At 42.8% G+C, this 288,358-nt stretch overlaps 1 protein-coding gene across 1 annotated transcript; it reads right to left on the reverse strand.

Annotated features, from left to right (window-relative positions):
* Positions 1-1,270: 1,270 nt before the first annotated feature.
* On the reverse strand, positions 1,271-234,654 carry LOC126235709 (uncharacterized). The gene is made up of 7 exons (XM_049944470.1): positions 234,576-234,654; positions 155,463-155,527; positions 42,018-42,106; positions 33,228-33,315; positions 21,944-22,017; positions 19,659-19,812; positions 1,271-1,933 (listed from the first exon to the last, which is right to left on the reverse strand). The coding sequence occupies exons 3-7, from the start codon at positions 42,090-42,092 to the stop codon at positions 1,833-1,835; spliced, it is 492 nt and encodes a 163-aa protein (XP_049800427.1). The 5' UTR covers positions 42,093-42,106; positions 155,463-155,527; positions 234,576-234,654; the 3' UTR covers positions 1,271-1,832.
* Positions 234,655-288,358: the final 53,704 nt, after the last annotated feature.

The following is a 288,358-nucleotide window of genomic DNA, read 5'->3' on the forward strand; positions in this document are numbered from 1 at the left end:
TACCATCCTCAAAGCAACGATTTGGTTGAGTTTTGGCACTGCACAATAAAAGCAGCCCTCATGTGCCATGGACGACTATGGACTGAGGTGCTTCTGTGGATTCTTCTGGGAGTTCCAACAGCACAAAAACATGGCCTTGGAGCCTCCTGGCTGAAATTCTGTAAACTTAGATGCTATTACTCCTTGCAGACTTCACATTTCAAGAACCATCACCTGCATCCCCAGACCTACCAGACTTAGTTGCACATTTTAAGAGCCACATGAAACACCTCTGTGTACCACCGTCTGTCCCAAACTTGTTGCCTAAAGTCTTTGTTCACAAAGCACTCACAGACTGTGACTTCATAATATTAAGAACCCCTACATCCTCCCTAGTCAGGCCCCAATAAAGTGATCCAAAGAGATGACCGAATCTTCCGCATAGTAATATATTAAAAACTTAGAACCACATGAAGATGTCTCACTGAATGACAACATGTGGCAAAACGTACCCTCTCTTGACACTTGCTTATTCTCCCACTAGCAGTGCCATATCATAAACCTTTGTTCTACAACTGGACATCCATGGCTTCCTTCCTGGGGACTTCCATATCAAGTTCATAGATCGTGACCTGCAATAAGGAGGTCAGCACACCAACCTCCATACTGCAAATGGCTCCATTGCATGGAAGTTCCGTAAGACCATGAAACTGGTACACATCATTAAAACCATTGCCATTACATCCCGGGTTTTCATTGAAGATATTCTCAAGGTCAGGGTGCCATGTTTACTTCCAATGTACCCCACTCCATTGCTGGTGCCATCCAGCACTAGTAACAGACCCTCTGCTCTACCTTCCCTTCCACACACTCACTCTATGGCCAGCCCTACTGCATACCGGCTTGCCTCCATGATTACTATCTGTATGTAGGGCTTTTTCTATGGTTATGATAATGTAATTTATTGAGTCTGCTGATTTCACAGAGTCCTTCGAAATGTTTAATGTTCTGAGAACAACTGTTTGATGTTCAAGGAATCACTGGGTTACACAATAGAATGGTGAAAGTGGCAAAGATGGTGCCAAGGGCATATACTTAGTCTTGCACTTTGAGCAGGACATGTGAATATTCCACATGAAAAACATAATATGCAATATTGTAAACTCAGTAGTATTAATAAAACTGCCTACAATCTACTAATACAGATGTTTCAATATACTATTGATTTCCCTAGTAGAAATGAAAGAGCAGATATTTGCTCTCCCTCTCATATATATATATAGTGAACAAATTACAATTTTTTAATAAATTTTATTTACATATCTTATAACAATATATACAAAAATGTCACAATTTTTATTAAAAATATGAAATAATAATGGATATCTATCTCTAAATATACATCAATAATGAGTAATACATAAATATTACACGCAGATTACAAATTTCATATAGGCAAGACTCAGTTTTAGACATTCCAGTGAAATAACTCTTGATCCTGCTTCCTTAAGGCTTACACTTATTTTCAGCATATGATGCAGATAATGTATGTATGTGTGTATGTAATAGAGCCTAAAGCAAGATTTAGGCAATTTAAAGTTAGCTTTGATAACTGATTCACAAATAAGCAGGCTAGAAACACACATTCTTCCATGACATTGACAACTAATGAAAATGATGTTCTTGGGCAAACAACTTTAAAAGTATGTAAGCTTACAACTGTCGAGGCACAATAAAAATAAATAAACATTAATCAACAAAAACAGAGAACTTAAAAATTACAACATGCACAATTTTTATGAGTCTTCAACAAATTCATGAATGTTCTGATGATTGTTTGAATTTCATATCATTCATCGTCTATAAGTTGACTTCGTGTAGGGACCACGTCCACCTTCCTCTTGGACAAGCTGATAGTAACTGAACACTACCAGCCAAAGGTACACATATATTGCTGTAAAAAGCAAATCACAATCAGGCACAAGTCTCTTGGAAAGGAAAATGTTAAAAATTATTTCAAGACAATCCTGACACTTTTTGTTCTTAATGAGATGCTTTCATGAAGAGAAAACTCATAATCTCTAGTAATAAAATAATATTTTCTCCATTTTCAACCACTCATTCATTTATTCATTTACAATGTGCTTTAATTTTCAAGATACTGGAAGTACAGGTAATCACATGAGTAATATTAGTGCTGGGAAATACCTACTGGACTTGTATGAAGTCTGTTCAAAAAATTCCGGAACATTGTCCACAAAATTTTTCTACACTTACCTTTTTCTTATTGTGCATGGTCTACTTAAAAATACTCTCCTCCACAATTGACACACAGCTCTCAACGCCATTTCCTCTTCCAGAAGCAGTCTTGGTACTGCTCTTGCCGGATTTCGTGAAGCACCATCTGTGAATTTTCTTTTGTGTTGTCTGTCATTGCAATCTCCATCCTTTCAACAGGGTTTCCAACTTTGGAAACATAAAAAACTCTACAGCACTCAGGTCAGGAGAGTATTGAGAATAATGCAGCACAGTGATTTCATTTTTTGTGCAAAGGTCATGCACCAATGGAGGTGAATGTGTGGGTGTATTATCATGATGTAGGAGCCATGAATTATCTCACCACATTTCAGGTCACTTTCTTCTCACATTTTCTTGCAGGCATCACAACACATCCTAATAGTACCACTGATTAACAGGCTGCCTGTGGAATGAATTCATGATGAACTAATCCTTAAAAGTCAAAGAAAACTATCAGCACGGCTTTGACATTTGACCTGACCTGATGAGCGTTTTTGGTCTTGGAGAACATTTCCCAACATACTGTGAACATCATAGCTGTAGACCCATATCTCATCACCTGCTATGATTCTCTTAATGAACATCTCTTTCTCATTTGCATGATCAAAAAGCTCTTCACGGATTGTGAGGTGAAGGTCTTTCTGGTCTTGGTTCATGAGCCACGGGACGATCTCGGTGGCTACAAGATGCATTCCAAGATGCTGTGTCAGGATTTCATGACATGATCCAGCTGACATGTTATATTCTTCTGCAGTCAATCTCCGAATGGCACGCACAATTTTGTTGACTCCTAAAATGAACGTTGTCGGTAGACATCGAAAGGTGCCCTGAATTAAGGTCATCTTTAACTTCCATCTGCCATTTTTAAACTATGTGAACCATTCATATCACCAAGTACAGCTTAATCACTGATCACCATAGACTTCCTCCATTATGTGATGCATTTCTGTAATCGGTTTCTTGAGTTGTATGCAAAATTTAATGCAGGTGCATTGCTCCTCTAGCTCTGCCATCCTGAAGTTTGCAAACTGTGGGACACAAAATTTTTCTCAATACATCACTGAAAAATAACTAACAGACACACAAAAATGAAACCTCTGGCAGTTACACATCAAATACAGGCATGTGCAGGGATGGCAACTGCATTCTGCTCCAACACACCACTGGCACCTTACGAACTTTGTAGAATTTTTTGAACAGACCTCACACTTGTGAACTATACTACAATGATTTACAGAAGTTACAAGATGAAAACAGCACCCGCAAAATGAAAGCAGGGACAGACAAAAATCCATTTGCAGATAAATGAGGAGACATAAGTACACTGGGAAAGCCTTTATATTGCACTGCCTTTTGAAGTTTAGCCCTTTTTTGTATGAACAATCTCTCCCATTCATAGCAGCTGTTGTTAGGAGGAGAAGCTTGCAGGATTTGTATGGCACATATATTGAATCAACTGTTGAGATCATTAGTGTTGTGGTGTGCTCCATGTTCAGAATTTAGATGATCAAATGTGTGATTAGAAATAATTTGTCAGTTACCATTCACTTATTTAATGGTTATACACGTAATACAGCATGGTAATTGCAGTACATCTGATATATGATGTTAGTGGATTCAGATTCTAGCTCTCAAACTTGCATCACAAGGAGTAATACCTTGAGGATGATGCAGGTACCACAGCTACTGTATAGTCCACCCACTACCATAATACAGTCAAGTCACAGGCATTTTCTATCCATAGTCAATGGTCATATATCAGCTATCCTACAATTGCTGCACATTACCCTATGTAGCTGTTGGGTCAGATCTAGTACGCGATTCCCAGTCTCGGCTTTGAGCGATGACACTGTGTATGAGGTCATGAGTTAATGATGCAAAGGATGTTTATAGCCATGGAGTATAATAAGGGCAGGTGGTGCTATGTAAATCGCTTTGATGCTGGCACCACCATGCTGGATGCTCTAAAACATTAGCAGACTACTGCTTATGATTGCTTCTTGTTCTTAATTTCAGTTATTTTCATGGAAGAGTTGTTTAAAAAAGAAAATGTTAAAAGTGTTTAGGTGAATAACATAGTGTCAGTAAAGCATTTAGAGAAGTTTTTCTAGTCTTAAATGTACATTTGATCCAATAATATGATGCAGTTCACCTCATTAATGTAACTTTCCCTTTGTTATAAGTTTTGAATGACCAAGGAGAGAAGTATTTATATGAAAGGGCTGCTTTCATAATCCAGCATTTTCCTTAATATGGACTGATGAACTGATGTTTGGTTTATGTCCTTGTCTCAAAAATGCTAAGAACATATTTTGATAAGTTGGGACGGTTACCAATCTTTCCTTCTCACAGTGTTCACCAAGAGAGTTTTTTGAGTTGGAATGACAGGAAATCTAGTCAAATGATAGAAATAAAACCACTACCATAAAAGGCAACAATGCAACCCAAAAATAAAACCACTACCATAAAAGGCAACAATGCAACCCAAATTCATATTTATATTTATTTATTTATTTATTTATATACTTGTTCCATAGATCTGTACATGTGAGCAAGTCACTCAGATGTGGAACATGTCAATGTACATAATAAAATACATAGAATAAAGACATTGTTATAATATTAATAACAGTGCACAAAAGTCATACTTATTAGCTTAAAAACTAGTCAACATAAATGTGAAGATAGCAGTTTCATATTTAGGGCATTATTGCATTTATTTTAACCTTGAACAGTAATCAAAACTTCCCACTTTGGGTTTAAAAGTGACCCAAAAATGGAAATGAGAAAAACAGGAATTTTTACATTAGGGCATTATTACATTAGTTTAACAGTAAACAGTGTCAAAAAATTTAAAAACATCTTTCCAATCTGGGTTTTACTTATTTCTCTGAAAGAATTCCTCTAGTGAATAAAGTGAGGTCTCAAGTAAATAATTTTTCAAGCTACGTTTAGATACTGATGTACTACTCCTTATACTTTTGATGCTGTTTGGTAGGGAATTGAAAATTTTCGTTCCAGCTTACTTTACCCCTTTCTGAATAAGTGTCAAGTTCTTTAACTCACAGTGGAAATCCTCTTTTCTTCTGGTGTTATGTTCATGATGTAGGCAATTCGTTTCATACAGAGTGGAGTTATTTATTATGAAGCACATCAGTGAATATATGTACTGAGATGTTGCTGTCAGTATTTCAAGTCTTTTAAAAAGATTTCGACATGAGGTTCGTGGGGGTACACCACAAATGATTCTTATTGCTCTTTTTTGTGCTGTGAGGATTTTCTTTGCGGCAGGTGTATTGCCCCAGAAGATGATGCCATAACACATGACTGAATGAAAATAGCCAAAGTAAGCTGACTTTGAGATGGTAATGTCATTGAAGCGTGACAAAATTCGTAAAGCAAATGTTGCCGACGTCAGCCGTTTTAGTGTTTGTAGAACGTGATGTTCCCAGTTCAGCCTACTGTCCACGTATACGCCTAGGAATTTTGATAAGTACACTTGCTTTATCATCTGATCATTCTGTGTGATAACTATTTCTTTTGGGTTTTTGTGGGTTTTTTGGAACTGGATAAAATTGGTTTTTTTCGGGTTTATTGAAAGGGAGTTAATACTAAACCAACCCAGAACTTCTTTAAGGATATCATTGACCTCGGATTCTAAGTCAGGAGTTGACACATTATCCACCACAATACTCGTATCATCAGCGAACATTGTAAATTTACACTGCTTATTGATGGATAAAGGCAGGTCATTAACATATATGAGGAACAGCAAGGGCCCAAGCACTGATCCCTGTGGCACTCCATGCTGCACAATTCCCCACTCAGAGTCCACTATATATTGTGATACACTATGTGAAACATCTAGAATAATCTTCTGCTTCCTATTTTCGAGGTACAGTTTTAACCAGTTCCCTACAGGTCCTGTAATTCCATAATGACAGGCCCTTTGAAGAGTATCTGGTGATCTACACAGTCAAACGCCTTTGATAGGTCGCATAAGACACCAATTGGCCGCCTCTTGCTGTTTATAGACTCTAGAACATCATTTGTGAATGAGAAAATTGCATTATCTATTGAAACTCCCTTTTGAAAACCAAACTGCTGACTGTTAATGATGTTCAGGTCACCAAGGTGTGCCACAATCCTGTTGTACAGAGCTTTTTCTAGGACTTTTGAAAATGTTGTTAATAGAGAGATAGGGTGATAGTTTGACACATTTGTAGCATCCCCTGCTTTGTACAGGGGCCTGACAACAGAGTATTTCATTCTGCCTGGAAACACTCCTTGTTGCATGGATGTGTTGCAGATGTGAGACAAAACTTCGGCCACTTCACTACAGCAAGCCTTCAACAGCTTGCTTGAAATATCGTCGATACCAGCAGAATGTTTATTTTTCAAAGACTGTATGATTTTTTTGATTTCATTGGCAGTAATGGGAAGCACACTTATTTGACTGAAAGGTTCTGGAAAATTATTTTTCATTATACGGGCAGCTTTATCTACAGAACCATGGCAACCTATCTGTGTTGGGACAGTTAAAAAATGTTGGTTAAAGATTTCAGCAGTTTCCTCACTATTAGTTATCTCTGAGTTGTCAACAGTTAAAACAATATTTTTGTCTTTGGTGTAGTTTACAGTCCCTGTTTCTCTCTTTATCACATTCCAGATTGTTTTAATTTTATTTTTAGAATTAGTAATTTCAGATGCTATACACATATTTTTAGAGTTTTTAATTACTTTGGCAAGAATTTTACAGTAGAGTTTATAATGTTTTAGCTGAGCAGGGTTGTTAGAAGTCTTTGATGCTATGTAGAGTTGTCTTTTTCTCTGACAGGAAGCTATGATGCCCTTAGTGAGCCATGGTTTTTTTGCAGACCTAGCAGGTTGGACTCTGTACGACTTTTTTGGAAATACACTTTCAATCAAAGGTACCTGCTATCTCATTTGTGAATAAATTGTATTTTGAATTAGCAGTTTCTGCTAGATAAACAGGTGTCCAGTCAGTATGCTGAAGACATGATCTGAACATTTGAATAGCTTCCTCACTTATTTTCCTTACTGTTTTCCATCTAAGTGAGGTGTCACTCAGAGGAATTCCCAAGCTGTTGAAAGTAACTCGTTGTCCGTCATGGTCAGACAGACCATTTATAACCAATATTAATATGGTTGACTTTACTCTGATCAACAAAAACGTTATCAATGAGAGTACTGGAAGAGGTTGTGGTTCTGGTGGGCGAGCTAACCACGGGAACAAGGTTGTACGTGCACATGAGATTTTCAAACTCCACCTTGCAGGGAGAATTAACCAAGAAATCTATGTTAAAATCCCCAACAACTACCATGCCCCTATTTTTTCTACTTAAGTACAACAAAAGAGTATCTAATTGTTTAACAAACACTTTAAAATTACCAGATGGTGCCCTGTAAACTGCCACAACTGTTAATCTGGAGACAGTGTCTGGCACCTCTATAGCACATACTTCAAAATGTAGCTCAAAGCAGAAACTTTGTACATCTATTGCCGTGAACAAGACATTGTTTTTTACATATACAGCTACTCCTCCTTTGTCCATATAGTTCCTGCAATAAGACGTTGCCAAAACATAGTTGGGAATAGGGACCACTTCAATACAAGCAGTGATGTGGTGTTCTGTTAGATACAGAATGTGGGCACTGTTTATACCTTTTGTGTCTTCTATATTTGCTGTGAACTGATCCAGCTTGCAATATAGGCCTCTTATGTTCTGATGAAACACTGTTAACTTTTGTTTGTCTTTAATTGTATTGCTGTTTGAGTGAACTTTCGTTTGTGTATTAATTACTTGTTGCAGATTTTTGTTACTGGACCAAATCCTGCTAGAGTTGGCCCAGCTCACTAGTTTCCCTCGTTAGTTAGGGCTATGACTGGTCTGCTTTCATGATCATTATTGTTTAGGCCTATTATTTCACGAAAAGCTTTTCCAATGTCTGCTGCTAGTTTATTTTTGCCAAACTGATTTAGATGTAGTCCATGCTTTGTGAAGCAGTGTCTCTCATACCTGTCTGTATCCAGTAGTGTCACATTCGTAAACTTAGTGCAAAAGTGTTTCACTTGAATGAGTCTTATGAATGACATGTGAAACCATTACACTTTAGACTGTAATGAGAATGATTAATATGTCCATAAATTTTTTAAGCTGGCATTTTTATCAAAATATTTCCATGAGAAGCTGATGTTTTTGGAAACTAATATGGCACTTGTTGCCTTCAAGTTTTTGACATCATGACAATTCCCTTATTATACCTCCATGGAAGAATGTAAACAGCCTATTATCAAATGTTGTCTGTCACTGTCTCAATAACACCTGTAAACTACGGTATTTTATCTGAATATGTCATGATTTCTGAGGGTGTGCTTAGACAGAAAAATAAAAACACAGAGTAAATTGCTGTGAGTGAAATGAGTAGCAATCATATTTATAATCTCGGTTCTCACAAATACTTAGCTGTTTTCTCCAAATGTGGCACAATTTACAAAGCTGAGATTAGGCAGAAATTGAAGACGGCAACTCAAATTGCTGTGAGTGAAATGAGCAGCAATTATATTTACAGTCTTGGTTCTAAAAATTTCTTTTGGGATTTACTTCTTTGGTATCACTCTGTCTCTCAAGTTGCCGATTCTAAGTTTCATTATTATTTGTGATTTTTATCTATATCTTGTTCTTGTGTATATAACAGAGGGAAACATTCCACGTGGGAAAAATATATCTAAAAACAAAGATGATGTAACTTACCAAACGAAAGTGTTGGTATGTTGATAGACACACAAACAAACACACACACAAAATTCAAGCTTTCGCAACCCACAGTTGCTTCATCAGGAAAGAGGGAAGGAGAGGGAAAGACAAAAGGATGTGGGTTTTAAGGGAGAGGGTAAGGAGTCATTCCAATCCCGGGAGCGGAAAGACTTACCTTAGGGGGAAAAAAAGACATGTATACACTCGCACACACACACACATATCCATCTGCACATATACAGACACAAGCATATATATGTCTGCTTGTGTTTGCATTTACCTTTTCAGATTTTCTAGCTTCCCTATCACATTCATCCTAATGACATTCCATGCCTTGACTCATAGAAAGTTATCCTTTCATTGGTTATCGAATCTTATTCTCATGATCACCTCCGCCTTTGCAGTCTCCTCCCGAAGACCCGAATGGATGACTATTCCAGAATCCTTTGCCAATGTAGAGATCATCATGACACTTTTTCAATTACAGGCCACAAGTCGTGTGAATTCACATTATGTGTCTTTAATGCAGTGGTTTCCATTGGCTTCTGAATACTCAAGCTGTTGGTCATTGCTGATTCTTCCACCTTAAGCGACAGTTTCCCACCCCAAAGACAACCTCTTCCCGCTCCTCTGCCCTCTTTCACATGGCCGTTGGTAGAATGAGGGTGACTTCTTACGCCAGAAGTCTTTGGCCACCAATGCTAATTATTAATCAAAATTTAAGCGGTAGCAGGTTTCAAACCCGAGTCCAAGGACGAATTGATTTCTAATCAAAGACGCTACCTCTATATCATGGATACAATATACAAGTATGTCATAAAACTTAAGTATCAGAGGCAGAGAGAGGGGGAGAGAGAGAGAGAGCACAAAAAAAACATGAAATACATCAAAGTATGAAAAGGCAACAATCAGCAACTACAAAAGGTGCACAAATAGAAAGGAAACAAATGTGGATTTTGCAGAGAGTATGAGTTCCCCAGTACTTAGCAAAAGTTTTTTTTTATTTTACGGCCAACAGAAGAGAGACAAGATACATAACAAAGAATACAATATGGTTACATGTAAGTCTCCAATGACAACAGATTTTCAACAGCTCAGGAATCATTGAAAGGAAAATAAAATTAGCCTTACCTCAAGACATTTCAATGCCTAGGCAACATAAAACTAAAGTAGAAATGTTCCTGAGTGAAACACAACCAGGTTTGTAATGCATTAGTGAGCAAGGACTAAATGATGCAGAATGTTGCAGTTTAATAATAAGGAAATATGATCTGAATAATTATTTCTGTAGATCAAAACATAAAGCTGGAGGTGTTGCTACATACAACAAGAAAATTTGTAGTCTATAAGGTGCTGAATACTGTAAATGTATAAACTTTCAGCATGCACTGACTCGGCTATTGAAATTACTGGTGTAATGAGTGAAGAACTAAGAATTTTCTGTGTATGTAGGTCTCCAAGTGGTAATATTGAAATATTTCTGAAAAAACTAGCAAAATTATTATTGAAGTTTAAAACGAAGGATGTTGTAATATGTGGAGACTATGACACAGACACAGGTAAAGACTCAAAAACAAAACAAGAATTAAAAGAAGCATTGTTACAGTGTAAATGTAATCAATGTACCTAGGAAAGTGACTGATCAGAGTCAGACCGTCATTGAAAACATTACCTAGTATTGAAAACAGTGAATGTGAAGCAAAAGTTCTGCTAACAACAGCCTCTGATCAACATGGGTTAATATTTTGTACATACAAAAATAGGAGCTCAAAAACAGAAATAAAGTCAGAAAACAGGGCAGTGAGAATTATAAATCTATAAAACATGAACGTTTTAAAAATAACTCTGAGGAAAGAAGACTGGATGAAACAATGAAAACAAAACGCAAATGAGAAGTATGGTATATTTCTTAACACACTAATGCATCACTTTCATGCAGTCTTTCCCAAAACAGTCTGTGAGAAAAAGCAAGGTCACAGTAAAAAATGGATTATCAAAGAAATAATTGAACTCAGGACTAAAGTGAAGGCACTCAGACAAACAGGGAACATGGAGACATATAAAAAATATCAGAAGTACAGCCAATCGATAAGAGAAGCAAAAGCCAGCTCAGTGAACAAATGCATAGCAAATTAAAATCATAAAAGTAAAATGGCATGGGGCATAATCAAAAGCAAAATACAGAGTGACATACTTATAAATCTAAAAATGACAGTGTTCACGGTGCTCATGAATAGAGAAAAGGATGATCATATAGACGTATTCATAGATGAAACAAGACTGGAAGAAGTTACCTCCATAAATTTTTTGGGAATTACTATTGACAATGAGCTCCAATGGATACAACATATAATCAGTGTCTGAGGTGAATTACACACTATGATATTTATTATGAAAAAACTTGTACATTGTTACAGTGTGCCATTCTCTATTTGAACTGTACTTACTCTGTGGAATTATTGTTTAGGGGAACTGCAGCAGCAATTATACAAAAAAGGCAATTAGAATCACTTTGAATAATAATAATAATAGTAACACTTAAACAAAACTGCCTTCAGTAATCTAAAAAACTACTTTTTCATTCCTGTATGTGTGCAGGACAATAATTTCATGAATCAAGCACAATACATTACTGGAAAAAATATGGATATTCATTCATATGACACAAGAAGTAAGGGCCAGCTGAGAAGTATACTACACAGACTGCAAGCTGGTGAAAAAGGTCCTTGATATTCAGGTGAACAACTGGTAAACATCTTCTTAAGAGTCTACAGGACAGCATGAGTGAAAGGATATTCCAAAAACTTCTAAAGGGTTACTTAATGGAAAAAGATATAGTAGGGTAAAGTGAAACGGAAGGAAGACAAGGATTTCTGGTCAGATGAGTGTAGAGTAATATCAAAACCAACAGAAAATGGTAAAACATGTGCAGAATTTGTTAAGAATAGGAAGGCAGGGCAGAGAGTGTGTTATTGTGAACACTTCAATGATAGGATTGTTCTTATCAGAATCGACACCAAAACAACACCAACTATGATACTTTAGGTACATATGCTGACATTGCAAGCTGAAGATGAAGAGAAAGAGAAAGTATATGAGGATATTGAATGGATGATACAGTACACAAAGGGAAATGAAAACCTAACCATCATGGGGAGACTGCAGTTGTAGGGGAAGGAGTAAAAGAAAAGTTTACAGAAGAATATGGGCTTGAAACAAGGAATGGGAGAGGAGAAAGACTAATTGAGTTCTGTAATAAATTTTAGCTAGTAATAGTGAATACTCTGTTCAAGAATCACAAGAGAAGGACGTATATTTGGAAAAGGCAGATTTCAGTTAGATTACACCATAGTCAGACAGATTACGAAATCAGATACTGGATCGTAAGGCACACCCAGGAGCAGATGCAGACTCAGATCACAATGTACTAGTGATGAAGAACGGCTGAAGTTTCAGAAATTAGTCAGGAAGAATCAAAAGCAAAGAAGAGGGATACGTAAGTACTAAGGAATAACAAAATATGCCTGAAGTTCTCTAAGGCTATAGATATTGCAATAAGGAACATCTCAGTAGGCATTACAGTTGAAGAGCAATGGACGTCTCTAAAAAGAGCAATCACAGAGGGTGGAAAGAAAAACGTAGGTACGAAAAAGGTAAATGTGAAGAAACCATGGGTAACAGAAGAAATACTTCAGTTGATCAATAAAAGAAGGAAGGAAAGAAATAAATAGGTTGTGCAGGGAAGCTAAGACGACAAGGCTGCTTGAAAAATGTGAAAAAATAAAAAAGAAATGATTGTCAGAAGGACTGATTCAGCACATAGGAAAGTCAAAACAACCTTCAGTGAAATTATAATCAATGGTCATAATATTAATAGTGCAATGGGAATTCCACTGTTAAATGAAGAGGAGAGGGTGGATAGGTGGAAAGAGTACATCGAAGGCCTCTAAGAGGGGGAAGATTTGTCTGAATGACAGAAGAAGTAGCAGGAGTCGATTTAGAAGAGATAGGGGATCAGAATTTAAGAGAGCTTTGAAGGACTTAAGATCAAATAAGGCAGAAGGGATGGATAACATTCCATCAGAATTTCTAAAATCATTCTGGGAAGCGGCAACAAAACACCTCTTCATGTTGATGTGTAGAATGTATGAGTCTGGTGACATACCATCTGATATTCGGGAAAATATCATCCCTCATAATTCTGAAGACTGCAAGGGCTGACAAGTGTGAGAATTACTGCACAATCAGTTTAACAGCTCATGCATCAAAGTTACTGAGAAGAATATTATACAGAAGAATGGAAAAGTAATTGAGGGTGTGTTAGATGATGATCAATTTGGTTTTAGGAAAGGTAAAGACAACAAAGAGGCAATTCTCACATTGGAGTTGATAATGGAAGCAAAGCTAAAGAAAAATCAAGATACCTTCATAGGATCTGTCAACCTGGAAAAGGGCTCTACAATATAAAATGGTGCAAGATGTTCAAAATTCTGAGAAAAATATGGGTAAGCTATAGGAAGAGACGGATAATCTACAATACGTACAAGAGCCAAGAGACCAAGAATGAAGTGCTCAAATTAGAATGGGCATAAGACAGGGATGTAGTCTTTTGCTCTTACTGTTCAATCTGTGCATCGAAGAAGCAGAGATGGAAACGAAAGAAAGGTTCAGGAGTGGGATTAGAATTCAAGGTGAAAGGATATCACTGATACGATTCACTGATGACATTGCCATCCTGGGTGAAAGTGAAGAAGAATTACATGAGCTGCTGAATTGAATGAACAATCTAATGAGTACAGAATATGGGCTGAGAGTAAATTGAAGAGAGACGAAAGTAATGAGAAGTAGCAGAAATGAGAACAGCAAGAAACTTAATATCAGGATTGATGGTCATGAAGGAGATGAAGTTCAGGAATTCTACAACTTAGGCAGCAAAATAACCAAAGACAGACAGAGCAAGGCAGACATAAAAACAGACTAGCAATGGCAAAAAGGACATTTCTGGCCAAGAGAAGTCTGCTAGTATCATAGGCCTTAATTTGAGGATGAAGTTTCTTAGAAGGTATGTTTGGAGCACAGCATTGTTTGACAGGGAACAGCATTGTAAACATGGACTGCACGAAAACTGGAAGAGAAGAGAATCACACCATCTGAGATGTGGTGTTATAGGCGAATGTTGAAAATTAAGTGGACTGATAAGGTAAGGAATGAGAAGCTTCTGCGCAGAATCTGAGAGGAATGGAGTATGTGGAAAACACTGACAAGGAGAACGGACAGGATTATAGGACATCTGTTAAGACATCAGGAAATGACTTCCATGGTACGAGATGGAGCTGTAGAGAGCAAAAACCATAGAGGAACACAGATATTGGAATATGTCCAGCAAATAATTGATGACATAAGTTGCAAGTGCTACTCTGTGATGAAGAGGTTGGCACAGGAGAGGAATTTGTGGTGGGCCACATCAAACCAGTCAGAAAAAAAATAAATAAAACAAAATAAAATAAATTAATTATTACCAGAACTAATCTACTTGTTACCTGTCTTCTCCACTTTCAGCTCCCAAAACTTTCCAGCCCTATCCCTGTACCACCATATCTTCTCTCCCAGTGAGCGAATCCTTTTCTTTCTTCCTACTCATTTCCTCTCCTCACATCCATTTACTTGAGCAACTGCTCATAAGGAGACAGTGCCACTGCAGCCATTAAAAATGTGCAATTATGTGTAAGCTTGTGCATGTGAGTGTTTCAGGGAGTATATGTAGCAATTCCAGAAAAAGAGCTGTAACTTGAGGCCACTGTCATTAAATAATTTTTCAACAGTGTCTGCTAGCAATTTATTGTTTTGGTTCTTACTTTTCACATTTGGCAACTAAGATTCATTAATGTTAACCTAAAATAAAATAAAATCTTTTGATAGTTATCAATAAAACAAATTATTTCCATTCTGTATATGCTTATTTAAAATGGTTATTATAAATGTCTTGAGTAGAAAAACATCACTTTCTTTTAATAGCTTATAGGTTGCACTATTCAGCTATTTTTGGCTAGCACTAGAGAGTGCACAGTTATGCAGTTTGATTGTGATTTACTTAACTTAAAGTTACCTGTTCTGGAAACATGAAAGCTCAGTTTAGCATATGCATGCTCCCTTACACTACTAACAGGAATTCGCATTTCCAAACTAAGGAAGTCAAATGCCAATCTGTTATTCCCTGGAAGAATCCTGAGGAAATGTAATTTATGCATGAAAGAGGTAGCTCACAAGGCTTCTGTTTGACTTGTTCTTGAGTGCCACTTATCAGCCAAAGACTCATTCATAACAGCTAGTATTAATAGAAGGTCTAGAGAGAGTAGCACATTTTACTTCAATAAGCCTCAGACGGTCATGGAGATGCTCAGCCAATTTCAATAGCTGACACCAAAAGATGGGAACTGTGCATTACAAGGAGGGTTATTGTTGAAGTTCTAAGAGTGTACATTTCCAGAAGAGTCAAACAACATATTGCTTTCTCCTGCTTATATCTTGCAAAATTATCAAGGCATTAAAATCACATAAATGTAAACATATACAGAGGATTACTAACAGTTCCTTTATTTTTGCCAGCTACCATATGTGAACAGAATACATAAAACACTCTCTGTCATGTACTCTAAGGGACCACTTTCCTTTCTTATGTTCACAAGGCATTTGAAGTGAATGAGAAAAGTCAACTTAGTATGAACTGTGGTACATGCGACAACAATATAGGATATAAAAATCCTCATATAGCTATCCTGGACTTCAGCTCAGAGTGGGGATGTGTATTCTGGAGCAAAAGTCTTTAAAAATATATCAACTGATATAAAGCAGATAATTGGTAAACCCTAACAACGAGAAAACCGTAACAATTATTTGCTGTCCTTTCTGTAATACTGTCTTAATATCAGGATTCTGGTTTGGTAAATTTACACTTACATTATAATAACATTTTCAGAACAATAACTTTTAATAGAGAGTTAGGTAGCCATGTAAAATACATAGCAGCCATTTAAAATACATAGCAGCATATAAACAACAGCTGAACAATATCACAGCAAAAGCCGCTACATATTTCCTATGTAGTTTGTAGTATGTTCAATTACTACAATTTTAAATACTAGAAAGTTTAAGCTATAGTGCCATAAAATCCACGTAGCATAGTTATTAGAGAGTGTATTATATAGAAGAGATTTATAGCAGCTACATTTCTACTAATTGTATCTTTAAAAGGTTCTCTTCAATGCTGGGAGTTACAGATCTTAATTTTAATGTTTTATTTATTTATTTATTTATTTATTTATTTATTTATTTATTTATTCATCCGTAGACAACTTGTGTTGTATGGATGTCGTCAACTGTATACATGGTATGAGTATATACATAATAGTACTTCTGGTAGTACATATTTCTATGGTGAAACTTAATCGTTTGTACACAAAACAAATACAGACCAATCTTAGTTACAAATAAATATAAACTTACAAATGTATTCTTGCATGGATTACACAAAACAAATACATACTAGTCTTAATTAAAGATAAATATAAATTTACAAAGGTACTCTTGCATGAATTGAGGTGAACACATGTCATTTACAGTATTCTTTGACAGTATAGTAACATTTATCTGCTAAATAATTTTTTGCAGCTTTCCTAAAGGCATGTATTCCAGTTTCAGCTTTGATCTCCTCTGGAAGTCTATTATACATTTTTAATCCATTAAATAATAAACTATTTTGGGTTTTTGTTTTGTTTTTTCGTATGAGATGCAAATGGTGGCAGGATCTAGTCCAGTGTTGGTGTATAGATCTGTTCTGTGTGTACTGGTCAATGTGTTTCTTTATATATATCACAGTCTGAAAGATGTATTCACATGGTACTGTCAAGATTCCCATGGTTTTGAATAAATCAGTACAGTGAGCTCTCTTGCTGCTTTTTGTTATTATTCGTACTGCCCTCTTTTGCAGCTTGAAAATTGCTTGTATGTTCTGCACATTTGTACCCCAGAAGGTTATGCCATAGCTAATTATTGAATGTACATATGCAAAGTATGTCGTCTTAGCACATGAACTATTACATACTGACATAATTATCCTGAGTGCATAGCAAGCAGTAGCAATTTTCTTTTCTAGTGCTGCAATATGGTCAGTCCAGTTAAGCTGTGAGTCAACATGCATTCCTAGGAATTTTGTGTTTGTGACACAATCTATAAGTTCATCTTTAACTTTTAGGCTTATGCTATTATGTTTTTTATTTATGTGGAAATTAATACTGTTTGTTTTTTTAATATTGAGGGTTAATTTGTTGCTTACTACCCACTTGCATACATGATCGAGAGTTTCTTTAGCTTTGTCTCTCAATTTTTCTGGTGACTCGTCACTGATAAGGATGCTGCTATCATCTGCAAATAGTATTGCTTCCCCGTATTTGACACTCTGGGGAAAATCATTGATATATATTAGGAAGAGTATTGGCCCTAACACACTCCCCTGAGGGACTCCTATGTTAATATGTTCTGGTTTGGAAATGTGTTTTGTCAATCTGCTGAACTTCGTTTGTGAGATCTCTACACACTGTACCCTATTTTCCAAGTACGATTGAAACCAATTATTTACTGTTCCCCTTATTCCTAGTGCCTCCATTTTGTTTAGTAGTATTTTGTGATCTACCGTGTCAAATGCTTTGCTAAGGTCAAGGAATATGCCTGTTACATGTTCACCTTCGTCAAGTGCTTCTAAGACAAAATTTGTGAAGTGAGCTACTGCTGAACCTGTGCTTCTTCCTGGCCTGAAACCAAACTGTTCTTTACACAGTAGGTTGTACTTGTTTAGGAAATCCATTAGTCTCTTTTTCATTATATTTTCTATTACCTTGGAAAAGGATGAGAGTAATGAGATGGGCCTGTAGTTTTCTATATTTTCTGGATCGCCTTTCTTAAATAGAGGCAGGACTTTTGCACATTTTAAGTATTCTGGGAAGCAGCCTGCAGTGAAAGATTCATTTATGATGTGTGCCAAAGGATGTTGTATGCTGTCAATGCAGTCCTTCAGTAAGCACACTGGCACTTCATCTAAACCTGCTGATGTTTTATTCTTTAGATTCTTCACAACCATCCTTACTTCTTCTGTAGAAGTCGGTAACAGTAACATTGAGTTATCCATATAGTTCAATTTTTGTTCAGGCTGTTTTTTGCCAAACTTTTGCTGTAGCTTGGTAGCAACACTGCTGAAGTACTCATTTACAGTATTTACTAGTGTATTTGGGTTATGTATAATAGCACCATTATGTTTAATTTGAATGTTTACTGTTTTTAATTTATTACTGTTTGTTTCCTGTTTGGTAACAGTCCAGGCTGCTTTAATTTTATTTTCTGCCTTTTCTATAATACTGTCATTGTGGGCTTTTTTTGCATCTCGTAATACTCTTCTGTATATTCTTTTATATGTGTGGTAGTAGTTTAGGAAACCAGGATCACTATGGTAGTTTTTTAACCTGTTCAGTTGTTTGAGTGTTGCAGAGGATTTCCTTATTCCTTTGGTCACCCAGGTATTTCTTTTGTGTGAGTGTACTGCAGTTTGCATCTTTGGGAATGCTTCATCAAATCTAAGTTTAAATAGTGACATGAATTTAGAAAATTTCTTATTTACACTAGTTTCAGCATACACTTCTTCCCAAGTTATACTGTTTATTTGCTTGGCAAATTCTGATCTGTTTGGTTTGGAGAAAACCCTTCTGTATGTGTATGTTTTAGTTGTATTGTCTATATTTATGTTTAATTTTAGGATTTGACAGGAGTGATCAGAAAGGCCAAGGTTATCTACAATAATTTCACAACTTTCTTTATCTATGTCTGTGATGATGTGATCAATTGTTGATGATGAGTTTTTGGTTATCCTCGTGGCTCTGTTAACTAATGGTGATAACTTATAACAGCGCAATATATTCAAGAATGAGTTACAGAATCTATCTGGGTTTTGTGTGTTTATATTTAAGTCTCCACAAATGAGAACCTTCCCTTTAGGATTCGAAGCCATGTCTAGAATCTGGATTAGTTTTGCAGCGAAAGTATCTATATCACCACTGGGTGAACGGTAAATACATATTATAGTTAACCTTTGTGCCTCATCTGTCTTGCTTATCTCTATGGCTGATATTTCTATGTGTTTTTCCTCACTTACAGAATTAATATCATTTCTGATTTTATAGGCAATTCCTTGCTTAACATATATACATGATCCACCACCTCTAATGGTGGTTCTACTATAGTGACATGCTAGTATATATGAGTTTAAATTTATTAATGTGTAAATGGACTTTCTTTTTTTAAAAAAAAAAAAAAAAAAACTAGTGCACTTTGTCTTCTTCATCCTATTCTTTGAACAGCCGGTGTGGATGTTATTCTTTGTTTTTTAAAAGAAAAAATTAAAAGAAAGATGTCAAATATTAGATATTCACTCATATTTTTCAGTTCATGAGTCTGTCAGCCTTAGTCCTATCGTTCCTGTTTTAACAGACAGTAAGTACACTCTCCTTCTCTGTTGCAAATATCATGTTCATTCAAAAAAGAAAATTAACTACTTACCAACACTGATAAGGCCACCAACCAACCAAATGCTTCCCAATAATTCCTTTCCCTTTATGAAATTTGTAACAGATGTGTATATTATTGAGATGAACAATCCAATTGCCAGCATTATTCCAAGGACAACAAATGGCAACATCATGTACTTGCTGCGCTGTGGAATAAAGAGTTTATTGTCAAATAATAATTTTCAGAATCATTCTCAAGCAAATGCTCTACAGATATGACTTAAATGTATTATGAGTTTGCCAACTAATTTATAGATAAACTTAAATATGCCCATAGTCGCCAAGTCATTTATGTGGTGTACTGGTATCATTTTATAGCCCATTTAGTTGTCTGTAAAGATTGTTGCAACTGCTATGTCCATAGTCAGTATACAAACAGCACTACTATGTCTCAAATAATATTTTTAGAATTCCTTGTTTTCAGTTGCTAAACTGAGGTGCAGGGTTTTAGAGTATAAGAAAAATAGCCATGAAATGTAACTTTATGTTTGCTTGCACCTACCTCCCCTTAATAAGAGGTAATGTCATCTGTCTTTAATGTGCCATATTATTCAATCATAAAAAATTCAGAAACCTTTTAAACTTGGACAAAATGTACTTTTTAATAGCTAGGGTTCATTGTGAAGACATTATTAACATATCTGGATGTTGTAATGAAAGAATATACATTCCAAATGAGTGAAAGCACCCACTATCTGCCAGATTCATGATATGGATTGTCAGTGAAATAGTTAACCAAAATGAATGGATTACTATTTACATTTTTAATAAATTGTGTAGTTGAAGTGCACACACACACACACACACACACACACACACACACACGTGCGTATAGAGCTACATTGTCCTGGCTTGACTACAGTATACACACACGTGCGTATAGAGCTACATTGTCCTGGCTTGACTACAGTATTGCAGACTAGTTGTGGTGAGAAGTTGTGACAGGTGGAGAGGGTGAAAGGAGTGAAGAGACTGGGAGAAGAACAGAAGGGCAGAGGTGAGGGAGACTGACAGCTGTGAAAGAGTAGAACAAGGGAATGGCATAGGAAGAGCCTACCTGGTATAGGAAGTAGAAGTTGTGTCTAGTGTCATACTTTTAGATTTTCTTTCTGGTAACCAGAAAATTCATTTAAGGAATAAAATGACTTTTTCTCCCATATTCCTTTGACTGTGTGCTTAAAGGCATTAATGTTCCTTATTTGGGTGATATTGTTTGGAACACAACTGAATAGGTACATCCCCACATATGCTACAGTTGGACTGTTCTCAGTTTTCAACAGTTTCTTGTCTGGTATTGATGAGCCTCCTCGTTTTTCTTAAAATTACTAATGTTCTAGTATTGGGTACCAGTATTTTATATTTATTACTGTTAAAATATTTAGCAGTTTGAATTTTGGCATGCAGCTCATTTTAGAGGAGCTGCAATCACTGAAAGTAAGATGAAACATTTGGATTCCAACACACTCCAGACAAATTATTTGAGATCCACTGGATGATATCAACCATGACAGATGGATATGTGGTTCCATGGTCTATAAGTTCTCCCAGCCTCAGTTCTGTTAGGTTATCCTTTATGCAGCAGACATTATTAACACAGAGACAGTTTGTCAACATGTCATGAGGGCCATTGAAATTATTTGACTCTATGCACGTGTGATTATAAAATGTACAATGGTTCATGGTTCTATGAATGCATGCGGATGCAGAAGCAAGCAGAGGAGATTTTAGATATTTTATATATGTCTGACAGGAGAACTTGGAGAAATGGCCTTTCATCTTTAACTCAAAAATTAATCAAAAAATGGGAAATCCTGGATAGAATAACGAAATATTATGAAAAGAATGGATTGTTGCTCACCATGTGGAGGAGACATTTTATTTATTTATTTTATTTTATTTATCCATCCGTTGACAATAAATATTGTATGGATATTGTCAAGGGTACATGTAAACCATTTCAAAGAAATGGGACCCAAACAGTATATACGTAAAAAAGTACAAAGCAAAATAATACAATGAAGTTAATAATAATACAATGAAATTAATATAGCCTATATGCATCCCTGCAGACAGGCACAACAAAAAGACTGCTGTGTATTTAAGCTTTTGTTTAAAACTCCTAGTAGAAAACATACATACACATTCACATAACCATACAAAGCTTATGAAGAAAATACTTGTATACTTCCACTCTGTCTACCCTCTGTACTTTGCACAAAGATTTTATGCAAATTAGCAGTAGGATACTAAAAAATAAATTTCAAACATTTTACTTACTCTGATTGCTCCAATAACTAGTAGTCCTGAGATGAGAACTGTCATCACAAGGTTTATGGCTAGTATAATTTTCACTGAAAAAGAGCAGACATGATAAGTAAGAATCATTGGATAACAACACACTGTCAGTACGGTACAAAGAAAAAGAATGAAAATTAGTTGTGATATAAATACAAAAATCTCTTCAGCAGACATCATAGTTATATATACATGTTTGTGACAGTAGTATGCAAACAGATGACCAGCTTAAAGATTTTCATGATGTCCATTCCCAGGTGCTGGGCCATAACAATCTGCTCTTTGTCAAAGTCACTTACTGTATTTTATGGACTATAAGATGCACTTTTGCTTCAAAAAATTGTCTCCAAAATTAAGGTGGGACTTATACTCAAAATTATCATAAAAATGTCCAGTGTTTGATTTAAAATTCCCACCAGTCTTAAAAATGGCCATTCCACCCTGCCATCACAAACCCAGAGCACTCTCTATTCTATGACGTGTCACTGCAGTCTATGGTGGCAGTGAACTTGAACTGAAAGTGATTTGTGTTATTGGTTAGTTATTTTTGTTAGTGGCTAGCTTCATAATGGGAAAAAAAGGTATTCATATGATTTGAGCTATAAACTGAAAGTAATAGCATCCGCAGAAGAAGATGGAAACAGAGCAGCTGAGTGGCATTTTGGCCCTCCACAAACAGAAAAAACCATTTGCAATTAGTGGGCTAGTGAAGAATAACTGAAAAAATTGAGGTACACTAAATGTGCAGATAGAGGACTGAATGCTAAGTGGCCAACACTAGAAGATATCATACTGAAATGGATTCAAGGACACCATAAAAGTGGCACTGAAATTAATACAAAAACAATTCAAATACTTGCTTTTAAGCTAATGCTACAGTGGAACTTAACAGACTTTAAGGCTGGAGTTGGTTGGTGCTACAGATCTATGAAGTGTCATGGACTTAGTATTTGAACCAAAACCAAAATATCTCAGAAAATACCACAAGAATATGAAGAGAAAATATTAGTTTTCCATCACTTTATTATTCAACATCAAAAGAAAACCAGAGTAAAACTAAGGCAAATAGTAAATAGGTATAAAATTCCTCTGACATTTGATGTGCCAAGTAACAGAACCATTGTCATGGAAGGTGCAAACTGCAACTATAAAAACAAACGGACCTGAAAAAATGCCCTGCACTGTTGCCCTTTTGTGTTGTGCTGACAGTACTAAACTTAATCCAATGATCATTCTCGATCTGTTGTGCTGACAGTACTATACTTAATCCAATGATCATTTTCAAGTGCAAAGAAATGCCAAAACCTTTTGATATACTGCCAAGCGTTGTTCATGTAAATGACAAAGGTTGGATGGATGAGGCTGGTATGAAATTTTGGTTTAACAGACTGGGGGATTGAAGGAAAGATATTTTATTGAAGAAGAGTTGTCTTCTTGTGCTAGATCAGCTTAGTAGGCATCTGAAAAATTCTCTGAAAGAGAAACTGAGACAGGGAAGTACAGAGATTGCTACTATTCTGGGAGGACTTATTTCACAATTGCAACCTGTTGATGTCTCAATAAATAAACCAATTAAAGTGTATATGAGAGAGGAATGGAACAAATGAGTAATGAATGAAATCCAACAGGAATTCACAACATATAATCAAACAAGAGTGTCAGTGGCTAAAACTGTCATGGTCTAGAGTGACAGAAGATATTATTGTTAAATCTTTCAAGAAGCACAGCATAAGTAACGTTCTTGATTGGAGTGAAGGCCATCTTATATATGAAGAGAACAATGATGTCAATGAAGAGGAAGAAGAAGATGAAGAAAGTCAGTTTGGTTTTATAAACTAAGAATTTTTTATTTACTTTGGCTTTGCAATCTAAAAAAATGGTAAAAATGTTACTTTTTAAAAAACTGCTTAAAAATTAAGGTTCATCTTATGGCCCACAGAATCCTATAGTCCATGTTAAGTGTCCTGAAATACAGGGTGTCCCAAAAAGAATGACCCAATTTTAAATAGAATTATTTATTAAGAAGAAGGGCTTAACACCAACAAATTGCATACTATATTACTCAGAAAAGACAGAAGTTTAAAAAAATCCATCATAAATGTTCAATATGTCCTCCACTGCTGCATGGGCGACACCTAGCCAATAGCCAAATTCATCCCAAACTGAGTGTAAGGTGTCTTCTGTCACTGAAACTACAGCAGCTGATATTCTGGTTCTTAGTTCTTCAATGTCACAAGGTAGGGAGGAACATAAACACATTGTTTAACATATCCCCACAGGAAGAAATCATATGGTGTTAAGTCAGGTGACCTAGGAGGCCAAGAGTGTAAAGCCTGGTCTCTCGGTCCTGTATGCCCTATCCAATGTTGAGGCATGTTGGCATTGAGGAAACTGCGCAGAGCGGTGGTGCTCCATATTGCTGATAGATGAAATTGTCAGAGTCAAGTTGTGGGAATAACCAGTTCAGTAGCATTGCAAGATATGATTGTCCTGTTACAGTTTCTTCCTCAAAAAAGTAGTGTCCATAAACCTTGGTTTGCGAAACAGCACAAAAAACATTAACTTTTGGTAAATCACATTTATGTTCAATTGTTTCATGAGGATTTACAAGCCCCCATATATGCACATTATGATGGTGAACCTTACCGCTAATATGGAAAGTTGCCTCATTGCCGAATATCAACCGTGACATAAAAGTGTCATCTTCCATGTCCTCTACAATAGCACTGCTAAAGTCCACTCGCTTCACTTTGTCAGTATCTTGAAGAGCTTGTACCAATTGTAATCGGTATGGTTTGAGGGCTAAATGATGCCGTAACACACGCAACACTGTCATGTGTGGTAACACAAGTTCTCGGCTAGCATGACTTGCGGAGCTCCACTCAAATGCTCATCAGATTTGTTCCACTGTTTGTACAGGAACACATGGCCGGGTAGGACTTTTGCCTTTACAGAGGCACCATGTTTCTTCAAACTGTTTATACCACTGTCAAATGTTCTTTGGTGATGGTGGTTCAGCACAAAATCGAATATGAAATGCCTGCTGAACTGCAATCACTGATTGAGTATGAGTAAATTCAATAACACAATATGCCTACTGTTGTGTGGATGCCATATTGCATGAGACTGGCTGCATGCTCCAGATCAGGGCTCGTAGCGACATCCTGCAGATTTTTTCTGAAACTCTAGACCATGCCAATTACATCTAGTGCTGTTTCAGTTACCTAGTGACATTTGTCTCAGTATTATTACAAGTTAAAAATGAGTCATTATTTTAGGGATACCCTGTATATGTTATAGACATAAAATCAAATACTTGAAAATGACATAAAAGGCTGAAACCTCTGTTGTACTTAAATAAACGATAAAACACTCATACGGTGGTTGTCATGTACAATAAATATTACTTAAGTTTGACTATGCAGATGTGTCAAAACTCCAAATCCTCTGCATATACAAATAATATGAATATAGCTTTGTGTAGTCTTTCTCACAATTTATCACATGTGGAGATTTAAGATGTAAGTAGTTAATCAAATAATTATTTATATAAAATATTATATTTATATAAAATATTAGCTCCATGAGGTATTGAACATAATATTTTATGATGTTTCCATTGTATATATATAATAGAGGGGAAACATTCCACGTAGGAAAAATATATCTAAAAACAAAGATGATGTGACTTACCAAATGAAAGTGCTGGGAGGTCGACAGACACACAAACGAACACAAACATACACACAAAATTCAAGCTTTCGCAACAAACTGTTGCCTCATCAGGAAAGAGGGAAGGAGAGGGAAAGACGAAAGGATGTGGGTTTTAAGGGAGAAGGTAAGGAGTCATTCCAATCCCGGGAGCGGAAAGACTTACCTTAGGGGGAAAAAAGGACGGGTATACACTCGCACACACACACATATCCATCCACACATATACAGACACAAGCAGACATCTCACATGTCTGCTTGTGATATTTGTGCTGTTTTTGATGATAACTCTAGTATGTTTTAAATATTGACTTTTATCTCACAATCTTTGCCAAAATTTAAACAGATTGAGTGGTTTGCTTTCTCAAAGATTTGCCCTTCATTGCTGGTGATGGACCTGAGTTAAGTCCATATCTAGAGGTTATATGTACACTCTCTGCTAACATCTATGGTAGGTGTCTCCCTGGTGACTGTTGCTGTAGCTCATCAGTTGTTTTGTGCAGCAGTCATTCATTGCAGCATTGGAATCCAGGATCCATTTATCTTGAGAATTTCTTCTTTTTGTTAAATCTGTTGCCCAGTCTATGAATTTCAATGGGTTCTCTGAACAAACAGGTCTAAGTGTTATACACTGTGAGAGCCTGCATGTCAGCAAATTTTATTTCTTGGTTAGTGTCATGTGACACTTACTCTACCATGACTAATTTCCCTCCAGCTGTCCCAATCTGCAGTACTGATTATGTTTGATGATCCTGGTGTTGGTGGATTGTCCAGTCATTCCACCACAGACTTTTCCACATGTACATGGTACGAATGAACTCTCAACATTGCAAGGAGGTCTCATTTGTCACCCGCCAACCTGAGATGCTCTCTAATCTTCATTGTTGTTTTGTATCTGTCACCCTGACATGTCATAGCAATGGGTATTAGGTTTCATAACACTTCTTACATAACTGCTGGCGTACCCATTGTTCATTGTAACACATTCCAGATGTTTCATGTTGCGTGCCAGATATTACAGCACACATATTCATCTTGCATGAGTTATGGCCATATTAATCATACCTTTTTCCTGGCTTTAGTGATGATTTGGTAGTTTGTGCAGGTATAAGTGATAAGAATATGACCAGGTGAAATGTGTATTTTCATTTTTTACTGCCAGTGCAGCACTAGTGATCACCATTTCTCATAACCAGCACATTTAGAAAGAGTAGCTATTGATCCTCTTTTACCTCCAGAGTACATTTAATGTCAGAAGGAAGGTTGTTCAAGTGTCTTAGGAAGTCATCGAGCTGTTGAGCTGTACATCACTATAGCTTCGCACAACACAGGTATCATGACTGTACCTGTACCACACCTTTGGTTTGAAAGGTGAGAAGTCCAGCAGCACCTGCTACTCAAAACGTTCCATGAAGAAATTTGCAACTACTGCACTGAGTGGACTACACCGTGTGATGCCTTCCAGTTGTTTGTAGAAATTGCCATTCCACATGAAGTATCTCATGGTAAAATGCACATGAAACACCTTGGTGATGTCCTGTGTAAAATCACACTGAGTAACCTGGAGAGTAATTGACTGGCACTTTTAGTAAACAAAGAAACAACATCAAAGCTGACCTGGCCCAAGTTTTAGTCTCTTCAACTTCTCAATGAAATATGTTTTTTATGTACATGTTGGATTTTTTCACGTGCAGATGAAACAGACAGACCAAGTGTTTCACCAGTTTATATATCAATGAACCATGAACACTTAGTATCAGTCTTAATGGTTTGATCAATGAAAGATGGAAGTACAAAACTGTTCAGGAAAGACAGGAATGCAGCATTACAAACCACTTAGGAATGAAATAGATGGGAAGTCCAGTGCAGCGAAGATGAAATGGCTGCAGGAAAAATGAGAAAAAACTGAAAAAGAAATGATCATTGGAAGGACTGACTCGGCTTACACAAAAGTCAAAACAACCTACAATGACATTAAAACCAAGGGCAGTAACATTCAAGAGTGCAATGGGAAGAACGAGACGATAGATACAAAGAGTGCACTGAACCCTCTGTGAGTGGGAGGACTTGCCTGACGACATGTTAGAAGAAGAAATTAGAGTTGACAAGGAAGGCATACGGGATCCAGCATTGGAGTTAGAATTTAAAAGAGCTCTCGAAGACTTGAGAGCAATTAAGGCAGAAGGGATAGATAACATTCCATCGAAATTTCTAAAATAATTGGCGAAGTTGCAAACAAATGACTATTTAAGTTAGCAAGTGGAATCTGTGAGACTGGTGACATACAATCAGACTTTCAGAAAAATATCATTCACACCGTTTCGAAGATAGCAAGAGTAGATAAGTGTGAGAACTATCACACAGTCAGCTTAACAGCTAATGCATACAGGCAACTGACATCAATAAAATACAGAAGAGTGGAGAAGGAAATTGAGGATCTGTTAGATCACAATCAGTTTGGCTTCGGGAAAAGTAAGACCACAGAAAGGCAGCTCTGATGTTGCACTTGATAATGGAAGAAAGACTGAAGAAAAAAATCTCAACCTACAAAAAGTGTTCAACAATGTAAAATGGTGCAAGATGTTCAAAATTATGAGAAAATAGGAGTTAACTGTAGGGAAAGATAGATAATACACAACATTCACAAGAACCAAGAGAGAGCAATAAAACTGGGAGACCAATAGCGAAGTTCTGGGATTAGAATGGATGTAAGACAGGGATGAAATGTTTCACCCCTACTGTTCAATCCATACATCGAAGAAGCAAAGGTGCGAATAGAAGAAAGTTTCAAGTGTGGGATTAATGAAAGGATATCAATGATAAGATTCAATGATGACACTGCTGCCCTCAGTGGAAGTGAAGAAGAATTATAGGGCCTGTTGAATGAAATGAACAATTTTTTAGCACGTGGAATGAGAGTAAATTGAGAAAAAGACAAAATAAATGAGAATAATGAAAACTTAACATCAAAACTGGTGATCATGAAGTAGACTAAGTTAAGGAATTCTACTACATTGGCAGGAAAATAATACAGAATGGATAAAGCAAGAAGTACATAAAAAGTAGACTTGCACATGCAAAGAGGGTACTTCTGGTCAAGAGAAGTCTGGTAGTAGGACTTAATTTGAGGAAGAAATTTCAGAGAATGTATGTTATGGGCACAGCATTGTTTAGTGGTGAATAGTGGACAGAGGGAAAACCAAAACAGAAGGGAATCGAAGCATCTGAGATGTGGTGCTACAGAAGAGAATTAGATGGACTAATGAGATAAGGAATGAAGAAATTTTCTGCATAATCATTGAAGAGAGGAGCATATGGAAAACTGTCAAGAAGGAACAGGATGGTCGGACATATATTAAGACATCAGGGAGTAACCTCCATGGTATTAGAGGGAGCTGAAAAGGGTAGAAGAAGACAGAGGTTTGAGTACGTCCAACAACTAAATGAGGATGTGGCTTGCAAGTGCTAGTCTGAGATGAAGAGGCTGCAGCATGAGGTATTCATGGCAGGTCACATAAAACCAGTCGGAAGAATGATGACAAAGAGAGAGAGACAGAGAGAGAGGACAGATCTTCAGTGTTGCGTAGATTCCTCTGCACTTACACCAGGAAAGAAGAAATGTTGATTGATGAGTTCATATTCCTTGTGAACCTCTGCATCTGCATACTAAGCTTTTAGTATATCATCAGATCTAGTACGTTACATTTCTTTTACTCATTACAATGGTTATATTTTCCTTATCAGCAGGAAGAACCTATATGCTTTTGTCAGCAGTGAGTTCCAGGTCGCAAGCTGATGGTTTAGTTCAATGTAGTAACCTGCTGGTTTCAGTCTCTATATTTCCTTGGTTTTTGAAAGGAAAATTTTGGATAGCCACTTCAGTGGACAGACAGTTTGTCTCAGGTCAGCGATCATTCACTTATGTTGACAACTGTACATGACGTGTCAGTAATCGACTTGTCAATTTGTTCTTTCCCTTTCAAATTTTCTCTTCAGTTGTTCAGTTCAACAGTCGAGCTAATACTGTGTGCTTCTGTCAGTGATGCAGAAGATTTTGTCCCAATCATCACAGTGCATAATGCCACTGAGGTGATAGAAAATGTCCATAAGTTCCTAAGTCTCTCCCTGTTGTATAAATTCACTCATAAACAAAGCTTTTTCCATCCTGTCATAAATACAACAAATTGGGTCAGGTGGAGAAATTGGTCATGGAGGAGCACACACTGTATGGGACAAAACACTTGATAAAATATGCTGACATGCAGGGTCTCACTGTGATTCAGAGAAGGCACTGAAATACATAAACGTGAAATTAGTTTTAACAAGAATGAAAAAAGAATCAAGAAAAATGGAGCCTGGATTCCCATTCTGCAACAAATAACAATTTCAAGCAAAAATGGAAGAAGTACACTAACAATAAACAAGGGCATGCCTCTCACAGAAATTAACACAGAAAATACACATAACATGCAGCCATGGACTAGACTCCAATCCACCACTAGCAATGGAAGGTGAATGATTGACAGTGCCAACCACTTGTGGTGATGAAATATCAGAAAAATCATTAGACAAAAATAGACCAAAGATTCCAATATGAAACCAACAACCAGTATGTCAACCAACAAGAGGCTACAAAAGCCCCAACAAGTTTGTGGTTTAACTGTTTTGCCTTTTCTCACAAGGAGTGTACACTAATTCTATGAGATTTGGGACTGTATTTTGGCATATTAACTGTTTGACTTTTGGATCGTTAAGATATTTCAGGACTTGCCATTAATGCTCCATTTAAAAGGACAGTAGTTTAAGAGGATATGATGTTACTTGTTCATTATACATGCAAGCCTTACTGCACTTCTAATATCTTCCATGTTAAGATACAACTTTACTTGAAGCTAGCATTTAAGGCATTGTAAGACCATTATTTATAAGTTTCAATGTACTAAATGCAAAATGCCCCAACTTAAGATTTATTTAATTTTATGATCGTGTGTGAAATATGTTTTATTTTCAGCCAGAGCAACGGTTGGGCACATATGTAAGACAGTGCAACCTACCCTTAAGATTATGTAAATGAGCTACGGTAATTTAGGGTCATACATTTACTCAACTGGTGCTACTTAATTGCTGGTTGTTAATGGTAGCAAGAGGCATCAAGGTAGCAAGGCAACACAAATCTGGGACTTTACAAGTTTTCGGTTACTATTATTAATGGTGATATAAGAGAAAAGCATTTCACTGACTTTGTTTATACTAAAATGGCAGCATGTGGCCATCTTAAAGAGCTCCTGGTAAAGCTACAAACTACTGTTTTTGTTGTGATTTTGCTACTAATGCATAAGAAATTTGTCTAAGAACATAAACTGCGCCAAGGAAAATAATTATCTTTGTAAGAAAGGAGCCTTATTCTAACAGCAGCATGATTCTGTTAGATGAATTTTCAGAGTCAGGCTCATATTCATATATAATGTAGGAAAGTGACTTATGAGGTATTGTTTTAATTTAATATTTAAGGATTCTTGGCATCTACTGCTTCCCATTTTCTGTAGTCAGCAAATATATCACTGAATTGAAGGAGCAGTAAGATACTTTGGTACTAACAAGCGTTAATATTAATTTTTCCTGTAGCATAACAGTTATACAAATTCTTTTGCATTTGTGCTTGTATATGACAGTCATGTACATCACAGTCTACAGCTTACAAAGAAAACAGATGATGTTAATGTTACACTGCACACCTCAGATAACCAACCATCAGTGTTAACCAGAATTTACATCTTCTCCAAATCCAAATATTTGGTAAATTTTGGAAGCAGTGGTTAACATTTTTTGAATACTTAGGATTTCCAATTTCTGAGTGATGTCTGCTAGCAACATGACATTTGCCCCATAATATGAAATTACATTCTCACCCTTAGACTGGGAAGCAAAATCTTTAGAGAAATAACTTTTAGTTTTATTAAAGTTTTCACAGTTCTTCTTAAATTCACCCTTATTATTAGCCACAAACATCTTCAGGGAGTAAATGTATTGGTGTGTGAGTGTAAGAACCCTGTCTTTCTTAAGCCTATTCACACTACATCGCAAATAAGATCTATCCAATCATTTTTGCCTGTTGGTCCAGATTTTACAATAACTTCTTTTATTTTTCAATATTTATATTTGTTCTTTGTCATATATCTTTTGTACCTTTCTGCCTTACAAGAAAGGAAACTAGTTTTAATTCCCAATAATCAGATAATGACTGCACATTATAAATGTGCATGTTCCCTTAACCCTATTGTGGTTACCTCTTTTTCAGTTATTAGTAAACAGTGGTTGCTTAGTGGAATTTCTTTTCAGTCTCTGTGAAGTATCACAATGATGTACATCATAGTGCATCAGAAGATAAATTCTTCTGTTACATACAAACATCATTATAGAGTAAATGCTCTAATAAATAAGTGTACAAATTCTAAAGAAATATTTAAATACTGTTGTTACTTTTTCATTAATTTTCTTAAACTGTAAAATTTGAAATTCAGGTAGGCAGATTGATATGCCACAAAGACTGAAAAGAATGCTGTGAAGCGAGCACTGTTTACTAATAACTGAGAAAGAAGTAACCAGAATATGGCTAAGGTACACATGCACATATAAAGTGTGTAGCAAATGTCACATTATTGGGTATTAAAACTAGTCCTTTGTTATAAGACAGAAAGGTGTAAAAGTTACATGACAAAGTAAGAGAAGAAGTTAATTTAAAACCTGGAACAATAGGCAAATATGATTGACTAGATCTTATTTCTGATGCATTGTGAGTAGGCAGTTGCTACAAGAGATACAAAAATAACACACTGGCCTTGCTTCACTGCTCAAAGTTCAGACTGACTTTCTGTAACCTAGTGCTGTGAGGTCCTTGTGTTATGGGATCTGTAAATAAGCTTAAATTTCTGGGACTGCAATTCAGCAGGTGGACTGGAATGAGGGATCATGTTGAGTGGGGTGGACAGAGGGAGAAAGAGGCAGGAAGCAGGAGGGGGAAGCTATTGGGTAGAGCGTCTGGGGACAGTGGCTTTACAGAGATTGACGTTGAGAAGATTATTGGAGTGCAGCACATTCTTCTCTCCTGTAAACCTCACTCTCTGACTCTCTGTTAATTCAATGTTCCCCTCCTCTGTCCTGTCACCCCCTCCCCCCTTTCCCCCAATCCATGTCTCCACATTGTCTTCACTGTGCACCTCACAAACTCACTGGCCCAGGTGCCTTGTGTCATATGCCTAGCTTGTGCATCTGCCAGCCCTCGCTCCTGTGTCCCTATCCTGCACACCTGCTGCCTCCTTCCAACCCGCCACCTGCCTGTCGTCAACTCATCCTTCCGCTTCCCACCTCTTTCTCCCTCTGCCCATCCCACCCAATACAATTCCTCACCCAGTTCACCTACCAAACAGCAATCCCAGCATTGTGGTCCATCTGGCAAAATACAGGTGCACAGGTGTGTGTGTGTGTGTGTGTGTGTGTGTGTGTGTGTGTGTGTGTGTTTGAGAGAGAGAGAGATTATTTTATGAGCAGAACTTACCAATTAGAGGTGGCAATGTGTCAATCACAATTGTCTGCATCTTCACATTTGTAACAAGAACAAAGATAAGAGTAGCAATTGCAAGAATCTGAAACAAATAAATAGACAATAGTATTATGCTTACAAACCAACAAATTAATAACAGCAAAACTTCAAATGATATTTAAAGATGATGCATCAAATTTACAATTATATAATTATTTTCTACAACAGCTGTGGTTGTCAATGTAAAATTAATACACGCATTATCTGCCATAAATGAATAAACAAATAGCCATCAGGGAATGTAGCAAAAAGAGGAAGATATTCTTATGCACATGATTTACTCCTCCCCCTTTTTCTGTGCACTGCAGCTCTTGTCAGCCATTGACTTACTCAACAATCTGCTTCAATCTATTGCATTAAAAGCCAGTGTTTCACCGATCAAGTCAAAGCCAGTGTTTCACCGATCAAGTCAGAAAACTGAACAATGAAAATTCTGGGTGGAATAATAACAAAATGGAAAGGACAGATTGCTACTCACCTCACAGAAGAGGCATTGAGCTACAGACAGATACAATGGAAAAGAATAGTAGGAATATTCAGCTTTTGGACTAAGTCCTTCATCACACATGGAAACACACACATTCACACAATCACAGCTCACACACACATGGCCACTGTTGTCTCCAGACAGCAAGGCCCGGATGCAGCTGTCCCTGAGGTGAGCAGCAGTCTTAGCTGGGATGGGTAGTGGGGGTACAGAACAGATGTGGGGCAGGGAGGGGGAGGAATAGCAGAACAGAGATGGATAAAGGTGCTAGTGCTGCCTATGGGAACATGCAGGGACATGGTATGGACAGGATAGGGCTGCTAGAGTTGAGGTGGCGTAAGCAGATCCCTGACAGCTTGTAGTGCTGTTGCCAGCTTTCAACTCTGAGCAGCTACCCCTGCAGCAGTCTACATAGCTGTGACAATACTAAGGTGTTCCCATGGAGACATTTGCAAAATCGCATTACATTATTGACTGAAGTAGACCCACGATGCTGTCGTACCCAGCCCAAAGCAACTGTCAGGAATCAATTTATACTGTCTCAACTATAGCTGCAACACTGGGAGGCTGTGGAGGGTGGGGGAAGGGGGGGGGGTTGTAGAGAAGGGATTGGATTGTGCAGGCAGGTTGGCATGATAAAAGTGGGAACTGGAAAGGGGATAAGCAGACAGATGATAGCAAGTAGCAAAGGTTGTTGCGAAGGGAGTTACAGGAATGAAGGCCATTTTACAGGGAGAGTACCTATCTGCACAATTCAGAAAAGATGGTGTCGGTAGAAAGAATACACACAGCAGAAGCTGTGAAGCAGTTGTTAGAGGGAAACACAATGTGTTGGGTGGCAGACTCAGCAATTGAGTGGTCCACCTGTCTTTTGGCCACAGTTTGGTGCAATTCATATGGACAGACAACTGTCAGAGGTCATGCCCACATAGAATGTGACACAGTGATTGCAGCTAAGTTGGTTTATCATGAAGGTGCTTTCCCAGGTGGCTCTGTCATTCATGGAGTAGGAGATGCCTGTGACAGGACTGGAGTAGGTGGTAGTGGTAGGATGTATGGAACAGTTCCTGCATCTAGGACAATTGCAGGGGTATGAGCCTTGAGGCAAGGGGTTGGGAGCAGGAGTGGAGTAGGGGCAGACAAAGACATGCATATGTTGGGTGGGTAGGTGGAATACCACTGTGAGAGGGGTAACGAGGCTATTTCTCACTTCAAGGCACAATGATAGATAGTCAAAACCCTGGGGAGAAAGTGATTCATTTACTCCAGACCTGTGTGGTACAGAATCATGAGAGAATCACTCCTTAGATGTCTGGGAAGACAAGGCACATGAGATCTGTTTCTGGACAAGGTTGGGAAGTGGCATATTTGAAGAGGGAATGCTCAGAACTGCAGGTGCTGACCCTGGATGGCTAGGTTGTATGGAAGGGACTTCTTCATGCAGATTTGGTGCAGCTGTCGAAGTGACAGTATTGTTGATAGTTGGTAGTTTCAATGTGGGTGGAGTTACTGATGCAGCCATCCTTGAGGTGGAGGTTGACATTGAGCAAGGTTGCCTGCTGGACTGAGGAGCACCAGGTGAAGCAAATAGGGGAGAAGGTGTTGATGTTCTGGAAAAATGTGGATAGGTATCCTCACCCTTCATCCAGATCATGAAGATGCCATCAATAAAATTGAACCAGGTGAGCGGTTTGGAGTTCTCTGTGGTTAGGAAGGATTCCTCTAGATGGGCTGTGAACTGGTTAGCACAGGATGGTGTTATGTTGGTGCTCATTGTTGTACCACAGATTTGTTTGTAGGTGATGAGGTAGTGTTCAGTGGCAGCAAGGCCATGGGCATTGGGGATGTTAGTGTAGAGGGAAGTGGCATCAACAGTGATGAACAGGATTCCAAGTGGTAAAGGAAGAGGAACTGTGTAGAGTTAATGGAGGAGACTGTTGGTATGAAGATAATTTATTGAAATATTTTCAACCCCCATCTTAAAGTATTATCATTTGGGGCAATGCCTCTATCCATGCAGCATGTAGGTAACTAATATTCCTGCAAAATATGCATTTAGTCACATAAATAAGCTATCAGTGAAATATAAATAACAGATATTTGCTATAACTGAGAAAATAAGGGCATTTTTAAAAGTAGCAGTGTCCCAATAATTTTACTACATTCAATTTAGCCTGTGTAAGCAGAAATAATGTATAGCAGTTCAACAGTTGTTTATTATTAATGCATTTTCTAAGAGCTGCTTCTCTTTGTTAATATGTACTTTGTGACTCACTTCACAGCCATGCAGGTTCTCCTTCATTTTTTATTTATCTATTTACGGTATTTATTTGCACTTCTAGTTCCATAGGAACAAACTGAAAAGCCAATCTCCATGGTCATGAAATGAGTCAGTCATTACACAGGCAAAGTTAATAAAAAATTAAATAAAATTTACATGAATCCTATGCAGATGACAAGCTGCTGGGTGTGTATCAGAATAATTAATAACATAACACAGTTTGTTGCTTAAAATTTTTCCACAAATTCTTGAACAGAACAGAAGGAATGAACCATGAGGGAATTCTTCAACAGCTGCATGGGGTAGCCGCACGGTCTGCAGTGCCTCACCATGGTTCGCATGGCTTCCCCCCCCCCCCCACCCCCCCTCTCCTCTCCACCGAAAGTTCGAGTTCCCCTTCAGGCATGGGTGTGTGCATTGTCCTAAGTGTAAGTTAAAGTTACATTAAGTAGTGTGTAAACCCAGGGACTGATGACCTCAGCAGTTTGGTCCCATAGGAACTTACCACAAAAAATCTTAAATTTAGAGTTAAAAGCATGAGGATTGCTGCTATGATTTGTTAATTTTTGTGGTAGTTTACTGAAAATGGATGTAACAGGATACCATGTGCCTTTTGGCACAAAAGTCAAGGAGATACAATACAAATGCAGATTGCATTTATGGCTAATATTGTTAACAAAAAAAGTGTGTATTGGAAGGCTGATGTCAGAAGTCCCAGATTCCTGGACAGGGGTCAAGAAGAGGTTCATGAATTTACACTGCATATTACTCAAACTGCTTGTTTCTGAGACAAAAATACACGTTGTGCACAGGAAATGTCACCCTTGAATATGAAGTAGTATGTTATAACCAAATGAAAATAAGCAAAGTAGACAAATTTTAGTGTTAGACCAGCACTTATTGTGATATTGTTCTGATGGTAAATATATCAGCACTTTGTATCTGAACAAGATCCTGAGTATGAGTTTCCCATGACAGCTTACCATCACTCTGAATACTCAGGAATTTGGAGTGTTCAGACTCACAAATCATATGCTCATTTGTGTAATCAAGCTGCCAGTTTTAGCTGAATTTTATGTCAGGAACTGTGAAAGCTGAGCCTTACTGTGATTTACATTAATAACGGCATCCATGGACATGATGAATGGGTGAATATTCAACTGTGAAACTCTCTCATTAAATTTGTCCATTTTCTCACAAAAATCAATACCTAAATATTCAATGTGCTCTTTGTAGTATTTAGCTATCTTATTTTATTTCTTGATATTTCTTTCTGAGTAGTCCAAACCTGGAAACACAGCTTAGGACTAATTTAGACATGGAATTTTATGCAAGGCAATAGCCATCATGAGACTTAGATGATAAAAAGTTCCATGTGTTATGTATGCACTATTCTGTCTTTACTTTTGTTTATGATCTTTACATCTCTAGAGTCAGTTTCTTAAGCTAATGGCAAGAAAGGTTCATACCATTTCTAGGAGTCTTAAAGGCGCCAGTTTCTTCTACATTTATTCATTTGCAAGACAGCATGTTCTTTATTCTGTGGCTTATCAATGGTTGGAAGACTTTTTATTGACTCTATGACCCTTGAATTAGCAGTAAAAATACAAATAATTAGACCACAGTGACATCCTATGGGTTAAGAAGAATTAAAAGTGTTTATCTAGCTCAGCAGATATCTCAGCAACTGATAGTGGGCTATAAATGAAGTAAAACAGAAAAAATACACAAAATGGCTCTATGAATAGATTAAATATTTTTAATTACAAGATTTGTGGACCACAAATATGTGAATGAATGAATGAATGAACGAACAATAATTTTTCTGAAATAAGTGCCCTTGTATTTCAATACTTTTAGAAATTGGTATAAATTTATGAAAATTTAGTGGTGTGCCTATTTGGAGAGCACAAGACAAGTGTAAATAAATTTCCGATACTTTTCTGCTCACCGTGTATACTTTTATAACTGTAATTGAATTTTAAGGCATTTGAGCTGTGCACAGAATCAGAGAATGTGTGAATACTGACTCCTCCAGTAATCTGTTATTAATATGCCTCTGCTGATGTAATCACAGGTCACTTAGATGAATCAATGCTTTCTCTCTGCTGTTATCCTGTAAGTCCATACACATTTTGTTTTACTTCAAATGCTCAGTATCTTATAGTGTTCAAGGACCACAAAAGAAGATGTAATTTCAGTTTGACCTTTTGTAATTCATAATACAAAAATTGTTAGTAAATTGTTGAAACTGAATAAGGGACTCAAACACTTCCAGTAACATTAAACGTCATTTAGGTACTTGTCTTCTGGCTAGAAGATACTGTTTTAGGAGGGAAGCTATATATCTACAGTAAGATTACTTTACTAATGCACAAACAAGTTTTGCCTTTATTTTAGTTTCTGCTCCTCATTACTGGATTAATTTTTTGATAATAAAGCAAACTTTTATGTAACCTTCCACATTTTACCAAAGTCATGCAATGCAGCTATAGCAAATAAATACACAAGTGCCAGGAATTTTGTAACTAATCAACCATGACAATAACCACTATGGAAAATGAATATTACATTTTAAAGTCCCATCAATATTGACATCACTAGTGCTGGAACTTTGCTTATTTTTGACATGGTTAGTGAAAAGAATTGACCTGTCCTGGCCTTGTTGAAGGAAGCACTCCAGTTTTCACTTGAAGTGATTCATGAAAATCAGAGTAACTGCTGGAGAATTTGAATTCTGCTCTTCCCAAATGATAAAACTTTACACCACATCACTGCAAAACTTTCACTGCTGCATGCAAAAGCCTGTGGCAGACCAGAGGAATTTCCTCTATTTGTGTCTGTCTCACAGATGAACCTAAAGTTTCTTCTTGTCACTCATTTCTACACACACTTTACAAGCTCTCCACAGGTGCTTATGATACAATGCTGGCTAAGAAATTCTGAGAGAAAGGATACAACATGGAAGATTTTGATTTTAACTACAGCCTCAGTGACATTAGCCACATTAAATTTTTAGACACTTTAGCACTGTAACTGAGACTTGTGACAAGTTAAAGCTGTATGTGAAACAGAAACTCATACATACATCATTGCATTTTGTGAGCAGTGGGCTAATATTTACAATCTGGCACACAGTTTCACAGAATACTCTCGTCTAAAGTACAGACACATGTTTTCTCATCAACTGAGTTTCTTATGGCAGCTTCTTCCCATAACTGATATTGTAAACTATCTCCAATTATTTTAATGTAATTCTCACTTATATCGCTTACACTGTACTAATCCTCTATCAGCAGGTTTTAATGTGATCATTTCGCCTTCATATCCAGATGGAAGATTAGGTTTTAGGCGCATCCTCTAGCCCATTATATAAAATTCACATTATAATACAATTACAAGGGCGGTTCAGAAAGTAACCTCCGATTGGTCACAGTGCGGGTTGTGGGGGGGAGTAGCGACGCCATCTGTGCGTTCACGCACTCAACAGGTCAGTCGGCATCAAGCCGTGGTCGAGTGAACGTCGTAGCTGCGCTAGTTTAGTTTTTGTGGCAGTTTGAAATGTGTGCTGCAATAGAAAACCCCGCCAAATGTGAAGTGCGTGCTGTCATAAGGTTTTTTACAGCCAAAGGATATTCTGCAGCAGCTATTCATCGTGAGCTTTGTGCCGTGTACGGACCAAGAGTTATGAGTGAAGGAGTTGTCTGTGAATGGGTACGTTTATTTAAAAGTGGACGAGAAAACGTTCATGATGAAGAGAGGAGTGGTAGACCATCATTGGTGACTGACGAACTCGTTCAGACAGTTGATGCAAAAGTTCGTGAAAATCGACGTTTCTCAATGTCGGAGTTGTCTACTGGTTTTCCACAGATTTCTAAGACTCTCTTGTACGAGATAGTGACAGCAAGACTGGGTTACCGTAAGTTCTGTGCACGATGGGTGCCCAAAATTCTTACCGACCACCACAAAACTCAAAGAATGGCCTCTGCATTAGACTTTCTGTCACGTTATGAGGACGAAGGAGAACCATTGTTAAACAGAATCGTGACCGGTGACGAAACCTGGATTAAGTACGTGAACCCTGAGACAAAAGAACAATCAAAGATGTGGGCACATTCAAATTCGCCTACCAAACCAAGAAAAGCCTCGCAAGATTTTTCTGCCAGAAAACTGATGGCAATGGTGTTTTGGGATGCCAAAGGGATGTTGTTGGTTGAATTCATGGAACGTGGTATGACCATTAATCAAGACGTGTACTGTGAAACAATAAAAAAGTTACGACGGGCTATACAGAACAAACGCCGTGGTATGCCGACTTCCGGTATCGTTTTTTTGCACGATAACGCCTGTCCTCACTCTGCTCGCAGAACAATGGCCCTTCTTGAGTCCTTCAAGTGGGACGTTATCAACCATCCACCTTACAGCCCAGACCTGGCGCCAAGTGATTATCACCTCTTCATGCATTTAAAGAAATGGCTCGGGTCACAGCGGTTTGATGACGACGAAGAGCTCAAAGATGCTGTCACAAGCTGGCTCCAGGCACAAGCGGGTGATTTTTATGCAGAAGGAATTTCAAAGCTTGTGAAGAGATACGATAAGTGCCTCAATCGCTATGGAGACTATGTAGAAAAATAGTGCAAAGATGTAGTTGTAAGATGTATATATTAAAATATTTTTATTTAACTTGGTGTATTTTTTTAAATCAACCGGAGGTTACTTTCTGAACGGCCCTCGTAGATTGCTCCTAACAAAAAAGTCATGTTTCTTGCACTTATCAATGCACTGGAAAAACAGCACATTAGAAAAATATGCATCTCTGGCACACAGTTCAGCTTTTCTCCCAACACATGTGCAACAACAATGAGTTATATTGAAAGTTACATTGTGCAGACCGTATACACAATTTGTACCATCATGACTGGTTCTGATAAACTTTTTTCCATCATGCTTGAATTACAAAATTAAATTCCATCCAAACAGTCTCTGGAAGGCCCAATGGCATCGACTGACCACTGAGTCATCTTGAGTTAATAGGTGTCACTGGATGTTAATATGAAGGGGCATGTCGTCAGCACACTGCTCTCCCAGCCATTGTCAGTTTTTGTGACCAGAGCTGCTACTTCTCAATCAAGCAGCTTCTCTATTGGCCTCACAAGGGTTGAGTGAACCTCACCAGCCAACAGCACTTGGCAGACCTGAATGCCCATCCATCCAAGTGCTAGTCAAGCCGACAGCACTTAACTTATGTGGTCTGATGGGAACCAATGTTACCACTGCGGCATGCTTGAGTTACACTGAACCCTGAATTTCTGTGTCTCAGTGAATATTTGCCATGGTTACACACAACAGCATTGGGTGATTAGATTATAGTAAAGTAATATGTAGTCTCACTTGCACATTAAAATTCATTGGTGACTGGGACCTGATGTCAATGATACACTGTCATGTTCCCCTTTTGTAAGCATTCTGACAGTTTGATTATGTAAGTAGCTTTGCATTTGAACATTAATATCAGTAAACTTACATTTTGTTTTGTTGGAGGAAACTTGAAAATGTATTACTGACATCTAAAAGCAGCCCTTATTAAATTTTAATGTGCAAATGAGACTGTGTATTACATGCTAAATTTATAGTGGTAGTTTTATGAAGCAACCTGTACCATAATGTTAACTATGCACAAAGAACTGAAGATGGCAGTACAGTACAAATAAAAATCACTGCTTTGGTTAACATGAGGTACTGAAATTGGTAGTAATGCAAAATTCAAAGTTATTGATTTAATTTTATAGAAATATGTTTGACTTTTAGTACCATTTCTTAGGGTGCTTTAGGATTTGTAATGAAATATCCATCTGCAGTTTTTAATCAAACTGACAACAAAAAGTAGATGGTTAACAAGAGCAGAGCACCATATTGTTCTTAAAATCATTCTTCCTTATCATACAGTGAAAAATAATAAAAAGAAGAAGTCACTTACGATGCCAAGTAGCCCTGTGATGATGGTTCCCCACTTAAGGGAGCCACAAAAGCAGCATCTGTCTAGGATTGGCATTTTTCCTGTAGTATCTGGAACAAAATCAACACAAACAAATAATGTATGAGACTGAACAATTCAGATAAGGGCTGAAAATGAGAAACTTCTGTGCAAGGTACCCGACATATACTAAAATAATAACAATCACAAATTATAGTGATTAATGGATAGAATACAAATTACTCTGTTTCTATACCCACTGTCTAATAAAAGAATTTTAAATACACTGAAAGTTAATAAATTAAGTAAGTTTAACACACAAATGATAAGTTGTAACTTCCTGATGTGGTCTTACTACTTAAGTCTTATTTAATGAACAGAAATTACATAAGACCTCTTAGCAATGTAATAAACAATCTTGTCATAATTTGTGAAATGAATCTCAAGGGCAATGTTGGTAATACAGGGTGTGGCAGCATTCATAGCATAATTTGACTTGTGTAGTACAATGACATACTGCAGGAATGCATGCCAGCTCGTGCCGCATTTGTGTACTAATGAGCTGCCATTTTGAGTGTGACATTGATGTGGAGTGGTGGAGTGCACAGCATCTTGCCTTTGCTGCTGAAAGTTATTTCAAGAATAAAAACTCTGTTATTGCTACCCAGCAGCTATTTTGGCAACATTTCAACTTGGGACATCATGGGAAAGTTCCAGATGGATGGACCATTGTGAGGTGGGTATGTGCATTTCAAACAACAGGTTCTGTTTGCAGTGGCAAACCAGGAAGAAGAGAAAGAACTCTGCAGACACCAGAAGCCATGGAAAATGTTCATGCTGCACTACTGCGTAGCCCAAAAAGATCTGCAAATCGTCACGCGCAAATTGTGCATATGTCCAATTGCTCATTCAGGAGGATATTGCACAAAGATCTCCCTTTTCACCCATATAAGCTGCAGATTGTTCAGAAAATTAGTCCTCGCGATTGGGTTTCACCCGAAACATTCTGCTTAGCCATGCGTGATCTCCTTCGCCAAAATCCACAAATTTTGCATACCATCCTGATGCCAGATGAAACTCATTTCGAGTTATATGGTTCAGTGAATCAACAGAACATGTGTTATTGAAGTGATGTAAACCCATAAGAACTGCACATCAAGCCCTTGCACAGTTCTCAAGTCACAGTGTGGTGTGGAGTTACTTCCTTTGGGATTATGGGCCCTTACTTCTTTGAGGATGACAGTTGTGTGGTTGTAACTGATACCAGTGAATGCTACCTAAAGATGCTGCAAGACTTCGTTCTTCCCCAATTAGGTATGGTCGATGTGGATGTGAAACAATTATGGTTTCAACAAGGTGGAGCGACCTCGCGTACAGTCAGAATTCGCATGGATTTCTTGCGTCATTTCCCAGTAGACTAATTTCCCATTTTGGTGACATTTCCTGGCTGCCTCGCTCACCTGACCTTTCGTGTGCAGACTTTATCCTTTGGGGCTGCTGGAAGCAATAAGTGTTCCAAACACATAGTGCCACCTTTCCTGAGTTGATGGATCACATCAGAACTGCTGTCACCAGTGTCCCATGGAATACATTACTCTGAGTTATAGAAAGCTTCCAACGCTGCCTAGATGATTGTTGTGCGGAGGGGAATCATTTGACAGGAGTCATATGCAAAAAGTAATCCACACAATGGACAATGACTTACACATTAGTAAATGGCATACCTTTAACTATTAATTGACATAAGAGGTAATAAATAAATTACAGTTTCTATCTGATGGCGTATTTTAAATATCCTACTATGAATGCTACCGCACCCTATACCACGGTACATTTCCATGGTAAATTTCAGTTATATGTTGCATTGCTCTTCATGCCCTTTTTCTTTGCCACTTCCAAGGCAGGAATAAGAATTATGAAGCTCCTGCAACGTGAGTGTTGTGAGGAGTATTGTAGAGTGAATGTGTTGGATTTCACTAATGAAGTGTAAGCGGACATAGGAAGTGGACAGTATAAATATCTGTGCTCACAAGGTTCAACAACAAAACTGTAGCTGTTATTTCAGCAAAAGCATATGGTTGCTGATAGAGATATAATTAAACTGTTTACCTGGGGTCTTGCAGATTCTGCTGACTGACAAGTACAAAATGAGATTAATAGTAAAAAGTACATGAAAAGTACCATTGAATCCTCATAGCTCCAATAATAAATGTACAAAATTTGGTGAATTTTTGCATCACTGATATCAGAGTGATCATCTTCAACAGGAAAATCACAGAAAAATGACAGCTAAACAGAGCATGGAGTTTTTCTCTTAGTGGATTCCATATGACTTTAAAATCAACAATATTTTGATGACAAGTTAATGGTACTTCTATATTTTGGCCTTATTGTTTGGGTGATCCCTGAGAGTTCCATTAGCATCTTAACTCTACACACGAAAGCATGAATTTTTTTCACAGAGACAGAGAAATCTTAGGGCAATATGAGAGCAAGCACACTTGGACGTTTTATATTTCAAAAGCTCACTCACACACACCTGTACATAGGAGCTACTAGGTGCCACCACCTGTCTCAAGCAGCAGGCACTCTGATGTTCTTGATTCACTAACCCCATATCACATAATTGGAACACCTTCAAACTATATTCCTGGAAATTTTATGTTTGTCTAAGTGGCCACAAACCAATAAAAACATATAAACAGGAGAACAAGGATGAGGCCTTCAAGATGATAGTTCACCTGCCATATATTGCAACTGTTTCTGTGGAAATACACAGTAAGAAAACCAAAGAATAAAGTGATTTTTCATGCTCAATCAAAAACCTTGGCATTTTCAGAACTGATTAAAGGTTCCTTGGTGCTTCATGAGGCAGTTGCTTACAGATTTCTGTGTTAGTGCAGCATATCCTATGTAGGGAAAATAATATGCACTGTTCATGGGTGCCTCATGGAATATCAGCAGCCTACTCATCTCCTAAAAGCTGACAAATCCACCACTGTCGAACATTCTACACTCCTGGAAATTGAAATAAGAACACCGTGAATTCATTGTCCCAGGAAGGGGAAACTTTATTGACACATTCCTGGGGTCAGATACATCACATGATCACACTGACAGAACCACAGGCACATAGACACAGGCAACAGAGCATGCACAATGTCAGCACTAGTACAGTGTATATCCACCTTTCGCAGCAATGCAGGCTGCTATTCTCCCATGGAGACGATCGTAGAGATGCTGGATGTAGTCCTGTGGAACGGCTTGCCATGCCATTTCCACCTGGCCCCTCAGTTGGACCAGCGTTCGTGCTGGACGTGCAGACCGCGTGAGACGACGCTTCATCCAGTCCCAAACATGCTCAATGGGGGACAGATCCGGAGATCTTGCTGGCCAGGGTAGTTGACTTACACCTTCTAGAGCACGTTGGGTGGCACGGGATACATGCGGACGTGCATTGTCCTGTTGGAACAGCAAGTTCCCTTGCCGGTCTAGGAATGGTAGAACGATGGGTTCGATGACGGTTTGGATGTACCGTGCACTATTCAGTGTCCCCTCGACGATCACCAGTGGTGTACGGCCAGTGTAGGAGATCGCTCCCCACACCATGATGCCGGGTGTTGGCCCTGTGTGCCTCGGTCGTATGCAGTCCTGATTGTGGCGCTCACCTGCACGGCGCCAAACACGCATACGACCATCATTGGCACCAAGGCAGAAGCGACTCTCATCGCTGAAGACGACACGTCTCCATTCGTCCCTCCATTCACGCCTGTCGCGACACCACTGGAGGCGGGCTGCACGATGTTGGGGCGTGAGCGGAAGACGGCCTAACGGTGTGCGGGACCGTAGCCCAGCTTCATGGAGACGGTTGCGAATGGTCCTCGCCGATACCCCAGGAGCAACAGTGTCCCTAATTTGCTGGGAAGTGGCGGTGCGGTCCCCTACGGCACTGCGTAGGATCCTACGGTCTTGGCGTGCATCCGTGCGTCGCTGCGGTCCGGTCCCAGGTCGACGGGCACGTGCACCTTCCGCCGACCACTGGCGACAACATCGATGTACTGTGGAGACCTCACGCCCCACGTGTTGAGCAATTCGGCGGTACGTCCACCCGGCCTCCCGCATGCCCACTGTACGCCCTCGCTCAAAGTCCGTCAACTGCACATACGGTTCACGTCCACGCTGTCGCGGCATGCTACCAGTGTTAAAGACTGCGATGGAGCTCCGTATGCCATGGCAAACTGGCTGACACTGACGGCGGCGGTGCACAAATGCTGCGCAGCTAGCGCCATTCGACGGCCAACACCGCGGTTCCTGGTGTGTCCGCTGTGCCGTGCGTGTGATCATTGCTTGTACAGCCCTCTCGCAGTGTCCGGAGCAAGTATGGTGGGTCTGACACACCGGTGTCAATGTGTTCTTTTTTCCATTTCCAGGAGTGTATTTCTAGTGACCATTCAAAGAAACACAATGAAACAAAAATTGTCCTCCTTACTTCAAAGTTATGGATCTACATTATCAAGGATTCAGTGGAAATGTGACTGTCTGTGGCCCTTATCAATTGGGATGGCAGTTTCCAGTTAGATACTGCATGTAATACTATCTTGGAAAAATAGGTAGTGTCATTCTGTGATTCTCTTATTTTATCACGTAAAGGCGATCGATCTGCTCACAAGGGGGGACCAGGGAGGGGGGTGGCGGTGCACATGAAGCAGAGCACAGGCTTGTAGTAGAAAGGATGCATGTGCTGAAGCAATGCATGGGCTTTGAAAAATGGGTACATCATGCATGCAGTGGTGGGGTCTTTAGGAGAGCTCTGTACATTTTTGCCAGTAAGCACCTGAAAATGACCAGAATACTTAGGATCAGAATATTGTGGCAGCTAACTTTGCCCGAAAGTTTCAGGAACAATCAAAATGCTGTGAAAATTTTACACTTCACATATAATGCAGTTTGAGACATTCAAACTCTTCTAATGTGTGCATATGTTATTAGCATCTGGCAACAGTTAAGCATCTATAAAAATTAAAATTCTTTCTTTTTACCTTCAGTTGTACAGTAAGTAATTTTTTACATTCATGTTGCTTCCTGCACACTCTTAGTAAAGACTCCTGATGTGTGTGTGTGTGTGTGTGTGTGTTGCCGTGTGTCATCAGTTTACAAATGATTTGATGATAGCCCCATCTCTAACTCCCTTGTCTTATTCCTTTCACCTAAGCATACCTATTAGGCCTACATACAGCATCTTCAATATTCTGTTTAAAATACGGGGTGTTTCAGGAAGAATGAATGATTTGAGAGCTCGATATTTATTGAGAAAATATATTACAAACATGGGATGAATTGCAAAATACTAACAAATTCTTAAAGTTTTAGCTATGCTATTACAAATGCTCTATGCATTTACCAGCAGTAGCATAAACAATGTCTAGATGATAGCTAAATTCGTAATAAATTTTACACAGTGTATCTGCTTTTACAGAAGTTATGGCGGCTGTTATTCTGTTCTTCACATCTTGCATGTCACAAGGTAAAGCAGAGATGAATACACTTTCCTTCACATATGCCAACAAGAAAAAATCATTTGGGGTTGTCTGGTGACCCTGGAGGCCAAGAACGCAGGGCACTGTCCCAGGGTCCCGTGCATACTATCCAGCATTGAAGTAGAGCGTCATTGAGAAACTGACGTATGTTGTGCTGGTGTGGTGGAGTTCCATCCTTCTGGAAAATGAAGTCATCAGAGTCCTCCTGAAGTTGTGGAAAAAAACAATACTGTAGCATGTGAAGAAGGCTCATTCCAGTCACTTTTTTTTTCTCAAAAAAGTGGAGACCATACACTTTCTCACGAGACATGGCACAAAAATGTTCATTTTAGGTGATTCTCTTTCATGATCAATAATGTCATGATGGTTCTGGAATCCCCATATGCACATGTTATGTTGTTTATCACTAACATGAAATGTTGCTTCATCACTGAAACTTAACCATGAACTGAAATTCCATTTCATTTTTTCACCAACTCCAAGATCTTGCATTAATTGAAGTCTGCATGGCCATGAACTGAAGTCAATCCATTTCGCTTTTTCACCAACTCCAAGATCTAGCATTTATTGAAGTCCGCACGGCTTATACACACACGCTTAACACTTGCAAGCAGTCATATGAGGCACTGCCAGTTCTCTGGTTGTGCAGTAAGTAGACTTCCGTAGACTCTGCTCAAATGTTTGCTGAATTATTTCCATCACATCACAACATTGAACAGAAGTCTTACCTTTGCACAAGTGTCCTGTCTGTTCAAATTGGTGATACCAGTGACAAATGTTTTTGGGAGTAGGAAAATTTATGCCAAAATACCAACAAAAAGCATGCTGGACCGAAACACTGACTCACTCTTTGCAAACTGCAGCATACAAGATGCCTTCTGTTGAGCAGATACCACCTTATTTTTGACTGAGTGCAAACTAAGAAGATGCACTGACTGACATCTAACGGCAATTTTCTGAAACTATGCCATGCCCATTCAAACAACACACATTTACTTGTAGGCACGTCCCATATTTCATAATTATTATCGCCCAAATTCACATCATTCTGTTTGAAACACCCTGTAGAGTACTGTTTGCTTATATCTACAGTTTTTACTCTCTGCTGGATATTCCTGTGTCAAACTGTTTCTGAATGTTGTAGCAACTGCTGTACTTACAGTTTCTATCCTCTGCTCAAGGATTCTGTTCGTATCTCTCCATTTCATACTCTCACAAGGGACTCAAATTTTTACATTACTCCTTTCAAATACTTTCAGTTTCTTTTCTGTTTTGCAAGGGCCATATTACTGTCATGCGATGCTCTAGATGTCCTCTTTCAGAAATGTCTTCCTTAATTCCATGTTATAGTTTCATAGCAGCAGAGTTATTGTTGCAATCTTTTTTTGCCTGTGCCATTCTCATTGTGGTGTGTCTTTTGCTTTGACCATTTTGTATAATCATGTCACTTGGTTATCAGAATTAGTTCAGAACAATAATGGTAATTCCTGGATGGAGCAATATGTAAAATAGGGGAAAGGCAACCACTCATCGTAGTGGATCTATGCATAGATCACAGCAACATACAATAGAAAACAGCATTCACACTAACTTTTGAGCCCTAACTCTTTTTCCAGCAATAGTAAATATACACAATCTCCAGTAGTACACACACCTAACCACACAGACACCCAGAAGCTCACTCCCATTTCCATAGCAAACCTGTATTTACAGTTGCTGCAGGCTAAAGCTGAGGGAGTGTGTGTTTGGGTGTCTATGTGGTTGTGTGTGTGAATGTGTGTACTATTGCTAGAAAAAGAGCAAGTGCTTGTTATAACTATTTCAATTATTTAATAATTTTTACACAATCTTATTGTTATGCAGTTAGGTACTTCCTCTTCTATTACTTTTCATAGCTTTAATCTTTGTTCTGTGTATTATTAACCCATTTTCTGGGTGAAAAGGACGTTCCATTGGATTTGACAGTTATTCTAAGTCTTCCTTACTGGTAGAGGAGAGAGAAAGCCTGACGATGCATACGGGAAAAGGAGTGCATTACAGTGAATGAAAATTTTTCAATGGCACTACTGCAGAATAGGTCAGACACTTACAGAATATTCTTTCACAACAGTAGGGAAAATTCAAAACCAGAAGACATATATTATTCATTAGATATTTACTTTTGACAGTTTCCTTCCATGTTTAAAATGACAGCACTTGTTTACATCTTTGCCTAAATAATTAACAGTCAATTCATCTCACATCCACACTATCAAAAGTGACTAAGTACTGTTCTGTCCGTGGATCATTTTTTTTTTTTGGGGGGGGGGGGGCAGCTACCCTCCTCCTTCCTTCCTGGAGTACATCCTTGCTGTCAGTTACAGTGTGTTATCTAATAAGCTGGCTTATACTGGGGAGGGGGGAAGGGTTGTTGGGATTGGAGGACGCACGCCCAACCCTCACTGGAGGTTGAGGGGGTGAGGAGCCATGCAGGGGACATGGGGGTTCCCCCATGCCCCCTGCCACTTCACTTATGATACACGCTTCCCAAAAGCAGAAGTCATGTATGTAGATAAATTTTGTTTAACATTTTAAATATTCCATCCCATCTATTATGCACTTCTTCCTTGAATCGCCCCAATAATTTAATTTTTCAGCTACAATCTTTTTGACAATACAATATTCATCGAATATTTCCACACTATACATTTCGACACAGCTTACTATCTGAATCAGTGGTACAGTTGATTCTATATTACTCCATCGTACATCCATTTTCAAACTGGTTGAACAAAGTGAATTATAATCTGAAAATTTCTTCCCCATGAAACCAAATATTCAAGTACTACATTATAGACTGAATGGACACAGGAATAAAATGAAGTGCAAGCAGTTTAAGCAGCCATACGATTTCTTTGACATATACTTGATCTTAAAACTCTTAAAATTATTTTGTACCCTGATTTTCATCTTTGTTAAGAGTAGTTCATAACAAGATATTGTCTTTGCAAGGCAGGAATTCTGCTTTTCGATTTTTTGAAAGCTTGTTTCAAGAAGACCGATCTGGATATGAGTAAACCACAAATCCCAACCATAATTCAGAGTTCTCATTGTTGAAACCTGATTTCAAAATGGACAACTTGATTCAGAGAGGAAAACTTATTTTAGAGCAAGATTTAAATTCAAAATTCTTTCAAGAGCAGGAAGTAACACCAACCACTTCGTACTACTGTATCCTAGTAACTGACGTTCACAAAATCACACAACTCTTTGCGTCTTTTCACTTTACAGTATAAAAAAATTACTTGTAATTTTAGAGATGATATTCTCTATATCAACTGGCAGCTCCCCAACGGCTGTTTCCACATTGTTGTGGACAATATTTACCATGCAACTCACATCTGTACGACAATTCCTACCAAAGCTCTCCTGTAATTTTGCAGAAACATTTTCTCTGCCTCTTCTGTTTACTCCACAAAACGAAGTGTACATATTGTTAGCAAATAAAGACACAAATTTTGATTCTAGGTATGAGTATGCAGAACTGACATCACATTTTTAGATGTTAAATTAGAACTTTCATTTTCAATAGAAATGATTTCCAATAATTATTTTTTGATGCACTCAGCTTTCTGAAATGCAATACTTTTTTAATAAAGGACATGTCATCGGCATACAGAACAATTTTGGTATTTATAGTACAGTATTTAATATCATTTACATAGATCAAGAACAGAAGGGGGCCCAATACCGAGCCCTGGGGCACCCCATATTTTATGCAAGTGATCTCTGATTTGTAGACACCACTTTCCGTTTTAAGTAGAACAAACTGCTTTCTATTGCTCATATAACACTTTATTAGGTCATAAGCAGCACCTCTAATGCCCATGTTCCATAGCTTGTCTAATAGGGTGTCAACATTCACACAATCAAAGGCTTTTTCCAGGTCTAGGTATACACCTGCCACATGTTCCTTGCTTTCGATACCCCGTAACACCTCTTCAATTAGTTGAGTAGCTGCAATGCTAGTTGATTTACCTTTTACGAATCCATTTTGATTTTCGAACATCAGGTTATGTTTGTTAAGAAGGTTTATAATCCTGTTGTATATAACTTTCTCAACTATTTTGGAAAAGATAGGAAGGATTGAGACTGGTCTGTAGTTTTCTATTTTGTTGTTGTCACCTTTCTTAAAAATGGGTGTTACCTGTGCTATTTTGAGTCTGTCTGGAAAGGTGCCTGATTCTATTATATTGTTGACTGCTGCAGACAGAAGTACAGACACATTTTGGCTACAGGCTTTTAAAACATTAGTATTTAGGCCATCATGCTCAGCTGAATTAGAGGGTTTTAGAGAGCTAATGATGCCCATTATTTCTGCACAGTTTGTGGGGGCTAGATATATACTATGGTCACATGTATTACCTTTAAAACTATAGTGCATGTTTTTATGTTTGTCATTTATGGTTTCCCCTACGGAAGAAAAATATTCATTAAAAATATTTGCAATTTCCAGTTGATCTTTTATGAGCATGCCATTGTGGTTCATAGTAAAGTCCATACAGGATTTGTCATTGCCGGTTCTAAAACTGTTTATGACTGCCCAGATGCCAGTAGTTATGTTGTGTGAGTTTTGAAGCTTATTTGCAACATAGTTGCTCCTGGTCTGTGTAAGTAAGTCCTTATAGTGTGCTTGATATACACTCCTGGAAATTGAAATAAGAACACCGTGAATTCATTGTCCCAGGAAGGGGAAACTTTAATGACACATTCCTGGGGTCAGATACATCACATGATCACACTGACAGAACCACAGGCACATAGACACAGGCAACAGAGCATGCACAATGTCGGCACTAGTACACTGTATATCCACCTTTCGCAGCAATGCAGGCTGCTATTCTCCCATGGAGACGATCGTAGAGATGCTGGATGTAGTCATGTGGAACGGCTTGCCATGCCATTTCCACCTGGCGCCTCAGTTGGACCAGCGTTCGTGCTGGACGTGCAGACCGCGTGAGACGACGCTTCATCCAGTCCCAAACATGCTCAATGGGGGACAGATCCGGAGATCGTGCTGGCCAGGGTAGTTGACTTACACCTTCTAGAGCACGTTGGGTGGCACGGGATACATGCGGACGTGCATTGTCCTGTTGGAACAGCAAGTTCCCTTGCCGGTCTAGGAATGGTAGAACGATGGGTTCGATGACGGTTTGGATGTACCGTGCACTATTCAGTGTCCCCTCGACGATCACCAGTGGTGTACGGCCAGTGTAGGAGATCGCTCCCCACACCATGATGCCGGGTGTTGGCCCTGTGTGCCTCGGTCGTATGCAGTCCTGATTGTGGCGCTCACCTGCACGGCGCCAAACACGCATACGACCATCATTGGCACCAAGGCAGAAGCGACTCTCATCGATGAAGACAACACGTCTCCATTCGTCCCTCCATTCACGCCTGTCGCGACACCACTGGAGGCGGGCTGCACGATGTTGGGGCGTGAGCGGAAGACGGCCTAACGGTGTGCGGGACCGTAGCCCAGCTTCATGGAGACGGTTGCGAATGGTCCTCGCCGATACCCCAGGAGCAACAGTGTCCCTAATTTGCTGGGAAGTGGCGGTGCGGTCCCCTACGGCACTACGTAGGATCCTACGGTCTTGGCGTGCATCCGTGCGTCGCTGCGGTCCGGTCCCAGGTCGACGGGCACGTGCACCTTCCGCCGACCACTGGCGACAACATCGATGTACTGTGGAGACCTCACGCCCCACGTGTTGAGCAATTCGGCGGTACGTCCACCCGGCCTCCCGCATGCCCACTATACGCCCTCGCTCAAAGTCCATCAACTGCACATACGGTTCACGTCCACGCTGTCGCGGCATGCTACCAGTGTTAAAGACTGCGATGGAGCTCCGTATGCCACGGCAAACTGGCTGACACTGACGAGTGACGGCGGCGGTGCACAAATGCTGCGCAGCTAGCGCCATTCGACGGCCAACACCGCGGTTCCTGGTGTGACCGCTGTGCCGTGCGTGTGATCATTGCTTGTACAGCCCTCTCGCAGTGTCCGGAGCAAGTATGGTGGGTCTGACACACGGTGTCAATGTGTTCTTTTTTCCATTTCCAGGAGTGTATTTTGAAGGCTTCCTTTAGCTCAGGAATCTCTCTATTATTCAGCATTGCACTGTGGAGTAGTTTTAATTTTTCCCTCGCTTCAGTGACATTACTATTTACCCAAATATTTTTGTTTATATTTTTTGTTTGTTTCATTTTTGTGATTACAACTGGGCATGTGGTATCAAAGCAGTAATAGAAGTCAGCAGCAAAGTTATCATATGAAAAGCTATTATTTTCAAACCATTTTATTTGTGTTAGCATCCAGTTTAGTCTATTTATGTTGTCATTATACATTATTCTTTTAGTTACAAACTGTTGCTTTGTGGTGACAGTGGGTGCCTCATGGCGTTCCAATTTAAGATGTGTCTGCTGCGTGGTAACACATCATTCCATCAACACCACCTGATGATGGCGGAACAGTTATTCGCCAAAATATCGTGAACCTTCACTGACTGGCTCCGTCAGTACACCCTATAACTTTGGAACCAGCATATACGCCGGGAAAGACTCAGATCACATACTTCGTCCGCCTTCGTTGTTCACAGAACTCGCTGAACAGTTCCAACAATAAGTGAGGTATGAGCCTATCCAAGACTTGCCATAACAAGAAATGGCAAAAATACTTCCGTTTTTAATTTAGGATTACCGCGTCAAGAAAATTCGGGAATTACCTATTCGCATCCCATTAAAACTTCTGGGAATGCGGTGCACACAAGCAAAAAATGGAGACTGTCCAGTTTTTTTATGGGACGAGCGGCAGGTTCACCGATGTTACATTATGTAAATCTATACTCTGTGAAATGACACTATCAAGATTTACAGCTGGCAGAGGCTCAAATACGCCGAAGTGGTTGAGTAATGCAAAGCGTTTCCTGGAAAACCTTAGGCACATTGTTGCTGTCCTCAACGTATTCGACTGGTACACCACACAGTTATCCAGTTACGACTAGTATAAAGGAGTATGCCATTTACAGGAAAGTAATTAGGTGCATTCCATGCAGCCACCTTACAAAAATAGCAAACGGTTTGCATAACTAATTAGGATACCAAACATAATCCAAAGAAACGTTAATGTTACCGCTTTCAAATTCGACAGTCTACAGGACCCAAAATATACAAGTTACCTTCTTGGTATGTAACCAGTTTGTCGTCGTGCGCATCATGCTAAGCTTGTTGGTGTTTCTGTTATACACATTGTAAGTGTAAGCATGAAGAAGATGACGAGAAAATAAAATTCGGACGCTCCATGCATTGCACAGTAAAACATCAGGTCTAATTAAGAAATCACTGACAACATCTCCATGAGAAAGAACTGAATACATATTAAATGTTCTATAGTTATTACTGCTTCTTACATTCAATCAAATGAATGATAACATTTCATCTAAATGGCTTGCTATTCGAACTTAATGAGGGAAAATCACACTAACTATTTACGGCAAACACGAGTCAGCGATTTTCGAAATAAAGTTAGCTGTATAACTGACAAGCTATTGTTGAACTCCTGTTACACCTTCTTCCGCAGCCACTGTATTCCATTCTGTTACATTACAATTGTGATGGAGCGAAAGTAAGCTTTATTTAGACAAAAACGGCAGTCAGGTCTCCAGAGTAACAAATAATGTATCTATATTGTAAAAAAGCATGAATACTGTAGACAACATCTTAAAAAAAGACGTCATATTACTGACATTACTGGTTATACACTCCTGGAAATGGAAAAAAGAACACATTGACACCGGTGTGTCAGACCCACCATACTTGCTCCGGACACTGCGAGAGGGCTGTACAAGCAATGATCACACGCACGGCACAGCGGTCACACCAGGAACCGCGGTGTTGGCCGTCGAATGGCGCTAGCTGCGCAGCATTTGTGCACCGCCGCCGTCACTCGTCAGTGTCAGCCAGTTTGCCGTGGCATACGGAGCTCCATCGCAGTCTTTAACACTGGTAGCATCCCGCGACAGCGTGGACGTGAACCGTATGTGCAGTTGACGGACTTTGAGCGAGGGCGTACAGTGGGCATGCGGGAGGCCGGGTGGACGTACCGCCGAATTGCTCAACACGTGGGGCGTGAGGTCTCCACAGTACATCGATGTTGTCGCCAGTGGTCGGCGGAAGGTGCACGTGCCCGTCGACCTGGGACCGGACCGCAGCGACGCACGGATGCACGCCAAGACCGTAGGATCCTACGCAGTGCCGTAGGGGACCGCACCGCCACTTCCCAGCAAATTAGGGACACTGTTGCTCCTGGGGTATCGGCGAGGACCATTCGCAACCGTCTCCATGAAGCTGGGCTACGGTCCCGCACACCGTTAGGCCGTCTTCCGCTCACGCCCCAACATCGTGCAGCCCGCCTCCAGTGGTGTCGCGACAGGCGTGAATGGAGGGACGAATGGAGACGTGTCGTCTTCAGCGATGAGAGTCGCTTCTGCCTTGGTGCCAATGATGGTCGTATGCGTGTTTGGCGCCGTGCAGGTGAGCGCCACAATCAGGACTGCATACGACCGAGGCACACAGGGCCAACACCCGGCATCATGGTGTGGGGAGCGAACTTCTACACTGGCCGTACACCACTGGTGATCGTCGAGGGGACACTGAATAGTGCACGGTACATCCAAACCGTCATCGAACCCATCGTTCTACCATTCCTAGACCGGCAAGGGAACTTGCTGTTCCAACAGGACAATGCACGTCCGCATGTATCCCGTGCCACCCAACGTGCTCTAGAATGTGTAAGTCAACTACCCTGGCCAGCAAGATCTCCGGATCTGTCCCCCATTGAGCATGTTTGGGACTGGATGAAGCGTCGTCTCACGCGGTCTGCACGTCCAGCACGAACGCTGGTCCAACTGAGGCGCCAGGTGGAAATGGCATGGCAAGCCGTTTCACAGGACTACATCCACCATCTCTACGATCGTCTCCATGGGAGAATAGCAGCCTGTATTGCTGCGAAAGGTGGATATACACTGTAGTAGTGCCGACATTGTGCATGCTCTGTTGCCTGTGTCTATGTGCCTGTGGTTCTGTCGGTGTGATCATGTGATGTATCTGACCCCAGGAATGTGTCAATAAAGTTTCCCCTTCCTGGGACAATGAATTCACGGTGTTCTTATTTCAATTTCCAGGAGTGTATATAGTTGTCTGTTTTTCACGAAAATTACTAACGGCACCATAAACTACTCTTGACATGTTTCGTAATGTGTCAGTTGTATTGTACAATGTGCTTTCATATAATTACTTCGTGTGTTCTGTGACAGCCATTTGTATGTACTGTTGCATCCATTATAAGATCGATGTTGAAAGCCCACGACTGTAAAAAAACAGAGGTTTCGTTTACAAGATAAATGTAGTGGCTACTGGCAGCCACGAATTTCATTCGTTTAATCTGTCTTGAACATGTCGTATTCCGAGAAAAAATATCTCATTGGCAGTTGTGTTAGCCTACACCATGACGACAAGCACTCAGCAAGCATCGCAGTTCAGTCAGCAGAATGTCATAAGAAAAACACCATTGAAAATCATAATTGTCACCCGAAACGTTTGTGAGCAGGAAAACTTTTTATAATCATGGTTGGCCCAGCAAATTTTTTGATGTTCAAACGATAACATCTGGATTTTATTTAGGAATATTAATTTGTTGCTTATGTGCCTCTCTTATTACGTCCTTTACAGTATGTGCGCACTGTAAATGTACATTAAATGCAACGCAAATTCCATGAAAATACTTAAATATTACGAAATAAAATATAGGTTGCTTTTTCTTTTTCAGTACACATCACTAAGTTTTACAGAAAGTTACTATGAAAGTGGCTGCGTACTTTGTAAATGAAAAATGTGAAACTATACCACGATATTAATCTGTAGTTTTTTTATAACTGCCTGGTCAAGTCAGCTGATGCGTAGGAGGATGGCAAGAGCGTACAGGTTCCATCTAAAAGAGCTCGCATAAGAAAAGCAATTTAGTGTTTACACCAGCTATCGGCGTAACGACAAATTCAGTGCCAACATAAATCAGTTATTTTAATTGGTCGTTCACAGTATGACTGGTGGGAAGACACGACGGCGATGGATGGCACTGTTACATGGACTTTAAATAGGCAGTTACGTGTGACGGATCTGAAGGTCGTAAACTCACAATGAACGCCGCTTTCTGTTTACTATCTCTTGACCCAGAACTAGAAACGGGAGACACGCAACGTTTGCGAGACCAGTGCACGGCCTTGGCCGTATTCGTGCGTATGTGGGATTTGTGTCATCCTGAAGACATTGAGAAGCCAGGCGACGGCACAGTTACGTAGCGCCGTCCACAAGAATGAAGAGGAAAATTACATTGTCAGTGGCAGCAGAGCGTTGGAAATTTTTATCGCTATACACGATAATGGTTGAAGTGAGCACATGACCAGAAGTACAGAATCATATGGACCAGCTACTCCATTACAAGCTTTGATAAAAATGTGTACTATAGAGAGCCTCCTTTGGCTTTATTCGTTCTAAATTTCTAATGGAGTCGAGATTGTGTACACATTTCAAATTATGATTACTTCAAACATATGTGTAACAAGGCTTGCACTAATAAATTATAAAAAACAACAAACCTAAACCTTAATTACGTGTATGACACCACAATGCTTTCAAAAGTTACTTATTCATATATTATTAAATATATGATTATTCCAACAGCACTAGATCTAAAGAGTATTGTTATGACAGTTACCAGTTTGGGCTAGAAGAAGACAATGTTCAGCATGAGATGATTGCATTTTGTTGAATGATTTCGTACATTACACAGAGTCTCGAGAAAAAAAATACTGATTACACGTCACTGGATACTTCCAAATGACGTAAAATATTAAAACGATGTCCGTTTTCAAATGCAAGTTAGATAGCAGTCAGTCTCAGATCTACAGTAAACAGAGTATTTACAAGATAATGTACCTTTTAGAAGGTAGGTTGCTGTATAAAACCCTCTTCGTTGTTTCATAGTTTTCTTTGTATAAGCTATCTACTGATATCTCGTTATAGCTCGTGCAGAAACGTGGATTTGCGCACGTGCGTGAGAAAAAAGTGTGGATGTGAAAGATTAAAATGGTTCAAATGGCTCTGAGCACTATGGGACTCAACTGCTGAGGTCATAAGTCCCCTAGAACTTAGAACTACTTAAACCTAACTAACCTAAGGACAACACACACATCCATGCCCGAGGCAGGATTCGAACCTGCGACCGTAGCGGTCGCGCGGTTCTAGACTGTAGCGCCAGAACCGCTCGGCCACCAGCGGCCGGCGTGTGAAAGATTATTTCGGGGCACTTAGTTGTGTATATTTAGTTGTTATAATTACAGCGCCTCCCCTTGCCGTGATTTTCCGTGTATGGCAAAAAAATTCCCTGGTGGATTATATTGGGGGCGCTATGGCAGGCAATATTGCAAGGTTGACAACATTGACTGTGTGCTTTTTCACGCCCCTATAAACATTTCAACTGTACTCAACTACATAATCAACTGTGACGCACTGTTTACTCTTGGTCCGCTATGGATTTTTTTTAGTTCGAAAAGTTAAAGAATTTTTGAAAGGACACAGTTTCAAATTTAAAGTGCATTAAAAAGGCATGGTGCCAGGGGTAGAAGTTTAATAGTTCGCGTGCGCTTCGATAGCTGGAAAAAGCCAGTGGGAAAATATATTAAAGTTCAGGAAGGTTATTTTAAAGGGTGCAACGTGTAAATATATTACTTCTTTCAACAGAAAGTGTCTTCAACATGACGTTGTGAACTTTATCATCATACCTCATACTTTCATTACATGTAGGCAAAAAACTGATTGTTAACTTCAAAGCGTGTTGAGTAATATTATGCGTAGCGCGTATATAATACAGTTCAAGTGTAAATTTGCTTTTTGAGTATCATTACCGATCCTCAAAACGTGGATAAACCATTACAGTTAACATAAGAGTGGCTACCGCTTCCTGTGCATAATTTGCCCTCGTTTAAACTGTATCTGGTGAGACCACAGCTATAAAGCCACTGGAAAAGCTTGTATACAAATGTGTTCCCCTCCCACACATCAAGGAATACTGCAGTATACATCTTGAAATAACAAGCCGACATAAAAATTTGCTACAGGAGAAAAGTCTGCACTAAGGACGAATTCGCGGAATCTGTTATATTTTTAGCAACTAGAGGCTGACAGCAGCCGAGAGAGGATTTTTCCAGCCAGAACATCATTAATGTTTCATTCTCGTAACATGCGCTTATTTTGCCGGAACTTAGAATAAGCAAACCAAAAGACGAAAGCAACAGCTTGTGTGGCTTAGGAACTGGCAAATGTGCTACGATTTCGCTGCCATCAGACATACCGAGAGTCGTCGTTGTGAGCGTGTTTCTACGCGCAGGAACGTGAGCGTGTGTCGTAGTAAAGGCGCGGTTTCCACTGCGGCGAATTTTATGGTACACTAAGCACGTAACATCGGCGGGAATGCGGAAGATTTCAGAAACAGCCGATCAGAGAACGACTAGCGAGGTTGAGCATAACTTCAATATGACGTAGATTTCCCTCGGCGGATTAATAATAACAGCTGCATGCTACAGTGTTTAAAAAATTTCTGTACAGGACAGATAGAATAATCCGCAATTGGTTCACGACACCAGAATAGTGTTTCCATCAAGTAACATTATACTATCCATCACGTACCCCGAATTAGGTCCAACAAGGCTACTATTGCAACATTCGAAATGAGCGTTATGTTTCTTGCAGTGACCATTAAATGAGAAATGGTGTAATACTGTTGGTATCTGGCACAGGCATTCGAGCTCTCATTATTTTTCAAAGGACTTCAAAATTAGTGCAAACAACAAATAAAGTTTGAACAAAACCATTATCATTTATTTTCATATGAGGAAGATCTCTTAATAATTCAATCTTGTGTTCTGTGTTCTTTGTAGTTAAAGCTTTACGTGCTGCAACGCAAGAGCTCTAGAGTCGTGATTTATCTCGTCCATCATGACCGTGCTGTGGAGATGTCCTCTGGCATTGTCCCGCTCTTGTGTACGTGACTAACCAGCTAAGGAGTTCACCATATCATCACACGTATTAAGAACACCTGCCTCTGTCGATGCCCGTATCGGTTGCTTCAATCGCCACGACCCTTAATCATCGCTGAAAAATACTGTTCTCCAACTCCGTAGTATTATCGACCATCTCGCATATTGTCCTGCCTATTGGCAGTTACTTCAGCTTCTGCGTATCCAGTACGTTGTCCTCGATGGTGAGTGTTCATCGGAGGTGAGGGTATCATCTGGAGTGCCCCAGGGAAGTGTGGTAGGTCCGCTGTTATTTTCTATCTACATAAATGATCTTTTGGATAGGGTGGATAGCAATGTGCGGCTGTTTGCTGATGATGCTGTGGTGTACGGGAAGGTGTAGTCGTTGAGTGACTGTAGGAGGATACAAGATGACTTGGACAGGATTTGTGATTGGTGTAAAGAATGGCAGCGAACTCTAAATATAGATAAATGTAAATTAATGCAGATGAATAGGAAAAAGAATCCTGTAACGTTTGAATACTCCGTTAGTAGTGTAGCGCTTGACACAGTCACGTCGATTAAATATTTGGGCGTAACATTGCAGAGCGATATGAAGTGGGACAAGCATGTAATGGCAGTTGTGGTGAAGGCGGATAGTCGTCTTCGGTTCGTTGGTAGAATTTTGGGAAGATGTGGCTCATCTGTGAAGGAGACCGCTTATAAAACACTAATACGACCTATTCTTGAGTACTGCTCGAGCGTTTGGGATCCCTATCAGGTCGGATTGAGGGAGGACATAGAAGCAATTCAGAGGTGGGCTGCTAGATTCGTTACTGGTAGGTTTGATCATCACGCGAGTGTTGCGGAAATGATTCAGGAACTCGGGTGAGAGTCTAGAAGAAAGGAGGCGTTCTTTTCGTGAATCGCTACTGAGGAAATTTAGAGAACAAGCATTTGAGGCTGCCTGCAGTACAATTTTACTGCCGCCAACTTACATTTCGCGGAAAGACCACAAAGATAAGATAAGAGAGATTAGGGCTCGTACAGAGGCATATAGGCAGTCATTTTTCCCTCGTTCTGTTTGGGAGTGGAACAGGGAGAGAAGATGCTAGTTGTGGTACGAGGTACCCTCCGCCACGCACCGTATGGTGTATTGCGGAGTATGTAGTAGATGTAGATGTAGATGCGTAAGGCCTGAGCGAACTGTAATGTTGGAGTGGTATACCACTTCACTTGCCCGAACGCTGATGCTGGCTTTCGAAACCGGAACCACTATTACTCTTGCAACTAGGACCTCATTCGTCTACTAGAGGCCTAGGAGTTGAACATCCAGGACTCTTGAGGGACAAATAGCTAATCCCCAAACACTATCAGATATTGTGTTCCATATCGCAATCGAGAGGCTGACAACTGCAGAAGCGGGTGAAAAAAATATAATTCTGTACATAAAACATCGTTACAGCACTGCGGCCACTTGTATAGTCATTCGAACATGTTAGTGTTGCCATGATACAGTATATTGAGCAAGGTTTGAAGTACGAACCGGAGCTGCAGGCCAGGCAAATTGTGCGAATCGATTAATCCCTTTTGCAAAAGAATTTATTTGGGCTGAAATTAATGCTCACCTATACCATTTGTATCTGCACTTTTCTGATTTTACGTTGATCTTGGGTACAGTAGCTTAAATCACGCAAATAACAAAATAACAACACATCATATCAACAGCCAATACTAGCAGACTAAACAAACTTCGCTTCTCTTCATTGCTCACAGACCGCGAACGCGCTTAGCGGTGACAACAATAAGCGAGACAAGTGCCGATCTAGCATTTCTCACCGACGAAATGGCAAAACTGTTACTATTTTTTTATTTAGGAAGATGGTGTCAAGATGGTACGGAATCACTCGCGTCCCAACAAAAATTCTGGCGGCCCGCAGCTCGTGGTCGTGCGGTGGCGTTCTCGCTTCCCACGCCCGGGTTCCCGGGTTCGATTCCCGGCGGGGTCAGGGATTTTCTCTGCCTCGTGATGACTGGGTGTTGTGTGATGTCCTTCGGTTAGTTAGGTTTAAGTAGTTCTAAGTTCTAGGGGACTGATGACCATAGATGTTAAGTCCCATAGTGCTCAGAGCCATTTGAACCATTTCAAAAATTCTGGGAACGCTGGACACACAAGCGAAAAAATGGGACAGTCCCGTTTTTTACGTGGCGAATGGCAGGCTTAGGTATGACTGGTGCATGAATAGGACCGAGTTTGCGTTGTGTCTCCTAGTTGGAGTTACGTGTGCAGTGCATTGACAACACAACGGCAAAGCAAGAAAAGAGTTTTTATGTGTCGGAAATTGCGAGATGTTAATTGTTACAACAGTGCAGCGTGAATTCAGGAGGAATTATGGAAACAACCGCCATGTAAACACAGAATTATCAGTTGACATCGACAATATTGTCTCTGTAAACAGAAAAGTACCTATCGTCCAAGTGTGCCAGATGGAACCGCGGAGAGGGCGAGGGAAAGTTTCGTTGACAGTCGAAAAAAGTCACCTGTCCTTGCAAGCCACGAACTTGGATTATCGGAAAACTGTGTGGAAGTCTGCAGTCTGTGAACAAATAAAACCGGAAGATTATGGCTGGCGCCTTCAATTTGGAAATTTGTGGTAGGTTCCTCTATGGGACCTAACAGCTGAGGTCAGTGGTTCCTAGGCTTAAACTAAGTTACTCCAAGGACAACATCCCACACTCTTGCCCGAGAGAGGACTCGAACCTCCGACGAGCGGAGCCGGGCGAACCGTGCAAGGCGCCTAAGACCGGGCGGCTACACCGCGCGGCGCGCCTTCAGTTTTGCATCACAATACAGGAAGCATTTGAGGATGAACATTTCACCTCCAAGCTGATATTCAGCGACGAAGTAACCTGGAAAAGTTAATCGTCTTAACGTGAGAGTGTGTGGCACGGAACATCTTCATGAAATTGTGACGCATGAACGCGATTCCCCAAAGGTTAATGTTTTCTGAGCAGTGCTACAGGCGAAGCTGTATGGCGCGTTTTTCTTCTGTGAGAAGACTTTGACAGGTACATCTTACTTTGATACGTTGATGTTGTGTTTATTTCCACAACTGACTGCCGATTCCGAGAATTTCATCTTCCCAGGAGACGGAGCATTTCCTTCCTCCCTCCCCATTGGAGCATCAACTTTCATCTCTACCTATACGACGAACTTACGGATCGCTGGATTGGCGAATTGGTGAAGATGATGTAGTTTTGCCCCTTAGCCGCCCCCCCTCCTCCCCCACTCCCAGACACTTTGTGACTTTTTGCTTTGAGGGATACCGTGTTTACCTACCCCCACTGCCAAGAACGCTGGAACAGCTCGGTGAATGCGTCAATACTGCTGTGGTGCCCAGTGACAGGTTGTTGCAACATATGGCACGAAATGGACTTGACTACCGATTGGACGTGTGTTTTTGACCAGAGAGGCAGTCATAGAACATTTGTACACTCCAAAATTCAAACTTGGTGAGTTCACGATTCTACTCATGCATTAATCATATTGTAAATAGGCTGTGTTAGGTTTTTATGTTGGTAACGTCACGTAGCGCTCTGCATGAAAATCACTGGCTGTGCTGTGTGCAGTCTGTAGCTGGTTGGACTCATTGTTGGAATAGTCGCTATTATAGTGTTGTATATATATATAATGACTTTTGAACACTATTAAGGTAAATACATTGTTTGTTCTCTGTCAAAATCTTTCATTTGCTAACTACGCCTATCAGTATTTAGTGCCATCAGTAGTTAGAATCTTTTATTTGGCTGCCGGCCGCGGTGGTCTCGCGATTCTAGGCGCGCAGTCCGGAACCGTGCGACTGCTACGGTCGCAGGTTCGAATCCTGCCTCGGGCATGGATGTGTGTGATGTCCTTAGGTTAGTTAGGTTTAAGTAGTTCTAACTTCTAGGGGACTGATGACCACAGCAGTTGAGTCCCATAGTGCTCAGAGCCATTTGAACCATTTTATTTAGCCGGCAGTATTGGCGCTCGCTGCATTGCAGTAGTTCGAGTAACGAAGATTTTTGTGAGGTAAGTGATTCATGAAAGGTAATAGGTTATTGTTAGCCAGGGCCATTCTTTTGTAGGGATTATTGAAAGTCAGATTGCGTTGCGCTAAAAATATTGTGTATCAGTTTAGTGATGATCAGAATAAGTAAAGAGAGAAACGTCTGAGTACGTTCAGTTCTGCTCAGCTGTTTGAAAATCAAATAACGTAGAGGTTTACCAGCGCAGTAATTCATTAATTTTTCGAAGGGGACGTTTCAATATGCGTGCATGTAATACTTTGAAAAATATTGGGTTCTGAATACAAATGAATCATTTGTACATTGTGTAGATCCCTCCAGCCTGAATTTAGCAAATATTTCTTGAATTCTGTCATCGCCTTGGCTGCAATATTTGGCACGTCTAGTCCCTTTCGTACTACATATGTAAATGATTGATGTTCGAGTCATAATGCAGAATGATGTTCGACCTGGGAAAAGGAGGTAAATGATTGACGCCTCTGAAGGATATCCGAAACCAACTACGATTATTTTAACACAGAGAAATACTCCAATGGGTTGATGGATTTAGCTTATTTCTACATTTTTCTTTCCATTTAATTACACCTCTTTCTCCATTTCTTCTTTTCTCCACCATGGGCGTCCGTATTCTCGAAGGGGGGGGGGGGGAAGGACGGGGGGGGGGGAGGGCATACCCTAACTGCCTCGACGGATCACGCCCCCTGATTCAGCGCCGTGTTGCTACTCAGTGGTCGAGAAGTTGCTCAGGCCTCTCCCACTCTTCGTAACTACATAGTTTGTGTGACGAGCGTTCCTGCGAGACGCACTGCGAGTTTCAACGGCCCCAAGCAGGCTCAATGGGGTTCGTGTCAGATGATGCCCGCCTCTTGGAGGGACGTGTTCACGAACTGGGCACTCTGTGCCTCTGCGTTATCGACGCTAAAATGTTGGCCGTAGCGCTGGGCGATGGTTTGTGGGATTCCGTCCAGACACTGCTTAGTCTTAGTCCTACGGCGTCCGACATCCGTTCTTGATACTGGCCAAAAACATGGCTGACCCTGCTAAACCTGTAGATAGCGTGCAGAGGCATGCAGTGGCACTCGGCCGCCTCCACTCCCTTCTACGACTATCATCAGGCGTCAGACAAATGTGGCACTCGTTGTCGATGAGACATCACTGATTCAGGTTCCACTCCAGAGTTTTCTCTTTCCTACCTTCACACATCACGATGCTGGGGGGGATTTGCGCCGTTCTCTCTGATGGACCCGCAATTCACATACATGTTGACGACTTGTGACAGTAAATTAACATGTTGTTGTTGTGGTCTTGAATCCAAAGACTGGTTTGATGCAGCTCTCCGTGCAAGTCTATTCATCTCTGAATAACTACTGCAGCTTACATTCCTCAGAGTCTGCTTACTGTGTTGATCTCTCGTCTCCCTCTATAATTTCCCCCCTCCCCCCCTCTTACACACACACTCACTTCTCTCCAATACTAAATTGATGATCCCTTGATCTCTCAGAATCTATCCTGTCATGCGATCCCTTCTTCTAGCTGTGTTGTGGCACAAATTTCTTTTCTCCCAAATTCTATTCAGTACTTCTATTCAGTACCTCCTCAATAGTTAAGTGATCTACCCATCTAATCTGCAGCATTCATCTGTAGCACCACATTTCAAAAGCTTATGATCTCTTCTTCTCTTTTGTTCTCTTAACTTATTCAACAGTAATAGCCTAAACAGTGTACCTAGTACTGAAATTACAACCAAAATGTGTTCACTATGTGAAGTGCCTGTCGCTGTAAATAAATAAATTTGTTATAAAGTAACTGCAGATGATATTGTATTGTGCTTACCAACTGTGTAAGTTGCATTTACCTCCTACTTAAGTTGAAAATAAGTTGTGATTCAAAGCAAAGTGAAAAGATCTTGTAACTTTTTCCTCGGTATTTCGTGAAGCTCATGCAGTCACAGTTCCTGCACTGATCAATAAGCTCCTTAGTTTGTCGAAACTTTTTAAAATGTGAGCCATTTGCTGAATTCTTTGAGCAGCCAACGGGAAATTGTGCCATTCTATGCAAACACTGTGTGTTTCGTCGCGCACAGGGCTCTTTTTAACAGTACTACAGTGTCAACGTACACCATTTGCCAATACTTAAATCTGTTAAATTGTAGAATCGCATTGAACGTTGGGGGGATTTTCAAACTTTCTGGCTATTTCGATTTAACAGCAGAGAATTACCTCAGCCCAGTGCAGTGATAAAGTGGTGCCGAACAACGCTATTTTGTTTTTACTCTGGCGCGCAACGGTACTGCGACGCAGGAATGTCTATATCTACCAGATTTACGGATATGCATCTGTAAATTAACAAAAATATAATTACAGAACTTCATTTTTTCCAGGTGATAATTAGAGCTTTATAATTATCATAAGGGTGAAGGCTGGAGTTAGGCAACGGCCTTGCTGTTGTGGATACACCGTTTCCCGTGAGATGACCGAAGTTAAGCGCTGCCGGGTGTGGTCGGCACTTGGATGGGTGGCCATCCAGGCCGCCATGCGCTGTTGCCATTTTTCGGAGTGCACTCAGCCTCGTGATGCCAATTGAGGAGCTACTAGACCGAATAGTAGCGGCTCCGGTCACAGAAGACCATCATAACGACCGGGAGAGCGGTGTGCTGACTACACGCCCCTCCTATCCGCATCCTCAACTGAGGATGACACGGCGGTCGGATGGTGCCGATGGGGCACTTGTGGCCTGAAGACGGAGTGCTAGAAGGGTGGAGTTACTCCATGTTGATACCTGTATTAATGTCCGTATACAATTGACAAGACAGTGTTCTTCCTAAGCAAATATTCTGCAGTTAGTCAGAAGTACTTTCACAGTTCCATAGTCAAGTATCGTTCACATTGGAGTCTGCGGCTAAAAGTGATGGCTGCACGTAGCGTGTCGTCTCATTTTTTTGCGATGAAGATAGAAGGGCTATAATGAAGTGCAGTGCCAAGCAACTTTGTTCCAATGTAACAGCACCACAATGCCCCAGATCATTTCTCCTTTTTCTGTAAGGCACTGTGTATTGGCTTGGGATATAACGTGGGATACTTTCACGTAGTATGGGCACCAGAAAATCTGCACCACCACTTCACCTCCTAATGCTGGCTTAAAGAAGATGATCAAAAAATGTCTTCCGCCGCCAGCGTTTGAACCTGTTGTACGTATGCTGCCCTAGTGATGTGAGATAGGTATTAACTGTGTACTGTGCCGCTCTGGTCTCAAAATACAAAACTAAATTTACTGCGTACACGGTAGCAAATTCTTGCTTCTTGCCTTGAATCAGTGTTGAAAATCACGATAAATTCAAATTGTAAGATCCAGACCGGAAGTTGCTTCCAGTTCGCCCACAATTTCCGTTTCGATTTTTCATATTGTCATATTTCGGAGTTAATGAAAGACAGACTACCCTTCACGAATGACTGTATTACATACACTAGTGGCCATTAAAATTGCTACACCAAGAAGAAATGCAGATGATAACCGAGTGTTCATTGGACAAATATATTATACTATAAATTACATGTGATTACATTTTCACGCAATTTGGGTGCATAGATCCTGAGAAATCAGTACCCAGAACAACCACCTCTGGCCGTAATAACGGCCTTGATACGCCTGGGCATGGAGTCAAATAGAGCTTGGAGGTGTGTACAGGTACAGCTGCCCATGCAACTTCAACACGATACCACAGTTCATCAAGAGTAGTGACTGGCGTATTGTGAAGAGCCACTTGCTCGGCCACCATTGACCAGACGTTTTCAATTGGTGAGAAATCTGGAGAATGTGCTGGCCAGGGCAGCAGTCGAACATTTTCTGTATCCAGAAAGGCCCGTGCAGGACCTGCAACATGCGGTCGTGCCTTATCCTGCTGAAATGTAGGGTTTCACAGGGATCGAATGAAGGGTAGAGCCACGGGTCGTAACGCATATGAAATGTAACGTCCACTGTTGAAAGTGCCGTCAATGCCGAGACGTCTAACCATTGGCGCCCCATACCATCACGCCGGGTGATACGCCAGTAGGGCGATGGCGGATACACGCTTCCAATGTGCGTTCATCGCGATGTCGCCAAACACAGATGCGACCATCACGATGCTGTAAACAGAACCTGGATTCATCCGAAAAAATGACCTTTTGGCATTCGTGCACCCAGGTTCGTCGTTGAGTACACCACCGCAGGCGCACCTGTCTGTGATGCAGCGTCAAGGGTAACCGCAGCCACGGTCTCCCAGCTGATAGTCCATGCTGATCCAAACGTCGTCGAACTGTTCGTGCAGATGTTTGTTGTCTTGCAAACGTCCCCATCTGTTGACTCAGGCAACGAGACGTGGCTGCACGATCCGTTACAGCCATGCGGATAAGCTGCCTGTCATCTCGACTGTTAGTGATACGAGGCCGTTGGAATCCAGCACGGCGTTCCGTATTACCCTCCTGAACCCACCGATTCCATTTTCTGCCAATAGTCATTGGATCTCGACCAACGCGAGCAGTAATGTCGCGATACGATAAACCGCAACCGCGATAGGCTACTATCCGACCTTTATCAAAGTCGGAAACGTGATGGTACGCATTTCTCCTCCTTACACGAGGCATCGCAACAACATTTCACCAGGCAACGCCGGTCAACTGCTGTTTGTGTGTGAGAAATCGGTTGTAAACTTTCCTCGTGTCAGCACGTTGTAGGTGTCGCCACCGGCGCCAACCTTGTGTGAATGCTCTGAAAAGCTAATCATTTGCATATCACAGTATCTTCTTCCTGTCGGTTAAATTTCGCGTCTGTAGCACGTCATCTTCGTGGTGTAGCATTTTTAGTGGGCAGTAGTGTAGGTGTCGATGGGCGTCATGCAAACAGAAAAGAAGGTTTCAAATTGGGACGGGCTGTTTGCAAAAGACAATTATTGTTTTTTTTTATTAAATACGTTACTAATCTACATAATACAATATCATCTGTGTGATAAGTAGAAAGTACAGTAGAGAAACGGAAGAATCGAGTACCGAGCAAAGACTCTTGAAGTTCAGTCTAGTGACTATATCCGTATGACAGTGACGAAGAGCGTCAAGAAGAAGGACACCGAGTTGCGTGTTCGCCAGAGAAGCAGAGGAACGAGGTTCGATTGTGCTGGAGGCTTCGACGAACCTGTGGCACCTCAGCCTTCGGAGAAACTGTGCGCGCTTAGTGCTTTCGCCCAGTTTTTGTGCTCGACCCGCGTGGCGGCAGCACGGTCGCGCTCCGTAAGCTACTGCCGGCCGCTTCCATACAAGGAGCAGACCGGAGCAGACCGCGTCGCCGGCACGGGCGGGCAAGGTGCGCCGTGGGACGGCCGCGACCTCGCGCAACAGCCAACAGCCGGGGACCGCGCGCGGTCGGGTTTCCCGACCGCAGGGCACAGAGGCGGCCGCGCCGGCAGTCCGGTGTTGTAAAATATACGGAGGTCTCCAGAATTCCTTATGACTAGCGAAGTTAGTCTGTCCGTATTGCGATCCACGTTTACTTGAAGCCGCACGGGATTAGCCGAGCGGTCTGGGGCGCTGAAGTCATGGACTGTGTGGCTGGTCCCGGCGGAGGTTCGAGTCCTCCCTCGGGCATGGGTGTGTGTGTTTGTCCTTAGGATAATTTAGGTTAAGTAGTGTGTAAGCTTAGGGGCTGATGACCTTAGGAGTTGAGTCCCATGAGATTTCACACACATTTTTTATTTGAAACTTTACAGTTACGGATACGTCATCCCAGGATGATTAATCAACAGTAGTGACGATTAACAGACCAGTCTCTCGTCAGCCCATGACCGTATGTTTTCAACCAGTGAGGGATCTGGAGAACTTGCTGGTCAGGGCAGTAATCGACACCCTCTGTACAGATTTGGGTCTGAACGGCACGGCCAACTTGCAACTAGATGTTGTAGAAAAATAACGCCACGGAGACCTCAAGGAGAGGGTACAGCCACTGGCCTCAACACGTTATGATTCTAAAGCCTGGTTGTAAGACGTTGTGGTCTCCTGACCTTCATTGCTTACATATTCCACCCTCACAATCATATTCCGCACATCAAAACGCTTCATTCTAACCCAAACTCGATAAGATAAAGTCAATGTTGTATGAATTCATGTAAACGATATGCAAATAACTATTAAATCGCAAATGCGCACCGAGATTGAAATACTCGAGGCTGGCGTACACATAGACATTCCAGACACGACGGTCGCAGGGGCTTTTAGTTCTGGAGACGCAAACCGCACGCCGGGACGGCGGTCCCTTCAGAGGACGAGTCAACCTCGACTGCCCGTAGAGCAGACAGCGTTTGCTCGAGTGAAAGGCAGAACGACCCCGTGTTTGGTTTAAAAGCAAATTCCGCTACATTGTGTGGGAGCGCCCAGCTTACGCATTCTTTACAAACATAGCACACAGTTTCAGAGGTTTTCACAGGGAGACAGCAAACGCCAAACGCCGATGCTACAGATTTCCGGATTGGTCGCCAAAATGAAACATCATTCTACCGTTTTAGAAGAGCATAGCTGATTGGCAGACGATATTCCTGACGCCTTGAGCTGAAGGAGTAATGGAAGAGACTGAAAGATATACCCCTTCACGTCTGGCATGGAGAGGCGCCGTTCCGCTGTCGCTCTTGGAGCGAGAACACGTAACGAGAGCGTGTGCGCTCGTACGTGTACTCAGAGAGCAAGGAACAAGTCTCTCCTCACTACTTCACTGGGAGGGTACCTCTGTCGAGAGCGAATCGGAGTGCGGCTCTATATTGAGTCCTTGTGATTAAGCGTTGTTCACTGTGTTGGCCGCCACACTTACTGTGCGATGTGAACGGATAGAGTTATAGTTAAACACCTGTGAGCGAATTTTTGAGTGGCATCAGGGTGGACTGGTTATCTGACAGGTGTACCACGCCAGTAGTTAGACTAGGGGCGAATAGGAGTCCTTGACTTCATCGAGGCCTAGGGAGAGTTTGATTGGCAAAGGTCAATCCAGATAGAACGAGAGTTATCTTATTTGTCAGCAGCGAGCGGCGCAGACAGCAGTCATCGAAGCTTACGGTGTTGTGCGCTACACCTCTTGCGAGCCCCATATTTCCTCCACAACAGTACACTTCACTGCATTTTACACGCGACAGCCTCGACCGTACCTAGCAAAATTCTAACGGACAATTATTCAAGTTGAGTAGGTGCGGCTCTCAGCCATTCTGCCAAGTCAATAACAATCTTAAACTTTGTATACAAATTTCATTAGCGAATCCTATCCTTAAGAGGTAACTTCAGATTCCGAACTGAATCCGGAAATAACTTGTTCAGTTCATAACTAAAAGTGCCATTGTGATTTCTCAGAATTTTTGCAGAAATAAATAATAATTTTCGTTAGTTTCATGTTTTTCTGACACGAACTAGCACTACTCCAGTACCCAAGTATCCCACTAGATACGTAAGAAATTTTGTGAATTTTTGTGTCATTTCCTTACAGCGGACGACTCCTGAAGATATTTATTGCTGAAAGTTTTTCAGGCATTTCTCTTTAGAACATTAGGAGCGCCTGTCTGACTTTTGTAGTAGTGTGGGGGTGGAAATTGCATCTTGCAGGAGCCACAGGGTAAAGGGTACATCTCAGATTAATCCGTTGCGCAGAATGACAGAATAGCACCCACACACTCACATGGTGTCCAAAATACCATCTATATGAACCTCAGGTGATCTTTCTGTGTACCCAATGGTGTCCTGTTCCGTCACGCCAGGTGCTAGTAGTGACCACGAATCTAATATGCCAACATTAGTTCTTCTCCAAGAGTCCACGACCGGATAGGTCTATCAGGATACTGTATGCAGAACTGCAACTGTCTGAAAAGATAACATAGTGCCACTCTTGGATCCAGTGATGTTGTTCAGCGCAACACTATCGGCATGTCTCTCTCTGGTCCTCTCAGGCGCTAGTCGCGTGTGCCCATTGAAATTCTTGTGGCACCATTGATTCCATACTCGCAAGGCAGCAACAATATTGTTACGGCGTAAAGTCGAGCGCCGATACGTCAGTCGGGAACGACAGGGCGAAGGCTGTGACACAGGATCAGCCAATCGCACGCTGACCGACCTCCGTTCCAGGACGACAACGCGACAGCACAGGCCCCTAGTTGAAGAGGACATGAGCGGCGCGCCCGACTGGTGGCGGCCCCCTTGGATAGCAGCGTCAACGTCAGGCTCTTGGATAGCAGCTTCAGTGTTAGGCACTTACACTCCTGGAAATGGAAAAAAGAACACATTGACACCGGTGTGTCAGACCCACCATACTTGCTCCGGACACTGCGAGAGGGCTGTACAAGCAGTGATCACACGCACGGCACAGCGGACACACCAGGAACCGCGGTGTTGGCCGTCGAATGGCGCTAGCTGCGCAGCATTTGTGCACCGCCGCCGTCAGTGTCAGCCAGTTTGCCGTGGCATACGGAGCTCCATCGCAGTCTTTAACACTGGTAGCATGCCGCGACAGCGTGGACGTGAACCGTATGTGCAGTTGACGGACTTTGAGCGAGGGCGTATAGTGGGCATGCGGGAGGCTGGGTGGACGTACCGCCGAATTGCTCAACACGTGGGGCGTGAGGTCTCCGCAGTACATCGATGTTGTCGCCAGTGTTCGGCGGAAGGTGCACGTGCCCGTCGACCTGGGACCGGACCGCAGCGACGCACGGATGCACGCCAAGACCGTAGGATCCTACGCAGTGCCGTAGGGGACCGCACCGCCACTTCCCAGCACAATTAGGGACACTGTTGCTCCTGGGGTATCGGCGAGGACCATTCGCAACCGTCTCCATGAAGCTGGGCTATAGTCCCGCACACCGTTAGGCCGTCTTCCGCTCACGCCCCAACATCGTGCAGCCCGCCTCCAGTGGTGTCGCGACAGGCGTGAATGGAGGGACGAATGGAGACGTGTCGTCTTCAGCGATGAGAGTCACTTCTGCCTTGGTGCCAATGATGGTCGTATGCGTGTTTGGCGCCGTGCAGGTGAGCGCCACAATCAGGACTGCATACGACCGTGGCACACAGGGCCAACACCCGGCATCATGGTGTGGGGAGCGATCTCCTACACTGGCCGTACACCACTGGTGATCGTCGAGGGGACACTGAATAGTGCACGGTACATCCAAACCGTCATCGAACCCATCGTTCTACCATTCCTAGACCGGCAAGGGAACTTGCTGTTCCAACAGGACAATGCACGTCCGCATGTATCCCGTGCCACCCAACGTGCTCTAGAAGGTGTAAGTCAACTACCCTGGCCAGCAAGATCTCCGGATCTGTTCCCCATTGAGCATGTTTGGGACTGGATGAAGCGTCGTCTCACGCGGTCTGCACGTCCAGCACGAACGCTGGTCCAACTGAGGCGCCAGGTGGAAATGGCATGGCAAGCCGTTCCACAGGACTACATCCAGCATCTCTACGATCGTCTCCATGGGTGAATAGCAGCCTGCATTGCTGCGAAAGGTGGATATACACTGTACTAGTGCCGACATTGTGCATGCTCTGTTGCCTGTGTCTATGTGCCTGTGGTTCTGTCAGTGTGATCATGTGATGTATCTGACCCCAGGAATGAGTCAATAAAGTTTCCCCTTCCTGGGACAATGAATTTACGGTGTTCTTATTTCAATTTCCAGGAGTGTAGATAGCAACTTTAACGTTAGCCACTTCGATAAAGTTCAGGACAGTCTTTTGTCAGTTAGAGACCAGCAGTAATTCGCCCTTTGCCTGCAACACATCTGTGCAATTGCCAGAGTTAAGTATTATATTTGACTATTTGTAATAAAACTCATTAATACGAGTTCTTTGATTGGTTGTCTAGCGAACCGAGTAGACAGGATTCCTAGACATAACAAATATCGCAGGGCTATAAAGCACAGTCTCGATAGACCATGATACTGTCGCTGACGGATTTCATCACGTTTTGGTACAAGTTTCTCCTTCTTACACGACGCATAAAACGAGCTTCTCACAAACGTACAACATTCAGATACGATTTCTAAATGAGAAACCAGCTGCCTAATGTTTCTTTCTGTGCAGAATGTAAGAGTCGTTATTCTCACATACTTTATGTGGTTGCACTGAAGTGCTAACCATTTGCGTGTACAGCCATGTAGTACACTTCACGCCAATTTGGCGTTTGTTGCAATTGTTATGTCATACGTCTTTTAACAATTCCTGGAACTAAAGTTATTCCCACGCCCGGGTTCCCGGGTTCGATTCCCGGCGGGGTCAGGGATTTTCTCTGCCTCGTGATGGCTGGGTGTTGTGTGCTGTCCTTAGGTTAGTTAGGTTTAAGTAGTTCTAAGTTCTAGGGGACTTATGACCACAGCAGTTGAGTCCCATAGTGCTCAGAGCCATTTTTGAACTAAAGTTATTACTGCTCATCCAAGCGTGCGACGCGCTAGAAATGTCCGCGTTCATGTTTACAACGTCCGAGAGCTTTGTAAACTTTCTTTCTTCACACGACACGAGTGGTAAGCGCAGCTGATGTAAACAAACCAGATGATGACTCATCCTCAGAGTCCGCCACGTCCTGAAGCAGCAGCGGCAGCTGACATCGGCTTTTAATAGGCACGTGATTCATCTCTGTTTGCCTGCGTACCTCCTGCCACCTTAGCGGGCGTCGCCGGCCATGCGTCAGTTTTAAACCGTTATTCACTGCCTTCATCGGCTGTTATGTCCACATGAGTGACAGTTTTAATATTACTGCGGATCAAGTACATTTATCAAGAAAACTTACCCTGCAGCCTGCCATCACACGTACCACGAGTAAAGAAATCATGTTAAAACAGAAGCTGGCGACAGAATTACTTTGATAGCAACAAAACATTCACCGTGCGCTACAATACCAGATGAGGTACCTTTCGACCAGACGTACTACATTTCTGAAAACTCGTTCTCAGTGAATGACACAACAATATCCTTAACATAGGTTTGGCGCAGGATCCTTGAACATATTCTCGGTTCCAGTATATTAAATTTTCTTGACAGGGAAAAGCTTCTGTCCATAAAACAGCCCGGTTTTAGAAAGCATTGCTCGAGCGATACTCAGCTTGCCCTCTTCTCACGTGATATCCTGAGAACAATGGATGAAGGCAAGAGGCAGATTCCATAGACTTGCGTAAAGCATTTGACACGATGACACACTGCTGATTGTTAATGAAATTACAAGCATACGGAATAGATAGGACAATAATGCGACTCATTGTTGAGTACTGTCGGAGTGTTTGGGATCCACGACAGGTAGGATGCTTAGGGAACTCACATGGGAATCACTGGAGGATAGGTGAAGTTCTTTTCGAGGAACACTGTTGAGGAAATTTGGAGAACCGGCATTTGAGCCGATTCTACTGCTGCCAACGTACATTTCATGTAAGGACCACGAAGGTAACATTAGAGGTGTTAGGGCTCGTACAGAGGCATATACACCGAAGAGCCAAAGAAAGTGCTACAACTGCCTAATATCGTGTAGGGCTCTCGCGAGGACGCAGAAGTGCCGCAGTACGACATGGCATGGACTGGACTAATGTACGAAGTACTGCTGGAGGGAATTGACACCATAAATCCTGCAGTGGTGTCTTTAAATCCGTAAGAGTAAGAGGGGGTGCAGATCTCTTCTGAACAGCACGTTGCAAGGCATCCCACATATGTCCAATAATGTTCAAGTCTGGAGAGCCTGGTGGTCAGCGGAACTATTTAAATTCAGAAGAGCCATTCCTTAGCAATTCTGGACGTGTGAGGTGTCGCATTATTCTTCTGGAATTGCCCAAGTCCGTCGGAATGCACAATGGACATGATCCCTATCAAGAGTCTATCTAGACGTGTCAGGGGTCCCATATCAATCCAACTGCACAGGCCCCACACCATTACAGAGCCTCCACCAGCTTGAACAGTCCCCTGCTGACATGCAGGGTACATGGATTCGTGAGATTGTCTCCATACCCATACACGTCCATCCCCTCGATACAATTTGAAACGAGACTCGTCCGACCAGGCAACATGTATCCAGTCATCAACAGTCCAATGTCGGTGTTGGCGGGCCCAGGCGAGGCGTAAAGCATTGTGTCGTGCAGTTATCAAGGGCACACGAGTGGGCCTTCGGCTCCGAAAGCCCATATTGATGATGTTTCATTGAATGGTTCGCACGCTGACACTTGCTGATGGCCCAACATTGAAATCTGCAGCAATTTGCGAAAGTGTTTCACTTGTATCACGTTGAACGATTCTCTTCAGTCGTCGTTGGTCCTGTTCCTGCCGGATCTTTTTCCGGCCGCAGAGATGTTGGAGATTTAATGTTTTACCGGTACACTCGTAAAATGGTCGTACGGGAAAATCCCCACTTCATCGCTACCTCGGAGACGGTGTGTCCCATCACTCGTGCGCCGACTGTAACACCACTTTCAGGCTGACATAAACCTTGACAAGCGGCCATTGTAGCAGCAGTAACCGATCTAAACAACTGCCCAGTCACTTGTCTTACAGAGACGTTTCCGACCGCAGTTCCGTATTCTGCCTGTTTATATATCTCTGTATTCGAATACGCACGCCATACCAGTTTCTCTGGCGCTATGTATATATATACAGGGTGGTCCATTGATAGTGACCAGGCCAAATATCTCACGAAATAAGCATCAAACGAAAAAACTACAAAGAACGAAACTTGTCTAGCTCGAAGGGGCAAACCAGATGGCGCTATGGTTGGCCCGCTAGATGGCGCTGCCATAGGTCAAACGGATATCAACTGCGTTTTTTTAAAAATAGGAACCTCGATTTTTTACTACATGTTCGTGTAGTACGTAAAGAAATAGTAATGTTTTAGTTGGACCACTTTTTTCGCTTTGTGATAGATGGCGCTGTAATAGCCGCAAACATATGGCTCACAATTTTAGACGAACAGTTGGAAACAGGTAGGTTTTTTAAATTAAAATACAGAACGTAGGTACGTTTGAACATTTTATTTCGGTTGTTCCAATGTGATAGATGTATCTTTGTGAACTTACCATTTCCGAGAACGCATGCTGTTACAGCGTGATTACCTGTAAATACCACATTAATGTAATAAATGCTCAAAATGATGTCCGTCAGCCTCAATGGATTTGGCAATACATGTAACGACATTCCTCTCAACAGCGAGTAGTTCGCCTTCCGCAATGTTCGCAAATGCATTGAAAATGCGCTGACGCATGTTGTCAGGCGTTGTCGATGGATCACGTTAGCAAATATCCTTCACCTTTGCTCACAGAAAGACATCCGGGGACGTCAGATCCGGTGAACGTGCGGGCCATGGTATGGTGCTTCGACGATCAATAGTGTAGTGTTATATTTGTGTTGTATAATGATGATGATGATGATGAGAGAAGGGAGAGGATGAACCCCAGTGCCGACACAGCCCACTCCTCCCGAGTAGCACCAAGGGGACAGCCAAGCATAATGCCCTATCCGAAGGATGGATCACTCAACACTGCCACACGCTCTTATTTTATGAGACACTCCGAAGAGGCTTGGAATTTAACTCAAGACATTGGCGGAAAGACTGGCGATCAGGGACTTTACGCCATCACCTCTCCTCTTCTTGACGTGCAAATACTGGCAGTGAAAGTGTCATCCACCCCAATGATTCGAACCAGATTACCTTCGCGTCGAGAACTATCGCACAGGCGTGTGCTAGCGACCTCAGCTAGCTAGGAGGCGGGTGTGAACTGCATTCGCAGACAGCGCCAAGGATCTATCTGTCTGGCGGTGCGACACACTCTGGTCATCTTCAACTACTTTCCGTACTACAGTAGGGTGCTACTCCGTGACCAGTAAAGATCATTGTACCCGCAAATCTGCACTCCACACAGCACCCTACTATGTGAGCGGGGAGATACGTAATGGACCAGTATGATTCGCCCCTTCCCCACCCACCTTTATTTCCCCACAGCGGGTGGAGTTCGAGAAGAAAGATCGTCGGTCCCCTTCTGTATGGATCCGAGTTTCTTTGTCATTATGCATTATGTTGGAGGAGGCAGTATGTTTGTTGATTTGTTTTGGAACTTTGGGCGGGGGGGGGGGGGGGTGTCTAGGAATTTTGTGAATAAGGCTCTCTCCAGTGCAAATCGTCTGTTCATTACAGTTCTCTGAGCATTTCTGCTACATTTTCACGCTGATAAAACTAACTCATAACGGCTTTTGGAGCTCTTAATTAAATATCTTCTCTCTCTTCCATTAATCACAATTGGTAAGGTTTCTAAGTCGACGAACAGTACCCAAGAATCGGTCAAACGAGTATTTTGCAAGTGGCCCCTTTCGTGCACGAACCACTCTTCACGCTATTTCGGATACGTCTGTCTGTTTACGCGCATTACATTACCTTGATTTATGTTTAGGCTCAGCTCTATCTTTGCACCATAAACTGATCACCCGCAGTTTTCTCTGCGTTTCGTAGTAAGTTTCGAACGTGCGACCTCCTGAACACAAGTGCGTCGTCTGTGAACAGTCTCACAGGGCTTCAGGCTGCATATGGGGCAAGCATCCTCAGGACTTAAATTACTTCCTTTCTTCCTTCCTTCCTTCCTCCCTCCCTTTCCTGTTCCCTTTATTCTGTCAAGACAGGTCTGGACTGGTGTGGAAAGCCTCCAACTTCACGGAGAACCAGCCACACCTCTGTAAAGGCTATTATTATAATGGGATCACCTCTCCCAAAGGCATTTACTTCTGCCAGGTTCCTTCCCAAGGAGGAATCCGTTTACCTCTTCTGTCTGCATCTAGTATACACCTCAATAGTCAAATGTGACAAAAGTTTACCAAAGAAGCTGTTCTAACTGAGGCGGGACGTGGAAACTAGCCCGTTATTTACCTAGACAGTTGCGGAAAACCACCTAAAAGCCACATCCAGTCTGACCCCCATCTTTAATCCGCAACGCGTATTCGATCTAGGACTGGCGCGCCTTCCCGTGTACCAGAAGCGGACGCTTTAATGTGCTCATATATCTGGGCCAGTCAGAATTATTCCGCTGAAACGCTTTAAAACATCGACATGCGGCACAGTGATGTGGTCAGTGCTTTCCAAGCACTAGCTATGCTTTTCAAATAAACTAATACACTCTATACGTACACTAAAAATTACATTTATCATTCAGGACGCGTTCAGATTACAGTCACAGACTTTACCCTTTATGAGCATTGTATTGTTAGAGATTCACCAGTTTCGTCCCATCCGTGTCGTGTATTTGTCGTAGTGAACTTCACACTTCCAACTCTGCCAGGTACTGGATCATTTGGCCGGCCGGGGTGGCCGAGCGGTTCTAGGCGCTACAGTCTGGAACCGCGCGACCGCTACGGTCGCAGGTTAGAATCCTGCCTCGGGCATGGATGTCCATAGGTTAGTTAGGTTTAAGTAGTTCTAAGTTCTAGGGGACTGATGACCTCAGCTGTTAAGTCCCGTAGTGCTCAGAGCCATTTGATTTTTTGAACCCCTTCATTTGTTGCGTAATTTGTTGTAGCCCTTTTTCAGTGGATTCGGTCTATTTCTGGGACTTCCTATAACCTGAGTCTGGAAACCACCGGCGGAAATCCTTTCTAGTATGTGGGCAAGTGACAACGTCCGTCGTACAATCGACTTCTATTTCTGCTCCAAAACTGCTGTGCGACGGTAGACCAGTGAGCAGTTCGCCATTGAGTAAGAGCTGGTACAGCTCATGTTAGCACACGCAATCAAGAAGTTAAGAACACATCTAAAAGAAAGTTTACAGCAAGCATTAATGATTGGTACTATCACTTCACAAAGATATCTTGTTCCAAAACACAGGTATTATCAATATTTTGATAAAAATGTGATCAGTGTTCTGTATGCAAGTCATACTTTATCTTGCATTTTTCGTCGTACTATACGCTTACGATGCGTCCTAGATAGCGAAACAGTGTTTCTTGCTTTGGCTATTGGTTACACTATCGATCTTTGTCAAAACTGTACACACCTATCTTATAGTCATATATTCATCTTCTGCCTTTAAAATGCACTTGTTACACGCTAGATTCATTTGGAATGCAGACGTATTGCATTTTAATCAGTCACAAACTGAGCATCAAAATGTACTGGCATGTTTATTTATCTCTGCAGATTTGATTCAGTATCTTGTCTGGTCTTATTATCCCATTTACTTCTTCAGTGATAAATTTTAAACGATCTTGTAACAGAACATTTTTGTTTTTCCTTTGTAGGCTTTGTAATCAGTCCTAGCGCTTACCTAGCTTGGGGTACTTGATCACTCTTAATAAAACGTATACCATTATATCATACTATATAAAATGATTCAGAAGACAAAAACACATTTAAATTGTGGCAAGACTCTACTCTAATTAAGTTCTGATAACGTTTGTAAATCACTGAAGGGGCTACTTGCCGTTATGCGTATTTCACGTTCTTCTCCTGATGCAAATGTGTTCTTCTTTTACGGGGCATTGTATATGACAATATATTTGCTTGATAATAATCGGGGGCTGAGACCGGCTAATGGGTAAGAGTGATTACTCACGCAATGCAGTCTGTGAAGGAAAAATGTTGTGAAATTCATTTCAGCTGTGATTCCAAATAACCGAGACCAATAGATATTTGTCTCTATGTGGCTATCTCACGACCTCAGTTGCAGCATTTTGAACTTATAAGGCTCTTGGAGCTCTCTCGCTTGGTGAACGCTGCAGGTGTCTGAGTATTAGTCCTTGAAGCAGAGCCGATCCCTCTCCTGCGACGCTGTTGCAGCAGGGCGGAAACCGGAAATTTCTGGATCCCACTGACCTCATCTCGACTCGACCATCGTGTACGTACTGGCGAGTGCAAAAATGTGGTCAACCGGGAACCACGTCAGTATGCCATACGCGACGTTGGTGACAGTATGTGTGTCATATGAGAGGAATCTCATATCGTCGCACCTTACTTGCATGCCTGGTGAGTGAATGAGATATGCCTGATTGTCCGATTTGTGTGTTCGTATGAATGTGAAAGTAATCTCTCCCATAGAAATGATGAAAACACGTTTGTTACATAGGTTGCAACAAACGAACGCTACAGTTTCACAGTTACACAGTTTTCCTGGCGATGTATCAAAACATACGTTTTTAACGTTTTTGAAGTTTTCAGCATGTACACTACCAAATTCTGCGTATGTCCAAGCAAATCTGAACATGTCCTGAAATTTCGGAGAGCGCAGTTGGTTGTGTCTGAGAGCTTTGACTGGTAGAAACACGATCGCATAAACGATACTGCTCTTTGTACCTGTGCACTTCTGCAAAATCGTGGTCTCTCCACAAAGTATTTCATTTCTGTAAGGCCAAACACATCTAACGGTTGCACAAGAGGTGTACAACCTGGAGGAATGGTAATCACGTCTTCTCCTACATCAAAATTCTACAATGGCTGATCCTTCTGTGCTCTACAGCTGTCAAGTAGTGAAGCGAAATCTTTGTTCGCGCAAGGAGAGAACTGGAGAACTGTCGCGTCGATGACTGGACGGACAGCTCAAAATTTTGTCTGAAGAAAAAAAAAGAAACACGGACATCTCGATTTGCTGTCCAACACCGTGACCACATAACCACGACGCCGTGGCCTGTGTAAATTGCTCGATATTGCTCATCTCAGCCTTAGACCATTCACTGTTCCTATTTTGCTTCTCTTTTCACAGTTCAGCTCATCTTCTTCCTGTTTTCATGCTTGATCTGTGTTCAGTTTTTTACGGCCTATCCAATGGGCCATCTTATCACTAAATCTGAAAGGTGTGCGATGGAGAGCTTCCCTTGTAAGTATGGAGTTATTGTATCAGCATACTCTTTAAGGAACCTGACTGGTGTACAATCTGGACCGGAAGCCTTGCCTTTCTTAAGTGTTTTAAGTTTCTTCACTACTTGTAAGTTACTCATGTTCGCACTTGTCCTTGATTCGAATTCTGGAATATTTATGGCGTCTTCTTTTGTGAAGGAAGTTCTGGAAACCGTGTTCACTAACTCTGCTTTCTTGCCACTCTCATCAACAATAACATTACATATGTTATCGTGCAGTTTTGCCACTGATGTACTCTACATACGACCAGAATCGCTTTGGGTTTTCTGCCAGATTTCTTCTCTCTCTCTCTCTCTCTCTCTCTCTCTTTTTTTTCTCTCTTCACTATCAATCCTGGCTGGAAAGCATCTCACATTGAAAGTGAATCATATCTGTTTAATATCCCTCCAGTTAGTTTCAATTCTACAATTAATTTTATGTTGTGATTTCACTTCAAATTGCCCCGAAAGCATAACTCAAGGTATTTATTGTTTGCATTATCAAATATGAAAAAATATAGCTAGATGAGACAGACATTTTTTTTCGGTGCTTGCTGGAGGTTGTGCATCGTGTGTGCCGCCTACTAAGACAGGTAGGTTTATTTTAATTGAGTGGTCACATGTGATATTTATCAAAAAAATTGTGCTGTGGATGGCATCAGTTGAAGACGTAAACATTTCTTAATAAAAATATATGCTGTTGATTTGTATTTTTATAAATGACTGCTTATTTGTGTTCATATCTCCTATGGTAGAGAATGACTTATGATGGTAAATCAACTCTTAAAGAGATGAGTGTAGCACATACTGTAGTGAGAAAAGCCCGAAGACTGATTAGAACATCACATTCCTTTACTATACGTTGACCTACTATAGGTGATATGCCCGTCTTTTCCGCCTACGGTTAAACTGAATTTCTCCGACAGTTATAGCGTAACTACGGTTTAAAGTGAACTGCAACTGCAGTATAACTCAACATACGGACTGCATTTCTCTGTAGATGTCGATGATCGTTCGTCCCTTGCTCCACAGAAAACGAATCACACTTCGTTGCTCTAACGCCGTGGACGTGTGAAGTGCAACCGCCATCTTTAACTGACAGCAGCACCGTGCGGCGTAGCTAGTCGTAATTTGGTAATTTGGCTAAAAAAAAAAAAGAAAAGGCAAAGACTTTCGGATTTTTCCTCGTATTAGCATACGACGCTCCACTTTATGAGTGCACTGCACCATTATGTTCTAGCTCCTATAGTGATGTGCCATGGTGCCATTGACTGGGGTTTTCGAGCAGTACCAAGACCACAAACAAAAAATGTATAAGTCAATTTTTCGAGTTTACAATTAAAACTTCACGACTTTGCCTCGCATAAAAAGGGAGTAATGAAGAAGCATAGAAACAATCTTGATAATTTGGCGGTACTGAGTACAGTGAAGCAGGCTGTAATTTTCTTGTGACACGCTTTCCTCCTCTTTGTGTGAGCGAGATGACGCCGCATCGTCCCTCTTGGCCCTCGTCCAGCCTACGAAACGTGACGTCACGCGTTAAATCCGATGGCCACTGCCTCTCCATCGGCGCTTTCCGTTGCGCGGCTGCCCACATTCACGACGCGGCACAGTGTGTGCGCAACAGGGCCTGTCTCTGCAGCCACAGGCATTCTGGTTACGTCTTGATTTGCCAGCCAACTGCACGGTTTTCGTTGTGAAACTAACTAAATTCAATTCTACATCTACATCTACATGGATACTCTGCAAATCACATTTAAGTGCCTGACAGGGGGTTCATCGAAGCACCTTCACAATTCTCTATTATTCCAATCTCGTATAGCGCGAGGAAAGAACGAACACCTATATCTTTCCGTACGAGCTCTGATTTCCCTTACTTTATCGTGGTGATCGTTTCTCCCTATGTAGGTCGGTATCAACAAAATATTTTCACATTCGATGGACAAAGTTGGTGATTGGAATTTCGTGAGAAGATTCCGTCGCAACGAAAAACGCCTTTATTTTAATGATGTCCAGCCCAAATCCTGTATCATTTCTGTGACACTCTCTCCCATATTTCGCGATAATACAAAACGTGCTGCCTTTCTTTGCACTTTTTCGATGTACTCCGTCAGTCCTATCTGGTAAGGATTCCACACCGCGCAGCAGTATTCTAAAAGAGGATGGACAAGCGTAGTGTAGGCAGTCTCCTTAGTAGATCTGTTACATTTTCCAAGTGTCCTACCAATAAAACGCAGTCTTTGGTTAGCCTTCCCCACAACATTTTCTATGTGTTCCTTCCAATTTAAGTTGTTCGTAATTGTAATATCTAGGTACTTAGTTGAATTTACGTCTTTTAGATTAGATTGATTTATCGTGTAACCGAAGTTTAACGAATTCCTTTTAGCACTCATGTGAATGATCTCACACTTTTCGTTATTTAGGATCAACTGCCAATTTTGGCACCATTCAGATATTTTTTTCTAAATCGTTTTGCAGTTTGTTTTGATCTTCTGATGACTTTATTAGTAGATAAACGATAGCGTCATCTGCAAACAACCGAAGACGGCTGCTCAGATTGTCTCCCAAATCGTTTATATAGATAAGGAACAGCAAAGGGCCTGTAACACTACCTTGGGGAACGCCAGAAATCACTTCTGTTTTACTCGATGACTTTCCGTCAATTACCTCGAACTGCGTCCTCTCTGACAGTAAATCACAAATCCAGTCACATAACCGAGACGATATTCCATAAGCACAGAATTTCACTACAAGTCGCTTGTTGGGACAGTGTCAAAAGCCTTCCGGAAACCCAGAAAAACGGAATCGATCTGAAATCCCTTGTAAATAGCACTCAACACTTCATGTGAATAAAGAGCTAGTTGTGTTTCACATCATGTTCCTTCTGTGTCGCTGCCTTAAACATTTATGTCTACATACACTCCGCAAGGGATGTACAGGGCGTGGGTAGCGTACATCGCATCAATATTATCGCTTTTGGAGCGAAGAAAAAGTGACTTTATGGTTCCGTTTGCGTCCCGGTCTCTCTTATTTTATTCCCGTGGGCTCTACGTGAGATATACGATGGTGGCAGCATAGTGATCGCTCAGTACTCCTCGAACACCAGTTCCAATGACGTTTCCCAATGACTGCATCGTCTTTCTACCAAGAATTCCCATTTCAGCTCTTCGTCTATCATTTTTGTTTTCGAGTGAAACATGTTATCTCGTGGCCATTTTAATTATTGCCGCAGTCAGAGGTAACAGTGTGAGAAATCTATTTCCGAGTGTTTCATTTACCAACGCTGGAAGGGCCAGGACGTGCAGAGTTATTCGTAAGTACCTCCAGGGTTTGCGAAGACGACTGTGTAGATCTCCTACACACACACAGAAAACAGACACATATCAACGGATAGTGCATCTCTCCATGTACTTAACGGATATTACAAGTGTTCGATATGTGCACCGTTTGTGATGCGACAAATGTCAACACGTGAGTGCAGTTCATTGACTCAGATCGTCCAACATGGCGCAAAATAGCACGCTTTGCAAATCTGTTCATTGGGTTGCCCATCTACAGGCACGAACTAATTTGAAGCGACGATACAGAGCAGAGGAATAACGAAGACACTTGAAGACAGCACAACCTATAGGTGAAATCTGCAATCATAAGAGTTGTGTAAACCATCACCAGGCTTCCCTTTATCAGTGCGATATTGATATATAGCAATAACAGGCAGCAAATTCGCACTGATTCTCTGATAACCTACCGTGGGACACTCACGCCCTGCTGGTAGTCAGAGGGTTAAGTTCCCCGAGCATTTCTGTTACCCTTTCTTATGGACTGTACCGAACTGTTAGGTCCCTACCAGAGCGTCTCTGAATTAGTTCTATAGGTGTTGCCCTGTCTATTTAATAAGGTCATTCCTGAATTGGTCACACTAGCTTCCTTTATGCGATATCCTTTACAGATGCATCGTATTTTCCTAGAACACTTCCAACAAATCTAAATCTTTCATTCGTCTTCCCTAATACTGATTACACGTGGTTGCCCCATTTCATATCGCTTCTGAATACCAGCCTCACATACATACACGATGTCACGGGCTCAAGATGTTCACCACTAATTGCCCAATGGTCAGCGAAATTTGTCATGTTCAAAATGTCGTTCGAGATATTGAAAACCGATACACGACTGATTTTCATTTTTTTTCCCCTCTACCACCTCAATTGTGACACGCTCATCTTCGGGCGCCAGCGCCCCCACTCCTCTAGAGATTCCATGATCTTCGCAGACGAAATAGTCTGCAACCTCGTTCTTCATCATTCATACTTGTTTGACCAGAGTGGAAGCCTCTGCCCCACTCGATCACTGTGTCATATTGTGATTAGATTAGATTAGATTAATACTTGTTCCATAGATCATGAATACGACACTTCGTAATGGTGTGGAACATGTCAGGTTAATAAAAGATGTCTGTACAGGATATTACATTACACAAAATAGTGCATGACACTAATGTTTAAGTTGGTTTTTTCCCCTCCCTTAATTTATATCTAAAAATTCAGCCAATGAGTAGAAGGAGTTGTCATCTAGAAATTCTTTTAATTTATTTTTAAATGTTGGTTGGCTATCTGTCAAGCTTTTGATGCTGTTTGGTAGGTGACCAAAGACTTTTGTGGCAGCATAATTTACCCCTTTCTGTGCCAAAGTCAGATTTAACTCTGCATAGTGAAGATCATCCTTTCTCCTGGTGTTATAGCTATGCACACTGCTATCACTTTTGAACTGGGTTGGATTATTAACAACATTTTTCATAAGTGAATATATATACTGTGAGGATCCCTAGATCCTTAAATAGATGTCTGCAGGATGACCGTGGGTGGGCTCCAGCAATTATTCTGATTACACGTTTTTGAGCAATGAATACTTTTCTACTCAACGATGAATTACCCCAGAATATGATGCCATACGAAAGCAGTGAATGAAAGTAGGCATAGTAAGCTAATTTACTGAGATTCTTATCACCAAAATTTGATGCATTGAACCGTACAGTTCCATCGACTAAGCACGAGATGTTACATCATTATTCTCCTTCAGATGTAGAAAATCAGTTGCTGTTGTAAGTAGGCTGTTTAGGTTTTTATGTTGGTAACGTCACGTAGCGCTCTGTATGAAAATCACTGGCTGTGCTGTGTGCAGTCTGTGGCTGGTTTGCATTGTTGGAATATTTGCTATTGTAGTGTTGGGCAGTTGGATGTGAACAGCGCGTAGCGTTGCGCACTTGGAGGTGAGCCGCCAGCAGTGGTGGATGTGAGGAGAGAGATGGCGGAATTTTGAGAGCGGACGATCTGGACGTGTTTCCATCAGAAAGAGTAAATTTGTAATACTGGATATCATGAACTGATATATATATAGATGATAACTTTTGAATATTATTAAGGTAAATACATTGTTTGTTCTTCATCAAAATCTTTCATTTGCTAACTATGGCTATCAGTAGTTAGTGCCTTCAGTAGTTAGAATCTTTTACTTAGCTAGCAGTATTGGCGCTCGCTGTATTGCAGTAGTTCGAGTAACGAAGATTTTGTGAGGTAAGTGATTCATGAAAGGTATAGGTTATTGTTAGTCAGGGCCATTCTTTTGTAGGGATTATTGAAAGTCATATTACGTTGCGCTAAATATATTGTGTGTCAGTTTAGTGTTGATCAGAATAAGTAAAGAGAGAAATGTCTGAGTACGTTAAACCTGAATAATATTCACAAGTCATAATATATATATACACTCCTGGAAATGGAAAAAAGAACACATTGACACCGGTGTGTCAGACCCACCATACTTGCTCCGGACACTGCGAGAGGGATGTACAAGCAATGATCACACGCACGGCACAGCGGACACACCAGGAACCGCGGTGTTGGCCGTCGAATGGCGCTAGCTGCGCAGCATTTGTGCACCGCCGCCGTCAGTGTCAGCCAGTTTGCCGTGGTATACGGAGCTCCATCGCAGTCTTTAACACTGGTAGCATGCCGCGACAGCGTGGACGTGAACCGTATGTGCAGTTGACGGACTTTGAGCGAGGGCGTATAGTGGGCATGCTGGAGGCCGGGTGGACGTACCGCCGAATTGCTCAACACGTGGGGCGTGAGGTCTCCACAGTACATCAATGTTGTCGCCAGTGGTCGGCGGAAGGTGCACGTGCCCGTCGACCTGGGACCGGACCGCAGCGACGCACGGATGCACGCCAAGACCGTAGGATCCTACGCAGTGCCGTAGGGGACCGCACCGCCACTTCCCAGCAAATTAGGGACACTGTTGCTCCTGGGGTATCGGCGAGGACCATTCGCAACCGTCTCCATGAAGCTGGGCTACGGTCCCGCACACCGTTAGGCCGTCTTCCGCTCACGCCCCAACATCGTGCAGCCCGCCTCCAGTGGTGTCGCGACAGGCGTGAATGGAGGGACGAATGGAGACGTGTCGTCTTCAGCGATGAGAGTCGCTTCTGCCTTGGTGCCAGTGATGGTCGTATGCGTGTTTGGCGCCGTGCAGGTGAGCGCCACAATCAGGACTGCATACGACTGAGGCACACATGGCCAACACCCGGCATCATGGTGTGGGGAGCGATCTCCTACACTGGCCGTACACAACTGGTGATCGTCGAGGGGACACTGAATAGTGCACGGTACATCCAAACCGTCATCGAACCCATCGTTCTACCATTCCTAGACCGGCAAGGGAACTTGCTGTTCCAACAGGACAATGCAAGTCCGCATGTATCCCGTGCCACCCAACGTGCTCTAGAAGGTGTAAGTCAACTACCCTGGCCAGCAAGATCTCCGGATCTGTCCCCCATTGAGCATGTTTGGGACTGGATGAAGCGTCGTCTCACGCGGTCTGCACGTCCAGCACGAACGCTGGTCCAACTGAGGCGCCAGGTGGAAATGGCATGGCAAGCCGTTCCACAGGACTACATCCAGCATCTCTACGATCGTCTCCATGGGAGAATAGCAGCCTGCATTGCTGCGAAAGGTGGATATACACTGTACTAGTGCCGACATTGTGCATGCTCTGTTGCCTGTGTCTATGTGCCTGTGGTTCTGTCAGTGTGATCATGTGATGTATCTGACCCCAGGAATGTGTCAATAAAGTTTCCCCTTCCTGGGACAATGAATTCACGGTGTTCTTATTTCAATTTCCAGGAGTGTATATCCGTTCACGATATCCAGTATTACAAATTCACTCTTTCTGATGGACAAACGTCCAGATCGTCCGCTCTCAAAATTCTGCCATCTCTCTCCCCACATCCACCACTGCTGGCGGCTCACCTCCAAATGCGCTAGACTTGGCCACTGTTTCTAAGTTTCGATACAGTGTATCGATACGCGGAACTGTTTCGGTGTTTCGGAACGGCTGTGGTTCAGTGTTTCGAAACAGTGGTGTTTCACTCCGCCCCTGTCTCGGATAACCGGACCAGATTCGATCTCGAGCCAGACACAGAAACTGTATCGTTGTTTCAAAATAAGGCTGTTTCAGTCCACCTGTGCTTGGAACGGACTAATTGTATCAAAACAGTGATGTTTCATTCCGCTCTGTGTCGGACGAGATTCGGGCTCGGCACAGGTACTGAAACACAACATACCACTTCATGAAACACTTTGAAGAGTGTCGAAATCTTTTTGACAGGCAACAGCATGAAGCTTAAGATATCCGAAAATAAAGCTTCGTTTCTAGCTGACTGTCCTATTCCGAAATGGCGTAACATCTGCTTTATAAACACTAACCAAACAATAAAACAACGCATACTATTCACATTCAAAATAATCAATATGTGAAAATCATTCAGTTAAATTACACTTTTTTTATAACATACGCTTCTCTGTTCATGTACAGTAATCATATTAAGAAACGCAAGTAAGCCTACAACATTTTGAATAAAAAGGCGTAGAGTGACAGTTATTAGACACATACATAAATTTTATGTAGGTATAATTGCAAGCAATCTGTTTGACATATCACTTACAGTGTAATGGTGAACTGGAAGGGCTGGGGAGCATGGTGAATTTATAGTAACTGTTCGCAACACCTTGAAAGACAAAATTTTTTCTGTTATTTATTCGAATTATTTGTGAGTCTATAGTCAATGTGCCTATTATCCACAATGATTCCCTTTGTGCGCATGGAAATTAGCAGGATGGGCGTATTACCCACACTAACGGATTGTGGGAATCCTAGTAGCATATCCGTTGTTTCTGCAGTTTGCTCCCACCTCCAGTTCCGTTCGTGGTGGTTCTTCTGTCTTCAGCTATGGCTGTCCGCAGCCAATTGAAAAGTATGAAAGTCACACGACACGAAAGCAGCGCATTTGCTGCAGGAAATACGAAATGCCAATACGCCTAAGTGATAGTTTCATGCTTTCTGCAATATGATTAGCGGTCTCGCACCTCATTTGTGTTTATATGGACATTCTTATACAGTAGACATTCAAGATGATAAAATGTGTAGGTTTATTAGATTACTGAACACAAACTGTTTCACTGTTTCGAAACAGCGTATCGAAACATTACATTGTACTGTTTCATTTGTTTCGAAACAGTTACGTGTTTCAGTTTGCCCATCTCTAAAATGCGCAACGTTACGCGCTGTTAACATCCATCTGCCCAAAACTACAATAGCAAATATTCCAACAATGCAAACCAGTCACAGACTGCACACAGCACAGTCAGTGATTTTCATACAGAGCGCCACGTGGCGTTACCAACATAAAAACCTAAACAGCCTACTTACACTGTTCATGTTCCACTTTATCTATGGACTAAGCCGTTTTTTTAGCTCCTCTACCGGCGTTCTGTAGTACTGTTACGTGGAGATTTAAATACGTACCAGGGTTGCAGGCACGTAACTGTGAGGAATAAAAAAATTTATTATGTAACATTTTGGATGTGATAATTAAAACTTCATGGTTACCCTTTGGATTTCTCATACTTGTGATATCCTTCACTACACTGTCATCTTCCATACTAATAATAAGAGGAGCGTTTTTTCTCAACCAATTTCGGTTGGAAGAAAAGCGGAATTTGTTGTGGGACATCGAGGAGTATTCCTGCTTCAGGTCCTATACTTTCATGAAGTTCTGGTTGAAGGCGGCGATATAAGTAGCCTTCAAAATGGCACCTGTATCGAAGATTAGTTCCAAGCACAGAGCTGTCATTGAGATTCTTTTGGCGGAAAATCAGAGCATCGCAGATATTTATAGGCGCTAACCGAATGTCTACGGAGACGTGGCAGTGAACAAAAGCACAGTGAGTCGTTGGGCGAGGCATATGTCGTCATACGCAGACCTGTCCGATGTCCCGCTTGCCGGTCAGCCGGGCACAGCTCTGCCCCCTGCAATGTTGGACGTGCGGACACTCTCATTCGAGGTGACTGGCGGATCACTATGAGACTCCTCGTGGTCAACTGGACGCCTATGTTGATAGTGCTAACATACTCATCCACTAGTTGGAGTACTCAAAGGTGCACGCTTGGTACCTCAACGCCTAACAGAAGAACACAGAAACGAATCGAGGCCCATCTATGCGGAGTTCCTTGCGCTTTACGAATCTGCTAGTGACAATTTTTTGTCGAACATCGTTACAGGCGATGAAATACGGGTTCACCACTTAGAACCGGAAACAAAACGGAAATCCATGGAGTGGTGCCACATCACCTCTCCTTCGAAGAAAAAAGGTCAAAGCTGCACCCTCAGCTGGTAAAGTCATAGCGACGGTCTGCAACGATCAAGCATGAAGTGTATTGTGCTACCCTCAGGAAACTGAAGAAACGGCACAAAGAAGCAAACGAAATTCTCCTTCTCCACGACAAGACAAGGCCTCACACATACCACGCCCAAGAGGAGCTCACGAAACTTCACTGGACTGGTCTTCCTCTTCCACCCAACAACCCAGATCTCGCACTTTCCGTGTTCCATTTGTTTGGCCCAATGATGGATGCACTCCGCAGAGAGCGGTACGTGGGTGGTGGGGAGGTTATTGATGAGCAATGTGTTGACTCCGACATCAACAAGAGTGGTTTCATATGGAAATACAGTCTCAACCAGTAAGATGGCGTAAGGCAGTCGCACTAAAGGAGATAACGCTGAAAAATGAAGTTTTCTCGCCAAAAGAGTGGGGAACTATGTGGTATATTGGAATCCTGAATAAAACCAACCTGCTTTCAGAAAAAAAATGGGTGGCGTTACTTATTGAACTCCCCTCGTAAATGTGTAAAACTGTCGGGTTTGTCGCTTTGAACACGCTTCTCCAAAACTGCTAGACGAATTTTTGTGGGATTTCCACAGATAACTTGAGCATAGCTCGGGGCAGCTTACAGGCTTCATTTCATCAGAAACTGACGACGAAAAAAAAAATATCATAACTCAAAGTTTTACTCATACTAATATTATAGATGCGAATATAACTCTCTCTATTATACACTCCTGGAAATTGAAATAAGAACACCGTGAATTCATTGTCCCAGGAAGGGGAAACTTTATTGACACATTCCTAGGGTCAGATACATCACATGATCACACTGACAGAACCACAGGCACATAGACACAGACAACAGAGCATGCACAATGTCGGCACTAGTACAGTGTATATCCACCTTTCGCAGCAATGCAGGCTGCTATTCTCCCATGGAGACGATCGTAGAGATGCTGGATGTAGTCCTGTGGAACGGCTTGCCATGCCATTTCCACCTGGCGCCTCAGTTGGACCAGCGTTCGTGCTGGACGTGCAGACCGCGTGAGACGACGCTTCATCCAGTCCCAAACATGCTCAATGGGGGACAGATCCGGAGATCTTGCTGGCCAGGGTAGTTGACTTACACCTTCTAGAGCACGTTGGGTGGCACGGGATACATGCGGACGTGCATTGTCCTGTTGGAACAGCAAGTTCCCTTGCCGGTCTAGGAATGGTAGAACGATGGGTTCGATGACGGTTTGGGTGTACCGTGCACTATTCAGTGTCCCCTCGACGATCACCAGTGGTGTACGGCCAGTGTAGGAGATCGCTCCCCACACCATGATGCCGGGTGTTGGCCCTGTGTGCCTCGGTCGTATGCAGTCCTGATTGTGGCGCTCACCTGCACGGCGCCAAACACGCATACGACCATCATTGGCACCAAGGCAGAAGCGACTCTCATCGCTGAAGACGACAAGTCTCCATTCGTCCCTCCATTCACGCCTGTCGCGACACCACTGGAGGCGGGCTGCACGATGTTGGGGCGTGAGCGGAAGACGGCCTAACGGTGTGCGGGACCGTAGCCCAGCTTCATGGAGACGGTTGCGAATGGTCCTCGCCGATACCCCAGGAGCAACAGTGTCCCTAATTTGCTGGGAAGTGGCGGTGCGGTCCCCTACGGCACTGCGTAGGATCCTACGGTCTTGGCGTGCATCCGTGCGTCGCTGCGGTCCGGTCCCAGGTCGACGGGCACGTGCACCTTCCGCCGACCACTGGCGACAACATCGATGTACTGTGGAGACCTCACGCCCCACGTGTTGAGCAATTCGGCGGTACGTCCACCCGGCCTCCCGCATGCCCACTATACGCCCTCGCTCAAAGTCCGTCAACTGCACATACGGTTCACGTCCACGCTGTCGCGGCATGCTACCAGTGTTAAAGACTGCGATGGAGCTCCGTATGCCACGGCAAACTGGCTGACACTGACGGCGGCGGTGCACAAATGCTGCGCAGCTAGCGCCATTCGACGGCCAACACCGCGGTTCCTGGTGTGTCCGCTGTGTCGTGCGTGTGATCATTGCTTGTACAGCCCTCTCGCAGTGTCCGGAGCAAGTATGGTGGGACTGACACACCGGTGTCAATGTGTTCTTTTTTCCATTTCCAGGAGTGTATTTGAGTGAACCGATTTCGATGACACTTGGTATGGAGATAGCTTGAACTCTGAGGAACAACACAGGCTACTTTATAAAGTTCGTAGTACAAGACACTTGATTTGACGAATAATACGCGAATTAGGGAAAGATATTTACTCTTTGAAAAATCTATTCACTCTTCGACTTTTGATCTTTGTCATATTTGTGAAAACGTTTTTTTATTAGTTGATACGTGCTATATGATACCATATCAAAGTAATGAATACAATGCTTATACGAGGGTCACTCCAAAAGAAATGCACACTAGTTTTGTAAAAATACAGTTTTCATTCTACATGTGTGAAAGTTTTACAGTGTGTAGATATATCCTTCCCGCTTGTTTTCAAACTTAGCTCAACATGTTCCCGTGAGTGGTGCCGTCATAGCATCTCTTCAAGATGGCTGCTACACTTGACGTTCGTCAGAAGCAACATGCTGTCATAGAATTCCTGTGCTGTGAAAACGAGACAGCCGGCCGTGGGGCCGAGCGGTTCTAGGCGCTACAGTCTGGAACCGCACGACCGCTACGGTCGCAGGTTCGAATCCTGCCTCGGGCATGGATGTGTGTGATGTCCTTAGGTTAGTTAGGTTTAAGTAGTTCTAAGTTCTAGGGGACTGATGACCTCAGAAGTTAAGTCCCATAGTGCTCAGAGCCATTTGAACCATTTTTGAAAACGAGACAGTGAGAAACATCCACAAGAGGTTGAAAAAGGTGTATAGAAATGCTGCTGTCGATCGCAGTACAGTTAGTTGGTGGGCAAGCAGGTTACGTGACGAAAGCGGGCACGGCAATATTGGGGATTGTCCTCGCAGTAGCAGACCTCCTACTGCACACACACCAGACAATGTGGCGCAAGGCAGTTGAGAGGGATGGAAATTATGTGGAGAAAATGAAAATATTGTTCCTAAAGGATGTATCCACACACTGTAAAACTTTCAAACATGTAGAATAAAATATGGATTTAAAAAAAAAATAGTGTGCATTTCTTTTGGAGTGACCCTCGCACAACCTTCAACGTGTTTAATCCATACTTCCACACTATTTGTTGCATAATGTACAGAACACGTTATATAATGTATACACAGTTACTTCAAGACATGTACATATGCGCACTCTCGCCTATGGCACCCTGTAGGCACCATTCGGCGGCGAGGCTTGAAAGAGGGCAGTGCAGGGCGCACATCATGAGCTGTGCGTACCCAAACAGGCAGACACGTGATGGCAGCTGAAGTTATTGCCTGTACAGTAGTTTACTTACTCGCCATCACTCAACGCAACAACACTACTGATAGGTGAGCACAGCTACAGGTAACAGCTAGCAAGCAATATAAATACAGATAGCTGCTGTGTTGGTGAGAAAACGACTTGTAGCCATGGGGCACGGAATAGTTCCATTTGTCACGTGAAATAGCACTTGATGGGGAAAGGCTGTAATATCATAATGTTTGACAGTGAATAATTTCTGAGCACCCAGCACATGGCACACTTCATCTCTGAGGTACACATCGCTATGAGCCAAGGGTTTATCATTAGTATCCCGATTCTGGGCCGCCAGCTTGGTTAACAACTTGCTAATGACAGGACTCACCGTCGACTATCACTTACTGTAACAGTGGGTAAACGGGCCAGTGCGCCGAATCACTCGACACTTCAATACAGGAGAACAACAGCCAAAGAACAGCCTCGCCATCCAGAACTACTTCCTCGCTTTTGGGCACTGAAACCACTGTCTTCCACTCGTTTGCTTCTTCTCAGCGCAGATATTAGAGTGGGCATAGGAGCACCTCCTGTGGAAACTCTTAAGACAGGAGAAAAGCCCTCCTGTACTGCTGAGTCACGGTACACGCTGCTTATACGCCCACTGCCAAATACGCAAAAAATTCACAAAAGGCGGCGGATCACGCTTCCGAGCAGGGCACCGTTTAAGATGGTGGTTGCATTGTTCTAGTCTGGAGAATACTTGCTTGTGATGGTGGACATGAATGACTTTCTTTGTCCTGTGGAGCCCAGAACACGACTCGCCGTCGCAGTCATGAGGGAGAAAAGAGGCGCCACACGCTACTAGGTAGCTAATTAAATTTCTTGTGAGTTTTGAATCAACGTACATGTTCTAATATAAGACAGCAGCCTTCGAAATAAACTTCAATGTATTGACACTGGAAACGGAAGTACAATAAACTACTTCTAATACTTCTCCACAGGTCGCTGAGGACGAGCCGCAACTGGTACGCTAAGTCGCGTGATGAGATGAGGTACACCATACCCCTAACATACTTCTTCAGTTACTGACAAGGGAACCTCCCCATCGCACCCCCCTCAGATTTAGTTATAACTTGGCACAGTGGATAGGCCTTGATAAACTGAACACAAATCAATTGAGAAAACAGGAAGAAGTTGTGTGGAACTGTGAAAAAATAAGCAAAATATACAAACTGAGTAGTCCATGGGACACATAGGCAACATCAAGGAGGACGGGAGCTCAGCAGTGCCGTGGTCCCGTGGTAGCGTGAGCAGCTGCGGAGAGAGAGGTCCTTGGTTCAAGTCTTCCCACGAGTGAAAATTTTACTTTCTTTATTTTTGCATAGTTATTATCTGTCCGTTCGTTCATTGACGTCTCTGTTCACTGTAATAAGTTTAGTGTCTGTGTTTTGCGACCGCATCGCAAAACCGTGCGATTAGTAGACGAAAGGACGTGCCTCTCCAATCGGAACCGAAAACATTTGATCGCAAGGTCATAGGTCAACCGATTCCTCCACAGGAAAACACATCTGATATATTCTATACGACACTGGTGACGGCATGTGCGTCATATGACAGGAATATGTTGTCGACCCACCTAACTTGTACACTTGGCGAATGGGTAAAAGGATTCTTCTACCTTGCCCGATTTAGGTTTTCTTGTGGATGTGATAATCAGTCCCAAAAAAGTGATGAAAACGTAAGAGTTTGTCACATAAACTGAAAATAAAAAATTAAAGTTTTCACTCGATGTAAGATTTGAACGAAGGACCTTTCGCTCCGCAACTGCTCACGTTACCACGAGACCACGGCGCTCCTGTGGTTTGTGTGTCCTTGATATTGCCTATCTTCTCATGAACTACTCAGTTTGTATATTTTGCTTATTTTTTCACGGTTCCACACAACTTCTTCCTGTTTTCTCAATTGATCTGTGTTCGGTTTTTCAAGGCCTATCCACTGTGCCAACTTATAACTAAATCTAAGGGGGGTGCGATGGGGAGGTTCCCTTGTGAGACGTGTTTATGTCCAGGCGAATCGATTCTGAATTTTCTATTTGTGTTGATGATATAGTTTCTCTGTTTTAATATATCGGTTAATTTGTTTCACTACGTCTGCCCACCAACACGGACCTCTGATTCATCAATTTGAATTTTGCTACATACTACACGATAAACTAATGACCGATCACTTCGGTAAGCTTTTGAACAGACGTCTTCAGTAGCTCTTATTGATAGACGTAAGGGAAATCCACAGGCCTGTCCATGAGTGTCAAGCAAATATCAGCATAGTGAACAAGCCAATAAAAACACACATAACAGTTTGATTCATACCTACATATACCACTTTAGAGATGCCGTGTTCTTTGTATCGGCACAGGTGGCACGTAAGTACAGGATTACTGGCTCAGAGAGTATTACTTGCTATCGCAAAACAGCTGTCTCAATCAGTATTCTAATGCTGGTTCGAAGCAACATTTATGTTTTGTTTCCTTAACGCATATTATCAAAAATTAAGATTTTTGCCGGCCGCGGTGGTCTAGCGGTTCTAGGCGCTCAGTCCGGAACCGCGCAACTGCTACGGTCGCAGGTTCGAATCCTGCCTCGGGCATGGATGTGTGTGCTGTTTTTAGGTTAGTTAGGTTTAAGTAGTTCTTAGTTCTAGGGGACTGATGACCACAGATGTTAAGTCCCATAGTGCTCAGAGCCATTTGAGCCATTTTTTTTAAGATTTTTCACACCAAATGATGGATGAAACAGAAATATTACTGCCTTATTTACATCTGTTACAGTTGGCACTCATAAGAAGGACTGGCGTAGCCTAGCGACAAATGAAGAGACGTTACGGAAGACAGGTCTTCCACATTGTGCGTGATCCGATTATAATGAAAATAATTAAAATTAACACAGTATTACCTTGAAATATTTACTGGCGGTGACGATAAACGTGAAACTTACCCAGACATTAAAACTGCGTGCAAGACATTTTCTGCGAGGTGTGCTAGTCAGGTAAGGTATGTAGGGAAGTGTATCGAGTTTGGAAAGTAGCAGAGAGGTGCCGAGAGATGGAACTTTCAGTCTGGTCTCGCTGATCCCGGATGTTCTGCTGGCAAGAGCATTGCTAGCGAAAGGCAAGGTTCCTGGTTCGCGTCCGGCCTGTTACGATTTTCATTTTAGCTTCATTACATTGTGGGCAATGAACTTAGCTGAATAATGGCACAAGGAAACTAGAGGAACTTCTGACTCTTTTCCCTCACAGGAACTTCCCGAAATTACTTTACAGAGGAATTCATATACTGGTCAGCCAGAACATGATGACCACCGACCTACTATCGATATAAACCAGTCCAGACGATAGCAAACTCAACTGGCGAAGCCGGCCGGTGTGGCCGAGCGGTTCTAGGCCCTTCAGTCTGGAACCGCGCGACCGCTACGGTCGCAGGTTCGAATCCTGCCTCGGGCATGGATGTGTGTGATGTCCTTAGGTTAGTTAGGTTTAAGTAGTTCTAGGGGACTGATGACCTCAGATGTTAAGTCCCATAGTGCTCGGAGCCATTTGAACCATTTTTTCAACTGGCGAGGAATGACTACTAGTCAGACACACGCGCGGTGCGCGTTGTATCAGTGAGCGCGCTGTCCGTGCGTCGAATGGGGAAGACACGTGACCTATCTGAGTTTGACTGTCGGCAGATTGTGATAGCCTGGAGGCTCGGCACGAGCATTTCGCAAACTGCACGACTCGTCGGGTGTTCGAGGAGTGCTGCAGTGAGTGTCCTCAACAGGTGGCGAGACAAAGGTGAAAGCACAACCAGGCGTGGTGGGGTTGGGCGGCCATCCTCATTACAGATGTCGGACGTCATAGGCTGGGCAGACTGGTAAAACAAGACAGGCGGCGAACTGTGGCGAAATTAACACCAGACTTTAATGTTGGACAGGATACAAGTGTGTCTGAACACGCAGTGCACCGAACATCCCCAACGACGGGTCTCCGCAGCCGACGACCTATGTACGTGCCAATGACAACATCACGACATCGGCAACTACGACTGAAATTGGCACGTGATCATCGGCACTACACGGTGGTGCAGTGGCAGAGCGTTGCATGGCCTGATGAATCGTGATAACTTCTTCATCATGCCGTTGGAACGACGCAAATACGTCGTCTTCCAGAACAGCTCTAAGGCTAGGCGCAAATTGAGACGCGTATAGCGCGTGTGGCGCGACGCAGCGCAGCGCGCGTTTTTGTAACATCACAGGTTCAAATGGGACCGCGCAAATTGCGATGCGACGCGACTGGGACGCGACACGCGCCTGCGCCAGGTCGCGCGGCGTTGTGGTTGAGGCACAGTTTCTCGCGCCGCGCGTAGCGCTTGCCCCGCTAGCACCGTGGGAAATTTGAGGCGGGGAGCGGAAAAGTAGCCCGGCCATATGCTCACATCGGAACGGCGCATATCAGCAGTGGTAGTATTGCCAATACGATAAATTTTGCCTTACTGTTTACTGAAATTTATTGCCTTTTGGTAGTGTTTCGTTTTTCACCATTTAAACGCTCCAACTTTCTTCGTTAGCACGTTATACTTTTCTGTTATTTATATCTGCATAGTTTTGTTTTGTTTTTCTTCTGTCAAGAAAAATGTATATTTCAGTAACTGATGAGCCATTGGAATTGCACCATATGCCTCCGCGATGTTTTCAGATCGCAAGAAGGGACAGAGGGTTGAATAAGGAAGCAAGGAATATTATAAAATCATGTGATTAAGAATCAAGGCAGGGAAGTAAGGCAAGGTTATATTCTCGCTGCCTAGTAAGCTAGCGTATCTGTACGATCTGTTACAAAAATTTAGAAAGGGATAACCTCCACAGGTGTGATCTCTTTGTGCTTGTGGTAAAAAGAGTCCAAGATCTGAAGTATAGAAGTTTCTCTGTGATTACTCTGATATTGATGTAATAATGTAATACGACACACTGTACTACATCCATGTGAACAACATATTTCCACTGCAAGCTAGAAACAGTCGAAAAGCAGTCACAAATAACAATGTTTTAATTGTTTCGTCTTGATGAGAAAAAGCATTTCAATTGTTGTATGGACATTATCAGCATTAATAAACAACAGGCTACAGAAATGAGGGAAATGGTCGGTATTATTACGAAATTAGGAATATCCTAAAAGAGTGTTATGATTAGATATATTTAATTTCTTGAAATGTGCTGCTGACAAAGGCAGATCTACTTTCATGGCAATGTTTTTCGAACTCCATCTTACAAGGCACACATGGCTAGCTTGTGCATTCCTGTCGGGCGCATTCTCATTCGCTGCTGACAATACACTGACCATTGTATTGTGCGACAGACCAATTGTTTATTTTTCTCAATAACAACTATTTTATTCGCGATCACGCATTGTCAGCTTGGCAAGCCCTAGGTGAGTAAACAGTATCTGGCATGTGCCTATCATTCCGCCTGAAGGAACGCTCATCATTATTTTAATACTGCTCAGATCAAGAGAAGGAATAAAATCCTTTGGTAAGTTTCCATTCCAGTCGCTCAGTGTTAAAAATACGAAGGGTTACGGGGATTCCACCAAAATTCCAACAGAATTGCCAATCTGTTTTTGTGTGACTTGTTAACCTTTTCTCATTCGAAGAAGCATCACCATTTATGAGTAAAGGCCACTTTTTTCTTGGTGACTGGTTTAATTGTACTTCCTTTGTCACAATGTAATTTGCCCAACTCATCTCACAGCCTCACAGCAGCTGAGACAGAATTCCGAAACGGAGGGCCTCATTAAACAAGTAATTGGCAATCACAGAGTTCAATAGCTTACGAAAAACCTCATAGTATCGGTTTGCAGTAACATAAAAGAAGAAATTTCATGTTTATTTTCATACTAGGAAGCTCTTGTTTCGCTAGCTGTCGATAACTCTTAAAAATTACATTCACTGGAGTGAAATAAATAAAAAAAGAAGTATAAGTAGTGATATATCGCCATAGATAAGAAAGTTCCGTGTGTTTAATAATTGGCAAAACACTCTCCTCCTTGTGTGCTATCATTCGCCAAACTTTCGTTTCGATGTCTCGAGCGGTTTAGGAGATATGAGAGATGTTGCGAGAGATCGGAAGTGAGCGCGCTACATGGGATCCATTTTCTCGAGATCGGAAGCAGATAGAGATCTCCTCCCAAGTCTAAACAAAAATTCAGCATGTTAGCTAAATTTCATACGCAGCAACATATGGTGTAATACGCACCAAACGCAAAATCATAGCGACCCCTAATTTTCGTTGCAAACTTTTTGAATTTTGCGTAGTGTCTTACTAAAATGTGTACATCACAATAAGAATGGTCATTAGCGAGGTGATCGGCACTTCGTCACGAAGCTGACATATAACGCTACAAGTAAGGCAAAAATCATATTTTCAGAGAATAGTTTCTGTAAAATCGCTTGAGAAAGATAAGAGGTTGCGCGCGCTTCGGTTCAGTCAGCGCAGAGCGTCGCCAGTCGGCGAGTGCGAAGTATGGTGTACGCGTCGCAATATGCGCTGGACCCGCGCGACCCGTGCGGCACGTGCGTGTCGCGCTGTAGTGTCGTGTCATGTCACACGTGCTATACGCTTCTCAATTTGCGCCTAGCCTTTGGCTAGGCGCAAATTGAGACGCGTATAGCGCGTGTGGCGCGACGCAGCGCAGCGCGCCTATTTGTAACATCACAGGTTCAAATGGCACCGCGCAAATTGCGACGCGATGCGACTGGGACGCGACACGCGCCTGCGCCAGGTCGCGCGGCGTTGTGGTTGAGGCACAGTTTCTCGCGCCGCGCGTCGCGCGTGCCTTGCTAGCACCGTGGGAAATTTGAGGCGGGGAGCGGAGAAGTAGCCCGGCCATATACTCACATCGGAACGGTGCATATGAGAAGTGGTAGTATTGCACATACGATAAATTTTTCCTTACTGTATACTAAATTTTATTGCCTTTGGGTAGTGTTTCGTTTTTCGTCATTTAAACGCTCCAGGTTTCTTCGTTAGTACATTATATTTTCTGTTATTTATGTCTGTAGTGTTTTGTTTTTGTTTTTCTTCTGTCAAGTAAAATGCATACTTCAGTAACTGGTGAGCCATTGGCCGCTGGGGTTGTATCATATGCCTCCGCGATGTTTTCAGATCGCAAGAAGGGACAGAGGGTAGTGAATAAGGAAGCGAGGAATATTATAAAATCATGTGATTGAGAGTCAAGGTAGGAAAGTAAAACAAGGTTATCTTCTCGCTGCCTAGTATGCTTGGGTATCTGTACGATCTGTTACAAAAATTTAGAAAGGGATAATCTCAACAGGTGTGATCCCTTTGTGGTCCTGGTAAAAAGCGTCCCAGATCTGAAGTATAGAAGTCTCACTGTGATTACTCTGATATGTATGTAATAATGTAATACGACACACTGTACTACATGCATGTGAACATCACATTTCCACTGCAAGCTAGAAACAGTCGAAAAGCAGTCACAAATAACAATGTTTTAATTGGTTCGCCGTGATGAGAAAAAGCATTTCAATTGTTGCATGCACTTTATCAGCATTAATAAACTAATTATATAACAGGCTACATAAATGAAGAAAATTGTCGGTATTATTACGAAAGTAGGAATATCCTAAAAGAGTGTTATGATTAGGCAGATCTACTTTAATGACAATGTTTTTCGAACTCCAGCTCACAAGGCACATATGCATTCCTGTCGCGCGCATTATCCTCCGCTGCTGACAATACACTGACCATTGCGTTGTGCGACAGATCAATTGTTTGTTTTTCTCAATAACAACTATTTTATTCGCAATCACACATTGTCAGTTTGGCAAGCCGAAGATGAGTAACAAGTATCTGGCATGTGCCTATCATTCCGCCTGAAGGAACGCTCGTCATTATTTTAATACTGCTCAGATCAAGAGAAGGAATACAATCCTTTGGTAAGTTTCCATTCGAGTCGCTCAGTGTTAAAATACGATGGGTTACGGGGATTCCACCAAAATTCCAACGGAATTGGCAATCTATTTTTGTGTGAGTTGTTCACCTTTTCTCATTCGAAGAAGCATCACCGTTTGTGAATAATGGCCACATTTCTCTTGGTGACTGGTTTAATTGTACTTCCTTTGTCACAGTGTAATATGCCAAACTCATCTCACAGCAGCTATTGAGACAGAATTTCGAATCAGAGTGCCTCATTAAACAAGTAATTGGCAATCACAGAGCTCAATGGCTTACGAAAAACCTGATAGTGTCGGTTTGCAGTAACATAAAAGAAGAAATTTCATGTTTTTTTTCATACTAGGAAGCTCTTGTTTCGCTAGCTATCGATAACTCTTAAAAACTTACAGTCACTGGAGTGAAATGAATAAAAAGGGAAGTATAAGTACTGATATATCGCCATAGGTAAGGAATTTCCGTGTGTTTAAGAATTGGCAAAACACACTCCTCCTTGTGTGCTATCATTCACCAAACTTTCGTTTCGATGTCTCGAGCGGTTTAGGAGCTATGAGAGATGTATTTCATTCTCGCCCGCGTGAGATTGGAGGTGAGCGCGCTACATTGGATCCATTTTCTCGAGATCGGAGGTAAATAGAGACCTCCTCCCAAGTCTAAACAATAATTCAGCATGTTAGCTAAATTTCATACCCAGTAACATATGGTGTAATACGCACCAAATGCAAAATCATAGCGACCCCTAATTTTCATTGCAAACTTTTTGAGTTTTGCTTAGTGTCTTACTAAAATGTGTATACCACAATAAGAATGCCCATTAGCGAGATGATGGGCACTTCGACACGAAGCTGACATATAACGCTACAAGTAAGGCAAAAATCGAATATTTTCGGTGAATAGTTTCTGTAAAATTGTTTGAGAAAGATAAGAGGTTGCACGCGCTTCGGTTCTGTCAGCGCAGAGCGTCGCCAGTCGGCGCGTGCGAAGTATGGTGTACGCGTCGCAATATGCGCTGCACCCTCGTGACCCGTGCGGCACGTGCGTGTCGCGCTGTAGTGTCGTGTCACGTCACACGTGCTTACGCGTCTCAATTTGCGCCTAGCCTTTAACACATGTACTGCGGGACGCAGACAAGCTGGCGGCGGCTCCCTGGAACACAGTGGCGAGTTCCAATTAACGTGCTGGCCCTCCAAACTCGCCAGATCTGAACCCGGTCGAACATATCTGGGATGTACTTGAACGTGGTGTCAGAGCTGATCGGCCCCCCTCCGCGGAATTTACGGGAATTTGGTGACTTGTGGGTGCAGATGTCGTGCCAATACCCTCCAGCGACCTAGCAGAGCTCATCTGCTACGACGCGTCGCCGCTTTTAACCAAGCCAAAGGTGCACATACCGGCTTTTAGATAGGCTGTCATAATGTCCTGGCTGGTCAGTGTACACCACACAACGCAGAAGAATTCGTTTCAAACTAGCCCCCCAACCAGCTAAGACAATAAGAAAATATTAGATACAGGCTCCCAGGTAGATGCCATTTTCCTTGACTTCCGGAAGGCGTTCGATACAGTTCCGCACTGTCGCCTGATAAACAAAGTAAGAGCCTACGGAATATCAGACCAGCTGTGTGGCTGGATTGAAGAGTTTTTAGCAAACAGAACACAGCATGTTGTTCTCAATGGAGAGACGTCTACAGACGTTAAAGTAACCTCTGGCGTGCCACAGGGGAGTGTTATGGGACCATTGCTTTTCACAATATATATAAATGACCTAGTAGATAGTGTCGGAAGTTCCATGCGGATTTTCGCGGATGATGCTGTAGTATACAGAGAAGTTGCAGCATTAGAAAATTGCAGCGAAATGCGGGAAGATCTGCAGCGGATAGGCATTTGGTACAGGGAGTGGCAACTGACCCTTAACATAGACAAATGTAATATGATAGCGGAACAAACACTGGTAGCAGTTACTTCTGTAAAATATCTGGGAGTATACGTACGGAACGATTTGAATTGGAATGATCATATCAAATTAATTGTTGATAAGGCGGTTGCCAGATTGAGATTCATTGGGAGAGTCCTTAGAAAATATAGTCCATCAACAAAGGAGGTGGCTTACAAAACACTCGTTCGACCTACACTTGAGAATTGCTTATCAGTGGGATCCGTACCAGGTCGGGTTGACGGAGGAGATAGAGAAGATCCAAAGAAGAGCGGCGCGTTTCGTCACAGGGTTATTTGGTAAGCGTGATAGCGTTACGGAGATGTTTAGCAAACTCAAGTGGCAAACTCTGCAAGAGAGGCGCTCTGCATCGCTGTGTAGCTTGCTGTCCAGGTTTCGAGAGGGTGCGTTTCTGGATGAGGTATCGAATATATTGCTCCCCCCTACTTATACGTCCGCAGCTCGTGGTCGTGCGGTAGCGTTCTCGCTTCCCGCGCCCGGGTTCCCGGGTTCGATTCTCGGCGGGTCAGGGGTTTTCTCTGCCTTGTGATGACTGGGTGTTGTGTGATGTCCTTAGGTTAGTTAGGTTTAAGTAGTTCTAAGTTGTAGGGGACTGATGACCATAGATGTTAAGTCCCATAGTGCTCAGAGCCATTTGAACCATTTTTGAACCTACTTATACCTCCTGAGGAGATCACGAATGTAAAATTAGAGAGATTCGAGCGCGCACGGAAGCTTTCCGGCAGTCGTTCTTCCCGCGAACCATACGCGACTGGAACAGGAAAGGGAGGTAATGACAGTGGCTAAGTGCCCTCCGCCACACACCGTTGGGTGGCTTGCGGAGTATAAATGTAGATGTAGATGTAGATGAGCATGTCACTTATGAATGGTATTATGCCATTTTCGAGACATGTTACTTTTACTGCCCTTTCTGACACGTAGAGTTGTGAGAGAAGTGGACAAGGCGAAAAAACTTTTTGAAGCGATGGTACTTTACGAAGTAGCTCAGACGTGGACTTTGAGAGAAAGAATTTATCTGCCGTACGCCTTCATTATAAAGAAAACTTAAACTGGAAAGTAGATCTACACAAGTCTCCTCTTCTGAAGAAATTACTAAAACTGGTACTAGAAATGAAAATATCTTGTGGCTCGCAACTGGTTGTAAGACGTTTGACATTAACGACACTTCTAGAGCTTGCAAGAGTCGCTGTTTGTTGGGCAGTTGGCTTCGAACAGAGCGTGGATGTCATGATAGACATTCCCCCCCCCCCCCCTCTCTCTCTCTCCCAGAGTAGAATTTTTAGTTGTTGCGAGGACTCGAACCCAGCACTGCTGCGATAATACTGAACATTGGTGACCGATGAACCATTAAGACGGACACAGCTGCAAATACAAATAGACGGGGAAACGTTGCGTCTTTCGCTATGCCATCCTCACGTCAGAAACAGACATCTTAACGTAGGAGAGCCTTTCCCGAAGTGGAGCTTTGCACGTGCTGTGTGTTTACATTGCGCGAGAGAGCAATGGCGTAATATTTCGGGCGTCGGCCGTCTCTCACTTTTCGGCGCCTCCAGGCTAGCCTTGCGGCTATTTTAAGACCCGCAGCTCGAGTTACTTCACAGTCAATGACGCCGAGTGAGACTGCAAAACAAACCAATGCGGATTTCAATCACTGAAAAAAAGACCGATCACGTTTTCTCCGTCGGCTTAGAATATCTTCTTGTTTTTAGTTATGTCGTTTCACTATAAGAAGGTTTTTGCAGATATATGCAACATATAAGACAGCGAGAGGTTTTACGCATCCTGTATCCCGACCGAGCGAGGTGGCGCAGTGGTTAGCACACTGGACTCGTATTCGGGAGGACGACGGTTCAATCCCGCGTCCGGCCATCCTGATTTAGGTTTTCCGTGATTTCCCTAGATCACTCCAGGCAAATGCTGGGATGGTTCCTTTGAAAGGGCACGGCCGACTTCCTTCCCCATCCTTCCCTAATCCGAGCTTGTGCTCCGTCTCTAATGACCTCGCTGTCGACGGGACGTTAAACACCAATATCCTCCTCCTCCTGTATCCCATTTGTCTATAATTGCTTAAGGGACAATCTGTGTGCTTTTTAACCGTTTTTATTATTTTGAGCAGTATCTATTGACAGTGTTCATGCTGTAAACAACAATGTCAGTTGTTTTAGTTGGAAACATTTCATACGTGTTTTGAACTGGTGCCATCATAGTACGGATTTTGTGCATGTTAGGATATAGGTTTGCAGCTGGACACAGCACAACAGATGCGTTATCTGTCTATTTCCAACTACTTTTTGTCATTAGTATCTCATTAATACGACCGACAAGTATTAAGTAATTATTTGTACATATTTCCTCACTACTACAAGACCCTGCAGAAATACAGGCTATTTCAGGAAGAACAGTGAACATTTCAGGAGGTGGCAGTATCGACTAAATGCAATAAAACATTATATTTAACAAGTGTCCAATTTTTACTGGTTACAGAGATAAGTCTTCATTTGGTGTCTTGATACTCCAGTCGTCATGGGTTCCTTTATCGATTGTGGCTCTGAGCACTATGGGACTTAACATCGGAGGTCATCAGTCCCCTAGAACTTAGAACTACTTAAACCTAACTAACCTAAGGACAGCACACAACACCCAGTCATCACGAGGCAGACAAAATCCCTGACCCCGCCGGGAAACGAACCCGGGAACCCGGGCATGGGAAGCGAGAACGCTACCGCACTTTATCGATTATCGTTATTTTTTAAGTTAAAACTGTGAAGTTGTGCTTGAGTTAATATAACTGAATTCTTAAACCGCCATTTTCATTGTCATTTGTTGCCAAATTCTGCTGTATCGTTGAAGCATAATGTATGCATTTATAAACGGGGAGTACAATGATGTGCTATTTGTGTACGCATATTGTAATGGAAACGCTCCTGCTGCTTGTAGAGAGTACGGTAGACGATTTCCTAACCGAAAAGTACCAGATCCACTAAGCGTTCACCCGTCTCTCCATTAAGCTTTATGAGACTGGGACAGTGCCCAGCAGTCAAACGTCATCTGAACGTCCGAGTGAACAGAGAGTGGTTGAAGTAGAAGACATTATTCAGTTGACAGAATGCAGTCCTTCAACAAGCAGGATTTCTGCTCAGATCGGCGTTCCACATACAAGAATGTGTTGGCATTACTTATGTACGATCTGTGTTCTTATCATTTACAGCGGATTCAACACCTTCGAGAGGGAGATAAAAGTAGACGATTGGAATTTTGTCGTTGGCTAACTGAAAATCGTTGACTAATTCCATTAACACCGTTTGCAGATGAAGGCGCCAATTTCAATCGTGACGGCATCAAAAAACGCTCTTAGATCGGGGTCAGACGAGAACCACCATTTCTATGTGGAGATACATTTTCAAGGATACTTCTTTGTAAATATTTGGCAGACAATGAATTAATTGAGCTTGTTGTGTTACATGGCCTCATTATCTAGACTTTCTTGAGAATGAGCTCCCAGCGTTATTGAAAGAGGTTCCTTTGTGTACAACGATGTTCATTTTAGTCATTAAGTGTCACACTGTCTAAATGTATCATTTCGTAGTACGCGGTTCGGAAGAAATGATCACGTTACTTGGCACCAAGATTCCCGACCTTACACGTTTAGATTTTTGCCTGTGGGGATGGTTCAAAGGCGAAGTCTTCAAGTACAAAGAGACGAATTTATCATTCGGGGTATGAATACTAGTACCTCATAAAAGAACTCCAAGACGACCGCTGTAGACCTATACGTTGTGTTATCAAGACATTTCGAAAGTGCACTGAAGCTAGCGATGGAATTTATGGAAATTAACTTAAAACTTAAAAGTTTACGTTAACATCTTCTGTGAGTATCTGAATGGATTACATCCTAGCAGCTGTATCTCCGTAACCATAAAAAATGGAGACATTTTATATGAAATGTTTTACTCGAATTAGTCAACTTTATCACCTCCTGAAATATTTAGTATTCAACCTGAAACGCCCTGTATAACGAAAATATCTAGTCTGATCTCGTGAATACTATACCGTAGCCTACACTGACGTTAGTTCCAAATAATTCTAATGAATTAGGTTACAGAAGCTCTCCCCACAAAGCACCATGGCCACTTATACGTTTAAGGAATAAGAATGTATTTCCAAATATTATATGCAGTTTTTTCAATACTTATTTTTGATCATCTTCGTGTCATAAATCAATTCTAACGTTTCTGGTAATTAGAAAAAATGACCAAAATGAATGCAAAATTGGTGGGTGGTATGTAGAACAGTGTTCCAGCGTAATTGGTTAATGTTGAAGAGAGCTGAAGTTCTCGTAAGCACAGTAGAACCCTTCGTTGTGTGTGGAGGAAAGTCAGTTTTAAGCCGTCAGACGCACTGGAAAGATGAAAACAAGTGGCAGTAAGCCACATAATCATGTGAGTAAGTTCGCAGAGGGCAGAAAGATAGGACAGCGACGCGTGTGTGGAGCTAAGGGACAGAAGAGTGGGTACTCTGAACCACACTTCTGCCCGCAGCACGGGATTACCACCGTCTGGCCTGTACAGCTTCATGCACAGTATTAAGCCGCAGCTGCGCTCTAGTGACGTCTGCAGTTTTGTTTACTTAGACCTACTGCGAGCGCGGTTAGCGGTAGCCATGCTTTTGCATCGGCTTCCGCTGTTAAGAAGCCAAAAATACCGCATACGAAGTTGAAAGTACGAACTCCATCGCTGGTTAGCGGCAAAATGTCGAGTTTCCTAACGAATCTGTTTCAACTAGCCTTGCAGCGATGGCCAGATGTCTTACATGATAGTGTGGTGACAGCATTCTGGCAGCGTGCGTGTCTGAGCGATAAAACGGACAGACACCAAGAGCGGTGGCCCGTGACGCTATTCCATACAATACGCGATTTCGACTCCAGCGAATAGAGGGAAAGCTCAACAGTAATCGCTATGTGCGGGAGGTTTTAGAGCGCGATGTTGTTTGTTCTTCAGACAACCCCCCGCGTCATATTTCAGCGCGTAAGCAAGCGCGAGGTGTGTGCTCACCTTCCACGAAGAAAGTTGTCTACCGATTCCACTGTGACCTGCATTTTCACTTGACGTACAGAAATTACTAGCTGCATGATGTGTATCCAGGAGCAAACACAGGCAAATTTTGATTCGAAGTATGCCTTTAAGGGTAGGTTTTCCAACACACTCTGGGTACCATAGTTTTACTAAAAGTGACATACCTTGGATACATGCAAAAATTCCTGCATGGCGGTATCACAGCGGAGCCTGGAGTGCCGTAGGGTAGTGTGGTGTGTTTGTGGGAGGGGGGGGGGGTGGAATGTGTGAGGTAACGGGCGAGTTGTGGCGCCCTGGAAATATTATATGTTCGGAATTGGGGCGGCCGCACAGGACCTCGTCAAAGCCGCGGCCCGTCAGCAAACACGTGGTGGCAAACGTTAGCCGGACGAGAGGGGTAGCCCCAGCGCATGGTCCAGCCGCGAGGCTGGGAATTCCGCTGTGACGAGGACGGTGCTTTGTGTCGATGAAGGAGATGTCTATGCCGGAAGTGCCAAAGATGGCGGAATTTTAGAAACCTTAATGGCAGACATTTTACATTCGTATAGAAATTAATAGTAGCCGTATGAATCATGATACCTTAAAAGAAACATGTACATTACTATTGTTTGCACGACGATTCTGATGGCGTAATCAGATTTTCAATATCTTTATTAGTTTAAAGTTTAGTATCTGACGGTAAATTAGCCAAGTAACACCAAGCAACGGATTTCCAAAATATAAACGCTTCATCCGATTTTGTCGATCGCCGTGTCTTTAGAAAACTATTAGTGTAAACCTAAATTGGCATGAATTAGAGGCATGTATCTTTAATACTACATGAGTTATTGGAGGTCAAAGTGGCCGATTACTATCGATCGCGTAAGGCCATAAGTACTCCACAGTTACACGAAAAAACGGTAGCAGCATACTTATTAATATGTTGATTCATCTATGTCTTTGTCAATATCCGATATATGCTATTCATGAAGAAACTGGTCAATTATTTACTGTTTCAGAAAGCACAGAGACATTAGGCTCCTGGCCTACCTTTTGCTTCTTTTCTTTTGATACATGTTTATTTAATTGTTTAGGTAATTAGTAATGTGTGTTAGAGCGTGTTTATGGTCCAGCCGTAGGAATATTTATTTAATTTCAAGTATTTGAATGTAAATCCAGTATTTCGTATGTGTTTAAATATGTTCGTCAATGTACGTTGGGGTGGAGACATGGAGGGAGCGCTCTAGCCAGTCACAGCGCTCTTGAATGGGGAGGCTGGATGGAAGCGAGTTTCCGGACAGGACACGAGCCCGTTTGGAAGTAGGGCAGTGCTGGACGGTGCGGGACATGACGGGACGTGCTGGACAGAGGGCGGAAAGACTTGGACAATGGAGCAGTTTGCGCGTGGTCGCGAACCACAGAAATATTTAGGAGTGTCGACCTGTGCTCTTGTGTGATTTCCGTGGCTTCTGCCGTGAAGTCGTAGTATGCGTTCAGAAGTGAATTTCTCGCGAACCATGTTGTTCATAACTAAATACGTGCAGTAGGAATCTATTGTTTCCCTGTTATTCAACTTATATTTTATTTAATTGCTGGACCATCGACACCAATAAGTGTTTTGCAGAAATATACCGCATTCTCGAAAGCACTTCTACTATCGTACTCATCATTTAAAGCCGGCCAGGGTGGCGGAGCAGTTCTAGGCGCTACAGTCTGGAAGCGCGCGACCGCTACGGTCGCAGGTTCGAATCCTGTCTCGGGCATGGCTGTGTGTGATGTCCTTAGGTTAGTCAGGTTTAAGTAGTTCTAAGTTCTAGGGGACTGATGACCTCAGTCCCATAGTGCTCAGAGCCATTTGAACCATTCATCATTTAAAGTCGTTAATGTGTTTATGTGTTACATTCATAATTCGCAATTGCCGAGTGATAGGAAGTTCGACCATTCGATTCATATGTGTACTCAGCAGTATTTGGCCTGTAATGTGGCAACTACGTATCCCAGCCCGTAGAGAACGAAACCAACCAAAACTTTTAATATTTCAACTCTGGAATCGGAGGGTACGTAGTTGAGGGCCACCATCATCAACATCATCGCATTGCATTTTATTTATTTTTGAAAGCCCGCAAATGTGTGGGTGTGTGATGAGTGGGGGAGGGGGGTGGGTGGGAGGGAACAAATTGTGCTCACATTGGAAAACTGTTTCTGCCTTTGACTCTCTCCCAAAAAATTTATACATATATGAAACTAATGCAAATTGCTTGTTGACTTAACTGTTGAGCTTGATTTATCAGCCGGCCGGAGTGGCCGTGCGGCTCTAGGCGCTGCAATCTGGAACCGAGCGACCGCTACGGTCGCAGGTTCGAATCCTGCCGCGGGCATGGATGTGTGTGATGTCCTTAGGTTAGTCAGGTTTAATTAGTTCTAAGTTCTAGGCGACTGATGACCTCAGAAGTTAAGTCGCATAGTGCTCAGAGCCATTTGAACCATTTGATTTATCATCCAAATTCTATCAAAGGTAAAGCCGTAATCAGCTACAAGATTGGTTTGAAGACTGCAGCTCTATGCTAGGAGTGTTTTTGTTGGCTGTAATACGACTTTGTCTTCGTAGACCACAGAAATGAACAACTTAGCCTTTTATTGAGGTAGCTACGGTTTATCGCCGTCTCCTCACCAAGCTACCCTTATTACTGTGCACTGCTACAGCACATACTTTTTTACAGCACGTCAGTCTAACACGGTTCTCGATGTTCAATTTTAACAGACGCTAGTGTACAAATAGAGCGAGTTGGCGCTGTGTTAAGACACTAAACTCACGTTTGGCAGGACAACGGTTAAAATCTCCGTCCGACATCCGGATTTGTGTTTCCCACGGTTTCCCTAAAGCGATTAAAGCAAATGCCGATTTGGTTCCCAATGAAGACGGGAGGCAAAACCCTAATCTTTCTACCTCCAAGTGTACAAAGAATCACATTATTCAATGCTTTCCCAGCGTGGCGCTGTTGCGAGAAAGAGTTTGGGCCGGGTTGCGCGTTGCCAGGACATGGAGCCAGCGCCGTGGGTGCAGACGAAGCGGCGGCGGCGACGGCGACACGGTGCGATGCGATGGGTTCCGCGGACGTTTCGCAGGCGGTGACTCAGTGGCCTCGCGCTGCCACCGCGTCCAGACTACTGAGGCGCCGCCACACTCTGCCTGTCGGCGAAACTGTCGTGTCAAGGGGACGGCGCGTATCAGCTCGCGGCTCTTACGAGAGGACCGCGCCTACTCGTCGTCACAGATCTCCTCCAATTTTGTGATACGTGTAAGACTTGGCCAGAAATGGAAGTGAGAGAAGGTCGGGGGAGACATGTGCATCCACGTAAGCGTTGTTTCCAGGCAGCGGTTGGCGCAGCGGAAAAAGTATCGAACGGTATCTGTTCGAGACCATAAGCGGAAACTTTTTTTCAGTGTTTACATTATTTAAACTCCAAATAAACCCAAATAATCTGCAACGTTTCCGTAAACGGCATGAAAAGAGAAGGTACAGGACAATTTGGAGTACCAAATAAATTTCCAACAAAACGTTGTAATGAAAGCCCTTAAAACCTCGCATTCCCTTAGTTTCATTTTAACCTTAGAGCTCCGTAACGAGTGGTTACTCCCAAACTGTGTGATGACACAGAACCTCTTATGAACGAATGTAAACCGAGTTAGTTTTTCTATAGTAACATCAAAGTAATTACGTAACAGTAAAAACGCAGCACTTCTAATACTGTATGTGCAGTACGCCGAGAATATTACTGTTTTCCCTGTTTTCGGTTAATACAACCCTAGGTCGAGTAAATCACCAACTGTAAAATAATAGAACGATCGAACTTCACATACGGAGTTCTCGCGTTCGCCTTACAATCTTCCCCTGAAAATTTATTTACAGAGACCTCGTGGATGCTGTTAGATACAATCCTTTCTTGGAAATTTGTTTGCAAGGTCAAATTTTTCTCTGCCTTTCCTTCTCATGCCATTTAAGAAAATATACATAAATGCAATATACTGGGAATTATTTCGGTTTACTTGCGGTGTAAGTAATGTAAAAAAATGTGAACAAAAATAAGCTCCTGGGTAGCACTCCACCTCACGATCCTCGGATTACTGTTCTGTACTCTTTCGCTGCACCACCGACTGCCTACAAGTTACACTCACATAAATGGTTTATGCGTCGCCCGACACACTCCAAACGCTTGGCATCTGGAGCTTCCAGTTCTGCCACTTTCATTTATGGTCAGGCCCTGCATGTAACTGAATTTGGTTATGACGAGAAGTCACAGTCTGCTTGTCAGTTTATCGGTGGACGTTTACTTACCGCGTTGTGTTTTTATCTCAACTCCCTCTTTGGCAATTATGTCAGTAAATACATGGTACATGTACATGTTTCAATAACAAGAGCACCCACCTGCCACTCGTTTGAAGACATTACCCTATATTTACCTATGTGGTCCAAAGAATACATGGAAAACACAAGTCGGCATCACCATTCTAATTAAATTGTAGCTGTCGGAAGCATTGGCATGTTTAACTCAATTTTCTGAACTACTAGTATTTTCATTGCGGCTTTGCTTGGCTTATGTGTTCGACACATATAATGAGCACACCTCCTCCTTCCTCTCTCTGTGTCCATATCTCCCTCCCTCTGTCTGTTCACCTCATCCTCCCACCACTACCTGTCTATCCCCTCACCCCTCCTCCCCAATCTCCTTGTCTCTTCATCTCGTCCTCTTCTTCTCTTTGTCCATTTCCTCCATCCCCTCTTTATGACCATATCTTCCTCCCCCTCGCTTTGACCATATCCTCCATCCTCCTTCCCCTCTCCATCTCCGCCTTTCCCTCTCCCTTTCCCACTTGCCCAGAACCCTTTACACATTTCCCCCGCCTCTTGTATGTCTCCCCACTCCCCTCTCTCTGCCTATTTCCTCCTCCCCTTGCTCTATCCATTCCCTCCTCTATCCATCTCAACCAATCCCAATGCAGACCCTGCAATACAGTTCAATAAACCATGCTCACACTTTCTCAACTTGTCATCATTTGTTGGTCCGTGATGCACAGGCTGCTATGCAAAGAAGGGCGGTAAAGCAGGCTGTTTCTAGTGCAACACAACATGCGTGTCATGCTGGGCAGCCTACATACTGGGGCCGGTAACCGGCAGCTTTAAAAAAGAAATAAAAAATAAAAATAAAAAAAACTCAATTTCTGCCCTATCTGTGCTCCTGTTCGAGCTGGGAGGCTATAAACCCCACAGTACTGATACTGTTGAATACCACTGTTTCTGCGCCGAATTTGGTTGAAATCGATCCAGGAGTTTGCAAAGAGATTCAGGATGTACACACATACTCTCTGCTTTATGTATATAACAGAAAACAGATGAACAGTTTCAAGCATGTGTTGTGATTTTAGACAGGATTTGGATGAATTTCATATACACATTTGATATTAACACAGGAATTTTTGCATTTATTCTGCTATGACTCTTTTAATAGAATTATGGTACCTAGCAGTAACAGAATCGTTATAAACAAATAAAGCATGTTAGTGTGCGAAATTTATACAATGGCTGTTCGGAAAGTAACGAATGATCAGTCGCTAAATTGGAATCACAGTGAAAATATGACGAAGCTTTCCACAGATGTGTTGAGCAGTGTCTCTAATGTGTCTGTAGATAGCGTTACGTCGCTCTTATCATTTCTGAGCACATAGTGAACACATAAAGACGCATAGAAACTGGAGGTCCCGCCAAGGTTGGGTGCCTGCCGAGAGATTTCGCCTGTTTTCATAGTGCCCTACATGATGTAACTGTCATGCATTTCTTTCTTCATGACAGTTCTCAGCCGCACACGGCAGGGGCAATGAAAATGCCCCTATAGCGTTTTCGACGGGAATTTTTTGTCACCCACCACATAGCCCGGACTTGGCTTCCTCTCAGTTTCATCTCATATCCAATGGACCGCTGACTATTACGACAACATTTTGGCACAGACAACGAACTGCAGTCCAGCGTAGAAAATTGTCGGAAACCACAGGAGGCTGCCTTCTATGACCAAGGTATTGGAAAGTTGGTACAACTCTACGACAGATGTCTGAGTCTGAGCGGCGACTGTGCAGAGAAGTAGCTGGAAGGTGTAGCTAACTGTTGCAAACAAAACAGTTTTGGTTGTCTGTGTGGTTTCCATTTCGCGACCGATCGTTCTCCGCCTACATCTACATACGTAATCCGCAAGCCACTGTACGGTGACTGGCGGACGATACCCTGCACTGCAACTAGTCGTTTCCTTCCTGTTCCAATCGCAGATATAGCGAGGGAAAAACGGCTGTCTATATGCCTCCGTATGAGCTCTAATTTCTCGTGTCTTATCTTCGTGGACCCTACGCGAAATGTATGTTGGCGGCAGTGGGATCGTTCTGCAGTCAGCTTCAAATGACGATTCTCTAAACTTTCTGAGTAGTGCTTTTCGAAAGTAATGTTACTCCCCTCCAGGGATACCCACTTACGCTCCCGAAGTATATCCGTAACGCTTGCGTGTTGATACAACCTGCCGGTAACGAATCCAGCAGCTCGCCTCTGAATTGCTTCGACGTCTTCTTTCAATCCGACCTGGTGCGGATCCCAAACACTCTAGCGGTACTCAAAAATAGGTCGCTCTAGCGTCTTATATGCAGCCTCTACAGATGAACTACACTTTCCTAAAAGTCTTCCAGTAAATCGAAGTCGACCATTCGCCTTCCCTGCCACAAAATTCTCACATGCTCATTGTGTTTCATATCACTTCGCAACGTTACGTCCAAATATTTAAACGACTGTGTCAAGCGGGACACTAGTAATGCTGTATCCGAAGATTACAAGTTTGTTTTCCCTGCTCATCCGCATTAACTTACATTGAGAGCCAACTGCCATTCATCAGACCAACTTGAAACTTTGTCTAGCTCATCTTTTATCAACTTACATTCACTTATCTTCGACACCTTCCTGTACACCACTGCATAATCAGCGAACAACCGCAAATTGCTACCCACCCCGTCTGCCAGATCATTTATGTACGCAGAAAACAGCACCGGTCCTATCACACTTTGCTGGGGCACTCCTAACGTTACCTCTATCTCCGATGAACACTCGCCGTCGAGGACAGCATACTGGGGAATGTTACGTGAGAAAAGAGCAAGCTGGATTTCGTACAAGCGATTTTTTCTAAAGCCATGCTGATTTGTGGATATGAGCTTTTCAGCCTCTAGGGAATTTATTGTATTCGAACTGAGAAAATGCTCTTGAATTCTGCAACAAACCGATGTTAAGGATATTGGTCTGTTATTTTGCGGCGCCGTTCTTTTACCCTTCTTATGTACAGGAGTCACCAGCGCTTTTTTCCAGTCGCTTGACAATTTGTGCTGGTCGAGAGATTCACGATAAATGCGAACTAAGTAAGGGGTCAATGACGTACAGTAAGTACTCTTTATAGAACCGAATTGGGATTCCATCCGAACCTGGCGACTTATTTGTTTTCAACTTTTTCAGTTGTTTCTCTACGCCAGAGATGTTTATTAGTATGTCGTCCATACAGGACTCTGTGCGACGGTCAAACGACGGTACGTTTGTACGATTCCTCTGCACGAACAATTTGTTGAACGTGAAATTTAAAACTTCACCTTTCCTTTTCCTATCTTCTACTGCCAAACCAGACTAGTCAACGAATAACTGAATGGAAGCATAGACCCGCTTAACGATTTTACATCGGACCAGAATTTTTTCGGGTTCTCCGTCAGATCTTTAGCCAAGGTGTGTGTGCTTCGCGCATAGATCTTTCCACAGACGCACGAATCTCTGTTAATCTTTTCCTGTCGTCTTTTGCGCGTCCTCTTTTAAACCGAGAGTGCTACATCCGTTGCTTCCTCAACATTTTGCGAATTTCGTTATTAAACAACGGTGGGTCCTTTCCGTCCTTAATCCACTCCAGGTCACGATTTACAGTCTGTTTAAACTTTGTCCATAATTCCTCTATGGCCATCATTCTGGACCTAGATGATTGCAGTTCATTGTCTGAGTGAGATGCTAACAACTGATTAGTGGATCTACTCTTTCTAGCAGAAACACTCTCCTAGCTCTCTTGACTGATTTATTAACTTTCGTGACCATAGCCGCTATGATGACATCGTGACACTAATCCCCGTCCCTATACCAACGTCATCGATAAGGCCCGGCCGGTTTTTAGCTAGAAGGTGCAAGATACTTGCACTGCGTGTTGGCTACCGAACTAGCTGCTCAAGACAGTTTTCGGAAAACATGTTCAAAAGTACTTCACAAGACTGTATCTCTGTACCCCCTCCGATGAATCCATACACGTCCCAGGAGTCTATACTCGGCGGGTTAAAGTCACCACAAAGTAGTATTGCATGATCTCGGCATTTATACACAACTGACCATACACTTTTGAATGACTCTAGAACTGTCACATGGGAGTCGGTAAAAACATTCAACAATTAACATGGTTTCAGCTAGACCCTTGTCCGCCGCCGGTAGTTGAGTGGTCAGCGCGAGAGAATGTCAATCGTCAGGGCCCTGGTTCGATTCCCGGTTGGGTCGGAGATTTTCTCCGCTCAAGGGCTGGGTGTTGTGTTGTCCTAATCATCATCATTTCATCCACATCGACACAGCAAGACGCCGATGTTGCGTCAAATCGAAAGACGTGAACCAGGCGAACGGTCTGTCCGGCGGGAGGCCCTAGTCACACGGCGTTTTTTTTTTTTTACCTAGACCTGTTATGGGTGACCGGACAACTTAACTGTCACACTCAGCTTCTTCCTCAGTGGAGACATTATTTTTGTCGACTGCACTGAACACTCCCCCCTCGTATGGCGTCTTATCTGTCTTTCCGATAAACATTCCAAGAGTCGCTAAACATCTCGTACCTTACTTTCCGAAAGGCCTTCGTATATTTTGAGACAAAACATTATCACCACTGCCCGCTATACGATTGAGTGCCGCCTGGTGGCACCTGAAGCGGTAAGGAAAGCATGTAAGTGGAACATAGACGAAAGGGACCCAGATGACGATGTGGGCCGCAAATGGGGAACTCCACTGTCATAAAGTACTTTGACCAAAGACATATTTTTATGGCCCCATACCTTGGAGAGAGCGTCTTGGAAACGGTGAAGCTGTTCGGCTGTTTGCGTGCTGCTATCGTTAGTGTCCCTGGAAAGTGGTTGAAAGGTGTTGAAAGCACGAGTAGAAGACTAGATGTTGGGCCTCCATGCTTTATCACAGAACCTGGAGGTCGGAGGGCTGCCCATTATGTAAGGCGGGGTAGGTGGCGATCTGTGACACATGTACCAACAGAGCAGCCTACGTTGCTGATGGAGGCACAAGTGTTTTGGAACACATCGTTGAGCGTAGTGCTCCGCAGCTAACGGCCTCTATGTGATCCCATGTTAACCAAACGACATCGTCAATTACGATGGATTGAGCTTGGGATTATCGAGATTTACCGTGGATCAATGGAAGCGTGTTGCGTGGTCACGTTTCCTGTTACACGAGGTCGATGGCCCTGATACGGTTACATCAGGCGAATAGCTGGTTGAAACACGCACATCACGACGGATACAGGCCGGTGGAGCAGTATTATGCTATGGGAGGGGGGGAGGGCACATTCTGCAGACCATATTTGGGATCTGTGGTAGTAATCGACTGCACCATGATTGTGGGCTTCGTGAATATTTGTGGGTACCACCTCCATCCCTTCATGTTTGACGTTTCCCCTGACCGCGTTGTCATGTTTCAGCAGGATAACTGTCCGTATCACAAGGCCAGAATCGTGCTAGAGCACATTCAGGAGCGTGGCAGTGGCCTCATGTTGATGTCTTGGAACCGAATTCGCCTGATCTGAACCCGAGGGAACATATCTGGGATGCTATCGGACGCTCGAAAATCACCGTCCCGCAATCTACGGGAATTTCGCGATCTGTGTGTAGCTATCTGGCGCCACATACCTCCGGGAACATACACAGGGTTGATGAATCCACAGCATACAGAATCGCTACTGCATTGCGTTTCATAGGTGGACCTGTGCACTTTAAGGAAGTGGTCATCACGTTTTGGCTCATTACTGTATGTGAACTCGATATACTGTTTGTCTTTCCTTCATAATGTGTTCATCAACTTGGCAGGAAAACGTGACAAAGATCTCACCTGACTGCGTTACCCCAGCTGGAACAGCTGGGTTACGTTTAAGTTAAATACACTATTTTCAACGTAGTTCGCCACTGAGTTCCACGCAAATTAAATTATGAATCACAAAAAATTTAATCTTCCATGATAGTAAATATTACAATTATTAAAATTTCCTAAGTTATTGTACCGTGGCCGAATGGATTTCCTTGACAAGCTCAACGTCTTATCCCAGTCTGCGAAGAACATCGTCAGGGAAATTGTGACATCGGTTCACTGCACACAGTGACGGAGGTAAATTATGTGACGTTTGATACCTTCATTAAATTACAAAATTTGACTATGTAACGGCCGGCCGGGGTGGTCGAGCGGTTCTAGGCGCTACAGTCTGGAACCGCGCGACCGCTACGGTCGCAGGTTCGAATCCTGCCTCTGGCATGGATGTGTGTGATGTCCTTAGGTTAGTTAGGTTTAAAATGGTTCAAATGGTTCTGAGCACTATGGGACTTAACGTCTGAGGTCATCAGTCCCCTAGAACTTAGAAGTACTTAAACCTAACTAACCTAAGGACGTCACACACATCCATGCCCGAGGCAAGATTCGAACCTGCGACCGTAGCAGTCGCGCGATTCCGGACTGAAGCGTCTAGAACCGCTAGGCCACAGTTTAATTTCATTAAAGTAAGGGAAAATAGGCTATTGCGTTGGGACAAAGGAAGTTCGTATCATTTGAAATCAGTGTAAAAACTGCGCAGCATCGGAGTGCCTGGCACATCGACCACCCTTATGAAGCGTGGGCGCCATTGAAACACCGCTGGAAAATATATTAACATTTCCAGTGACTATGTCGGTCTCGTCTCCTTTGTCAGAATGACCCATCTTGTTAGTATTTTTTGTGCGGAGATAAATTACGAATCCCTGTCCTTCTAAATACAAGCCTGTATCGACCGCAAACCTGCTGCGCACCTACTGAACGAACAATGGGCTGTAAAGCACTTCTAGCTTCCAACACAAGCTACTGCTGACGAGCAGTATTTTCCGCTGCGGAGCCTTTGCTTGGCACAGGAACCGTTATTGACAGACGGAAAGATCTTTCGGTTGGCAAAAGATCAGTTTTACACTACATGCACCTCTAAATAGGTACGTAGCCTGCAAGCCACAACGCGAGGCACGGCAGTATGAGTTACACACCTCCGTATTCTATTGACACGTTGAGTGATTAAAACATTGCTCTTATGCTTCTGTTTACGACATATTTTTTTCCCTCACTGTCGCCCTTGTGTTATTCGTTTGCAGATTTGATAATATGGTCTTAAAGTCTTCTATAAAACCATATGACTGCACTGTCCAGCGCTAAACTAATCGAAATTGCTCTCCAGAATTCTGAGTTCAAGGGAACTAAAAAAAAGTTATAATAATTGAGAGTACAATTTAACGCGAGTTTGTGTCATCAAGATTAAATCAGAAAAAAATCTAAGTGAGACTTGAAGTTAAAAAATAGTGCTGTAATTTCAATAAGACACGTATTTATTTTCAAATGTAAGAACAAAGTAACAACTAGAATAAAGACCATTTCTGCGTTTTGTTATTATTTTTATTTATTTTTATATTTGAAGCTAAAGGCACACACAAATTCCCGAGAATACGTAAGAAAACTTCAAGTTCATTCATTTTTACATGCTGAAGAAACTGTGTAATAAATTCTCGCACTTTCTCCACAGATCTTCTTAAAAACGAAATTATGTCTTTTCTTTCAAAGTTAGTGTGCTACTCCTTGCTGGGGGCAAACCATTCGATACCCAGACTAACAAGGAAGACTTAGGGTTTTTTTAAGCACAAAACTTTCCACAGGTATGTTTTGTCCTCTATTGTCTCAGCTACATCAGTAAGTATTCTTCAACAAGTGGAAACTAACCTCACTGGGACCGTTTCTTTCCTTTTTATAATACTTTCCAGCAATCTCATCTTTTTGCTTCAGGAATGTCGACAACTGGATGGCGGAATTCAGAAACCTTTATTTTCAGCCTTCTTTCTCACTTCACATTTCCTTTTTGCAATAGACAAGACAAAGGCATGTACTTCATTGAAGTCAATTTTATCTAATTTCTATACTGTGGTACGTTATACATTCTTGAGAAAACAAACGAGTGCCGGAAAGATTTGAATGACAAAACAATGATCTGAAGAACTGACGAAATAATTCGAACTATCGCGTGTTAGATAGCTGATGACTGCATATTATAGAGTGTTTGCGGCACAACCTGTAATGACAATCATTTCGATTTATCGAGCGTACCGAATCACACAGGTTTTCCTCGAGTTATTGATGTTTTTACCGTGGATCTGACAAGTTTTATTTACTGAGAAAAAAAAACAAAAAGGCGAATTTGCTCCTGTTTAAAAGACTCTGACTGAAAAGTGGAATGCCAGCTGCCTCATTCTACCTTCCTCATCACCTTTAAGAAATTTCCCAAAAATTTTGGAATGGGAACATATTCGCGCTTTTTGATGCTGAGAGAGAGGGAGACAGTGACTCTGGGAAAGAGGCGAAAAAGTAATAAATACTGGAAGACAGTAGACAGTAGTGGCAGTGTAGAAAGAGCAAAGGGACAATGGCGGTATGAGGGAAAGAGAGGGACACAGTGACAGTAAAAAATAGTTGAGAGTGACAGAACAGTGCTAGAAAAAGAGTGCAGAAGACTATGTCAGTGGGAGAGGAATGAAGAAAAGGAGAAAGTGGAAGCGGCTGAAAGCCAGTGATAATGAGAGACAAAGTTAGTGACAATGATGGCGAGGAATGGAAATTCCATACCTCCGTATGACTGACTCCACCGTTCCAATATATACTGCATATATATCTTACACAGATTTGTAGACTTCCAGAAGGCTTTCGACACCTTACTTCACAAGCGGCTTCTAATCAAATTGCGTGCTTGTGGAATATTGTCTCACTTATGCTATTCGATTCGTGATTTCTTGTCGTAGAGTCACAGAGTAAAACAAAAGTGATTTCTGGCGTTCACCAAGGTAGTGTTATAGGCCTTCTGTTGTTCCTTATCTACATATATAAACGAGTTAGGAGACAATCTGAGCAGCAGTCTTGCGTTGTTTGCACATGACTCTGTTGTTTACCGCCTAGTAAAGTCGTTAGAAGATCAAAGCAAATGGCACGACGATTTAGAAAAGATATATAAGAAACTACAGCCTCGACTGTGGTAATGAAACCAACCTTTACCTAGGTTTCAGCCCAAGTAATTGAGCCTTCTCGCCGCGCGGGATTAGCCGAGCGGTCTCAGGCGCTAGTCATGGACTGTGCGGCTGGTCTCGGCGGAGGTTCGAGTCCTCCCTCGGGCATGGGTGTGTGTGTTTGTCCTTAGGATAATTTAGGTTAAGCAGTGTGTAGGGAGTGATGACCTTAGCAGTTAAGTCCCATAAGATTTCACACACATTTGAACATTTTTTTTGAGCTTACTCCAGAAGATAAACCTGATTCTATAATATGCCTACGAGGGCATGGTCTAGAAATAAAACTAAAGCAGCCTGAACAGACGTAGTCACATTTTAAAAATGTGGTACATAGGTACTAAATCACCAGGTGAGCTCCCGAGGCCCACCGCACGACGCCCATGGAGACGAGGCGCTCGCCGGAGCTTAAGTCAAGTCTTGGTGGTGACTTAGTACCTATGTACCTGTATTATATAATCAGATTTATCTTCTGAAGAAGGCTCAATTACTTGGGCTGAACCCTAGGTAAAGGTTGGTTTCATTACCGCAATCGAGGCTGATAGTTTCTTATATATTAGATTATCACGGTAGCTGACTGGGCTGCAATGTTGAAAGTACTAAAATTTAGAAAATATATCTGTGTGACTCGGAAATTGGCAATTGATCCTAAATAATGAAAAGTGTGAGGTCATCCACTCGAGTGCTGAAAGAAATTCGTTAAACTTCGGTTACACGATAAATCAATCAAATGTAAAGGCCGTAAATTTAACTAAATATCGAGAATTACAATTACGAACAACTTAAATTGGAGAGAACACGCAGAAAATGTTGTGGAGAAGGGGAACCAAAGACTGCGTTTTATTGGCAGAACAAATAGAAGATGCAACATATGTAGTAAAGAGACTGGCTTCACTACGCTTGTACGTCCTCTCTTGGATTGCTGCTGCGCGGTGCGGGATCCTTACCAGACAGGGTTAACGTTGTACATCAAGAAAGTTCAAAGAAGGGCAGCACGTTTTGTATTATCGCGAAATAGGGGAGAGAGTTTCACAGACATGATACAGGATTTGGGGTGGACATACTTAAAACAAAAACGTTTCCGGTTGCGGCGGGATCTTCTCACGAAATGTCTGTCACCAACTTTCTCTCCCAAATGCGAAAATATTTTGTCGATGCCGATGTCCACAGGGAGAAACGGTCGTCATAATGAAATAAGGGAAATCAGAGCTCGGGCGGAAAGGTATAAGTTTTATCCGCGCTGTTTGAGAGCGGAATAATAAAGAATTATTGTGAAGGTGGTTCGATGAACCCTCTGCCAGACGCGTAAGTATGATTTGCAGAGTACCCATGCGGGTGTATATGTATAAACAGGGTCGGCGTCTAACAATACCACCACTTGCAAAGTAGATTAGAAATGAGATTAATAATGTTGCTCACGCAGCATATGTTCGCTTTATCGGGCAACAACAAAACTATTGACTGTGGATGGTATAGTCAGAATCGAAATAATGAGGTCATTGTAAAGAAGTCATTAATGCGCACTTATCTTGAATGGATTCCCACGTAGATTTCGTCGAAGTCGTTACGACTCATCTTGTTGATTCTAGGGTGATTGCACTTTGGCTGCTAGAAGGTCCGGATCTGTATTTTAGCAATATTTGAAGACCTAACAAATGCGTTTTTCAGGAAATTCTTAATGATCAAACAATCCCAGATCGGAACAACGGCACGATAGAAATAATTTTTGAATTGGTGTTCACGATCCACATTTTTAATAAATTTCTTGTAAATTCACATATACTTCTTCTTAATTGTCACATCATCAAGAAAACAGTTTTGTGTCAATCTTCACATATTTAATTTCCACTTTAACCAAACACAAGACTTGACTGTTCTTTTACAAAGTGAAATAACAACATACCTTCTCCAAAGTGAAACAAGGACTGCTCTGTGCGCATTCACGCCAAAACGATTACAAGTAAGTCAAAGATTATGACAGTCTCACAGAAATGAATACACACAGGAACCATATCACTGTAATATATCGACACATCGTAGTACCTATACATTAATAAAACCAAATGTGAATATTGTCACAAAAATATGTCTGTTACTTCACAGAAAAGTAGTTCGATATTACTGGTATCGAGAACTGGGGCTGGAGTGCCGTAATGGTCACGTAAATAAAGAACGACTTCGACGAAATCTACGTGGGAATCCATTCAAGAGAAGTGCCAAATTAATGACTTTTTTAGTGACCTCATTCTTTCGCTTCTGACTATACCATCCACAGTCAATAGCTTTGTTGTTGCCCGATAAAGCGAACATTTGCTGCCTGAGCAACTTTATTAATCTGATTTCTAATCTACTTTGCAAGTGGTGGTATTGTTAGAATTACTGCAGCCCTGTCTAACTCCTTTCGATATTGAAAGGTGGCTACACTGAGCCACAGCGCCAGAGATCGCTAGAGAGCATTGTTCCGCCGCCTCCACGGGCTGTCATTATTGAGATGTGCTAGAGGTCACTGCTTGGGGAGAGCTCGTAGTAGTCAGTTGGTGTTCAGATGTGCTAGTAGGGAGTGCTTGCTGAGATGTGATACTGAAAGGTTCTTGTTCAGATGTGGTAATAGCGAGGCGGTGTGGAGATATATTGTAATTATGAGAGTGATTTTGGTCAATATATGAAGGTAACGAAACTTGATTTATTTTTCATTATTTCCATGTTTTAAATAATGTGTCATTACAGGTTCAGTCAACAAAGCATCTGGCTTGGGTTCTTGGATTAGAGTGTAATTGTGGTTCTCTTGAGTAATTATGGTATTTGTATTTTCTTTAATTAATTCAGTATAATGTTATTTACAAATTGTTGTGTTGTTGAAGAAGAACCGTGCCAGATGCGTACGTTGAGTCACACTCCCACACACAGAACAGTTACTCTTGTGCTTGTTGTTGCGTTGGTTTTATAGTTGCTGGGGGCTTAATTAATTAACTGTGTTAATGAAAATTTCCATTTCATTCTTTGTTATTGTTCTAAGCAGTCAGATTGCGTAACAATAAGTCAGGGCCAACCGTTACGAGACTTCGTAATCGGACAGACAGCTACTAAAGCAAAAAAAAAAATTAAAATTATTTGCATTAATATTTTTATTAAGCCCCCATGCACGTGGCGTCCACTGCTTCGGATCGTCCCTTGGAATTCTTCTGATTGTAGAAATAGTAGACAGTAGGATTGTTGTAGTAATTTGTAGTTAGTAATTGTAGTCTATATTGCATGTGTAGATTTGGTAATTAGCATTCTTCTAATGGTATTTTTCAAAATTTAATTTTTATTGCCTTGTATACGCGTTTGACAATTTAATGCAATTATTTCAATTGTTCGTTAATCGTGTTTGAGGGAAGCATTTCGTGTGAAGGGTATTGTTGGAGATAAAGAGTCATTGTGTGTAATTTTCATATAGTGACGAGTTTTGTATATTTTGTAAATGATTACGCGATCAATGAAAAAGGCAAAAATGATGAATAGTGAGAATGACGAAATTGTTGACATGGCGAACTCGCCAACACAGGAGAACAGTATGTTGAATAATGAAGTGGAAATCAATTTAATAAGTCGGGAAAGCAGTCCGGAACCATTTCAAAATTTTTCTCAATCAGAAAATTCACAGAATACGAGATTAACGATAGAAAATTCTGGAATAGCATCAAACACAGATAGCTTTACAGCTATGACGAATGAAACTGGTTTTGCGGGAAATGTTAGGGGCGAAAGGAATTGCGAACAAGCTAATATGGAGCAGTTGATGGGTGCAATATTAAATTTGGGATCACAAATAGAAACAATTAAAACACAGATGGGAACAATGGAAACACGGTTAGACTCACTGGGATCACAGTTACGATCTGAATTAAAAACAGATAGGGGAACAATGGAAACACGGTTAGACTCACTGGGATCACAGTTGGGATCACAAATAGGCACAATTAAAACAGAGATGGAAACAATGGAAACACGGTTAGATTCACGAATAGGGACATGTTTCAAAAATATGAAAGATGAATTAAAGAAAGAAATCAGAGAAGAAGTACAACCGATATTGAATGCTCACAATAATAGATTAATTGCAGTAGAGATTAGACAAAGGGAACAGGATAGAGAACAGGAGGAGAGAGATCGCGTGATAGTACAGAAATTTTCAGAGTTAAATTTACAACGTGCACACGATAAGGAAGAAATATTTGAGAGAATCGAGGAATCCGTACCAAATGACAGAATAAATAAACTAACACAACAATATGAACAGTTAACTACCAAATGTGTTAATACTGAAACCCGAGTCGCGACACTTACGGAAGACGTAAATAGACAGAAAGAACAAATAGGTGATTTATCGGAAAGAGTTGAGGAGATTTCAGATAAATTGACAAGTCTTAGTTTAAATGGGGATAGAGATTCAGATGATACAGCTCCATTACCATTTGCAGAAACCGAAGAGTACCAGAACATAAATAAGCATGTTGAAAATCAGGGAAAATTTAATGAACGCGTTAAAAGGGAAGTTGAGGCATTACGAAAGCAAGTCAAACAAATTGAAGGCGAAATCGTAGGAAAAGACAGAAGAAGAAATTTAGAATCACAGATAGCAGAGGGGTTTGAAGAAAGTAATTTATTTCATTTACGGGACACAACAAGAGAGCGCCAGGCGCGCGAACTTGACAATAATCGACATTCAAACTGGGACAGACGCGGTAGGTCTTTGTCGCCACGAGGCGAAAACTTTGACTATAAACACTTTTTGACTGTTCGGAAATTTAAGATCTTCCGCAATTCTAAAAATGACATACATCCATGTGCATGGTTAGATCAATTTATGTATGCACTCCCACCAAATTGGCCACTAAGTCACAAACTGGAATTTATGTGTGGATATTTAGAAAACGAACCGGCGACGCGGATGCGTGCACTCATTAGAGATTGTAATAATCTGAATGATTTTTATCATGCATTTCTATCGGCATATTGGTCCGAAAACACGCAAGACAGAGTCAAACACAGTCTTATTATGCAGCGTAATTTCAAACAGTCTGAATTCCGCACGCCAGCAGAATATTTTGAAGACATGATTCGAAAGAATCAGTTCCTTTCCAACCCTTACAGTCCGACTGAATTAATTCGCATTTGTTTAACTAAGCTGCCACAATCCATAAGACAAATTGCTTTAGCCGGAAGATGTAAAGACGACATTGAGACTTTTAAGACTTTGCTACAAGAACTTGAGTATGACAACGACGACGGGACTTCTTGTAATTTTTTCAGTAGCAGTAATTACAATACATTTTCAGAGAAAAGGGATAGTGATCGGAACGGACGTTATTTGGGTAACTTTGAGAATGACAGACGTAACAGACAGGACAATAGATACCAGCCTTATGACAATAACAGACGTTCTAACAGAAATTACACAGACAATTATAATAACGGTAATTCCTACCGGAATGATCAACCATACGGAAACAGTAATCGGTATCATCAAGATAGAAATTATTCATACAGTAACAGAAATTCTTACTACAGAAATAACCAGGGTAGTAGATACAACAATAATTTCAGAAGTGACAGTCGAAATTGCACAAGAAGTAGTTATGCAGACAGACAGGAAAACAGAAATTTTAATAACAGACACAACCAAGAATTTGCATCTAACAGACAGGAAGGACCTAATTGGCATCCTCCACGTGACAGAACTTCAGAGAGACAAGTGCAATTAGTAGAAATTGATCCGCGAAATGACGCGAATAATCAAAGACGTGACGCAAACAATCGACAATGACTAGCAGCTTCGGCTTCTGGCAGCAATATAGACGGTTCAGAAAGTAATGACACTTCGACTTTACACTACGTACGACTGGAAGACATGAGAGACATTTTGTTAGACGAAAAGGAAACTAATGTAGACGCATTTTTACATCCTGTTATTGAAGTATGTGTGGGTAAGAATAAGTTCACTGCAGTTTTAGATTCTGGGAGCCCATTGAACGTCATTAGTGAATCAGTTTTTCGTATATGTGAAAGAACTATTGCCTGTCCCGTGTTACCTATTTCTAAAACTACAATTCGAGGAGCGATTTCTGGAAAAGGTGTGGAAGTTAAACAACAGACCAACCTAAATTTCATTTGTCAAGGATACGAATTTTCTGCTAATTTTATTATTGTTCCATTACTCAGTACACAGATTATTTTAGGTATGGAGTTTCTTAACGCACATAAGGCAATTTTGAACTTTAAAGAAGGAAGTGTGAATTTGACTGTTGCCGGAATGCTGAAATGTTTGAAATTTTTCGAGTGTTTAGCAAGATCTGAATCAGATACAAAATGTTTAAGGTTTCTTACTTCTGATGCTTTTGTTGAGCATTATGACGACAGTGTGTTTATTCATGACAATGACAATAGATACAGGGACGCGATGGATGATGTAATTAATAGCGAAGAATTAATTAATGAAAAGGTTAAGAAAGCTGAAGTGCCAGATGACGTTGCAAGAGAAGAGCTGCACCATATTTTGACTTCACATGCTACAGTGTTTAGTCATCACACAGGAACTATACAAGGCTTACAATATTTATTTAAAGTAAAAGAACACACACCATTTCGCGGAAAAACGTACGCTATTCCTTTGGCTTACAGAGACAAGGTTAAGAATGAACTTCAATACATGTTAGATCAGGGCATTGTTGAGCCAGCAGTCAGTCCTTATACCAGCCCATTACACGTTGTTCTTAAAAAGGATGGGTCAATTCGTTTGGTTCTGGATTCCAGACAGATAAATAATATTATTATTCCTGAAACTGACCGTCCACAAAATTTAGATGAACTTCTTCAACATTTCCATGGAATTAAAGTTTTATCCACGATTGATATGCGCGCAAGTTTTTGGCAAATAGAACTCCACCCTGATTGTAGAAAATATACTGCTTTTTTAGCCTTTGGTAACTGTTACCAGTTTCGGAAATTACCGTTTGGACTTACTGTATCTTCAGCAGCATTCATTCGTAGCTTAAATGAAATTTTACCTGTTTATCTTCGTGACAATATTACTTCTTATGTTGACGACATTCTTATTGCTAAACGTTCTTGGAGTGAGCATAACAAAATTTTGGATTCATTATTACGTATTTTTGCACGAGTTGGCATGACAGTGAACTTGGAAAAATCTGAATTTGGTCGTTCTCAGGTGAAATTTCTCGGTCACATTATTTCTACAGAAGGTATTCTCCCTGATCCAGAGAAACTAGACGCTATTCATAATTATGCTGTTCCTACCACAAAACGTGATGTTCGTAGTTTCCTTGGTGTCTGTAATTTTCTTAGACGCTTTGTTAGATTGGACAATTTGGCCACACCTCGTTTATGTGAATTATCTGGAAAAAATTCTAATTGGTGTTGGGATGAGGAAGCTCAGTCAGAATTTGAACAACTTCGTGATGCTTTAGTTGCTGCCCCACTTCTTTCACATCCGGATTTATCTAAAGATTTTTGTTTGGCGACGGACTCATCATACAAAGGCCTAGGTGCACATTTATTTCAAGAGATAGAAGAAAACGGCGTTGTAGTACAGAAAACTGTTGCCTTTGGAAGCCGTGTTCTCTCTAAATCAGAGAAGAATTATTCGATTACGGAACTTGAAGCTTTGGCTGTTGTTTGGGCTTTCACAAAATTTCGCACATTTTTGTTTGGCAGACATACTAAGGTTTACACCGATCATCGAGCTCTGGTATTTCTTATGTCGACAAAATTAACTCATGGCAGATTGTCACGATGGGCGTTGTACCTACAGGAATTTGATTTTAGTATTGTTTACATACAGGGATCTTCAAATATTGTTGCTGATGCTTTATCACGTGCACCTATGGGTTTGAAACAAAGTGCCGAAGAGGACGGCAAAGAAAACCATTATTGTTTGATGTACATTCAAGGTGTTGCGTTTGAGAACTTTATTTCGTCTTCGCTCCAGGACATCGCTAAGGAGCAAAATAAGGATCCAATCTGGAAGGACGTTAAGGAGAAGTGGAGGAGAAAGGAAAGCGTAGCGATCAGACAGTATTATTTAGTTCGCAATGATATTCTTTTCAAACGAAAATCGGTCGACAACTCTGTTTGGTTAGTTTGTATTCCTGATGAGTGGGTCAATAAATTGATTTGGTACACACATTTCAGTTATGCGCACTTTGGTCCCAGAAAATGCTTTCATAAATTACGAGAAAATTGCTACTTCAGTAATATGGAAAAACGTATTCGATCTGTTCTTGCCAAATGCAAATTATGTCAAAAGGCTAAGCCGCCAACAGTTTCTCACAGAGCACCGTTGTTTCCTATCATTCCAGCGAAATTAAAGGAGATGGCTGCTGTCGATTTGTTCGGTCCAGTGGTTCGTTCTACTAATGGTTTTGCGTATATTTTCGTAGCAGTGGAATTAACATCAAAATATGTGTGTTTTACACCTTTACGCAAAGCAACAGCTCGTTCAGTATCTAATGCTTTCATCAAACATTTTCTTAAGGAAGTTGGTCATGTTGATAAGGTTATATCAGATAATGGATCACAGTTTCGCTCTAAAATTTGGCTTCGTACTCTACGGCGTCGTAAAATTAAACCAATTTTCATTTCACTTTTTCACCCTCAATCTAATCCTTCAGAGAGATGGATGAAGGAAATCAATAAATTGTGTCGTCTTTATTGTCATCAGAATCACAGAACGTGGGATCAGTATCTTCATCTTTTTCAAAACATTCTGAATGAACTTCCTAATGATTCAACTTCTTTACCGCCTACACTGATATTAAAGAATAAAGCACCGACAAATCGCATTTCTGAAATCGTTCCTTTTCCGCCTTCACGGAAAGTGCGGCATTCTGAAGTTGTCAACCTGGCTCTACAAAATATTGCATCGGCGGCTGCTAGAAGAGAGAAATCAGCGAAACGTCCTGGTCGTTTAAAAATCTTGTCAGTTGGCCAGAAGGTGTTAATTAAGTCCCACCGTTTGTCTCATAAAGGAAAAGGCTTGTGTCGCAAATTTTTTCTGCTTTATAACGGTCCATATAGAGTTCGCAAAATTATACATGATAACACTGTTGAAGTAGAAACTCTTAAATCTCGACGCTCTAAGGGAATACATCACATATCTAACGTAAAAATTTTTGTGGAATGACATACTTGTGAGAAACCAACAGTTTACGTAAACATGGAGAGAGTACAAGGATACCGCGCTGTGTTTGGCGGCGGCACATACTCAAGCAACAGTCAGTCTGCGCGCCGCACAAGGCAGTCGTTGACCGCAAACAATTACCTTCCTACGTCACGCGCCTACAGCTGATCGAGCGCTCAGTGCGAATGCACTGACAGACGTAAACAAATACAGTCTAATTTCTCCGACTAAATTCTGTATAAAGCTATAAGGACTTCATAAATTATGTTATTAACGTTCAGTATTTTTCAGGATACGGTTGTATAAAGTATTTAAGACCTTCAGGTAAATTCTGTGCGTGTCCGACGTTAAGACGACTTGCTTTGGAGAAAATTTTCAGGAAGAAGGTCATTTCGAAGATGAAACTAATAAACTAAAAAGGGTAACTATTAATTGAGTTTATTTTTCAGGTAACATAATTTCACTTAGGTACGTACTTTAGACGTAATTTGCTGCTCGCGATTACGTGACTCATACTTTGTGCTAAATTTTATGTTCTATGAAATTACTTGTGAAGCGACGTGCTTGTGTACATTTACTGATTTTGACAATTATTGATTAATGAACAGTGTTATTACTTGCGTATATTATGCATCGCTTGGCTGCTATGCTTTTTCACTGACGTCATATTTTTTTTATTATGTGCCTGCTGTGCTTAGTTATTTAAATTATAATTGTCACCTGATTAATTGTGCTGATGTGGTTAGATATGTAAGTTATACTTTGTGATTTATCTGCTTGCGCCTTCATGTTTACTTATTAAGATTACATATGAAGATTTATTTGCTTATGGCGATGTGATTCTAATGACCTGTTTATTGTGTAAGGCATGTTTGCTGCTGTGCGTATGGATTGCATATTTACACATTTCTGTTTTGTTGTCATAACTACTCTTCAATCTAGTATATAGAAATGCTGATATACTGTGTACAAATATAGAGTTTAGGTTACACTGTGGTATTAATTATAGATTGTTCACTTGGCAGAGCCTCGTTGTAGGGATTGTGCTGCATCCACTTGTTGACATTCTGTTCTCTACTGGTATATTTACTCGCTATTGCATGTTTTGCTTACGCTCAGTGCCTTATATTTTTAAGATAAGAAAATGAATTGCTATAATTCGACGAACGACATTAGTAAAAGAAAGTCATAGAAGTCACATGAGCTGAGGTTTTATGGAAGCTGTATAAATTTATGCTAATAGGAAGGAAGCTAACGACATGACAGACCAAAACTAGGTTTAGACCATTGACAGTATTACACTGCATTTTTCGTGAGCAATTGAAATAGGAAGTGACACTTGACACAAGGAATACTCCACATGATTGCTTCTGCCATGATTCTTGAAGTGGTGTACACACTGTGAAATATTATGATTATTCACACTCCGTAATCGTACTTAATTACTGAGAGTTATTCGAACTAAGTCTGTTAGAGGTCATGTATGCATTTCTTTTATTTAATGATGGACAAGGAACCAAAATGTATCTTATAATTTATAATGAGTAGAAAATTTGTGTCAGATGGAATACACAGAGGTTGTGTGTGGACAATGTGTCTTCGGATTGCATGGGATGCTGAATTGAAGTTGCACTAGGATTTTATCTGTACTTGTTCGAGGAGACTGACTAGAGGAAAGAGTTGTTATGGAAGTGAAATGATATTGGTGCTGAGGTTTATATGTATCGACGTATTATTGAAGTATTAAGATTAAGTGATGATTATTGGAGTTTGGTGGATAAGAGGTAAAGTAAGTGAGGAGCATATTTTTTTTGTACTGACTAGAGGAAAGAGTTGTTATGGAAGTGAAATGATATTGGTGCTGAGGTTTATATGTATCGACGTATTATTGAAGTATTAAGATTAAGTGATGATTATTGGAGTTTGGTGGATAAGAGGTAAAGTAAGTGAGGAGCATATTTTTTTTTGTTGGTCCATATGGAACAAGGAGGATGAAGATGGCAGACTAGAACACTCAAGTAGAAAGAAGATTGCCTACACACACACTTTGTTAAATCAATAAGCAGTATACATTTTTTTTTGAAGAGAGGAAGTATTTGCATATCTTGGCTCACTGACAGTTGTTCAGCAACAGTACAATTTGATCTGGCTTGGCAAACATTGGTCTTGACATGATGACTATGACGTTGACTAACTATTATTGACTGTTATACATTGCTGCCACTACTACTTGGTACACATGATGAACATCAAATCTTGGACAGAGTTACATTTACACAGTTAACACTATTCAATTACACAGTAGCACTTAATGAGGATGAAAGATGAGTGGATGTGTTTTGTGTGTTTTCCTTTCCTAATCCTACCCACCTATCTCCTAAATATTATTTTATTTGTTGGTAGTGGCTTGCACTGACACCCATAAATATTATAGGTTAACTGTTATTGTGTACTGTAATAGTTAATGTGACAATTAACTGATATCATTTGTGTGTTTATTATGATTTGTATGTTTAGTGTAAGAGCATTGATTATATTTTGTTAAAGAAATTGTATGTGCATTCAAACTATTGTTCATGACTGAACTGTCTCAGTAGTTATGGTGAATAGTATGGACTGTTACTTGCACTTTTTCTACATGATTGGTGCCACAAGGACATGTTTAATTTCTGCTGATGAACTGTGTGATCAGTGATTGTAAAAAAAAATTATGGACTGTTACTTGTACCTTTTCTACAATATTGGTGCCACTAGGACATGTTTAATTTCTGCTTATAAACTCTGATGAACAGTGTGATCAGTGACAGTGTATTTTATTGAACTGCTTCTGCTGAGAAATGTGACTTGTTGCTGTGTGTACCTGCTCAACATTGCTGGGTACCACTGATGGACTGTTTCTACTGAAAAGATGTCACCTGTTGCTGTGTGTACCTGCTCAACATTGCTGCGTACCACTGATGGACTGCTTCTACTGAAATGGTGTTACTTGTTGATGTCTGCACCTGCTCAACATTGCGGGGTACCACTGATGGACTGCTTCTACTGAAATGAAGTCACCTGTTGCTGTGTGCACCTTATCAACATTGCTGGGTGCCACTAATGGACTGCTTCTACTGAAATGGTGTTACTTGTTGGTGTCTGCACCTGGTCAACATTGCTGGGTGCCACTGATGGACTGCTTCTACTGAAAAGATGTCACCTGTTGATGTCTGCACCTGCTCAACATTGCTGGGTGCCACTGATGGATTGCTTCTACTGAAATGAAGTCACCTGTTGCTGTGTGCACCTGCTCAACATTGCTGGGTGCCACTGATGGACTGCTTCTACTGAAATGAAGTCACCTGTCGCTGTGTGCACCTGATCAACATTGCTGGTGCCACTAATGGACTGCTTCTACTGAAATGGTGTTACTTGTTGGTGTCTGCACCTATTCAACAGTACTGGGTGCCACTGATGGACTGTTTCTATTGAAAAAATGTTACTTGTGGTATTTGCACCTGTTGACCATTGCTGGGTGCTACTGCTGGAACTGTCAACTGCTTATTCTTGGGCTATGGAAAGCGTTTATGTGAATATTTGTATAAACTGATTTATTGTGTATTACTGTTTGTGGAAAGTTATGAGACTCTTACCTGCACATATTCGTCATTGCTGACGCTATTGATTGAACTGTTTAACCACATAATACTTGTATAAACTGTTATGTAAAGTCACATGTATGAAAGAATTTGTATTGCTTACTGTATTCTATATAATAGGTTATTGAAAGGTCAGTGCAAAGCCAAAATTTTATCTAGTTATATGATATTTACGTATTAATATTATCTTTTATTTTTGTGTGTATTTTTTTGACGAATTTGGTGGTATTTTCACCACCAATGCTGGCAAAAATACCATCAAATTCTAGCCGTGGAGGAAGGGCATATGAAAGGTGGCTACACTGAGCCACAGCGCCAGAGATCGCTAGAGAGCATTGTTCCGCCGCCTCCACGGGCTGTCATTATTGAGATGTGCTAGAGGTCACTGCTTGGGGAGAGCTCGTAGTAGTCAGTTGGTGTTCAGATGTGCTAGTAGGGAGTGCTTGCTGAGATGTGATACTGAAAGGTTCTTGTTCAGATGTGGTAATAGCGAGGCGGTGTGGAGATATATTGTAATTATGAGAGTGATTTTGGTCAATATATGAAGGTAACGAAACTTGATTTATTTTTCATTATTTCCATGTTTTAAATAATGTGTCATTACAGGTTCAGTCAACAAAGCATCTGGCTTGGGTTCTTGGATTAGAGTGTAATTGTGGTTCTCTTGAGTAATTATGGTATTTGTATTTTCTTTAATTAATTCAGTATAATGTTATTTACAAATTGTTGTGTTGTTGAAGAAGAACCGTGCCAGATGCGTACGTTGAGTCACACTCCCACACACAGAACAGTTACTCTTGTGCTTGTTGTTGCGTTGGTTTTATAGTTGCTGGGGGCTTAATTAATTAACTGTGTTAATGAAAATTTCCATTTCATTCTTTGTTATTGTTCTAAGCAGTCAGATTGCGTAACAATAAGTCAGGGCCAACCGTTACGAGACTTCGTAATCGGACAGACAGCTACTAAAGCAAAAAAAAAATTAAAATTATTTGCATTAATATTTTTATTAAGCCCCCATGCAATATTTAGAATTGTTATCCTTCCAAGTGTACAAATTTTTATGGCTAGCAGCGTATATCTTTTGGACTCTGCGAAACTCCCCTTAGTGTGTGGATGGTTTTGGGGTGTCAGTGCCCATTTGTAACGCCGGAAATGCATATCCTCCTATTTCCATCTATTGTACTATAAATTTTTTTCCTTATTTTGTTACCTGAAGATATGCCATTTCTGTGTCTTTATATATTGTAATTGTTTTACTATTTGTGTATAATATGTATTTATGCATTTATGTCGATGTATAATTGGTTTGTTTTGTAAATGTTATTTGTATTTTTACGCTGAGCCTGGCCTAGGGAAAAGTATGTTATCGAACGATTACATCGATAGGTCGTGTGGAGAACCAAAGTGTTTAGGATCTTTGGTAGTGTTAACTCTGCCGCGTTGAGCGCGGGCAGAGCAGAGTCTGGCTGGAGTAAGGCGGTGGAGCAGATGTGTTGCGTGACGCTCCCGCGAGTTGCCGCGCTTTCGGGGTTTGGCAGCATGTAATTGCGCTCGACTTGCTATGATAGTTTCTGACACGGTGTCGTGGACGGGAAGCATTAGCTGGCGCACATCAAGAGCCCGTTTCGCCTGGTGACAGTGTCGAGAAGAAGGCGCGCCAACATCCAGCTTCTGCAACAGCGACGGCCGACAATGAGTGACTGTCGCCACCTCCTCGACCGACGACTTCAAACCTTCAATCAACCAACAAGGAAGACTGGAAGCACGTAAAGTTTTAGAACTGTATGGCAGACCTCAGCTTTTCAAATTGTTCCATTTGCATAACTAAAATCACAGGAACTTAGCATGAACCTTTGTTGCAAATTGTCCCAATTGCATTACCAAGCAGGGTCCCTTCCTTTTCCGGAATGAACCCGAGTGTCGTTGAAATTCAAACGCCAGCATTAAAGTAATATCATTCCATTTCACTGTCTTAATTTCAAAGTTCAGTTAAAGTATTCATAGCTGGCTACAATATTTAGATTACACGAGCAGAAATTAAGAGTGCGAGTTTTGTTACCATATTTTAGCTTAACTGTGACTGCATGTCAGCTTGGTACGTACTAAATTTTACTATGTTAATTGTTCAGAATCATTTAATTCAAGTTCAAAGTTAAATCCCTTATTTCTAAATTGCGTAGATTCAAGTAGCTTCTGAAATGATTGTTGAGGTAGCCCAAGACTAACCTTATTTTACTGAATTTCGTAGTGCTTCAGAAACAAAGCTCACTATTAATTTCAGTCACTAAATTAACTTTCCATTTTCCAGTTTTATTAATTCTTTTGCTAAATTAAGTCAGAGTGTAGCGAAATTTACTACTTCTGACAAACATTCAGTTTTCACACAACACGTGTCAACCTTCAGTTGCCACGCTTTTAGTGCTAATTATATGTGCAATAACCTTTCTTTTTCAATTATTATAGTAGTTGTCCATAGGACTGGCGACCGTAATTTTCCCCAAATCTCACATATCTAATTAATGCGAGTTACGTGTTAACGTAACGACCGCACATTTACTTTCTTTATTGACTGTACCCCTTTTCAAAATTAATTTCCACCAATTACATTTTTCCTTTCATTTAGATGTAACCCTTTCCTCCCTCTTTACCGACAGATTAACTTCGGTGACGATTGCTTTTCCCAAATTTCCGTTAGGTGCACGCGGTTTAATTTTTCACTGTCATTGAGGTCGGTAAGTGAGGGGGAGGTTACACATCGCCCCGTACCCGACGCTACTGTGGCCTGTGAATGAGCGGTGGAAGGCAGCGAGTGGAGGGTGGGCAGCGGCCCGGGGCAGGAGAGCCCTAAGCCCGTTTCACACGGAGCAAGGTTCGCCGCAAGTTTGGGAGATGGCGTGCATGCCTGCCGGCTTGCAGGGAAAGGAGCCGGCTATCTTCCATGCCGAAGCTCTCCGACGGTGCAAGATCGGCAGCTGGTTGTGTTGTGATCGGCTGCAAGTTGTATCGAACGAAGATGGCTGCTTCAGGTACAGATGTTCAGCGCAAACTGGCGTTATTAGCTGTTTTGGTGGTAAACGATGCAGAAATGCATGCTAATGAGAGAAGAAGAAAGAAAGAAAGAATGGACGAAAAACTGGATTAAGAGGAGAAACGCTGGAAAAGGTGTGCTCTCCATGCTTCACAAAGAGTTACCATAAACCTACTTTTGCTTGAAAAGTATCACCATTTCATTACTGTTTGACTTAATAAACATACCAACAATGACTGTTATATACGACTTTATTTTATAGGATACAAGATTGTACATCCTTAGCAAATTTTATACGAATGGATGTATTGGTATTTGAAGAACTGCTTTGTATGGTTTCGCCTCTGATTCAGAAGAAAGCTACATCGTAATCCATTACCATTCAGGATTATGTGGTTTCAAAAATTGTGTGAATATTCAGTGTGATATTTCTAGGAAATAGTCTTAAATGTGTCCGATTTTTGCAAGTAGTAGGTTTCTACATTCAACACAAAATTCATAGCTTTGTACTTGCGTCGTTCGTCCCAGCGCCATTGCTTTTCGATGATTTTACTTTGGCGTACTCCACTTTAAATTGAGTACGTAAATTGTGCATTTTGCTATAGCACTTCTTGCTCGTCGCATATATTCGAACAAGACACACGGCACTTGCAACTCTTTCGAGTGCTTCTGCACGGAAGTGTTTATTATAATAGTTCGCGCTTTTCACGGCGTACAGACACTGTTCTTCCCTATAAGTACATATCAATGCTTCAATCGCTTCCTTGGACCACTGCGGTGCCATTATTTAATCATTATAAGAACTTCCTACCGCACCTCACAACAGCAGAAACGCGACTATCAACAAAGGCTTCCCGCCCAAGCTTTCCGCGTCTGACGTCACAAATGAAACGTCTCATGATTGGACAACGCAGGTAGCACGCAGGGAACCTTACAAGAAAAATAGCACCGGACCTATCCTGGAAATATTGCAAGGTTCCCAGCAAGGTAGCCCGCTAGCAGACGACGGAGCCCGCAAGGTAGCCATCGCGCGAGCCAGCAAGGAAACTTACAGCGAATCTTGCTCCGTGTGAGACGGCCTGTAGAGCGGGCTCCGCCGTGTGGCCATGTAGGGAGCCGCGGCCCGCGGCCTCTGTCCACCAGACCAGCCAGCTCTGCTCTCCTCTGGCCGGGTCAAGGCGCGCAGCCGCCTTTCCCGGGACACACGCCGTTGCGTCCGTTCTTTCGTCACGCAGCCCACAATTTGCCCACAGCTGCAACGCAGCCAGCGTACGCCAGTATGTACGCGTGTGAGTCCAGAAATCCATTTGATATCTCATCAAAGCTGTCTGGAAACTCCTTTGTAATGTGGTATTGGCCACTAGATGTGACGAGCGGCGGACGCGCCGCTATACACTGAGGTCATTAAGTCGTGGGATAGCGATATGCACAATACAGATGGCGGCAGTATAGCGCAGGCAGCGGCCTTGCCGCAGTGGATACTAGAGATGGGTAGTTCGCGAACGAACGGGTGCAAAGGAACGGTTCACCAAGATGAACGAAAGGGCCGAGGAACGAATTCCAAGGAACGATCGGTTCATAGTTCACTTCGGTCGCGGCGGTCTACTTATAGTTCCTGGGAACGACGAACGGTCGCTTCATAGTTCACTAGTTCACTTCGGTCGCGGCGGCCACTTCGGCAGTTCTCGTTCCAGCCTCGGTCCCGTGCTCGTCTCGGTCTCGGTCTCCCTCGGCCGCACTCATCGTTCTTCGCATGACCACCTGTCTCAGTTCCACTGCCGACTGCTCCTAGTTAGTCCAGTATCCAGTTGTTCGTTTCGTTCACTGCGCTCGCCTATTTTACATGTTTTCCAAACTGTTCTTGCACTTGGGTGTGGCTATTCAGCGTCCACAAACGGTAATCAAAAAGTATTTTATAGTTACGTAAATTACATAAAACTTGAGTTGTATGTAATACGTACGTCTTTTCACGCAACAAAAGGGCATATCAGCTCACTTCATTATATCGATGAACAGCAAAAGACATACTTATAACAAGGCAAGTTTTTTTTGTTATTCATATATTTTTTGGTTTCATCGACTTGATTTAGCAGCTAACTTTCAATAATTTGCTTAATTTCTAGTGTAAGAAAATTCATATAAAACGATTTTCGTGTATCTTTCATATACAAAACATTACATTTAGTAAGGCTCTAATTACTTTTAAGTTTGGTTGTTTCCAATTTGCATTACCTGCTAGTTTGGTTTCTTTGAAAAAAAAAAAGTGGGTTGTGGGTCAGTGTGGCTCAGTAGGAAAAGCGGTGCCTCTCCATTTGAAAAGACATAGATTGCCATAAAATCATATTTACCTATTATCTCAAAAACATTTGTTCAGAAGGAGCTTTCAAACCAAAAACTTTATTACTGCGAACTTAATTATTATTATTATTATTATTATTATTATTATTATTATTATTATTGCTGCATTAACCTTAATAATGCAACATAAAAACCTAATTTTTACTAAGCGTGTGACGCAAGTATGAGAAAACCACATTTTATTTTATGCTTCCATAAAGTCTCTACTTCGCTTACGAACTCAGAGACAACGTGAAGTATATATAGGGAGTAAACGATTATTGTTTACAACGTAGCATAGCTATGCAGTGGAAGTCGAAACGAAGAATTTTATACAAGACACTTGTGGTCTATTAAGTTGGGAAACAGCGACCAACAGGTTTACAAGACTACATGAGCTATAGCCCATGCGCGTCGCGTGAGATTTTCATGTTCTCTTCTCCAGCTCTCTACACATCGTCATCGATTGTTTCGCAATTGTTGCTTGCATTAGCTTGTTATTTCTTCACTGCCTAATTATTACATATTTCTCTGTTTGCTGTATCTGCTCGTAAGGGGCAACACATCGTCCGTAATTGGCGAGCAGTCTGTACTAGGGGCCGGTTTTCCGTGCGCCACCCTATATTATTTCCCTGCGATCAGCCACGCAAGGCTACGGTTGGCTAAACGACAGGTTCTGCAAAATCACAGAAATTACTTCTAAAAGTGTGTAAGAATTCTGTAATGAATAAAAACTCTGTACTCCAGGGGGGAGGCAAGTGCCCCCTCTTGGTGCCCTCCATCCTTCAGTCACCCTCCATCCTTCAGTCACCTACACTACTAGTTTTCAGTTTTTCATAAGAACCATATACCAATCACAGATGAACGGTGAACGAGTAAAAATGAACGGTTCCCAAAGCAGAACGATCAGCAGTGAACTAGTTCCCAAGGATGAACGAGTTTGCCCATCTCTAGTGGATACACCGGTTCCCGTGAGATCACCGAAGTTAAGCGCTGTCGGGCGTGGTCGGCACTTGGATGGGTGACCATCCAGGCCGCCATGCGTGTTGCCATTTTTTGGGGTGCACTCAGCCTCGTGATGCCAATTGAGGAGCTACTCGACCCAAACAGTAGCGGCTTCGGTCGAGAATACCATCACAACGACCAGGAGAGCGGTGTGCTGACCCCACACCCCTCCTATCCGCATCCTCCACTGAGGATGACACGGCGGTCGGATGGTCCCAGTAGGCCATTCGTGGCCTGAAGTCGGAGACAGCATAGCGTACACAAGGTATAAAAGGGCAGTGAACTGGCAATCATTTGTACTCAAGCGATTCACATCTTTGTTTTCGACATGATTATGGCTGCACGACGGGAAATTAACAGACTTTGAGGACGGACTCGTAGTTGGAGCTAGACGCATGGGACATTCCATTTCGGAAATCGTAAGTGAATTCGATACTCCAAGATCCACAATGTCACGAGTGGGCCAAGAATACCAAATTTCAGGCGTACCTCCCGCCACGAAAAACGCACTGCCCGACGGCCTTCACTTAACGACCGGCAGCAGCGGCGTTTACGTAGAGCTGTCAGTGCTAATAGACAAGCAACACTGCGTGAAATAGCCGCATAAATCAATGCTGGACGTTCGATGATCGTATCCGTTAGGACATTGCGGCGAAATTTGGCGTTAATGGGTTATGGCAAGCCGGCCGCTGTGGCCGAGCGTACGTGCTTCAGTCTGGAACCGCACGACCGCTACGGTCGCAGGTTCGAATCCTGCCTCGGGCATGGATGTGTGTGATGTCCTTAGGTTAGTTAGGTTTAAGTACACTCCTGGAAATTGAAATAAGAACACCGTGAATTCATTGTCCCAGGAAGGGGAAACTTTATTGACACATTCCTGGGGTCAGATACATCACATGATCACACTGACAGAACCACAGGCACATAGACACAGGCAACAGAGCATGCACAATGTCGGCACTAGTACAGTGTATATCCACCTTTCGCAGCAATGCAGGCTGCTATTCTCCCATGGAGACGATCGTAGAGATGCTGGATGTAGTCCTGTGGAACGGCTTGCCATGCCATTTCCACCTGGCGCCTCAGTTGGACCAGCGTTCGTGCCGGACGTGCAGACCGCGTGAGACGACGCTTCATCCAGTCCCAAACATGCTCAATGGGGGACAGATCCGGAGATCTTGCTGGCCAGGGTAGTTGACTTACACCTTCTAGAGCACGTTGGGTGGCACGGGATACATGCGGACGTGCATTGTCCTGTTGGAACAGCAAGTTCCCTTGCCGGTCTAGGAATGGTAGAACGATGGGTTCGATGACGGTTTGGATGTACCGTGCACTATTCAGTGTCCCCTCGACGATCACCAGTGGTGTACGGCCAGTGTAGGAGATCGCTCCCCACACCATGATGCCGGGTGTTGGCCCTGTGTGCCTCGGTCGTATGCAGTCCTGATTGTGGCGCTCACCTGCACGGCGCCAAACACGCATGCGACCGTCATTGGCACCAAGGCAGAAGCGACTCTCATCGCTGAAGACGACACGTCTCCATTCGTCCCTCCATTCACGCCTGTCGCGACACCACTGGAGGCGGGCTGCACGATGTTGGGGCGTGAGCGGAAGACGGCCTAACGGTGTGCGGGACCGTAGCCCAGCTTCATGGAGACGGTTGCGAATGGTCCTCGCCGATACCCCAGGAGCAACAGTGTCCCTAATTTGCTGGGAAGTGGCGGTGCGGTCCCCTACGGCACTGCGTAGGATCCTACGGTCTTGGCGTGCATCCGTGCGTCGCTGCGGTCCGGTCCCAGGTCGACGGGCACGTGCACCTTCCGCCGACCACTGGCGACAACATCGATGTACTGTGGAGACCTCACGCCCCACGTGTTGAGCAATTCGGCGGTACGTCCACCCGGCCTCCCGCATGCCCACTATACGCCCTCGCTCAAAGTCCGTCAACTGCACATACGGTTCACGTCCACGCTGTCGCGGCATGCTACCAGTGTTAAAGACTGCGATGGAGCTCCGTATGCCACGGCAAACTGGCTGACACTGACGGCGGCGGTGCACAAATGCTGCGCAGCTAGCGCCATTCGACGGCCAACACCGCGGTTCCTGGTGTGTCCGCTGTGCCGTGCGTGTGATCATTGCTTGTAAAGCCCTCTCGCAGTGTCCGGAGCAAGTATGGTGGGTCTGACACACCGGTGTCAATGTGTTCTTTTTTCCATTTCCAGGAGTGTAGTTTTAAGTTCTAGGGGACTGATGACCTCAGAAGTTCAGTCCCATAGTGCTCAGAGCCATTTGAACCATTTTTGGTTATGGCGACAGACGATGAACGCGAGTACTTTTGCTAACGGCGCATATCGCCTGCAGCGCCTCTCCTGATCTAGTGACAGTATCGGTTGCAGCCTAGTTGACTCAAATACCGTGGCCTGATCTGATGAGTCCCGAGTTCAGTTGGTAAGAGCTCATCGTAGTCTCCGAGTATGGTGCAGACGCTACGAACTAATGGTCCCAAGTTGTCAAGAAGGCACTGTGCAAGCTGGTGGTGGGTCCTTAATGGTGTGTGCTGTGTTTACATGGAATGGACTGTGTTATCTGATCTGTTCGCCTACTTAGAGACCATTTGCAACCATTCATACGCTTCATGTTCACAAACAACGATGGAATTCTTATGGACGACGATGCGCCATGTCACCAGAACACAATTTTTGGCCACCCAGATCGCCCGACATGAATCCCGTCGAACATTTATGGATCATAATCGAGAATTCAGTTCGTGCACAAAATCCTGCACTGGAAATTCTTTCACCATTATTGACGTCTGTAGAGGCAGAATGGCTCAATATCTCTGCAGGGAACGTCCGATGACTTGTTGAGTCCAAGACACGTCGAGCTGCTGCACTACGCCGGTCAGAAGGAGGTCCGACACGATATCAGGACTTATCCGGTGACTTTTGTCACCTCAGTGTAAAAGGAGGCGAGATGCACTGTGTTGTCAGTAGAGAGACGGTAACACCAAAATGTTCCCCAAAGCTCAGTGGCTTAGATCTTGGACTATTCATTGGATGCTATCTGAGTAGCAAATCTTTAAGGGATATTTCAATTCGCCTGAGGCTGTTCAAGACAGTTGTTGGTGATGTGATTGCGAAGTGGAAACACCAAGGGACAACCACAGTTGAAACAAGTGCAGGCAGACCTCATATACTGACGGAGAGCGACCTTTCAGTATTGCGGCAAGCGATTGTAAAAAAATCACATGTAACCCGTCCACCTAGCACAATGGCCGTGCGTAGGGACTTAAAAACAAGAGGGTACAACGGTCGATCATCTCCTCATAAGCCACGCATTTCTGTGGTCAGTGCTAAGGAACTTTTGAGGCGGTGTAAAGAGAGACGCCATTGGATACTGGGTAACGAATTGGTAGTGTCTGTGATCGGTCATGTTATAACCTGAGGCAATCCGATGGAACGATTTGGGTTTGGCGAACGCTTGAGAACGTAACCTGCCAACATGTGTAGGGCTAACAATGAAGTACGTAGGAGGTGCTGTTACGGTATGAGGGAGTTTTTCGTGTTTACCGTGTGGTCCCCTCATTGCGCTCAAGAAAACTCTTAAGTGCGGAATTATGTGAATACATTTTACAGCATTGTATACTGCTTACCCTAGAGGAATAGTTCTGATACAATGATTGTATCAGCATGACAGTGCAGCCTGTTACAGAACAGCGTATGTGAGGCAATGGGTTTTGGACAATAATGTTCTTCAAATAGACTGGTCCACCCACAGTTCCGACTTAAACCCAGATGACATGCGTTATAATGTCGACTTTGCTACGGACCCTAGCATCCATCATCACTACCTTCTCTTCCTTAAAGAGTTTATTAACGATTCTGTCACCAGTTTCAGTATTTATATCACGCCGCAATCCACACACGCCTCTTAACAAGTCAAAAGTTGACCTGGTAAGAGACATGTGTGGATTGTGGCATTCGTTCTGCAAACATTTATAGAGCATGTGTTGCCACGTTTTATGTTTATCATTAAGATCAAGCACTGTCCGTGCAGTCTCAGTAGAACAGGCTTGAAAATGAATCTCTAAGATTCAAAACTAGTCGCCTGATGTAAATAATTCAAGTGGTGACAGAACTGTTAATAAACGCTTTCAGGTACTTAAAAAAAGTTGCTGGTTTCCTATCAACAAAATGTTGACCTTCTCTGGTTTCAGCTCTTCAGGAAAAATGGGCTGATCCCTCCACAGACATTCAGACATGACAATGAAAGTGCCTCCTGCAGAGTTCAAGTCCTCATAAACGTGAAGAGTGGGCACACCCCATATTAAAGTCCACTGACTCGTGTCTGGATAATTTCTAGGGGATACTGTATGTTTGTACCCATCTTTATTCGCTTTACCACCTCGTCAGCAAAGAACGTGTCTGCAAAGCAATTTACGAGGTTTCCAGAATGAGATTTTTCAATTTACGAGGTGTTAACCAAAATTTCCTGCAACGAGATTCTTTCATGCATATAGTTGTAGGCTCCTTAGATATACTTCCTCAGCATGTGTAGCAAGTAATACTGAGCTGAATGATGATGTACCCCTTTAGTTTTGTTTTGTTACCATTAGCTTTCGGCTCTCCCATATCTGATACAAAAACAGAATGTGTCTGCTTAGGAGTTTGTTTCGAACTTGTCAACATTTTTTGCAGGAGTACATGTAAAATTAAAGGAAGACTTTCATACCAACATCTTAGGCTGGATAATCTCCGTCGTCAAAGGGTTTTCTACAACCCAACATCTAGCACTCAATTACGCTAGTATACTATTACTGTAACACTGAACGGAGCGTGTCCCACGCACCTATGTAAACAACGCACCCTTGGAGTAGTTAAGATAACTACTGGTACTGTATGATGTCGCCTAGATGCCTAGCTGGGTTAGAGCCATTACTGTTGGTAGACGTGCCAGCTGCGTGTACTAAATTTCGCGTCATGTACACCCAAATCACCTACGTATTCCGAATACACCGTGTACGCACCATAATTAAAAGTACTCGTATGAACTGTCCTGGAAAACTTTTTAACTGTTGTGAGCACTGAGAGCAATTTAGTAAAAATACCAACGAATATTGCATTTTTGATGGATAACACTGACTTGAAAGTGCGGTACAGTAATGCAACGAATTGTGATATTAGCCATAAACGTTAAGTGGTACGAGAACTGGAGCTATAACTGTAGCGCTCTGGAATGAGATTTTGTAGACTTACACTGCCATCAATAGGTAAACAGAACATTAATTGCTCCTGGATTCTATTTATCTTCTCGCTGCTAGCAATTGCGATAACTGGAAAGCCTCGACACACACTCACACACACACACACACACACACACACACACACACACAAACTTCCAAACGAACCCCGTAAACAGCGTGGCTGCCTTTATTTCTTTTTATGTGTAGTAAATTTTGCGTTCACCAAAAGGTTGATATACAATTTTCTTAGGACATACTTGCCATAAATGCATGCTATAGAAAAAAATCTCTGTAAAACATAGATATTTTTCAGATTTGAAGTAACACAATTTTATTCGTAGCTTCCCAATCTTGCGGTTACATCAGACGGCCATCGTCTAAAATGTCACCGGATGGCAGAGAATGCGGTCACTGCCTACACTGACGCTGACGCTTCTTGGGCACGCCGGCTGTGACAGAATTTTCAGTGAAAGCTAAACACAGCGGCAGTGACGCCTCGGGAGAAGCGACGTCACCGCAGGAGTGACGTTACGGAAGTGATGAAACCTACTCTCGCGCTGCATCTCGCTTCGCTGTCAACCTTACGTGGCGCTCATTTTATTAGGTGGCGGCACAGTTGCGTAGGTAACCATGCGTTAATGTTCAAGGAAATCTGTCTTTACCACCTTCAGCCGCAGTATGTACTTTTATTTTCCGTACCGAACATGTTTCGGACGTACGCAGATTTTTAGTGCTCCTCGTATATACGACGAATGCCAATGTCAAACATTTTTAAGTGTCATTTTTCTCAAAATGCATTTTCAGTGCAGTTGTGTTCTCGGTATTCGGCTGCACTTCATTAGAGTTGTTGCAACTGCCAAAATCACAGAGAAAATGTTCCAAACATTCATTAATTACTAGATACTCATGATCTTTGTGTCAAGCATTGCTTCCCTCTGGAGTTCCAAGTCCAACGCGTTAAAATTTTCGTTCCGCAAGGTTTACACATGATTGTTGAGTTAGCAAAAGTTACGAGTCCATTCCATGTAATTCCAATGCATACAACTGACTTCTTTGATATTAAAAATGTTGCTGAAATATTGTTATCAATGCACGCGTCTAAGATCCCCAAAGACAGTATGATCAAAATGTCTCATACACATTTATCTCGAAGAGCCATTAAAAAATCTTTCTCTGAAACAGAAGAATGGAAAAATGTCAATGTATTCAAACGCGAAAAGAACAGCCATGTTTGCCAGTTGCGAAAGAAAAGACTTATTGACGATTTTGCCATTTCTCCGTCAACAGCACAGGGAGTTCTACAGTAAAGTTTGCAACGTCTGATCCGAAGAACGCTGTTGTGTAACAAAAAGAAATCAGTACTGAGAGGCTTTTTTCCTCGAATTTAATTTCGTTCTTCTCCTGTAAATGATGTGGGAAATGGTTTTTGTTGACTACATTTTTAGTACGAGGGTCATGCACACTATTTTTTTTTAAATCCAGCTTTTATTCTAAATGTCTGAAAGTTTTACAGTGCGACAGTGCATACATACATTCTTTAGGAACAATATTTTCATTTCTCCACATCATTTCCATCCCTCTCAACTGCCTTACGCCATCTTGGAACCAGCGCCTGTATGCCCGCACGGTAAAATTCTGGACCAACCTGTTGGAGCCACTGTTTGGCAGCGTTCACAAGGGAGTCATCATCTACAAACCTTGTTCCACGAAGAGAGTCTTTCAGTTTCCCAAAGAGATGATAGTCACACGGAGCCAGGTCAGGACTGTAAGGCTGGTGTTTCAGTGTTGTCCATCCGAGTTTTGTGATCGCTTCGATGGTTTTTTGACTGACATGTGGCCGTGCATTGTCGTGCAACAGCAAAACATCCTGCTTTTGCCGATGTGGTCGAACACGACTCAGTCGAGCTTGAAGTTTCTACAGTGTCGTCACATATGCAACAGAATTTATGGTGGTTCCACCTGGCATGATGTCCACAAGCAAGAGTCTTTTGGAATCGAAAAACACCGTAGCCATAACTTTTCCAGCAGGAGGTGTGGTTTTGAATTTTTGTCTTGGATGAATTTGCATGATGCCACCCCATTGATTGCCTCTTCGTCCCTGGTGAAAAATGATGGAGCCATGTTTCATCACCTGTCACAATTCTTCCAAGAAATTCATCTCTACCATTCTCGTACTGTTCCAAAAGTTCGCGGCATACAGTTTTTCTTGTTTCTTTGTGAGCCACTGTCAACATCCTGGGAACCCACCTGGCACAAACATTTTTTTAACGCCAACACTTTCAGTATTCTGATAACACTTCCTTCCCCTATCCCAACGTAGCGTGACAATTCGTTCATTGTGATGCTTCTGTCAGCAGTCACCGACTCCTTAACTCTCTGCACATTTTCTGGAGTGTGTGCAGTACGAGGCCTGCCGCTGCGAGGACAATCCTCAATACTGCCGTGCCCGCTTTCATCACGTAACCTGCTTGCCCACCGACTAACTGTACTGCGATCGACAGCAGCATCTCCATACACCTTTTTCAACCTCTTGTGAATGTTTCCCACTGTCTCGTTTTCACAGCACAGGAATTCTATGACAGTACGTCAAGTGTAGCAGCCATCTTGAAGACATGCTGTGACGGCGCCACTCACGGGAACGGGTTGAACTAAGTTTGAAACAAGCGGGAGGGATGTATCTACACACTGTAAAACTTTCACACATGCAGAATGAAAACTGTATTTTTACAAAAATAGTGTGCATTTCTTTTGGAGTGACTCTCGTACTTGAAAATTAATGCTGTATTTCCATACTTACATCATCACTAATAAATCGTTACGCCCAAGTATTAGTGGCACTTGGAACAAAAGCTTTCTTATTGGCGCTTAATACTAGTCAGTTTCCTTGTATGACACTTAGAACGTTCGTAATAAGTAATTTATTTTCTAACTGATTATCGTCTGCAGCGATGGGGTGAGCAGCATAATTCTGTAGTATCAGAATACCTTCTCAACATTTTGGATACAAATAAGTCATGTACAAAAAGAAATACATTGGCTTCGGTTCTCCTGACACATATGAGACTTGGCGCTTACAACGTTTGGCATTTTTGCCATTTGCATGCTACTGTCGTAGCGTCTACGGAAAGTGGATGAAGGGCGGTCAGTATACGAGTAGAGGGTGTTGGACCTCCATGCCTTGTCACAGTGTGTTGATATCGGAGGCTGGGGTAGGATAGGCGGCGGTCTGTGGTGGATCTAACGACAGACTACAGTGTTGGTTCAGACATTAGACTATCGGAGCATAACGTTCAGCGCATGTTGTTCAAGACGGGGATCCGCTCCAGATGATACCTACGTGTTTCTGTTTTGAGCCCGCTACGGTCGCAGGTTCGAATCCTGCCTCGGGCATGAATGTGTGTGTTGTCCTTAGGTTGGTTAGGTTTAAGTAGTTCTAAGTTCTAGGGGACTTATGACCTCAGCAGTTGAGTCCCATAGTGCTCAGAGCCATTTTTGTTTTGAGCCAACGTCATTGTCAATTACGATTGCAGTGGGCAGCGGATCAAACGAGATTGTTACGTGGATCAATGGAAACGTGTCGCCTGATCAAATGAACCGCATTTGTTGTTACATCAGGTCGATAATCGTATCCGGAGACGCCGAAATCCAGATGAACAGCTGCTTGTAACGTGCACCGCGTCATGGACATTGGCCGGTGCGAGCATTAATATGCTGTGGTGGACTGTGGTCTCCATGCAAATTGTGGATGGCCATCTACATCCCCTCGTGCTTGATGTCTTCCCTGTGGGCGGTGGAAACTTTTACCTTGCTGAAAGTCCTTCTCGCAAGAGCAAAATCGTGCTACAATAGTTAGGGGAGCATGATACTGGACCCACGTTGATATCTTGGTCACCGAATTCGCCTGATCTGAACCCGCTGGAAAACATGAAGGACGCCATCGGGCGTCGGTTTCGTGCCCACTGATCACCGCCCCTTAATTTACGGACATTGCGTGACCTGAGCGCAGACATGTGGTCTCACATACTTCCGGAAACCTACTAGCGACTTATCGATACATGTCAAGCAGTATGTCTTCGGCACTACGGTCCAAAAGTGCACCAACGTGCTATTAAGCAGGTGATCATAACATTTTGTTTCATCGGTGCATGAGACGATGAAACTAAGCTAATGTAGACGCCACACTTTTATTTTGTCAGTGATGACTGTTGAAAATGGGCGTATTTCGAACCTTGTTCAGTACAGAAAATAAGAGTATTAGAATACAGGGTGATTCAAAAAGAAAGAACAGATTTCAGTTGTTTATGATACACAAACTATGAACGGTAGAACACATTGCACATGGCTCTGGATGAAGGAAAGTTCAAAGTTTTATCCTCGCGCACGCACTGTACCATACATTCAACATGAGCACCTTGCGTTGCTCGAGAAACATCGAAAAGGTAGCCCGTTTCACTCCACTCACAGATCAACAGGTCCCTGTTTACTGCACCGACAGCTTCAATAGTTCGGTTTGTCAGCTCTCGAAGAATATCTGTCATAGGCACGACAAAGACTTTGTCTTTTACTTGCGCCTCCACCCCACCGCAATAAAAAAATCGCAAGGTGTGACCTCGGAGACCAAAAACAATGAGCAAGATCTTGCTGCCACTTCTTCCAATCCAGCATTGTGGGCTCTTATTGTTAAGATAACGCCGCACCTCAAAGTGAAAATGAGTCGGGGCGTCGTCATGCATAAAAATGAAATCGTTGGAATCTTCGTGAAGTTGAGGAAACAACCAATTTTGTAGCATGTCTGGGTATGACACTCTTGTCAGTTTCCTCCGCAACAGGAAAGGTTCATAAACTTTGTGAACACAAAGGGTGCAAAACACATTCAGTTTCGGTGTGCTTCTTTCATGTTCGACGAGGACGCCAGGACTTTGTGACCCCCAAATTCTTAAATTATGGCGGTTTACTTTACCCGATAGATGAAACGTCGATCGTCCGAAAAGATGAGTCGTTAGGAAAAACTGTCCTATTCCTTATCCTGGAGATTTAAAATGCAAAATTCGTGCCTCCTGTTATGGTCAGCAGGACGCAATTGCTGTAGTAACTGCAACTTGTAAGGCTTCATATACAGGTGTTGCTTCATAGGCATGTTTCGATTTAGAACACGCCACATCATTATTTAACGAAGTTGAAGTTCCCGGCCTGCTCGTCTTGTCGAATTCCAAAGCCTCCGTGTGAACGCATCTCGGATACGTTCGACATTTTCATCAGAAGTGCGTGGCAGACCAGTGATCTTTCCTTTCCGTATGCAACCAAATTCCAAGAATTTTGTGCGCCAGTCATAAATCTGCTTATGCAGAGGCAGCTGAATCGACAGTGGAAAGCACTTTGTTCTTTAACAAGAGACTGACTTCGCTCAAATTCCAGCAAACTAAATGATTTCTCTAGTGATGTAGTCGCAAGTTGCTATAACAAACAAGAGCGCAGTTGTGTAAGAACTTTGAATCTTCCTCTAGCCAGTGAAATCGCAATGTGTTTCTATCCTATATAGTTTTTCTGTAACAAACAACTGAAATGTGGTCTTTCTTTTTGAATCACCCTGTATAATGTAAGTGAAGGTGATGAAGACGGCGATTTTAGAAAAAGTGCTTTTGCATGCGATACACGGACCGTACAAGAAATTTAAACTATAGCATGACACTATGACTGGCATTTGAACCTATACATGTTATACCAAAACAACTCCGGTAACACTTAGAATTTTCTGAAGGACGGAAAACTTGTTGGCTTTGAAGATGGAACTCGTGTCCGGAAGTACGTGGCCTGGGTGATTTGGAAAGCATAAGTTGAAAATGCTGATGTCAAAGTTTCTGAGGATTTGATGTGATGCCGCTATGGTTTAGCCGCGCTGGGTAGCTGACCGGTTTTAGGCGCCTTGTCACGGTCCATGCGGTTTCTCCCCGTCGGAGGTTCGAGTCCTCCCTCAGCCATGGGTGTGTGTGTTGTCCATAGCGTAAGTTAGTTTAAGTTAGATTAAGTAGTGTGCAGGCTTAGGGACGGATGACCTGAGCAGTTTGGTCCCATAAGACCTTGCCACAAAATTTCAAATTTCTGTGGTTTAAACAGGTGACATGTTTGGAATACGATGCAGCACCAGCTCCAACTGATGCAAACTGATGCAAATATGATCCGCCACTTGGACGATAAAAATACAAATCGATGGTTTTGTCTGTTTCAGAGCCATACGGTTATCAGAGAAGAAACCTCGTCACTGTTTTCTGTAAGTTAATACGTCGAACATGCTGTATACTGTTTTCCTTGGCACAGCACGAATTCACGAAGCGACTGTTGTGCTAAACACGGAACAGCACTTATTAGGTCACGCACGTTTACCTTTGTAGCCCCATTGTACTCGCTGCTATCATGCTGGATGTCTTAAAGTTTGAATCTATTTTGTTCTGAGAGCTGACGTTAGCGTTTTCGACGAAACGTGAAATATGCGTTCATCAAACTTCAACTTCCAACAAAAGGGAAATCACACTTGGTGGTCAGTGGTACTCTCTTTAAACCTGGTCAGTGTATAATCCTATACAGCTTACCAAACGTTACGGGTGACGTTTTGGTAAAATTTTATATAGAGACATGCGAAGAAATTCAGAAATCCGTTATAACACTTAACTACAGCGTTAGCCATGATTGATCTGAGCCTGTGAAGGTATTCATATAGCACGGTACTAGGGTTGAACATGGCCATTGCTTTTCGTAAACAGTCTTATTTCGGAGATATTCCTGGGAGGTGTGTACTTGTGGGACAGTCAGAAAGGTTTAATGAAAATAAATGTTGCTACAGCTGCCGATAGTTGTCTGTCAGTACGCAACTACAATGGAGTCGCAGCTGAAAACCAACTCCTTAGTTTAAAGCATAATGAGAAGTAAATAATTAGTCAGTTGTATGATGCAAATACCTTGGTATCAACGATTCAATCGGGAGCGTTGGGATGGCGATGTCTTACAGTGGCACAGCGAAGTCCTAAAACAAATTTATTACAAGTTAAACGTTTTTATCTCTTATATAATCTGTGCTTATTATTTACTTGCTATAAAAGACTTTAATAACAATAACTATAACAATAATCACAATAACAATAGTACTTACAATAATAACAATATAGTACACTACATGTATCATATTTGAACCGATTATTGCTACATGATCTTCGGCTGATTTCAAACGTTTATCACTATTCTTATGAGAAAATGATAATTCTCTGATGCTTTAAGAAATTGCTGCACTATTTATAGTCAATGTTGAGTGTAGATAGCAACTTGCAAATTTACTTATATAGTTCACGCGTTACGGCTAAGTCCATTGTCAGAATTGAAAAATAAAAACAATAAATTTAATTTATCAAGTCAAGATTTATAGTAGTGTAGAACTGATGATGGCGAAACTCTTTAATTGTATAGAATGAAAATAAATTATGCAATCCAAACTGAACACAGATTGTAAGTGCCGATATGTTCGCTGACCTCTATAACGAGTTTTCAACCTACATTGTGTTGCCATGCTCTTTCTGAGAGGTTTTTGATGTTACATTATCTGGAGATGTTAGTTATTGGTGGTTAACTAGAAAGTATAAACGTCATTGTAGTGGAAATCTTGTGTTAACAGCGCTAAACTACCGTAAGACTAGCCAAGAAACTGCCCAGGGGTTGAATTTATAGGTAGTTTTTTGTGTTAGTTGATTATTCATTTTTATGTAATGCGCGGGTATTGTAAGGAAAACAACTTGTAAGTGTCGTTGGCCACGTACAGAATGTCTTCAGCGGTACACTGCCGTGGCCTCTGTGTCAAACTAAGATGACAAAACGATTAAAGGGGTGGCCTCCCCGTGAAAGGGATTTATTTTGAGAGAGAGTTTTTTTCTAGCCGTCAGAAGCTGATGAAAATCGACGACACTCCTAGAAATCAGTAAGTGAGCTTTCCCTGTTTTTGTGTTGCTCATAGTCTTCGATTTTTTACTGGTGAGCCCCCTGTATTCTAGTGCGGACCGTTCTTCATGTGTACGCACGCAACTGTCCGCGTTTTAGCGATAGTTCGTCATTGCACTTTTCATCGTTAGTTGAACACATCACAAACGTGTGTCATCTAATAGCCCAAACGTATCATCACATTTCCTGAGCTACAATCGTTATCGAATTACTCGCTTAGATCATTGCTGGGTAGTGAGGCGCAAGGTTAGTGAAGAGTTTGGCACTTTGTTGGTGCACGAGAAATTGCGTTGATAGGCTGTAAGACAGAAGGTCGCACACAGGGCGGAAGGTCTCACCATCAGGTGGCGACCGATGTCTCAGCAGAAGCACCATAACGACAGCAAAGGCGTGGGTGCGCATGTAGGTAAGCGTGTAATGGCATTTACGACTGTCAGCCTATTCTAAACACTGCACACATAATCTCTATTGTTCGAACGCAGCGTGCATTCAGTGGCAGGCAATGAAACGTTCCTTTCGTCCTTTCCTCGGAGCTTCCGCAGCGTTGCACCAAGTCCCATTTGCGGCGGTAGTCACAAATCACGCAGTGGGCGCCGTACGCTTAGCGATACAAAAACTGCACAACCTACTGCTCCACAGATGTAACAGTATACTCCGATTAAAATTACTTTATGATCCAGGTTTCAGCGAATCGAGTGGTTCGGGACAGCCGCGAGCCAATCGTAGTTTTTTTTCTCGAGCTTCATTTGCTCTCTGTGCTGCCTGCTTTGCTTGTAACATGCTTGTTACACGGAGCGCTTTGCAAAGCGTGGCTGGCCGTACGCCGACAACACTGCCCCCTGGCACTGCAGTCTGTAAATCACATAGTAGTTTTAATCGGAGTGTACCGATTATTCTAAATATAGGTCGCCAATCTCGTTTTGACGCGCGATGCACGGTTAAACTTCTTACAACTCTGAAGTCAATAATACAAAAGCCCTGTAGTTATCCAACTACTTTCCATAATGACAGAAGATTCTAGATCCGACCACTGGACACGACTATCTTCACCGTTAACAGTTCGGTAGATCGCCTCCAACTGCCTACCAGCAACTGCTACTGAGAGTCACTACAACAGCAAAACAGGAATATCGGTCAAAGTTAATAGGGGAAAAAGGGTCACTGAAAACCACCATACTCAAATTTCCAAGGAAACAAACGAAATTCATTAGCATCAATTAACCTTAGCCAACTTCTTTTCAACACCACCCTCAGTTAGCTAATGCCTACACGGTCTGATCTGTAGCCTGTTTTTACCGAAAAAGAAAAGTTCACGCCCTCTGATAGGCAGCACTCGCCATGAAAAACAGGAACGTGCTGAGCAGGTTCAAAATGGCTCTGAGCACTATGGAACTTAACTTCTGAGGTCATCAGTCCCCTAACTAACCTAAGGACATCACACACATCCATGCCCGAGGCAGGATTCGAACCTGCGATCGTAGCGGTCGCGCGGTTCCAGATTGTAGCGCCTAGAACCGCTCGGCAACCCCGGCCGGCGTGCTTAGCAGACTCGACGTCCGGGCACTGGGACGCATTTTGGAATCCTTTATAGGCTTTCTGTGCTGGAAATGCAACCTCATAGATCACGAAGGATCACTAACTCCAGACTTCCGTCCTGACACCAGTTTAGAAGACCATTTCCGCCCCAGGGCGCCCATGACTCTCCATTTCAGCCCCATGAGCGCTGATCGCCGACTCCTCGATTTCATGACCTCCAAGGCACTCCACCAAATTATTTAGCATTGAGGACTTCCCGACAGTCCGATCCAAGAGTAGAATGTAGGTATTTCCGTTGGCCATTTCCTGCTCCCACTAATAAAGCATGTGTAAACTGCTGCTCTTTGGCAACACTTTCAGGGATTTTTACGTTGGAAACACCGGCCATCATGAAGAGATTACTCGCCCTGTACGCCAGCAGTATAGTTTACGATCACAACCTATTTAGAAGGATTCGGCAAATACCAGACCGTCAGTTCAGGCTGAAAAAGACCCCCTTCCCCCAGAAAGAGTTTGTCGTAGTTAATAGGCTCAGGATGACCACACAAGCACGACCAGGAAATCAGATATAACAATGCTCTGCAACACTTGTCGAGAAAGTAATCCTACATACACAGAAAAAGTACACATTCACATTGTAGGCCCGCATACTTGTGTCTGCGACATACACTGATGACACAAAACATTATAACACCTGCTTAGTAGCCTGTTTCTCCGTCTTTGGAACAACATACATCACTGATTTTGCGTATCAGGCATCCGACAGTTGGTTGGCAGGTTTGTGGAGGTATGCCGCATTAGATGTCCATGCAATGGTCATGTAATTCGCGTAAATACCGGGCCGCTGATTCGCGTACATGATGATGGCACCAGATAGCTAACCATATGGGTTCCATAGGATTTACATCAAGCGAATTTGGTTCCCAGTCGTCAAGGTAAGTTTAATATAACGCTCCTGAAAGCACTGTAGCACGGTTCTGTCTCCTAGGAGACTGCTGAAATATGACATCACCCTCGGGGAGACATCAAATGGTTCAAATGGCTCTGAGCACTATGGGACTTAACACCTGAGGTCATCAGTCCCCTAGACTTAGAACTACTTAAGCCTAACTAACCTAAGGACATTACACACATCCATGCCCGAGGCAGGATTCGAATCTGCGACCGTAGCAGTAGCGTGGTCCTGGACTGAAGCGCCTAGAACCGCTCCGCCACAGCGGCCGGCGGGGAAACATCAAGTGTGACGGGATGTACGTGGTTTGCATCTGCCCATTCAAGGGCAGGAGAATGCCTCCCATATCATAATACTGCCCCCCCCCCCCCCCCTAGCCTGCTTCCGTGGCGCTCTGCACGTTTCGAGCCGCCGTTCATCTCGATGACTGCTTGTGGAGACGACCATCGACCTAGTGTAGCAAAAATGTGATTCACCCGGAGAGCTGACACGTTTCGATTGATCGACGATCGAGTCCCGATTGTCCTGTGCCCAGTGCAGTCGATACTGACGATGTCGTTGGTCAACAAGTGAACACGTAGAGATGGTCTGCTGCGTGTTCTTTCGGCAGAGATGCCACAAATCACTATCTCTCCTACTTTACAGAACAGACAAGCCTCCGAACCCCATTTTCTTTGAAGAGTCATGGACGTCCAACCATTTTGCGCCTAGTGGTAGTTTCACTGTCGTTCTACTTCTTTACGTAGATGTTCACGACAGTAGCACGAGAACATTCGACCAGTTTCACCGTCTTCAAGATACTCGTTTACGGGTCTTTTTTATTATTATTAATCGATAATAATCTGCCCTTTGTCGAAGTCGCTTATCTCAATGGATTTCCCGATTTGCAGCCCATATCTTCGCTAGGGTGATCACCCTTCCGTGTCTTCTCCGCTTGCATACTTTTGTTACCGCGTCACGTGACTGTGACGACACCAGGCGGCATCCGACGTTGCGGTGGGTGGAGGTCATAATGTTTTGTCTTATCAGTGTATTGTTCCACACACACACACACACACACACACACACACACACACACGCACACAAAATAGTTCCAGTCACCCCGTTCCGAAAAAGATTTCAGTTGCAAGGTAAATACCGAGCGAGGTGGCGCAGTGGTTAGACACTGGACTCGCATTCGGGAGGACGACGGTTCAATCCCGCGTCCGGCCATCCTGATTTAGGTTTTCCGTGATTTCCCTAAATCGCTCCAGGCAAATGCCGGAATGGCTCCTTTCAAAGGGCACGGCCGACTTCCTTCCCCGTCCTTCCCTAATCCGATGAGACCGATGACCTCGCTGTCTGGTCTCCTTCCCCAAACCAACCAACCAAGGTAAATACCGAAATCGGTAATCTCTTCGGACACACCCTACTGGGAAATCATCTGTGCCCGCATGTCGTGGTCGTGCGGTAGCGTTCTCGCTTCCCACGCCCGGGTTCCCGGGTTCGATTCCCAGCGGGGTCAGGGATTTTCTCTGCCTCGTGATGGCTGGGTGTTGTGTGCTGTCCTTAGGTTAGTTAGGTTTAAGTAGTTCTAAGTTCTAGGGGACTTATGACCACAGCAGTTGAGTGCCATAGTGCTCAGAGCCATTTGAACCATTTTGAAACCATCTGCCCCATTCTCAGTTCGCTGGGTTTTGGGTGGAAAGAACGAACCCTAAAATGCGCCAAACTCCGAAATGAAATTTGGAAATGAATGGACACTATATCTCGTCGATGTCAATAAGCCATTTGCTACTAGATTCTTTAAACGGAAGAAGATACTCGGACTTCAAGAATGTAGTTTCACGCTTTGTGAACAGAAATCTGTAGGGGGCATAATACAACTGTAGTGATGGGCGTGAGGACGGAAGGGAACGAAGGCAATAAAAACACTTCATCTGTGTACCAACAACGCATCGTATAGCATTGTCAGTTGGTAACCAAGGTGACAACTTTCATAATGAAGTATCTATCTAACTTGCAAATGATTTCTTATTAAAAGTAATACAAACTTCGTCTCCAGTGCAAACTTCCCAAGTGAGTGAAGGATTTAATTGCAGTCTGCATGATCTTATACGCTTCTACTTTTCTCATCGCACATACATTTTTAGATAACATTTCGCCTTTTCTTCCATTTGTTCGTTTCTGCTGTTTTGATCTCGGGAGCCGCGTACTGAAAGAACTAAGGACAATTAGGTACTTCGAAGTTAATTATTTTTTATGAATTCTAAAGAAGTTTTGAGGAACTGTTTCAAAAGTTTAAGATGGAACTCTTCACAAGTACTTTTAGAAGGGCAAAACTTTTTATCTCTCGCGAAAACTAACGAAGAATACGTCGTGAAGATGACTGCAAATGGAGTGAGGATGAGTTCAATTGGTTCAGATGAACCGGGAGCGACTAATGGTCGAATGTTCTACGTCCGTTTCACGTCAAGGTCGTTAAGTGAGGAATATTTTCTCTCGTAATTGTTACGACATGAGCAGAAGACAACTCTTAAGTGGAACTAATCGACTTAACTACGTGAAATGGACCGAAATGACACAGTAACTGCTGTTGTATAGTTATAGAAACTATGCTCCCATTGTAGGTCATACAAATATCCTTTCATTAGCGGTATAAGCCCATACTTTTAGGTGCCTTAACTGAAAGCCAAGAGAAGCGTTTACTTCTTGGACAGTGTAACACAGTAATTACTTTTGTTGCACTATAAGCATCATAACGATATGCAGCAGGCGAAGTTCCTTCCATTAACTATTATCTTTTGTTTTTCAAGCAATAAGTTAAGTCACGATGTGTAGCGTTATGTAAAACGTGTTTACTAAGATGTTCCTCGTATATAAGGAAGCATTGACACCGCTTTGTTTGCTGTACTGTTAGTCCTTCCCACAATCAGTCTGCAGAGTTTTTCGTCTAAATGTTTTGTAGCAGTATGTATACCTCCCTTCATCCTCCCGGTACAGAAGTCACAACAGACACGATTGTGAAAATATTTAGCACGAAGTTTCACTTGTCCCGTCTAAAGCATCAAAGTTGCACCAGGAACTTCTGGAGTACAATTCACGAACAAAGTAACTAATGTTCTACAGGGTGAGCACAAAGTCTTGCCCTGATTATAACAATTTGTTACAGAATAACCGTTTGACATAATAATTTACATTTGATACCGTTACATAGGTTTTTTTTAATACCACTTACGTTAGTGAACCTTGGTAGCTCGGTGAGTGTCGAGGCGGTATTCCAGTTCCTGCCAGGTGTTTCGTGTTCTGTCACAGTACCCACAGCAGCTTGTATCCTAGCCTTCAGTTCGTCGACGTCAGCAACTGGTGTGACGAAGACTCTGTCCTTGATATAGCCCCAGAAAAAGATTCAAGGGGCGTAATGTCTGGAGAGCGGGTTGGCCAGGGTGTTGGACCGTTCTTTCCAATCCACCGATCCGGCAATGTTTCATCCAGGAAATCGCGCACTATCAAAGTCCAGTGGGGGGTAGCTCCATCTTGCTGTAAAATTATCCATGGTTGATATTCTTCTAACTGTAGGGCAATGAACTGTTGCAAAACGTCTAAGTAAATGTTAGTGGTAATGGATTTTTCCGCGCAGAAAAGCGGTCCAAAAACCTTGTTATGCAAGAGGCCGCACCAAACATTCGATTTTTCGCTGTCTCGCTGTAATTGAACAGTAGCATGTGGAGACTCTGAACCCCATGTGCGGACACTATGCCTATTTACCATACCACTGACATGAAAGGTGGATTCATCGGTAAAGCATATGCGATTTAAGCAATCGTTAGCGTCATCAATCCTGTTGAGAATCTCAGGTGGAAATTCAGCAAGTGTGAGCAAATTATTCGGTTGAAAGGCCTGCACAATTTGCACTTTGTAAGCATGCAACCTAAGCCTTTCATGAAGAATCTTCACCACACTTGCTTGCGGTATTTGAAATTCACGTGATGCTTGACGAGTTGATTTAGACGGACTCCGGTGAAACGATTTCCGAACACGATCAACAGTTGCATCACTCACATGAGACCTGCCACTTCGAGGACGATCTTCAACGCTGCCTGTTTCGTTAAAGTTTGCGTACCATCGCTTTATTGGTTTAACGTCAGGAGGGCTGCGTCCATAAGAAGCCCGAAATTTACGCTGAACACTGATGGGCGATTTCGTTTCGTGAAACCAAAGCACACATTGCGCTTTCTCCTGCTTCGACGCCATTTCGCCAGCAACTAACGTGACCTAAGAGACCGCGTTGGTGTTGTGGAGCACTAGCGCCATCTATTGGTCACAACTAGTAACACTAACCTATGTAACGGCATAAAATTTAACTTATAATCTCAAACGGTTATTCTGTTATAAATTTTTATAATCAGGGCAAGACTTTGTGCTCAGCCTGTACTTTTATTCGTACGTTTGAAGTAAATAGCCAGCCCTTATTAAATCTGGACCAAAACAGGAAATGTCAGACACACGGTTCTTCTAGCGGCTTGCGAGACGCACGAGACTGTACAATACGAATCATGGGTTCGGGAGGCACCAGCTACACATTAAAAAACTATAGCGAAAATAAACTGATTCAAATGGAAGACGTTATGCCATGAAGACCTTAAACTAACGTTATTAAACTGATACTCTAGTATTTCCTATGGAACACACTGTCAAAAATTTTATCCTTGTGTAGGTCAATTTTCGCTACAGATAAAAGCCACTCTTATAGATGAATAATGATTTATCCACATGACGGGTATTGGATGTATGTGACATTACTGGACTTTCCCGGTGGAGCTCCTAACAAAGACCGCTGGAAGACTGGAGGATTGTTTGACTGACTCTGGCGAGCAGACGGATGGCAACAGCTGAAATGCTGGAGTAGGGTGCAGTCAGAGTGTCACCACGAACCGTCGAAAATACGGTACTGGAAGATGGGTTGAAGTGTGCAGTTGTAAGACTACCACACGTCCCGTAAAAAACGGGACAGTACTCTTTTGTGGTCCCGGCGTCTGGCGTCCCCGTAGTTTTGTCGGGACGCACAAATGTCCCGTATATTAAAATTTCGTATATACGTTTGATGCCATAAATTAATAACGCTGATTTATATTTAAGTTGTGTATAATTGTTTGAAAATGTTGGGATCTGTAATTCTTAAAATACGCCGTAGAATTACCTTATTTTCTAGGTTATCGCTTTATTTATTTTTGTTAGGTTTCCGTTAAAGTTCCTGCAAGCTTCCACACAACACTACGATGGTCAACAATCGCCTTCCCTCCTTCCACCCCATCGAAGCCTCCTCTAGCACGATTGCACTAAACTATGTTAATATTTACTTTCAAACAGCAACAATGCATGACTTAGCTGATAAGGTTTAAATTTAACCACATGTTTTGTTTCTTCGACAGCTCTTATTTATTTTCTGTGCACTCTTGTGCCGACCTCAGCTCAGTAATGACTGTTGAGTGATGAATGTTTTAAGAAGTGCGTGTGCTCTTGTTCATTTCAGTATTATATTCACTTTCAGTATTTACAGAATCTTTCTCTTCCTTACTGCGATACAACATTTCTTCAAATTATGCCTAAACGCAAGTACATGTTTTCATCTAAACTCAAGGAAAAGTATCCTTCTCTGGACGATATTTCAGTACTGCTTTAAGGAGGAAAAAACGTGACCACCCACAAGATCAAGAGGAAAAGGAGGTGTTTAAGTCCAGAGCATTTCTCCCATATGTCGGGAACATTTCATCGAAAGTAGGCAGAATTTTAAAGAAACATCGTGTGAAAGCTATCTTCCGGCCACCTACAAAGACTCGTGCTCTTCTGGGCTCAGCCAAGGATGATCTGGGATTACGGAAGGCTGGCATTTATAAAATACCTTGCGAGTGTGGGAAAGCCTACATTGGTCAGACCACACGCACAGTACACGACCGCTGCGTTGAACATGAGCGCCACACTCGCCTTTTACAGCCCAGTAAGTCGGCCATAGCCGAACATTGTATTTCCACAGGACATACTATGGATTATTCGGCCACGAAAATCTTGGCCCCATCGAGATCCTTCTGGGATTCAGTTATGAAGGAATCCGTGGAAATACGTTTAGCGGAAAATCTCATTAACCGTGATGGCGGCTTTTTATTGAATAAGGCCTGGGAGCCGTTGATTTCTTTAATTTCAACCAAAAGAAAACTTTTTATGGCTTCTGACATGTCGAGCGACAAGTAATTTTAATTTTAATATTGAAATTTTGCATTTTATTGTTTTGGACACATCTGCGTGCATGTTTTACTTTTTTCACGCATTCGTTTGCGCTGCATAGATGCAGTAATATTGTAGAGGGCCTTGGAATCGACAGGTGGCGCACATGCTACGGTAACTTGCGCATGCGCGCCGGCGGCACTTTTACGTATAAATAGAGCGACTTGCACCAGCAATCTCCAGTGTCAAACACTCGCCTGAAGATGGCTGTAAGGTCGTCAGCCGAAATATCGTGGAAAGAAGTCGATGAGATCCGGCTGCAATCCCGAAATCTTGTGGAATATTCGATACGCCGGGAAAATTTCAAGAGTCACAACATAAACTGTGTTCAACAGCTGCTGCAACATCATCGAAAATGAGCACTTTGTTTCCTATTGCAACATTAGGTATGTTAACAGAATATTGTAATATTGAAATCTTATACTTTTGTTATTAACTACTCCATTTTTAATTTTGTGAGTAAATTTTACAAATTCTCTCTGTCTCATGCAATGAAGAAATAAAACTGGCTGCGGCAGAAGGAACATTTGGCTATCACGCTGTGTGATGGACTGCACATCGAAAATGATTAAGAAAGTCTATGATATCAATTTAGCTGTGCAAGGACAAACACAGAATGTATTGTTAATAATGTGCCAAGAGCTTCTTACCGAAGGCTTTAATTAAGTGAATTTTATAATCATTTCGATCGATACCAGCAATCTACTAAATTATCTCCTCTCATTGTCAGATATTTCAAACCTGAAAGTGGGATACGTGTAAGGTCGTTAGATTTCTGTTCTTTCGACAACATAACATCAGCTGCCTTATCACAGCGTGTACAGCAAGTTCTACAGGCCCACAATTTGGAGTCAAAATTTGTTCGAGCACGCCTGGTTTGGTCAGTCCTTGTCGGTGCCAGTTACAATGTCCGTGGTCAACATCAAGTCATTACACAACAGCAAATTTGCAAGAATTTACGTATCTCGTTTTCATTGCGACCTGTGTATGTTCTTCCACTTTGATGTGTTTAAGGTCGGCTTGGTGAGAACGAGTGGACACACAGAACTCTGAGAATTGTATCCAGGCTTAGCCCTAATAAGTAGCTGCGATATGCTCGACATCTTTCATATCCGGCCAATAATTCTCTCTCGCTGCCTTTTATTCCTAAGGCCTATTACACAAGGGCAACTCGTTATAGGCGCATCACGTGCCAGTGTATAAATTAGCCACCAGCCCCGTTGCAAGTTGGTCTGTGACGTCAGTTATCAGTTGTTCGCGTCGAGTGTGGCGTTCTAAATTCCGTGCACGCTGAAGAATTTGCAACCACGGAAACGACGACCGACTGAATTTGACGCTAGAGAAGAGTTACAGCCCCCTCTGCTAACATCTAAAAGTTAACTAATTTTCGCCGCGCTCACTAGTATTAAATGAATGTTGATCTTTGATCTCTTGTTAATCTTCGTTTTATTGTTAACTCTGTTTTTGGTACACATGCGAAGACTGCATAGGGATTTTTTATTTTTTCTACGACGTTCTCCCACAATAGACAGAAAAAAACAGCTCCCATAATAGACAGAAAAAGCAGCATTTAGGTATAGCAATATTTGGACAAAGAAAAATATTACACATTTCATAAATAAGAATGTGAGTAAAAAAACAGAGGGCCATAATGACAATTGTGTCAGTAATGAAAATATCAGCTCTATTGCATGAGAAAAGTAAACTTTCGCGCAAAAAAGATGTTATTTAGGATATCCTATGGATTGGGGTCAACCGCCAGTCGGAAATGGTGTTCTTCGTCCGCGGACGCTGACCGATTTCGTTGGGGGTATCTGCGAATTGTGTCGCATGTGCATGAGTGGATTGTAGGTGAGTCTGTAGTGTGACATTATGTTTGTGTTGTATGATGATGATGATGATGATCATGAGAAAAAAGAGATGGTGAAACTCGATGCCGGCATATAGCTTACTCGGGAACAGCATCAAGCGGACCGCATAGTATAACGTCTTTATCCGACTGACGGATTACCGCCAACACTGTAACATACACTGACTCCGTGAGACACTGCGATGAGGTCTGGAATTTAATAACGGACACTGGCACAAAGACTGGTGGTCAGGAACCTTAACGCCACCACCTCTTCTCTCGTTGCCGGCCAAATATTGGCTCTGAAAATTTCATCCACTAGCAAGATTCGAACCGACTTACCTCTGAGTCGAGCGCCACCGCACAGTCGTACGTTACTGACCTTTCCACCCCCCCTCCCACTCCCCGCTCCTTTTTTTTTCACCTTGGCTACGGAGATGATCTTTATTTACGCAGTACTTAGCAGGAAAATAAGACACAAAGAATAAGGTAAAAACCCTGCCAGTACCATCTTGTAAATATTGTTTGATGTGTTAGTATGTATACTTTCTCAAGAAAGTAATTCTTAATATTTTGAAATGTTAATATGAGAGAGAGAGTCTGCTGGGACGTTGTATTAACAATACACAAACAACTTGTCATGTTACTTTACAACAAATATAGTTACTTGCAAAGCAGCCAACGATAACTGTCAGTCCTCGAAATTAAACAACCAGATAATTTGTAAATATAGTTACTTGCAAAGCAGCCAACGATAACTGTCAGTCCCTGAAATTAAACAACCAGATAATTTGTAGAAGGAGAGGCTAATAGGAAAAATATTTGAGTTTCTTTCGGTATGGTAGCAATTCCCAGTTACTTGCTTTATATTAGATGAGGGTGTGTTAAATACCTTTGCACCAGAGTACGTACCTCCACACTGTACACTAGCCAAGGATCAAATTCTACATGAAAATTACCGAGGAAGGTAGTAAACACTGGTCGTGCATTCGGGAGGACCACCCCGTCCGGCTACCAGGTTTATGCTCTCCGTGGTTCCCTAAATAGCTTAAGGAGATTGCCGGGATAGTTCATTTCAAATGGCACGGTCCATTTCCTTCGCCATCCTTCCCCCATCGGAGCTGGCAATCCTTCCCTAAATGTCTCGCCCTGGTCGGAATATTCCTTCTTCCTTTACAAGAAAATTATTTCCTTGTCGTGTATTTTGCTCGTAGCATTTATAATTCATTTGGAACGAATTCATCCTTCCCACGAGAATAAGAAAGGGTTTAGGATCCAACTCACGTGTGAGTAACGTTCTGCTGAGCGTATTTTGCAGCACTGCCCACACGGCCGCCTTTGTGAAACCGTTCTACAAGTACGGCAGCCTCTCATGTGGTAGGGGGACGCTCCTTTTTGAACAGAATACATTGCTGTTCTGGTAGAGGACAGATTTTCTCCCTCGCACCCATTGTATCTGCTCCAGTTTCCCTAAGAGGTGAGCTGTAGCACAATAAAAGAATTATAAGGTGCTCTGGAACAACTTCGCAGCGCTACGCTGCGCCGTTGCCACTGCCATTTCCGGCTGTAGCGCGAGTGCCATACGCCGCCAGCGCCGACTGCGCGCGCCAGATGGGCAGAGTCGCGTGTGCGCAGACGCGCCAAGGCCGCGCCGCCGCGTGACGTCACGGCGCTGGCACGCCGCGCGCCGCGGCCTGGATCACGGCGTCCGGCGTGGGCAAGGCCCGGCCGCGGCGAAGGCGGTCGGCGCGCGGCGGCTCCTGCCCTGACCAGCGAGGTGGCCACATCGCAGCCAGTCGCTGCGTTCTTGGGCAGCTGCACATTCATTCCATCTCTCTGTGTCACTTATCATCACGAGGGAATGGAAATAAAAAGCTGCGTATTAGGGTCAACGTTTAAGTACACTACTGCCATTAAAATTGCTGCACCAAGAAGGAATGGAGATGACAAGACGGTCGTGTGAAACCCAGCTCGCGCTATTCGTCCACGAGATTCAGAGGGCCACAGACACGAGTTTACAGGTAGATGCCGTGTTTCTTGACTTCCGCAAGGCGTTCGATACAGTTCCCCACAGTCGTTTAATGAACAAAGTAAGAGCATATGGACTATCAGACCAACTGTGTGATTGGATTAGAGAATTCCTAGATAACAGAACGCAGCATGTCATTCTCAATGGAGAGAAGTTTTCCGAAGTAAGAATGATTTCAGGTGTGCCGCAGGGGAGTGTTGTAGGACCGTCGCTATTCACAATATACAGAAATGATCTTGTGGATAACATCGGAAGTTCACTGGGGCTTTTTGCGGATGATGCTGTAGTATATCGAGAGGTTGTAACAATGGAAAATTGTACTGAAATGCAGGAGGATCTGCAGCGAATTGACGCATGGTGCATGGAATGGCAATTGAATCTCAATGTAGACAAATGTAATGTGCTGCGAATACATAGAAAGAAAGATCCCTTATCATTTAGCTACAATATAGCAGGTCAGCAACTGGAAGCAGTTAATTCCATAAATTATCTGGGAGTAAGCATTAGGAGTGATTTAAAATGGAATGATCATATAAAGTTGATCGTCGGTAAAGCACATGCCAGACTGAGATTCATTGGAAGAATCCTACGGAAATGCAATCCGAAAACAAAGGAAGTAGGTTACAGTCCGCTTGTTCGCCCACTGCTTGAATACTGCTCAGCAGTGTGGGATCCGTACCAGATAGGGTTCATACAAGAGATAGAGAACATCCAACGGAGAGCAGCGCGCTTCGTTACAGGATCATTTAGTAATCGCGAAAGCGTTACGGAGATGATAGATAAACTCCAGTGGAAGACTCTGCAAGACAGACGCTCACTACCTCGGTGCGGGCTTTTGTTGAAGTTTCGAAAACATACCTTCAGCGAGGAGTCCAGCAGTATATTGCTCCCTCCTACGTATATCTCGCGAAGAGACCATGAGGATAAAATCAGAGAGATTAGAGCCCACACAGAAGTATACCGACAATCCTTCTTTCCGAGAACAATACGAGACTGGAATAGAAGGGAGAACCGATAGAGGTACTCAAGGTACCCTCCGCCACACACCGTCAGGTGGCTTGCGGGGTATGGATGTAGATGTAGATGTAGATATTCATTGGACAAATATATTATACTAGAACTGACATGTTGTTGTTGTTGTTTTTTGAGGAAAGAGACCAAGCTGCGACGTCATCGGTCTCATCGGATTAGGGAAGGACGGGGAAGGAAGTCGGCCATGCCCTTTCAAAGGAACCATCCCGGCATTTGGCTGGAGCGATTTAGGGAAATCACTGAAAACCTAAATCAGGATGGCCGGACACGGGATTCAACCGTCGTCCTCCCGAATGCGAGTCCAGTGTGACTGACATGTGATTACATTTTCACGCAATTTGGGTGCATAGATCCTGAAAAAACTGTACCCAGAACAACCACCTCTGGCCGTAATAACGGCCTTGATACGCCTGGGCATTGAGTCAAATAGAGCTTGGAGGCGTGTACAGGTACAGCTGCCCATGCAACTTCAACACGATACCACAGTTCATCAAGAGTAGTGACTGGCGTATTGTGAAGAGCCACTTGCTCGGTCACCATTGACCAGACTTTTCAATTGGTGAGAGATCTATAGAATCCGCTGACCAGGGCAGCATTCGAACATTTTCTGTATCCAGAAAGGCCCGTACAGGACCTGCAACATGCGGCCGTGCATTATGCTGCTGAAATGTAGAGTTTCTCAGAGATCGAATGAATGGTAGAGTCACGGGTCGTAACACATCTGAAACGTAACGTCCAGTGTTAAAAGTGCCGTCAGTGCGGACAAGAAATGACCGAGACGTGTAACCAATCGCACCCCATGCTATCAGGTCGGGTATACGCCAGTATGGCGATGACGAATACACGCTTCCAATCTGCGTTCACCGCGATGTCGCCAAACACGGATGCGACCATCATGATGCTGTAAACAGAACCTGGATTCATCAGAAAAAATTACGTTTTGCCATTCGTGCACCCAGGTTCGTCGTTGAGTACACCATCGCAGGCGCTCCTGTCTGTGATGCAGCGTCAAGGGTAACCGCAGTCATAGTCTCCGAGCTGATAGTCCATGCTGCTGCAAACGTCGTCGAAATGTTCGTGCAGATGGTTGTTGTCTTGCAAACGTCCCCATCTGTTGACTCGGGGATCCAGACGTGGCTGCACGATCCGTTACAGCCATGCGGATAAGATGCCTGTCATCTCGACTGCTAGTGATACGAGGCCGTTGGGATCCAGCACGGCGTTCCGTATTACCCTCATGAACCCACCGATTCCCTATTGTGCTAACAGTCACTGGATCTCGAGCAACGCGAGCAGCAATATCGCGATACGATAAACCGGAATCGCGATAGGCTAAAATCCGACCTTTATAAAAGTCGTAAACGTGATGGTACGCATTTCTCCTCCTTACACGAGGCATCACAACAACGTTTCACCAGACAACGCCGGTCAACTGTTGTTTGTATATGAGAAATCGGTTGGAAACTTTTCTCATGTCAGCACGTTGTAGGTGTCGCCACCGGCGCCAGCCTTGTGTGAATGCTCTGAAAAGCTAATCATTTGTATATTACAGCATCTTCTTCCTGTCGGTTAAATTTCGCGTCTGGAGCAGGTAATCTTCGTGGTGTAGCAATTTTAATGGGCAAGTAGTGTATATTTCGACGTAGAACCTTATGAGTCAATTCACCTTGTCCAACGTACTTCCACTGATTATATACTATTGTAGCCTTCAGAGTGTCGTCTTTAACGGTGGTGCGTCCCAGGCAGAAAACTGTCATTAAGTTTCTTTTGGCAGAAAACCAGAGCATCGCAGGTATTCACGTGCGCTTGCAGAATGTCTACGGAGACTTGGCGATAAACTGATGCACGGTGAATGGCTGTGCGAAGTGTCTGCCATCATGGCAACAACGGTGCAGAGACCCGTCCGATCTCGCTCGTGCCGGCAGGCCGTACAAAGCTGTCACTCCCACAATTTTGGAACGTGCGGAGGTAATCGACGAATCGCAATGAAAGACCTCCCTGCTCAAGTGGACGTCTTTGTTGGTAGCGCTGATGCACTCGTCCGTCAGTTGGGGTACTCAAAGCTCTGTATCCGCTGGATTCCTCACCCGCGTAACAGAAGACCACAAAGAGCGACGAAGCACCATCTAAGGGAATTGCTTGAGCGCTGCATGGCTGATCGTGGCCATTTTTGTCGAACATCGTTACAGGCAATGAAACATGGGCTAACCGCTTCGAATCGGAAACAAAACTGCAATCCATGGAGTGGAGCCACACGACCTCTCCTCCGAAGAAAAACTTCTGAGCCGCATCCTCAGCAGGTAAAGTGATGGCGACCGTCTTGAGGGCCTCTGAAGTGGTTATCCTGTTTGATGTCCTCCCTCACGGTACAACGATCTGCTCTGAAGTGTATTGTGCTTCCAGCATGTACGTCGCCACAAGAACGCAAACGAACGTCTCCTTCTCCATGCCAACTCAAGGCCCCACAGAAGTCTGCGCTCCCGAGAGGAGCTCACAGAACTTGATTGGACTGTTCTTCCTCATATAGTCTACAGCCCGGATCCGACTTACATCTGTTTCTTTCAATGAAGGGTTCACTCCGCGGCAAGCGGTACGTGGATGATGATGGGGGCACTATTGATGCAGCAAGACGTAGCCTGTGACGTCGACCAGTAGAGTGTGTGATGACCTCAACCCACAGGAAAAATAATTATCAAAATCTGAACTGTGAAGTCATCCAAAATTCTAGTTGGAAAACCACACTCTTTGTTATACTTCTCAATTGGTCACGATCCCACTTTGTTTATGAACTGAAAACTCTAATATTCACGTGAAACTGCTCTGAAATTAACCTGAACCGACAAAATTGTGTATATATTCTCCGAAACTTCAAACACATCTAAGACAATATCTGAAATGAATTAGAAAAAGTGACAAAATTTCGTGAATCACACACAATACTGCTAATAATCGCATGAACACTGGGGGGTTTCACCATACATCTACCCACTTGTGAGTATAACCAGTGTCTCTTAATACTACGACTCGTAGCAATACAATACCAAAAACTTTTATTACTGGCTAAACAGTCCCTACGTGATTTGATAGCTGACATTTATAATTCCCGCTCAGGTCACGAAATGCACCAATACGGGAATAGCAGCTTTTAAGTTATTGGTCAGAACGCAAGCAATTATGGCGGTCGCCGTAATTTTCGCGCGAAGCCATATTTCGCGACAAAGTACTCTTATTAGTCACTGTCATATATCTAGTCTCATAACAATACATAAAACTACATAAAATAACTACTATAATTTTGACATGCAAGTAGAATTAGCTCTAATGAGAGGAAGAAGTTTATATTTACTGGTGTTCAACAATTACTTCCAGGCAACTTTTAATTCACTGATTGTAATTTTATTTTCGTTAGCAGAAAGCAAACGTAAACTAAACAAAGAATTTATTTAAATAGAGTCTGTAATTCTTGTACTTTTAATAGAGTTTCTAGGTCAGTGGATAGCGTTCGGCGAAATCCCTTAACTTTTTGTTGCATACGAAGCGTTGCGTTGGGCTGAACGATGTCGGCGGGTTACGATGATGAGAGCAGGATACAGGCAGTTCCGCCGGTTAATCTTCTCCGGCGAAACGCAAATAAAGTTCCGGCACAGCGGTATCATTAACCCCGTGGTGATTAACAAACCACAAGACGCCAGTATACGACCGTTGTTGACATGTCCTCTCTTTCAAAGTACATGACGTAGACATCGCTCGTTTTTACACTTTATGCACTGTCCGTGACGCTATCATCCATAATTACACAGTTCGTCACATTCATATAATCTTAGCCACAAATACACAGCGCGAACTTCAATGCGAAGGGCGTTTAATAGTTTCCACAACGAAATTCTGTCTCGTAATCTGGCAGAAAATCCAAAGAGATGCTGGTCGTACGTGAAGTATATCAGTGGAAAGACGGAATCAATACATTCACTGCGCGGTAACAATTGTGATGTCACGGATTAGAGTTATTAAATACAGTTTTCCAAAATTCCTTCACCAAAGAAGTCGAAGTAAATATTCCAGAATTCGAATGTAGAACAACTACCAACATGAGCAACTTAGAAGTAGATATCCTCGGTGCAGCGAAGCAGCTTAAATCACTTCATAATGGCTGGGCCTCCAAATTGTATACAAGTCAGGTTCGTTTCAGAGTATGTTGATACAGTAACTCCATACTTAGCAGTCATATAGAACAGCTCGCTCGTAGAAGGATCATTACCTAAAGACTGGAAAATCGATTTTCGACTTACTTGTACTCGATCGTCAGAGCATACCAACTGATAAATCTAGGCAACCTGTTTCCAAGCTCTGATTTACAAATGGCGGTGGACGTTTGCCCAACCTAACCCTAGCCCGTGCGACGTATGGCGGACAGAGGCGTGGCTCTTGTACTCAGCAGGGAGGAGCTGGTTCTGTATATTATGGCCGCTCGCGAATTGTTGTTGCCCGACATTGAATATCCGAATAATTTGTAGCATTGCAGTCCTATCGTATGTTACAGCCAGCTGAGGTTTATGGCCCAAGCGACACGAGCCGCCACTTGGGGCATCAAGCTGACAAGGTCGTCCAATCGCTAGGTTTGTATACAGTGGATGTCATAGTTAGTGGCAAAACTGACGCGGATGAAAGTGTATTGGGGGGGGGGGGGGGGAGTGGCGAATGATAAATCGCTTTTGTGGAAGAATGTTCTGGAACCAACACTGTTCTTCAGACAGTTGCAGACGATGGTGACCTGAGACAACAGTACAAAGTTGTTCACGGTTGTTGTCTCTGACACCGTAGGTTTTCCACAAAAAGATACACCCTTGGCAGAGTCACATATGAAAAGCACATTGTGTGCACGATCTTGGAGATGGAATATCCCATTTACTGGGCGTTCAAGATTTGGCAACGATCAACGTCTTTGCTGTCGTGCCGTTAGTATTCTCAATTTTTTCGAAAAGAGAACAGTTGTGCACATAGATGGTGAAAGATCTTGGAAATTGGAGCTCACAGCTCTTATATCAACACTTACAGTCATACATAATGAATTTGCGAGGTTTTTCTGTTTGTCTTTTGAGCGAAAAACCTATCTAAGATAACGGGCAGACAATTTGGACTGTGATTAGTGGAATGAACAAATTTACAGTATGACTGTACGTTGTGTGTCAATAATCATATTCGTTTTTTTGTATGAAATAGGTTACATTAATTTATTTCTGTATTAGTCAAACGAATGTCTCGGAGGATGTTGATGAGTTTGGGTTAAAGCCAAAATACAGGGTGATTCAAAAAGAATACCACAACTTTAAAAATGTGTATTTAATGAAAGAAACATAATATAACCTTCTGTTATACATCATTACAAAGAGTATTTAAAAAGGTTTTTTTTCACTCAAAAACAAGTTCAGAGATGTTCAATATGGCCCTCTCCAGACACACGAGCAATATCAACCCGATACTCCAACTCGTTCCACACTCTCTGTAGCATATCAGGCGTAACAGTTTGGATAGCTGCTGTTATTTCTCGTTTCAAATCATCAATGGTGGCTGGGAGAGGTGGCCGAAACACCATATCCTTAACATACCCCCATAAGAAAAAATCGCAGGGGGTAAGATCAGGGCTTCTTGGAGGCCAGTGATGAAGTGCTCTGTCACGGGCTGCCTGGCGACCGATCCATCGCCTCGATAAGGTTTCATAACTAACCTTTTTCGTAGGACTCTCCATACAGTTGATTGTGGAATTTGCAGCTCTCTGCTAGCTCTGCGAGTCGATTTTCCTGGGCTGCGAACAAATGCTTGCTGGATGCGTGCTACATTTTCATCACTCGTTCTCGGCCGTCCAGAACTTTTCCCTTTGCACAAACACCCATTCTCTGTAAACTGTTTATACCAACGTTTAATACACCACCTATCAGGAGGTTTAACACCATACTTCGTTCGAAATGCACGCTGAACAACTGTCGTCGATTCACTTCTGCCGTACTCAATAACACAAAAAGCTTTCTGTTGAGCGGTCGCCATCTTAGCATCAACTGACGCTGACGCCTAGTCAACAGCGCCTCAAGCGAACAAATGTACAACTAAATGAAACTTTATAGCTCCCTTAATTCGCCGACAGATAGTGCTTAGCTCTGCCTTTTGTCGTTGCAGAGTTTTAAATTCCTAAAGTTGTGGTATTCTTTTTGAATCACCCTGTAGAACTGAATCATATTTATAATCGACGTATTGCGTAGTATTGTGAGAATCTGGAAACTACAGCCGCGCTTAACTTATTGGATTACGTCGTGACGATATCATTTTAGGGCTTCATGTCTTGTTCTGTAACTGTATGAAAACTCTACTTTCATGGGACTACTGAATGCTACACTACATTTCGTACAGCGCTGCATCGTGCGCACATTGGCTGAACACAGCGCCTCCCTGCCCTGTAGAAACCAGAACGAGGCTCACGGTCGGAATACCGAGCTCGCTCCAGCCTAGTCCAGCTGGATGGTAGCTGCGCCTCGTGCACGCCCTGCGGGCCTGACCTCGACACGGCAGAGATTCGCTGGCAGCGCCACAGCGGGACGCGCCGGAAAGTTCGCCCGTACTGTGAGCCTTCTGCCGTGTCCTTGAACGCCGCCGAGCACTGCAACCAAACGATATGCACAAAGCCTGTGGCCACGGGCGACACCTCTTGGCGGAAATTTCCCACCCCTATGCTCTGGGACTTAACTGTAAATGCAGATTCGATTTACAGTAACTGTAAAGATTGATATCGACTTCTCATTACAGAGTGATCCGTTGATTTTTGGCACTCCGCGAAACGTTAAATATACACTACTGGCCATTAAAATTGCTAAACCACGAAGATCACGTGCTACAGAGGTGAAATTTATCCGACAGGAAGGAGATGCTGTGATATGCAAATGATTAACTTTTCAGAGCATTCACATCAGATTGGCGCCGGTGGCGACACCTACAACGTGCTGACATGAGGAAAGTGTCCAAGCGATTTCTCATACACAAACTGCAGTTGACCGGCGTTGCCTGGCGAAACGTTGTTCTGATGCCTCGTGTAAGGAGGAGAAATGCGTGCCATAACGTTTCCGACTTTGACAAAGGAAGGATTGTAGCCTATCGCGATTGCGGTTTATCGTATCGCGACATTGCTGCTCGCGTTGGTCGAGATCTAATGACTGTTAGCAGAATATGGAATCGGTGGGTTTAGGAGGGTAATACGGAACGCCGTGCTGGATCCCAACGGCCTCGTATCACTAGTAGTCGAGATGACAGGCATCTTATCCGCATGGCTGTAACGGATCGTGCAGCCACGTCTCGATCCCTGAGTCAACAGATGGGGACGTTTGCAAGACAACAACCATCTGCACGAACATTTCGACGACGTTTACAGCAGCATGGACTATCAGCTCGGAGACCACTGCTGCGGTTACCCTTGACGCTACATCACAGACAGGAGCGCCTGCGATGGTGTACTCAACAACGAACCTGGGTGCACGAATGGCAAAACGTCTTTTTTTTCCGGATGAATCCAGGTTCTGTTTAGGGCATCATGATGGTCGCACCTGTGTGTGGCGACATCGCGGTGAACGCACACTGGAAGCGTGTATTCGTCATCGCCATACTGGCATATCACCCGGCGTGATGGTATGGGGTGCCATTGGTTACACATCTCGGTCACCTCTTGCTCGCATTGACGGCACTTTGAACAGTGGACGATACATTTCAGATGTGTTACGACCCGTGGTTCTACCCTTCATCCGTTCCCTGCGAAACCCTACGTTTCAGAAGGTTAATGCACGACTGCATGTTGCCGGTCCTGTACGGGCCTTTCTGGATACAGAACATGTTCGGTTGCTGCCCTGGCCAGCACATTCTCCAGATCTCTCACCAATTGAAAACGTCTGGTCAATGGTGCCCGAGCAACTGGCTCGTCACAATACGCCAGTCACTGCTCTTCATGAACTGTGGTATCGTGTTGAAGCTACATGGGCAGCTGTACCTGTCCACGCCATCCAAGCTCCGTTTGACTCAATACCCAGGCGTACCAAGGCCGTTATTACGGCCAGAGGTGGTTGTTCTGGGTAGTGATTTCTCAAGATCTATGCACCAAAATTGCGTGAAAATGTAATCACATGTCAGTACTAGTATAATACATGTGTCCAATGAATACCGGTTTATCATCTGTATTTCTTCTTGGTGTAGCAATTTTAATAACCAGTAGTGTATTTGTTTAGTCGATACTGAAATACTGTTCAAGTGTGCGGGGTCCACAACTGCATCTACGTGATTATTCTGCAGCTCCCACTTAAGTTCCTGACAGATGATTCGTCGAACCACCTTCAGACTATTTCTCTGCCGTTCAACTCTCTAACAGCACGTGGGAAAAATGGCCATAAATTTGTCTGTGCAAGCTCTGATTTACAATGACATTTTCTCCCTATGTAGGTGGCAAGAATAAAACATTTTCACATTCAGGAGAGAAACTTGGCGACTGAAAGTTCGTGAAAACATCTCGCCGTGACAAAAAACGCCTTTGTTTTAATGACTGGCATCCCTCTTCGCTTATCATATCCGTAACACTCTGTCCCCTATTTCGCGACAGTACAAAACGAGCTGCCTTCTTTGAACTTTTTCGATGTCTCCTCAACGCCATACCGTAGCAGAGAACGAACAAACGTAGTGTAAGCAGTCGCTGGTAAGGATCCCACACTGCGGAGCAATATTTCAGCAGAGGACGGACAAGTGTAATGTAGGCTGGCTCTTTAGTGGGTTTGTCGCATCTTCTAAGTTTTCTGCCAACAAAGCGCAGTCTTTGTTTCGCCTTCCCCACAATATTATCTGTGTGGTCTTTCCAATTTAAGTTGCTCGTAATTGAAATTCCCAGGTATTTAGTCGAATTTGACAGCCCTTAGAAGGTATTTAGTCGAATTGACAGTCCTTAGATATGTGCGATTTGTCGTATATCCAAAATTTATCGGATTTCTTTTAGTACCCATGTGGATGACCTTGCACTTTTCTTTGTTTAGTGCCGATTGCCACTTTTCGCACCATACAGAAATTCTCTTTAGATCATTTTGTAATTGGAATTTATCGTAGGATGGTAGGATAGGAAATGTACGCCACTTTGTAGCACCTCGAATATCGAATGCTATCCCTTAAATAATAGTATCTTTCAGGTAATAACTGAAGGATGGCAGTCAAGTACTTTAAATTTTTATTTGATAATTAGTTTAAATGCAAAGAAACTTTGTGGTCGAATGTTACATGTTTAATTGTGCTGGGTTGCGCAAAGAGGACTATCAGTAACATCTCCAGGTTAGGAAGTCACTGTACCTGAAATTTCAGTTTGATGACGTTAGTCGTGAATTCGCTAACTGAAATCCATGAGATGGCGGCTAATCAGAAGTCGTTGCACAGTTTGAACGTGGCTACTTCGTTTAAAACTCCCCTCCTCCACGCACAAGGCTTGCCAACCAGATAAGATGCTACTGAACCCCCACGCTACACAAAATACGTCAGAACATTGTTGCAGAGACAAGTGCAGGGCCTATAGCACTTCCATGCGTAACGCCAGCCATCACATCAGTTTGGGCCGACAAGAGACATGGAGCATGAGCAAAGTACAGCACCACTCTTCACTTGTTTGTCTGCATCGCAGGAAGTGTTATGTTAACTCTGTAAAGCGTGATCTGGCAGACGCTACAAGTAATTTGTCTAATATCTCTCCAAACCTCCGCAAAAGATTAATCAACCAGTTTTCGAAACTGTATCTGCGAATTTTCTCAAGAATAAGTCTTACAAATGCGCGTTTCTGTAAGTTCGTAGATAGGATTAGAAAATAGTGCATTTTTAAAATTAAGCGTTGTTGAAAATTAGTATGTCAGTGATTCATATTGTAACAGTACGAGGAGATCGTGGTAAGAGCCTGAAACTATTCTCATGTACAAGTAATAGTTGCATGGTTAAATGATTGTTTTGTCCATGGGTTTAGGTTCTGCAAGCTGCTCAAAGTCAATAATAGGCATGAATTTGTTGTGTATTACGAGAGTGTAGGTGCTATGGCAGCAGTTTATCACTTGTAATATCTTATTAATTCACTCACTCTATAGTAATTGAAATATGTTAATAACTCAACTAGCTTCTGAATGTGTTCATTATATCTTCCGGGCCCGGGTTCCCGGGTTCGATTCCCGGCGGGGTCAGGGATTTTCTCTGCCTCGTGATGGCTGGGTGTTGTGTGCTGTCCTTAGGTTAGTTAGGTTTAAGTAGTTCTAAGTTCTAGGGGACTTATGACCACAGCAGTTGAGTCCCATAGTGCTCAGAGCCATTTGAACCATTATATCTTCCGGCATATAAGCATCACTGCGTTACACTTTTATCCAAACACACAACGCCATTTGCATAAGAAAAACTCACTCCTTAAGTAACTCGAAATTTAATTTATATACATTTAATAATATTAATTAATATTACCTGTACCAAGTAAGGAACTCTATTAGTGAACTGACATGTAGTTTGCAACCAGTTGCGGAAACAAGCCAAATTCAAGCAACTCTGGCTGTATTTATGAAAGTTTATAAATTCATTACTAAATTTAAAGTTTTGGATCAGTACAGTTAAATTATTGGTGGCTCTACAGTTAAAGCCTTGGCTACAAACCAGAAGTCTGAGGTTCGGTTCCTGGCTGGTCCGAGGATTTATTGTGATACTAACCGCTTTCATTGCTTTTTGCGCAATACTAAAGACTAGTTGCTCCATCGTTCAGATTTCTTCTATATGAGTGAGGAGAAGGAATCAGACGTACATATAAAACCACTGTGGTCATCAGTCCCACGCTCAGGTTTGTGACTGATCGTTTATTTATTATTAATGAGTAATACACGTTAAGAGCGTTTGTGATAATTCATAGTTTTTTATGCCCATAAGTGCAGAAAAAAAGCAAAAGAACCCCAACAATAAACGAACCATTACTCTAAAGATACAACTTCCTTACTCTGCTCGAATTTTAAGTCTGTAAGATATTAACATTACTCTTATTACCTCGAAGTTAATATAACACCACCAACAATCCCAATGAGACTTCACAACTTATAAGATCGTTATAAGCGTATTTTTACGTCAAATACCGATATTTGTTGATCGATAATATCTGTTGTTGGTATAAAATAACAGTTTTAAGCCCGCCTTCTGGTTTCTTGTTTACTGAGTGTAACAGTAACTGTAGAATATAAGACAGGAAAGCTAGTCGTATTTAATAACTGTTTTTAATGCATAATTTGATTCTTGAAAACGCTAGTTTGTAGTCATCACTTACAAATGCCCGTAGTTTACATACAATACTTTTCCGTAGTTAAATACATATGAAAAATGCGTCTTCCTGCTGCACATTCCTAGCCGATTGCCGACTGAACAATGTAACATTTTGATGCACAGTGCATATACGCAACGCGTTGATGCTCCTTTGTTGTAGGAGACGACACGTGAAACATTGGCTTGTCGCCCGAAACTCCCGATGACATTCTTGGCTGGTGCTTAAATCGCCAGTTCAGAGATCTCCGGAATGTAGTAGCTATTTTGACATCGTGTGCCCGTGTCTTACCTACAATAGGTACGAACTTGGTACGATCTGATGCAATCAACCAGATCTCATCTGCTCTTTCGCAGACACATAAATACCATTTGAAAAAAGAATTTTTCATCTTTCAGGTGTCGAGCGCCAGGCTGGTCGTATAGTTGAGACCTAGCACGCAGGATTTCGAGATAAGGTGAGCCAGAATCGGATCAAAACCGAACATCAGAGAAACGACCACTGGTCTGATGCCCGGCAAGCCTAACTGTTGGTTTTAGGTAAATGCCTCAGAAAACACAATACACCTGCAGTTAAAATACGACAACACGCAGAACAAAGTTCACACAATTCACAGATGATGCCCACGGTTTTGCTCCCTTTGGTCAAACCAGTAAATCTCCCGATTCCGTACAGAATCAAACTCCCATGTACAAAACAGGTTCACACTTGTAATTACTTCACAAATGAATTAATATGTTAAATAGCTGACGTTAAGCATGCAAGGGAGAAAAAGTTTAGAAAAGATTAGAAATTATGTTTAAGGTTTGTTGGAAGTCGATAAGTGCTCTCATTATTAACCACTGGGAGAGTGTATTCCGCTTAATTTTTAAGCAAAAGATAGTTTTTTATGCATCTCCCTGTTTATGACGTTACATCTCCTGAACCATGTGTCGTCAAATGACATAATTCTGCAAGTCCTCTCAGTGCTATATGTGGATACTGCCTGAAAACTATGCCGCAAATAAGAGTCCGTAGCATAGAAGAAATAAATTAAAATATAATGTGTGATGGTGAAATTTTCATGCATCAACAGCGAAAATGTAGTGAGCGATATACTTCTTTTGTTTCATTATTTCGTGGGGGATATGAGTGATAAAAAGTTGGAAATCACTAAGTCCTCTGATTCTCAAGTACTGAATGAAAAAGGCCGGGTATTTGAACGCCATCTATGTCGCTGCCTCAATATAATCAGACAGTTTCTAACGGTAATACTTGTGTTAAGCCTTTAATTTAAGATTATACTTCATAGTGAGTAAATTATGACAGTATTCTATATTCGGTCATTGATCATACGAAATATTGAAAATCAAATTTTCGTTGCCCCTGGAAGCCGTTTGATAGGCAACAGGTATCGGTTCTGGGGTTAGTCGTTTAGTAATACACACTGCGCAACAGAAGTAAAGGACAGCTTTTTCGAAACGCTGTAGTTGTCTCCCAGGGCGACGCATAAGTTTGAAATTTGGCTCGAAGATGCGTACAACCTTTCTCTCATAATGATGCAAAAGTGCGGCGCCCTGTAATATCACCCTCGGGCGGGACAACGCTTCAAACGGCAAGACGTCGACACATGTGAAAAAAGGCCACAGCTCATAAGTTCATGAACGTGTAAGGTGAGTTAATGATGTCATATCGGGACCAAACTTCAGCACAATTCTGCCCAACGCGACCGTGGATGTGTTACACGGTGGGAAGGTCAGCACATCAACTCTTGCCAACACCTCACTCGTTCTCTTGTCGCCTCTGCGATGGAGGTTAAAAGCGTGACGCCCAGCATTGAGAGTACCGAGTGAGGGGTCGCCCAACCCTCAAACGCTGGGGCAGCAACGAGACTTAATTTCTGTCGAAGTTTCATACAGGTGCATCTGCAACGTTTTCAGCTAAGGTGCGTGGGTGGTTCCCAGGGTGTTGCCGAACTGGTGGGTTTTAGAAGGACCCTCTGGCGTTTTATTGACACACATCATAATGTTGCAGCCCCCCTACCCCTCCCCCCGAGATCACGCCGTAACAGGGCACGAAAAAGAAGGTATGAATATGCGTAAATACCTTTTACTGTTGCGAATCACGTTCAAATTGTGTCTAATGGTTTTGAATGGTCACTCGTGGTTCCAGCCTGTACACGAGAACAAAACTTGTGGTCGCTCTGCTCTCCAAAGCGGTCATATCTGGCTTTATGGGGACGCAGCCCTACAGAGAAGGGCTGAAACGTCCGAGGGTGTCAGCAGTGTCAAAAGTTGTCAAGAACGTCTTACTGTTACTCATCGCACTGTGAACTGTCGTTTTCGACTGCGTGATGTGTGGGGATCAATACCCTGAGGGAGGGGGCGGTTTTATTGACGGCCTTCACGCCAACCCCTGAGGGCTTCTCGTGCCGGTTCTGAGCGGCGGTATGTCTGGAATGTTTTCTTCAGGCACTCATACGAATACCTAACGATATCACAGGTGGTCGTTGCAGCTCTGATCTCCGTCGCAGAGATGTTAAAAGAAGGATTGAGATGTGGGCAAGAGGAGCTGTCACGACCTTCGCATCGTGAGGCACTTTCACGGTGGCGTTGAGCAGAATTCTAATCAATTTCTTCTAATGAAATAGTTTCTTCTGCAGCTCTTCATTCTGCTCAAGAATCTCATTTTTAACACTTATATTCGGCCCAATATTTTTTTTATTTATCCAACACCTACTTTCATATGATAGTAAAGGTATCACCACAGCTTTACAAAGTCCGCAGCTCGTGCTCCAGTGGCTAGGGTTGCTGTCTCTGGATCACGAGGTCCCGGGTTCGATTCACGGCCGGGTTGGGGTTTTCTCCGCCCGGGGCTGGGTGTTTGTGTTGTCCTTATCATTTCATCACCATTCATGAAAGTGGCGAGACTGGACTGAGCAAAGGTTGGGAATTTGTACGGCCTCTGATAACCGCTCAGTTGAACGCCCCACAAACCAAACATCATCATCATCACACACAACTTCACAAAATTCGATTTTTGTATCTTCTCGGTTTTTTAAAATTAAGTTCCACTCTTTGCGCTTTGTGACACTACGCCGTAAATGTAACAAACAGACTATACTTAGCTTACAACACAAGTATAAATGCGGCAATTGCATTGTACGGGGTGATCAAAAAGTCAGTATAAATTTAAAAACCGAATAAATCACGGAATAATGTAGATAGAGAGGTACAAAGTGACACACATGCTTGGAATGACATGGGGTTTTATTAGAAGCAAAAAAATACAAGTTCAAAAAATGTACGACAGATGGGGCTTCATCTGATCAGAATAGCAATAATTAGAATGCAAAGTAAGACAAAGCAAAGATGATGTTCTTTACAGAAAATGCTCAATATGTCCACCATCATTCCTCAGCAATAGCTGTAGTCGAGGAATAATGTTGTAAACAGCACTGTAAAGCATGTCCGGAGTTATGGTAAGTCATTGGCGTCGGATGTTGTCTTTCAACATACCTAGAGATGTCGGTCGATCACGTTACACTTGCGACTTCAGGTAACCCCAAAGCCAATAATCGCACAGACTGAGGTCTGGGGACCTGGGAGGCCAAGCATGACGAAAGTGGCGACTGAGCACACGATCATCAAAATGGCTCTGAGCACTATGCGACTCAACTGCTGAGGTCATCAGTCGCCTAGAACTTAGAACTAATTAAACCTAACTAACCTAAGGACATCACACACATCCATGCCCGAGGCAGGATTCGAACCTGCGACCGTAGCGGTCACGCGGTTCCAGACTGAAGCGCCTTTAACCGCACGGCCACACCGGCCGGCACACGATCATCACCAAACGACGCGCGCAAGAGATCTTTCCCATTCTTCACTAAAAGCGCCTTTTCAGGTAACGTCAACAAGCTGCGACTGCTGGCGCATCTGATTCTTTCTCTCATTACAGCTCCTTTTATATACGATTGTCATGCGCAGTCACTGACGTTTTGCTGTCCAGCGCCATCTGTCGGACATCTTGTGAACTTTGTTTTTTGTTTTTTTGGTTCTAATGAAACCCCATGTCATTCCAAGCATGTGTGTCAATTTTTACGTCTCTATCTACATTATTCCGTGGTTTATTAAGTTTTCAAATTTATAGTGACTTTTTGATCACCCGGTAGATCTAAAGGACTACATTTCGCTATGTACGGAGCAGGTGCCTCTACGAAGCTAAGAATAGTTCCGTCTTCTGAGTAAATCTTGAAAGTTATTACAGTGACTGCTCCATTTTCTACTTTTTTCCTATTATACTTACTATTTGGGCACTGTTGTGTAGTACTTCCCTTCCGGCCATTTTGCAATGCTTTACCCGTGCAACTGCAGTTGTCTTATGGCTGTTCAAGATAAGTAGTGGGTTGTCGGAACTGGTGAAAGGTTGGGTGGCTGGGTACCACCGCCCCCCCCCCCCCTTGCCGACACTTGCCACAGTGCGTGTCTGCAGGACTCGGCGGCTCTTCGCGGCTCTTCCTGCCTCGTGGGCCGCCTGCCAGGCCAGCCAGCGCCCGGGAGCCGTGGCTCAGCGGCTCATTTCACGGATGACGGGCGGCCTCACTGCCTCAGCAGGGGCCACGCCCACCGCCGCGCCTTGCACCACCAGCGCGTACCTCAGAACGACACTTGCTACTCTTCCTCAAAACTGTCGCTCGAAGAGTTGTTGTCGCTCTTATCCGTCTCTTGTGGAAGCCTTAAACTTAGTATGTATCAATCACAGGCATAACTCTCACACTGAATACTATGGTTTCTTATTCCTCTTATTTTTATTTCAAGCTACCGAACCTCGAGTGTGAGGTGGGTAGCTACAGGTACAACACAACACTCTTCGGACGTAACAAGAAATAAAATAAAATAAGTGTAAAACAATTGTACTTGTAAAGCAAAGACACGATAATGTTGCACTTATGAAGCAACAGTGTTGATTATCTTTCATCGTTGTATGTGTTAGCAATAGTCGCCAATGTTCGGAAATACCTAGTCGACGATCTGCAGAATGGGCGCGGATGAGGTTAGAGAAAGAGGAGGGGGAGGAACAGGAGGAGAATCATAGTTTAAAATGTCGTCGACGATGAGTTCATTAGATACAGGGATCAGGTAGGGTGAGCATAATAAAAGAAATTGCGCGCGTGCTTCTCAAGCGAACTATCCCGTCTCACCAGGGTGCGACAATGTCACGAATAAAACAGTGACCCGAATATAGAATAACATTCGTTTACTTTACGTCTATGGTCACAAACTTTTTGTCAGCAGATTATCGGTTTCGGTCTATAATGACCATCTTTTTCCTGTTACTTACCATTCGGGCGCGGTTGTGTTTTTATAAAACAGAACTGAATATGGTCATTGTAGACCGAAACCCGTAATATGTTTAAAAAATTTGTGACCATAGACGTAAATTAAAGGAAATTTAAACTATCCTGTCATTCGTCTTAATAGATTTAGCAAGAAGTGCGGAAGTGGATTTAAGCAAGAAAATGGTGCAAATGTCTCTGAGCACCATGGGACTTAACTTCTGAGGTCATCACTCCCCTAGAACTTAGAACTACTTAAACCTAACTAACCTAAGGACATCACACACATCCACGCCTGAGGCAGGATTCGAACCTCCGACCGTAGCGGCCGCGCGGTTCCAGACTGTAGCGCCTACAACCGCTCGGCCACTTCGGCCGGCTGGATTTAAGTCCCACTCTTCTAAAATGCGAGTCCATTCTTCTAATTACTGCGTCACCTCGTTCGTCAAGTCTAGAGGAAACATTGCGCATAACTTTTATTTTATTTTTACAATGCCTATTCTTCTAGTCATGCATGCAAGTCTGAAGAACAGACGTTGTAAAAATAAAATAAGTATTAGACGCCTAGACGCGCAAAACGACGATGATACACTACTACCCATTAAAATTGCTACACCAAGAAGAAATGCAGATAATAAACGGGTATTCATTGGACAAATATATTAGACTAGAACTGACATGTGATTACATTTTCACGCAATTTTTGGGTGCGTAGATCCTGAGAAATCAGTACCCAGAACAACCACCTCTGGCCGTAATAACGGCCTTGATGCGCCTGGGAATTGGGTCAAACAGAGCTTGGATGGCGTGTACAGGTACAGCTGCCCATGCAGCTTCAACACGATACCACAGTTCATCAAGAGTAGTGACTGGCGTATTGTGACGAGCCAATTGCTCGGCCACCATTGACCAGACGATTTCAATTGGTGACAGATCTGGAGAATGAGCTGGCCAGGGCAGCAAAAAAATGGTTCAAATGGGTCTGAGCACTGTGGGACTTAACATATATGGTCATCAGTCCCCTAGACCTTAAAACTACTTAAACCTAACTAACCTAAGGACATCACACAACACCCACTCAACACGAGTCAGAGAAAATCCCTGACCCCGCCGGGAATCGAACCCGGGAACCCGGGCGTGGGAAGCGAGAACGCTACCGCACGACCACGAGCTGCAGACCCAGGGCAGCAATCGAACATTTTCTGTATCCAGAAAGGCCCGTACAGGACCTGCAACATGCGGTCGCGCATTATCCTGCTGAAATGTACGGTTTCGCAGGGATCGAATGAAGGGTAGAGCCACGGGTCGTAACACATCTGAAATTTCACGTCCACTGTTCAGAGTGCCGTCAGTGCGAACAAGAGGTGACCCATCACGCCGGGTGATACGCCACTATGGCGATGACGAATACACGCTTCCAATGTGCGTTCAACCCAATGTCACCAAACACGGATGCGACCATCATGATGCTGTACACAGAACCTGGATTCATTCGAAAAAATGACGTTTTGCCATTCGTGCACCCAGGTTCGTCGTTGAGTACACCGTCGCAGTCGCTCCTGTCTGTGATGCTGTGTCAAGGTTAACCGCAGCCATAATCTCCGAGCTGATAGTCTATGCTGCTTCAATCGTCGTCGAACTGTTCGTGCAGATGGTTGTTGTCTTGCAAACGTCCCCATCTGTTGACTCAGGGATCCAGACGTGGCTGCGCGATCCGTTACAGCCATGCGGATAAGATGCCTGTCATCTCGACTGCTAGTGATACGAGGCCGTTGGGATCCAGCACGGCGTTCCGTATTACCCTACTGAACCCACCGATTCCATATTCTGCTAACAGTCATTGGATCTCGACCAACGCGAGCAGCAATGTCGCGATACGGTAAACCGCAATCGCGATAGGCTACAATCCGACCTTTATCGATAGGCTGCAATCCGACCTTTATCAAAGTCGGAAACGTGATGGTACACGTTTCTCCTCCTTACACGAGGCATCACTACAACGTTTCACCAGGCAATGACGGTCAACTGCTGTTCGTGTATGAGAAATCGGTTGGAACTTTCCTCATGTCAGCACGTTGTAGGTGTCGCCAACGGCGCCAACCTTGTGTGAATGCTCTGAAATGCTAATCATCTGCACATCACAGCATATTCTTCCTGTCGGTTAAATTTCGCGTCTGTAGCACGTCATCTTCGTGGTGTAGCAATTTTAATGGCCAGTAGTGTAGTGTTACAAGCCTAGACTCAGAAAACGATGATAACAACATCGATCGCGATTCCTCGTAGTTTCAGTCTCCCTATTGCGGGGATCCAAGTAATGTTGGGAGCATTAGGGGATTTAGACAGTGTAGCAGCTTGAGTCCGGGAAGCGTGCACGGATAGCCGAAGTGGTTAAAGTGACCGCTCGCGATAAACGGGAAATGGGGGTTCGAGTCGCGGCCCGGCACAAATTTTCCTGTGTGCTTAGCAGGTTGTATAGCTATTTCGTAATATTGTGTACAATGCTGCAATATCTTTGATATCCAAAGAAAAGTAGATATATGCTATGGAGATAGACGAGAAATACAATATGTACCAGATTCGAGAGAGAATCATAAAGACCAAAAGATCAAAAGAGAAGTAAATGGATTGGAAACGGCACATGGCAAGGTATAGTCTTCCTTCTCTACCACTTAATCTGTGTATTAGAGAAGTAAAGAAGGGAAAAACGAAAAATCCAGGAAGGGAATAAAACTCAGCGCAAAATGTTCAACGGTAACGTTAGCTGACGATATTGCTAGCCTCTGTGAAAATGGAGAAGGATTGCAGGACTTGTTGCAGAAACGAACGGTCTGCAGTGAATATAATTTGATTAAAAGTAAAACCAAGAAAGACAGAAGTGTAAAGAAATTATAATAGCGACGAAGGTAGTATAAATATTGCTAATCATGTAGTAAATGAAGTACACGAATTCTGTTATCTTGGAAGCAAAATAGCGCACGAGCGACGAAGCAACGAAACTATAAGAAACAGACAAACACAGCCAAAGACAACATTCCTCGTTAAACAAGCCTACTAGTATTAAGTATAGGTTTTAACAGGAGAAATAAATTTATGAGAATGTACATCTGGGGTACTGTACGTACCTGAATAACTAACTGCCGGTAAACCAGAAAAGAAGAGAACTGAAGCGTTTGAGACATGGTGTTACGGAAAGAAGGTAAAAGTTAATAGGACAGATAAGATAAGAAAAGAGGAAATGTTTTGCACAATCATCTAGGAAAGGAAAAATAGGGAAAACACTAACTAAAAGAAGGGTAGGGTGATAGGACTTATATTAAGACATGGCAAAGCACTCCGTCTTCAGGCCACAAGTGGCCCATCGGGACCATCCGACCGCCGTGTCATCCTGAGTTGAGGATGTGGATAGGAGGGGCATGTGGTCAGCACACCGCTCTCCCGGTCGTTATGACGGTTTTCTTTGACCAGAGCCACTACTGTTCGGTCGAGTAGCTCCTCATTTGGCATCACGAAGCTGAGTGCACCTCGAAAAATGGCAACAGCGCATGGCGGCTGGATGGTCACCTATCCAAGTGCCGGTCACGCCCGACAGCGCTTAACTTCGGTGATCTCATGGGAACCGGTGTATCCATTGCGGCAAGGCCGTTGCCATATTAAGACATCGAGGAATGAATAACTAGCATCGTACTGAAGGAAACTAGCAGGGGAAGAAAGAGCTTAGAATATATAACACAAATAATTGGTGACTCTAGCTGTAGGTGATTCTGCAAGCTAAAGAGAGTGCTCGCGCCTCTCCTGGATTTGAGAACACTCTGGAAGACTATATGCTGGGTTAGGAACGGAGTTCATAGCTGGGAAAGAAGCGAAGGGGAGTATGGTGATGGCATAGGAACTGACGGAGGTTCGTGGTTACAATCTATGTGGAAAGCAGCCATGACATTTCTTGTGCTATATGGGTTGTAAGTGGTAAAGGGATTATGTCAGATTCGGGGTAGGTGGGGGGTGGGGGGGGAGTTGATCAAGCAATAACAAGTCTTTTCACCTATTACGTTACCTAGACGCTACATTTGTTTTTATTGTGGGTCAGCATGTTGAAAGGATTTATGCTTACGACCTTGATAAGAGATGACTAAGTTAAAGCACTGTCTCAGAGATTATTTTCTACTCACCTCAGAAGCTCTCTGAACTCCGCGTACTCACAACTTATGGATATTGTTAGCGACATATATCAAATGTGTCAGTCATCTTTTCTGATTTGTTCATCATTATTTCGAAAAATGGATTACCATAGCTCATTGGAGGACATGTTTCGCTATTGTGCGACGGTCAGGATGGCGGGCATGAGGACTGAGTCACGTGTTGTACACATACCACCGCGTGGAGGCTTCTGCTCTACATCCGCAAGTATGCAGGCCTTCGCGCAGAGCAGCGTTAACTAGTGTAGGTGCAGCTGGCGTTTGTCCTTGGTGCAGGAAGAGGCCGCAGTACGAAATGCGTAGCTTACAACACCAGGAAGTGAGCAATCAGCCATTCATTTTACAACTTACACGTCTCGATCGTGACAGATCTATGTAGGCATGATCCTGTTTTGCATTCATTGGACAACGTCGAATGCCTCCACAAGGATACCGCACAATGTTTCCAAATGTCTGACGAGCGCAGTTATTTGCTGGGACGTTCTATACGCTCGGTATCCCATGTACCTGAAACCATCTAACATTTATACACGTTTCTTTTGACGGTGAAATGGAACCAGCTTCCCATTTCTATGCTTCCCATTACTATGTGCAGATCTTAGTGTTTACTTTCGTTTTTACGCAAATTACAACGGAACATCCACAACGGTTATTCATCATCAATGATTTCATCATTGGTAACATCTAATATTTGCTAGTCTGAAGATGTCTCAATCAGGCAAAACGGGTCACTGAGTAAATAAATAATAAATACATCCCAGCAACAAAGATTGACTTTGTTTCTTCATCGTACCATCCGTGCCATGTGTTTGAAAATGTCTTTTACAGTAGCCCATGGGAAGAAATCAGTCCAGAGTTAACTGAAGGAAACATACACGTAATCAAATGAACTGTTATACGGAAACAACGGTGAAGCTGCGGATTGCATGGCAGGAATTTGAACCCCGCTTCTTCAGGGACACAAGTCCAGTCCCCACATCGAGCGGTTCTATAATAGTAGGACAAAACTGTTCGTGTAGGTTTCACGCTACGATATCCAAAATAAACACCTATTTCCTTTGGTACAGACTGCGCTCTGTCATGAAAGTTGAAGCATCTAGAAATTTGTTCAGCTTTTTGTCCAAAAGTATTGTACGAGATTCAGTTCATTCCTCTTCAAAAATTATGTAAACATCGCCTATTAAAGTATGCCTATCTGGACGACTTTGGCTGTAGACAGACAACTAGTGGCGCAGAAAATAATCAGAGCCCTTTACTCCACCACGGAAAAACTTACCACTACTTGATAAAGTCTGTTGGTGTGAATACGATTTGGAACTATATTTTAGATTCAAACTGAGTATGCTTTCGTGTCCAGAGTCAGGTACCATAAATGTTTTCTGTGTTTGGTCAAATAACTGTCAGTAAATAAAACGTACTCTTCAGCCACAGTTTGTAACACCATAGCTCTAATGCTCTACTGATTTATTTTGCTTTTGTTTATTTTATGTTACTTTGTTGGGCTTCTGTAAATGTGTTTGATTGAACGATAACACACAACTGTATACTCCTTTCTTTGTTAAAACTTTGATGTCATGATTTGATTCTATGCAATGTAATATATCTGTAATTTAAATTCTTTGTCCCATTTGGAGGGAACAATACTTACTGTATATAATCGTAATTTCTATGTGAATAATTTTTTGTGAAAATGTAAATATGTGCAAATGTTCTGTTTTATTTAATGCATTTGGTTGCTGTTATGTAAACTGCTGATCCTCACTTAGGGTTATTAGTTAGTTTGTATGTAAAAAGTGTAGTGGTTCCCCTCGGGAACGGAACTGTGTAGCGCGCGCAAATTGTGGTTGGCCTAGGTAGAAAAGGTGGAACAAGAGTCAGTCGGGGACGAGCTATCAGTCGGGGACGAGCTACCAAACTGTGCACTGCCATGTAAAAGATGCACATTGTACTGGTTCCGAGAGAGGCTTTTTTTGCTACTTTCCAATGCCTCGGATGGATGGATAAATAGCTGGAACTATTTTGGAATTTGTGTCTATCATCGCCACCAAGAACTGACAGAGTCCAGCAATTCTACCTGCAATTCCACCTACCAACTTGCAGTTGCCACCACATTGCGCAATCATTGCATCGGAATGCTACAATGATGTACAGTGAAGGATCAGCTTAATGGAGGTGTTAGTGTGCTCAAATATAAGGTAATTTATAACAGAATTTATGTACCTACCTTGATTTTTTTCCTTATCATAACACCTCTCAGGTTCCTCTCCGTTTGAACTAAAGTGATTACCGAGTATCCCTACTGAAAGAATATTAAAGCCCAGTGTTTTGCTAATTAATGGCTCTTGAACATAGTAAAAAGAAAGTTAAAGTGAATGTGGCAAGAGAGTGAGTTAAAGTAAGTGATTCTTTCTGAAAATAATTTTCCTATTAAAACTGCTTTTTAATGTGTTGTTGCCAAATTCAAAAATTAAAAGTTCTTAAGACTGAGGCTTATAAAGTTTTGCTTAGCAAATGATCACCTTGCTATCTTTAGTAAATTCTAAAAGGTGAGTCAGTTTCTTGCAATTTTGTCAACATTGTGTTTCGCTGTAATAAAAGTGGAAAACTGCAATAGTAGGAAATTATATGTTCATGATTGCTAAGTGTTTGTCTTTCTTCTGTATTGGAAGTGCATATTAATAATATAGCTCGATCCACAGTTTGTCTATTGTGTTAATGCTCGGTAACAAGTAACGAAAGACCATTAATTATGAAAATCATACTTTCTTTCTTCAAATGATAGTGAGAAGCAACCTTTCAGTGGATTCCAAGTAACTTTCATTTTAAATAGTAAAGTATTTAACTGAGAGAGACTTAACCTGTATCCAATTAATGATACTGCAGTGAATAGTAATAATAACGTTATAAAGACCATTCAGTTTGTGTAAGCCCTGAAAGTAATAGTGTGTTTCGGTATCTGTTATAATTTTGCAAATAGTTTGTGCTGCTCTAGCTGCTAGCTTCAATCTTAACGTAAACAAATGTATGTGTCAGAGTTCACCGCACTCCCGTGTGACAAAGTATAGGTTGTGTTTATCCATTAAAATTACTGAAAACTATTTTCTTGAACGAGAATGTTAATCATTCTCTGGCCTAGTTAGGCTGGCGACCGTTTTCTTTATCCATTAAACAGTGCAGATAACAAAATTTCGTTTGTTACTGTTCAAACATTTACGTAATTCTGACTTTCATTTCCGATAAGCCACCTCCGTTAGGTACAACACGGTCAACATAACAAAATTCCTCTCAGAGGGTAACACTGCTCTGTTGCTTTATACCATAATTGCTTTAACGAAATAGTTTTATTTCAAAACCTGTCTCCAGCTTTAAGGTTATGGTACAGCAGTAGCAGACAGGAGTGTTATAAGTTACAGCGGTCTTTCTTTGGATCTAGAATCTCAACAATCGTAATATTTATCAAATTACAATCTACGTAAATAAAAATGTAAATGTTCGTTTGTTCGAAACCGTATATCTCCGAAAGTTTTCGCCCACTACTTTAAAATTTGACGCAATGTTGCATTCAAATACAAGCCTGTTTTATATATCTACTTTATAATTATATAGGAGAATCGTTGTTGCCAAAAATCTCTAAAGGTTTTTGACCGATTTACTTTAAATTTTTGCGTAACACTCTAATGAAGATTCGGACGAACATAGGCTATATTGTTGTTGTTGTGGTCTTCAGTCCTGAGACTGGTTTGATGCAGCTCTCCATGCTACTCTATCCTGTGCAAGCTTCTTCATCTCCCAGTACCTACTGCAACCTACATCCTTCTGAATCTGCTTAGTGTATTCATCTCTTGGTCTCCCCCTACGATTTTTACCCTCCACGCTGCCCTCCAATACTAAATTGGTGATCCCTTGATGCCTCAGAACATGTCCTACCAACCGATCCCTTCTTCTGGTCAAGTTGTGCCACAAACTCCTCTTCTCCCCAATCCGATTCAGTACCTCCTCATTAGTTATGTGATCTACCCATCTAATCTTCAGCATTCTTCTGTAGCACCACATTTCGAAAGCTTCTATTCTCTTCTTGTCCAAACTATTTATCGTCCATGTTTCACTTCCATACATGGCTACACTCCATACAAATACTTTCAGAAAAGACTTCCTGACACTTAAATCTATACTCGATGTTAACAAATTTCTCTTCTTCAGAAACGCTTTCCTTGCCATTGCCAGTCTACATTTTATATCCTCTCTACTTCGACCATCATCGGTTATTTTGCTCCCCAAATAGCAAAACTCCTTTACTACTTTAAGTGTCTCATTTCCTAATCTAATACCCTCAACATCACCCGACTTACTTCGACTACATTCCATTATCCTCGTTTTGCTTTTGTTGATGTTCATCTTATATCCTTCCTTCAAGACACCATCCATTCCGTTCAACTGCTCTTCCAAGTCCTTTGCTGTCTCTGACAGAATTACAATGTCATCGGCGAACCTCAAAGGTTTTATTTCTTCTCCATGGATTTTAATACCTACTCCGAATTTTTCTTTTGTTTCCTTCACTGCTTGCTCAATATACAGATTGAATAACATCGGGGAGAGGCTACAACCCTGTCTTACTCCCTTCCCAACCACTGCTTCCCTTTCGTGTCCCTCGACTCTCATAACTGCCATCTGGTTTCTGTACAAATTGTAAATAGCCTTTCGCTCCCTGTATTTTACCCCTGCCACCTTTAGAATTTGAAAGAGAGTATTCCAGTCAACATTGTCAAAAGCTTTCTCTAAGTCTACAAATGCTAGAAACGTAGGTTTGCCTTTCCTTAGTCTTTCTTCTAAGATAAGTCGTAAGGTCAGTATTGCCTCACGTGTTCCAGTATTTCTGCGGAATCCAAACTGATCTTCCCCGAGGTCGGCTTCTACCAGTTTTTCCATTCGTCTGTAAAGAATTCGTGTTAGTATTTTGCAGCTGTGGCTTATTAAACTGATTGTTCGGTAATTCTCACATCTGTCAACACCTGCTTTCTTTGGGATTGGAATTATTATACAGGGTGAATTACATCAAACTTGCTCCTCACATATTGCGGAAATGGAAAGTGCTATTGATGTGCGTTTTCGTAGAAGGGTATGGTAGACAGGGGCTCGCATTGTTAGCCAATAAACAGGATGCAGTAATACTTAGAAAGAGTATTTTTTGCGCAAACACACAATTTTTTAAACGGAGCAATGTCTATTGATAGTAAAAGACTAAAAGTAGGATAAATGAGAATGTCAGTGGTGTTTGTTGCATGATTCTAGTGCGAGTTGTCTACCCAAATATCGTTATTTTGAAAAGTTTCCTCACCGATACTTGTTTGTGCCATTCAGCCTGCACTGTTTTAAGTACGATATTGTTATGTTTACCTATAGTGTGCTTGTGTGTTCAGTGAGTGCACAGTGACTTGCTGGTCAATTAGTGTGTGACAGTCCAAGCAGTAGGTTGTGGGTGGACGATGGTATTTGTCAATGCAGAAAAAACTCACATGATCATGCTGTATGGTGAGCCCAGGAAGAATGCTGTTCATTCTTGTACGGTGTATGAGGCAAGATATCCCAATAGACGTCAAACATATCGGTCATTATTTATCACCCTCTTCAACCAGTTACGTGAAAGTGGTAGCACGACACCTAGACCATCTAACAGAAGTAAACAAGTGACGACAGAAGAGGGGTAAATTAATGTTTTTGTTGCTACTGCAGTTGATCTGCACATCAACTCCCGCGCAACTGCACGAGGAAGTGGCGGAGTCTGGCAAGTGACCTACACATTCCCCATTTACATAGGTTCGATCCTTATCGTGTCTCTCTATCAAAAGCTGCATGGAAACCAGAATGAGAATCGTGTTAACGTTTGTACATTGGTATTAAGACAGGATACTCCAGATACATGTATCATGTATCTCGTTTAGTGATGAAACCACATTTACCAGTCACTGACTAGTCATGATGGCCATACAAATCGCCAAAACATACACTACTGCTCTGTTGACTTCGTCAGGTGGAATGCCTCGCCAATACTCTGCCGATACGGTTGCAATATCGTTCGGAGGATGGCATTCAAGTATCGCACAGCCGTTACGGCGCCTTCCATGACCACCAGCGGCGTACGTCGGCCCCACATAATGCCTCCCCAAACCATCAGGGAACCTCCACATTGCTGCACTCGCTGGACAGTGTGTTTGAGGCGTTCAGCCTGACCAGGTTGCCTCCAAACACGGCTCTGACGATTGTCTGCTCTAAGGCATATGCGGCACTCATCGGTGAAGAGAACGTGATGCCAATCCTGAGCGGTCCAATCTGCGTGTTGTTGGGCCCATCTGTACCGCGCTACATGATGTCGTGGTTGCAAAGGCGGAGCTCGCTATGACGTCGGGAGTGAAGTTGTGCATCATGCAGCCTATTGCGCACAGTTTGAGTCGTAACACGACGTCCTGTGGCTGCACGAAAAGCGTTATTCAAAATGGTGGCGTTGCTGTCAGGGTTCCTCCGAGCCGTAATCCGTAAACAGCGGTCATTCGCTGCAGTATTTAGCCCTTGGGCGGCCTGAGCGAGGCATGTCATCGACAATTCCCGTCTCCCTGTACCTCCTCCATGTCCGAACAACATCACTTTGGTTCACTCCGAGACACCTGGACACTTCGCTTGCTGAAAGTCTATCCTGGCACAACGTATCAATGCGGACGCGATCGAACCGCGGTATTGACCGTCTAGGCATGGTTGAACTACAGACAACAAGAGCCGTGTACCTCCTTCCTGGTGGAATTACTGACAGTGATCGACTGTCAGACCCCCTTCGTCTAATAGGCGCTGCTCATGCATGGTTGTTTACATCTTTGGGCGGGTTTAGTGACATCTCTGAAGAATAGAAGGGACTGTGTCTGTGATACAATATCCACAGTCAACATCTGTCTTCAGGAGCTCTGGGAACCGAGGTGATGCAAAACTTTTTTTGATGTGTGTCTTACCCAGCTGTGTAGGTACTTGTTATGCTGGCAGCTTTTTTCCTTTCATTTCTGGAAGTATCCGATGAATCTATTAAGAAGCAGCACAGACAGCCTAGGAGCAGCTGTCAGTTACTCATGTCTGTTGTCTGTAAGCCGGCCGGAGTGGCAGAGCGGTTCTAGGCGCTACAGTCTGGAACTGCGCGACCGCTACGGTCGCAGGTTAGAATCCTGCCACGGGCATGGATGTGTGTGATGTCCTTAGGTTAGTTAGGTTTAAGTAGTTCTAAGTTCTAGGGGACTGATGACCACAGCAGTTAAGTCCCACAGTGCTCAGAGCCATTTGAACCATTTTTGTTGTTGCCTGTAAGACATCGCAAAGCTTGCATAACGATGGCGTTACTAGATAAAATTGGGAGAGCCCTGGATGGATTTTCCGGGGAGCCACACGGCATTTAGTCTGCTTCCAAGACGGGCAGCAATGATATGGTGATCATAGTGATTGAGAACGACAACAGCCCGCAGAGAAACTGCGGTGCAGCGTAACGAACGGTCTTTGACGTCAGTTCTTCTAGAGAGAGGTTATGATGAATCATAGTCATTGTTTGGCAAGGTAACATGATAAACACAACAACAACACTATACAGGGTGATTCAAAAAGAATACCACAACTTTAAAAATGTGTATTTAATGAAAGAAACATAATATAACCTTCTGTTATACATCATTACAAAGAGTATTTAAAAAGGTTTTTTTTTTACTCAAAAACAAGTTCAGAGATGTTCAATATGGCCCCCTCCAGACACACGAGCAATATCAACCCGATACTCCAACTCGTTCCACACTCTCTGTAGCATATCAGGCGTAACAGTTTGGATAGCTGCTGTTATTTCTCGTTTCAAATCATCAATGGTGGCTGGGAGAGGTGGCCGAAACACCATATCCTTAACATACCCCCATAAGAAAAACTCGCTGGGGGTAAGATCAGGTCTTCTTGGAGGCCAGTGATGAAGTGCTCTGTCACGGGCTGCCTGGCGGCCGATCCATCCCCTCGGGTAGTTGACGTTCAGGTAGTTACGGACAGATAAGTGCCAATGTGGTGGCGCTCCATCCTGCTGAAATATGAATTGTTGTGCTTCTTGTTCGAGCTGAGGGAACAGCCAATTCTCTAACATCTCCAGATACTGTAGTCCAGTTACAGTAGCACCTTCGAAGAAAAAGGGACCAAAAACTTTATTGGCTGAAATGGCACAGAAAACGTTCACCTTAGGCGAGTCACGTTCATACTGAGTTGTTTCCCGCGGATTCTCAGTGCCCCATATACGGACATTGTGACGGTTGACTTTCCCGTTAGTGTGGAAAGTTGCTTCATCACTAAACACAATCTTTGAAACGAAAGATTCATCTGTTTCCATTTGAGCAAGGATAAAATCACAGAAATCGATTCTTTTAATCTTATCAGCTGCAGACAGTGCTTGAACCAATTTCAGACGATAAGGTTTCATAACTAACCTTTTCCGTAGGACTCTCCATACAGTTGATTGTGGAATTTGCAGCTCTCTGCTAGCTCTGCGAGTCGATTTTCCTGGGCTGCGAACAAATGCTTGCTGGTTGCGTGCTACATTTTCATCACTCGTTCTCGGCCGTCCAGAAGTTTTCCCTTTGCACAAACACCCATTCTCTGTAAACTGTTTATACCAACGTTTAATACACCACCTATCAGGAGGTTTAACACCATACTTCGTTCGAAATGCACGCTGAACAACTGTCGTCGATTCGCTTCTGCCGTTCTCAATAACACAAAAAGCTTTCTGTTGAGCGGTCGCCATCTTAGCATCAACTGACGCTGACGCCTAGTCAACAGCGCCTCAAGCGAACAAATGTACAACTAAATGAAACTTTATAGCTCCCTTAATTCGCCGACAGATAGCGCTTGGCTCTGCCTTTTGTCGTTGCAGAGTTTTAAATTCCTAAAGTTGTGGTATTCTTTTTGAATCACCCTGTATATCTTCGTAACAGGACAGTAGAAGGATACGAACAATATTTGCGTGGTACATGGGCTCTGATTTTATTTTCGTGTACAGTCAAGTACTAGTACCTTTCTCCAGAAGTACACGTGTTACTGAAACGCTGGAGGATCAGATCATCACGCAAGTGCAGCAGTCTGAGTAACAGCTTGACATGAATCATATAGGGCATGCGTGGAACAACGCACGCGGGATGTGGTCTGGAAATAATGCTTCCGTTTCGGACTCCTCGGCATCTACTGTCATCTTTCCTGTAATGTTTTTTTCTCGGTAACGTTATGCATGCGGCAGCATTCGTTCCTAATATGTTCCAAAGCGCCGAGCATAAAAACGGGATTTTCCTGTGAACCTGCCTCGGGTACTATTGGTGATAAAAAGGTAGGGTCAAGTGTTTTGGACAGCCCTTGGGCTGTGGATCATTTGTGCACCTAACGGAAGGATCGTCTTAGTGCCGCTATCATACAGTACAGGGACAAATGCTTGGGCAACTGGCGCAAATTGGTTGGTTCTTTTTGCATTTGATGTGTTAGGTGGATTTGATGGAACTAATAGCTGAGGCACCATTAGTTTATGGACCGTTCTCGGAAAACAGCAAATAAGGGTTTCTTTACTACACTCCTGGAAATGGAAAAAAGAACACATTGACACCGGTGTGTCAGACCCACCATACTTGCTCCGGACACTGCGAGAGGGCTGTACAAGCAATGATCACACGCACGGCACAGCGGACACACCAGGAACCGCGGTGTTGGCCGTCGAATGGCGCTAGCTGCGCAGCATTTGTGCACCGCCGCCGTCAGTGTCAGCCAGTTTGCCGTGGCATACGGAGCTCCATCGCAGTCTTTAACACTGGTAGCATGCCGCGACAGCGTGGACGTGAACCGTATGTGCAGTTGACAGACTTTGAGCGAGGGCGTATAGTGGGCATGCGGGAGGCCGGGTGGACGTACCGCCGAATTGCTCAACACGTGGGGCGTGAGGTCTCCACAGTACATCGATGTTGTCGCCAGTGGTCGGCGGAAGGTGCACGTACCCGTCGACCTGGGACCGGACCGCAGCGACGCACGGATGCACGCCAAGACCGTAGGATCCTACGCAGTGCCGTAGGGGACCGCACCGCCACTTCCCAGCAAATTAGGGACACTGTTGCTCCTGGGGTATCGGCGAGGACCATTCGCAACCGTCTCCATGAAGCTGGGCTACGGTCCCGCACACCGTTAGGCCGTCTTCCGCTCACGCCCCAACATCGTGCAGCCCGCCTCCAGTAGTGTCGCGACAGGCGTGAATGGAGGGACGAATGGAGACGTGTCGTCTTCAGCGATGAGAGTCGCTTCTGCCTTGGTGCCAATGATGGTCGTATGCGTGTTTGGCGCCGTGCAGGTGAGCGCCACAATCAGGACTGCATACGACCGAGGCACACAGGGCCAACACCCGGCATCATGGTGTGGGGAGCGATCTCCTACACTGGCCGTACACCACTGGTGATCGTCGAGGGGACACTGAATAGTGCACGGTACATCCAAACCGTCATCGAACCCATCGTTCTACCATTCCCAGACCGGCAAGGGAACTTGCCGTTCCAACAGGTCAATGCACGTCCGCATGTATCCCGTGCCACCCAACGTGCTCTAGAAGGTGTAAGTCAACTACCCTGGCCAGCAAGATCTCCGGATCTGTCCCCCATTGAGCATGTTTGGGACTGGATGAAGCGTCGTCTCACGCGGTCTGCACGTCCAGCACGAACGCTGGTCCAACTGAGGCGCCAGGTGGAAATGGCATGGCAAGCCGTTCCACAGGACTACATCCAGCATCTCTACGATCGTCTCCATGGGAGAATAGCAGCCTGCATTGCTGCGAAAGGTGGATATACACTGTGCTAGTGCCGACATTGTGCATGCTCTGTTGCCTGTGTCTATGTGCCTGTGGTTCTGTCAGTGTGATCATGTGATGTATCTGACCCCAGGAATGTGTCAATAAAGTTTCCCCTTCCTGGGACAATGAATTCACGGTGTTCTTATTTCAATTTCCAGGAGTGTATATTTTCGGCGCCACCAGCGGACCAATACCCAGCTGAGGATTCACGGACGGCTATGCGCAGGAAATGGCTGAAATGTCTGCAATATACTCCTAAGATTCCTGTGTCGAACAGTCTTGAAAATTTCCATGATACTCTTATCCGTTTCCGAGAAACAGAAGTTCAAAGTTACTGTACTTCTACATCTAAAATTCGGTATGAGGCGAAATCTAAATAATAAATAATCGCAGAAAACTGCTTAACTTCTAACGTTATATTCTCTAGCATTTGTTTAGAAGAGCCATCTCCCAGTTTTGAAAATCTTTATCCTTATCGAAAAACACATCAGAAACTTGTTTCTTTGGTACCAAAAAGCAGCCATGGATTGCGAGACGGCTCTGCACAGCGAATGGCTGTAATTTTTACGATGTGTTCCTAAGATCACGGTGTCAAGCAACTTTGCAAAATTTTCTTCATATCTTTATCCGTTTCCGAGATACAGAGTTTCCAAGCTACCCTACTTTTACACTTGAAATACGCATGCAAAATTCGGTGTGAGCCTAAAACATAGTCTATAAAGTGACGCAGCACGGAGAAGCAAGCTGTAAAGTGCCTCCGTTATCTGCGAACTTCATACAGATGCACATGCAGAATGTTTTGCTCGTAAAATCGCGTCTGAGATGTAAAATTAGTTTTGCGTTATTTCTGTTTCACGTAAGTAAACTACCTAAATTTTAACAAGTTTGTTGGCCTTGCCTGCTCCGCAGCAAGCACAGAAATATTTGTTTTGTAAATATAAGCCGCCTTTTCTTACTCCACTGTGTTTTATTTCAACCAGACGCGTTTCGCCTGTTTACTTTAAGGCATCTTCAGTGGGATCTAGAACGAAACAGTTTTCTTTTGGTGTGTGACATTTGTAGATTATAAAACAGTTTACGTCTCGTTTTTATGTAAATAAGTGGTTACTTGCAGTTCTTCGAGTTTTTGGTTGGCATCTGCGTTTCCTCTCGTCTGGTCACATGCTGGACGTCGCACTACAACTTTCCTCACCAAACACAAGCACGCTTTCATGTTCCGAACTTTTATCTTCTTATGGTTGGTAAGGAAAGTTATAGTGCGACCTTCAAGATGTGACCAGATGAAAGAAAACGCAGATACCAGCGAAAAACGTGAAGAACTGTTACGTAATCACTTATTTACATAAAAACGAGACGTGAACTGTTTTACAATCCGCAAATATCCCATATCAAAGTAAAACTGTATCATTCTAGATTCCACTGAAGTTGCCTTAAAGTATAAAGGCAAACCGCGTCTGTGAGAAATAAAATACAGAGCAACAAGAAATTTTACTGACCAATATACTGATCAATACACTTCTTTTCATATGAGTCACATGCCATGCTGCAACAGGGAAAAGAAGGGACCAATGGAAGCAGTGGAAAAATGTTCCTATCAGAGCACGATAAATGCGAATATGTTCCTGGTTATTCAAAAGCCTGACGGAAAAATGGAATACCGGCTGCGTCATTCTATCTACTTCAGCACCTTTAAAAATTTTAGAGAAGGGAAAAGTGGGAGTGGGTTAGAGATAGTGATAATGAGAGGCAGAGAATATGACGATCACAACGAGGAGGAGAAAGAGACAGGAGCAGTGGGAAAGAAGGAATTAAGATATTCACAATAAGAGAGAGCAAGAGGGACACCGTCACAGTGAGATAAGACTATAGCAGTAGGACAGAACGAAGGGGTCTGAGGCTGTGACACAACAGACAACGACAGACAGACACAAAAGAGATAACGACGATGTTTTAGGCTGAATGAGTGAGTGAGGAAGGAAAACTTGGAGCGGATGGGTATGAGCGACTAACAGTACTAATATCTAAATAATCTGTAAATCGATAGCCCGCACCTCGTGGTCGTGCGGTAGCGTTCTCGCTTCCCACGCCCGGGTTCCCGGGTTCGATTCCCGGCGGGGTCAGGGATTTTCTCTGCCTCGTGATGGCTGGGTGTTGTGTGATGTCCGTAGGTTAGTTAGGTTTAAGTAGTTCTAAGTTCTAGGGGACTGATGACCATAGATGTTAAGTCCCATAGTGCTCAGAGCCATTTGAACCATTTTTTGTAAATCGATAAAAGGAAAATAGCTGACATTCTCATACTTCTGAAGAGTAATGTGGATCCGTACCAAACAGGAGCAGACCGTGCGTTGCTCTCCTGAGTACAAATACTCCTTACGTCGGGTAGTACACTTTTCATCGGTGCACGATACTGCGCTGATAGTTGTTGTTGCTGTGGTCTTCAGTCCAGCGACTGGTTTGAAGCAGCTCTCCATGCTACTCTATCCTGTGCAAGCTTCTTTATCTCCCAGTACCTACTGCAACCTACATCTTTCTAAATCTGTTTAGTGTATTCATCTCTTGGTCTCCCTCTACGATTTTTACCCTCCACGCTGCCCTCCAATACTAAATTGGTGATCCCTTGCTGCCTCAGAACATGTCCTACCAACCGATGCCTTCTTCCAGTCAAGTTGTGCCACAAAGTTCTCTTGTCCCCAATTCTATTCAATACCTCCTCATTAGTTACGTGATCTACCCATGTAATCTTCAGCATTCTTCTCTAGCACCACATTTCGAAAGCTTCTATTCTCTTCCTGTCTAAACTATTTATCGTCCACATACATGGCTACACTCCATACAAATACTTCCAGAAACGACTTCCTGACACTTAAATCTATACTCGATGTTAACAAATTTCTCTTATTCAGAAATGCTTTCCTTGTCATTGCCAGTCTACATTTGATATCCTCTCTACTTCGACTATCATCAGTTATTTTGCTCCCCAAATAGCAAAATTCCATTACTACTTTAAGTGTCTCATTTCCTAATCTAATTCCCTCAGCATCACCAGATTTAATTCGACTACATTTCATTATCCTCGTTTTGCTTTTGTTGATGCTCATCTTATATCTTCCTTTCAGGACACTGTCCATTCCGTTCAGCTGCTCTTCCAGGTCCTTTGCTGTCTCTGACAGAATTACAATGTCATCGGCGAACCTCAAAGTTTTAATTTCTTCTCCATGGATTTTAATTCCTACTCTGAATTTTTCTTTTGTTCCCTTTACTGCTTGCTAAATATACAGATTGAATAACATCGGGGATATGCTACAACCCTGTCTCACTCCCTTCCCAACCACTGCTTCCCTTTCGTGCCCCTCGACTCTTATAACTGCCATCTGGTTTCTGTACAGATTGTAAATAGCCTTTCGCTCCCTGTATTTTACTCCTGCCGCCTTCAGAATTTGAAAGAGAGTATTCCAGTCAATATTGTCAAAAGCTTTCTCTAAGTCTACAAATGCTAGAAACGTAGGTTTGCCTTTCCTTAATCTATTTTCTAAGATAAGTCGTAGGGTCAGTACTGCCTCACGTGTACCAACATTTCTACGGAATCCAAACTGATCTTCCCCGAGGTCGGCTTCTACCAGTTTTCCATTCATCTGTAAAGAATTCGTGTTAGTATTTTGCAGCCATGGCTTATTAAACTGATAGTTCGATAATTTTCAGATCTATCAACACCTGCTTTCTTTGGGATTGGAATTATTATATTCTTCTTGATGTCTGAGGGTATTTCGCCTGTTTCATACATCTTGCTCACCAGATGGTAGAGTTTTGTCAGGGCTGGCTCTCCCAAGGCTGTCAGTAGTTCTAATGGAATTCTGATAGTAACTTTCTTATAATTAACAAGCATAACCGTCGAATATTACAGTATTCTGTCCAATGTCAGATTTTCCTCTCATAAATGCCGCTCGTCGACACTGAAGTGCGTCACAACACGTGCGAACCGAAAATGACTGGCTGATGGCGTTTCATCAAGCAAAGTCGTGTACTGATTGAGGCTCAAACCCTAGTCCGGCCATTTTCATTTTGATTTTCCGTACTTTGTCTAATCGCTTAAGGTAAATTGCGGTATCGTTTCTTTGAACAAGACGTGGCCTATTTCCACCACTAGCCCAAGCTGGTGCTACGTCTCTGTTGACCTCATCTTTGACAGGACTTTAAACCCTGTTCTTTCCTTACTTCGATGACGGGTCCTAGAGTCTTAGGAACGCGCTGTTCGTGCGGTCGTCTGCGAGAAGTTGGTGCTCGTTTTGTGGTTATCGCGCAAGACTGACACTGGCCAGCGTGAAGAATTACTGCCCGCGGGCAGTGTTGAGTGGCAGTTGAGGACTCGGACAGCGGGCGCTTGGCAGGGACGGTCTGGGTGTGGCTGCCCACAAGGACAGCCGCGGCTTTCGAAAGGCGGCCGCTATTTCGGGAAGACGCCCACCGACACCAACAGCGGCGGCGGCCCGCGATGAACGACGCAAAGCGGCCGCCGCCAGCCGGCGAAACCCCGCGCCTCTTCGGCCGCGTTTCGCTTCCTGCGTCACACGGCGCGGGACCACAGCCGAGTCTCTGGCTCTCGACATGCGGGTACGTTGCACTCCTGGTAAAACACAGCCGACGCTGAAGAAGACTTGTTTTCAGGGGATCCATCTACATCTACATCTACATACATACTCCGCAATCCACCGTACGGTGCGTGGCGGAGGGTACCTCGTACCACAACTAGCATCTTCTCTTCCTGTTCCACTCCCAAACAGAACGAGGGAAAAATGACTGCCTATATGCCTCTGTACGAGCCCTAATCTCCCTTATCTTTGTGGTCTTTCCGCGAAATATAAGTTGGTGGCAGTAAAATTTGTAGTATACAAACTGCACGATGACCACAAGCCACTGTGCGGTTCATAGTGAATGATACTTCGTCAGTTATTATCGATATTTTATTGTATTCCATTCGTGTATTGAGGGAAGTAAAAACGACTCTCTATAAGCCTCTGTACGCGCTCTGGTCTCTCTGAAGTTACTCTCATGACCCTTATAGAAGATGTACGATCCCGTCAACAGCGCGGTCACACAGCCTTCCTCTAACGCGAGCTCTAAATTTATCCTACGGATTTCGCGAAAACTACATGGTGTTTCTTCTAAGAACTTCCCGTTTAAGTTCCCGAGCATCTCTGTTACACTTTCATACGGACTATACCGACATGTTACGACCCGACCAACGTGTTTCCGAATTTGTTTGATGTTGTTGTCTTACCCACTTGGACGCTGTGACAATACAGTTGCGAGATCTAAGATCTCGTATGCGATTTTCTTTACAAATGTACAATGCATTTTTTAGAACATTTCCAACAAATCGAAGTCTCCGTTGGTATTCCCTAATACTAATTTTACGCCTTCGTCCCATTTAATATCGCCTCTTCGTACCGCTGAAACGTATACGATGAGACGTGCTTAAGTTATTCTCCACGAATCTTGTAATGGGACACTATCTGGTCCTTTCACTCTGCTTTAGACGTAATCTTTCATTTACCCGCATTATACCAAGCGCGTTATACCACGTGACAATTTATTCGCAGTCTTTCTCCATGTCGTTACTCAAAACAGGTGAACATACTGGAATGAGATTTTCACTCTGCAGCAGAGTGTGCGCTGATATGAAACTTCCTGGCAGATTAAAACTGTGTGCCCGACCGAGACTAGAACTCGGGACCTTTGCCTTTCGCGGGCAAGTGCTCTACCAACTGAGCTACCGAAGCACGACTCACGCCCGGTACTCACAGCTGGCAGAAGTAAAGCTGTGAGTACCGGGCGTGAGTCGTGCTTCGGTAGCTCAGTTGGTAGAGCACTTGCCCGTGAAAGGCAAAGATCCCGAGTTCGAGTCTCGGTCGGGCACACAGTTTTAATCTGCCAGGAAGTTTCAGGTGAACATACTGTGCGTGCTACATCACGATCGTCCAACGAGGATCGTTCCCTGTAGACAACAACATCGCTGTGAACAATATGATGGTGGTACTGATCGTTCAATTTTTGTTGCTGCAAGAAATTTTCATCTCTAATGTTTGGCCAACGAGGTAATGAGAAGCGGTGGAATGCGGTACCTGATCAGCCGAGTATGCGATAATGTCTTCAAAATTTGTGACACTGCGGAAGTTAGCTCGCCCTCTGGGTGTTGACATCCAGCTCAAGGTGCACGTCTGTGGTTTTTAGAAGAAGCGGACGAAGTCTTGACACCGAATTTAATCTTCGTTCTTAACATCACTACAAGTGTATCCTAGATAATACGCACGTAACGCTACACTTACCAAGCAGTCAATACAACCTGCAAGGCCAGTACAGTTACACACGTAGAATGGCGCCGGCTAATCGCAGAAAGCAATAGCAACAACAGTCGTTGACTGAAAAATTACAAAGAAAGCAAGCTTTTGTTGAAATTTTTGCTAAACAGGTATTAGCAGGAATGTGGCAATCCTTTTTCCTCTTGTTGTGTCCAGATCTGGGAATTCTTTACGGTACTGTGTGCCTTCGTCAGAGCTCTTCTGTAATGCAGTGTTTTGTGCGACTGCTTCACCGACGTCCTTCTCTCTGACCTTTATTGCTGTTGGGTATTACTTGTCCTGCTCCGTTTGAAAATATTTCTCGCGCAAATCCTCTTAGTCAGCCAAACTGAAGTAGAACTAAGAAAATGTTTATCAAGATCTTCTTCCAAGTTGTGCTACCTCTCTTAAACGGAAACGCACAAATCTTACGCCTGAAGTCGCGTACGAAGCGAAGTGACGCATTGGTTAAGGTGGTGGACTCGTAAACTGGATGAGCGGGATTCACACCTCCACCAGGTGGTACAAATATTGATTACGTATGGCTTCCATAAATCCATTAGGCTTTTCGAGTCTGAGTTTCATCTCTAGCTCGTTTGTCACCAAACAGACATTAAGCAACAAAGGAAGGAAATTCTTTGAAACCTGCTCGATCCATTCAGTGTTACGACTCTTCCACCAGTGGTTACCGATTATAATTCCTGTTATTTTATAAACTGCTAGCAGTCTCGTCTGTGTAAATAGTTCCTTATCTGAACCAATTGTATTGCGACGTTTGCGACTAACATTTTTTTAAAGTGCCTCTAATCACTGTCGAGAAACCGACACGGAGAAGGTAATAAGAATCGATCGATATTCTGAAAGAAAATATTGGCTGCCACAGAACTTGTAAGGATGGGATTAAGATCACGCTTCTCTTGTACCCTCAGTTGTTTTGAGTATCCAAGCATTTCGTATCTCAATACGGACCACTTGTATTTGGTAATTTTTATTTTATGAACATATGGTCCAAAGTATGACGCCGGAGACGTCATCAGAGCAGATAACACACTGGAACGAGTGAGCCACAAAACTCGTTTCTCTAATATTATATTTTTGTCAATGTTCAATCAGTAATATGCTAGAATTTACAGAGAGACGACACAACTTGAAAGGAACAAAAATATATTCAACAGAGAAGGAGCACTGACATTAGGCAAGCTGTATGGCTGCGTGCTAAAAGCAAACAGACAACACATGTCGGTGCGACTTCGCGATCTAGACAGCGGTCTGATGGATTCTCGATGCGACTATTACGCGGATACGGATAAGCAGTTTGGCTTGTCGCAGAGTGCTACCTGACTCTTTATAGCCTCTCGTGGAGGTCAAATTCACATAAAGTCTTATAAAACCTTCAACCCGCCGCGGATAGAGCTAGGAACATTAATACACTGCCGGGAAAAAAAATTAGTACACCTGGAAAGACGACGTCAGTCCGGAGACGGCATATGCCACCTAGGGGATAGTAGATCTACTGACAATGGTTTCGCCGTCGTCCGCCAACAGATAGCACAGTGGCTTTGCTACCACAGAGCATCTGTATCTACCCTTTAACAGGGAATGCTCACAGCCAGAAGGCTCAATGTGGCGCAAACTTGTGAAGCAGGCAGGTTACCGTGCCACAGAGACGCACTCGTGCTTCCTACAGTCAACTGAGTGAGTTTGAAAGGGGTCAAACTGCACCCTTCCGTTAAAAGCCGCTGCAGTCTGGAACCGCAAGACCGCTACGGTCGCAGGTTCGAATCCTGCCTCGGGCATGGCTGTTTGTGATGTCCTTAGGTTAGTTAGGTTTAACTAGTTCTAAGTTCTAGGGGACTAATGACCTCAGCAGTTGAGTCCCATAGTGCTCAGAGCCATTTGAACCATTTTTTTGCACCCTTCCGAATGGCGTGATGGCCCTTTCGGAGAATTGCCACAAACGTTGGGTGTGCTGCATTAGTTGTACAACGATTCTAGTATCAGTGGTCAAGTGGTGAAGTGAACATTCTCACACCCGTAGAAAGGGTTTGGACGTCCACACAGCACAGACGCCCGTCGGGATCGTGGCATTGTGAGGGCAGCAGTGGCAGATCGTACGGCTACCACAACGCAGATAAGGTGGCTTGTGAGCCCAGACGTGTCAACACGAACTGTTGTGAACCGGTGGTTAGCAGTCACACTACGGGCACGCACACCTTTAGCTCGTCTTCCACTCACGCCGCAGCGTCGATTTGCACAGCTTGACTGGTGCTGTCAGAGGAACCCTTGGAAATGGGAATGGCACGCCGTGGTCTTCAGCGGCGAAAGCAGATTCTGTCTGGAAGCAAGTGATGGTCGTTTGCGCTTACGCTGTAGAGCTGTTGCGCGCTGTCTCGTAGAGTTCATTCGTCCATGACACATGTGACGGTACGTCACATAAATGGACATTTGGAGAAGAAGAAAAAAAAAGGTTTTTGCTTGTCTCACGTGTGAATTATAAATTATTTCAAGACTGTGTACGTGTGCGCGATGTGTAAGAAAGATTAAAAAAGTTAAGCAATACCACCAAAAATCACAAATAGCGATGTGATATAAAAAAAGAACATTCTTTTTATCTGTGTAATGAAAATGAACATGACCAGAGACTAATGCTTTATTGAAAGTGCTCCTCTTTTTTTTTTTCGTCTAGAGGTAGGCCGCCATTGTAGCGCTGGATAATAATTTATGTAAGTTTTCTGTATTTTTGCAAAATATAATAGAAATTGTTATTAGAAAGTGTGTATTATTGACTTAGTTGTCACCTCTCATGATCGCAACCATTAATTCTCAATAACCAAGTTTTTACAGAAGTCCGTAGAGCAGGGAACTCATCTCCCCTAGCAGGATTTAGTCGGCCATTACGCTGACTGTATTATTTAATTAAAATTTCATGTCATAATATTAAATGTGAATGCGAGAGACTTCTCAATTTTGATCTTTCATTAATTTCAAAGTTAAAAAGAGAAGTGATAGATTTCATTTACGAAATTTCACAGCACTGAATGAGTTCAGTATGTTTCATTGAGGCCGCCTAACGGCAGATGAGATTCTCTCCAGTTTTGCCTTGCAAATAATGAACAAGAAATATTGAAAATCATTCCATTTAATAAGCTCAGCAATATCTAAGTTAATCTTTGTGTAGTTTGGTACATAAATAACCACTATCCCCTGAGACCCATATTAATAATTACAGTTTTCATAAGAATACGCATATTTTCTTTTCTAAATAGCAGCGCTCACGCAAACTATTTACTAGAAGGCGGTGAGTCGCGCGTTGTGTTTAAAAAATATTATATCGTACGTACTTCGGGGCAACGGCCGTGCCGCAGTGGATACACCGGTTGCCGTGAGATCACCGAAGTTAAGCGCTGTCCGGCGTGGTCGGCACTTGGATGGGTGACCATCCAGCCGCCATGCGCTGTTGCCATTTTTCGGGGTGCACTCAGCCTCGTGATGCCGATTGAGGAGCTACTAGACCGAATAGTAGCGGCTCCGGTCAGAGAAAACCATCATAACGACCGGGAGAGCGGTGTGCTGACCACACGTCCCTCCTATCCGCATCCTCATCTGAGGATGATACAGCGGTCGGATGGTCGCGATGGGCCACTTGTGGCCTGAAGACGGAGTGCTATGCTATGCTACGTACTTCGGAGCAGCCGATGTCCGTACGAGTGTTACCGCGGTATAAGTTAATTAAGTCTCATGCTAGCTCACAATATTTAAAGACACCCGAACCAAAATCATAAAATATATAATTATAAAAGTAATATACAGTTATACCGTGATACACACTGGCCCCAACTCAGGCCTTATGGTCTAGGGTGTGATAAGCTACAACTCTCGTTCACCTTTGGTGTTTCCGGAGTGGACGCTAACCAGCGCTCAGTACGTACAGAAAGTTGCTAGAGCCGTTCTTGCAACAGGAAAATGATTTGTTGATCCAACAAGATAACGCTCGTCCACACACTGCCCGGGAAACTCAAAGTGCTCCGCAAGACGTACGGCAACTTCCCTGGCCAGAACAATGTCCATACTTGTCTCCAATAGAGCACGTGTGGGATGTGACTTGTGAGACTCGTCAACCGACAACTCTTACAGAACTAGGTGAACAGGTCGAGCAGGCGTGGAATAACGTATCCTAGGACAGTATTCGCCATCTATGCGATTGACTGGACGCCATAGTCATCGCTTACTTTGCCACCTGTGGAGGCTACACCACGTACCAACATGGATGTTCCAGCATGGATCAACACCTGGCACCTCAGAACCGTTTCTGCTGGTGATCTGTAAATGTAATCATTTCATGTAATCCGTATGCACTGTTCCAGCAATGAATTTTGAGTGAATTGGAATTCTCTAAAAGGATGTACGAGGCGTGTTTTATAAGTAAGTACCGTTTTGAAATTTAAAAAAAGACGTGCTAAGATATCTCAATAATTTTATTTTTACATGAAAACCTGTACCTTAATCTACGCACTGACGCCATTACAGTCTGATTCTTCCTTGTTTACGTTGTGTACTGAGTGTTTAAGATGCCTCCGACAGTCGTGAGTCCCGCCGACTGTGAAGTACGGGTTGTTATAAGATTTCTTAGTGCTAAAGGCCTAAAAGCGATCGATATTCATCGTGAGATCTGTGCAGTTTACGGAGAGAACATTATGAGGATGGGATGGTAAGAAAGTGGATGAGAGCATTTAAAGCTGGCCGCACAAATGTGCATGATGAACAACGGAGTGGGCGTCCTTCGGTCGTTAATGAAAGTTTGGTGCAGGAAGTGGACAATAAGGTGAGAGAAAACAGACGCTTTACGATTTCCTCCTTGCGGGATGACTTTCCTAATGTTTCTCGTAGTGTTTTGTATGGAATTGTGACCGAGCACTTGAATTACCGAAAATTGTGCGCACGTTGGGTACCGAAAATGTTGACGGATATGCACAAAACCAAACGTTTAGACAGTGCTTTGAATTTCCTTGAGCGGTACCACAACGACGGTGATGATTTCTTAAGCCAAATTGTTACGGGCGGTAAAACATGGGTGGCCTACGTCACACCAGAATCAAAGCAACCGTCCATGGAAATTCAACAAGGACATCGTTTTGTTGCAAGACAATGCCCGTCCTCATGTGGCGAATCAGACCAAAGATCTCATCACATCTTTTCGATGGGAAACTCTAGATCATCCTCCGTACAGCCCCGATCTTGCGCCCAGTGACTACCATCTGTTCCTGCACTTGTAGAAACACCTGGGCGGTCAGCGTCTTCAAGACGATGACGAAGTCAAAACACTGGTTAACAAGTCAGGCGGCAGACTTCTATGAGGAGGGTATTCAAAAACTGGTACAACGTTATGACAAATGCCTCAATATTGACGGAAATTATGTAGAAAAGTAGATTAAGGCACAGGCTTTCACGTAAAAATAAAATTGAGATCTCTTAGCACGTCTTTTTTTAGTTTCAAAACGGTACTTACTTCAAAAACACGCCTCGTACTAATTTTTTTCCGGCAGTATATGACTATCGTGGTATTCATCTTAAGCAATACTCATCTGAGTTTTTTTAAAGTGATACTACGAGAATGCACTAGTGTAAGGAAGGCGATAGTAAAATATTACGCAAAATGGACAGTGAAGTATTGTGTCCATTCATAAATTTCTGCAATCATGCGGAACACATATTTGTGCAGAAAAACGAAATATTCATCGAGATGCAATACAATTAGTCAAAAGCGTCGAAGTTATGCTTGAGGATATATCGAAGTTCCGTATGCGGGCTACGTGTTCACTAATACGTTCAGAAGCAGGTGCGTCAGTTCTAATTCGCGCTGTCACTTTCACCTCTTTTTCTCTCTGTCTGAAACTAGTTGCCGGTGAACTTTTTGCACAACAGGAAAGAAAAAAATCTAACCTTATAAAAAGTATGATTTGGTTGAGTGCTTCAGTTAGTTTCCTGTTTTTTTTTTTCTGTTTCAGTAAGTCAGATTGGATAACGGCAGCGGTGAGGTCGCTGTTGTGAGCAGAGTAACTAGATACTGTCCAAGCGTAATACAATACGACTCGTATTATGATCAGTTACGTAAGGCAGGCAATGGATATCTTCCCATCTAACCTGACGCGCTTCGCCGCTAACGGTCGAAGCTCTGTGAAAATATAACCTGCTCTGATACTGGTTTCTATATCACACTCCGCCAATAAACCCACAAATCTGTACTGTAGATTTCAGGAAGCATTTATGTAGAAACCGTCGTACATTTTTCATCGATCCAAAACGTAACGCGCCACAGCAGACATACACCGGACGCTGGGGCTCGTTAGCGGAGCGGCCATCAACTGCAAAGCACGAGCGCAATTGTAGATGGGCGACCTCCATTTAGAGATGAAGTCAGTCCGGCCACAGCTGGCAAAGCCTTGCACAATTCTGAGTCGCGGCCAACAGCATCTCCCCCTGTTCTCGCACAGTAGGGCTCTGTTCTCTGTATCACGATACGCAGACACTCAACACTGCCTCACTCTAACATTGTCCACCACGTCCCCGAGTTCTCTTGTGTTTCCCCTCAACATCGACACAAATTGAGCACCGGAACTTTGTACGAGTAGTCACTCTCCCGTTTCGCGATCTTGCGGCCCGTGTGCTGATGGCAAAATGAGTTACTTTCACAGTAGCATTGATGGATGTTGGGTTACAAGTAGAGCCTACTTACTGAACCGGTGAACAAATATTGTTGCAGTTTTGAATGCCAGCAGTGTCTACATGGTAGATTGTACGAGAAACTCAGCACAAGGAGGCATGCCACAGTGTGACTGAAGCAACTCAAATACAGGAATAAAAGGATTTAAGTGAGTCTCCTACTTTTTTAACGAAGCCAAAGGCTTTATGCAGTTCAGAACTTCCAAGAGATTTCCTTCTGGTGTGTGTATAAAATATGATGACATGGAAATAGGAGAAGCTGAGAGTGTAAAATTCTTGGGATTACAACTTCATAATAAATTCAGTTGGGAGCAACATACTAACGAACTGCTAAAGCGCCTAAACAAGTCTGAGTTTGCAATGCGAATGATGTCAGACATAGGAGATATAAATGTAAAAAAACTGGCATATTTTCTCTTATTTTCACTCCATTATGTCATATGGTATCATATTTTGGAGTAACTCCACAAACAGAGAAAAAATTTTTAGAGTACAGAAGCGTATAATAAGAGGAATGAGTAGTGTAAATCCAAGAACGTCATGTCGAAACCTATTCAAAGAATTTGGCATATTAACCACAGCTTCTCAGTATATTTATTCCTTAATGAAGTTTGTTGTAAATAATACATCTCGTTTTCCAACTAACTGCTTAGTACACAGTATCAATACTAGGAATAAGAACAATATACATAAAGATTTAAAATCACTTACTCATGCCCAGAAATGAGACCAGTATTCAGCAACGCATATTTTCAATAAGTTACGAGCAACCATTAAGAGTTTGGTTTCAGACAAGGCACAATTTAAACATAATTTAAAAGAATGTTTGGTGGCCAACTCCTTCTATTCCATCCGTGAGTTTCTCAACAAGTGCAGTAGACCATTTTAATGAAAATTTATTATACTTTAATTTTTGACAATACTTGGTTGTGACAGCCAAGTAACTACCTACTGTGTGAACGGTGGATGTATGGAAAGCAGATGTAAGTCTTAAGTCTGTAAATAGTCGAAGTTTAATTTTAAATCTTGTACATAATCTGACTGTTCTTAACTGAGGATCACTGAAATTAATACTTTACTTTAATTTTTGACGATACTTGGTTGTAATAGCCAAGAAACTAGCAAATGTCTGAATGATGGATTTAATGAAAGCAGATGTAAGTATTAAACCTGTAAATATTAGAAGTTTAAATTTAATTCATGTCCATAATTTTACTGTTTATTGACTGAGGATCATTAAAATTAATGAAACTCAAGTTTTTCTAATTACATTTTTGTAATGTGTTTATCTGACATGTTCCACACCCAAGAGTATTCCCTCTTTTATGGGTCTATGGAATGAATTATTATCTAATCTAATCTAATCCTATGGGGTTGTGTTAAGAATGACGCTAATTCCAGATGTTCGGGATTAGATGATTATCTGTATGTGTGTCTCAAGACATTAATTTATCGTGACTGACGAGCAGAAATGTGACCCACATATGCACATTCAGTGGCTTAAGTAGCTGACTTCGGATCATCACTGAAAAGGGTGAGGTGTCTTTTTCGGGGTTCCCTACCTCAGTCAGTAAAAACGGAACCCTTATAACATGACTTTGTTGTCCGTTTGCCTGTGTGTCTGTCCGACTGTTCAGAACCCTACTTCCCAGAAACGGATAGACAAGTCAAGTTAAATTTAAATCACATATTAAGATCTAGGGTCTCTTGGCGATATAAAAAGGTGAAGCTTCTAATTCAATGCAATCAAAAGATTCACCATTTATGTCACTTATTTCAATACAAACTGACTCATTAAAACCTAAAGGATGCTTCCCGTTGACGTAGAATAACGAAATTTGCAAAGAAACAAGATTTCACACTACAACCAAAGGGAAAAAACGGGAAATTGTTAATTTGTAATTACATCACAAAAACCTTTTGTTCTTTTTTTACCAGAATTTCTGTTTGTCCGTTTGTTAAGACCCCTCTATCGCAGGAACGGGGTAGACGTATCAAGATGAAATTTATGTTAAGCACTAAGGCCTGCGGTCCCTTGCCGGTGTAATAAACATTGACTTCTAAGTCAATGCAATCAACAAAGGATACGGCTATTTTTGTCACATATTTTGACACCCGCAAACTCACTCGTTAAAACCGAGAGGGTACTTCCCCTTGACGTAGAGGTATGAAATACGTCAAGAAGAAAGGTTTCACAGTACAAACAAAGGAAAAAAAGTCCGAAAATTGTTAATTTTTACTTATATCACACGAAAAAAGTATTTCTTTTTTAATTTGTTATCCGACTTCAAGCTTGAAATTAAAACATTCACGTAAGTCTTGGAATCCTTGGAACCGATATCTTGCCAGTATAAATGTCACTAACAGGAAGAAATCGCCGAGATGCTCGATTCCTGGAATGCATGAACTCTGCATGCATCATTAAGTTTGTGCAGAACCCTCAGTATGCGAGTCCTTCTTTCACTTCGCCAACTCTTTTTTTTTAATATGATGCGATATTTACTTCAGTTCACTGAGTCTGTGGTCTTACTTTACAGTAAGTCATCACTTTTTGAACCCACTATCACCAAATTGAATGTAGTTGTATCAACAGAAAAAAAACCTACCACGTTTGTTTTCTATTTCTCCTGAGATAATTGCACGAAATTACAGCTTTTCAGGGAAGTCTTCCGTCTGAAAGCATTAGAATGGTTAAATCTTTACGTTAGCATGGAATTTAATTGTAACATAATTAAAATAATTGGGCTACTACACTCCAGAACGTTCAGAAGCTGTGGCGCATCTTAGTATGTCTATTATATGTACTTCTGAAATAGTATGTTGTTTAATATTGTTCAGTCAGTTTTATCATCAGCAACGTCTTTTCTTAATTCTGTATATAATGCAAACAGTATTTCTAGGCACGCAGTGTAAAATAATCATCTTCTTAAATTTATTGAAGATGTGAGCGCAAGATGTGACTGTCCTGAACGCTTGCAAAGTATCTAAGAAGCCAGTGCGCAGTACCTTGATGGAACTGGAAGATCGCGGAGAGCATCCACCTAGTTAAAGACGCGACTTAATTCTTTAATTAGTGGTGTGTCTTCTGAGTTACTGGCCATTTAACATTTCCTTTCAGTCGAATTAAGAGAATTGTTAATGATAGAATTTTGCGCAGCCGATATGGTGGAACGAGCGCAGTAACTTTTATTGAAGTGAGCAACAAAGGTATAATCCTGAAACAAATGTGACAAGAATTGCAACTGCTGAAGCCGTCGGAGAAAACCGCATTGCGAACCAGACCAAGACTTTCGCTTTTATTAAAAAGTTAATTAGTTTCCGACGGGGGTCTGCGTTGCTTCACGTCCGTAGGTATAACCTTTAAATACCCTACACGTGACCCCTGGGTGGTGCTAAGAAAGCAACAACGATAAGATGAGACCGAACTGTCTGAAAAGACCTCTCGGTCAAAGAATGACGAAGGACACGTGCGGTCCTATTCAGGACCCACAAGCTCGTAGAATTGGACCATCTCTGCGCATCTGTCAACTGAATATCGAAGGGATAAGTCGAGCAAAATGTGAGTATCTTTCCAGGCTCACACAGAAATATGCAGTTGATATCATCGCACTTCAAGAAACGCACACAGCTGACGAACCACAGCTACAGAGTAGGGGGAAAATACCGGGCTTTAAACTGATAGCCTCTAATCACCATCAAAATTATGGCCTTGCAACTTACGTCAAGAATCACATAACAAACTACCAGCTGCTGTCAGAAAATTCTGAAAATGACATTTTTACAACTGCTGTTAAAATTGAAAACCTAACGATAGTTAACGTGTACAAACCCCCAGGGACTAATTGGCCTAATCCCGTTCTACCGTCTCTGCAACATCCAACTATATACCTCGGTGATTTCAACAGTCATCATCACCTGTGGGGATATATGGAGAATGACCTCAACGGTGAAGCGCTTGAGGACTGGATGGAAACTGAAAACCTGAATTTAATTTACGATGCTAAAGATCTGCCTACCTTCCACTCAGCTCGCTGGTCCCAAGGCTATACCCCAGATCTGTGCTTCACAACTCAGTCTCATAATTCCCTAAATCAAGTACGACGAACTGTGCTCAAGGAATTCCCACATAGTCAACACAGACCTGTTATATTGGAGGTGGGGATGTCTATACCTGTTGTACGATCACATCCTAAACCGAGGTGGAACTTCAAGAAAGCTAACTGGACTGAATTTGCAAAGCAAACAGATTCCAATATCAGATGGATCAAACCAACGTACAACAACTACAGCAGATTTGTTGGGGTTATCAAAGGTGCAGCCAGACGATGTACTCCTAGAGGGTACCGTAAAGAGTATATCCCTGGTTGGAGTTCCGAGAGTGAGGAGTCACTAAAAGAATATGAAGACCATCCTAACTCTGACAATGCAACAAGCCTCCTCCAGTCCCTGGATGATAATCGAAGAAAGATCTGGCATGAAACTGTGGGGTCCCTAGATTACACCCATTCTAGCAGAAAAGCCTGGTCTATCATCAGGAAATTAGACTCTTCAAACCCTACAACAAAAAGATCAAAAAATGCCATCAATTTGAATGACTATGCTAAACACCTTGTGTCAGTTACAAAGAATATAAAGGACAAGCAAGCCAAAAGGGATATCAAACTACAGTTGAACACCAAGAAAAGAGCAGCCCTACAGTCTTCCGAATTCTCTACTCCATTTCAAGAAGAGGAAACTAAAGCTGCAATCAAAAGTATGAAACTTGGAAAAGCAGCTGGATATGATGGAATATACCCAGAATTCCTGGCTCACTGTGGACCAGCTACAGTAAAATGGTTGACCAACTTCCTTTCAAACATCCTGCAAACTGGAAACATCCCACATCTGATGAAGAAATCAAAAATATTAGCCATACTGAAACCAAATAAAGATCCCACAAAAGTGGAAAACTATCGTCCAATAGCACTCTTAAGTATCACTTATAAACTCCTTGAGCGTCTGATCTACAACAGAATCCGTGAAACAATCAACCATCATATTCCTATCGAGCAAGCAGGATTTAGACCTGGGAGAAGTTGTAACGATCAGGTACTATCTCTCACTACGCACATTGAAAATGGGTATGAGAAGAAATCAGTAAGTGTGGCTGCCTTTTTGGATCTATCTGCTGCCTATGACACTGTCTGGCGAGAAGGACTCCTTTTAAAATTTGTGAGTGTTATCCCATGTCGTAAACTCACGGCCTTACTCAACAATATGCTAAGCAATAGGTACTTTCAGATCTATTCAGATAATGATAGGAGCAGAATGTTTAAACTAAATGACGGCTTACCTCAAGGGTCTGTTCTGGCTCCCCTCCTTTTCAATTTGTATACACACGACTTACCAGAAACATCTTCAAGGAAATTCATATATGCTGATGATATTTGTCTGGTGACTCAGTGCTCCAACTTTGCTGATGCTGAAACTATTCTATCCACTGATCTGGAAGCCTTAGACAAATATTTCAAGAAATGGTGCCTCCACCTAAATCCTCAGAAAACAGTTATATCTGCATTCCACCTACGTAACAGACAGTCAAATTACAAACCAGAAGTTGTATTCAGAGACCAAGTGTTGCCATACTGTAGTACACCAAAGTACCTGGGATTAACACTAGATAGAACTCTGTCTTTCAAGCAGCATTTATCAAATGTGGCTGCTAAAGTTAAAACTAGAAATAATATTCTTCAGAAGCTTGTTGGTACATCATGGGGAGCCAATACTAACGTCCTGAGATCTACAGCATTAGCTCTGTCATATTCTGTTGCTGAATATTGCTGCCCAACCTGGATCAACAGTGTTCACACTAAGAAGATAGACGTGCAACTCAATCAGGCAATGCGATTAATCACAGGATGTATTCGGAGCACAAACACGCTGTGGCTGCCGGTTCTAAGCAATATCCCACCTCCAGCCCTAAGAAGATCAGAAGCTCTCCTAAAGACGTGGAAAAACATTCAGCAGAACCCCCAGCTCCCCATCCATCAAGATATTGTACAAGGAACACACCAACGCTTGAAATCGAGGAAACCACCATGGCGCACAGCACTCGACCTTGAAGGATCTGCTTTCAACATTAACAGTTCATGGAAACTCCAGTGGGATCAGTCTTCAGTAGCCAATAAACATCTAGTCGAGGACCCTTCCAAGCAGACGCAAGGATTTGATCTTCCAAGGCGTCAGTGGAGGATCATTAACCGCATTCGAACTGGACAAGGCAGATGTGGCTATCTACTGCACAAATGGGGATGGGTTGGCTCTGCAAATTGTGACTGTGGTGCCCCTCACAGACGATTCATCACATTGTTGCTGACTGCCCTCATCGTACTTTCAGAGGAACTTTAATGGACATTCATCGTACATCGGATGAAGCAGTCAAGTGGATTGAAGAACTAGACATAGAGCTGTAAAATTGTACGAACTTGTGATTGTACATTTTAGTCCTGACAATATTGTATATAAATGTAAATCAATGTACACATCATACGATAAATAAAAAATAAAAGTTTCCGACCTATCTCATTTGTCAGGAAAATTCGCTCATAAGAAGATATTAAATTTGGACAGACAATTAACAACTAAACACGTGTCATAACACTGACGTATTACTGACCTGAATACAAAACATTTCAACACAAGGAAACACATTGTATTATTGTTATTTGTCCTTGTCTTGCCACATTTTTCTGCAGTTTTCCCGACACGGTCTGTATTCTTGTTTCGTCTTCATTATAGAACTGATGGGGCTGAGAATTATTTTTAGATTCGACAGTTTACAATTTGCTAAAAAAGTTTCATTTGAGCTTTATTGAACCCTGCTATACTCCCGATACTGATTTTCTCCGGTTGTCTCAAAATTAAATTATTACGAGCGATCAATGAGCGATCCCAGTCTTCTCCTGCCACTTGGGTTTCTATGTTAAACGGGTGGCTACAATTCCTAAAGTGGACTATCTGACATAGTTGTAGTCCATAAAAGTTAGCTGTGGGGATGGCGAGACATTGTGCAGAGAGAATGCGCTGGTTGTTGGAAGAGGAACGTCATAATAATGTTTGTTTCTGCTCATGCCGACTTAACAAAGTCTAATAAAATTAAATCGTGTAGGCAGTGATTTTACTTGGTGCTGATTAAGTATATTTTGATTCTGACGATCTACATAAATTTAGACGATGATAGATAACGAACGAAGTTTATGCAATGCAATACGCCATAGCTCCAACGAAGTCGGTAAATGGGGTGGTGTGGAATATCTGGTTGTTTATTGCCTCAGTGTTGTGACTAATGACCTCTTGGTCTCGAAGGTGGCCTTAGATCATTTTGTGTCTTGGAGAATATCGTGTTACTTATTGCCAGCAGATCTAAAATTTTCCCTAGCGTTGTGGTCTCAAGCTCCTCGTGGTACAGAGCATACATCATGTCTCACACAGCAGAGCAGTGGCGTGGCAGCTTAAAATTGTAAATTCTTTTTTAGTTCGTGCCGTGTTGATCGGAAGTAGTTTCGGTCGTGTGAATTCTGGTAAATGCACTTGTAGCGTTGCATAATTGTAGTAATGAGTGTAAACCTACCAAATTGGAGAACACTGGGCCTCAACAACATATATTGTGAAACTTCCTGGCAGATTAAAACTGTGAGTCGGACCGAGACTCGAACTCGGGACCTTTGCCTTTCGCGGGCTAGTTCTCCTTTCTTTCAGGAGTGCTAGTTCTGCAAGTTTCGCAGAAGAGCTTCTGTAAAGTTTGGAAGGTAGGAGACGAGGTACTGGCGGAATTGAAGCTGTAAGGACGGGGCGTGAGTCGTGCTTGGGTAGCTCAGATGGTAGAGCACTTGCCCGCGAAAGGCAAAGGTCCCGTGTTTGAGTCTCGGTCCGGCACACATTTGTAATCTGCCAGGAAGTTTCATATCAGCGCACACTCCGCTGCTGAGTGAAAATCTCATTCTGGGAACATATATTGTATTAAGATTTTACTGGATTTGTTTGCTGTTCGTTTGCTAGTGTACCGGTCTCATCCACAGGGGTATGGTGTGAGAGTAATTTGTTATCGGAGTTCATATGCTGGAGCACAACGTACGAGCAATGGCAGGAGAGGTTAAAAGGTCAACTGTGTGTGGATGGACTTCGGGGACGCAGTACCAGCAGGTAGGCCTGTGCTGAAACTCATCCAAATGAGTCTCTTAATTCACTCATATGGAGACGATGCCCTAAAACCACATTTTCATCTGCTACAGTCCTCAGAATTCCAGCTATTGATGCAGTTCTTCTATTTAATGGTGGGAATGTAGGAAAGATAAAGGTATTAGAGATAATGGGATTCATCTTGAGAAAAATAGATTTATAGCGCCTCTCTGCAGCTGAAAGTCAGCTGAAGACCTGGTAAAGGAAAGTAGGCAGAAAACGAGAAACCAGAAGAGAAACTTTGAAAGGAAAGAGAACCATAAGTACAAATCTGGGGCCTTCTGAAGAGATGACATAAGATAACACGTTACGCTGAACTTCAAATTACATTTCCTGAAAATTATGTTTTGTAAAGTTTATGTACCTTTTTCTCAGAACCTAAGAAGGCAAGAATTTTGAAATTTTGTGCACTTATTTCTATAAACCCAATAAATGTTGTCTCAAGAGTAAATTTTGAAATCTGAGTGTGAGCTCAGATGTGGGACAAAGTGTTTGGAATTTTTCAAGTATTTTATATTATACTTACTGTATTATAATCAATAATTATTAAAATTCTCCTATTAGATATATTCAAAAAACCACATGAGAGAAGCTTACTAAATGCAAAGAAATCAAACAGAGAAAATTCTGCAGAAATCTATGGAATAGTTTTTGAGAAAAGGTATATACACTCCTGGAAATTGAAATAAGAACACCGTGAATTCATTGTCCCAGGAAGGGGAAACTTTATTGACACATTCCTGGGGTCAGATACATCACATGATCACACTGACAGAACCGCAGGCACATAGACACAGGCAACAGAGCATGCACAATGTCGGCACTAGTACAGTTTATATCCACCTTTCGCAGCAATGCAGGCTGCTATTCTCCCATGGAGACGATCGTAGAGATGCTGGATGTAGTCCTGTGGAACGGCTTGCCATGCCATTTCCACCTGGCGCCTCAGTTGGACCAGCGTTCGTGCTGGACGTGCAGACCGCGTGAGACGACGCTTCATCCAGTCCCAAACATGCTCAATGGGGGACAGATCCGGAGATCTTGCTGGCCAGGGTAGTTGACGTACACCTTCTAGAGCACGTTGGGTGGCACGGGATACATGCGGACGTGCATTGTCCTGTTGGAACAGCAAGTTCCCTTGCCGGTCTAGGAATGGTAGAACGATGGGTTCGATGACGGTTTGGATGTACCGTGCACTATTCAGTGTCCCCTCGACGATCACCAGTGGTGTACGGCCAGTGTAGGAGATCGCTCCCCACACCATGATGCCGGGTGTTGGCCCTGTGTGCCTCGGTCGTATGCAGTCCTGATTGTGGCGCTCACCTGCACGGCGCCAAACACGCATACGACCATCATTGGCACCAAGGCAGAAGCGACTCTCATCGCTGAAGACGACACGTCTCCATTCGTCCCTCCATTCACGCCTGTCGCGACACCACTGGAGGCGGGCTGCACGATGTTGGGGCGTGAGCGGAAGACGGCCTAACGGTGTGCGGGACCGTAGCCCAGCTTCATGGAGACGGTTGCGAATGGTCCTCGCCGATACCCCAGGAGCAACAGTGTCCCTAATTTGCTGGGAAGTGGCGGTGCGGTCCCCTACGGCACTGCGTAGGATCCTACGGTCTTGGCGTGCATCCGTGCGTCGCTGCGGTCCGGTCCCAGGTCGACGGGCACGTGCACCTTCCGCCGACCACTGGCGACAACATCGATGTACTGTGGAGACCTCACGCCCCAAGTGTTGAGCAATTCGGCGGTACGTCCACCCGGCCTCCCGCATGCCCACTATACGCCCTCGCTCAAAGTCCGTCAACTGCACATACGGTTCACGTCCACGCTGTCGCGGCATGCTACCAGTGTTAAAGACTGCGATGGAGCTCCGTATGCCACGGCAAACTGGCTGACACTGACGGCGGCGGTGCACAAATGCTGCGCAGCTAGCGCCATTCGACGGCCAACACCGCGGTTCCTGGTGTGTCCGCTGTGCCGTGCGTGTGATCATTGCTTGTACAGCCCTCTCGCAGTGTCCGGAGCAAGTATGGTGGGTCTGACACACCGGTGTCAATGTGTTCTTTTTTCCATTTCCAGGAGTGTATATTAAGTTTTGAAAATAAAATTTTTAAATTCGATGAAAAAGTTAAATATATAATCCAAGGAACTCGACAGTAAATGTGTTAATTTCATATGAAACATATACAAAATTTAATTGCTATATCTTCAGTACAGTGGATTTGGCGCATCTTTTAAACAGTGTGTGTTTTTCATGAACGTCCCTCCTTAAAGCTTGTTATCCACAAACACATTTAAAAGAGAAGGCAACCTTTCAAGGAAAGTAAGTTTCGGTTATTGTTTAGGAGACTGTTACAGGAGGACGCAGATATATACATTATTTCTTCTCGCTTGAGATCTCAAAGAAAATTTCTTCGGTTCGTAGTTGATTCTCCGAGGGAGACGGATGCACCATACATGAGCAGTCCAATAGGTTTCCTCCACAATTCCGATTGTTGCCAGCAGTAGTTTGAGGTCACACTGAAGATTTATCACCTGCGCTCGTCCAGGTATTCTCTATTGTAAATGGATAACTTTTCAGTCAAGCTGGCCGACGTGAGTCAATGAAAACATTGCTAGACCTTAAAACACCAGAGAATATCGAGACCCACAATACTAAGAAACAAAAGAAACAAGAACAGAGAAATAACCACAGCGTGCTACACAAAAGAATATTCCCACATACATCATAAATGCGTGTCAGCACACTCGCTTCCCTCTTAACCTTGTAATGTACATCGTATACATATTTTAACTCTCTTGTAAGCAAAAAACAATAGGCATTCAGTCATCTTACGCGTATTGTCTTGCAAAATTTCTCTTGAAACGGAGGGCCGTTTTGCAAAGGTCGTTGTTTTAACTGAACGTGTGTCCAACCATTCTGTAACAGAACAATGTGGCGTTGTGCTTGTCATATAGAAGGAAGAAATTTGGTATGTTAAAATCGTTGGAGCGGCTGCGGAAGGTGTGCGTTTTTCTTGCTGCCAAACCGGCTATACCACCAGCTTGATGACGGCGTTTACATTCCGATGGTGATCTCACCGCCCTTGTCGCAAAAACAGGACGCCGTGTTAGAGCTGCAGCGTACCCGTTGTTTTTGCAACTTTTCCTCTCTCAAGTAGTCAGGCCGCGTATCGGTGCAAGTGGGTGAGATACGCAGCAAATAATTAAAATTCAGTGAGGTCACCGGCATTCGAGACATGTGCAGCGAATTATAGTTTCATAAACCAAATATGTAAACTATAACAAAGACCAAGGGTGACGGCGTGTTGATTAAGGCGCTGCATTCGTACTCCGGTGTAGTCGTGTTTACATATCTGTCTGAAAATTCTTATTCGTGTTTCGCGTGGTTTCTCCAAATCGCTGAAGCCGCGTACCTAAATGGTTTATCTCACAGGAGTGGATCGATTTCTTCCACATTCTTGTCTATCTCAAATCTGCCGGGCAAAACTTCTATAATGGCATGACCTCTGTCATGTAATCTGCATCCTTTGCATATAGTGCAGGAGGGGGCAAATGTGCGCACTGAACAACGATCCGAATCTAGTGTTTCTCCTACTTGTGAGTGCAGTGTGACAGTCCTACATCTTTAGTTGAGAACTTCTACAGTGGAAGAGTCAAATATGTTATGTAAGTGGTTTTCGCTTTGAAGCTTTCGAGATATGAGGTGAGTTGTCGTCTAAAACGTTGGAGAATGTTAATAAGCTAACAGAAAATTGATATTCCAGTAGAAAAACAGCTAAAAGACTAGGATATAATGAAATTCAAATGGCTCTGACCACTATGCGACTTAACTTCTGAGGTTAAAAAAATCGTTCAAATGGCTCTGAGCACTATGGGACTTAACATCTGTGTGCATCAGTCCCCTAGAACTTAAAACTACTTAAACCTAGCTAACCTAAGGGCATCACACACATCCATGCCCGAGGCAGGATTCGAACCTGCGACCGTAGCGGTCAGGGTGTAAAGAATCCGCATGACGTAAACAAGCTGTGGAGTGGCATCGTCGGGCGTTTCAAGAGAGCGTTTTCTGAGGCAGAGGAAATTGAATTGCGGGAGCATTGCATCGAACTGGTTAGTGTGTTTTACGGCCTTACGTTTGAACACTTCCGACATTTAGCATATCAATTAGCGGAAAGTAATGGCGTAAGCCACCCGTTTAACATAGAAACCCAAGTGGCAGGAGAAGACTGGGATCGCTCATTGATCGCTCGTCATAATTTAATTTTGAGACAACCGGAGAAAATCAGTATCGGGAGTATAGCAGGGTTCAATAATGCTTAAAAGAAACTTTATTAGCAAATTGTAAACTGTCGAATCTAAAAATAATTCTCAGCCCCATAAGTTATATAATGGAGACGAAACAGGAATATAGACCGTGTCGGGAAAACTGCAGAAAAGTGTGGCAAGACAAGGACAAATAATAATAATACAATGTGTTTCCTTGTGTTGAAATGTTTTGTATTCAAGTTAGTAATACGACAGTGTTATGTTTTGATACTTAATACGATGACTACTATGGAGACAATGATGATGGTGATAATTTTGATATAGTAAAACACTATACAAGTTATAATGGCTGTACCTGACAAATAATGTAATTCTTCTTTATTCTGTTATAGTTACTAACTTCTTTTTGTGTGGAATTTTGCCTTATAATAATAGAATGTTTATCCCAGACCTGAGGCAAAGAGAAATTTTCTTCATTTGAAACATTTTGTTAAGTATAACTTTAATACATCATCTAAGCAATCTTTAACTTATGGTATCGTGTAAAGTGTGGTCCTAGGTATACTGTGTACGATTTCCATTGCCACATTACCAGAACATCAGAAGGGAAAAATAGAAAAGTGTTAAGTGCGGCCGGCCGGTGTGGCCGAGCGGTTCTAGGCGCTTCAGTCTGGAACCGCGCGATCGCTACGGTCGCAGGCTCGAATCCTGCCTCGGGCATGGATGTGTGTGATATCCTTAGGTTAGTTAGGTTTAAGTAGTTCTAAGTACTAGGGGACAGATGACCTCAGATGTTAAGTCCCATAGTGCTCAGAGCCAACTGAACCCTTTTTTTTTTTTTTTTTTTTTTTTGTTAAGTGCACACCTTTGCCCCCTAAAGTCCTTTCGATCGCTTGAGATACAGAAAACCATACAAGGTACAAATTACGAGTATAATCTCTCGCAGTAAACTCTTTACTGTTTGTGCTGTACACTGAGAGTAAGACAACTGTTTTTATTTGAAGTGTTCCATGGGAAATCGCTAATTGACCTCTTTCTTCGCATCCCTGTTACTGTAAATACTAACTCTGGCGGTAATGCCCACGTCTGAGAACCATTAAATTTTTATGAAACACACAATACTCCAATTGAAAGTTTCAATTTATCATCAGATAAAGTCACGTAATTCTGATTGTTAGCATTGAGATTTCGCTTTGAACTTACTTCCAACAATCACGGCCTTTAAATACAACAAAGTATGACATACACTGAACTAGTATCTGTATTTACAGATACAGGGTATAAAATAAACGTCCTGTTGTTTGTGTCTGTGTTTAATAATTAATGTGATACTGTACGCCACTACGGGTTCTTCACTTGAACTCGGGCTTCGTTTCTCACTGTCTGAGTCACTTTTAAGCAGACGTGGGACTGCTCATTTTGTAGAACTAGCAGGTGATCCATCCTCAAATTGTAGTAAACGTAGGTACGCAATACCCATACGGCCGGTCCTTTTTAAATCTTACAGACAGTGACATGCTTGGAAAAGAACTACTGTCAGCAAGTTTGGCTATATTTAGTATGTATCACCGACTGCAAAACTAGATCAAATTTTTCATAAACACGTCTCATACAGTTGTTGAATGAAGACGTGATTATCTGAACTTTTGATGTTTAAAGTCAAATCTCTTTCTGTGACGTATAACGAACAACTGCCATTGCATGGGTGAATAAGCGCAGTGCTTAAGTGGATGTCCTCTTTGGGTATAAGTTTTCTTCATTATGCGTTTGGTGCAAGAAACTTTTCTCCTACTTTCCCATTAATCTACAAATATTAGTGTACAACTGTGGCAGGCGATTGTATTTAAGTGGAGTATGACACAAACGGAACAATTTACAAACCGATTGATGTTCAAATGTACACATCTTTACAATTAATAGGAATGAATTTAAGCTTGCTGAATACTTACGCAAATAATATTATTAACACAATTTCTTTGTTAAATTTGCTAGTATAAACGTGGTTCCTTTCTGTGGAGGCTGAGTGAATAAATCACCAAAGTACAAAGGAGAGGTGGTGACGTCTCACGTGCTCATTGTTAGGTTGATGAGACGACGCACGTTCTGGTGATAAGGTAAGCACGACCAGCTCCACAAGACCGAGACTCTCTTCTCACGAGGAGATAAGATGGAGTTATAAAGTTAGCCTCAAGGGCGATAACAGAATATTCTACAGTAATCCGAAAATAATTGAAATTGCGTTCAAATATGAGGCGCGACAAACAATTATTGTTATATCTTTCCAATTATTAAGTCGCAAACGGTATAAAAAGTGTTTGGTAAGATTTCTAGGATAATTCTGTTCGCCATTCACAGGACACACCAGATGTCTAAAGAATAGAACCGGTAACGCTGAAATGCTTGAGACTGTATAGAAGTCTGCATACAGACTGCTGACATTGTACGGATACCGTACATTTATGTTTCGGTAAGTAGTGCGAAACATTTATGAAACTTTTATTCATCCAATGGAAATAGTTTACATGTGAGATCTTTGTATTCTATCTTTGCCTGAAAATTTTGTGAGAAAAGTTACGGTATAGTTATAAGGAAACCAGAAACTCGGACATAATATTAGAATATCCTGAAGCAATAAAATAATCAAATTCTAGTGATCTGCAGAAACGAACAAACGGACCAACCACTCAAAATTTCGCTGAATTGATTTACCCGCAACTAATTTCAAGAACAGGTAGATCGAGACGACGGCGTACACTTCTTGGGCAAATCGTTTTCCCGTCCAGTGAGAACGTTCAGAGTATTGATTTGTGGAACAGACTTTGTGCAATACATCATGTTTTTATTAAGACAGAAATTAAGTATTATTTTAGAATATATGTACTTTCCCATCATTAGAAACAAAACGTAAATTGCACACAAGTATGAGGGGCAGTGAAATGAAAATGAGATAGATGAGAAAAAAGTAAATAAACTGTTCATTATTTCAAAAGTAATCATCGTAACTGCTAACGCGTTTATGGCACTGTGCGACAAGATGTTCAGTGCCTCCATGTAAATATGTTTGCGTTTGCCTGTGGAGCCACGGTTGTACGCAGGCGCGCAAATCGCTGGCCACGAATGTCTTTCTTCAGGACACCAAAGAAATGGAAATCGGACGGGGAGAGATCGGTACTGTATGGAGGATGTGTAAGGGCTACCAGCGAAACGTCTGCAACGTAATCGAAACTACCTTGGCAACATCCGCGCGGACATTATGACGCAAGGGAATGATGCCGTCCGTCAACCCGCTGCTCATGTACTTTGTGGAACACGACGCCACAATTAACTCGCAGTGGTCTGTGGGCAACTGAAGCTTGAAATCAAGTCCAAACACCCAGGAATGTTGACAGAGGGCGTCATTCTGTTGTGGGAAAATGCCCGCCCACATGTTCTACTACGCTGCAGAACTTTCGCTGGAAAGTCTTTACACATCCTCCATACAGTCTCTGTCCCTCCCCATCCGATTTCTATATTTTTGTGGCCCAGAGGGAAGACGTCCGAAGCCGTCGATTTGCGTTGTGGGAAAATGCCCGCCCACATGTTCTACTACGCTGCAGAACTTTCGCTGGAAAGTCTTTACACATCCTCCATACAGTCTGTCCCTCCCCATCCGATTTCTATATTTTTGTGGCCCAGAGGGAAGACGTCCGAAGCCGTCGATTTGCTTCGGACGAAGATGTGCACGCCTGGGTACAGTCGTGGTTCCACAGGCAACCGCAAACATTTTTCCACGGAGGCACTGACGGTCTAGTCACACGGTGGGATAATTGTATTACTGATTATGTGGATTACTTTTGAAATAATAAACAGTTTAATTAGTTTTCCATCCATCTTGTTTCCGTTTGACTGCCCCTTAAACATAGACAGTTTAAGGATGTGCTTCGGCCAGGAATTAACTACACAGACAAAAATCGTACATTATGGGATATTGTGACTGCGAACATTCTTGGGATTTCCAGACATCGTGGATAAAGTACGAGGGCTGTTCGGAAAGTAAGGTCAGATCGGTCGCGAAATGAAAACAACAGTGAAAATAAAAAAAAATTATTTGCAACAGTTAGCCACACCTTCCAGCTACCTCTCTAAATAACCGCTCCTATTTAACATTTGTCGTGTCGTTGTACAAACTTTCCAGTACCCTCGTCACAGAAAGCAGCCGCCTGTGCTTTCCGCCAATTCTATACTCTCGTCTGCCTTTCGTTGTTTGTGCCAAACTGTTGCCTTTGTAGCCAGCGATCCATGTCAGCAGAGATGACCAACGGAGGGTGCCAATAAAGGGCAGTATTGTGGTGATCGAACACTTCCTATGGAAAACGCTGCAGGCGCGTCTCCATTGCTCCTGCAGAATGCGGCTGAGAATTGTCTCAAAGAAAGATACGCATCACATTTATGTTATGTGGGCTGCATAGCTTCTACATCTACATCTACATCCATACTCCGCAAGCCACCTGACGGTGTGTGGCGGAGGGTACTTTGAGTACCTCTATCGGTTCTCCCTTCTACTCCATTCTCGTATTGTTCGTGGAAAGAAAGATTGTCGGTATGGCTCTGTGTGGGCTCTAATCTCTCTGATTTTATCCTCATGGTCTCTTCGCGAGATATACGTAGGAGGGAGCAATACACTGCTTGACTCCTCGGTAAAGGTATGTTCTCGAAGCGTCATCAAAAGTCCGTACCGAGCTACTGAGCGTCTCTCCTGCAGAGTCTTCCACTGGAGTTTATCTATCATCTCCGTAACGCTTTCGCGATTACTAAATGATCCCGTAACGCTGCTCTCCGTTGGTTCTCTATCTCTTCTATCAACCCTATCTGGTACGGATCCCACACTGCTGAGCAGTATTCAAGCAGTGGGCGAACAAGCGTACTGTAACCTACTTCCTTTGTTTTCGGATTGCATTTCCTTAGGATTCTTCCAATGAATCTCAGTCTGGCATCTACTTTACCGACGATCAACTTTATATGATCATTCCATTTTAAATCACTCCTAATTCGTACTTCCAGATAATTTATGGCATTAACTGCTTCCAGTTGCTGACCTGCTATTTTGTAGCTAAATGATAAAGGATCTTTCTTCCTATTTATTCACAGCACATTACACTTGTCTACATTGAGATTTAATTGCCATTCCCTGCACCATGCGTCAATTCGCTGCAGATCCTCCTGCATTTCAGTACAATTTTCCATTGTTACAACCTCTCGATATACTACAGCATCATCCGCAAAAAGCCTCAGTGAACTTCCGATGTCATCCACAAGGTCATTTATGTATATTGTGAATAGAAACGGTCCTACGACACTCCCCTGCGGCACAGCTGAAATCGCTCTTACTTCGGAAGACTTCTCTCCATTGAGAATGACATGCTGCTTCGCTTCAGGCGAAATCTCGCTTCAGATCCCCATACTTGCCGGGAGACACTGTTGTTTCAGGCATTTCTACGTGATCACTTTGCGCTCTGAACTGAAAAGAGCGACGCGAAGCGATCGACAGGCGCACTAAAGACACAGCCCAACACACCTCATCAAAGTTCCATCGGATTTTTACAATGGTTTCTATTTCGCACCTAATCGGACCTTACTTTCCGAATACGCCTCGTAGTAATGAAATTTTTTTCCGTCTAATATCCGAAAGCTTATCTCACTGCGAACCAGTGCGGATTCTCACTGAAAAAAAAAAAAATGTACCACGCGGCAAAAGAAAAATCCATGAAGTAAACGATTAAAGCAGGAGCCTAGCGTTCAGACCATGGGGTGTGCAAGCCGCGGGCCGCATGCGAGCCAAGCTAAGTGTTAAAGCGGCCCAGGAAGGAGCCTCTATCGAACGATCGGTATATAAAGAGGTAAATAAAAAAATAAAAAGAAAAGAATCTGTTTATGTAAAATTATCTCTTTCAAATTCTAAAGGTGGCAGGGGTAAAATACAGGGAGCGAAAGGCTATTTACAATTTGTACAGAAACCAGATGGCAGTTATAAGAGTCGAGGGACATGAAAGGGAAGCAGTGGTTGGGAAGGGAGTAAGACAGGGTTGTATCCTCTCCCCGTTGTTATTCAATCTGTATATTGAGCAAGCAGTAAAGGGAACAAAAGAAAAATTCGGAGTAGGTATTAAAATCCATGGAGAAGAAATAAAAACTTTGAGGTTCGCCGATGACATTGTAATTCTGTCAGAGACAGCAAAGGACTTGGAAGAGCAGTTGAATGGAATGGACAGTGTCTTGAAAGGAGGATATAAGATTAACATCAACAATAGCAAAAGGAGGATAATGGAATGTAGTCGAATTAAGTCGGGTGATGTTGAGGGAATTAGATTAGGAAATGAGACACTTAAAGTAGTAAAGAAGTTTTGCTATTTGGGGAGGAAAATAACTGATGATGGTCGAAGTAGAGAGGATATAAAATGTAGACTGGCAATGGCAAGGAAAGCGTTTCTGAAGAAGAGAAATTTGTTAACATCGACTATAGATTTAAGTGTTAGGAAGTCATTTCTGAAAGTATTTGTATGGAGTGGAGCCATGTATGGATGTGAAACATGGACGATAAATAGTTTGGACAAGAAGAGAACAGAAGCTTTCGAAATGTGGTGCTACAGAAGAATGCTGAAGATTAGATGGGTAGATCACATAACTAATGAGGAAGTATTGAATAGGATTGGGGAGAAGAGAAGTTTGTGGCACAACTTGACCAGAAGAAGGGATCGGTTGGTAGGACATGTTCTGAGGCATCAAGGGATCACCAATTTAGTATTGGAGGGCAGCGTGGAGGGTAAAAATCGTAGAGGGAGACCAAGAGATGAATACACTAAGCAGATTCAGAAGGATGTAGGCTGCAGTAGGTACTGGGAGATGAAGAAGCTTGCACAGGATAGAGTAGCATGGAGAGCTGCATCAAACCAGTCTCAGGACTGAAGACCACAACAACAACAACATGCTAAATTGAATATTGTCAATTTGGAAATCCCACCACACGATGCTTCTCTGTCATTGGTCCATTCCTGTTTTCTTCCTCCGTGGCTATTGTCAGTATTAAGCATTTTATGCGGTCCAAAAAAAAAAAAAAACACGTCTTCTTTGATGTGATCGAGGTAGGCCAGAAGCCCCTGGTTTAGGACGTGCCGGCGGTGCGCCCCCCTACCTGCTCTGCGGTGAGCTGCGCCGCCGCCTGCTGTCTGCTGCCTGCTGTCTGCTGTGGCGTCGAACGTCGACTGAGCTGCGCTGGCTCAGCGACGGGCGGCGGGCGTCCTCCACCCCCCACCACCCCGCGGCCCGCACACAGCTCGCGCCAAAACCGCGACCGGTCAGCTGGCTGTCGCGACACCAGCGATTTAACGCGCTGACGTTACAGCCTTCCGTGAACGCAGCGGTTTTGCTTTAAATTGTCATCTTACTGCTTAGCCACTTGCGGATGCAACTTGCGGCTGGCGGCGTCTGTTCTCGTCGCTGTCTGTCGCACCAAAGGGTTCCTTACTCATGCTGCACGCTCTATATGTGGCGAATCTCAACCAAACTGAGCGTATACAGTAACCTCACACATGAATCTGTAACGCATGTACACTTATTGTTTTTTAAATGACACGTACACGTAATACTCCCTGCTTTTTTTGGGAAAGGCATCTGTTCGAAGAATAATTAAAATCCGGGTAAATGCAGAATCGTTGCCGTGCGACTACTTTTTCACGATAATGATCGAAAGAAATTTTGACGAAAAAGGTAAAAATAAGAAAGAGTCAGCGAAATTTTGAGTTAATAAACTGCATCTGTTATAATTTTAGATTGCAAATTACTTCAGAACGGTTGTCGGGTCACTCTGTGAGCAAAATTTGCTGTAGGATTATTGATTGTTTATAGATTGTAATTACGGACTAATCAATGAATCACAAGCAGACGAGAACGGATCCAAAAGCACCTACTCGAGTTCAGATGTAAAAACACAATTAATTCCACGACTTACATTAATCAGGAAACAAGCAAAGCAACAAAATAATAGGAACACATGCACGTTAATCGTTTGCAAAAAGGTTCACCTAATGAATAGCTGTGCACTGCTCACTGCAATGTCAACTGTTACTGATTTTAGAAATGAAAATGCCCGTAAATATTTGTTTTCTGTTATAGTAAGTTATTTCTGGAAAATTCGTAATGTTTCATGAGCGTATAATGTTAGGTAACTTGCAATGCACACAAAAAACATAAAACGGATTGTTCTGAAGTAATATTTTGTCAAAATTCATTTAAATTATGATTTTACCCCTTTACTGTTAGGCATTATTCTTTAACTAGTTGTTCTACCACGTAGCAAAATTCACTGCTATTAAACAACCGTTCTGGATGAACTCAGTTTTATAAATTGCGGTTCTTTATCTTAGATACCGAAATTAAATAAGCTCATGACTTTCATTATTTTACTTGCCTAGTCAATAGTGGTAATAGGATAAGACCCTCTTAGGTAAATGTTTGAGGTGAAGTTCATTTAGACAACTACGCTCGCTAGCCTTGTACAATCTAAAGATGAAACTGATCGCATCTTACTTTGACATATTTCTGCTAGTGCAATGTAAGTTATTAATCGTCGACAATGTAAGGGAATAGGCTCTTCTTTATCGTTGCCTCATATAAAAAGTTCGTGCCCACAGTACTCTTCTTTAATAATTCCTCTTGATCACAATTTACTGTTAATATGCCTAGCCATATATTAAAATTCTTCCAGTTCATTCCTTCCATTCCCGCGCACCCACGTCTGCACTTAACCACTTGTCGCTAGCTACTCTCTCCGCCGACTACTTCTGCCCCACTAAGCGCTTACGCCCCCCAGCGACAATACTTCTTGCTTCGAATCCAGTCTTTGGCTCTCAACAAAAGCAAACTTCCCTGACAAGGCTGTCGTTTTTACTATACTATTATTACAATACTCTTTTATAATAAGTTGGTTTGCATTAATTGACTTTTAATTATATGAGAACATTAATAGAATAATAAAAGGTACATCTGACAGAAATTATATCACAGTTACGTTATGGTTACAAATTTAATTATGAGAAAACGTCTTAAGCACTGTGTTGATGTGTTTCAAATCTTACGCTCCCTCTCAAAAATTCTATGAACGTTTACTAAAAGTAGGCATCGGACGATCCTTCGCCAACAAGTCATAACCCTTAACCTTATTTGCAATGTGCCCCACGTAAGTACTTGCTCAATCGTCGGCGTGTCTGCCTGCTATGCGGAGGATCAGGCTTCGATTCCCAGTACTATCTGCAGTTTTTCCATGGTGGAAGTACTGGAACCGGATGCACTCAGCCTCGTGATGCCAACTGAGGAGCTACATGAAAGCGAAGAAGCGGTTCGAAGATCTCGAAAACCCACAACGGTCCTGAGAGCGGTATGCTGACCCCACGCCCCTCCATCCAAATGAAGCCTTTGGCAAAGGATGATACGGCGGCCGGTCGGTCCCGACTGACCTGTCAGCTTGTTTAGTGGATACTTCTCCTCTACAATGTGAATAACACAGCTGCAAATCCAACTACCCGCCATGTGGAATTACATCGACTTAGATTTCACTATTTTGCATTTTTTCTCGAAACACAAGTTCAGTACTTCTAATAGGACTTCAAAATCACAATTCTCTCTTTCACATAAATTCGTCTATAAGAAGAGATAACAATTTAGCTGTTCGTTCAGCTTAAATGATATAAATAAATAAAAGTAATTGAAATAAACAATACAGAACACTTTCTAACCCTGCAAGAAAATTACCACATACAAAGGACGAAACAGAAAGAAAACCCTGTTTAATAATAAACTATACATATAACTCGCTGCTTACGTTCATCGATAAAATAGCAGAATAACACTCCAACAGAGGATTATTATTATTCAAAAATGGTTCAAATGGCTCTGAGCACTATGGGACTCAACTGCTGAGGTCATAAGTCCCCTAGAACTTAGAACTACTTAAACCTAACTAACCTAAGGACATCACACACACCCATGCCCGAGGCAGGATTCGAACCTGCGATCGTAGCAGTCCCGCGGTTCCGGACTGCAGCGCCAGAACCGCACGGCCACCGCGGCCGGCGATTATTATTATTATAATAATATCACCCAACCCCCCCTTCCACACACACTTCCATGATCCGCTACACAAAAGATTTAAGGTAAAAGTCAAATCAGGTGAACACCGAAACTTTTAACCACTGTCTGACAGGCGTTGCATTCATATTCAAGTTTCTATAACTCGCCCTGACCACACACACACACACACACACACACACACACGGCCGAGCGGTTCTAGGCGCTTCAGTCTGGAACCGTGCTGCTGCAACGGTCGCAGGTTCGAATCCTGCCTCGGGCATGAATGGGTGTGATGTCCTTCGGTTAGTTAGGTTTAAGTAGTTCTAAGTCTAGGGGACTGATGACCTCAGATGTTAAGTCCCATACTGCTCAGAGCCATTTGAACACACACACACACACACACACACAATCCATACATATACTGCCTCCCTCTCTCTCCCTCTCCCTCTCTCTCTCCCCCTCTCTCCCTCCCTCCCCCTCTCTATATATAGGGAGAGGCATAAAGTGAACGCACATTAGTCACGACTTTAAATCGTAGTTTTCGATAAAACATCTACAGCTGGCGACAGAAAAATAATACTGCTCCATATCAGTTAGCGCAAAGAACATGTAAACTGTGATGAAAGAAGTTCGTAACGTGAAAATGTGGCTATGTTTCGTAAGTGAAGTTATATTGCGACCTCCAGCTCGTGACCAGATGAAGGGAAACGCAGATACCAGCCAAAAACTCGACTAACTGTAAGTAATACTGGTATTAGTAGATTTCTGCTTGCTATAGCGGCACCTTCAACCATCATATGCCGACTTCGTCTACTAATACCAGTGTTCCTGGCCCCTGCTTTGATCAGACACCAGGTTGACTCTTCCTATACGTCGGTCGGCGGCCTGAAGATGGCGTAGTAAATCGCCGATACTGGTAGCCAAATAAAATAATGTTGGAAACTAGACGGCTGGAAGGTGGTTAATTTGACATCTTGCACCGAACAGCTGAGTCCCGCAACCGTCTCTGAAAAGATGGGCATACAGAGAATCATACTTCTTTTCCTCCGGCATTTTTGCTGTCGATTCCTTGGCTTCCAGAAGCACCGATGGTAAAAATATTCATCTATCACCAACATTACATTTCTTTTAGTCCATTCCATCGCTCACGCAGATCAGAGAACAAAAGCAGACAAGATAGCAGACGAAAGCTTTCTGTATTGCTAACGCCGAAGCGAAGAGGTCGCTATTTTCCTTTCATGGTTCGCTAAAAGACCGACAACCAACAGGAGGCCTGTAGATAGTAGATAGTGTCGGAAGTTCCATGCGGCATTTCGCGGATGATGCTGTAGTATACAGAGAAGTTGCAGCATTAGAAAATTGTTGCGAAATCCAGGAAGATCAGCAGCGGGTAGGCACTTGGTGCAGGGAGTGGCAACTGACTCTTAACATAAATAAATGTAATGTATTGCGAATACATAGAAAGAAGCATCCTTTATTGTATGATTATATGATAGCGGAACAAACACTCTAACATTCGGTGTGGTGTCTCTTTGTTCTAAGTCGTGTCTCCCTACCACTTTCGCACAACGACGCTCTGAGCGTGTTTTTTAGGGAATTGACTAGTTTGAACCTGGGACCTGTTGCTGGTAAGGAGACGTCAGACCACACATGACATGTAGAGTTCAGAAGAGTTCAGTGAGACTAGCGATGATATAACCAAATACTTAATGATTTCAGCGTCAGCTCCACTGCACTACACTGCACTGCAAGAATCTTAATACTAACTAAATTTAGTGGAAGGGGTTCAAGGCTTTCCTATTTTTAGTTAGCTGGTAAAATAACGTCGAAAAAGCAGTTAAGTTTACCATTGGAAATTTTATTCTACTCACAAAACATTGTTTATAAATTGCACTATTGATAAAAGGAAATGTTTTAATACAGGATGGTAAAAACCAACTGCGTTCAACAAAAATGTGAACGAATATTCCCTGAATGGGTTTCCAAGTTCTACAATGGATCGAAGGATGACCTATGCCATATCACATCTATAATCTAGGTTTAAATTAAGTTTCACCCAAGAGAAAACTATCAAAATGGTCTACAGTGACCCTCAATTATCTTTAATTACTTATCTAACTTGTCGTAAATTACAGTGGCTGATGTGGCTTCTCAATAACTATATAACAGAAAAATCATCGCGTTTCAGATTTTTACTTCAAGCAGCAAATGTGAACACCATGAGCTTTAATTGACGATCGACACTAGTATTACTCAAAAAGGGGGTGTAACAGATGAGACTTCTGCAGTTCTGAGTGAAGCTTTATGCGCTGTTATGCGGCATCGCGTGCGTTCATTACCTTGTCGGTGTTCGTCAGGGGGCGGCAGGCAGCACAGCTCCGCTCAAATGGTTCAAATGGCTCTGAGCACTATGGGACTTAACATCTATGGTCATCAGTCCCCTAGAACTTAGAACTACATAAACCTAACTAACCTAAGGACATCACACAACACCTAGGCATGACGAGGCAGAGAAAATCCCTGAGCTCCGCTCACCTCGCCGTCTCGGAAGCAACTCTCTCCTAACTTCTCCTTACTACAATTTACCGAAGTTGGTTTAAAAAAACTATCTGGCTGTGTTTTCATCTGACCAATCAGGGTCTCAATGTTAACCTTAAGCTCCGCCTACAAAAATTCTGTCCATCCAATGAGAAACGTTATACTTTTCGTGGTGGGGCAATGTTTTTAAAGTTTGCAACGTAACAGAGACGCGAAAAAGTCTCTCGCTAAAACTTGCAGCTGGTGTGGTCCTTTTAGCGTTATCGTAAGATCTATACTGTTCTTCTGGAGGGCTCTATCTTTTAACGTGGGCTGGGGGGTGGTCCTGACGTAACAGAGACGCGAAAAAGTCTCATGCTAAAACTTGTGGGTGGTGTTGGGGGTGGCCCTTTTTGTGTTATCGTAAGATCTATACTGTTCTTCTGGAGGGCTCTAGCTTTTAACATGGGCTGGGGGTGGTCCTGACGTGACAGAGACGTGAATAAGCCTCACGCTAAAACTTGCGGCTGGGGTGTGGTCCTAGCGGTTAGCTGGCAACGTGGGTGTCCGTCCCTTATCGTAGGGCCTTCCAGCTTAACACAGTTCTGCTCTCGGCTTCTGTTCTCGTTTCTCCCCTCGGAACTGCGTCTGTCTCACGGTGGGAAGGTATGACATGCGTTTAGGCATTCTTGTGTTAGTCTGTGGTATTCCATTTGCTCACTCATTACTCGTATTACTTTGGTTAATTTAATGTCACGATTTAATCGGAGCTATGTGACATACTACTGGATTTGCTTATAACGTTAGGGTTTTCATGGAAGGTTTTGGATTTGCCTGACACCTTACCACACTGGTAGCAGTTACTTCTGTAAAATATCTGGGTGTATGCGTGCGAACCGATTTGAAGTGGAATGATCACATAAAATTAATTGTTGGTAAGGCGGGTACCAGGTTGAGATTCATTGGGAGATTCCTTAGAAAATGTAGTCCATCAACAAAGGAGGTGGCTTACAAAACACTCGTTCCACCTATACTTGAGTATTGCTCATCAGTGCGGGATCCGTACCAGATCGGGTTGACGGAGGAGATAGAGAAGATCCAAAGAAGAGCGGCGCGTTTCGTCACAGGGTTATTTGGTAACCGTGATAGCGTTACGGAGATGTTTAGCAAACTCAAGACTCTGCAAGAGAGGCGCTCTGCATCGCGGTGTAGCTTGCTCGCCAGGTTTCGAGAGGTTGCGTTTCTGGATGAGGTATCGAATATATTGCTTCCTCCTACTTATACCTCCCGAGGAGATCACGAATGTAAAATTAGAGGGATTCGAGCGCGCACGGAGGCTTTCACACAGTCGTTCTTCCCGCGAACCATACGCGACTGGAACAGAAAAGGGAGGTAATGACGGTGGCACGTAAAGTGCCCTCCGCCACACACCGTTGGGTGGCTTGCGGAGTATAAATGTAGATGTAGATGTAGATGTAGACGAGTGAACACTAGAGAATGCGAACCGAACACGACCGAATGCAGTTCCATTCGCAGCTTACATCAGAGAGAATTCTCATTCTCTGCTGCTCGGTCGCTTATGTTCGCTCCACTGTGAACCAGGCTTTACAAGCGTCGTCCGTGAGGCGAGGGAAGAACCCTGACGGTTTATGTGGGCTATGCGTAGCTGCTTCGCGCGCCTACCATGTCGTAACGCGACTTTGTTTACGTTTCCTTGGCAACGCGTCGCTGTCGCCGGTGACTGGTTTTCAGGCTGTAGTGACAGCAGTCTCTCGCTGCCCACGGCTGAAAGCTTGTGAGTGGTGCTGTCAGCTGTCCAGTCTCTTCCTTCTGCATACGGTGTATAAACATCAGTCTGAGCAAATATGTCCGAGAGACCTGTTGGTTGCCGGCCGGAGTGGCCGAGCGGTTCTAGGCGCTACAGTCTGGAACCGCGCGACCGCTATGGTTGCAGGTTCGCATCTTGCCTCGGGCATGGCTGTGTGTGATGTCCTTAGGTTAGCTAGGTTTAAGTAGTTCTAAGTTCTAGGGGACTGATGACCTCGGAAGTTAAGTCCCTTAGTTCTCAGAGCCATTTGAACCAACCTGTTGGTTTACAGTTATTGAATTATGAAACTGCTACAAAATATGCTTAATTCTCGCGTTACCAAGCAGGGTATTCAGACTACCCCAGACTGATTATGTCTGAAGAACTATATGCATGTGATTTCATGAATTCGTCCTAAAATCATTGGAATTGTATTCATATTCGTCAACGACCCGAATTTTATGTATAGTTGTTATTGAATGGATGTATTGGCGGTGTTGTGAGACTACCACACTTGGTATGAAATGTCTGATCTCCTTATTTGTTAACAATAAATATTTTATGAAATATTTCTCTTATTTCGTCTTTCAAAAAAAAATGGCTCTGAGCACTATGGGACTCAACTGCTGAGGTCATAAGTCCCCTAGAACTTAGAACTACTTAAACCTAACTAACCTAAGGACAACACACACATCCATGCCCGAGGCAGGATTCGAACCTGCGACCGTAGCGGTCGCACGGTTCCAGACTGTAGCGCCAGAACCGCTCGGCCACCAGCGGCCGGCATTTCGTCTTTGTTGAGTTTTACCATACATCCGTTATTTAGCTTAAATAACACCTACTGTTTTCTATTGTTTGAGGCTTCTATTGTTGAGCTGAATTAGATGTTCACTGTTGAGCTGAAATTACACGAGACCAGATTTCATATCCAAGTAAGGATGCCAAAAGAACTTTCTAGAAAGGGATTATTGGAAATTGTAGACCATTCCGATGTCAGTGACGATGAAAATTACTGGAACATTGACAGTGTACTGAATGAATATTTGGGACCTATCGACGGTTATCATATCACAGTGTCAGATGAAGCTGATGACGAAATATCAGAAGGTAACATACACTGGTGTCCAAAATTAAAGCAACAAACCGCTTTTTCTCTGTCCTCTGTCTAATTCAGGATACTGTCATACAAACTGTCAACAGATGTGCGTACGATCGTGTTCTGCACGGAAGATGGCATTCCGGTCAATGGACAACCACGCCAATAATAATGTCAAGGCACCTATCAAACGGGGTAGTGTTTGCCGGGTAGTCCCAGAATCACAGTCGCTGTGTGCGCACTCACAGACGGTGCATTATGGCACAGAGAACGCGCCTACCAGACACTCTGCAGTGGAGGACCGTAGGAAGAATGGAAGCAGGACAGTCGCGAACTGATTTGACCCGATGGCTTAATGTGAGAAGTTCTGTTGTTTCTAGGATGTTGCGACGTTTTATAGAGACCGAAACTGTATCGCGAAGATCAGGGCGGGACCTACCACGTGTGACATCAGGAAGAGAGGACCGTTATTTGGCTGTAAGGGCACGACGCTACCGTCTTACTACTGCACGGCAATTGGCATCTGACCTCGCAGCACCCACTGGACGTGTCGTATCGAGGAAAACGACGTGCAGAAGACTTCGGCAAACTGACATTTATTGTAGGAGACCTGCTGCATTTTTATTTCTGACGCGTCTTCACAGAAGCGAATGTCTAGAGTGGAATCATCAACATGCCACCTGGGCGGTCGAACAGAGGGCCAATGTTCTTTCCACAGATGAGTCCCGATTTGCTCTGGAGAGTGATTCTCAGCGGATTCGCATCTGCAGGACACGTGGAACACGATTTCGGGACCAAAGCAGTGGGAAAGAGACCGGTGTGGGCAGGGATTATGTTGACCGCTCGAACATGCCTTTATGAAAGTGTACTGATGAATCGGCGAGGTTTAACTGCTTTCTTGTATCGTGGCGAGATCTTTGGACCTCATGTACGGTTGTGGCGAGGTTCTGTGGGCTCAGGTTTCGTATTCAACGACGATAATGCTCGACCTCATAGAGCACGGGTGGTTGATGTTTCCTTGGAGTCACCAAAGCGATGCAGAATCAAAAGTCTTGCACTCGGTCACTGAGTCACACACGATTACCGTTACTGGAGAATGTAAGGTCTGTTTTGAGTTAAAAAAGAGAATGGTGCTGCTTAATATGTGTTCTTATCAAATATGTTCAATTAGTGCTGGTCACTTTCAATGAAAAATCGTTTGGGTTTAACGTCCTATCGATGAAAGGTGATTACAGACGGAGCACAAGCTGTGTTTGAGACTGATTTGAGAAAACTGGTCGCGTCCTTTTCAAACAAACCATGTCGCCATGATGACTCAGGAAATTCGTAAAAGACCTAAATCCTGATGGCGCGACGAGGACTTGAACTGTCCCACTCCCACATACGAGTCCACGGTCTCAACCTTCAATGTAGGACCAATCTGACTCCACACACTTCTAAATTCGATGTTGAACTTATTTTTTTAAAAAAATGTGAGTGTCGTATTCCGTGAGGCTGTTCAGTAGATGTGTCATTCCATCTTTAATTCTTCCACTCTCACAAAACGACTGTATTTTATCGTAGACAGGAATATCGGACAGTAGCAAGTCAGACGTGTAAGAAGAATGCTCAATGATAGTACTATTTTCACTGGACGGAATTTGCTTCACAATTAAAGTATTTCCGGTAAGTGCATTGTTGTGATGGAACATCCATATGTTCCTCGGCAAATCAGGGCACATGTTCATGTAACATTTCCAAAATTTCTTTATGAAGTCAAAGGTTAGCTATTTGACTAGTGAGTACCTTTCTCCCATGACGAAACTATAGATTTCTAAGAAAACTTTAAGTATTACCTTGAAAGTGGAACAACTTAATGAGTGCTCGTAGGGAATATGATAATCTATAATGCAGGAACTGCCGCTTAATTAATCCATTCCAAAAAATTTCCCCACTTTCATTTCTATTGTCACTCATTTTAGCGCAATTTACTTACTTACTCTCCTCATGTTCTATTTATTTGTTTAAGCACCTCCTCTGTCCCCGTGCAGTATTTCAGAATACTCCGAACAATCACTTTTACGTCTTACATTCGGGAGGAAGACGGTTCAAACTCGCATCCGGCCATCCAGATTTAAGTTTTCCTTGATTTATCTTAGCTGCTGAAGGCAAATGCCGGGATGGTTCCTTTGAAAGGGCACGTCCGATTTCCTTCTCCATCCTTCCCTAATCCGAGCTTGTGCCCCGTCTCTAATGTCCTCGTTGTCGGCAGGACGTTAAACACTAATTTCCTCCTGCTCCTCCGTCTTACCTTATTGCTTCCGAAACTTTTATAACGTTAATTCTTGATTGCACGACAATCGAACTGTGGTTATCTTGTATACAGCCCATTCTGGCAGAAAATCTTTTAGCGTTGATAATTATTCGGCGTTTTGCAGGAACACTTCTGTAGTAAAGTGTTCGTCCTGGTCCACTGAATTGATCGAACAAGTTAAAATCTGTTATCAGGTAAGGACACATTTCAGAGTCGAAGCTATGGCAAATAGGTACTTGCTCATGTGAGTCGTCTCGGTTATTTTGTGTCAGTCCTCATAGTGCATGCAGACGCCGGCTTTCTACCAAGTTGTCCCATATTTTCTAACATCCAGTAAACATTCACTTGCTTTATTCCCGTCTACTTATTCCGTCTAGTTATTGCTAATGTCCAAGAGCTTCCTGGATTTAACTGGGTTGTACGCACAGCGGAACTGTATTGAGAACCGGAGTTTGCCTCTATTTTGGCTAATCCTCTAGGAGGATCAGCAGTGATTCCGGCAGTGTCTTTCTGCAAGCACCAGTGATAGAGGATCAGGGTTTCGCGTTTATCCATGTGAGGGTATGGATGCACTTACGTTTCCTGCAAGGGTAGTGCCAAGTTGCATCTGGGGGGCAACTCCCTTAAAAATCCGAGCATCGCCACTGTAGCCTTCGCGCGCCGAATCGGATTTCTCCGTACAAAGTACCAGCCATAGTAGCGGTGATTTCTTATGTGGCGCCCTCACACAGAATATTATCTGCTGCCGGCCGGAGTGGCCGTGCGGTTCTAGGCGCTACAGTCTGGAACCGCGAGACCGCTGCGGTCGCAGGTTCGAATCCTGCCTCGGGCATGGATGTGTGTGGTGTCCTTAGGTTAGTTAGGTTTAAGTAGTTCTAAGTTCTATGGGACTGATGACCTCAGAAGTTAATTCCCATAGTACTCAGAGCCAATATTGTCTGCTGTCTTGAATCTGTTCGCCGCATTTGAAATCGTAAGCATGAACACGCACTGTCGCTGAAAATTTGAAATTGACACTTACACCGGAGGTGGGACTCTAACATGAGAGGTCAACCTTTAGAACTAGGGGATTACGCCAAATCCAAACGTTGTATTAGGCGTCGAATGAAACTAACGTCGGGTGGGCACTTAAGGAAGGATAATGACGCCCTGACATTGTCAATTCAACAAATGATTTATCAGGTACAGTCAGCATCAGTATAAGATTGTTGGCTAACGATGCAGTTTTCTGCAGGAAAGTACGATTTTTTAAAGATAGTATGGAATACAAAACGTCTTGGACGTAATATACAGTCGACGGAATGAATGACAACTCCTTTTAAATGTAGATGACTGCAAGACAATGCTCGTAACGAGGAGAAAGAACAAGATGGTACCCGACTACGAGATCGTCCGCCCCGATAGCTGAGTGGTCAGCGTGACGGACTGCCGTCCTAAGGGGTCCGGGTTCGATTCCCGGCTGGGTCGGGGATTTTCTCCTCTCAGGGACGGGGTGTTGTGTTGTCTTCATCATCATTTCACCCCCATCCGGCGCGCAGGTCGCCCAGTGTGGCGTCGAATGTAATGAGACCTGCACCAAGGCGGCCGGACCTGCCCCGTAAGGGGCCTCCCGGCCAATGACGCCAAACGCTCATTTCCACCACAAGATTAATGGTGAAATTACGAGGCCCGTCGCTTCGGTAATACAACAAACGCTGAAACTGAAAAATCATATAAATGGGACGAACATGTTAAATAAGTAGAGGAGAAGATTTAGATTCACTGGAAGAGTCCTGGGATAGAGCAGAGAACCTGTTCAAAAACACTTGTACAAGATGCCAATGGGACCCACTGTAGAGTGCTACTACTTCACTTGGAGTCTTTATTAAGTAGACACTGCAGCAGAAATTCAGAGACGAATTGATACGATCGTAATAGAACGGTCTAGCCCATACCGTTATGTAACAGACATAACCAGGAAATTTCAAAAATGGTCTTTGGAAGAAAAACAACGGTTTCAGAATGAATTTTTAGTCTGCAGCGAAGTGTGTGGAGATTTGCCGGAAGTAAAGCTGTAACGATGGGTCGTGAGTCGTGCTTCTATAGTCCTGTTGACGGAGCACATGCCTGTGGAAGGCAAAGGCCCTGCTAAGGTCAGCAGTCCCTAAGATTACACACTACTTAACCTAAATTATCCTAAGGACAAACACACACACCCATGCCCGAGGGAGGACTCGAACCTCCGCCGGGACCAGCCGCACAGTCCACGACTGCAGCGTCCCAGACCGCTCGGCTAATCCCGCGTGGCTTGCCGGGTAAACATAGAGATTTCGTGTTAGAGGGTGCCTCACCAACAGTTCTGCTGCTCCATCGTATACGCCGCACAGGTGTGGTAAGAATAAGATGGCAGAGATGACAGAGGGTTCCGAGCGTACAGTCATTTTTCCGTCGTCCAACGCAGCAGGACGGAAAATCACTAATATTAGTGCGAAGTACCCTCCGCCATGCGCTGTAAAGTGGTTTGGGAACTTATGGAGTATCTGTGATGTGTCGACCACCTACAACTCAACACCAGATGAGAATAGACGCTACGCTACGGGTTTAATGCGCATCGAGAGGGATGATGACTTAATTAGAAACACTTAAACGAGGCGGCAGTCCCGAATAATGAGACTGTCAAGACACTAGGAACAAACTAAAAATATGACTGCGACGTTTAGCCTACACTACAGTCAGCAGGCAAGAAGGATCTGCTCTCTTATGTAAAGATACACTGTACTGAACGAGAGCAAAATAGTGTTTGAAAAGAGAAAATACTAATTTCAAGTGAAATTAGATTGTGATGAACTGGTCTTGTACCCTATAACAACTATCATTAACAGTTTGCAGCACATTTTAACTGTTAAAAGAAATTATCACAGAATACGTCGATCTTAATAGATATCTGCATCATGTAATTAGGAGGCTGGTCGCAGCTTGAAAAAAAGTACTACTTCCCCAATTTTCCTATCCATCCACCTTAATACTCATGCAAGAGTACAAATCAATGTTGAACAATAATAATAATTATGTACTATGTGAACAAAGATTATTCACAATAAATATACCGTAGTTCGTTTCCAGTTGAGATTTCAAAATCCATGATCAAAATCTCCAGATAATTTGAGAAATGGGTGGATAAAAAGACCACAATTTTCTTACGCATTTACTCGGGTTCCTAGTTTCTTGACTAACGTCAGCTGGAAGCCCGTTAAAAAATTTTGGTCTACAATAAAGAACTCTAACGGTGGGGCCAATAGAGTAATAAAAAAAGATTAGAATATACAAAACAAATTATGGAGGAGAAGATGGATGGAAATGAAAAAATTGGACGAGATGGAGAAAGTCATCAGACCAAGTGAAAGACGTAATCTGAAGACAAAAGGGAGCTCTACCTAGGGATGCAAACAGTTACATCGAATTCTTTTTTTACGTTTACTGTTCCTAACGCGCACATTATCAGGCAAGAAGTGTCCGTCCCCACACCGAGGCCGCTGTGTCTGGCTGTAGGTTACGGACACGTTATTAGAAGGATTTTTTGTTAGACTGAGTAAACGGAGACAATTTAATGACTTTGAACGGGGTTCCATTGCAGGGGCCGTCAATTTCAGGGAGAGAGATTTGAAAGGGCCCGAATCCCAAAGGAAACGTTTGGGACGAAATACAGCGTCGGTAGCGTTTAGGAGTGATTCTCCGAACAACGTGGCGACGTCAATTCATCATGGTTTAGGGAGAATGGAAATAGTTTCCGCATAACTACATCAGAACTTACTGTGTTGCCTTTATAAGAGGGCAGCTCTTTGAACGTTAATGACGAAAGATAAGGGACGCGTCCGGCTAAATTGGCCTGTAAGTGGAACTGCGATCATTTATCGCGACGCAATTAAATTCGCCTTACAAGGGTCCGCCGAGGCTACTGGCATTCCTTATTTCAGCATATCTGCAACGCAGAAAAATGTCCCACTGTTGATTCCAATCCAAGCAGTCCTTTAAATTTATAATGGCAATCGGACTGAGTACGATCGAGATTAAAACACTCGTCGCTTGGAATAGCAATGCCTACTCAAATACCAAAAGTTGCGCATTACACTTTAGACACACTGAGAAACAGAGCGAAACACAGCTGGGCCGCATCACTTTGGAAGACGAAAATGAGAATAATCGCTATTTTGTCTAAAACTGACAATATGAGACCGTGGCTGTGTATAAATAATGTAGGTTGATTCTTAGCCGGCCACGGTGGTCTCGCGGTTCTAGGCGCGCAGTCCGGAACCGTGCGACTGCTACGGTCGCAGGTTCGAATCCTGCCTCGGGCATGGATGTGTGTGATGTCCTTAGGTTAGTTAGGTTTAAGTAGTTCTAAGTTCTAGGGGACTAATGACCACAGCAGTTGAGTCCCATAGTGCTCAGAGCCATTTGAACCATTTGATTCTTACAAAGAAGATAACAGCAACCAGTCACTATTAATACTGCTACTTATTTAAGTAAATAGCGCCGAATCCGGTTTCTAACTGGCAAGTTCATCATCAGACGGCTGTTCACATGATTTGCAAGACACACTTTACATAATCGTCATTTTTCGATTATTATTCTTCCACTGTGGCGAAATATTCTTGGTGTGTTGGTGCCATACCGTAGAAAGCATTGTTAGAAGCGCCCTATGTGAACATGTTCACAGTGGAAGAATAATAATCGAAAAATGACGAGTGTGTAAAGTGTATCTTTCAAATCATGTGAACAGCCGTCTGATGATCAACTTGCCAGTTCAAAGAAGTGGTCGTTCCTCTCCTATCCCCTAACTGGAGAAAAAGCCTGCTCTTCCTGAAAAAGTCCTACCCGACAGCTGAGTGGGCAGCGCGGCGGTCTGTTACGCCAAGGGGCCTGGGTTCGATTCCCGGCTGGGTCGGACATTTTCTCCGCTTAGTTTACTTAAATAAATAGCAGTATTAATAGTGGCTGGTTGCTGTTATCTTCTTTATAAGAATCAACCTAAATTGAGAATAATCGCATTTAATTGCTCATTCATTTCGGACATTTTCTCCGCTTAGTTTACTTAAATAAATAGCAGTATTAATAGTGGCTGGTTGCTGTTACCTTCTTTATAAGAATCAACCTAAATTGAGAATAATTGCATTCAATTCCTCATTCATCGCAGTAAATGCAGCTGTGCGGACAGTTGACAGTGATTCAGCCAAGACCGTAAAGTCCAGCCTCTTCAGTTGGAAACAAAACAACTTGAACACGGCGCACTGGTGCAACGCAGCACAATTACAGTTTAAATTGTTCAAATGTGTGTGAAATCTTATGGGACGTAACTGCTAAGGTCATCAGTCCCTAAGCTTACACACTACTTAATCTAAATTATCCTAAGGACAAACATACACACCCATGCACGAGGGAGGACTCGAACCTCCGCCGGGACCAGCCGCACAGATTTCAGTTTAAAGAAGTGTGAATTCCTTTTCAACACGGCAATGGACACTATCTCCAATTTTTTTTCCAAAGCTAAACAACGCAAGTGTTTAACCATAGTAACTGTTACTTTATAGATTAGCACAAAACAACATAATTTTGAAACCACATGAAGCAGACTCTATTAAGGAACGTAAAATTAACTCGAATATACGAGGGCTTTTTGGAAAGTAAGGTCTGATTAGGAGTGAAATGGAAACCACAGTGAAAATCCGATGAAGCTTTGCACAGATGTGTTGGGCAGTGTATCTTAGTGTACCTGTCGATGCCGTCACGTCTCTTTTTCCAATTCTGAGGGCGCAGTAAGCACGTGAAGATCCACAGATAAATAGCGTATCCTACCAAGTATGAGGGCCTGATGAGAGATTTCGACTGATCTCTTGCAGCCCACATAACATAACTGCCATGCGTTTCCTTCATGACAATTGTTGGACGCATACTGCAGGGCCACTGAAGATGTCCCTTGCAACGTTTTCAATATGAAGTGTTTGATCACCCACAATAAAGCCCGCAGTTTGCTTCCTCTAAGTTGCATCTCTGCTCACGTGAACCGATGGCTGTGAAGACAACATTTTTGTTTTGGGCAGACAACGAGCTGCAGACCGGTGTAGACAATTGGCGCAAAGAACAGACGGCTGCCTTCTGTGACGAGGCTACCGGGAAGTTGATACAGCGCTACGACCAATGTGTAAGTCATAGCGACGACAATGTACATAAGCAAAAGCAAGGTGTAGGTAACTGACGAAAATAAAACATTTTTGAATTTTACAGTGGTTTGCATTTTACAAGCGATCGGATCTTACTTTCCGAATGGCCGTTGTATATTTTCATCTGAGAGTGTAATTTACGTCAACAGTTCAGTCTTACAGGAGATATAGTGGCCCTACCAGTAGCAGTCTGTTGATATTGTACCATTCTCAAGGCTTTCCAGAAATCACATTTTTATCACGCGATGTAAGAAAGCCCAAGACAATTTAATCGACATAGAACTGTTTTGCGCTATGTTATACTCACATGTTCCTGTTGGTTGCTGTTGCTAGTACTGCTGATTATGGGTTTAACGAGAGCAAACGTCCAAGGTCATTAGTCTCCTATTCATTCCCCTCCCCTCCTCCCCCTCCCCCCCTCCCACCAAGCACAGAGTCAGTGTACCCCATCTGTCTGCATGTAGAGTAATTTCTGTGAGAAAGTATTCTAAATGTTTGTGTAGCAGACATGGGTAACAGCCCGGTATCCGCCTAGTGGGATGTGGGAAACCGCCTAAAAGCCACATCCAAGCTGGCTGGTACACCGAATCTAGTCGCTAATCCAACGGGAGGATTCGAAGCGGGATAAGCGCCTTAACGCTCACGGCCACCGGCGGATGTTCTGTTTGTAGAGCCATCGTAGATTCGTGTCTGTGCTTCTAGCAAGTTGGGACTCCCATGTGTCTCGCACTCATATGAATTCCACAGGAGAATGAAGGCAGTCGTGGGATATGTACGAGCCTGACTTGACAGAAGAGAGAGTTTGCAGGTTCTGGAAGAGATGTATGTATGACTCTGGAGTACGTTTAGGAAGGACATGTTCTGTTATGTAGCTTCGTAAATGATTCATTACTCAAGAACAAGGAAAGTTGTTCAAACATAATTTGTAATTAGATTCGTGAGGTGAATATTCAGAAGTGGACAGGCAAATGTAAGGACAAACTTTGGGAGAATCTTCAGGACGCAGTAGAAAGAGATATGCTCCTGCTTGGGAACACTTAACTGCTACGCTTGAAGTGAATCACTTCTGCTGCTGAAAGATCTCATAACACAATGTGTAAGTGACGACAAACAGTTCCTGGAGTACTGGTCCACTCAGACCTGGCCGCAGCCACATGCGAACAACATCCAGTGCGTAGACGCGCTGCAGTCTTGAGTGCGTGCTCGGGTGCATTATATGTAATTTACAAATTTTTTATCAGCATAAATTAGGTTCCAAAGCTGGATTGTATAACAAGTCCATCACAATATAAATGGCAAATAAAAAGTAATTTCAATATCTGTACCAAATTTTAAGTTCATAAAATTTATTGACACACTTCAACCGGAGATGTCCTACTACATCAGTGAACGTTATTCAGACTTGAGTAGTTAGAACTGCAAGGTCGTACGCTACAGAATAAAAAAAAGAAGAAAACGATATACACTATGTGATCAAAAGTATCCGGACACTTGGCTGAAAATGACTGAAAGTTCGTGGCGCCCTCCATCGGTAACGATGGAATTCAATATGGTGTTGGCCCACCCTTAGCCTTGATGACAGTTTCCACTGTCGCAGGCATTTGTTCAATCAGGTGCTGGAAGGTTTCTTATGGGAATGGCAGCCCATTCTTTACGGAGTGCTGCATTGAGGAGAGGTATCAAAAAATGGCTCTGAGCACTATGGGACATAACAGCTATGGTCATCAGTCCCCTAGAACTTAGAACTACTTAAACCTAACTAACCTAAGGACAGCACACAACACCCAGCCATCACGAGGCAGAGAAAATCCCTGACCCCGCCGGGAATCGAACCCGGGAACCCGGGCGTGGGAAGCGAGAACGCTACCGCACGACCACGAGATGCGGGGGAGGAGAGGTATCGATGTCGGTTGGTGAGGCCTTGCACGAAGTCGGCGTTCCAAAACATCCCAAAGGTGTTCTACAAGATTCAGGTCAGTACTCTGTGCAGGCCAGTCCATTACAGGGATGTTATTGTCGTGTAACCACTCCGCGACAGGCCGTGCGATATGAACAGGTGCTCGATCGTGTTGAAAGATGCAATCACCATACCCGAATTGTTCTTCAACAGTGGGAAGCAAGAAGGTGCTTGAAACATCAGTGTAGGCCTGTGCGGTGATAGTGCCACGCAAAACAACAAGGGGTTCAAGCCCTCTCCATGAAAAACGCGACCACACCTTACCACCATCGCCTCCGAATTTTAGTGTTGACACTACACACGCTGGCAGATGACGTTCAACGGGCATTCGCCATACCCACACATTGCCATCGGATCGCCACATTGTGTGCCGTGATTCTTTACTACACACAACGTATTTCCGCTGTTCAATCGTCCAATGTTTACGTTCCTTACACCAAGCGAGGCATCGTTTGGTGTTTACCGGGGTGATGTGTGGCTCACGAGCAGCCGCTCGACCATGAAATCCAAGTTTTCTCACCTCCCCCCTAACTGTCATAGTACTTGCAGTAGATCCTGATGCAGTTTGGAATTCCTTTGTTATGGTCTGGAAAGATGTCTACGTATTACAGATTACGACCCTCGTCAACTGTCGGCGGTCTCTGTCAGTCAACAGACGAGGTCGGCCTGTACGCTTTTGTGCTGTACGTGACCCTTCACGTTTCCCCTTCACATCGGAAACAGTGGACTTAGGGATGTTTAGGAGTGTGGAAATCTGGCGTACAGAACTATGACACAAGTGACACCCAATCACCTGACCATGTTCGAAGTCCGTGAGTTCCACGGAGCGCTCCATTCTGCTTTGACGATCCGTAATGACTGCTGAGGTCGCTGATATGGAGTACATCTACAGCTACATAGATACTCCGCAATCCGTGGCGGAGGGTACCTCGTACCAAAACTAGCATCTTCTCTCCCTGTTCCACTCCCAAACAGAACGAGGGAAAAATGACTGCCTATATGCCTCTGTACGAGCCCTAATCTCTCTTATCTTATCTTTGTGGTCTTTCCGTGAAATATAAGTTGGCGGCAGTAAAATTGTACTGCAGTCAGCCTCAAATGCTGGTTCTCTAAATTTCCTCAGTAGCGATTCACGAAAAGGACGCCTCCTTTCCTCCAGAGACTCCCACCCGAATTCCTGAAGCATTTCTGTAACACTCGCGTGATGATCAAACCTACCAGTAAGGAATCTAGCAGCCCGCCTCTGAATTGCTTCTATGTCCTCCCTCAATGCGACCTGATAGGGAACCCAAACGCTGGAGCAGTACTCACGAATAGGTCGTATTAGTGTTTTATAAGCGGTCTCATTTACAGATGAACCACATCTTCCCAAAATTCTACCAATGAACCGAAGACGACTATCCGCCTTCCCCACAACTGCCATTGCATGCATGTCGCACTTCATATCGCTCTGCAATGTTACGCCCAAATATACAGGGTGCTACAAAAAAGTACGGCCAAACTTTCAGGAAACATTCCTCACACACAAAGAAAGAAAATATGTCATGTGGACATGTGTCCGGAAAGGCTTACTTTCCATGTTAGAGCTCATTTTATTACTTCTCTTCAAATCACATTAATCATGGAATGGAAACACACAGCAACAGAACGTACCAGCGTGACTTCAAACACTTTGTTACAGGAAATGTTCAAAATGTCCTCCGTTAGCGAGGATACGTGCATCCACCCTCCGTCGCATGGAATCCCTGATACGCTGATGCAGCCCTGGAGAATGGCGTATTGTATCACAGCCGTCCACAATACGAGCACGAAGAGTCTCTACATTTGGTACCGGGGTTGCGTAGACAAGAGCTTTCAAATGCCCCCATAAATGAAAGTCAACAGGGTTGAGGTCAGGAGAGCGTGGAGGCCATGGAATTGGTCCGCCTCTACCAATCCATCGGTCACCAATCTGTTATTGAGAAGCGTACGAACACTTCGACTAAAATGTGCAGGAGCTCCATTGTGCATGAACCACATGTTGTGTCGTACTTGTAAAGGCACATGTTCTAGCAGCACAGGTAGAGTATCCCGTATGAAATCATGATAACGTGCTCCATTGAGCGTAGGTGGAAGCACATGGGGCCCAATCACGACATCACCAACAATGCCTGCCCAAACGTTCACAGAAAATCTGTGTTGATGACGTGATTGCACAATTGCGTGCGGATTCTCGTCAGCCCACACATATTGATCGTGAAAATTTACAATTTGATCACGTTGGAATGAAGCCTCATCCGTAAAGAGAACATTTGCACTGAAATGAGGATTGACACATTGTTGGATGAACCATTCGCAGAAGTGTACCCGTGGAGGCCGATCAGCTGCTGATAGTGCCTGCACACGCTGAAACAACTGGTTCTCCCGTAGCACTCTCCATACAGAGACGTGGTCAACGTTACCTTGTACAGCAGCAACGTCTCTGACGCTGACATTAGGATTATAGTCAACTGCACGAAGAATTGCCTCGACCATTGCAGGTGTCCTCGTCGTTCTAGGTCTTCCCCAGTCGCGAGTCATAGGCTGGAATGTTCCATGCTCCCTAAGACGCCGATCAATTGCTTCGAACGTCTTCTTGTCGGGACACCTTCGTTCTGGAAATCTGTCTCGATACAAACGTACCGCGCCACGGCTATTGCCCCGTGCTAATCCATGCATCAAATGGGCATCTGCCAACTCCGCATTTGTAAACATTGCACTGACTGCAAAACCACGTTCGTGATGAACACTAACCTGTTGATGCTACGTACTGATGTGCTTGATGCTAGTACTGTAGAGCAATGAGTCGCATGTCAACACAAGCACCGAAGTCAACATTACCCTTCCTTCAATTGCGCCAACTGGCGGTGAATCGAGGAAGTACAGTACATACTGACGAAACTAAAATGAGCTCTAACATAGAAATTAAGCGTTTCCGGACACATGTCCACATAACATCTTTTCTTTATTTGTGTGTTTCCTGAAAGTTTGGCCGTACCTTTTTGTAACACCCTGTATAATTGACGTGACTGTGTCAAACGCTACGCTACTAATGGAGTATTCAAACATTACGGGATTCTTTTTCCTATTCATCTGCATTAATTTACATTTATCTATTTTTAGAGTTAGCTGCCATTCTTTACACCAATCACAAATCCTGTCCAAGTCATGTTGTATCCTCCTACAGTCACTCAAAGACGACACCTTTCCGTACACCACAGCACCATCAGTAAACAGCCGCACATTGCTATCCACCCTATCCAAAAGGTCATTTAAGTAGATAGAAAACGACTACATCTAAATACATACTCCGCAATCCACCATACGGTGCGTGGCGGAGGGTACCTCGTACCACAACTAGCAGTAGTACCTAGCAGTAGGTGGCAGCACAATGCACCTAATATGAAAATCGTATGTCTTTGGATGTGTCCGGATACTTCCGGTCACGTAGTGTAGATTTACACGGATGTTAGTCACAACTACCCTGAACATTACAGACTATAGCAGCAGCAAAAGGGGGCTTACAACACCGGGTGTCCTGAGAGTTTCGGTGATAACGTGCAGCAGCTGTTGCTTGCGAGGGGTTGCGCGCTGCCTGGTGGGTGCCGCGGCTCCTGTGCGGCGGTGCCAGAGACCGCCGACAGCCGCAGTCAGGCGGGCCGTCCTGCCACCAGCTACGTGCTCTGGAAGGAATCCAGAGCGTCATCAGGCGCGCCGCGCTGCCTCGTGGCATTCCACACAGCACACCTCACTCCTCACACCCCGGCCGCCACGACCGCGTGTCTTTGCGGAAGCTCACCGTGGAACTCTCAGCTGTTCACAGAAGCCTGGGGAACGGACATTCGTAGTCAAAACTACGGCGCTCCTTGTCTGCTTAAAACTGAAGAGATGAAGCAACTCCCACACGAGTTTCCTAGAGCGTTAGCTGGGACGCAAATGTAATAAGAAAACGATTGAACCGTGTTGCGGCTCGCGTTGGTACCGTGTGTAGGTTTCTGCCAGACCGTATCGTTTAGTTGGTTGCGGTGTTTGTTTCTTCTCGTGTTCACTGGCGCCACTCGGTTTCGTAAGCGTTGCCTATCCGCTAGTGGCAGCAGCGGCGCTTATCAAATCAAATTTCTCTCAGCACTATGGGACTTAACATCTGAGGTCATCAGTCCCCTAGAACTTTGAACTACTTAAACCTAACTCACCTAAGGACATCACACACACCCATGCCCGAAGCAGGATTCGAACCTGCGACCGTAGCGGTCCCGCGGTTCCAGACTGAAGCGCCTAGAACCGCTCGGCCACATCGGCTGGCGGGTGCTTATCGATATGTAGTTCTGCTGGCCTATCTTTGCGGCTAACTCGTGCTTCTACCGTGTGCCGTGAGTGAGGAGTTCGGTTGGGAACGTAGGAGCAGCGAGGTCCGCGCAAAGCGACAACACGCCGGGACCGCCGGTGGCGTGTATAGACAGCCGGATCGAAGAGCAGTGGTCACGAGGGTGCACGACCTCGTCGAAACCGGATCCTGCATCTTTAAGTTGAGTGCATTGCAATTCGCGTAGAGAAACCTCCACCACTGTGAAATCTCGCGATTCTCCAGTGACTTGGGTTCATGTTGCAGCTCGTAGTGTCGCCGAGGCGAAGAGCAGCGAGTGGAGTGCCTGGGGAAGGCGGATCCGATTAGCCTTCCTGTGCTTCTAATTGATGTTGTTGTTGTTGTGGTCTTCAGTCCTGAGACTGGTTTGATGCAGGTCTCCATGCTACTCTATACTGTGCAAGCTTCTTCATCTCCCAGTACCTACTGCAGCCTACATCCTTCTGAATCTGCTTAGTGTATTCATCTCTTGGTCTCCCTCTACGATTTTTACCCTCCACTCTGCCCTCCAACACTAAATTGGTGATCCCTTGATGCCTCAGAATATGTCCTACTAACCGATCCCTTCTTCTAGTCAAGTTGTGCCACAAACTCCTCTTCTCCCCAATTCTATTCAATACCTCCTCATTAGTTACGTGATCTACCCATCTAATCTTCAGCATTCTTGTGTAGCACCACATTTCGAAAGCTTCTACTCTCTTCTTGTCTAAACTATTTATCGTCCACGTTCCACTTCCATACATGGCTACACTCCATACAAATACTTTCAGAAACGACTTCCTGACACTTAAATCTGTACTCGATGTTAACAAATTTCTCTTCTTCAGAAACGCTTTCCTTGACATTGCCAGTCTACATTTTTTATCCTCTCTGCTTCGACCATCATCACTTATTTTGCTCGCCAAATAGCAAAACTCCTTTACTACTTTAAGTGTCTCATTTCCTAATATAATTCCCTCAGCATCACCCGACTTAATTCGACTACATTCCATTATCCTCGTTTTGCTTTTGTTGATGTTCATCTTATACCCTCCTTTCAAGACACTATTTACTACTTTCAACTTCTTACGTTGTTAAGTTCAACCAGTGGTATTTTTCTGTCTTGTGGCCGCTAACGGCCCAGTTACCTGCCCTGGGAGTTAGCGTATGTAACCGCAGTGTACGTTTCCTCGCCTTGCCGCTGCTGTCCGGTGAGGCGTGTAAGTTTTACAGTTTGTAGGTTGGGTGGCGTTATTCTACCTTAGTGGTAGTCAATCCTTCTTGTTCCGGGCACTCTAAGCACAGTATTCTGCGGGCTGAGACCAGACCTCCAGTTCCGGCTTTGGCGTAATTTTACATCTTGCATTGGTTTTGTTGGATGTCAGGTAGCCTCACCAAGATTATCATTAGTCACTCGTTAGACTGCCACTAGTCCGAGTTACCATCTTGTGATCTGAATGCAACTCTTCGCTGGCATTCCTTTCTCTCGCGAAAGTGTTTTTGGTGTTACCTACTCAGAGGTCGATTCCTGGAGCACCGTTTGTCACTGGCCCTTGTGTTTTATTTTATTATCGCATTATTAAGTTACCATCATTTGTCTCACCTGTTTGGTGATCTCTTGTTTGTTCCTTTTCAATTAACTTTTGCTGTGCCATTCGCCGTTTGACAGTATATTTGTTAATTTTTTTTATAATTGCCACTCTGACGTTAAAGGCCTCAGCCGTGGTTGTGGTTACCTGCTTTAAAATTCTGGTTACGACCTCACTGGCTTGTTTTCCAAAATTATTTGCTGTCTGTATTTTATATACGTTTGCTAAATTTTTTAATGATTGCCTTTTTTCGCGTTAAAGGCCGTCAGCCGTGATTGTGGTTACGTGCCTCAAAAGTCTGATTGCGACCTCATTGGCTTGTTTTCAAAAATAATTTATTAAAATAAATGAGTGAAATTGCAAAGCAGACCAGTAGTAATTGATTCGGGCCCCGTCCACAATCGTAACCCAATCCTGCCTTCCTTAATTACCAGGTTTCAACGATGGACTGCAAGGAATTATCCGAATGGGACGTTAATCGATAGATGTGATGTACAAGTGCAGACAAACAAATTATTATAATTTCAGAAAAATTGAACGATTTATTCAAGAGAAGGAGCTTCACAAGTTGAGGAAGTCAGTAATGCGTTGGTCCACCTCCAGCCCTTAAACAAGCAGTTATTCGACTTGGCATTGACTGGTACGGTTGTTGTAAGTCCTGTAGAGGGATACCGTGCCATATTCTGTCCAGCTGGCGAGTCAGATGGTCAAAATCCCGACGTGGTTGGAGGACCCTGCCCATAATGCTCCAAACGCTCTTAACTGGGCAGAGATACGTCGACCTTGCTGTCCAAAATAGGGTTTGGCAAACACGAAGAGAAGCAGCAGAAGCTCTCACCGTGTTTGGGCGGGCATTATCTTGCAGAAATGTAAGCCCAGGATGACTTGCAGTGAATGGCCACAGCACGTGGAGTAGAATATCGTCGTCATTCCGTTGTGCTGTAAGAGTACCGTTGATGACAATCAAACGGTACCTCAGACCATCACTCCTATCGCACCGTATGGCCGGTGACATGTCAGGTTGCTATCCCACCGCAGTCCAGGGCGTCTCCTTACACGTCTTCGGCCTGGAATCTCATTGGGTGGAATATAATTGTCTTTAGTGATAAGTCCCGCTACTAACTGAACACCGATGACCAAAGAAGATGTGTCTGGGGAAGCCCCGGAAAGCGGTTGGATACGGCCCGACAACCTGGAGTGATGGTTTGGGCTGTCATTTCTTTTCAGTGCAGGACCTCTTCGGTTGTCACTCTAGGCACGCTTGCAGCACGGCGGTAGGTCGATAATTTTCTGCGCCCCGTTCTGTTGTCCTTCATGGCAAACCATCCTGGTCATTTCAGCAGGATAAGGCCCACCCGCGCACGGCGAGAGTTTCTACTATTTGTCATCGTGCTTGCCAAACCCTGCCTTGGCCAACAAGGTCGCCAGTTCTCTCCCCAAATCAGAAAGTTTGGAGCATTATGGGAAGGGCCCTCCAAACACCTTCTGATTTTGACGGCCTAAAGCGCCAATTGGACAAAATTATTACAGTATCCCTCAGGAGGACTTCCAACAACTCTATCAATCAGTTCCAAGCCGAATAACTGCTTGCATATGGTGAGAGGTGGACCAACGCGTTATTTGCTTACTCATTTTGTGAAGCTGTTTCTCATGAATGTATCATCCACTTTTTCTGAAACTGTAATAATTTGTTTGTCTGTACATGTACATCACATCTAGCGGTCTTCGTCCAATTTGGATAATTCTTTCATTGTGCGTCGTTTTTTTTTGTTGTTGTTTTAGAGTGTTGTTTTAGAGGCATAGTCTGTGTGCCAGACTGGGGCTCGAGTATCGATCCATCCCCTGGGCTATTCGGGCACGAGTAATGACCCAACCTCCTAGAATCTCTTTCTTATTTTTCACGCTTCAGCCATCTTTAGTCTATCAAGAAATCACAAAACAGCGCACAGTCCGCTGCAGAGTGAAAGTTTCGTTCCGAAAACAATTACTTAAGCTGTCACTAAGTCATTGCTCCGCTACATCCTTTCATCAAGGTATGCTCGTTCAGCAAGCTCTGCAGAAGCTGCTTTAATCTGCCAGAAAGTTTGGAAACAGTGCCCTTTTTGCTGCAGAGTGAAAGATACATACTGGAATTTAGAAAGCACTAAGATACCTTCACCAATGGTCCTTATTAGAACACGCAAATCGCTACATTCCTTGCAAACCTTTCCTCACTGTTTAGAAGTCTGTAGCTGTACGGGGGTCGTTAGAAAGTGTCATCTCCTATGATCAAGGTTTTGCCCATAGCTGTTCGTGAAATGTCTCAAAACGTAGCTCCAGCGTCTTCCACCAATACTTTTTCTGGCCGCATTGTACAGTATAAGGATACCAGGTTATCTCAGTATGTATTACAGTTTGTGAGATGCTGGATTTTACTGTAAAATCCAGTGGTGCTCCAGAATAAGGCGACGCCCACAGATGCTGGCAGCAAAGCGCACAGCAGCGTTAAAGATGGCTTTGTGATATGAACGTGCAACGTATAGCTTTCATTTGTAGTTGGCAGAGCCTTCAGGGGCAATATTGTGCGCAAATAGTCTCTTTGGGAATTGGACTAATACATTGTGCCCTTTCAAGCATTCTCAGAAACAATGACTGTCTTCAAAGTTGCGTTTCTCCTCTCATTACAATTTTCTCCAACCAAAACTCAGAGTCTTCTGAAAACACAGCCGAGCTCTGCAGGAATTAATTGCGTTTGCCTAAGTAACTGTGCACGCTACTTAATTACTTGGACTTTTGTATTAGAGCAAATATCGGAAAAACCAACGTACCTTGTGTGACGTGAAATATGGAAAATAATAGCATTATGCAGCGAAAAATCTTGTTATTAAACAATTCAGTTCAGTCTGCTACTTTAAATTCTACATCTGTAACCTGGAAACTCTGAAATAAACGGTAGATTTCACAAATATTATGACATTCTGCAGTTCATTATACTTAGTACTACATAAACCGAGATAAGTTGTATTCCTTGCAGAAAGAATTAATTTTTAATAGGGAAACAAAGGCAAAATATATCATATCCAAAATTATCTCCACCACAAATTATTTATTACATTTTTCACAATATACGTCAGAAGTGTTCGAAGCTTGCCAAACGCATATTAAATGTAACTAAATCTGTCCTACAGTCGCTGATACTACTATTTTGTCCCCCAAAGTTTTCACCATTACATGCGGCCTTTGGCAGTGTTGTAGTCTTCTTACAACCTTGTAAGCGGCCATTTTATGCAAATAACTTTACGATTTTCTTCGTTTTGAATCTTAGTTACTATGTTGCTGCTGTGAAAATAACACTTCTTGTTATTCACATCTTAACTCATTCATGGAACTCATCAGTTTTTCGTAGTTATTCCACGCGTCTTTTTAACCGTAAGGACTGAAAGTAGCCCAACTGTTTCTTTGCGGAGGGAGTTGCATTAATGCTAAGTTTTATCCTAGATCTAGATTTTCTAGGATTGTTTGCAGATTGTAATCAATCTGCCTACATTGCCGCCCTTCCTGGAAATCAGGACAACTCAAAACCACATGAGTAGCGCAACCTTCTTCTCCTCTTTCAGATATTGGTGTCGTGCCACCTTCCAGTAGACTAAAATGTTTGTGGTTTGATACATCACCTGTTAACAGGTACACTGTGCCCTGAGCAGGTTCAGTATTGTGCGCACTAAGCCTATACTTAAAACGAGATAAATAGCTGTACATATTCCACGCAGTGTTACTATTGATCCTGTAGGACTGCCGTTCCACTAGTCTCCTGATTTGGAGAGGTCGTTGTAAGATATGTGAGTTTATGTGATCTCGTATCATAATCCACGCCCCAACGTATCACGATAACCGTACCTCGAGGATCATCGGTAAGCGTTCAGTAGAGGCATCACAGCATTGTCCAGTGGCGTTCCAGACGAAGGCGCTGCACTCAGATGTTGACAGGAAAGACCACAGCAGCATTAAAGATGGCTTTATGATATGAAAGTACAAGACAGCTTTAATTTGGAGTTGGCAGAGCCGGCACAGGCAACCTTGAACATAAACAAGAAGTGCGGACTAATATATTACGACCGTTCTAGCTGTCTTGGCTGACAGTCTCCCGAGTTCCATATTTGTAGTCTGATTATTATCATGTTTTTGTATGATAGTACCTCACAAACCCGATTTTGTCCGGATATTCATTTTGCCAATTTGACCTGTGTCCAAGGCGAACATCTCACTTTCGCTTGTTATTACCTTATGTACACTCGTGCAGTAAAGTCGGTATGAGATGATCCCGGACACTTCCTGTGCACTGGACACAGCTACTTCTTGTGTCTACGACTTGATTTTGTAAAAGTCTCTATGACAACGCCTTTTCATAGCTCTATAAACGGCTATTGTCTCCGCCTATGGCCGTTTGCGCATAGCAGTTGAAGTCTGTCAAAAGCACTGCCAGGTGTCAGGGATTTTTTTCGATTGGCTCGACTGTAGCAATGCCTTAGTAGTAAAGAACAGATGTATTAAAACTTCATGCATGATGCGGTATTTTTTCGCGCATCTCAGTGTTTATGGCGTCATACAATGATATCATTTTGTAGGTACAGTCTTAGACATAAAAACTGACCGCCGGCCGGCCGCCACAGAGACTAAGTCCGAGCCATGATTTCTCTTGTCGTGATGATCATTTTCCCTATGTAGGAGGGTGCCAACAGAATGTTTTCGCAATCGGAGGAGAAAACTGATGATTGAAATTTCACGAGAAGATCCCGTCGCAACGAAAAACGCCTTTGTTTTAATGATTGCCACTCCAATTCACGTATCCACTCCCATTGTCAGATAAACTTCGTAAGTCCTAGTAGTGACGTTCTTTTCTGACAGCAGAAAATTCTGTGTCAGCTTCCTACTACTTTCTATGGAAACAGTTGAAGATACGCCACGAACATAGGTTTTCGGGAAAACGTCATAATTTCACAGCTACACCAGAATAAAGGCTTTCGTGTTAGAAGAGGACGTACCACCTCACTGCCAGTTACGCCTTCAGTAGTCCCTTGAGAGGCAACCAACACTTCAGCTGCATCGCTACATCATCCTTCAGATTTGTTTCAGGTTTCGGTATTTCGTAATACAGAGGCAGCAAAATAAAACAGGCAGAGGAAATATTTCACGCGCTTTAAGACAGGCATCCCAACATACGTCATCTTCCCGGGATGTGGATGATGTAAGTTGGGTTATCTGTGTTAAGGAGCGTAAAATATTTAGTGGACCAGCCTTTCATTCTGCAGTAGCTGTACGTCTTTTGAGCAACACCCTGCGAAGTAACTTCTGCTGTCAGCACAGCGGCTTTGTTAATGTGGTTGCCTAACGCTAAGGCTGTAGTGCTTCCTCCGCTGTATGCGGAACTCCCAGAACATGCACGCAGGTCTGATTAGATGTTTACGAAAGTACTGTGTCCTCGGACATTGTTCTTCCATACCACCTCCAAGAGCGTATACAGGATATGGGCTGTGGGGTGGCTGGTACTTTTCTGGAGAATGGGGAAATAACTTTGATTTTTCACGACAAATGGTTCAGGGCGCACTTGCTAAATGCCGGTATTTGTTACAGTGAAACGTCTCTCTATATGGCTGGGAAGGATCCGAGTTCAGTTTGTGAACATCATTTATTTCTAGGAGGGGAGAGGTCAGCTATTCCGCCTGCCCCCTCCCCCCTTCCTCTACTTTTCCTTCCAAACTCCCTGCTTGGTACGCCCATGACCTCCTCCCTTCCTCTAAGATGGTATCTTATCATAGCCCACTTTATTTAACTTCAAAAACATATGAAATAAATATTTTGATGCAAATTTTTTTTCTCATCAAGTCTTTAATATCAAGTATTTTGTTTACTGTTCTAACACAGAGACAGAGCTAGTAATTTCTGAAATTCCATATATTCTTGAAACTAAGGTCCTCATAACTCACATCTGCTTTATTTCGTAATAGCGGAGCGATATCTCCGAACAGTATGCCTAACAAATTTCCATGATTTTTGTCTACACTAAGCGAAATAACGTTCCTGCATAGCGCTGAAGAAGCAGAGAAAAAGATAAGAATTTCTTTCTGCGAAAGCTTTCCAACTGTCTACGTATTCTACTTTATTTACACTGACTTACAGAGTATTACTAACCTAAGTATTTGCAGCTGAAACGCTGTGGATAAAAATTTTTAAACAAGAAACAAAACGTTTCCATCGACTTTATGAAAACATGTTTTCATACGAAGATATTTTCAGTTTTTGTGTAATCTCACACTATTCACGGACTTACAACACAAGAATTCACAGCGACACCTAATTTCTGTTTTCCTCTCGTCTGAGCGCAACCGGTGGAATGTCTGGTAACTAATTCCAGGATCTATAGGAGAGTACTATTTCCTGCGAAAAAGTCGTCAAATGTCAAGATTGTACAGAACCATGAAAATAAAAGGAAACCAGTCAGGAAGATTGTCAAGCAGTAAACAGAAAAAAAAACAACAACATAATGACTTACAGCTAAAGAAAAGGTGTAGGGAAATAAATTATCTATAGGAACTAACAAAGATTGCGAATAAATAGCTTTCCATTTCTGCAGAAAAGCTGTAACAGAATTTTGCAGAAACAGATGTATCTTCCGTAAAACAGTATGCAACAAGTGCAATGATGATGTTATCCATCACAGAACTTGAAGACGGGAAAACAGTATAATATGAAAAATCAGTAGACACAGATGAAGTGAAGTCTGTCTATTGAAATGATACACAGGAAGAACACAAGCTCCTTAATTAACGTGATAAATGAGTTCTTCAGCTCAGGTAACTTTCCAAAGCATTTAAAACAAGAAAAAAGTTAGACCTCCAGTAAAGAAAGGTAATGCAGAAGACATAGCAAAATGCAGCCCTCTACCTATGTTGTCGTTTTCTCAAAAATTCTGTAATCAAATTTGAAAGACAGGGTTACGAGTTATCCGAACAAATGTAACCTCAGAGAGAGAGAGTGCTCTATTTTTTATTAGTAAAAATAAGAATCAGCCATAGAAGAATTTACGTACGTGGTGCTTCATGCAATAGAAAATGATAAGTCCCTAAGAGGCATAATTTTAGGTCCAAGCAAGGAATTTGTCTCTATTAACCATAAAATTCTACTTAACAAGCAATAATTATTAGCAATTAATGAAATGTAAATGAATTGTACAAAGAGGTTGAGAGGGAAGAGCTTGTTCCACCTCATTATAATAGCTTTTTCCGTCGCATTATATTGAATACTGTAGATATTTGAGATACTTTCATCATTTTTCTAAATTTAAGAAATGTTGTAACTCGAGTGAAGAAGTGGACTACCTGTTTATTTAATTCATAAGTACATAAATGTAGCCGGCCGCTGTGGCCAAGTGGTTGTAGGCGCTTCGGTTTGGAACCGCGTGACCGCTACGGTCGCAGGTTCGAATCCTGCCTCGGGCATGGATGTGTGTGATGTCCTTAGGTTAGTTAGATTTAAGTAGTTCTAAGTTCTAGGGGACTGATGACCTCAGATGTTAAGTCTCATAGTTCTCAGAGCCATTTGAACCATTTCTGATAATATGGGCGTTTTCAGTGCTAGGTAAGACAGAATTTATTCGTCTTTGCTTTGTTAATTGCTATTATGAGATCACTTAAGTAGCGAGTAAATAAATAATTATAATATTAGTAGAGTTTCTGGATAAATAATAAAAATGTCATATGAATTTAATTTCATGCATTCAGTGACTGATCATATCACCCCCATCCTGTGTAGAGAACGATGTTAGTACTAAACTGAAGTCATGATAATCTGGCGGGAATGGAAATGAACAAGGATAGAGAATATGGACCATGTTAGAGCATGGTAATTTGCTTAAGCCCTCCCCCCGCGTTATCGGTTGCGAAATCTTAATATGACGATTACCTAATCAATCAAATACTAACTTCGGGCCGGTCCCCTTTCAATGAATCCTTCCGAGCATTGAAGCAAGCGCATAAACAGCGCGCATATGAGATGCCTTGGCACACACGCAACCGGCACGCTCTAACATAGACTGGGGGAGAGAGAGAAAAGATAACAACGGGGAAGGTAACCTTTCAAGGTACAAAGGTAGAGGTAATATGGGCCACAAATGAAGTGACATTTTTAGTAAAACGTCTATGACATCCAAGTTACGTTTATGTAGGAATTCGTCATATAGTGTCTTAGAACCCTTATTCTTCTTAATATATACCAATGAGTTTCCGAAAAATGTTAACCTCAAATAAAACTTCTTTTTGCTGATAACAGCAACATTATACACTGTCCTGTCACATGAATGCGACGACCTCAGAATCCTGAATAACGGCATTTGAACAGCATGGACCGCTGCGAAACGTTTGCAGGAAGGCAGTTAAGGAGGTTCTGGAAGTTACCGAAGGGGATGCCGACTCCAGCGCCACGGCCAGCTGGACAAGGTCTCTCGCTTGAGGATCCGTGGCGTGTACACCCCGATCGATGTGGTTCCACAGATTCTCAATTGGGTCTAAGTTCGGGGAGTTTCATGTCGAGGGGAGTGTGGTAAACTCCTCCTTGTGCTCTTCGAACGACGCGTGTTCACTGCGAGCTGTGTGACATGTTGCATTTTCCTGCTGGTAGTGCCATCGTGACGAGGGAAAACAAACTGCACGTACAGTCGAACATGATCCCTAAGGATAGATGCATACTTGTGTTGATCCACAGCGCCTTCCAGAATGAAGAAAGCATCCACGGAATGCTACGTAAACATTCTCCAGACCACAAAGCTCCCACCTTGTTTGCTTTCAGACGTTCCATGCCGCACACCCAAACGGCCATATGTCCATGGGAGAATAAAACGTGATTCAGCTGAAAAGTCCACCTGTTGCCATTAAGTGGACCTCCGGTTGCGGTAATGGTGTGCCAATTATAGCCTTCGTCGCCCGAGAGCAGCAGTCAGCGTGCGTGCCCGAACCAGGCGTCTGATGAGGAACCTTCGCTGAAAGATGTTGAGGGGACATCGTTGTTAGTCTTTTGGTTCGTTTGGTCGGTCAGTTGTTGCACGTCTATTCGCCCGTACACATCTCCGCAGCCGCCGTTCAACCATTTCGCCTATGACACGTGCTGCCCTAAAGTTATCTCGGTGCTTGTTTTGGTCAGCCCCATTTTGCTATAAGTGGTATACTTTAACGAAGGCGGCACGCGAACAGATTCCAAATGTAGCGTTTCGGGAATGCTTTCCACCCTTGGCCCGAAAGCCAATGATCATTCCCCTTGGACGTCAGACAAGTCGCTCCGTTTCCTCATTACAACAGCGACCGCGATGTTTTTCGCCCCCCCCCCCCCTACCCACCACTACTAGTTGTGCCATCTGCCGCCTGTGAGAGGTTATTGCTCGTTGACGTCGAACATACGCGGTGGTATAATTAATGCGACTGGACTGTGTACTTACAGGTACGAGGCCTATTCGGAAAGTGAGGTCCGATCGGTAGCAAAATGGAAACATCTTGAAAATCAAAAATGTTTTATTTGCAACAGTTAGCTACACCTTCCAGCTACTTCGCTACATACTCGCCGCTTCGATTTAGACATTTGTCGCAGCGTTGTACCAACTGTCCAATATCCTCGTCATACAAGGGAACCGCCTGTGCTTCATGCCAAATCTCTACGCTGGTCTGTAGCTCGTTGTCTGTTCCAGAAATTTTCTTCATAGCTAGCGGTTCATGTGAGCAGGGATAAAACTCAGGGAGAGTCAATTACGGGCTCTATTGTGGGTGATTAGACACTTCCCATCGAAAACGCTGCAGGGGCTTCTTCATTGTCCCTTCACAGTGCTCCCGAGAATTGTCATGCAGAGCCACACGGTGTAGCCGCGCGGTCTAGGGCGTCTTGTCACGGTTCGCGCGGCTCCCCCTGTCGTTGCTTTGAGTCCTCCCTCGGGCATGGGTGTGTGTGTTGCCCTTAGCGTAAGTTAGTTTCAGTTAGATTAAGTAGTGGTTAAACTTACGGACCGATGACCTCAGCAGTTTGGTCCCATAACATCTTACCACAAATTCCCAAATTTCCAATGTCATGCAGAAGGAAACGTATGACAGTTATGTTTTATGGGCTGCATGAATTCAGGCGAAATCTCACAACAGGCCCTCATACTTGGCTGGAGACACTATTGTTCTAAGCATTTTTACGTGTTCACTGTGCGCTCAGAACTAAAAAGAGCGACGTGACGCCACTGACGGACACATTAGAGACACTGCCCAACATATGTGTGCAAAGCTTCATCGGATTTTCACTGTGGTTTCCATTTCGCACCCCATCGGACCTTACATTCCGAATAGCCATCCTAAAACACCAGAACTCTTGCCAGAGGAAGCAAATGAGCCCCTCAAGGGTGTTTACACTAGGTCAATAACAATAAACTAACGCCAAAGATAAAGAAAGAAAACGAAGGTACCTTCATGGTCCCGTCTCATCCGAGAGGTTGTATGTGTAGTGTCTGCAGTTAGTGCTGTGTCCACTGACTCGTATGATGAAATGAAAATAAATAGTTTAAGTAAGGCTGTAATGAACTGTATACCTGCATGTTCGTTAAGTTTTATTATTCGGCAAGACGAACTGTTAACCCTACTGCAGCTTGAGCTAATTAGGTCATGTGACGACGTAAAATCACATTCCATCTTAAAGTAGCGTCCGATGTTACCTCACAGTGCTAGCACAAAAAAGGCCATTTTCGTGGGAAGCCGCGACAACTCGCTGTTAACGTCATTAGTTTTACAGACAATGAGAACGAGGATTGTGTGATAGGGTCTGCAGAGGAGGTGGCGCGAGCAGTAGGCGAATATCGAGAACCGGAAGCTAAGTAAGCCAGTAACGTGCAAATTACCGAAGGACGGACACGATGACGAGTGGATTTGGATTTAGGTATCTACCCCAAAGCAGAATTAGTAAAACGCACACAGTAAGTACTTCATTAATGCTACAAATAAATTCTCTTTAGACACTAATTCCTACGATATTGTGAACATAAAAATTCCATTTATGGTACTTTATTTTAAAAGGTACCAGACTGAAGACGAGGGAACATACTTGCATCCTATTTTCTGCGAAAAAATAAGGCACTGGAATTAAAGTGGCCAGTAGTTTATTTAGACGAACCTTGGATTCATACACATTGCACTGTGAATAAATGTTGCGTAGTGACAGTGTGTGAAGAGTATTACATATAACGGTGCCGAACAGCGTTTCATTGTTGTGAATGCAAGGTTTCGTATCATGTTCACTTCTCCTCTATGACTACAACGGGAAAATGTGTGACTATCATGTAGAAATAGACCGAAAAAATTTAAAAATACCTAAAGATAAGGAAGCCGTACATGTGGCACTAATTAATGTTCAAAAACCTTCTCCACTACATTCAGTTTAGAAAATTCCCACTGCCACAGAAACATTTACATCTGAATTCTATAGAATTGAGCTAGAACCTGACAAAGAACAAGATTCACAGTGATAATACGTGAAACATCTCTCTAACCCGAAAAAATAATAGCTGATTCTTGTGTTGCTAATAAATAAACGTCGTGTCACACAGCCTGTTGCGAGCTTTTCGATACATCGCTACTTCGGCCACTTGCACGCCAATTTCGCTGATTTTATGTTCAATGAGCCTTTCATTTGACCTGACAATGGCCGAATGGACCCTCTTCCACACCTTTCCAGAGGGTAAAAATTTGAGATGGTCAGCGGGATTCCTACCCGAGACGCGCCGTTACTACCCACAAAACACTAACCGCTCCCCCCCCCCCCCCCCCCACCGCTGTTTTGTGTGTATTGCTGTGACATTAGCTTTTACTGCCGTGATATTAGAAGACTAGACGGCCGTTATCACGCCAAAAATTGTGCTGCGAGTACTCTAGTGGAGAGACTTTGACGGACGAGGCAAGTGAAAATACAAGGAAATTAGTCGGCGTAGATTCGAGCATTGAGTGGGCATTATCATGTGATTCTGAAAGAGTACACGATTTACTAGCAGACACAGCTGCGGGAAGTAGCGAAGTCGAAACGGAATGTGGTTTTACTGTATACTGCCAGCGAAGGTTCGTAATCAGTGTAAGTGAGATATACTGCACATCTTGTTGCTGTTCTCGTTCCAGGTGGGCACTTCATTCAGTGGTGCGTTTAGACGTGTAGCGTGTGGCAGCGGTCCACATGTTAGTTATAGAACTTTTTCTGGTGAGAGAGGCAGAAAAGTGTCGCAACACGCCAGTCACCGGATCCTTAAATGTTTACAACTCTCACAAAACCTAATAGATTATACACTACTGGCCATTAAAATTGCTACACCACGAAGGTGACGTGCTACAGAAGCGAAATTTAACCGACAGGAAGAAGATGCTCTGATATGCACAAATGATTAGCTTTTCAGAGCATTCACACAAGGTTGGTGACGGTGGCAACACCTACAACGTGCTGACATGAGGAAAGTTTCCAGCTGATTTCTCATACGCAAACAGCAGTTGACAGGCGTTGCCTGGTGAAACGTTGTTGTGATGCCTCGTGTAAGGAGGAGAAGCGCGTACCATCACGTTTCCGACTTTGATAAAGGTCGGATTGCAGCCTATCGCGATTCCGGTTTATCGTATCGCGACATTGCTGCTCGCGTTGGTCGAGATCCAATGACCGTTAGCACAATATGGAATCGGTGGGTTCAGGAGGGTAATACGGAACGCCGCGCTGGATCCCAACGGCCTCATATCACTAGCAGTCCAGATGACAGGCATCTTATCCGCATGGCTGTAACGGATCGTGCAGCCACGTGTCGATCCCAGAGTCAACAGATGGGGACGTTTACAAGACAACAACCATCTGCACGAACAGTTCGGCGACGTTTGCAGCAGCATGGACTATAAGCTCGGAGACAATGGCTACAGTTACCCTTGACGCTGTATCACAGACAGGAGCGCCTGCGATGGTGTACTCAACGACGAACCTGGGTGCACGAATGGCAAAACGTCATTTTTTCGGATGAATCCAGGTTCTGTTTACAGCATCATGATGGTCACATCCGTGTTTAGCGACATCGCGGTGAACGCACATTGGAAGCGTGTATTCGTCATCCCCATACTGGCGTATCACCCGGCGTGATGGTATGGGGTGCCATTGGTTACACGTCTCGGTCACCTCTTGTTCGCATTGACGGAACTTTGAACAGTGGACGTTACATTTCAGATGTGTTATAACGCGTGGCTCTACCCCTCATTCGATGCCTGCGAAACCCTACATTTCAGCAGGATAACGCACGACCACATGTTGTAGGTCCTGTACGGGCCTTTCTGGATAGAGAAAATGTTCGACTGCTGCCGTGGCCAGCACATTCTCCAGATTTCTCACGAATTGAAAACGTCTGGTCAATGGTGATCGAGCAACTGGCTCGTCACAATACGCGTCAGTACTCTTGATGAACTGTGGTATCGTGTTGAAGCTGCATGGGCAACTGTACCTGTACACGCCATCCAAGCTCTGTTTGACTCAATGCCCAGGCGTATCAAGGCCGTTATTACGGCCAGAGGTGGTTGTTCTGGGTACTGATTTCTGAGGACCTATGCACCCAAATCGCGTGAAAATGTAATCACATGTCAGTTCTAGTATAATATATTTGTCCAATGAATACCCGTTTATCATCTGCATTTCTTCTTGGCGTAGCAATTTCAATGGCCAGTAGTATATTTATGAGCAATTTTTTCTTCGTACACAAATCGAGAATGAACCACAAAGTTCATTGGCTGCTTACCTACTAATCATTATTTTCTAGGATTAACCCAGTCGATTGGCAACTAGTGCACTGTGCGTTCAAATGGGTGGGGGTCCCCCGCTTTAAATAGATGCAGGTTGTACAAAACAATCAGAGCCACAATGGTACCTGAGATTGTGACACGCATCGTTACAACTTTGCGCCATCAATCATGGTATTGCTGCACGGGCTGGAGCATCTGCTCCGAACTAGTGCTTCCTGTTTGAGTCGCTGTGAGCCCGTCTAGCGTGCTTACGTTCTGGCCAAGTAGTACATTCAGTGCTTTATCTGATCAGTAGAACGAAAGTCGTGTCACATTTACTATGGCGGTCCCAGTTGTCGTGGCTGGGAGATGAAAAGTTGGTCCTGAGATATCAGAAGTAGTGCCGTTAATTAACAGACCGCTACCTTGTAGCTCTAACCGTTTCGCGTCCCTTGGTGGACGTCGCTCATTGCAACTTACAACAAGCGCACCAGATTCGTTCTTGGAGTATATCCGATGTACGCCTGCCGCTTGGAAATAAGGTTGCGACGCGAGGATATGCTGTGGACATCCTTCCACACCCGACCTGCCTAAAGCAGCGGAACCCTGCAAGCAAGCCTCTGCGTTAGTCTGGACCTCTCGGATCGGCTGTATCGTGATCTACTCTCTGTAACAAAAGTCGGTGTCTGCTGACATTAACCCGTAACTCTTCACTGCCTTTGAAATTAACATCACCTCTTTCCTTCTCATTTGTATGTATTTCCCCAGAGCGCCTCATTTTATAGGGTAGGGATGGACTGTAAAACATTAGTGCTACGCGTCCGCATTTGCTACCGGAAATTGGAATAGCACACAATGCCGCGTTTCGTCGGTGCATATCCCCATTGCCGCGACGTGATAAAGTAATGACACGGTCTGTCCGGTCAGGTGGTGATGAGCAGTAATTCAAGTGGTAGTTCCGCAGGCCAGCCTGGAATTGTTGCGGAGGTAGCATTGTAGGACTCAGCTACCCGTACACCACTTGCTGAAAGGCCTCCTGAAGCCCCTTTAGCTCCACTCATGCGTCCCCTATGCTGTAGGACAGTGATCGTATGAGTCTTCCGACAGCTACCCTGGTGTCTTAAAACATCTTACCAGGTCTGTATAACATTCACGTACCGATTCACTAAGTCAATAGCCGTCCACACACATCCCACCAATTCCGCAGTTAGCTCCCACAGTGTTGGAGTGTTATTCGGTAGACCCTGTTGCATGTTTCTCAGTTGCGTACTGTGCCCCTAAGCTATAGCTTCATTACTATCCGCTACTTCTCTTAACTATACCAGAGTATCGGTCAAGAGAGTATCGGTATCCGCTTTCACGAATGCCGTGTTTGAATAACCGACCACCTGCGTCCAACCACCCTTTCTTAGGTGGCACATACATGATACTAAATCTACCACTTGGCACAAATGTTCACACAGGTGTTTGTAGGAGACACGTGACTGTCGGCACTCCCCTCACACTTCTTCCCAACACTCCCTTCTTCGCGGCCTCTAGGTGCAGCTCTGACGACGTCTCCTCCAGCCTCCGTTCTCCGTTCCTCACATTCCACGCATTGTATGTAAATTTTACCGTCCAACGATGGCTGCTTAGAATGACATCCTCCTGCCTGGAGAACGGTACCCCTCCTTTCAGTTGTCAATTCTGCAATGCGCCTATCCTTTCCTCGTTGAAAAGGTGCAGCACTGCCAGAACTACAAATTACGTCATAATCATTCTTGCTTATGACGTTGCCTCGGGAAACGAAGCTGCAATCACCCTTCCTCAACTTTTCGAAACATCCGATTTTCCTCATCTACACTCATAGATACACTATCAATTACACAAAAACTTCGCTACGTCATATTCTCATTTTACGCAATAATCTATACAATAAACTGCAACTGACGTATATCGACAATAAAGTAAATCAAAATTAATAACCCTACATTAGCAAAACCATGTCCTAGTCAAACGTTACATGAACAAGATACTACTGTAAGCAATGAGTTCCATGAATCCCATGCTTCCTATACACATAATATTCCGTCTCCCTTACTCCATCTCTCACTTTTTTACTACTAGAGTTAATTTTATTCGGCTTGTGGTTATGGAGTGGGAGAGGGAATAAACACTTTTATCATAAATGTGGCACACCGTGGATCAAATTATTGCTTTTCCACATCTGCTCTGGATAATCATGTGGGTAACATTCACTTGCTACTGTAACGTAGTCAAGAAAGAAAGACAACTGTATCTGAACTCACTACCTTGCATCGTATCCAGAAAAGTCAGTAATGAAATTCAAATGATCGTTACAGCACTGAATGTTGTTTACGTTATGCAGTGCATTTTTGAATACTGTTAATTAGAATAGGCGCGCGGCTAGCCCGCGTTCTCTTAATCTCAGGGAAAAAATGTAAAATATTGCTTTAGTTTCACAGAGCAGATCTTGCCACAAAATGTGAAAATGATGAAGTCATAACACAGTTATTCGTTATACATTTTGCGGCCGCATAGAACATGTCGCACAGCACCTTCCAAATCAAATTGAGAAATGCACTGAATAATATGATATCGTCTGCCGGCACTGCTGGAAGCTGTAAGAAAATGTTAAATATTATTGTGTTACCTCGCTTTATCGGCGAGGTGACTGCGATGCCTGAAATAAATATTTTTTAAATGGCCGCGTCTGCGGCCGTTGCCCTCACAGATTGGTACAGCGGCTTCCGCTAAATTAAATGCTGAAAATGTCTGAATTATTTACGGGACGAATGGCTGGCAACTTTACAAAGTATTTTAGAAACATATTCGCTCAAACTCTATATATTCAAACAAAAATGCATTAATTTTACACAACTTTTTACAACAACTCGCGTAATGGCGGATCTCAAGCTTCATGTACAAAAGATTCACGGCTAGCATATACATTTGCTTAACACGCGAGTGTTACTCGAAACGAACCCCAAAGAGAACAAAGAGATTATTACAATGCTTTTTACTATTTATACATGTACTGAATTGTCCTTTTTATCTGAGGCACAGATCATAATCACTAATTCATTTAACAAGATTTTCAAAGATAATAATATATCATGGATTCATAAAACGTCAAATAATTATGAATGGTCTACATACACACATAGTACATTCGTGAAATGTTTACACAGTCTTGCTTTATTGCTTCACTTCGTCATGTTTATTCGTGTTTAAATTATTTCTCTTTCGCCGTGTGCGTGGCACTATATCGATACATGTTAAATGGTCTTACACACACGGAAAAAATTCTATCACACGCTTTTTATGACGACTGGCCAGGAGACGCTACAATAACCACCAACAAAAAACATTGTACTTTAGCATTTCAGTCAAAAATCCAACACACAATTATCTAACACAAACCTACTTCACAAAAAAAATGGATTTACAGGCATGGTAATCTACCCATCTACTTCCACGATCTCAGTGCATATGGTACTTCGCATGCAGGTTGCGCTAATGTCCCCAGCTCTCTACCCGTCCTCTCACCCCTTACTCTCTTTTTGGTGCTCGGTGCTGCTACCTGTGACAGCGAATCTGGAGTGCCTTTAACATGTCGAAGACACCCACGTGGACAATAGTTGAACTCGTTGCCAACTGGAACTTCTCATTACTGGGGACGTTATTTCAATCACTTGGCATGGTCCCTGGTATCACATGATACGCTTCAGGATCTGCAGGATTGTTATCATCATCAACAGATCTACTTAATATTCGGGTAATTTACCATTATGCTACACTATTCTCTCCTGATGTTCAAGGACTTCAGTGTTCGCTTTTTGCACCCACTTTCACACATCCTTCAATGTTCTATTGAGATTTTGCATCGGTTTACCATCCTTCTGAATTTTAGTATGACTACATCAAACGGCAAACGCGTTTTCTTACCATACGCCACCTCGTACAGTGAAAGATGAGTTCTATCACATATTTTCGAATTATACGCTGCTGCTAAACATACTAAGTGAACATCCCAGTCATTATGGTGGCTACTGATGTAATTGCTCAGAATCTTACCGATTATTCCGTGAACACATTCCATCCTTCTGTTAGCATTTCGCTGCTGCTAAACATACTAAGTAAACATCCGAGTCATTATAGTGGCTTACCGATTGTTCAGTGAACGCATTCTTTCCTTCCCTTAGCCTTTCGATATAATCAGCTAGTTCTTAGTCTATAAATATGTAAATCGTTAAAAAAATGTTTCATCAGCTCTGACATGAAGTTGGTCCCTTTATCCATGATTATCGTCTCAGGAGCACCAAGCTTCAGCAATTAGTTAGTTACTGTCGCATTTGCTACTGAGTTCGCCTGTTTGTTTAGAATAATTATCATCACAACATACTGTGAGAAATTATCTCTAGTAGAGTGTAGTAATTTCCCACTAGTGTCTGGCTGAAAGGTCCTAAATTATCCATTCCAGTCATCTCCAAGGGTCTAGATGCCACAAGTAACCTCTGTAGCAGCACTTGCTCAAGACTTTAAATTTGTACATTGTGCTCATGGCAACAGTTTTGTACATGCTGGTGCACATCTTCTCCTATGTTCTCCACCAATGCTCAACTACTCCCCAGTCTGCTATTCTGTGGCTTACCTCTCCTCATAGTGCAGGAGGCTCTACCAAGTATTACCCAAAACTTGTTGCCCTGTCTAACAATCCACCATGAGTGGAAAACTGTGACTCTGTTGTGAATAGATTGCAACCCATATCAGCAGCTTACACATTCTGCCATTTGCAAGGCTAAAACCCACTGCCTGTATTATGGCAATTTTTCTGCTAAGATCATCTGTTTTAACATTTCTTTTTTACCAAGATTGTGAATCACTTCCAAGTCAAACTCACTAAGTTTTAATACTCCCCATGTAAGTCTACCTGATGGATCCATTAAATCCAGCAACCATTAATGCCACCTGACCTTTATGATCTTGCCATGTAGATACATCTGAAATATGTGATGCCATCTATCATGCTCAACACCTCCTTCTCAGTGGTAACGTAATTCTTCTCAGCCTTCTTTAATTGCTGTGAAATGTAGACCCTGTACTTCTTGACTCAGAACACAGTCTACCACCAGATTGGTAGCATCACATGATAAAACAGTCCCTTTTGTAAGCCGGGAAAATCAACACAGGCTTAAGTGCTAACGCCTCCTTCAATTTCTTGAAACCCAGGTCTACTATCTCATATCCATTGGAACTTCATACCTTTATTCAACGAATTCATAAGTTTTAAAACAGTTCTCACTTATTATTTAGTCTCAGTTGCACTTTTTAAGTGTACGACACGTTTTGATCACTCTGGATCATCTTCAGAGCTAAAATAAAGTGATACTGAAAATGTGCCATTTAATATTTTACTGTAAACAGAAAAGTGTTGTACATAAATGTAGAGTTTAGGCAAGCAGTTGTGTCAGCAAGCCGTCTTTTCTGTTCAGAACCTCTCATCAAAGTACTGTGTTTTGCAACTGTTGTCTGTGTTTCAAATACTGTATGTATCAGGAAGAGGTAGGGGAGAGGGGAAAGGGCTGAAGAGGAGAGGGGGAATATGGAGTGAGTGTGATTAGGAGAGGGGGAAAATAAACAGGGAAGGGTGTAGTAGGAATGTCACGAATTTAGCAAGATGGGTCTTCTCAAAATTGTAAAAAGTATAATTATGTAAAAATTGTCGTTAAAATGTTAATAGTGTAGAAAAACTAGTGTGTAAATTGTAACGAACATAAATAGTAAAATTGTAAAATAAACCAAGGCGAGTGAAAGCAGGGAAAGAATGCAGGGAGAGAGGAGTGGAGGAGTAGCGGTAAGAGCATTGTGGAGTTAACAGGAGGGGGTGTTGTATTAAAACTGAAAAAAATCGATTATATAAAAATTTTCCCTTAAAATATTAATAGCGTAGGCCAATGGATGTGTCAAACTGTAAATGGATAAAATGGGAAATCATAGAAGTGGAAGTAAAATAACTAAATATGAATTAGTGTCTTAAAATATAAAAAGTGTAAAATCATATGTCTTGTGAAAGTATAAGAAGTGATAATGTATAAAACTTCTGATTAAAATATTAAAAGCATAGAAGAATGGATGTACAAATAGGAAAATGCATAGTGATCGTAACTTTACACAAGCGGAATTACGCAGAGTACCTAGAACTGAATTAAGTTGTCATTAGATATTAAAAATTTAGAACATAGAGAGTATAAAATCATCAAAAGTATAAAATAATAAATTATGAAATGAAACTATGTGCAGCAGATGAAGTCCCAAGAAACAGGATGTGCCAGTTATGATTAATTCAATTTGCTTCTACTAGGTGGCATTGTATGGTGCACAGTTTTACAGTGTGTACGAAGTCAATCTGCAAGCCGCCTGTCACTACGAAAGTGTGTGAGCTGATGCATTGCCGCTGTCTCTTCTCAGTAAGTGGGGCTGTTGCTAATACATGTGCTATGTTGAGGCGGCCAGTTGGAAGAGGTATTCAAAATTTCTAAAAAATGCTCTGCTAATAAAATCTGTCTACCGATTTAATGTCTTGTAGGCCCATGCAGGTGGTGCGTAAGAAGTCTCTTAGGTTCATTGTGGAGGACTTCTAAATGCTTACCAATGGTTCCAACAGCATGCTTCGATGTTAGGAGGTGTTCCCCAAAAGCTGTTTTGTTATCGTGAATTGAAGCGTACTCTTTGAAGTGTATTTCAAACTTTCTGCTTGTTTGATCTACCAAAGTTTTTGGACAGGTTCTCCACTTTAGTTTATATACATATTTTGCTGTGAATTTCGAGGTTTATTTATTCACGTGGTGCCTCTGTCTGAAACTCTATACACATATTGATATTTTGAAATTGTCTAGCAAAAATTTCTGAAACTCATCTTTTATAACTCATGAGCACACGCATGATTTTCTTGTCTAACTGTTCTCCTGTTAGAGCGGTGCCACTGATTTTATGTTGTTGTTGTCTCTTAATTTTTATTGGGACTGGATAATTGTTGATTCTGCAACTTGTTTTATAATCGCAATTTCTTTGTTCCTCTCATGCTCGCTTAATGACAGGTTTAATAACTTACTAATCATAGATCGAAAATATGTGATCTTGATTCTTTCAATGTGCCTTGGCTTTGAATTCCTCCACAGGTCGGTTTTCTGTACATGCTAAAACAGTGTTTGCGTGCCTGTCCTTTATTTTCATGCTCAACTGTAAACCTAATTTTTTGGTGAATAGCATTCATTCTCTCTGTTATGACATTAACATAGCTTTGATCTCCATTAACAAACAAAATAGCGTCGTCCACATGGCGGTAACAGTAGGGAGCTTCGCAGGGTTGTTAGTAAAAAACTGATGTTCCAAACAGGGAAGAGAGAGCAGCAGTGCATCGACTCACACACCTTCCTAGCAGCAGGACGGCGTGCAGACTAAATTCCGTACATACTGTAAAGCTGTGTGCAGCAGTGTCAACAAGCAGAAGTAAATGCAATCAATTATAGTTGTCACATGCTGCTCCCTGTAACTTTAGTTGCTGCTCGTAGTTTTACTTTTGTAATTCATTGTTTTATACTTGTCATGGTTTTTTTATACTTTCAGTGCTTTAAATTTTGAATATTTAATGAGACTCGATTCAGTTCTAGGTGGTCTACGTAATCCCACTATATAGTTTTTATATCTTTTCCTATTTATACATCTACTGTTCTACACTTTTAATATTTTAATGATAATTTTTATACAATTTTACTTTTTATACTTTCAGAGCAAGACCTTATGGTTTTACGCTTTCACTGTTTCAACTTACAATATTTGAAAATAATTCCTTATTAGTTACATTATTTCCACTTTCATAATTTACTATTTTATTCCAGTTACAGTTTACACATTCATTGTTCTATACTATTAACATTTTAATGAGAATTTTTACATAATTTTACTTTTTATAATTTTGTCAAGCCACCTCTTGTTAAACTCATGACAGCCCTACCACCCTCTCCACTTGCTTCCTTTTCCGTCTCCCAGTCATCTTCACCCCATTTTCCCCCTGCCCCCTCTTTCCCTTTCTGTCCCTTCCCTCTCCCCTAACTCCACTGGATACCTATTTTGAACATGGACAACAGTTGCAAAACACAGTATACTGATATGAGGTTCTGAACAGTCAAGATTGGTTGCTGAGGCGACTGCTTCGATAATTTTGACATTTATATACTTTACTGAATAGTGCATATTTAGTTCTACACTGTTTTAGAACTGAAGGTGGTACAGAGTGGTTGAAATATCTCATGCATTTGAAAAATGTGCAGGTGAGACTGAAGAATAAATGTGAATTCTTTTAAATATCAATAAAGTTGCTGATTCTCTCAGGACAAATATGTCGGCTATAGAGGAAATTTGTAAGTCGTCATGCAATATCCATGTATCCCATCACAAATTTTCTATAGTGTTTAGCTAATCCTAAAAATAATAGTAAATCTTTACTTGTCTATGATCACAGGAAGCTTTGTACTACATGTATCAACTTGGGATCCATTTTCACACCATCTTGGCTAATCACATTCCCAAAGTGGTTCACTTCTCTATGCTCGAGGTCAGGCATTCATAATGTAATCTCTTAAAAACTTCTTTTAACTCTTGTACATGTTCCTCCATATTGCTCGAAAATACGAACATATCATCCAGGTATATCATGTATTGATGCAGCCAGAAACTGTCTAAACATGGCTGGTGCATTTCTTACACCAAATGACATTCGCCGATGCTGGTAATGAGTCCAAGGGATTGTAGATGCAGCCTTTCTGCCGGCCCTCTGCCACTACTTATAGTTGATAGTAACCACATTTTAGTTCTATTGCGGAGAAGTATTTACACTGTCCCAAGATATGCAATATCCTCTACTTTCAGTATCGTATAAGCACCCATAATCATTCTGGTATCCAAGTAGCGATAATCTCAACAGAATCTATATTTTTATACCATCCAATGATTTCTTGGGTACTATAACGACTGATGGTCACTTAGGGACCGATGACCTCAGCAGTGTGGTCCCATAAGACCTTGCCACAAATTTCCATATTTCCATTTCCTTAGGGACTACTGGTTTCCTTAAGTATGTCATTTTTCAATTGCTGTTTAATTAATTATTCCGTTATTAGTTGTAAATGATGGAGTATCATGTAAGGTTTGTGGTGTACAGGTGCTTTATTTCCAATCATAATCCTGTGCTGTGTTACAAGTGTTGCCAGTAGCAGACCATGAGGGTGAAATGGGCCCTCAAATTCTAACAATAGCTTTTAACAATAGCTGCTCCTTGCAAATACTTAATTTTTATGCATAATGCAGTTGAACTTGTGGTTTCTTGCGGCTAAGATACACACTTGACCTGTCTGTATCATCCCCTACAATTTCTAAACTGGCAGATAAATATTTTGACTGACTTACTCCATTGGAGCTAAAATTATCCACACGGATGGAAACCACTCAATTACCATACATATATATGGAAACAATGCTCCTGCATATCGAACATCGTGATGTAACTGATTTATCATTCTCTTCTAGTGGTTGTACCACACACAGCATCATGACAGATATTTCTGCGCTCATGTTCAAATAGTTTCCCTGAGCCTTGGGGCACCATATAATGCAAATCGAATCTTAATGACCACACAGTTTAATTGGTTTGTCCTTTGTGAGAGACGAACCTTGTGGAAGTACATCACTGGCAACAGCTTCCCCCAGTAGAAAAAAAAGCCTGTCTGAATTCCAAAAATGGGTTAACTGAACTAGTGACGGCTGAACCCAATGAAGCAGGAGTAATACTGGGCATTGTTCTGTCCTTTCATAGGAACCACCTCCCTATGCAACTCTGAGTTGTCTGCTTTTAACCGAGAAACTTGGAGTAGCAAAGATACAATCGCTTCCTGCGTGGAAACACATTGTGGAACCCCAATCCATCAAACTAAAATACAACAACAGAAAGAAAACAGAGACACAATAATATAGACAAGTGTAACACTTACAAGCTATTTCTAATTCTTACACCTGATCATGAGCCATCTTCACTCCGTGAACTGTTTAAAAAAATGATCTTAGCAATGACACGTGTGACACTGATTTGGTGCTGACTCTGCAACGGTGCACTGGAGGCTAAAAGGCTGCACTGGGTGTGCCTTAGCAGATGCATGCCAGTGTAATCCACCCAAGTTCCCACACAAATGTGTCAGTGATTTCTCACGCATCACAGACTCCATCTTCCAATTCCTAAGGCAGTCTTGTGTCCCAGTCTTTCCTCTGCACGCGAAACAGAAGTGGGAAAAAGCATTCATATTGCTGTCTGCTGTTGCTGGAATCTTCATCCCTGATTCAGCCACCTGTGGCAGCAACACTTCTGATACCAGTTGTAGGGTTGTCGGGAATAACACCTTCTCTCACCTCTTGTAGAGGTAACAGACCTTTCTGACACCATCTGTAGAGATGACAGACGCTTCTCTCACCACTTGTAGAAGTTTAGGTGCATAACCTCTGTGGCGGGTGGTGGAGCTGGGCTGCAAGTCGTCAGGATTTTAGGCATGGTTGCAGTGGTGCGGTAGGTAGATACCACATGGTTTACCAATGTCCTATCACAAAAGCAGCGACGTTAAATACTCTTTTTACTCTACGTTAAAGTAAACAGTCGTGTTGGTACTAGATAGTGGCCAATGCAGGCAACGCACAGGCTGGATTTGGCTGGTGAAGTGTGCTTACCTCTGCAATGGCCTGTTACAATGCGTCGGTGTGTGGTGGCAGCTGCGTGAGGCAATACGGTCAGCAATGCAGTGGTGGCGCTGACGGAGACTGTGGATGGAGCGATATGTGTTGACTGGCAAAGGCAAAAGTGGCAACTGGCATAAATGCGCAGCTTGGTGCAAGGCACACTGGATGTGCAAAATGGTACCCAATGTGGTTGATGTCAGGTCACAGTGGTGACTTGTCTAGCTAGAACCGTGTTTTCTCGCGCAGGCAATGATGGCTGGGTGGCTACACGGCTCAGATTTGAACCGTGGACCGCCACAGTAGGTAGCCAGCAGTGGTAGGGAGTTAGTCAGCGGTGGTCCGCTGGTTGCTAGGTACCAAGTCAGCAGCATTCAGACGAAGCAGGCCCAAAGCTAATGATGGAAGAGTCTGGCATTGCCGGCTTGTCGATCCATTGTAACTCATAGACTGGCGTAGGCTTCTCCTCGTAGCTAGCTGTTGTTGGTGACTGAAGATGCCTGTCTGAAATTGGGGTTTATTTGTGCAAGCCAGTTCTGCTATTGTTTTTGAAACGGTAGTGCTTCTGCCCTGTAAGTTGTCACAGGACTGCGGCGCAAGATGTGACCATTTAGAAACCTTGACACATCATTACCCCAGTTTTATCATCGTGTCAGCAACTTCACAGCGCTGGCTGCACACGAACAGTGGCAGAAGTACAGGAAAAGAAGCAGGGAATCGATCCCAGACAACCCCTGTCTGGGCATGAACCAAAGCATCTAGTTTGAGCTCAAAGAGAAGCTTCGTGCACACAGTATCAAAAATTCTATCGGCACCTACAACTCAGCAAACAGAGCTACGGGGAAATTCATTACCAAAAGAATTGGGGAGAACATCAAAGACAAACCTGCTGCGCGCTTTTCATCTTCCGTATGTGACGTGGAAGCCAGTAAACCGATTGAGGACAGAAGTGCCACGATGCAAGTCGAACCTCATGAAGTGGGTTTTCGTGACATGACGATTCCTGTTAATGAGGTGACCTGCCGGACCCACAACATCTCTTGGTCTGCAGAAACCTGATCGATCCTTGCACGACAGATGACCTGTATGTAGCAAGTGGTAATACCATCGAGACACGTCGGAATTCTGGAGCATACGACGCCTCTAATAGAAAATCAGCGGTGCCTCATCTAAGTCCTAAACACATAAAATAATAAATAAATTAATAATAATGATAATAATAACGTTTAATAAAGTATGTTTTCTGTATTAAAAATATACTTGTTCTTTTTTAAATTGATATGTTCAGATGGTTCAAATGACTCTGAACACTATGGGACTCAACATCTGCGGCCATCAGTCTGCGCCGTGCGGGATTAGCCGAGCGGTCTGGGGCGCTGCAGTCATGGACTGTGCGGCTGGTCTCGGCGGAGGTTCGAGTCCTCCCTCGGGCATGGGTGTGTGTGTTTGTCCTTAGGATAATTTAGGTTAAGCAGTGTGTAAGCTTAGGGACTGATGTCCTTAGCGGTTATGTTCCATAAGATTTAACACACTTTTTTTTCATCAGTCCCCTAGAACTTAGAACTACTTAAACCTAACTAACCTAAGGACGTCACACACATCCATGCCCGAGGCAGGATTCGAACCTGCGACCATAGCAGTCGCGTGGTTCCGGACTGAAGCGTCTAGAACCGCTCGATCACCGCGGCCGGCCAATTGATATGTCTAAAATCATTCTAAAATGGTCTGTGGACGAATATAAAACAAACTGACGACCAAAATTCCACGCCAATTGGTTGATGAACATAGGATTCGTTCTAGACACAAGCAATAGTGACAGGCTTTTCATCCCTTTTGTAAATGAGAACTGCATCTCGCTCCATGGACGCAGTTCCGTGTTCAGCTGTATGTAGCCTGCCACTGTCTTCATGAGTCGGTTCTCGTTCGGGGGAAGACAACAGGATATGCCACATCTCATGGGACCATGCCTAGTAAATTGGCGCACTGTTCCAACAACTGGTCACAAGCAAAGAAAACAATAAACTATGTAGGATTTGCAGTTAAGTCAAAATCATTTGTCTTCTTTCTTTAGATAAAATATTTTTATTGCACTCACTGAATCTTAATATAGGAAAGTTTGAAAACAAATTTGGAAAAGAGGCTATCGAAATCAAATTGGCCCAAGTGACCAGAGTCTGTGTATTATTACCAGTATCATTACAGACAGTGGAAATCGGAGATATAAACCAACGAGTTGGTAAAGGCAGGCAAACTCTTAGATTGCAGCGTACAAACTGTAAGTGTCTCATTTCCAGTATCTCGGCTGTGGCAAAACCTATGACGACAATAAAGACAGAAAAAAATGAAAGAAATCACTATTAGAGAATATGTGGGTCAACTGCAGGAACCCTAGCGGGGAAACTGAGAAACAGCGACGCAAATGAAATATTAGAATGCAATGGCAGCTCCTGTCTTGATCTTTGGAGCAGATTATTGCGCTCTGAGAAAGAAATATCATAGATAACTAAAGATATTAGAAATGAAGTTGCTAAAATCTATAAGAGGTTTTCGCAGAGAGAGAGAGAGAAATCAAGAACGTCTATAAGGAGAGGATTAGATGTGGTATCTATAGTAAAAGGGACTGTGCAGAACAAAAATGAGTGGAAGGAACATTTTTCACGTATCATAACGTACGTATTCGCAAAGTCATGCTATAATTTCAAAGAACAATAACCTGGAAACTATTACAGCTACAATCGTGGTTTGTTGCAAAACATTTAGCTGATCTCATAGATTTCTTCTGTGCCCTCTGTTCTATATTTGATTAGGAGTACATCAAAACGGTGACAGACCAGAAGAAAGCGCAAAGTATCATCTGATATGCAGAATCCAAATCTGAGAAACGGTAATGCGGAATTATAGACGCCAGTATGAGAGGTCATCACCGTCAAAACAAGCATAACGAGGTGGTTCGTAAACTTTAAAGAAATTGGCAGCTTCAAGGATCTTCCTCGAAGTGAACGTGCCTCTATGTATTAGGCTCGTGTTGATACAATGCAAGCTGCATTTCAAAGCAGAGCCCAGATGTTAATTCGTTTTGCACCACGAGAATTACACGAAGCAGGATCAACTGACCATAAAGCGTTACACGAGCGGTTAAGTCTTTCTGTGTACAAACTGCCAATGGTCCAAGCACCGCAGTAAACGATCGCCCCTCTGAGATATGCATTAGCATGTTCCAATACAGGCTGTATCAATGATTACCTGAGAAAGTAAGTATTTTCAGACGAAGCAGGATTCCACATTTCTGGACTCCGTGAATCGCCACGACCTTAGGATTTAGGGGCCCGGAAAACCACACAGCACACACCAACAAATCCGTGAAAGCCCCAAGCTTAATGTTTCATGTGGTGATAGGCCCATTTTTCTTCGCATAGAAAACGATGACGGGAAATGTTTACGTGGATGTGTTTGAATACTTCCTGCTTCCACAGCCATCCATCAAATTCCAGCAAGATGGTACACCATCACATTGAAGTTTGAACGTGCGCGATGTGCTGAATAACACGTTTACTGAGGGGCGGATGGCTCATGATCTAACATTCTGCGTGGTGTCTGTTTGTTCTGGGTCGTGTCTCCCTACCACTTTCGCGCAACGACGCTCTGAGCGTGTTTTTTAGGGAAATGACTAGTTTGAACCTGGGACCTGTTGCTGGTAAGGAGACGGCAGACCACACATGACATGTAGAGTTCAGAAGAGTTCAGTGAGACGAGCGATGATATAACCAAATACTTAATGATTTCAGCGTCAGCTCCACTGCACTGCACTGCACTGCAAGAATCTTAATACTAACTAAATTTAGTGGAAGGGGTTCAAGGCTTTCCTATTTTTAGTTAGCTGCTAAAATAACGTCGAAAAAGCAGTTAAGTTTACCATTGGAAATTTTATTCTACTCACAAAACATTGTTTATAAATTGCACTATTGATAAAAGGAAATGTTTTAATACAGGATGATAAAAACCAATTGCGTTCAACAAAAATGTGAACGAATATTCCTTGAATGGGTTTCCAAGTTCTACAATGGATCGAAGGATGACCTATGCCATATCACATCTATAATCTAGGTTTAAATTAAGTTTCACAAAAGAGAAAACTATCAAAATGGTCTACAGTGACCCTCAATTATCTTTAATTACTTATCTAACTTGTCGTAAATTACAGTGGCTGATGTGGCTTCTCAGTAATTATATAACAGAAAAATCATTGCATTTCAGATTTTAACTTACATAGCAAATGTGAATACCATGAGCTTCAATTGACGATCGCCACTAGCATTACGTAAAAAGGGGATGTAACAGATGAGACTTCTGCAGTTCTGAGTGAAGCCTTATGCGCTCAAAAATGCGGCATCGCGTGCGTTCATTACCTTGTTGGTGTTCGTCAGGGGGCGGTGGCCGGCGCAGCTCCATGCATCTCGCCGTCTCGGAAGCAATTCTT

The sequence above is a fragment of the Schistocerca nitens genome, chromosome 2 (genome assembly GCF_023898315.1).
Source record: "Schistocerca nitens isolate TAMUIC-IGC-003100 chromosome 2, iqSchNite1.1, whole genome shotgun sequence".
Classification (NCBI taxonomy): domain Eukaryota; kingdom Metazoa; phylum Arthropoda; class Insecta; order Orthoptera; family Acrididae; genus Schistocerca; species Schistocerca nitens.

Coding starts and splice junctions, on each gene's coding strand:
- LOC126235709 (XM_049944470.1), bottom strand. CDS start 42,092: ATGCCAATCCTAGACAGATGCTGCTTTTGTGGCTCCCTTAAGTGGGGA. Junction 33,316..42,017: donor TCACAGGGCTACTTGGCATC/GTAAGTGACTTC, acceptor TATTTGTTTCAG/ATTCTTGCAATTGCTACTCT. Junction 1,934..19,658: donor TGGTGGCCTTATCAGTGTTG/GTAAGTAGTTAA, acceptor TGCTTTTTACAG/CAATATATGTGTACCTTTGG.